This window comes from Athene noctua, chromosome 14 (genome assembly GCF_965140245.1).
Source record: "Athene noctua chromosome 14, bAthNoc1.hap1.1, whole genome shotgun sequence".
Taxonomy (NCBI): Eukaryota; Metazoa; Chordata; class Aves; order Strigiformes; family Strigidae; genus Athene; species Athene noctua.
Window position 1 is genome coordinate 16,540,036 of NC_134050.1, and position 253,410 is coordinate 16,793,445.

Genomic DNA, 253,410 nt, shown 5'->3' on the forward strand with positions numbered 1-253,410 from the left:
GTATGTGTTTTGTATGTATGCTCTTCGGTATAGATGATTTCCAGCTTTGGTTCTTACATCACAAGATGCTCATAAAACTGGCAGTAATTATTTGCTGAAACCCTCAGAGAAGGCTTCTCACAGAATTCCTCCAAAACCACAGAATGTAATTCATACAGAGCAGTTAATATTACCTACTTCTGTCGTTTTAAAACCTCTTTTTTCATCAACAGACAGTTAACTGAGTTCGTCAAGGTGTAATTTCTATGCAGTGCAATAAATTCAGCAGATTACTTGTCCCTGTTTCCTTCATCACTCCTCCCCCTTGTCATCCTTTGAGATAAACTGTTCTCAGAATCTTAAAGTCTAGAAGTCCCTGAAGAAAGTCATTGCAGCTCATTAAAAATACTCCAGCAACCTTTGCCCACCCATCAGGTCAGTGCTCCACCCTTGGGGGGACACTGGAAGTGCCCTGTTTCCAGACCCTAAGAAGGGTATATCTGGGAACAAGAGAGAACTGTGTTAACAGGAGTATTATTTTTCTAGCATTTGAAAGCTGAACCCACCTCTAACCTCTTCCACAAAAATTACTTCATTTAGTGCCCCCCCCCCCCCCCCCCCCCTTCATTTCAGTTTCATTGCAGGTAGACTTACTGTCTTATGCATACCAGCAGCCAAGCTCTGTATTCTTCAAGCTCTGCGTTGTGGGCAGGCCCATGTCCTTTGGTCCTTTGATTTCCCTGTGTGCTTTGCTGAGAAGTGAAATAGTTAATGTTTACTGGCATTACAGTTCCAATACTTGTTAGCTGAGTTGGCATCCCTTCAAGTGAAGGTGAATATCATGCAGCAGAGCAATCAGTTCAGTCTCTCTTCAAACTTGGCTTATCAACATGAGATAGTTACAGTAGAAAGGGAGAGACTTTGAACCTCTGTAAACCAGCAGTAGTTCCCAGGAGGACACTTTGTGTCTAAAATCAAGGCCTGCCCTTTTTATTTTATATTGCTGCATGAATTCTTTAAGCTATCCTGACAAAATCTAGTCTTCACCTAAAATCAGAATGTCCGCCCTGGTCTAACACAAACCATTTAACTAGATCAGTGTAATCAGGAAAAAAAAATCCGCATAGACAAGCTCATATCTATTTATATTCACTTTGTGTTTAGAAGGGTCCCTTCCTATTTTAACAGAACAGAATTTCCTTTTACAAGTGAGCTGAGAGTCTGCCAAGCAACTGCCAGACATTGAATCCTTTGTTTTCTGGAGCTGATGCCATTTACCTGCAGTTTGAGTAAGAATCGAGAGACTGCTCCTTCCCCAGACATCACTTTCATACCTTTCTACCGCCAGCCTACCTCTACCAAGCTACTGCTCCCATGCTAAGCAAGCTTTTCTTCCTCTAAAAAAAGAGAGGGGGAAGAGAAATTATTCCCAGTTCTTGACCTTATCCTGTTAGGGTTATGTTATTTAGAGTATATCTTACCGGCCTTATAAAAAAGGCATAGAAAGACCTTTATTAGTTTTTATTTCTAGGCAGGCAACAGCCTAAACACAGAAATAGAGACACCGTCTCTGACTGATTTGTCTTTTTCTTTGCAAGTCCTTTTAGTTTTGGAAAATAATATCTTCCATTCTGAAAATGCATTGGTACTTTTAGAAACTCCTCGGGATTTTTAAGGGAAAATCTAATGAACACACAGGAAAGCAACAGTGAAGAACAAGTCAGTGACTGTGTCTCCCTACAAGTGATAAAGTGCAATACTGAACTGCAATAAAATATTGTTATTTATATCAGATGCAGTTCTAGACATGATAGGTAAGACATTTGCTGATGTCAAGAGTTTAAAATGTAATTAAAGAAAGTCTGTGGGAAAGTCTCCATCCTGCAGATGAAGAACTGTGAGTGGGTAAAAGGTTTGCACAAGAGAAATTTAGTAGCAGAGCCAGAACTGGGACCTAGTCTGATGAGGACATTATTTTCCTCACCAGACCCTCCTTTCTTTCCTTTGGGCTTTATGCTTTGTACCAGCTTGCAGAATAGGCTTTTTGAAACTATTTAGTATTCATCACAGATGATAGCCTTGTAATTTTGTGAAAAGTAACATCTGTTCAGGGAGAAACTGCGTGTACATGTATAAGCAGGTTTCTAAGACGCTTATTTTGAGAGAAAACAGTTTTGCTCGAATATCCATAAAATTTACCAGCTTATTCAACATAATCCACTGACCTAACCTCAGAGCAGTCTTCTCAGGCAAAGCAAAAGAAAACATACTGATCTCCAAATCCCCAGATGACATCAAATTTGCTTCATTACATATCTCGTCTGTTATGTTTTTGCTGCCTGATAAAAAGAATTTTCCACCATTGGCAAGTGGAATTTTTCAAAACCAATCTACATGCTGGGCTTCACTCTGTCTTTATCCAGTAGAGTCTTGTATCTGTGTCGCTGCTGACACAGGCCTCCCATGAGCTTTGTGACTGAGTCCAGAACTACTGAGTTTCATCTGGTTTCACTGGAAAGTTGACAGAGTTATAAGGAGCACAGAGTTTTGCTGCAGAACTACAAGTTGTCTGAGATGCTTGGCACAGCTCTGATGAAAATAGGCTGAATGTAAGGTTTTAATATGACTCCACACTCAGGAAGCTTCATTTGGATTCTGTTCTGCTTAAAGAACCTCTTTTGCCAAGGGTTACTTAAGGTACTTTTGTGAAGTACTACAAAGTTAGCTCTCCATATTCAAATGCATTTGTCTCCCCCCAAGGTAAGTTAAAGATTTTATTCTACTCTTTAGTCTACTCTCTCCTTTGTACTCAAGGATCTAATGGGAAGCAGGACAAGGATTAATTGCATGTAATAGAGTTCCAGTGGGTCTCTTGTTCTGGGCAGCAAGAGATCACTGATGGTCTTGAACTCTGGTTTCATTCTGATATGCCTGATCAACATTACTCTTCCAGTCCTGTAATCATACAAATATAAATACAAGCAATAACACCGTAAAATAACACATTTCATATATTTGTGTATTTATTACAATTTCTTGGTCTATGTAACCACAGCTAGCATTTGTTGTTCAAAACTATGCTATGTTTTTCACTGACTGCCTTTTGAAAGACATCTATTCTTATCTAGAAGTTGGTCTTACTTTTAATCCCTGTATCTTTACCATGAGAGTTCAAAGTGGATGTCTGCTACATTTAACATGGTTCATCTTCAAAATAGTAGCATAAAACCACCATATGACAGTGTCTGATTGAAGAAAGCAGCCTTTGGCCCCACTGCAAGTCTTGCACCCAGTGGAGGCTTGGGTGGAATATGGGGCTGCGATGCTTCAGCTGTGGGTTCCGCTTCCAGCAGTGCCCTGCCTGGGCTAGCTGCCCCACTTGCCACACAGCCATCCCCCCCAGGTGTGAAGCAGGGCTGAGTAGCCCAACCTCACTGCTGGATAGTAATTGAGGGAGTGTATGATAGAAGGGCTAAGCGGTGTGCTCCAGGGCTTGTACAAACCTAAGGAGCTATTACCAGTCAGTAGATAAGGTGACATGTTATTCTAAAATCTGTCTCTCTGCATTCAGCAGTATTTTTTTTAAGTCAGCAGCCTGTTTGTATCTCAGATCTGTCACTCTTTTTTTTTTTTTTTTTTTTAAACAGACAGATCAGCAATGTGGTTTTGAGGTAAATCTCCAGATCATCTTTATTTACTGCTCTTTAATTCACAGCCAGAGCAGTTTCAGAGTACACGCACCTGGATTCCCTTTCAGTGAAACAGCATGGGAAGAGGTACTCTAGGAGCATACCTAATTCACTGTAGCTGCTGACAGATGCTGACTTGATGGGACCACACTAAAGCAAGGCCAAAGGCAGCTCTCTGAAATGCAAATAGTATGGATGTTGCATCCTCACTACCAATTTCTCCACCCTACAGATCTGCTCCTGCTTGCTAATAGGGCAATAGCACGAGAAAGCCACACACCACAGCAAGCCTGATTTCATTGTATGGCAGGATCAGGAGACATAATAAATGGTAGTGGAACAATAAAGTTCATCAGGGCTGAAAACAGCTAGGACATCAATAATTTTATTTGCGTAATGATGGTGCAAATATCTCCAGTTCTCTGTGGTCTCTATCATACTTCCTGAGCTATTATTCCATTATTTCAAGACTCCCATAGTCACTGAATCCAGCCATCCTCTGTGAGACTGACTTTGGACTTGGACTTCAATAGCACAGATCTGATCAGTGACTCTGGGATCAAATCAGGTCCTCTGTGGCATAAAAGAGATGCACGTTTTGCTCTGGAACAAATCTTTCTGTGTTGCCTTTTTGGGCTGTAAGTCAGAGCATGGTATTTGATAGTGTTAGATCTCTTCTGGGGAAATGGAGGTGTTTTTTTTTTTCCGGGCTTCACTCTTCTGTGTTTTACTTCTACAGTTATAATTTGTGGCAAGAACACTGGACAGGTCTCCCTGTTTGAAGCAAAAGGAGGACAAAAATACTGGCATCCCTCTGAGCAGACAAACCAAGAAGCCAGCTGCCCTTCAGCAGAGGCAGAAAATAGTATTATACTTTCTCTCACTGATCTCCCTCAAGCCCCTGTGGCAAGTGCAGGTGTCCTTTTCATGGGAGGCATCAGCAATAACAAAGAATCCCTAAAATGAATTGCAACAGTCAAGGAGACTTTTTTTGCTTGATCACAGATGGAGACTTAAGATGGATTTTGGAGAGCAGTGTAAGAAAGAAGCTGTGAGAAGTTCCATAATTTATCAGAGATGAGCTGGCTGCAAGAGTGAGTCAAGAGTCAGGCAAAATAAAAGGGGTCAAGTATGAGAACAAACATCCTGTAATGTTTGGAGGCAGTTGGAAGCTCAGGAATATGATACAGTGTTATTACAAAGCTACTAATAGATCAGATTTGTGACTCTCCAGCCTGACTTCCAGATCAATAGCATAAGTTGGGTGTCAGGAACTAGATTCAGTCATCTGTAAGTCAGAATGCCTCTCTCTGGAGAGAATAAAGTAATAAACAAAGCAGAACTAAGCTGTGGCTTTGTCTGCTTAGATCCAGATCTATCTACGGACAGAGTATCAACCAGTCAATAAATAAATAGATATGTGTAGTGAGATTGGTACTGGCCTATACAAAGATCTGATCTGTGAGTCTGATAATCAATTATAGAGACATGTGTTTGTTTCTTCTCACTGTAATATTTCCTGGATGATAACAGCACTCAGACCAGATTAAACTTGTTGGCATCTGTTCCAAAGTTTATCCAGGGCAGAAAGAAAAATAAACTGAAAAAAAATGGCTGTTTATAAAGTTTGACTTCATATGGACATTTCCCATTAGCTATTGAGGAAATCTGTGATCATCCAGAAACATGTCAGCTATCCATACTGATGTGGATGTTCCAATCTTATCCAGCCATGCAAAAAGTTCATTTATGTATATATTTGTAGGCATGTATGCATATTTTTACATATACACGTATGTTTTCATTTTATCCTTCAAGGCTTTGTAAGTGCTAACTTGCTTTGTGATCAGCTTGAAATATGACCAAGAACAAGGGTTATTGGAATGTTTTTGAAAAGCAAATTGCTTTTTGTGTCATGTCTTATCAAGGGTTTTGAAATCTAGCCCAGATTTCACTGGACAGTTTGTCAGATCCTGGATATCTCGGCTGCTTTCCAGCCTGCTGCTAGCTGCAGAAGGAACCTTGCCCACCAGATCAGCTCAGCATGTTGGGCTGCCCTCTGAGAGGAGACGCAGTTAGTTATGAGCCAGGCCTGCAGGAGCAAAACAATGGTAACCAAACTCTTTGATCTGTTTTTCACATGAGAGCCATAATGGTAGCATTCAACTTAATTTGCTATCTTAGACATTTAGAGGAAAATAGGTTCATGGTGCTTGATGTGAACAGCCTTCAGATGAACAATAAGAAATGAAGACCTTGAGTAGTTGCAATTAAACCTCATTTTGCTCCATCCATAGCAAGACCAAGGTGTGTGGAAGAACAGGCTTACCTCCCTGCACAGACCTTAATCTAGGACTCCTGAAGGTGAGCACCCTTGAGACAGAAGTTTATGTTAAGGAGCGTGCAGGGTAGGGAAGGTGAGATCTGCCCAGGAAGTCTTGTTTAATATAAGGTACCTAAGATCACAAAAGACCTCTCTGGGATGAGGTCTGGGTAGAATTAGTTGAAATGACATTGTGTTTAGACTCCTGAAAAACACCCTTGGGGTTAAGGTTGTAGAAAGCAGGGTACCATCTAAGTGTATGATAGGTCATACAGAGAAAATGTCACCTGGCAGGTCTTTAAAACTGCCTTCAAAGCCTCTGCTACAACCTATGGCTGGAGATGCTTTCCTGAAAGATAAAGCTGTTGTTACAGGACCACCAGAGCTGTGAGTGGCTTGTGAGCCCTTTGGAGGCTTAACCCAATGTGTGAAATTCCTAGCCAGGTAACCTCTCTGCTGTAACTGAAAGCCAAATGTGGACATTTGAAAATCTTCTGACCACCATGTGTGGGTATAGAACTTCAGATTGTTTTCTTCCTCCATCTTCTCTAGTACTATTCCAGGCAGGGAGCATGGCACTGACATGACCAACATCCATCAATTCACAGAAACGTCTCCTAAGCTGAACTCAAGGCAGTCCATAGGGACTATTGCAGGTAAAAAACAGCACAGCAAAAAAGGAGGTGAAATACAGAGCAGCAGGATCTAAACAAGATCTTAGAATTGTGTAATCTACCCATCTCAGCAGCAGACTGACAAGAAGGACGGGAGCTGGCCCGTGTTACTGTACGGTGAATATATTAACCAGGAAGAAAGTTCTTGCTAGTGAAACACTCAAGAAAAATTACCTCTGGTAATAGAGGAAAAAAACCCCAGCCAGAAATATCATCTCAGCAGGGAATGCACACTAACAGACAGGAGCTGCTGAAGTAAACAGAAGCGCAGTCTGCAGTATCAAAATATGGTGGCATTCTGCTCCTTTTGATGCTTGCCCACTGCCAGCTGCGAAGTCTTCACAGTGCTGCTTTCATGCTCTTCAGTGTGACGTGAAACTCTTTCCAAAGCTGATACTCCCTGTATCTGTTACCGTGCAGCCTCCTGTGTAGAGCCCCAACTTTCAGCAGTCGCTGAAAATTTTCCTCCACCGTTTGCCACAAGAGGACTCCAATCTCCAGTGGCTCCCAGGGAGGTGTTTGTGGGTTTTTCTAACTTCCCCAGAGACACGTTCTAGCAAACTTGCAATTAGGAACCGGGTTTAGCAGCAGCCCTGTTTTTCAAAATGTAAAATGAGCAAATGTGTTTAGTTGTGGACTTACTTTTTCGGAGCTCTAAACAGACAGATTCCTATTTGTTAACAAGAAACTCCTGCTCTATCCACCTATGGCATTAAATATTTTTGCTAAGAAACTTTGCACTGGAAAACACACGCAGGTAAAAGTGATCTTTTTCTTAATCATTAATTGTATGCAGCTCTGTTGAAGCTTATGGCTAATGATAAAGACCTGTGTTCAATAATTTCTTTAACTCACTTGTTTTAAAGCTTCCTGCTTCTTGTCTTGCTGTGTGTCATGAGCTTAAGGGCAAGTATCTTGCAATGCTAACAACCATTCATATGATGTCTGATTAATGTGGTTATGGCTGTAGAGACATTGTACTAATTATAATGATAGGAATATCATTGTTCCTCTCAATTTCCATTTTAATAGAGGCCAATAAATATATCTGATGGCTTTTATGGTATTTAATAACCTTTCTAGTCATAAATGGGAGCTTGTAGAACTGTTGTAGATACATTGTGAGATATAGGAAAGCATAAAATGCAAGTGACACTACAAAATGAGTATGTATTTGCATTTCACAGAGGTGAGGTATGGTCTCTGTTAGGGGGAAGAAGATCTCAGCAGTTAGCAAAAGGTGAGGGATTTAGAAAGGAGGATGCAAGGCAAAGTGTTGCAGTCATTTCCTAGGATGAACAGCAGGCTGCTGAGCTGAAAGAACTGAGGCATCTGCCTGTTGCTGTAGCTCACCTCACTGTCTCCTTTTAGTACGGTTTTTAAACAGCACTGTGATAAACTGATACTGTATTGTTGCACATCTAGGGTTGTCATAAAAAGGCATGAGATACTGTTTTTAAGTGGCCTGACTGTTAAGTTCTCTGGGTTTCATGATTGGATTGTACAGACTGGAGTATCAGGACTGAATCACTCTGACTTCACTCTCCCAGCCATACAATTACAGCTTATTGTGTTTTGCTGGTTTTGTTTTCCTTGCTTATGGTAGAGCTCACACCAGTTTACAAGCCCTCTTAGGACAGAGTTGTATTGCTGTGGTGAGAAAGTTGCATACACTGGCTAATGTGAAAGAAAGAATCCCAGCTGCAGACCCCCTAAAAGGAAGGCTGGTTTCTTGTAAAGGAGAACTGGAGCTAGAAGGGGCCTCAGCCAGGTATGTCCATCAGAGAGCTTTTGTCGAAGGGATATGTCATATCTGGGAGACACTGGTGAACCAGCTGTAATTCGGGACCTCAGGTGGTGTTAGGACAGAAGCTGGTGCACACAGCAAACCTCACCCAAATGCAGGGTGGGGGCAAGAGCTCAGTACTCCACAGCCACCCCGTTAGGGTTTCACGGGCAGCTCAGGTGTGTCTGTGTGAGCTGCAGGTGGTGCAGGCCAGGTAACCCTAACCAGCACAGCCCGAGCAGACGGGTTGTCTTCTGAATGGCTGTTAACAGAACAGACACTAGAGGGCTGTGGAAAAGAGTCTTTAAAAATACTAGTGTTTGCATGGTTAAGTTTCCCCACCTTTCTGTAGCGGATTTATAAGGTGAAGGATGGGTCCAGGTCCTGTCTTTGACAAAGAGGCAGGGAAGTGATGGATGTCACTCTTCTTGTCTAACCCAGAGTCTGAGGACCCATCTGGAGCAAGGTCTGAAGACACAGCAAATCCAATTTCAGGGCTCCTTGGACCATGTCAGAAATGCCTTGGCTACATGATGCAAAGCAATCAGTCTGATGTAAATTTTCTCTCATGGTCCAATTTTACTCACAAAATATTGAGAGCTTAACTGGCAAGCCTTTTGCTCTGTGTATGCACATCACTAATGTCACATGAACTGTCCTAGAGCACATAGGAAAACATTAAATATTATTCTTTATCAGGGTCTCTAACTGCTTGGATAGAAATGTTTTTGGATGCTCAGTTTTTTACCAAATGGGCTCTGTGTGGCGATGTGGCAGTGAGCAGATGGAATATTCATAATCACAGAATGTTTGCCTGAGAAGAAAATTGTTCCATGGAAAACTTCAGCCAAAACACCTTTAAAAGGGTTTTAAAAAATGTTGAGACAGAAGTCCTTGGGAAGTGGACTCTCAGTCCCACTGTGCTTCATGTAGGGATGCTAGAAACCTTAGATCTCTGTGCAAAAGTCGCCAAGGAGCTGCTTCTGTTGCCACAGCTGGACAAAGCCAATCTGGACAGGCAGGATCACTGTCAAGCCCACGGTTTAGTGAAAAAGCCATTTGGACCAGGCAACTTGCTGGCTGTATTTGAGTGAGCCAACCCTCAAAGCAGAAGGGTGAAGGGAGCTGGGGACACAGCAAGGAGCCTGGTGTGGCCTGGAGCAGCAGGAGGCAGGGGGGAGAGGCAGCATGAGCCGGGGTGAGCTGCTCCTGCCTCCAAACATGACGGCTCTGCCTGGCAGGGCCCCGAGCCAGGGTGGCAAGAGGCCTTGGCTCACACTCGTTCTGGCATCTCTGTGCCGTGCTCTGCCCCATTGCACAGTACAGGCGTGCCCTCAGGGTGAATTTTGGTGAGGATTAAGTAAAAATCCCAACTGACTTGAAGGCCGCTGGAATCATGACAGCTCTCCACACCTTGAAGATAAAGGCAGAAATTACTACAAATACAGGTGAATTTAGTAATTACCTGCCCATGCAAGTGATTCAGGGGTTTATTTAATGGGTAGAGAAGGGCTATGGTGACACCTTTGGCTGTGTGATCTGTTCATAGTCTAGTTTATGATCTGTTTATAGTTCTGCTTTGTACCAGAACTTCTAGGAAAGAGCTAAAACAGATGGTGAATTTTCTCTCCAGCGCTACGCTGTTACTCCTAGCTAGGTATAGTGTGTGTTGCTCTGTCCTACCAAGCTCAGTGGGAGAAAAGCAGCTGCTTCTGCTGGCTAAGGGTGGGTATGTGGGTGTAAGAGATGCAGGGTGAAGCCCTGTGGTCCGTGGATGGGCTGCAGTTGGGTGGAGTCACTAAGTGAGAGAAATTGTGTCCTGGTCCAAGTTGAATTTGCAGCTTTGGATGAATTCAGGATTTTTGTCTTAGATCTGGGAGACCTTTCCAGTTAATGAGTTGTTGCTCTTTATAATTGGCAGCTTGCTTCCCGGGTAGCATGAGGAACACCAGAGCTGGTGGGTCTTTGTCTTGGTTTAGAGGCTGCACACATTAAAGAGAAAAAGGATCTGGCTTTTTCTGTGAAGGGTGGGGTAGCAGAGCACTTCAGGCATCTGGTTTAACACTTCTGGTTTCAGAAGCATGACTCTGAGCTCCACGCTGGTTTTGGCACCAAGGGCTCAGCTGTACATGGGTGATTCAGACTCGGTGATGAAAGTCAGACACACATGTTGGTCACATTATCCCCTCATGTGATTTTTTTGGTTTCAGGCAGTTTGGGTGCCTTTTAACTCTGCTACTCGGGAGTCTGGGCGGACTTTCGGCATTACCTTTTTCCCACGGCGATGAAGGATGCGTGAAGTCCCGCTTGGCTTCCTCTTCTCGGCCCCGGCTGGGACCCGCCGGGTGTAGGGGAGGGGGAGCGGCAGCCGAACGCGGTGGCTGGGTCGCTCTCTGCTTGCGATGTTTTACCAGCTCCTGCGCTGCCTGTAAAGTCATGCCTCCCCCAAGGGGCAGGCAGGCTGCGGCCAGGGATGCGATGATTGGACTGTCCTCCTCGTCTGGAGGAGCTGAAGGGTCCGCGCTCGCCGTGGATTGATTTTTTCGCTCTGGACGCCCAGGCGAAGCTGGAGCCCGCCCGGCTGCGTGTCAGGGCTGCACAGAGCACGGGCGCCTTTGAGTCACGGCGTCGGAGGCGGCATATGGCTGGATGCTGAGACACGGTGCTCCTGCAGCTGGAGGCTTCCGCGGCGATTCCCCAGGTTGACTTTTCTCCATTACCTCTCCCATCGTGTCGGTGAACCCCAAGGATGGCTAATTGCTTCCCTGGGGGAGGGGGTCTGCATGATTTTTTGTTTGGGGCTTGGTGTTTGGGTTTTTTTTTTTTGTTGTTTTGGTTTTTTTTTCTTTATTTACTCTGCCTTGGCTTCAGTCTCTCTGTGCCGAGAAGAAAGAAACAAACTCCAGCGGGGAAATAACGAGCCGAGCCCCAGCCGGGCCGGCGGGGAGAAGCCAGGGCGGCCCCGGGGGCGCTGCCGCGGGCCCCTGCGCGGCGTGGGGAGCCGAGCACCGCTCCGCGCCGCGCCGATCCCGCCCGGATTTTGCACGTTTCCTTTCTTTTTTTTCCTCCCCGTGTGTTTTTTTTGTTTTTTTTCCCCTCTCCTCTCCCCCTTCTATTTTTTCCTCTATTCCCCCTTCTCTTCCCTCCCTCCCAAGCGTGGTTGGATCAGTCTTTTGGTATTTCCTGCCGCCGCCGCCTCCCCCGAGCAGCTGTCCGGCCGCGGCCCGCCGCTCCGCGCTTGCCGTGCCGCGGGGGGAGAGGCTCCGCGGGGCCCACGCGTGTCCCCTCCGCCCCATCCCACGCGTGTCCTGCCGGCGGCGATGCGGCGGCGGCGGGGGGTGACGTGCTGACGGCGGCTTCGCGAGGGGGGCTCGGTCGCCCCGACCAGGTAGGACGCGTCGAACACCCCCCCTCCCTTTCCAGCCGGTGGGTCGGCTGTCTCCCAAAAAGCCACTTCCCCCATACCCTCAAAAGCCATCCTCCCCAAAATATCCTCTAAAAGCAAATACATAACCCCCTAATTACCCCATTAAACCCCTTCCCCCCCCGCCCTGAGCCAGCCCTTCTCCTTGGCCCCCGCGCAGCCAGGCTGCCTATTTTTAAGAATAACATGGTCCCCCAGAGTCATGAGCAGGGTGATTTCACTTAGAGGCTGAGCACTGGCAGCTCCGGGAGGGTAACCCTGCTGCTCTGCCCATGCTTTGTGCCCAGGTGGTGGGTAGCGAGGCTGTTCCGCCGTTTCTGTGTGTGCCTGTTGCGGTTTGGGGTTTGGGGTGGGAGCTGTGGGGTGCTTCCCCCACACCCACCGGCACAGCTTCGTGGCAGAGCTGGTGGCCACTGTGTGACTGGTGTGGCATGGGGCATTGCAGGCTGTCAGGGTGACATCGTTTCTTTAGACGTGCGGGCATATCTGGTCGGTGGAACCCATTTTTAATGTGCTTCTTCCACGATGGTGAGGAAATAGTCAAGGAGTCTGTCCGCACTGATAGTAATTGGCTGTGTGTAAGCAAGGATAGTAATTACCTCTCCTGTAGGCACTGGTACAGGTACCATGCTGGAGACCTTTTGCATTGCTATCTGAAAACCAAGTAGACCTGAGTTTGGAAATGCTTTTAGCTTGCACTAAGTGAAGCGAGGCAACATTCCCAGAGAAGTAAATACATAAGCACATACAACTGCCTGCTGGATCGGAAACCATGTTTTTTGAGTGCTACGCAAATCTAAAGTGCTGTAGTGTGAAACAATTGTTTAACATAAATGAGGAGGAAACTTCTTTAAGCTGTGTAGTCACTTCCTCACTACATCTAGCTGCAGCAGTATCTTTGTTGTCAAAATATTCCTTCCCTCTCTTTGCACTGATGCACAAGATAATAGTATTCAGGAACGCCTGTACAGCAGGCAGCAGCTGCTGCATTGGATGTGTCCCCAGCTGCCACCTTTCCTCCTTGGCAGCAAGTTTCCAAAGAGGTGGGAGTGGGGAGGGAGGGAGGGAGAGAAGCCCCAAGTCCCCTCTGTGTGTGGTAAGTTTTCTTGCTGAGAGCGGAGAATGGATGTTGTGCACAGGGCAGCTCACGGCGGGGTGACAGGTGACCCTGAGATGCTCCCCTCAGCCTGGCGAGGAGGGTGACGGCTGAGCTGGTCCAGAATGGTGTTGGGGTCAGCAAGGGGGTCTGGTTCAGTGTCAGGGGTTACTTTGTGCCACTGTTGATTGAGGTAGGGATGGCAGTTCTCTGATTCGAGGGAAAAAATACAGGCCTTAGTCCTGCCTGCAGCCTGTTCTGAGGTGGACAGTGTGAACCTAGGGAATGATTTAATTGTGGTGCTACATGAATGTAACTGAAAGGCGGATTTACTGCTGTAATCTTTTCATGGTGCTTAATTTAATTTCCATGTGCTTTATTGCAACACTGATTCATCAGGTGAGTGGGAGGGAGGCTGGTACAGTACAGGTGGTTCAGTTTCCATTGCTGAGTTAGATATTTAGCAAGGTGCTGTTTTGGCTACAGCAGGGGAAAACCAGCTCTGTGTCCAGTACGGTGCAGCGGTTTGGAATCTGGGATATCTCTAGGGAAAGGCCCTTCTTGTAAAATGTAATGGGCAGTGTTTGAAGTCAGTCTGCTCTGTTCAGAGCAAAACTCAAACTCGACTAATTCATATTATGTTCGTAGATAATAAAAATTTTAGTTAAGCTGATCTGAATTGGGTTAGATTCACTTCATGTCCAAGGGACCTGTTCTCTGCTGGAGGTAACTGTGACATTGTCAGTGTTGCCAGCGGTGAAGGTCTTGTAAGGGCTGGATCAGGGGCTTAAGAGGCGAAAATGAGAGTGCCCTGAAGTGTGTCAGCAGGGGCCTGCTGCTTCTCAGCCGTGGAGCACAGACCTCCCTCCGCAACTGCACAGATTTGTGCTATTTGATCTCCCGTTTTATTTGGGGAAAAAGCTGCATTTAATGTCTCTTCTCCTGACCTCCCTGCCTTTGGAGCGTTAATAGCACAGTGTTTTCTCAGCCAGAAATGCTGCTCCTCACGCCTCCACTCCTCAACATGAGATGTCTCTGGCAGCACATTGTAGGTGTTTGTGCATGCCTGCTGTGGTTACTAAGGTAAAGGAAACACAAGAAGCAGCTCAGGGAATGGGAACAGACAATCCAAATGCCAAATACATGTGTGTTTGGGCAACAATGACAGTGACCTGCTGACAGCCTGTCTCAGTGTGGGGCTGGGCTTGCTTACTCCTCATGCAGGCTCCTGGCTGTCGCTGCTGGCATTTGTGCTGTGCTTTCCAGAGCACCAAGCTTCTGAGACTGAGCAAACTCCTCCCAGGTGCAGCTGCGTGTGGAGCTCACAGCCCTCCTTATGGAGCTGTGTGGTTGCAGTGCACATAATTATACAGGGCTGTGTCTAAATCACCGGTTCTGCCCTCGTCCCAGCCCCTCCGCACCACTGTCGCTCTTTCTGCCCGTGTAATGAAGGAGGAAGGAGACAATCATCCTGAAAAACATCCTTTTGATAAGCAGCCACTGAGCCTTTGTGGACGGCTAAGGAGCAGCGTACCTCCTGCCCAGACCTTCCCGCCTGCTGCTTTATTGCTCCAGAGGATGAGCTGCTGAGGACTTTCTCCCCAGTTCCAAGTGATTCTCCTCACACCTGTCTACATGCTGCCCTGGTTTTGCAATCTCATCTTCCCACTTTATCTGCCTGCTGCCTTCATGTCTCCCATCTGCCCTGACCCCCATGGTGATGAGCTACTTTCAGGAGCAGTTTTCCTGCCTGCAAAATTTACTACCTGTGTGCTTCTGCAGTGATACTAATTGGACACAGCACATTTTAGCATACTGTGTATTTTAAGCCAGCCTCCAGGTAGTATCAGCTCTGAGACTCCTTGTTGAGATGGTTCTGCCCACTGCTACTCTGGAGGTGGGGGAAGCAAAATTAATTCATGGATGCTCTCTCCCAAGCTTGAGATCAGGGGAGCCAGGAAATAGCAAAAACTTACCAAGATTATGCCTGCTGATCAGGAGTATTTTATCACTGAGGGATTCAAAAGCCAAGACTACTTCAGTAATTTCCACATTTCTGAATTACTGGAATACTGTTTCAAGGTGTAGGGTTGTCATGCTTGCGTCAGGCTCGAGGTACTGTATATGCATCCGTGTAATACGAACAGATCAAGGGATTAAAGGGGAATATTCTGCAAAACTGGAAGCAGCTCACAGCAGGCGAATAGGAGTTAACTCTTAAAGGGTGTCTGCCTATCACAACAGGACAGTGGTGTGAAAGTGGTTGGTTTGGGTTTTTTTTTTAGGTTAGAATAGTCCAGCTGCTTGTGTGTGGTGTTTTTTTTTTTTTCTTGCAACCTGGATAAAAAATGTGGGCATAGCCCTTGTTCTCTAGTCTCAGATAGTTTTGTGTTGTGTTTGTAGAGCTTCAGTTGAAGTTGTGCTGTTATTTTCTTTTTTGCTCTTTTTGGATTGAAGGATTTATAGATGTGTAAATCAAACTCTTGATTGAAAAGGCTTATTTCTCCTCCTTGTTTAATAAACAGCTAGGTGTATACCTAGGCTTCCTTTTTGAAATGTGTCACTGAGGTCTGTGCTATGGGCCAATTTCAATAACCTTATCATGCTGACAGTCTTCTTGATAATAGTTTTTGAATGTGTTTTGTTAAGCCCCAAGCCAAGCTTTGACTTCTTGGGAATCAACTGTATGGCTGCTGTCTGAATTTGGGTGTTTCAGCAACCCAGTTACCATTTGCATGGTTATAGTATCAGTTCAGAATTAACCAGCTGAAGGCAAAAGAGAAAGGCACACATCCTTAATGAACTGGGACATGTGCAGCTATCCTTGGGAGGCCAGGGAAAATCCCAAACACAGTCTGCCTGCTTCATCCTGTCTAATCTGTCAGTGACTCAATCAATCAATGTGAAACTGTACCCCCAAGGATTAATGTAATAGCTATTTTGTGTGTGTGCCCAAAATGGGATGCCCCTGTAGTAGAGTCCCAAAGGGTACTTCATGTCAAATGATCAGCAGAGGCTAAGATAAAAGCAGGCTTGCTGCTTGTCTGTAAGGTGCGGAAGAGAGGCATTGAGTGATGAAATGTCTGTGCTGCGTGGGAAGCTTGAATGTGAACTTGGTCCTTCTGCATCTCAGCACTTCAAGCACAAAAGCAGTGTCCTGCTAGCTCTCCTTCATTTTGCTCACTGTAAATACATGAGATTGCTCAAAACCATGCTTTAATTTCCATGCTAATGCAGTTTGCTCCTTCCCCGCCTTCGGTGCTGTGGAGAGAGTTTGGCTTTTGTTACCTGTGTTGTTTGATGCCAGTTAAGAGTGCAAAGCCTACCCTAGCATTGCACTATTCAATTGTTTTGCTCTTTTCTCAGATTATAATGACAGGGAATTCTCTCCTCACAGCAAACAATTGCCATCTCCCAGTGAGGAGAGGAAGGGAACTCTGCTGCATTTGCGTGGTGCGGGTAACTATTACTCACAATGCGTAATCTTGGCAGAATGAAAAGAACAATTTAATTTTTCTTTTTTAATCTTTCTTTCTGCCTTTTTGGTATGACTTTCAGCATCAGGAGACAATCACTTTTATATAGTAGTACTAGGTGACTGAGGCTTTTACGCTTTTCAAACATTGCACAGTTCACTCAGGGACCTGCTGCCGGCTCATCTGTAAAGTCCCTGGAAGCTGAATGTGAAATTGCCACTGGAAGTAATGCTGGGCTGGGGGGCTTATTCTGGTAAACTCCTGGCATGGATGCAAATAGATGAGATTTCCATTTTATAAGATGAATCTTTCTGCCTTTTGTTGCTTTGAAAAGAATCTCGTGCAATTCTGCAAGCCTGACAGTTGCTGATACAGTGAATAATTTTTTTTCCCCTTAACCTTACTAAGGAAAGAAATCTGGATTTGCAGATAATTTGATGACCTTTTCTTTCATATGTGGGTCAAAGGCAGTTCAAGTCTGAGCAATATAACTTTTTTTCCCATAAAGTTGTAAATCCTTATTTGGATGATGAAGGCTTTCTGTGTACACTGTACACACCATTCAAATTACAGCATTAGTGGACAAGGCAGTAATTTCAGCTGCCCTCCATGGAGCTCTCTGTTATTGTCAATCTAGAGCAGGACACAGGTGTGTTAGACATGAAATACAGTCTTTGTGGGTTTGAGTTTGGTTTAAAATAGATTTTCTTCTTCCCATTTAAAAATCTGCTAATTTGGCCCAACCTCCTTGTCATCCTCTGCCTTTATAACATTCCTCATTGAAGAGACGTAATTTGATAAGAATGGATGTAAATGGATTTTGTTTGTTTTAATTTAGGTTCGGGGGATGCAAACAAGGCCCCGAATTTTTTTTGACTGATGATCCACCACTTTGTTGCCTGTAATCAAACTGCTGTTACGACCTGGACTCCAGGTCACGGGAGGCATGTTGGCATACCTGCACTCATTTATTCATACATCTATGCATTGCAGTAGACTTGGGGAGCTGTAGTTGTGGACAGGGCTGGAGGCTGTGTAAACCAAGCCCAGACTGTCAGGCATCTAACCTAATTTTTTCCAAGCTGGTATTCAAGTTCTGGCTTGTGGAAACCCTCAGTGTAGGTGCTGAAAGCTGTCTTTTCCAAGGGGGTGAGGTGTGTTGAGAAGCTGGGAGGATCTCCTAGCTGTGAGTGTATCTGACAAGTGTGGTGTAGGGTCTCCTGTTCCTGAGTGCCCCAAGAAGGCATGTGGTCAGTGTGTGTTTAACAGCAGCTTCCCATGCCTTTTTCATCTTCTCTTATGTCTGCTTGGATTTCATGGTCTTTGGTGTCAAGGTCTGTCTTTTATCGTGAATTCACACAATGTCTAGTGCAACGTGGCCTTGGCTTCTGCTGGGCTGTTCTGTAATATAAATAAAAGTAATCCCATTGTGTAAGCAAAATACTGAATAACTCTTCTAAATTAGCTAAGTGGATGCAACAGTGCCAGTTTTATTTCCTCATGAGAATGCACCTGTTTGGAGAAGAGAATAAAAGGTAGGTAGAGACCAAGTGAGAAGCACTGAGTGACAATGACTGTGACTCAGAAGCAATTTAACCACAATAATCCCCACAGTGCTAAAGAGTCCTTTTCCCAGAAATGCACAATATGCTGTTCTCTGCTATAAAGCTGTCAGCAACTGACATCATTGTGTTAATATAAGCCTTGCTGTTATTCACAAGATGCACAGTTAGCAGAGAGAAGTTCTAGTGCTGGCTGCTAATTATTGCTAATGTTCTCTCAATTGTTGAACAACAATATAATGAAGATATTTCCTACTTAATATTTTATTCCTTATAGCTGGTATGCTTACACTGTGTTAAAAATAATGCTACTGATATCAGTTTGAATATTACCAAGCCACTGTTTGTTTCATGAGAACACAGGATGACCATTTACCAAGAGCCTCTCTTGGATACCTCTTGAGGATGCTTTTGACTTTTTTTTTTTTTTTCCTTCCCCCAGTCACAGTGTAAAAATGAATTGCTGTAAACAGACTAAGCTTCTAGGAAAGATCTGTGTTGGGGATTTTCACAACCTTCCATGGTACAGATGTGAATAGGCATGAAATCCATGCACTTTGTCCTCACAAACGAAATCACTTTGAGTGCAGTGTGATAGGGACAGTTTAGAGTGTGTGAGTCAGTGTTTGCAGAACTGGATCTTCCAAGCTTTTACCACTTATCACCATATATTCATTAGATGGCATGTAAATGCGCGTGGCTTCTTACCTGATTTCCTCCTGGCCTCTGCAGTTTGATCTTCTGTGTTGTGTTTGACATCCTGACGGTCTTGAACTCTGTGTATTTTCCCGTTGACTTCACAGCAGCCAAGTGCTTTTTATCCTGTGTGTCTTGGAGAAATCGCATTAACAATACATTGCTAGCTGGAGAGAACTTTTGCTGAAAGCACACAAAAGCAATCATTTGCCTTGTTATTTTGTAAAATGCAAATTTTTTTCTCCTATAGAAGAAGAAAACTTCGTTGAGGTGAATGAAAGTGAACAGAGAATTGGTACTCAAAATACTGTCTCAGCAGTGCAAAAGGGACATACATTGTGCTATTGTTAATGAGATTCTCCTGTTTTCCCTTGGAGATGTGGTATTGAATTTGGAAATAGAATTTGAACGATTTTCAGCTGAACATCTCACTTTTCTGCTCACTGAATAGATACAAACCCTTATTGTTTAATAGCTAGATTCACTTTTAACTGATAGGGTTTCATAGAGGTAAGATAATAGCTCTGAAAAAGTAAGACTTTTTTTCTAGACACTATTTAATTTACCATAGTTATATTAAGTGCTAAATTGAAAGAGGCTTTTCTAGTTAAGATGAGGATAATGAATAGTTGTGCATTATTACCATAGCCACGAAGGGGGAGGAAAGAAGAGATTTAAGTTTTGTGCCAGATAGAAGGAAGATTGTGGTCCTTAATAATTTATTTTCCTCTCTCGATTGCTGACTCCCAGGTTTTGCTAGAAGAGCTTTCTGCCCTTTTTACCTCAGGGATGAGCAGTTTTTGAAAGGAAACAGCAGGCACTTCAGGTGCAAATGGCTGTGGAAATAGAGTGAAGCAGCAGGTTCCACCTTTAAGCCAAGCCTGGAGCTACATAATCAAGGGCACTGTATGGAAAATGCTACTGCAGGAATCTGCTCTGAAGACACTGGATTGTAGCATGGCTCCCTGGAGGCTCTGCTCCCTCCGTGCTTCTCCCGTGCTGCAGAGCAAGGTGTAGTTTGCTGCTGTTTTCTGCTTGTAGCAACTTGCTACAAGCTCAGGTGCCCAGGCTGGTTGAGTGGGTGTGCAGGAGCTCGTCGCGCTGTCGGGCAGCACCTGCCTCTGTGGGCAGCGTGTGTGGATGGTCCCTTCCCTCTGGCTCCCTTGTTTGAGTGCCTGAGCAGATCACAGGGTGTGCAGAGTTGTGTATCCTATGTAAAAACTCACCGGCTCTTTGTTTTGATCTGTTTGGGGCAAATGAAAATGACGTAAGATGCTTTTAACGTGGAGCTGCTGTAAGCCTACCCCGCCGTTCCACGTGGATAGAAGTGGTTTATTTGGGACAGGATTTCACAGGGTCTTTCAGAAAATGAAGATGTCAAGGGGAAACCAAAGCGTGTTCCCTCCTTTGCTCACCTCTGAACCCTGGGGTCCAAGACACCACTTCTCTGCAGTGTTCACTCCAGCGGCTTCTCTTGCTGTCCTGCTAGGACTGCTGCCAAGCTGATCCACAGGGACTTGTCCTGTCCAAGCATTTGTCTTCTGGGAATTGCACTCAGGCCATTTTCTTATCTCTCAAAGTTTATTAAGAGTGTGCGTGACTGTATTTGACACTTGTGATCTGGGCTGGGTATGAACCCCTGGGAAGAGGCAGTGCATGAATTATTTAATCTCTTGAGCATTCCAGGCCCTTGTCTAAAAAGCATTAAGCAATATGGGGCTTTTTTTATTTAATGGAGGGTCTGTGTCAGCCTCACTTGAACTTCAGAAAGCTGAGGATTTTGAGTACTAAAAGTTCATACCCTTGTTCCAAATTCCTTGAACTGCAATATGGGACACTTACACCAATATAAATAGTGTCTGCTTCTAGGTGGGTCAGAAATATTCCTGATAAATATTCTGTTTTTTTCCTTTCCTTCCCTCCTCCGGTAATTTGGTACTTTTGGATTCAGACAGGTTGAGGCAATGAAAGTAGGATAATTTTGTGGTTAAGGCGTTTGGCTTTGGATTCGGGAGATCAGTGTTAGTTCCTGATTCCATCATAGACCTCATGTATCTGTGGGGAGATTGCTTGCACCCCTGTGCCTCTGTCTGCACTGAAAAAATAATGAACAGAAGGTAAGTTTTGGGGTTGGGTTTTCATTTGTTTTCCTGTGCTGCTGGCCTGCAAGGCTCTGTTACGAGGGTATGGAGAGGGTCTGATCTCTTCTCTGGGTTATTTGGCCTTGTCTGCCTGTCCTGTCCCAGACAGAGTATGCCTGTTTACTCTCTGGATAAGGCTAGTGGGAAATCTTCAGGCCCATCCTTTGTTTTTTGTTTTTTTTTCTCGAACTGCCACTTTTTTTTTTTTTGGTCATGCTCTTTGCTTTCATTTAACATAAAAGTTAAATGGTGAGTTAAATAGTGTAGCTCTTAATAATGTTTTGAAAACGAGCTGAGCTGCACACGTGGAGGGTGCCTGTAGGAAGCCTTGAATGATACCACAGTATTTTTAATGGGCAGTTCTGCTGCGCTCTAAGCCGTTGGCTCAGTAAGTCTGTCTTACATGAGCTACAGGAGACGCCCAGTGCTGTAAATATCTGTACCATTTCGTTTGGAGTACCAGAAAATGAAACAGCATATGAGATAATAAAAAGGTTTATTTTACTGTAGTCAGTAAAACAATTTTTTCTTCAGGCCGATTTGAAAATGGACGTTAGAAGGAGTAAGTGGAGAATAAGTGCAGAAAACTAGAAATGTTTAACGAGCAACACAAGCTGCCCATCACAGGCTGCCCTGCAGCTCGGTTACTGTGAGGTGCAGTGCCCGGGCAGCCTGGAGAGAGACTCTGCAGCACTTGGCATGGTGAGCTCGTAAGGTACTTACCTAGGCTCAGGTAGGAAGGCTGGAGTTTGCTTTTTGGACAGTTGAGCTTTGCTTTGTATCCTGGATTTTAAAGCCAGAAGTATCAGTCTTACTGATCTCATTTGACTTTGCATCTGCAAGCCACAGGATTTTAGCCTGAGATTGTTACCTCAGGTCTGGTAACTTCTGGTTGAATTACAGCATGTATCTTAAGCATCCAGTGCATTTTAATTTTTGTTGGTGATTCTTTTGTGCTCTTCAGAATGTGTGCGAAGGATAATTATCTTTACAGTAGAAGATGTGTACTTTGTCTCTAATCTGGCTTTTTTCTAGCTTCATTTTTCCAGCTTTCTGACATCTTTTCCCTCTTAAGTAATTGCAGCCTGTGATCAGATGATGCTTTAAGTGTCTTTGATTAGTTAAGTAGGTTGAACACCTTAAAACTCTCATTGCAGTTGATTTAAGACCTGGAGACAGCCTTGTGGTTTTTTACTGGGTCCTTTCCAATTTTACTTGGTGCTGTATTTCAGGTAAAGATAAAGATTGCGTGTGTCATGCCCAGCAGTGATGTTGAGCTGCCACATACAGAAGTAAGGCTGCATTCTGGCTCTTGCTTTTTTTTGTTCCTTCCCTCCCTTGTTTGTGCTTGCGGGAACTGAGCAAGCCCTGTTCACCCACGGTATTGCACTTGGCATTCAGACTCTGTTGGTTATCTATCATTCTTTATAAATCAGAGCTGTTTTGGAAAACTAAGGTACATATCTGGACAGAGAGGAGGGGGCGTTTTGGTCTGGTATGTGGCAACATAAGGTTATTTATCGTAGATTGTGCTCTCTGCACTTTAATAATGTGCTGACATTTTGCCAGTAATAAAAAGGTCAAAGAAAAAAGTTATTTCCTACAAATCATGGCATTTGATTGTTCTTATTATTAAACAGAGAATGGCTTCCTTGCAAGGAAATTTCAGCCATCCACAGCTTTGTAAAAGATGAATTACCAGCTGGTACAAGCATATAAAAATAAAAGTTAGAGCAGCTTTCCCAGTCATCCTTTGTATGCCACTGGCTCCTGTTCCAGTGATTTGTCCTGTCCTGAAGCAGGGTATAGGGAAGATGCAAGAAAAAGGTGTGCGAAAGACAGTAGTGAAAAGAAGAAGTTGATATTTGGAAAATGAGACATTAAGTTGGTTTAAAAGGCTGCTAGAATAATCTCTCTGCACATAAGACCTTATATATTCCTAAGGTTCATAAGACCTTATATATTCCTAATTTTTAGCAATGGTTTTCTACGCTATTAAGAATCCTCTGTTATGTACAAAGTACAGTAATTCAGTGAAATTCAGTATTGCATCGTTTCTTTTTTTTTGCCTCCAAACTTCCCTATTGATTTTTGTCTCTGAGATGCCTCAGTTTGAGACTGCATTGCTGTTTTTCTTGTAATCCCAGACGGCCCTTACTGATACAGAAGTCATACTGTTGGAGGCAAGGCTGTGGCTTAAGTATAACAGTAGTGGCTGGGCAGCGGATGAGCACCGGCAGTCGAGTTGGAGATGCTCTAACACCAGCCATGATTGGGAGCTTGGATGGGCATGAGGGAGCTCAAAGGGAAAGGTGCTGGCTCTTCACAGGGTTACTGTTTGTGGGGGCAGGAGGCACTTGTGGCAGCTTGATGAGTATTAGTGCTGTGAATTAGGGTAGTTTATTATTTTGCACAAAGAGGCAGCACAGCTGGTGTATTTTTGTTAAAGGAAATTGAACAAAAGTGTCTTTCAGGGGAGTGCTGGCTTGTTTCTCTTGTAATGGGGCATTTGCTGCTACCCCTCCGTAAAGCATCACTGTAGATAGCTAACAATGTATGCCTAGAAAGCTGAATTATAACAATTATATGGCTATGGTGGACAGAGGAATTGTGTGCTGCAGTTCTTACTGCCAAACCACCCTCAAAATCAATTTGAATGTAAATACTTTCAAAAAAAGGAGTGTTGAAAGGTCTGTATTGGGGGAAACAGCATGTTAGTCTCTGGCTAAGTGAGTCAGGGTTTTTTTATCATTTTACAGTGTCATTACATGAAAGTCCAGTGGGCAGAAACTGCATTTTTAGCTGCCCAAGAATTCAATATTGCTATTAATTGGTGTTGGAAACAAGCCACATCCACTTGAAATGGATTTGTTTCAAAAAGTGCTATTTGAATTGCTCCAGCCAGAGGACTCTTGGGCAACTTAGTTTTTTACAGAGCATTGTATGCACTGGGACTCTGCACGTATTGGTCCTGGTAATGGCTGCTGCATTATAAAATGCAGAAATGTGCTGGAGGTTGAGCAAGCTGCTGGCTGTGTGAGGGCTGAAGGAGCATTCCCAGCTTCCTGCCATCCCAAGGGATATGGGGAGTCACATTCATGCCTGCTTTTCTAGCCTTTTATATTTGTTTTAAAAGCTTATCGTGCTTGTGCAGAATAACAGTGTGTTTCTGTGCTTGTTTTTCACCAAACAAACATGTTGCTCTTCTTCACCCAGCAAATGTGTTCAGGATATCTAAACAGGCGTATTAGAAAACCCCTAAGGGTTTACATTTAGCTCATGAAGTACAAAAATCTTGAGCTTTACCTTTTAAAGTATCTTTTTCTTAGGATGACTTATATATATCTAGAGGTCATTCTTTCCTCTCTAAGATAATTTCTACTGTAAGAAAGGATGCAGAAGTTTTCCCTTGTGAAAGCATCCGGTGTTGCTCTGTTTGGGATTGTGTGCTGGTCCTGCTCTCTGGAGTATGTCTCTCACAAAATAGTCATTTCCTCTCCTAAATTCTTTGTTTAGCCAGCACTGTCTTTAGGCAGGCTGAGAGATAAAGGTGGAAACTTTGAACGAGTCTGGAGAAATGGTCCTAATTTCAGGAAGGTCTGAGCTGAACAGGAAGGAGGCAGGTAGGCAGGATGCTCTGGGGCAAATGTGTTGTGTAATGCTTGTGTACACACCACAGTGATATCTTTCTTACAAGTCTGTCTGATTGATGTTATGTTTCTCGCTAATCAGATACCAGTGTTATCTCATCCTGGGAGTTTCTGCGGCTTGTCTCCACCCCAGCTTAAAATTTGACTTAATGAGCAGCTTCTGGAAGGTGGGGGAAAAAAGTACGTCATGGCCCGCTGCTGTTTTCATTCACAGCTGCTTTACTGGGCCTCTTCTTGATATTTTCATTAGTTATTTGTAGGCTTTGGATGGATTGTTAACAAAAAAATCACTTATCAGGTTGTGTGTTTTTCATAAATGTAATTCAAGGAAATGTCTCCTACTTCCATTTAAAAACTAGTAAGAAATCAGACAGTTATACAAATATTGGAGGTTATCTCAGTGGTCACAAAAAAGAAAGACAGAGCCAAGGAAAAGGAAGTCAGGGTAATACCATGACATTTTAAACACTCTTTTGTTTTCATTCAGATATTTTTAGCTAATGGTGATTTTTTTTTTTTTTTAATGCGAATTGATGTGTTGTGTCAGTGCTAGAAGCTGCCAGCATAGCTGTCCCAGGGAAAAGATATCAATTGACATTGAATACAGTCCAGGGACTGCTGGATAGAATGATGTTAAGGAAACATAAGGAATGCTTCGGCAGCTCTACTTGGTAGTAGTAATAAAATCCAGATTAAAAAATGCAGTCCCAGTTAAATTTAGGTTTAATTAGACTTTGCTTTATTTCCACAGCTATCTTCCTGCTGTTTCAGATATCCCGCTCAGGTAGACAGATAAGTTGCTTTAGTTTGGTTGGTGCTGTACTTCCCAGGAGAGCAGGTCTAAATAGTTTCAAAGAAAGTGATAAGTTGTTTCCATCTCTCCTTAGCTTGAAATGGATTTTTTGATTCTATATATCCATTTAGGCCCTGACCTAAATCCCACTGGAATCATCAGAGGGAGTGGGACACAAAACAAACCATGGGAACAAGATGTAAATCAAGCCCATGGGTTGTACTCATGGCTGGAATATATAAAGGTCTACACATTTGGGCTTTGATTGTGGTCTTATTTTCTCCGAGCTGTTCACGTTTCATGGACGATGTGATGCAATGGACCTGTCATGTCTGTAGGTGCAAGCAGAACATTCCCTTTATTAGATGTTTGTGAATTTTCCCATGTGCAAGACAGTAGCTGCTCTAAAAGTATAAAATGACATAAAATGTGTGTAAAATCAGGGCAGAGAACCTTCCCCTCTCTTCCCGCAGGGTGTGCAGAGCTCAGGTACCTTGTGCTGAAAAGGTTTCCTTCCACAAAGTTTTATTTGCACACTTGGTAGACCCAGTTGGGTACCTATTCAGCACTGTCCCTTCTTGGGGCAACGAAAGCTGAGAGCAGTGATACATATTTTTTCAGAAAGGAATAGTATTAGACATACACAAAAAAGCCTGTTCCTTGCAGGATAAACGAAGGGAGACCAAAGACTGATATAATTTATATGCTTTCCTCTTTTGATGCTATCACTGGGGAAAATAACAGCGTGCCTGCTCGCTATCCAGAGATCTGCTGTGCCAAAGCGAGTAATTGCAGCACGTGGCAAGCAGAGAAGGCACCAAGGTGTTTGATGGATGAGTGTTCTCCACCAAACAGAGAGGAATATTTGTGAGAAGCTAGTAATACACTATGGTTGAAATGGCCCATTCACTGTATAAAACTCCCAATCCAGTTGCCCAGCAGAGACTTGAACAGCTGGTATAGGAACAGAAATCACTACCAATAAATCAGGTTGGCACTTAAATGATTGTGAGCCCTGATCAGGCCATGTTATCACTTCGTCTTGGTGGATGAAGTCAGGGAGGATTTAATTGTGTGATGACTAACATTTCCCTCAGCTCTTTCCCTTCTTCTTACAGCTGCCTCAGTTCACCTGAAACAAAATGCTTGGCATGTTATGCTGCTGTTGAGATTTGGTATTGCAATAGTGTCCCAGAGTCCTTATCCTTGATCAGGGCAAGATGCTGCTCAAACAGGTCCCAGAGAGCCAGTGTTGGAGGACAGTAATAAGCTGGATGGAGAGCTGGAGCACTGATGTGGATGAGCGTGGCTGCTGAAGAGCTCTCCAGAAGTGAGAGCAGTTACAGCTAGCTGTGAGGGTGGAGACAGGCTCCTGTGCTGTAATTACAAAGGCTGATGTTTTAATTGCAGCTGCTCGCTTCAGAGGTGTGCTGGAAATTAAGAAGGTGCTTTACAATAGCAGCATTTAACTTATTTTTGTCATCTGCTTTCTTTTTAATTGATCTGGGCTAGGATTTACCAAGGGAGGCTTCCTGAGCTGTGTAAATCCCTTGAAAGGGTGTGGGCAGGGGGTTCCTGACTCTCCTGGAGGTGATTTGATGTTCCCCCTAAGCCAGGGTAATCAGGCTCCTCTGCACACCCAGTTGTGCAAGCCCACTGCGTCCAGTGTATAAAATCCAATGACCACTTGACCTGATCCAAGGTAAAGCTGGCCCACCTCCTTTCTGTCACGTAAACTAAGGAACATCCCTGAAAGGCACAGGATTGCTGGATGTCAGGCGAGGAGGGAGTGTGCACATGGAGGAAGAGGGGAAAGCCTGGGTTTGCGCAGTTAGGTGGGGCACTGAACTGCAGCCCTTTGAAAATTGCTGGTGGAAGAGTGGGCAAAACTAACCTATTTCAGAGCCTTTAGCCATTCTTCCAGCTTTTTTTCCAAATTTAAGTGAGACAGAGACCAATTCAAGGCTGAAGAGACAGATTGTATATGACTAGACGTTCAAAATTAAATCTCTAGTGTGCGGGTATAGTCAAAATAGCTTGGGACAGTGTTTCTGAAAAGTACTTTGCTCATTTGTTTGTTAGGGATAATATTAACTATCAGGAAAATATTGTCAGTCTCAGAGATCCCAAATTTGTTAGAAATTGTGAATCTCAGTTTAAAAGTAAAAACTCTAAGGGGGAGAGGGGAAGGAAAGGGGTTAAGGAGCCCTCTTCACTGTTAAATTTTTAAAATTCTAGCTTATGTTCCACACATATTTCCAAGCTTTTCTTTCCAACCAGAAAGATTTTGGTTTTTTTTCAGGTTTTGCTAACAAACAAACATTTTTACAAAGCAGTCCCCTGAGGTTTAAAAGGCAAAAAATACTGTGAAATTGATTATGAAATGGCAAATCATAGTGCACTAGTTAAAACACAAAATAGAGCCAACACTTTTACACTCTCCAAACCTTTCAAGTTTATGAATAGTAGCTTTAGTGCCAGAAGCAGGCATTTGCTCAGTAGAAGAACAAATATATTGGACTAAACTCCAAGATTGTGCTATTGGATGGGTCACAGGCCTCTCCGCTGGCACATAACCTGTGTGGATACATGCAGATAAGAGCATAGATATAGGTTTGCCCATAGGAAGTGGTCAGTACCAGCACACTTACTTGTCTGGAAGTGAGTAGCCATGTGCTGGGCGGTCCTCCTGGGCTGCTGCATCCCCTGTCTCAGGAGGCAGGCAGGGTAGGCAGCTGTGTGCGTAACTGCTTCTGGTACTTGGAGGAGCACACTTGCAGGTGCCTTTTATAGATCGCTGTGTCGTGCTTTCGTTCACTTAATATAATTGGCAGACTTTGTTCAGGATAGTACTCTGGCCAATTGATGTGGTGGTAATTAAAGTCACTGTTATATGTTATATACTCACTATTGTACATTATGCATTCATTGGAGGAAGAAGGGAAAATAGGTGAGGAAATGCTAGCTTTGAAGAAGAGGAGTGGTTGTGCCAATTATCTTGGATGAATTGTTCAGTGACAGTTAATCCGTGTGAGTGAAAACAAGTCCTCTGTGATGCTCTGCCAAGGTCAGGAATTTGAGCTCTATTTGGAGAGTGAAAGTTACAGTCTTGCAGATTAAAGCTCCTTAGAAGAAAACATCTTTATTGCGTAAATTGAAGCAGAGCTTTTCCACCTCTGTCATCCATATAATCTTCACCTGATGCCCAGAAAAAAGGACCATGGCAGAGTAGAGGTAAGACCCCCCTCATATGAAGCGTTTGGCAATGCAGGGGTGTAACAGGTTTGTGAAACCTGTCTTAGTGTGGATATGGCCATGAGCATATGTACACACCCAGGCTGCCAGTGGAGGTCAAGCAATGTGTGCACTTGATTTTGTGGGAGAGCAACTACTGCAAAAATACATTATCCTTTGCCATCCGTGGTGACAACAGAGCTGTACTGATTTATACTGCCTGAAGCTTTTACTCAGCATGCTGCCACATTTTTACCAGGTGGTTCTAAAGGGTGACTGACTTCGTTTTGTCCATGTTTTCCCATTTTGCAAATAGGATTAAGTCAGCACTTGATATGTTGGAGGTTGAGCTACATTTGCAATACGGTTCTCCTAGTAGCTGGTAATTTGGGGTATCTGGTTCATCCAGATGAATCGCTCTATTGTGTGGAACAAGGTCATTTTCCTCTCTGTCTCTGCCTTTTGTCTATCTAACCAGAAACCATCTCATAGACATTTTGTTCAATATCTGTGAAATCATTTTCAGTTCACTTCATATTTGGGTTATGTGTGTCTGTCCCTGTCCTCCCATAGTGTTCCCCCCTTGGTTATTGGCAGATATATTATATAGGCTATCCAGAAATTGATATTTCATTTTAGTCTCTGAAAAATAATGCTCTAAATTCCAGTATAAATTGTAGTTTATAGGACCTGTTGGTCTGTGATGCTAACCAAGGAGATGACTCTTTATCTCATTATGCTGGCCTTGCTGAGATGTAATCACACCCATTTTAGTATGTACTAGTACTGTGTGTTTTAATATCCATAGCAGAGTATAAATACAGTACTTTCTGTATATAGCTTTTTTTCTCTAATGTAGTCATTTTGTATAAATGGTACTGTTTTCACACAGAGATTGCTGTGTTCACCTGCCTGTACAGCTGTGCACGTAAGGTCCTGGATGTGGGATCTCATTGATTTCATTATCCACTTACATTGGTATGCTTGAGGGGAAGAGACCTCAGTGTATAAAATGCCATCATATAGTTTACACTTGCCTCTCCTGAAAAGTGTGTGTATAGAAGGGAATTGATGGCCTTAAAGATAGTTACCTCTGAGCATTAAGAGCTTGTTCATCACGAAGAACAATTTGAATAGATTGATCCTTCAAATATGAAGCGTTGCTGGAGCTCAGCACCATCAGTACTTCCAGCAAACACTGAGGCCCTGAATTCCTTTGCAGAACAGGATTGTTGTGTTCCAGGCAGCCTCGCCGGCGGGTGCCTCCACCAGCCCCAGGGTCAGCCGCCCTTTGCAGCGTGGGTGCTCTGGCTGCTGGCCTCTTCTCTACGCCACTCTTCCCAGTGCTCTCCAGCACAGCCTGATAAAATTAGTCCTTCCAAGTTAATTTGTTGTGGGAAATGGCATCCAGCAGCTTTTTTCCTTTTTGCTGATCCATCCAGGGAAAGTCACTACCACTTGACTCTTTTCCAACCTATCTGTAAGTAATTTTTATTTGTCTCTGGCTTTTTTGTCCTTGCACATTTGGGATGATACCCCCTTCTGTCACTGAGGCACTGTAAGATTAATTAATATGTACCAAATGCACTGGAAAACCTGAGGGGCTGTATTTGATCAAGGGTAAAATACTGTTGTCAGACAGTAGGATTTTTCAAGTGGAAATACCCCACTCACATATAATTGAAACCAGGCTTTTCCAGAGCCTCTCACTTGCAGGGAGATCTGCCAGTGCTGGAGAGCTGTGAGTACAGCCACACCCTGTAATTGCATAAACGCAGAATGAATCTAAGGGTGACAAAGTCTATTAAAATTATATTTTAGAAGGTAGGATTGTTTGTAGAGTTTTGAGGTTTGGGGGGCTTTTTAACTGTCTGTGAACAGAAAAGCTGCCGTTGCTCTGAGAGCATCCCTGTGTGAGCACCCCTGAGAGGGGATGAGCCTGGGCAGTTTTGGGGATGAGGCTTGGGGCTCCCTTTGCTGCTGCTGAACACAGGCACTCACACCTCGACAAGCACCCATGCCGGGTGGCATGCACCAAAGCCAACTGGGCAGAAGGGCAGTGCAAATCAGATAAAGTAGCTTCTTGAACAGATTGAGCTCTAGGCTTTACTAAATCAGAACATAAATGTCAAATTCCTTATAAATACCAGGCAGTGCGCAGCTGCGTTGGTCTAACATAGCTGTTGTGGTCTGCTGGGTAGGAGAGCCGGGTCGAGCTGTTCCCCCGTGAGCCAGAAATATGGTGGTTGTGCTTCTCAAAAGCAATTATCCACATTTCCCCCCAGCCTGAGGCGATGGGTCACCCCCTTCTTAGCATGGTGAAGAATGTGTCCAGTCAGCACTGGGGGAAATCCTGGAATAGTCCAGAAGTGCCAAGCATGCAAACACAATACCGGCATTGGCAAAACAACATGAATAGCTTCGGAGCACTGTAATGTGGGCTGCAAATTGCAAGGCTGACTCCTTACAAAGACCACAGATCCATCACTTCGAAATGTCAGGGCTTTGTCACCCAAAATAGGCTTTTGTCTTCTTTTTCCATGCGTGAGACGTGGAATTTTTTTTTTATTTTGTGCTTTGTGTCATACAGTATAATTGGAAAGTGCCTGGGCAGTTCACACTGAGAAGCTCAGCTAGGAGGTAAGGCTCCTTCCTCATTCCTCGCTGACCAAAGACACTCAGGTGCAGTTGAGTTGTGGTTGAGGCAGGCAACCAGGAGGCACCTCTTGGGACTCCTAGTAGAGTTGTGGTGCTCTCCCCTCTCTGCCCCCTGCATTGCTGTGTATGTAGGGTCTAAGAGAGCCACTACGGAGCAGTAAATTTCTCTTTTTAGTGGTTTGAATTGTGTCCTGGGCTGTCATATTTGCATTTTCAATGGCTGGATTGTGAGAGCGGGCTCTCTCCCTCCAGCTTACCTGCATGAATCAGGCACATATGGATCTTGTGCTAAAACACGGTATGCAGTGTTAGCAAGAGGGAGCTGTGATCCCTCTCAAGATCTCAGCTGTGGTGATTTTCTGAGTCTTGATTAGATGAGGTGTGGTCCATGTGTGAGTTAGAAGTCTCAGAAAGGAAATAAAAACGCAGTCTCTATTTTTACACACAGGCTTGTACCACCAGTATTATAGCATGTACCAAGTGTAGTACATACTTAAGGTCATCTCTGGTTTTGAGGTTGAGGGCTGTGCTATGCATGGCATGGTGAAGTAGGAGGGAATTCAGGGTGTTTCCAGTAGCATTTTTGTTCAGATAAGGATTGTGCTTTGCATATACAGTCTCCAGTTGTGGAGTAACCTCCACTTCCTGTGCTCTGTTTCATGTTGTGGAGCAGTCCTGGAGTATGCAAACTGGATTACCTTCAGATGAAACTAAATTGTGCTTCTGACAACCAGAAGAGATAGTCCAGTGTAAAACCTGTCCTGTAACTTGATTCCCTAATCTGGATTCATCTGCAGTCTTGGTAATTACAGCTCATGAGTTTGGATCCTCGTGTTTACGAAAGACATCAACCCATAAGCAGTCTTGGAGAAATCAATTCAGTGTTAAAGTCATTAGCCCACGTGCTGTGTGGGAGCCTGGAGGAGACAGGTTGTCTGAGGGCCTTTCACGAGTGTGGTGGAAGATTAATAGGGTTGGAATATTGTGGGTTATCACATTGCTCCTAAATTTGGCCCTAGCAGAGTGGGACATATTTTTTATGTCGTCACTGGTGTTGCTGAGTTCTGACCAACAGACTTCAGAGCTCAGTTTCATTCTCAGTGGGTCTTCTGTGCTCCAGGGCAAACTGGAGGGCTTCTAACCTTCTCAAAACTGGAGTTCAGTATTTGTACTTTTTCTTGTAGCTAACACCTAAACTTATAGGAGACATTAGTCTTGTGCTGTTCCAGTGTAAACATTACTAACAAATATCACAGGAAGCACAGGATACTGAAAATTATCTTGGCAGCAAGTACATGAAGAGCAGGCTTTCATTTGTAAATTTAATCTCTAAATAGGCCTTTTTTCTTTTAGATTTGGAATCTTTGTGTCAATTTCAGGTAGGAAAGGGTGGGTTGATGAGGGTTTAGTTTTTTTATTTTGTTCTTATCTCACTATTCTTCTGCTCTCCTGGGTTAGCTTCATCTGCACAAGTTGCTTCTGTGGAAGGAGGAGTACAAACCCAACCACCTCCACCCTCCACTTATTTTTTTTAAGGTGTGAATGTAAATGCTTCTTCCCCCTTTACCAGGAGGCAGAGCATGAGCACTGTGTAACTCTGAGTGAATGACAGAGGGACGTGGATGCGTCACTGTTAATGGCAGGCTATCCAGCACTGAAGGGCGCACAAGAGTAGCTTTTTCTGAGCAAGTTTGCAATACCCTTCTCAGAAATGTCATCCAAGTCCTCTTTTCATATGCCAGCATCCCTTTCCAGTAAGTTGAAGGAAACCCAGCAGCTCTTGTTTCCAGGATGAGACATGTGAAGGAAAGTGTATTGCTGGGAAGATACTACATAAGTAAAAGCCCCACATCCAAACGTAACTTTAGTGGAAGAAAGGATTTTTCTCTCCCCTGCCGTGTTAATATAGGTTGCAGTTGATTGTGTCACGTGTAAAGCCTGAGAAGTCTACCAAGTGTCTCATTAGCTTGATCAGAGTTGAATTTGACGAAGTTATTCATACCATGCTATTTTCTTATGCATCCTAATGCAGTGTCAGAGGTTTTGCCAGTGAAATTATGCCCTCATTTTCTGGGACATATGAAAACCCAGAGCTATACCCCTAAGCATTCACATCTGGGGGCCCAGTCCTGGTATTTCCCTCCCTGCCCCAACACTGTCACATCACTGGTGCCTTTGCAAAGCCCTGTGTAGTTAATTCAGCTGTAGGGCTGGAAAGTCAGCTTTCATGTATAGGTCTGTAGGAGACAGTCAAGGTGTTCTAAGGTGTGAGCAAAAATCCTCTACCAGCCCAAAAGAGAAAGTAGAAACCAGGGTGTTAAGACTTCTGTTTTGGGGGAAGAGGACCAACAGCAAGTGGGCAATCACTGCTTTGCTGTCAGTGATAATACCTTAGCGTTTATACTGTGTTTTCTGCTTGGCCTTCAACAGGGAAATGTTTGCCATGTGAACCATTTCTTCATACCTTTCTAAAGCCAGGAAGTTTTAAATATCTAACCATGCCAGTGTTTGAGTCAGCTCCCAACAACACTCCTAAAACTTTTAGTGGACTCTGAAAGAGGGCAAAAGCACAGTGGCTCATCATCTTACCCCAGGGCTTTCTTTTGCCAGGACACCCTCTGCAAGTACTTCTCTCCATCTGCTCTTAGGCTATTGCCCTTTCTGGTTCCACAGAAGCTGCAGTCAGACCTCCAAGGCGTGGGGAAGGATGTTAGTGTCCTGTATCTCACAGGACCTGTGGGATAAGGTCCTTTTGGTTGCAGTGAGGTGCATAGGTGTTAGTGGAACAGCTCCAGTTGACCTTAATCATCTTTTTGTGCTGCAGCTCTCTGCTGATAAAGTCCTTATAGGTGTAAAATGTCACATGGACCAGGAGCAGCTTGCAGCTGTCATCTGAAAAGGTTATGTTTTACCAGCAGCTTGAGTTTCCTTATTTTCATAATGTTGTGCGAACCTGTTTTAAGTTTCACTGGGACAACCAGGAACACTGACTGATAACCTCGGAGCATCCTGTAGCTGAATCTGCTTGAGCAGATTTACAGTTAATGAAGTGGCAGGGCTTGTCACCAAACTTCTGAGGGGTAATGATGGAGCTACTCTTCAGCAGTCTATGTATTACGCAAGCAATATTGCAAGTAATAGGTTGCTGTGAGGAAGCACTGTGATCCTTTTTCTTTAATATGCTGTTTTTTTCCCCTTTTAAATAGTTTGGGGGGGTTTTCTTATGCTTCATTATCAAATGTGGCAGTTAGCAAGTAGAAAGTTGTTCCTGCTGGGCTGGAACAGGCTGGTGTAGTCTAAGGTGCTGCTTGTTGACTTACCCTTGCACAACTCCCAGGAAAATGTACTGCAGGCTTTGCTCCATCTGGCTAAATGCCCCATCCTCTGTAAGGCACAAACTGAATTAAGGAACAAAGATATTTTCTACTGTCTGGCTGTTGCTACTCACTCAGACACTGTTAGAAATAATTTTAAACATGGATCCCAAAGCTTATTTCATGTCAAGTACAAATAGGTGCTAGAAAGCAATACGTTTGTAGCTAAAGGTTGAAAGTGGTGATTTTTCGCATCTTTGGTGCCAGCTTTGGAATATGAACACGGCTTGTGTCCCAGGCAGATTTGCTTGGTAATAAATACTTCCACATATAATTCAGGTGCCTGAATTGGAAGCAGGATTCTTGGAGATCTTGGCCTACTCTTGAGAAAATGTAGAAAATCAGAGTCTGAATTTTTCCAGTGTATCTACCTACAAACAGCCCAAGGTAGTTGTGGGATGGGGCTTCTTTGGCTTTGTGAATTCAACCTTCTTTGTTCTGTATCTCTGGGACTTGCTGGAAAGTAAATCTACTTTTCCTCTATCTGCATTATAAAAAGAAGCTCTGGACCACTCTACACACACAATCCCCAAACTGTAACTACTGTGGAACAAAGGCTCCTCTCCCCTCTTTTGTTTTTGACAGCACCAGAGTTTAAGCCCCCTCAGGGTGCTATGAGTGGTGCTGAGCAGAGAGACCACAGTGCAACCCTAACCTGGTGTCGGGGCTCCCATCCAGGCACTGGCAATAAAGACACCCTCTCCTAAGCTTTGGGAATGGAAGAGCTTGGGAAACAACATGCTGTTTTAGCGGGTGTATGAGCTTAAACAAAATAAAGTGAAGCTGTCAGCCCTCTCCCCAGACACACTAGCAACTGGAGGTCAATACTGAGTCTGGACACTACCTCTGTGAGCCCAGAGGTACATCTCTCAGCCGACCCAGTCTCCTTCTTCAGGCTGAGATGAATATGTTGCAGTGGTAGGGTTTGTTGGTTAGCTGCCAAGGTGTATACTGTTGTGTCAACGGGCAAAGGTCCCACATGAAGGTATATCATAAAAATTAAATTTCCTCTCTCTGAAGGTCACAAAATATGAGCTGTCTACCATGGAGCTCTGGAGGAAATGATTAATGGGGACCTCGAAAATCTGAAAGCTGTACCACTGAGCCTGTCGGCTGTACAAGCTGAAAGGTCTGACATCCCTACAACTCCAAGCTAGTAGGAAGCGTGAGATAGCATTGCTGCCTTGGCCTTTCCTCTGATATCTTCCCCCTCCTTTGCAGCTCAATCCAATCTCAAGATGGATCCAAAATACAGATGCAGGCTGGCAAATTTCTGAGTGAACAGTGTTCTTCCCTGCATCCCTCTGTTGTATCTGCACCAGCTTTGTTAAATGAGATGTGCTTCAAGGAGCAGAAATGTTTAAATGCATTTAGTAGCGACTTAGCTTCTTTATTTCTTTTCCTCCTCTGTTCTTCTCAGAAATAGGCAGTGAGTGGTTGGATCATGGTGTTGCTATGGTGAGTTTTAAGATACACCTTTGATCGTAGTTCATAGGTGCCTGCCAGCATATTAATTCCAAGCCACCCATATGCTTCCAGACCAAAATACCTCTCTCTTTGCTGCTCTTCATTTTATTGAACACTTAGCCTGCTAGCTCACAGACTACTGTGTATTACTGTGCTGCTCTAAGAAATCACATAAGGGTTGATATTTCCTTTTGTCAGGAGAGCAGCACCTGGCAGAATTAGAGCTGAGTTTCTTTCCTTTTGTGAGAGTAGTGGTCAGGTCACTGTGTCTTCCTCAGAGGTGACTTTGGCAGCTCTTTAAGTTTGGGGCTAAACATTAGGAGATGGGAGGAGAAAGGCTCTGTGTGGAGAAACATGAGGTACCACAAGCTAAACTTAATGATTTCAGTTGCTTATACCCTTGTCTCTTGCTTTTTCAGTCTTCCTATGCACTGTTCACTCATACTGAAGTGCATGTATTTGTGCAAGTGATTTCCCTGAAATCAGGGGCCCTCTTACATGAAAAAGTGTTTGCTGATGTGAATAAACTGCATAGTCAGGCCCTGACATTTGTGTTGATCTATTCTGTAGTGGTGGGGAAGTGTTGCACGGCTCAGTATCGACTCCTCTAGCCAATTCAGCAGCAGAATTAGTTGGAAGGAAGAATTTTTTTTATTTATTTTTCCTTTGGTAGCAGCTGCAAGAGAAGGCCTTACTGATAGACATTGCAGTGCATGCAGATTAGTGTCACACTGTAGTGTACTCTTGATGTGGAAGTGTAAGGAGAGGAAGTGAAGGGTGACAGGAGGAATCAGAAAGTGTTCCTCATAAGACTCTGGGAATATGACTGAGTGCACCCTGAGAGTCCCAGACCCAGGTGGGACTCGTTTCTAAGAAACAGTGTTTCCAGATAAGCAAGCACTTCATGGTACTTTAAAAAAGCATCTGGTAACTTCAGCAGAAGTGAAGTATCAAGTAGGTGAGGTTGCCTGGTTTAAGATTAACCTCTTGGGCGAATCATTTTAGTTAAACTAAGGAGTAACTTTAGCTTAATGCTGTATCAGTGTTGTCCCTAACCAACATGGAAAGGACCCTTTCTGCTCATGGACTTCAGGATTGTTGCCAGAAGGCTTTGCTGAGGTAGCTGGCTTCAGGTAATCTCATGTACATTTAGCTATTTAATGTGAACTTCTGGGTATGTGAAATAAGACACTGAGATTCCTCCCCTGAAAATCAGTAGCAGAACTCCTACTACAGATGAAGGAGACAAGGTCAGATGGTTTTGTTCCCTACAAGCACAATTAAATCTACAAAGTGATTCAGCTAGAATTATGTCTGGAGTGGCAGCTCATTCCATCTGCCTTGTTTATGTTGGCCAAAGAGGAGTCCCTAACTCCAAAGCCTCACTAAACCACTCAGGTCTTCTCACTGAATTCAAAGCAAAAGCCCTGCTAAAGTCAGGGGGGCTTGGGCATCACCCAATTTTAAGCAAATATCTGAAAGTTATTAATGCATTTTATAACTTGCCTCGGAGATGATGCAGGAATGACTGGATTCACTTATAAATGTGGGAGCAAGTGCTGTAATTCAGAAACACTGACAAAAATCAGCATTTTCCTTGTTGCTCTTTGGGGGAAACCTGGCGTGCTGATATAGCCATGCTGATCTGCAGGAAGGTTGACTGGGTGGTGGGTTTATGGCCTTCAACTTCACTTGTTCTGCAATGGCTAAATGCTCCTACCTATGAAAATATTTTGCTGTCCTGTGTGCTTTTATACAAATATAACTGAAAAACCAAGTGACAGGGAAAGTGGTGCTCTGTTATTTTCTGTGATTTATGCTCCAGTTTATCCATCGAGGCAGGCCTACATACCCGAGAGAACAGTCTGAATATCTGTGTGAGCAGAGATCAGATAGCGGCTGCCATGGCTCGCTGGGCTGGAGTGCTTAATCAGCTATTAGAAGATGATACTAGGAAATATGATTTACAAAGAGACTCTGTTCAGAGAGTTTTGAGTCTTTTGTCAGTTCTAATAGAATATTCAAGAGGAAGTTTGCAATTTCAGTCTAATCCTTTTGGTTTTATTTTTCATTTTTGTGTGCTTGTTTTTCTGCCTGCTGCAACTGTTTGCTAGGGCTTGCTTATCTAGGCTTCTGTTATTGTCCTGGTTGAATATTATTATTTACTTGTATGGTAATACCTAGAGCTTCTGATCTGGGATCAAAGCTCTATTGTGCTAGATGTTACACAGACCTAGTTTATTAAAGTCCTAGGAATGTATGGACTTACCTTACGATACCAAGAAGGGACAGAACAAGGTAACAGGAAGGTATTCACATGCAGTATAAGGAACAGTCAATGCACACCAGCTGTCTTGTTTTGAAATGGCAAAGGTTTTGCCTGCAAAAATGAGAATTATAATGAAAATGCTTTTCCTAGCAAAACAGCAATTATTCAAGTTTTTTTCATTTTTGTTGCCTCTGAAATATTTGTAGTTCTTTTTCAGCACAGAATGGTGTTTGCTACTGTTTGCAGGACTGCAGCCAACTTCACCGATCAGCGGGCACAAGAGGTTTCTTTAAACAGAAATTAGGAAATCCTAGGTAAGAAGTTTGCATGACAAACTTTAGTCAAATGTGTACTCCTTTGAATTAAAACCTGGCCTGAGCCTCTCGTAAGTCCTTGCCTTGGTGCAGATCCTGCAAGCTTCTGCAACTTCTGACCACTTCTGCAAAGTGGTTGGCACGGTTCTTGTTACTCCTACTTGTCATGTCTGGTACAATTGTGTTAGCAATTGTGTGGCAGCATCACTGACCTTAAAGGGATTAAATGGATATTGGTTTTGGATAAATCTGAGTATTTTTCATACGCTGAACTGGATGGTAGTATTAGCTGGGCTGGGAACTGACTGGTTGATGTGCAACCCTACCAAGAAGGACCGTAGAGTCACTGTGGACATAATGAGCCGACATTGTGGACAAGGCAAACTGTACGTTGGGCTGCACTATGAGGAACATTGCCAGCAGATTGAAGGAGATGTCCTCCCACTTCTGACCACATTCGGTGTGCAAGAAAAGCAGTAGCAGTGAGTGTGAGAGCTTCTCAGAGTACCACGAAGTGAAAGCTAAATGTGTCCCAGCAAGCACGAAGTCTGGGAATTTCCCCTCCCGTGGGAATGGAGGGTTTAAATGTTATCTTCCTCATCTTAAATGCCTTCTCAGCAAGCCTGCCTGTACCAATGAGATTTGTCCACCCAAGTCTGGTGGTGTCCTTGGAAAAAATCAGCTTTTGCACTATCAGCCTCAATAGGAGGGTGCCTAAAGCTTGCGGGGTCAGGTTTGTTTTGTTTGTTGTCTTGTTTTGGTTTTATTTTTTTCCTTTTTTTTTTTTTTTTTTTTTTTTTTAATAACAGTGTATTTCTCCTGCCAGCAAGGAGGCAAACACCTTGGAACTGTGCAGCCTGTGCTTCTGTTTTTCTGCTGGCTCCCACACTTGGCTTTCTGTTGCTGCTGCTGGTGAGCTTAATTTCAGAGATGTGCCAGGCTTAGCAGACAGATCCAAATTTAGGTCTCTCTGCCTTTAAACAGAACAGAAGGTCTACAGAAGGCATTTTTTAGGGTAGCTATTCAGAATAGCTAATAACAGAGGTTTATTGGCTGTGCATGAGCCTGCACAGCATCCCTGGACCCAGCCGTGCTGGGCACTTGGCTTTTCTTCTTTTATGCCTTCATTACTTGCCATGGTGATGGCCCTAGGTGACAGCGATCCCAGGGAGAAGTTGGGAGCAGAAGCCTCCAGCCAGGCTTGATGTGGGACTAGAGCTACTTTTACTTCTCAAGGCTCTGGGTCACCTCATTCCACCCAGGCCTCTTAATTTATGTTCTGGTCTCCTGATGCATCTCCTCTCCATATTCCTAGTGAAATGCTGGTGCAGTGAGTCTTATTCCAGCTTGTCAGGGAAAGATGTTTCCTGAACAGAAGATGGCATAAAAGGGTAGAGCAGAGATAATTTCCCTAATGCAAACTGGATTAGTATATACCTTTGTAAAGACAGTAGCCAGCAGGGTTGTATTATGTAGCTTTTAGACTGCTTTGAATTGCAGAATGATTGGAGGTAGGAGCTAGGGCATTTTAAGAATGAGAGTGCTATTTCTGGCTTGTTTGGATAGAGTTGAGAAGCAAGAGGGTAGGGGCTGAAAATGAACAGGCTGATGAGAAATGTAATGTGTCACATAACTAATTGCAAGACAAATGTTGTCTTGTATGTGTGTTAATTCTTTTATTTTAAAATTGACTGGCAGTGAACTACTTATTACTTGAATTCTTCTCTGTCTTCACATTTAACATCTAAACTGTAAGGGGATTCACAGGTCTCCACAGTTGACTAGAAGCACATTTTAAAAGGTAGCCTGCAAGCTTGCAGTTACTTAACTTTGCCTATGTTCTTCAGTAACACAGTGATGGTGTATGTGTAACTCCAGGAGTCTACTTGTAGGTGTGTCTGGTTACTGTATTTCTTAGATTTTTAAGTAGCTAATATTTGAGTAAGCAAAAGCTGAGCAAAGGTTTGTGTTACCATCGGCTGCTTTATTTAGTATTCAAGCCTCCTTCACCTTTTTCATTAGAGGGGTTTGAGCCTGACAGCCTGCTGGGTTGCATAAGAGCTGTGCTGGGTGAGTAGCACCCTGTGCCACAGCTGCCAACTGCACACTGCACCCACCTTCCTCTCCTTCCAAAATACTCCTCTGGCTCTGGAAATATCTACATTTGAACCTGGTCCAGGTCTTGTGATAGTTCTTTATGTGGCTTCTTGAATGCAGAAGTTTAGCCAGAAAATAATGAAATAAGCTTTGAATCTTGCCTCACATGCTGTGGATCTGTGGGAGGAAGATGGTAGTAGCTACTTGAATGATTTCCAACATTGCATGTAAGTCTTGGGTGGAATTAAACTGCTATAAAATGAGCTGCTGCCACGGGAACAATGTAATAATGATTTCAGGGTGCTGAAGTATGTTTAGTCAGGATTTGAGAGAATAGCCACCCAGACTGTTGCCTCCTGTGCCTTTGTCTCTTGTTTTTCTATCAGGATTGTTCCTGCTTAGGGCCTTAACATCAGTGAGTGGGACATGAGAAGGAGCTAAGGATGCTTTTAGGACTCTCAGGTATTTCAGTGCAGTGATAAATGGCAAAAATTACTCCTGAACTGTCCTTTGTGAAGAATCTCACCCTTCTGTTTGTTACCAGTTGCTCTGTGCTGCTTCTTCCTGTGCTGAAATCATTGCCGTTGAGGATACAGTCGTTAAAAGGAGTTGGGAGTGTGGCTGGTTTGTCTAAGAGTGCATAAATCTGGACCAAAATGTGTCATCTTTATGCCATTAGCTCCATTCCCAGCCTAATTAATCGGGAACCAGAGAACCATCTTTTTTCCAGTTTTAGGGTCAAATGCCTACTTTGCTGATGTTTCTATCCTCAGTTCATTAAAATTAGAACTACTCTGTAAGACCCCAGCCATTTATTAAGCTAACAAACCAGTTCTAATTTTAATTTCTGTGGCTGGAATTTAATTTTGCACAAGCCCTGGTGCACAGAAAGCTTACAGACACTTCTGTGACTGCCTTCCAGCGGGCTCGCTGGTACTTATGCCACGCTACTGTTATTACTAGCAGGGACACACTAATGCCTTCTTGCTTAAACCTGTCTAGGAATCTATTAATGGGGTGGCCTAATTCCAAATTGCAAAGAGGAGCAAAAGCTCATCAGACAGCATAATTGGTGATAATTTCAGCAAATGCTTTCTGTGTAAGGAGACTGATGTTTTAAGTGTCTCAGCAAATTGGTAATAATGATCAGCAATTCTCTACCATTCTTCACAAAGGAACAAGTCTTTGAAAGAAGCAATTAAGTGCAGCCACCTTTTGGAATGAGCTAATGCAGACTTTTGCAGTTGTTGTATAAGTTAACTATTAGACCTACAAGTCATGTTTAATGAGCTTTCTGCTTCCAGACCAGCAAGGAGCCTGCAAGGAAGCTGGGGAAATGTGACCAGCACGTAGAGAAAGTGCTTACTGCAGCTTTCAAATTACACTGGACAAAGCTGTGGTTTCTTCATAGTGGAAATGGGATAAACCAGGACATGAGGAGTAGTTCTGCAACAGCTGCTGTTCCTGTTGTGCTGTTTGCTCATCTTACAGGTACTGACTGCAGAACGAACATCATCCAGTTCCCTAATCCAACATATGGAAAGATTTGAGCTTGAATGTCTGGGTACGTCCTGACTCTGTATTCATAGATGAGAGGAGGAGACCAAAATTGAAGGTAAGAATGAGTGCAGTGTTATGCTGAAGCTGCAGTGTAGGGCTCTTTTCACTTTGCTACAGGAGAATTATTAGCATGGTCTATCTTGCAGTAGCCCCTGAGCAGCTTCACCTGCCCAGCTGCAAGACAGTCAAGTTTAAAGCCCTGGTTGAGTAGGGAAACCCAGGGAGCAGCTTCCAGATCTGACAAAACTCAGTTTCCTGATTCAGTCTCCCCCTGAGCCCATGTAAACTTCTTGCGCCTACAGTGTCCTTCACAGGGCAATCCTACTTGTGTGAAGAGCAGAGATGCTGTTAGCTTCACTTAGTAGACTTGCGGTCCTGACTTGGAAAGGACAGCAAGCAATCAGTTGTTATCCATGCTGATGCCAGTTATCCTTCACCTTAAGTCAGGTGTTTTCCAGACTAATGAGTCCCGGACTATTCAGTCATTCCTTATACAGAGCAGTACCTTTGATCATTCTTGCTCTCTCCATGAGCATATTCCAGCTCTAATTTATCTTGTTTGAGGTGAGAGTACCAGAACTTCATGTAGTAATCAATGTGTGAATAGCCATGGATTTATGTTATCTCGTCTACTCCAGCGTGGGCTCCTAATGAAAGTTCACTGATGACCTACTTTTGCTGGGAACTGAATGCTTACTCCTATCCTGTGTTTCCTAACTTTTAAATAATTGTTTTTCTACACAAGGACTTCCCTTCTTATCCTACAGCTTCTAGCTTTCAAGAGTTTTAGATGAAGGCCTTTGTCATAACTCTTCCTGAAATCTGGATTATGTGAAATGAATCACTTTTACCCACATGGTTGCTGACATGCAACTCCAAGAGGCTGGAAAGTCAGGGCTCCCCCTTACAGCAGCTGTGTTGACTGCAATGCGTTTGTATTTATGTGGGTATCTGTTGTCCTTTATAGGCTTCACAAAGTTGCCAGATAGAAACAGTAGTCATATAGGCCTGTAGTTCCCCAGATCCTCACAAAGTCTTTTCTAAAGGCTTTCATATTTTTTGTTTTCCAGTAATCCAGCTATCTCAACTATGAGCATTCTTAAAATTCTCAAGTGAACATCGTCTAGTCCTGATTTGTTACCATTCCTTTTTCCTGTTTTTACTAGAAGTCCTCCTGTGGTCACTGAAATTTCAGGTAGATCCTGAAAAGGCTCCACTGTGAGAACCTCCTCAGTTTCTGCTTGTGTTTCTCTTGCAGTTGGATCTATGTAGGTTTTAATGAGTATGATTTTTGTTAGTTATTTAAAACAGCTTTTAGATTAATTCCTTCTATAAAGAATATCAAGAGACTTGCTATGTTTCTTTTCCTTATTTGTTACATTTTATTTTAACATAATTTCAATTCTCTTTAAAAGGAGAAAACCCCCAGACAGACATCTCACACTTGGGATGTTTTTTGTTGCTCTGGTAAGGCAAAAGGATCTTCAGATTTGGAAAATTACATTCATGTCTCTTTACACTGACAGATCAGTGGAAAGCAGTTGCTGCTGTAAACGAGGATTACACCCCATAGTTTTCTTCTGGCAAGGCAAAGAATATTTTAATACAGATATGTAATACTTAAAATGTTCATAAATGCCACTTCATTGCTCTAAATCAAAGCGGTCACACTTAAAGAAAAACTAAAGGCTGTTTCCATATTCAGGCAAGCTCATCTAGGTATGACTTATTTCTCTCCTGTGTTTACCCAGTTCCATCTGATAAGACCATCTATCTTTTGATGATGATGGGGTTGAACTTTGTGCAGGCAGGCTCACAGCTCACCTTGGCACTGTGAGGACAGTTTATGGCTTTTCACATTGATTTCTCTGTGCCATTATAATCTTAGCAGCTTGTTTTCATCCCCTGGAGGTATGCAGAAATGCAAATGCTAACCTAGCCTCTCAATTTCTAGAAGAAGCTGAAGTCAATGAGTTTTGTATGGAAGTAAATTTCTTTTCATCTCATCTGTTATAACATGGAATCTTCAAAATGGTACCTAAATCGGGCAATTAGCAGGCAGGAAAACAACACTTGAGCAAACAGGGCAATTTTTTGGCCTGTATTCTGATTTCAAATTGAAACATTTTGGTTGCGATTTTTTGCAAGTCCAAGCAGAATAGTAAATACTGAATTGCCAGCGCTAGTGAAAAACTGTGCTCTAGGCTTCCTCAACACCTGAGCTGTTTTAACAATCAGCTCTCTCAGTTCATGTTGTAGTTTGAGTGAGTGGTGGGGGTTTTTGCTACCAGGGGAGGGGGCTACAGCAGTGGTCCCCCATGAGAAGCTTCTTGAAGCTCCCCCGGCTCCGAGTCAGACTCGCCTTTGCGCCAAGGCCGGGCCGATCAGCTGCACCTCTGTGATGCCGTATTTAAGAAGGGGAACCTGGGGGGAGTGGTGGGAGCATGAGGAGAAGTTGCGAGAAGAACGTTTGTGCGGACACCGAGGTCAGTGGGAGGGAGGAGGAGGCGGGGGGCAGGTGTGCCCGAGCAGAGACTCCCCTGTACCCCGTGGTGAGAGGGCAGGGCCGCCCCCTGCCCCCACGGGCTCACCGGGGGAGCAGAGGCCGATTCACGGCCCGTGGGGGCCCCAAGCCGGGACAGGTGGCTGTGCCCGAAGGAGGCCGGGACCCTGTGGGAAGAAGGCCCCGCTGTTGTAGCTCGGCACTGGGAGGGCTGGAACACGCAGGGGGGACCCACGCGCCCCTGGGAGCGACTCATGTCGGAGCTGGGCTGTGGAGGACTGTCCTGTGAGGGGGGACCGCGCTGGAGCAGCGGAGGGACGCCAGGAGTTCCCCTGCCCCGGGGTGGAAGCAGCAGCGGGACTGACCGCACGCCCCATTCCCTGCCCCTGCGCTGCTGGGGGAGGAGGTGGAGATATCGGGAGCAGAGCCGAGCCCAGGAAGAAGGGAGGGGTGGGGGAAGGTGTTTTCAAGATGTGGTAATGCTTCTCGTGGCCTTACTTTGTCTGTTAAGTGGTGGTGGTGGTGTTAGTGTCTGTATTAAATTTGTTGTTCTTTTTCTTCCCCTAACAAGTCTGTCTTTTGCCTGTGCCATAAGGGATGAGATCATCTCGCCCTGTCCTTATCTTAATTTCCTGAGCCTTTTGCTTTATTTTTACCTTCTCAACGCTGTGGGGGAAGGGGGGCATGGTGCTCAGTTGCCCTCTGACCTCAAACCACAACAGTTTGTTGTCAGGCTTTTTTATAAATGTCTTTGCTTTTCATGTTTTTGTTACCATGAGAGCTAGATGCCTATATTTTCTTAAATAAAAGCTGAATGATTCAGATTCACATGTCCCTAAGAACACAGATATGAGGAAATATGCTGAATCCATTTAAGCTGAAAATGTAATGGCAAGTTTTCACAGCAAAGTAAATAGTGCAATACCGACACCTTATTATTTTATAATAAGGGCCCATAACATCAGAAGGACCTGTGTCCTGATCGAGTGGGTCCAGAGGAGGCCACAAACATGGTCGGGGGGCTGGAGCACCTCCCCTGTGAGAACAGGCTGAGAGAGTTGGGGGGTTCAGCTGGAGAAGAGAAGGCTCCATGGAGCCCTTAGAGTGGCCTCCCAGTACTACAGGAAAGCTGGGGAGGGACTCTTATCTCTCTGAGTGTAGGGATAGAATGAGGGGTAACAGTTTTAAACTGAAAGAAGGTAGATTTAGATCAGATATGAGGATTCTTCCCTGTGAGGGGGGTGAGGCCCTGGCACAGGTTGCCCAGAGAAGCTGTGGCTGCCCCCTCCCTGGAAGGGTTCCAGGCCAGGTTGGACGGGGCTTTGGGCAACCTGGGCTGGTGGAAGGTGTCCCTGCCCATGGCAGGGAGGCTGGAATGAGATGATCTTTAAGGTCCCTTCCAGCCCAAACCATTCTGAGTCTTGGTTTCAGTTTGATAACAGTTACGTCAGAAATACTGTCTTCAAATCCAGACTCCAAATATGTGTGTGTCTTTCACTGAGTAAAATATATTCTTCTGGGAAATCCAGTGTGCAAATTAATTTCTGGTTGCAAGCCAAAAAGGATTCATAGGTGTGGAGTCGTCAAGATTTTTCAAATGTCAGTCCTGATTTCAGGTTATCTTAAATGTTTGATACGCCACTTGGAAGTGCTGGAGAAGATCCTGGCTTGCAAAATGTGGCTGCTGAGCCCTTTGAAATTAGGATCTCTTAAACTGTCTCTGCATGGATGTCCAAGTTGCTAGGTGCTTTTTACCACTGATATAACAAAAATGGCCCATCCTTTTTTCCTCAAACCGAGGAATATGACTGATACTCTTAAATAACTAAGAAAGATGGTTAGTGATGTTCAGGGGAGTGCCAGGTCTGTTTCTCTTTCAAATCTAGAGATTATTTAAAACAAATTATTGAAAGCCCTAACCACTTGTGTATGTCTGTAAGCTGAGGTGCCTGTGGGATCTGTCTTCTCCATATCTAAAGGAGGAGACATTGGTGTATTGTACTGATGCATGAGTGGCAAGACAGAGTCATTACTCATAGGCAGAGAAATGAAACTGTCTATTATACATCCATCCTATCTGTTATAAAGAGATGACAAATAGCACCAAAACTTGGGGTGTAGGTTCATATCACACTCAGCTGATGTGAGGGCCAGCTGCCTCTCCACTGATCTCCCTTTACATCGCTATTTCTATTGTCTCTGTTTCTGAACTGGCACCCATGGGCATAAAAACAGGTCCTACAAAATCGTCTATTTATTTTGGGATCATTAAACTCCCTGAATCAGCTCACTGTGCCTCTCAACAAACATGCAAGGGCTTGAAGCTGCCTTCCTTCCTAGTGAGGAGCAGGCATTACCCCTCTTGGGAGCAGCTCGCTGTTGAAGCCATGGTGTTGTGTGATGAAGCCTGCATCTCAGGGGTAAAGCCTGTGTCCTGGATTCGCAGTTACCTTGGGATGCTTTGGACGGGGGCTCCAGTGGATGGCCAAAAGCCAGGGAGGCTGCACCAGACCCACTCTTACTATCTTTGCAGTCAGTTGGGTAGGAGGGAGGATTGCTGCTATGAGGCAGTTCAGACCAGGGACTGGCAGGCTTTTCTGAGCCATCATCTGCAGGAGACGATTGCTGATTCATAAAGAAGGGACTAAGGTTGAGTATATTGCCAGACTAAAGCCAGCTTTCGTAAGTGTGCTCCTGAATTTCGCTGTATGAAACCTTCCACCACAGACATTTTCACCAGCTTTCAACATCACCCTTGCTGTTTTAACATACAATATTTAGAGACAAACATCCAGCCCAGCCTCTCTTACACAAAAGTTTATCACTGCAAATCATTGTGCATATTGTTTGGAATTGCAGTTTAGATGGTTCTGAAATGAGCCCTTCAAAATGCTGTTAAGTGAGGATATAGGTAAGAATGAGACACTTCTCACCCTTTGAACTCCTCTGGGCTACTTAAAATAGCTATTCCTGTCTTCTCTTACACAGTCCAGTCAGTCATCTTTCCAAGAGTTTTACTGAACTGTACCTTCTGGACGTTGATGGATGAGCTCTGGACAATTTTGCTACTGCAGTTGTAAAAGGTACTACTCCCTGCTCCTGTTTCTTTCCTGAGTGTACTGGACCCATAACAGAAACAGCAGAAAGAAATACACATTAGTATCTGCAGTAAAAAATCCAGTATCTCACACTAAAAATGCTTCTTAAGCTGCTTCAAGGAAATTCTTCAAAGCCAGGGCACAGTTAGCACCTGTATTTAAGACAAGGCACAGCTCCTGTGTTAATGTTACATTCGCAGATATACCTTTGTAAAACTTGATCGATTTTTCTTAAAATAGCACATTTTTCTGTTTTGACAAGGACTGGAGAAGAAACAAAGTGATATCTGCCGGGGCTCTCCTTCCCTTGGGTGTTTGGGGGCACGGGACATGGAAGCTTCTCTTACAATCCACAGTACAATTCCAGCTGATTTAAAGAGACCAAGAACCAGCCTCACCCTCTTCTCTCAGATAGGTGTCTGCCTAAGTTGTTGCTTTCCTTTTCCTGTCATGTTAGCCCTCGGCTAGCTGATACTGTCCTTTAGGCCATGATTTTGGAATCCAGGGGATTGCCCAGAAATGCAACCAGTGCTGAAATATTTTGAATGCCTTGCATCTCCTATTTGAAAAACAGGAAGGAAGTAAAAGAACAGAACAATTTATTTTAAAATCTTCTTTTGATTGTTGTTTTCTTTTAGTTAGTCTCATGAGTTTTATGGTTTGACTCACGAGTATATAGTGCTTTGTCTTGGCAGTTCTGTGAGCATGCAGAACTCTTGGCAATCACAGGAGTCATGGTGAAGGACAAATACGGCCTCATAATTAGCCTTTCTGTACAAGGAAAATGCCTTTGTGTCTGGAAATACATAGTTTCTAAGCTTCTGTGATACTCCCCCTCTTGTCTTAGGACATCTCCAGCAGGAACACAGAAAACACTGTTAGCCAACCCGCTACCTATTCTGGGAAGACTGTTCTTGCTTAGTGCTGTGCTACAGCGTAACAGGATGTTATTTCTTTTCTCATGTTGCTACCTGGTCTGCTTGCAGAAGGTGATGGCATCTATTTCAAAAGCACTGTTTACACATGTATCCTTTGTCCTCAGCATGCTTCAAGGTAGGAGAAGCTTCTGTCTAGGAAGAACCTCTACAGAAAAAAGGAGCTGTGTTTCAGCACAGAAGCTCCAAACAATCTTGGTCATCTGGAATAGGATGCTTGTGGTTTTTTGATTGTTTTTTGATTTTTTTTTTATTTTTTTTTTAAATAGAGGCTTCATCCTGCAAGCTCTTGCTGCTTCACAAAGCAGAGTCACGGCCAAGGATCTTGACAAAGAGGTGTTAAACCTAGACTTACTGTGAAGGGGTGTGGAGTTTCCTGACACAGAGCACTCCCCTGCAGACTTTGCACATGCCCAGCACCCCAGGGTGTGGGGCTCCATTTCTTGACTTGGTCTTGACAAACATTCTCTCTCCTGTGGATCTTACCCAGATCCTATGCCTTTGAAGGGGAGGCCAGTAGTAACAGCTATAGTCTGTGCTGCCTGTTGATTCTGGGGGTGGAGAGTGGTTTCAGGGCTGGATTATAAGTATTCGTTGCAGTGTAATGAACTGGGCATCGTCTCAACTCTTAAATCAGAAAGCCCAGGAAAAATTGTCTCACTGCTGTCTCTTTAGGCTGGACACTCTGTGGCCTCTGCAGACTGTGACAGCAGCACAAATCATGACCTAGAGGACAGTAATTGTAGCCAAATTATTCCCTTATTGCTTCTATCAGCAGCATTTTTCACGTCACAGACATGGCTTTTGTCTGACACCCATGCTTTCCTTCTATTATACTGATCATCCTCCAGTCGCATCTTTTCTTTATACATCTGTTGTATTATTTTTCTTGCTGAAAGCCCCTCTCACATGCCAGCAAGTTTTGCTCTCAGAATATGTGTTTATTTAAAAAAAACCCTCAATGCAAAGACCGACTTTACTTTTGTAACAGATGTCTGCCTGTGTTAGTCCACACGTGAAACAGGTAATGACTTGGGATCTTGCCAGTAAGCCCCATTCCTCTGCCGTGGATAATAAGATGAAGTGTTGCATCATCTTTGTCTTACACTGCCAGATCCCAGAAGAGGACTCTCCAAATGTGTTTGTTGAGTATGTAAAACACTGTTAATGCAGATCGATCTCTCCCTCTCTTCACAGAGACACCCGTGTTGGGTTGTGGGCTTAGGTTTTATTTCTGAATTAAATTCAGTAACCAGGAATAGGAGAGGGTAAGAATTAAGAGCTGGGAGAAGATTTTTCTGGCTGTGATTTGAGAAGGGATAATGGAGCAGGTACTTTGGGCCAGATACAACAAACTCTTTAGGTTCTTAATTCTTAGTGAAATAAATGTGAAAGCCAATAAAATACAGACCCATTCTAATGAAATCAGTGGTAAAATAAGGAATGTAAATAGCTTGTTGAACGTGGTTTCTACTGTGGTTTATGAGAAAAACAGATGAGAAGGTTCTCCCATCAAAATATGTCCTTATTATAGTAACAAAAATGAAGATGTGAAAATGAACTAAGCAAATCAGAAGTGAAAAATTAGTTTTTCTTCTTTTAAAGAAAAGCAAGCAGGATAGAAATCTCTATGCTAAGTTTCAGCCAGGGAAGAATGTTATTTGCACCAGGTAAAAATATATTCCAAATTCCAGAAAATGATTCCTAGTATGGAAATGGTGATCCAATCCTAAGTACAATTTTATAAATAACACATTAATGAAAAGAACAAAACTAAATCTCTTAAAAGCAGTCCCAGTGGTCTGGATTAGATGAACTATAACTGGCAGAAGCAGAGATAATAAATCTTTAATCACTTTCACAAAGGGTAGGAGACCTCCACAGATGTGCAGGTCTCTGAGATTGGACTACTTCTAGAAAATATTAATTTAAATTTGACACCAAAGCCCCTTTGCTCTTTCTAAATAGTTGTAAACCAGGAGAATACTAAAAGGTCTGCTTTTTGTGTAAATAGCTTGTCTCAGAATTTATGCTGATGTGATCTTAGTTGAGACAAACATCTTTCTGTGTACATTGAAATACAGTGTGAGCTATCAGAGAGAAGATGAATTTCAGCCAAAGATAAATATAAACAGTGCATTTCGAGCTTTAGCAGAAGATATTTCTGGTTGCAGCCTAATAGTCAGCTGTCTCTTGGTGGTTGCAGCATTACTTTGGCTTCTGCCGAATGGGCGAAGATGACGTGCTTTAAATTTTTTTGCCAATTTTAGAGTCCTGCTACTTTGAGCATCTCTGTATTTGTTGAGCCGTGCACGCATATATTCCTGCTCCTTTTGAGGGCACTCTCCATGAAGGTGTCCTGCACTGAGACTATCCATCGGTCTTCGCAGAATGAGAGCATAAATCATTTAAAAATTAAGAGGCTGAGACACTATACAATGCTCAAGATGTGGTATTGTATAAAGTTCTGTTAATTGACATGGCCATTGCAAAAGCATCTACTCAAATACATGTATTTTGCCCACTGTTCCTGGATTTAATGGACAAAAAACCTGTCATAAAATAAGTGCAAGTAGTCAGCAAATCAGATTTTTCATTGTCAGTTCTGCTCATCTGGAATGTAAGCCACCTCTTGGAATGCATGTAGATAGATCAGGTCCTTGGGTGATTGAATTCACCTAATTCCTCTGGAATGAGAAATTCAGTGGGAGATGTAAGCCTGAGACAGACCAAATTGCAGTTGAAAATTATTTGACATGTCTCTCTGTAGGCTTCTATAAGGTGCCTAAAACTGCTCAACTGGTGTTGATGGAGGGCAATTCTGGAGGAGTCAGGCATTTTGAGCTGCTCCAAATGATGTAAGCTGAAGGTCTGGCTCATTAAAGCTGATAGTCACATGTCCCGAGGATGCATACTCACAGCTGCCTTGAAAACAAACAAATGCTGTCGGACAAAATACCTTTTTGAGCATGGATCTGTGCTAGTATCTCTTTTCATGTCCTCTTCTCTGTATGTGTGTGTATATACAAATACATATGTATATGTATTTATGTGTTTATATATGAGAAAATGGAAGAGACAATGTACTTCAATTAGCTTATTTCATATTTGCATGTCTGTAAGTTGTGTGTCAGAGGGGGTAGGAGGAGAGGTTAGAGCTGGGAGCACTGCCTTGGAGCTAGGAGAATGTGCAGATGCAAACAATTTCAGACTAGTGAAAATTGTCAAATATAGTTTTAATACCTCTGGGAAGATCACTGGCTTGACATTCCTCTCATTATGTGCCTTGGGAATGGACTCCGTGAGATTGCTGGTGTGTCCTCTTATTAGTTTGCCTTTCTACTGCAGTGAAGTTGATGGGCTTCTGGCATTAGATGCTGAATGAACATGCAGAAAAAAGCAATCCCATAATACTGCTGGTTCATTGCTGTTAGCAAGTGGAGAGTTGGTCCTGATGCAGGACCTAAATAAAGTTGCCTTCAGTTCAGCATGATTCATGTGAAACAAATATTCTGCTATTCTGAGTGAATGACTCCTTCCTTTCCCACTTCATCCCAACCAAGTCAGAAAGCCACATCATCAACTGGAAAAAAAAATGCTTGCAGTCATGAAGCAATTAGGGCACCAAAAGGGGTCTATTTAATCATTTTCATGTGTTGCTAATGGGAAAATACAGAAAACAAGTTGTCTGTGGTAGCAAGCATTTTTAAGACTTCCACAAGCCAAGGTTTTTTAATGCTTGTGTGAGTATGACTGCACAGTAATTGGTGTCATAACTTTTACTGGTGACTATCCTGCAGAAAATTACAGTCTGTACCTGAGAGATGCAGTCAGAGTTCTTGCCACGGGGAGTTTCACGTCACAGGCTGGACCTGATATAACATAGGCAGCAGAAGGTTAACAGGACAGAAAGCAGAAAATATATTCAGGAGACTTGGGGGCTGACAGCAGGGAGGGAACAATCACATCTTGCAGCCAAATATATCTGAAGAGCCATGTCAGACTGCTGAAGATAACTGGTTCATAAAATCAGTTATTCACCCGGAGAGTTCCATAGCCAGAGACTATCCTTGTAACAGTGGTTGTGATGGAAATGTAGAAATCCTGGACTGAAACTTATATTTGATGTATGTTGGAAGTTTTGAACATACTACAACTATTTTAGAATGTAATATGTACCAGATACTGCTGCTGACTTCTGGTGTTGCAGATTTCCCTCTTGTCTTTGTCAGTTCACAGACTAATTTTCCCAGCTGTGTGGCAGCAAACCCACTCCTAGTCACCAGGTCAATAGATACTGGGTTTTTGTTAGCAAATAACATTGTTTGCACTGGTGCCAGCAAAGGTTTTCTGGTCATTTGAAACACAAAGGCAATCTAATGTTTCTCTCTGTTTGGTACATCTCTTTAGGCCTGACTTAGGGTACCGAAGGGTTTATGACCTGGGATCTCATTTATCTTACAAGGTACCTATGCAGTACCTACTCATGAAATTAGTCTTCATGGTCAGCCAGATTGTGTTCTGGACTGAGCTTCTTGATTAGGTGCCCCTCTGTTCTTCTGCCCTAGAAAAGTGATTTGAAAGCCAGAGAAGTCCAAGGAAGCTTTTCCTGGCTAGTCCCTGCCCAAACTGGCATTGCTGTGTGTTACACAGCCCTTGGATATGTATTGCCATTTAACTTTTAGGGCTCTTTCTGCTTTACAGCAACCGTAACTGCTTGCAAGGGGAAGAAAAAACCCAACCACATTATGAAGAAGTAGATTAACTTTCTTTTCAGCAGCCCTTCTCCTCTCGATACCTTCCATCATTGCCAGGAACCACTGTCTCAGGCAGTACATTGAAAACAAAAGCCTAAACTTTTCCTCATTACTGTTCTGGGTGAGCCGTTGTGTATAAACCAGCAGTACCTTTTGCGGTGATTTTTCAATCTGACAGCATGCAGATACTGTTTGTTTAGCTTAGTCATTCTATGCGAGGCAAGGCTGGGGGAATGTCAGCTTATTTTTCTGAAATGCCAGCCTTTTCAGCTGAGAGCTGTCACTTTGCTATATGTTCAGAGCTGTTGGTGCATTTGGGGAATGCCTGCTAGTTTGGGGTATTTTTAAATAAATACCTACCTAACAGCTGTGTATGAATAATTGCTACTTTGCATTATTTTTGCATATTTTGATCTCATTCATTTTAAAGGCCAGCTTCTATAATGTATGTGAAAGGTAACATTCATATTCACCAAAGCTTGATAAAATCACAGTAAATAGCCCGTGCTTCACTGTAAGAGGTGTTTCCCTCGGATCAGTCATGGTGTCTTTTGAAACCGGAAAAGTTCCCCTCATGAAGAAGTGGTGGGTTCTGATTTGCTTGCCTCAGAAATAGCGTAGTGGAGAGTGTGGTTTTGGTTTTGCAGTTTCCTCTCTGTGTAGTTCCAAACTGACAAGATGCTTGTTTATGAAACTGAGAGCTTGAATATCTGGCTGTTATCAAAATGCCAGTGCTATAATTGGGAGCATATGCTAAAAGAGTTGAAAAATGTAAGAAGGCCTTTTACATGATTAAGTCCATTATTTTACAAAGGTATGACAGGTTCTAATAAAGGTTTTTCGTGAGCATTAAAGTGTCGCTGCAATGATTACAACCAAAAGTCTTCTCTTTCAGCTTTTCACATGCTTGCTCACACGAATAATTTTGAATTGGAGAAAACATGATGAAGTAAGTGTTTCATCATTTGGGGGTTTTTGAAGTGACCAAATAATGCTTTTCCCCATTTTTGTGTTTAGCAATTTGAGTAATACAGAAGACTTGTCTGTTAAAGCTTACATGGCCTCCAGGAAGGACTGGAACTGTCTGTAGAAAGTTTTCTAGAGATGTGAGTTTTAAATGAGCCACATCCCCAGTAGTGCAGCAACGTTCTTGCTCTTTACCACTGGCAATGCTGTTCCAGATGGCAGAGGTTTGAATCCTGCATGGTCTGAAGGGGAACATGCACATAGCAGAGTCCAAACACAGCTGTGCTTGTTTCAGCCCTCACACATTCAAATGCCCCTGGATGTGCTGTGATGTGTATGTGAGAGCTGTCAAATAGACACACTCATTGGCTTATGCTTTGTAATCAGATGTGTGTGGGAAGCTTGCAGCGACAGGCCTCTCTTTTGCAAACATTTGCACACTTGAGTAATTTCACTGGTGTGAATAGGTCTGTTAGGCAGGAAAGCACTTGAGGCTTTTCATTTTTTTAGCTTGGGGGAGTTTTAGTTTGCAAAAGAGACTGAGGGGACTCCCTCCTTTGTCTCAGACACAGTCTGAATAGGATTCTTTTCTGTCATTTAATATTATTCCTGCAGGAGCAAAGTGAAAAAAGAGAACTTAATATATGCAGAGACTTGTATACATAAATAATGTGATAGATTCAGGTATAGGTGTAGATGGAACTAAGAGGAATGATGATAAAAATGAAGTTACTCATCGGTGTGAAGCCAGGAATGAAGAAAAGATTTGGAAATTAGTCCAAGTTTAATAAAATCATTGCTGTATGTCCTCTTGAAACGCTGTACACTTGCTAGAAAGCCCCTAAGGTGTCTAGCTGTCATGTAGCATTTCATGTAGGCAAGATAGATGATGGTATCTCCAGGTACTGGGTTTCTGTAGGGGTTCTGCCCTTGCTTATCTTCCTCTCTTTACTTGTTTGTTCCTGTATTATGGTTAATTACACCAGAAAAGATCAAAGGGGTTTTTTTTTCCCAAATCTTATCTTGTCCCCAAAGCTGCTGCTAGCCCATTTAAGGTTTTATTTGTTTCCCTTTCACTGAGTGACTGCAAATGGAGAACTTCTTCCTTAAGTGGTCCCTCTGAAAAATGCAAATATGATTCATGCCCCTTGCCATGCTCCAGCTGTGAGAAGTTCGATGCTTGCGTGGAATGACCCTCCAGGCAGCATGCCCATGAGAGTCCATTTTATACATTGTGATGGAAAGCAATGGGAAAAGGTAAGGAGAGTGGGATTTACCATGGTATATCAGGCATCTGTGAGATTGAGTTTACAGCTGCAGGTTGAAGTGTATTATGCCTTCAGCTTGATTGATCTATTGATTTTATAAACTTCATAGCCATGAAGAGAGACACATGACAGCACTCAGGACTGCAGTACTCCATTTGGTTGCAGACAGATGGCTATGCTCAAAGCAGAGACATGTGCTTTTTCGCTGCCTTGCCTTGCCTGTGTACTTCATCTTTGAACTGGAGGGATTACAGGGGAGGTGGAAGGGCAGACTGTGAGTAAAGTACTAGGAACCAGTTTCCGCGCCACTGAGATTATTAGGGGGTTTGCCACCGAGCTCAGAGTGAATAGCATCAGGTCCTAGACTGTGTTCTTGGAGACTTAGTCCTAGTTGCAACCTCCACCATATGTTACTCCAGTGCCAGTTCTCAATGCACGACCAGCCTTCAGTGTGCCAGGGCCAGGCTCCAGGTTGATAGCTGGAAAGTGTGAAAAGTATGTCCCTTGTCCAACCTGTGCGTGTGTGTGAGCTGTTGGTGGCTTGTTTTGGATATGCTGCCGTGTGAGCGAGGTTCAGCTGTCACTGATTTTTCCTTCCTTCACTTGTGAAGTGGCTGCACCAGCAGTTAACTCCTGACTCCCTTCAGTGGTGGGGTGGAAGGCTGGAATGAAAACACACAGCTTGGCCAAATTTTGGTACTTCTCCATAGGAGCAGTGCTAAGCTGTGTTTGTAAATTCCTGCTTCCAAACTAGGGTGGGTGTGTGTGTCAGGGGAGGGTTTCAGTACTAAAGTTTTCAAGGGGAAGGTCTCTGACTGGCATGCAAAATATACCGCATCTCTACTCATTCATAGAAATCACTGATTATCTCTGGTTGAAATAGCCTTTAACCAGCCCTAAGGCAGGTGACTGAGATGCTGAATTTCAACACAAATTGTTGAAATTCAGTTGAGTAGAACTACTCTACTGGGAAGTCTTGGGTAACTTTAATTATAAGCCATTGTAGTAATGTTAGTAAGCTTGTCTAGCACTGCCCATGGCACTCTTGGTCTCATTGTAAATAAATGAGTCAGATGAAGCATTAGGAAAAAATGTATAGCTGTAGAGATGATGAATTGTTGGAAGAGGCTGTGGAGGAAAAGCTGTGCAGTCTTCCCCACTGGAGGTCTTTTAAGAGCATCCCAAGAGAAATACCTACCAGACATGACCTGAGTACACTCAGTGTTGCTTTGGGCAGAGGTATGGGAAAGAAATGCATTACAAGGCATTTTGAGATCTCTTTCAGCCTGGAATGGAAGGATAACACATTAATAACCATTTCACATAATTTTCTTATGTCTCTCACTTCTACATAATGAGTGTTGCCTTAAGTGGTAATTTGCTTTCTCTTGCAGCCCCTTATCAAAAAGGCACCATAACTATAGTTAATTTGTCCTCCCTGCCAGGTGCAGTAGTTCAAGGACAACAGTGAGTGATAGAGCTTCAGAAAGCCCAGCAAATGTTGGCTGTGCTCTGCTGAGCGTCCTTGTATTGGCAGCTGTTGTGGGACAGAGCAGAGATCACCCTGTTTGAAGGAAACATCTGGGTGGAAAGCGTATCAGCTGTGTACCTACCAGTGGAAGTCTTCTGGGGTAGCTGCATCTGCATCATGATCTGCTGGTGCCTGGGGTTGGTTTTGGTTGTACTTCTGAGGGTAAAGGCAGCAAGCACAGCCAGGTGGTGTACAGCCACAGAGACACACAGCGGTAATGCTTTTGGATTACATTTTGCATTTATGCTGCATGGCATGTATCGAGTCACTGCAGTGGCATTTCTTAAATGTTAGTCTTGTCTGCTGCTCCAAATTCTGCTCCAGGTCACAACTTGCAAATCTTGAAAACCTCCAAACTTGGAATTCTTCCCTTCCCTACCAATATTTCCATTTGTGCATGAGGCTTCCACATGCATCTGCAGCCAGTCTTGGGGTGAGAGTAACACAGCCTTGACCCAGGTGCATCCCTACATGGGTACTTCAGCCGTAGAAAGGTACAAGGGTACTTAAGCTGTTCAGGAGCCAAAATTGTGTAGCCCTTCCAAAAAAGCATATATGTGAGGGGAATAGAAAGGAGCTTCAGTGTGTGTTTTCCCTTGCTGCCTTTAGGTGTCTGTCCAAAGAGTGCAGGGATGCTACTGTCCTGCTAAAAGAGGCAGCTGCTTTGAGTCACTCTTGGCAGGAGCCTCTCTCCTTGCACTAAAAGCAGATAGACTAGTTTGCTAATTTAGGAGCCATAATTGGTTACCAGAAGTTGGGCAATGTAAATACGAGCACAGGGATCCTCCTGAAAGAGGAGAGCTCTGCTAGAATACTTGCCCACTGGAAGCATTCTCTGGCATCAGCTGCAGGTGGGGCATGATTTACAGCAACCAGAAAGCTGCTGTAACTATTCTGGTGTTGAATTTGCCATTAACTATTATCAAAATTAGGTTCCTGTGTTCTGATGTATAACTGGGTTTATTCTCAGTGTATGTGTATTAGTACTGCTTATCTTCCCAGGTCATAGTCTGCCCCTAGCAGATCTCTGCTTGGAAGGCCTGGGTATCATTTTTGTTGATATTGTGGTGTCTCTGCAATAGTGTTTTTGCTCTTTAGTTGCCCTGCTGCTGGAGTTGTGTGTCAGGAATTTTTAGAGCAAAGAGACAGAGAAGTGGAGTGGGATTTGATTTGCTGCTTGTTTTCCATCAGTCATCTTGTTAATGCTATTCCTGCAGGCATAAGATGCATCCTGATTCCACTTTATTCTACCTGATAATAGTTTCAACTCTTTTTCCAGTTTAAGGGTTTTTCTCTTTTCAGTCTGAGATTAAACTTTTATTTGCACATGGAGCAGCCTGAGAGTTGGGGATGTGGTTAGCTGCCAAGGAGTAGAGTGAGCGTAAAGAAAGGGCTGTTGGTAATGCCTTATGTTGTGTGGTGTGTGACAGTTTCAAGTAGGAGGAAGAAAGCTGGGAAATAAAGGCCTGAGCTGCTGGCACACATTAACTTGTCTTTGCTTGGAAAGCTCACCACATTTGGAAAACAATTGCAAGGAATCACTAAATGACCTGGCTGGTCATTTAGGTGGTGAACACATCTTCAAAAAATATGTTCTTCCAAATTCAAGGCATCTTCACAGGGTTGTCATTTTTGGAATAACACCCCTTGTGAACAAGTCTGACAGTACAAGACTTCTCATGAGATCAGAAACCCAATGCGTTCATGCATTACCCAACAGGAAGAGTGAAAGTCCCCACCCTGCATGTTTGTACAGTTAAACATGGACAAGAAAACAGAAATGCAGAAGGTGTAGGGTTTGAGTTTTTATTTTTAACTTGCAATCCCATGTTACATCCACAAGACCATCAGATCTGTATGACAAGGTGCTGCATGTGTATGGTCATCTGGATATCGAGCATCAGTGCTGAATACACCAGCTGACTCTTCCCAAATGCAGTTACACTTAAAATGTTCTGATGCAAAGAAAGCTGAAGTGCTCAGAATGAAGCTGTGAGAGAAGCAGAAGTGGGAGAGATTTTTTCCTTGTTTTAGAAAGTTAAAGTGAAGTGTGTGGTTTCATTTTTGACTTCACGTTATTTCTGGAAACATCAGTACTATCATGCCTGTAAGAAATTTGGGGAGTGTGCTGGAGTTAATTTCATTCAAATCCTTACTTTTATACTATGTAGTAATAGGTTAGTTATTATAAATTTTAGATACATCTAAGACGATGTGCAAAACCGTTACTTTTCTGCAAAGTGATACTGTTAATCACTTCAGTGTCCTGTAAAAGCTGTTGTGGGCATTTACACAGGATACTTGTTCTGCTCTCAGACCACTTTAAGGCACTGTGTAGGGGAATGGGTAAGTGGCTGCTCAGGGCAGGATCCAGGCTGTTGTTCGGCTTAAGGATGGCAGGAAGTATCAGCTCCAGGATGAGTTATTACCATGCCCAATGTCCATTTTAAATATTTTAAATTTACTGACTCAGTATGTTCATCAGCAAACACTTGTGGCAGGCTGTCATGTGTTCAGCCTACCTGTGTGTGTATATCTGTCATTTATATTGTGCAAAGCAGAGGACACAGGAATTGCATTCCCTGCTTACCTAAATATACCAAATCCACACTGTAGACAAGGTAAAAATTAACTTTTTCCTTTTTTTGATGTAATAGTCTTTCTAAAAATAAGATAACGCCTAAAACATGAGTCAGTTCCCTACATGCCATTAGTCTCATATATGTACTAGTAGAAGGCCACCTCTTTGTGATAACCAGAAAGAAACAGATTTTTTTTTTTTTTTTTTTTTTTTATCACTTTTGCCCACTGTGAATAGTACCTTACTCACCATAACCACCCATTCAGATCAGTCAGGCTATTTGTGGAGTACAGCATTATTCACTGTGTGGGAGATAATCAGAGATTGGTCCCTATTAAAAAAGATTTCTCTTGCACTAGAATGTTTCCAGTGGGATCACTTCATTTATTCAGGGAACATTTGTAAAAAGGACTCGCTGCTGTAAATGAATTGCGGTTTCAATGGAGCAGTGTCCAGCTGTGGCAGCTTGGGAGCCACCACTGCTCTGCTCTTAATTTAGGTGTGTGGACTCAGGCTCTCCTGGAAAAGAAACCTGGGTGAATTTTTATGGTGCACTGTGGTTCTAGCTTTCAGCAGGGCAGGATCTGAACCCTGATGCTTAGTGGAACTACTGGTATATTCATCCTGACATGTTTTCTGCTTTTGCTGGAATGCTGTACCTACCTTGCATTTGATGAAGGATCAGATAAATGGCACCTGCCAATCTGGCACTGATACCTGATGTATCATTCTGGAAGAATCTCTGTTTATAATTACCGTTTTATTTGCTTTGATGAAGATGCTTGTGTTTGTTAGCTCCTGCAGTGTTCAACTGAGCTGAGTGGTCTGATCAAGGAAAGTTGCTGTGAAATTTTCTTCTGCTTTGGTGAAAGTCAGCTCAGTGCACGCAGTTGGTGAGGCGCCAAGATGTGTTTTTCTGAAGCTGGGAGCTCTGTTTTGTGTGAATGTCATGTAAGGACTGTGAGGTGAGTTGAGGAAAGAAGAGGGAAGCCCTTTTCTCATCATGAAAATCCTATCAGTGATTTCATTTAAGACCAGATACTGCTCTTCAGTGCCTTGCCATAGCTCACTTGTGACTCAGGATCCAAGAGGAGCTTTTGCTAGCTGAGTGGCTGGAAGTGCTCCCAGATGGAGATCGCAGTATTAACGGCAACCTGCTGTTTGAGCCAGCAGAAATTTAGTAATTGTTCTCTTTAGGGAGAATGACCACCTAGTGCTTCTCACAGTTCTGGTGTGTTTAATTTTTGTAACATAATTTCTGCGAAATGAATGTAAAAATACTTCATTTATAGCCTGTGCAGCACAGTATGGAGCAGTCAGAGTTTGGGGTCAAATCCTCAGTCATGCGGAGTAGCTTCATTGGGGTTTTCCTCAGGAAAGGCACAGAAGACTGCATGGTCACATTTGCTTTGCTTCCTTCACCGTGTGCATGACTGGGTCCAGCCTGGATGCAGCTCCTCTGCAGGCACATGATGGGGGAATTTCCTGGTTTAGTTTCCTGGAGGAACCTACCAATTGATGTTAAGTTCTTGTGAAGGATAAATTTTTGCAGTCGTGATTGATTATTCTGGTTTGATTCTATCACTTCAAAAGTTAGTTTTAATGCATGCTTGTAAGCTTAACTATGTGTCTGCACACGCACTAAGCTAATCTGTAGTATGACCTTCCTGATTAAATTGCAGTGATCTTCTTTGTTTATAAGCAGAAAATTTTGATATGCAGGAGTCAAGAGGCAGTAATTGGGGTCTTCTGATGCTTTTTATGCAGGGAACTATAGCACTAAACTTCCTCAGTCTTGAGCTTTCTCTATTATCATAGGTAATGTAGCTACATAGACTTCTTTCCTGTGATTTTTTTTTTTTTTTAATAAAAATTTTCCATTCATTGTCCATTAATATCATTTGGCACAAAGATAGACTAATTGCATGGGCAGGCACAGTGACAGGGATATAAATCTTTTCAAGTGACAGTGTCTTGAAATAGCAATCAGTTAAGATATCACTACAGCGTAATATTGCAGGTAGATTTTGCTGCCTTTCTGGGATGATACAAGTATTGTGTTGAATTCATACATGTGTGTATGCATATATATGTATTGATGTGTGCGTGTGTACATACATGTATGTATTGTGTGTGCAGTTGTGGAGAACTTGTATTTAATTTCGTTGGATCCTTCTTTTACTGAACCATTAGGGTATGGTGGATATCATCACATAGAGATCTAAGCAAAAACCAGGCTCTGCCTACTATTTTGTCCAACTTCATCTGAACTGTAACACTTCCATTGTGCTGTCAGTGCCATCTGTTACCCAGAGTGCTCAGGAGGGAGATGAAGGCCTTGACTGTAAGCAGTGTGATGGCGTGAGCCCAGCTGGTCCTGCCTGCAGATGAACATGTTTCAGACCCGTTCACTGGTGCTTTTTGCAGGTTTGGCTTTCCCCAAGCACCACTGCGATGCCATGGTCCTGCAAAACAGTGATTATCATGCTTTGGTCCTAAGCTTATAATGTGGATGTGGACCTCTTAGACCACGTTTAGTTATCCTAGGCCCATCTAACATCCATGAAATCCTGACCTGAGGTTCACCAGCTGTCAACTCAAGATTTGAAGCCAGATTACAAGGGATTAAATGTACACTTGGCTTGTTTTATTTCTTGATTGATTTCCACGAGCAGGTCCTTGGTTAACCACCTTCTTGCCTGTCCCCACAGGGGAGCACTTTGCTTGCACTGTTTCTCCTCTTGTCAGACCCTAAACTGAATAATGGCAGTCCATGAACTCAGTCTACTTGGAAAAGTTGTAAAATGCCAGACCAAAAACAGCAGGCATGAGGACTACACAGGTCTTGTATTTCACTTGTTGTGGTTGCCTGCTGATCAATGCAGGGAGATGCAGAGAAAGGGCATTTGTGTTGCATTTCCTCCGCTGCTATGTTCCAGCTATGGGATCACAGCTCACAGTATGGTTTTGCATTCACTGATGTATTCACAGTGTTTGATACAGACAAAAATACTCCAGAAGCCAACCTGGCTCAGATGTATCAGTCCTGGTTCCCTGTCCTCTTAAACTCTTCTCCCCTTCTGGCCACTGGGCCACTGATGGGACAAGTCTGGAGACTCATCAACAGGGAATCTCTGAGTCACTGATAGCACAGCTGCAGAAACTGATTTTCTTGGCAGAAGATACTACAACAGGCGTGGTTTCAGAGGAAAAAAAAATCTTTGATAAACACGTTATGTTGCCATTTTTAAAATGGTATGTTCTGTCAGAAACACTACTTCCGAGCACTCTTGCTTGCTTTAGATTTAGAAACGTGCTTTTTGATGTGGAGAACAGACATGGGGCCAGAGGTCCTTCCTTTGGGTGTCCACTCTTTTGAGGGAAAGGCTGTTTTCTACATCACAGGGTTCAAGCCCAACTGTCTTCACTCTATCAGAGTTAGCTGCCACATGTCATACTCCTGAGCCTCCAGCCTGTACAGCACTCTCCTGGCTGGAGTGCATGCACTGGTGGTTCTCTTGGGTTGAAAGTCATTCCTCCTTGCTGTGCAGCTGCTCTGCCTAACCACGGGAGTGCAGTTTAAAACCAGCAGCCAATGAAAGCCATGATAGCCAGCTATCTGTAGCATGAAATGGTATGTTAGCTCTTCAAAGACAGCCTGGAGCCTCACGGTTGTCCTCTTGAACAGATCCTGCTCTCTGCTAAACATAAAAAGACATCGTGTAAATAGCCTCACTTGCATTAAATTCAGTTCACTAGCTGTGGATCTGGCTCTGCATGTCTGGCACGTTCTTTACCAGCAGACATAATGGTATTTAAAGTGACCTTTACTGAGGTTTTTGACTCTGTTGTTTCTCGCTGCATCTGGCTCCTGTGCTGGCTTTCTTACCATTCCTATAACATCTTTTTCTTTCTGGGAGCTGTTTTAAAAGCAAAACCTTGTAGATCTGAAAGCATTAAAGCAAAAGGGTTCATGAACAGGGAACAGAAATGACTCTGGTTACTTATAACTAGATTCAAAAAAAGCCGACACACATCGATCATCTTGTATGCAGTCCTATGGTTCTGGCTTCATTTTAAGCTACAATACATGATGCTTGTCTGTGTAAAAGGCCATAATGAAAACAAGAGTGTTGGAAGAAATAAGGTTGTTTACTTTTTATGGGTCTTCCTTCCTTCCTAGTTTAATGAAACATTGTATTCTTAGTAGCTCCAGACAATAAACTCATCTTTAAGCAGTTACACTTAATGCAAATTAAGCCTAGTGGACAGTTTAATGTAAGTGTCGATACATTCAACTAGTCAGCACTGGCTGTGCTGAATAAACTGATCATTGAACAAGCTATGGTGTGGTCCGAAGCATGTGGTTTGTATTGTGTAAAGTAGTATCAAAGTCATGTTAGGAGGTATCAGAATTGCTTCAGTCTACTGAGTTCTGTGAGACAAAACCACAAGCTTTTGGACATTTGAAATCTGAATTTCTGAAGCTTTGGATAATTTGTTTTTTGCTGGAATTTGCTAAATCTGAATAAATTTTACCAAGAAAGGCCTTTTTTTGGTCCCATTTCATCCTCAGTGTTCCTGTTTCTTATCAGAGGTCTGTGGTATGCTACTATAAAGAAGTACTTGGAATAAAAGATGTTGCCACTAAGCGTGAATCTGAAAAATGGACCAAAACTGTCACTGCAGTTAGAATTTTTGCAAATGAGTGACTGTATTTGGAACAAATTCTCCAAAGGTGGGGAGACATGGTGTTTCATGGAAGCAGGCTGACACTGCTGAGCAGGCAATGTCATGATTTAAGAAACGCTTTTTCATTCTCCCTTCTTAATTGCAGAAGTCAGTTTGAGTTCAGCTCTTGCATGTTAGGCCATGAGGAAAAACAATTTCCTGTTTGGCCCTTTTGCTGTCCTTTTCTCACAGTATGTATAAAACTAAGGGGTGATTTTTTTTTTTTTTTCCCCTACCTGTTTTAGTGACTAAAGTTACAACGAACAATTCAGGATTGCATATAATAATGATAGCTCAGTGTGTGTAGAAAGTTTACTTTGCCCTGTAGCAGTCTGCACATGTTTCACCATGTGGAGTTTTTCAGTCCAAGCCGCCTGCTATGCTGTATAGCTGCCGGGAGCAGAGGCTGGCACTTGGGCGGGCGAGCAGCACCCTTGTCCTGCCTTAGCTCTTCTGCACTGGGGAGCGGTGGGCTCCGAAATGAGACCCAGTAGCCTTTGCCTTGATTTTTAACAGACTGAACACCTGTTTTGTCTGGTTTAGTGACCTGTTTGCCCATAGCTCACTGAACTCACGCAGACATGGCCATTTCCTCCAGTTCAAAACCCAGTAGCTCTTGGGACTGCCAGTCCTTATCTCTTTCCTGCTGGCAGCAGTTGAGTAGTTGGACTTTTGACCATCTACTTTACCCCTGTTTCCCCCCAAAGTGGGGCTGATCTTTGTAGGGTAGTGTTGCCCTGGCAGTACAGTCCTACTCACAGTGAATTAACCCTGCTGCTGTAATTCCTTGAGAGTGGGCCAGGTGCTGCGGAGGTTTCTCTGTGTGTGATAGTCCTCACAGGGTATGTCACTGGACTCTTGGTGCCTTCCAGCTTGGCTAAAGAGCTTTGCTGGGTTTTGTGAGCATGAAGTGGCACCTTCGTTCACAGTTTTGTGGTGCCATTTACTTTTCAAAGACAAACTCTCCTATTCTTCTCTGCAGATTTGCAGTCTGCCTCCAAGAAAAAGACTTCTCCTTGCAGCTTTTGTTTATTAAACTGAGGAAAAAGAACAGTCCCCCAAAACCAAAGCACTGTCATTTATTGGCAACATGGCAGTGATTCAGGCTAACTGGGCAGCAAGCACAAATCCTGTCTCAACTACATCGTGTCATTTGGGAATATCATTACAATAGTGCACGTTTCACACAACAGTGTTTCCTCAGTGTCCTAGCCCTGGAAAATCTCCTCTTACTGGACAGTCACCAAGTTGTTTGTTAATGGAGAGTTTGGAAGCAGCCATCAGATGTGGCAAGACTTATAAACACACATTAGCTGTCTTCTTGCTTCTTCCTGGATCATGGGACCTAATCATGTATTTAGAAAAAGGTTTACATTTTCTCCTAAACTGGGGCCCAAAGGCCCAGACCTACCTGTACTTAGTAGCAGGCTGACTTCTTACAGCTGTGTTCCCAGGAACAGGCACAGAGAATGTAAAAAAAGGTATTTCCAAGATTAGCCTGTCAGCCAGAAACATCCTGAGAAGAGTAATTTGCCTAGAGGGATGGATGGCGAACATTTTCTTACAGTTCTTATTTCTCCCTCATTGCTGCCATTTGAGGCTTCTCTATTATTTTCTAATAGCTTTTATTTTCATATGCTTTCTGGCTAGCTATTCTTGCACATCTCTCTGACTCCTGGGATCGTGGATTCTTTGAACTGCAAGAAATACTGGCTGTAATATTTTCGCTCTCTTTTTTTTTCTAAAAAAAGTCTCTTCAAAGGTCTGTCTGTGAATCTCCAAAATGCTGTCTCTCTAATCTGATCCTTTCATTGCTGCTAGTGCCTAACGCCTTGCATTTTCTCACTTTTCTACTGTTACTACAGCATTTTGCTTGCTTAGGTACAGTGGAGCCCCTGTAAAGGCAGGAAGATTCGGCTCTTCTGAAAGTCAGCTCTGTAGCAAAATAGCAAAGCATCACATGCATTGATCGTGATGGCGGCAGGGAAGTTCCTGCCTTGTCTAATAGATGTTAACGCTACAGATCAGCCAGGTTCTGAAGGTGTGTTCTTTCAGGGAACTGCATTCACAGAAAAGTCCACAGTCACCTTTTGAGACCTGACTGTGGTATTGGTGCTGCTGCTAATTCTGTTATGCTTCAGGAATGAAAGTGCTGTGATTTAGAATGGTTACTTTCTTCACATGAGCTAAATGGATGACAGCGACAGCATTGCTGGTGAAAAGCAGCATCCCATCCCAGCTGTACTTTGCATAAAGCAGCAAGCATGCCTCAGTACTGTCAGTAACCCACTTCCCATGGCCCTATTAATTTGCAGACAGAAAAGGGTGATATTTAGGCAAAAGATGCTCTTTAGCATGTAGGATTTAGCATAATATAGGGTTGGTGTGTCTCCAGCCTGCTCCCTCCGACCTGTGGCTTCCTCAGAAGCGAAGCTGTAAGGTTTGTGGTGCAAGAGCGCAGACCCATCCCAGAGGAGTTCGTGCTCCCAGCTGGGGCCTGGGGTAGCCAGGAGTGCCTGGCTGCACAGTGCCATGCTGCCACGTCTGCATACTGATTTCCTTGTCACCAGGGTAAATCAGAAGTGACTTCAGTGAAGCCACAGAAGCAGGCTCTTACCACACACAACTGAGAGAAATAGGAGTAAACGAGAGAACTGGGATAAATTATACTTGTGTGAAATGCTGTTACTGCTGAAGTTGTTGGCAGAAATTTATTTGGTTTCTATGGCCTCTGCTTTATACCTGTGGTTTGTCTTGATATATCTGAATGTCAAATAAAAACTGCATCAGCCACTTTAAATATAGGAGAGGTTTGAGATGAGTGTATGGAATTAGGGAAATAGCAGGAGATTGTTTTGACTGCTGTACTGGTAAAGCCGCTGGTGAAACTGTATTAAACCATAGCAATAAAGCATGTATTTTCTGGAAAGTTGAAATGTTAACTTTCTACATTTTTATATTTTTTTGTATGACATGATAGGGAGCTGGTTGAGACTTGGCCCTGTTTATAGAGCATCTTGGAAGCAGTTTAAGAAAACAGGTGAATTAATTATGTTTGTTAATAAAAAAATAGCTTTAGTTTGAAAATAGCATGAGAAGGTGCATCATGAAAGATAATCATAAGAGAACAGCAATTTAGAACCAGAATGTTTTTCTTTATCAAAATTCTGGATGTAAAATAGTTTAGTTTGCTACTTACTAGAAAACAAGGGTTTGCCTGTGTCATTCCAAAGCGTGCAGTTGTGAAAATATGCAGTTCATGGGGAGTCTGAAAGCAGTGAGAAAGCATGGCCAGGCGTATACCAGAAGGCAATTCTTTCTCCATCTCCTCATCTTGATAATGGAACAGCAGCGCTGTAGAGCCCAGCATGTTTCTTTTGTGTCAATATATGTGTGTGCCCTCTGTGACCACAGAAAAATGCAAAGCCCAAATCTCTTTCACCTCAGTGACATTTCAAGAAGATTCCAGGTCTAAAATGAGAAAGAAAAATAAGTTGTTTCTGGATTGTTTGTTTGGTTTGGGTTGGGTTTTTTTAGAGCTAGAAATACACCATGGAGGCTGTACAGTCAGGGGAAGGCCTGGTCGGCTCAGTTGTGCTAAGCTGTCCTTGCCAGAGCTGCTGGAGGAGACCTCATGGCATCTCTGCCCTGGCCTGGCACTGGGATGGCCAAAGGCTCCTGGGTCTGGAGGGCAGACCAGGGATGCAGGGGGATCCCCTGGCAATGCCTGCGCCCCGCTGCCTGGCCAGAAGAGGGTTAAGGGCTGCCGACTGCTCCATGATTCAGAGGGATTTGAAGGAAAAGGTGTGCCGCCTTTTCCAGGAAATCAGAAGACACAAAGGAGGTGCCTTTGGGGCTTTGCTACTTCAGTCAGAGGAAGAAGCTGTGTTTTATGTTACTTGGGCATTGTCTTTGGCCAAGTCTGTCATGCCTGCAGGAAAAGGGCCAGTGTGGACTTTGAGGAGGGGGCTGCTGAGATTTTCCTTGAGAGGTTAACAAGCTCTTCCCAGCCTGTGTTTCTGAAAGCAGCTTTTTTACTAGTCCGTGAGCTGCTGTGTGGTGAGCTGAACCTACTTGCATAAACAAGGCTCCAGCTCAGTTGTTTTCTAGTCATAAATTGATCAGGCCATTGATTTGTTGCAAGCATCAGAATTTAGAGGGATTTTAAATGTGAGAGTCTCTTCTAAGATTTGGTTTTACATTATTAATTTAGCAACACAAAGCTACATGTGCTACTTGCCCTTTTTCTAACAACATTTAATAGTGGTCAGTTTGACTTGGTTTTTTTTTGAAGATCAAGATGTTTTGCTGGCTTTTTAGGAGAGTAAACAGTCCAGCCAAACCTATAAAGAAAATCACCTGGTATAAGCTTGGGGACCTGGAGGTGCTTTTCCAAGAACAGGAAGGAAGCTGTTGCTTGGCAGAAATGGAGCATAAACAAAGAAAGAAACAGTGGGAATGTGTTTACCAGACACATGGAAAACAACTTTCAAGCAAGTCTCTTTAAGATCAAGAAGCGTTAGGACTGATCCTGTCCACACTGACCCCAAGCAAGTTACCACTGAGCCAAGTCCAGCCAAGTGGTATGAGCTAGCAAGAGCAACCACACACCAGTTTGCAGAAATGAGTTTTGTTATGGCATTAATCCTGAACTGGGCTGTGTAAGGAAGAGACACCTTAGAAGGGAGGTATAATAGCTTCCTTCTGGGAAGAAATTTGAGATTTTCCTCTTGGTATGGCTGAGATGGTGGAGGTAGATGTACTGTTGCTCACAGTGCAGCAGCAGTTCCCCTCTGCAGATTGTGCCCTGCATGGAGCCAGTGACTCTTGTGGCTGCTGAGGGCACACCAAAGTCCAAAACTATTTGGGGAGAGCTGCCAGGTTGCTGTAACATTTAGTGGTTCAATACAGAGAAGGGGTTGCTTAGAGCTGCCTCCACACCTACCCATTCAGAAATTCTCCACCCTCTCTGAGGTGACCTGCCGCAGTGCTGTTGGATTTGCTGGCACGCCTCAAATGCCAGGCAGCCTGAGCAAGGGCTGAAAGACTGACTTATCCTTGCAGCGCTGGGCAATGAAAATGGGGGAATTACAACCCAAAGGAGACATAGGGCTGGAAGGGACCTGCACAGACCATCAAATCTTTTTCCTGTACAAACCTGTTCTTGGCAGCTCCTCGTCTCATGTGCCCTCAACAGTCCCCTGTGCCTTCACAGCCAGCATGGCCTTAGGGTGTCCTTCCCAGGCAGGAGCCGACCTGCATCCCCACGGCTCAATGGAGGCCTCAGACACCATGCAGTGCCAGGTGCTTGCGAACCTTTCTCCAAATTCATCCCAATTTTTTCTTTCAGTTCATAATACTCAACCACGGAGGGGCTCCTTTAATAACTGTCTGAAAGCAAGAGAAATGCTCTTGTCTGAATACTGGCTCCCACACCCCAAATGCACTGGGTGGATTTACTGTGCCTCTTGTCTAGTCCAACTCTGGTACATGCAATAAAAAAAAGTTACTTTCCACTCTTTGTGTCTTTTATTGCTAGAATTTACTGCAGGATTTCTCTGCCTTCTTAAATAAGGCTGGGCTTCTTTATGTGCACAGTGTGCACCCCCCTTGGCCCTGCCCCTGCTTGGTTACCCCAAGACATGTAGGCAGTGTCTCTGGGTGCTCTGGTTCTCCCAGCCCCTTGTGGGAGAGGGGCTGTGGCCCCCTGGCCTTGGCATCACTCCTCATGTGGGGCCCCACCAGGGTGTATCACTTCCTCCAGGGCAGTGTAGGATCCGCCTGACAGCAGTGTTCGTGCCGCCTGACACAAGAGCATTGCCTCCCACAAGGATTTCAACAGTTTCCCACAGCGACAGTGTCTCTGATAGCTGAAATTTCTGATCTAATAAAAGATCTTCATATCTCAGCAGGTGTGGCTTCAACAATCTATGGACTGTCAAGCATAGAAGGTAGTGTTTATACATGCATTTTAATCCTTGTTTGTATTGTACTTTGAAGGTGTAAAATACCTCAGAAATCTTGACTTCTTATTGTTAGTATTATCACTGTCATCTTAATTTTCCGTCATTTGGGATATCAGTTATTCATGAGAAATCAGTGCAACAAGTGGGAGTTCTTCCAAAGCTTTTGGTGTTGTTTTCAGTCACATCATGCCAAATTTCTTGGAGGAATCTGATCTGACACAAACCCAGACAAGTCACTGTAAAAATGTATACAAAAAGACACAGGCTGACACACTGCAGCTGGCGACACCAGCAGATATAGATGTTATTTGCAAAACTCTTCCTTCCCTGTGAGAACGCAAGGGCCTGGGAAGAGCACATGCTGCAGAAAACAGCAGCATCACAAATAGCCTTGGGAGCGAGGTTTGGCTGAGGTGTGTGTTTTGTGCTTATCACTTAATTTAGCAAAGTTGGGAAACCCATGAAGGAAAAACATTTGGATATTTTCCAGATGTGGAATGATGCAGGAAGAAGCAGGGCTGTATTAAGCATGCTTGTGTACTGAAATATATATGTACAATCGCTACGGGATACTGTAACTAGCAACATCTATCAAAACTAAAGCAGTAATACTTGTACTAGGGTGTCTGTGCCTGTGCATGGCAAACCTGCCTCTGTAATGGCATGTGTGGGTTCTGTGCAGTTCAGGAAAAGATGCTTTTACTGTGCTCACCCAACTCAGGTGTATCTGAGCCCTGTGCAGAATGCACCGAGTGATTTCCACCACCACCAGCAGTCCATTGTTGTAACAATTTACTTTATTCCTTACAGATGAATTACAGAAAAGAGTGAACTGCTTTCCCCCTGCCCCCCCCCTTCTGATTACACAGTGATTCTGTGTGCCAAAAAGCCACTAAAAAGAAAAGAGTGCGAGAGATTATGTGTGACAGGAATAAAGTCTGTCACAGAGTTGCAGATTATTTATTGCTGGTGTGCTTTGATAAGTGGCTGCAACTGGCTTTAATTTTCTCGATGCTCCCCAGCTGCTTTGATCAGTAATGAAACTGTTAACAGCACTGACAATTAAATAATTGTCGATGGGCATCGCAGTTTAAACTTCCCCTGACAAACAGTGGCAGATCCCACCCGTCAGGGCTATTGTTTCACGCTTTCTTTGGACGTATCACTGGGTTGAATCATGCTGCGCTTCTTTTCAGGATTTTCTTCCACAGTCACCATGGTTAGAGAGTCGCTCTGGTTTTCTGAGCGAGAGCTGGGATCGTAGACAGCGTGCTGGCAGCGTGTGGGAGGTGTGTTTCATTGCCATGTGCCCCTGGAGCAGAGGCTTTGCATGTGGGTGTCTTCTCTGGGTCCTGTGCTGATCTGCAGCTTGGGAGGAGTGTAGCATCCAGGAGGGGACCAGAAAGCTTCTGTGCACGTAGCAGTCAGTGAGGATCTAGGGTAGGGACGGTGGCTCTGAATGCAGGTGACACGTGGGAGAGGACAGTGATTGCCGCCTGAGACAGCGAGCGCAGTGGTGAGTGTCCTCTCCTCCTTCCCTGGGACTGGTCCTGGCCTTCCTACTTTGCTATAGCTTTTTTAAATCCTCCCTTCACACAGGGTCTTTATGGCTTTCAAGTCTCTCCTTTTTTACCTGCCCTCCTCTTCTCCCCTCATCTCTCATTACCCTCCTTTTAGTCTCCCCTTCTGTCTTTGTTCCTGTCCCTGTGCCTCTGAGGCTGGACGCAGTCTCATGCAAATGCAGTGGGTTCTTTGAACATTTGTAGCCTTATGCTTTGGGAACTGTTGACTGGCAGGCATTGTCTATAATGGATTTAGAAGCACCTGAACACCCTATTTGCATTTCTGCCTGTTTGTTCAAAACCACCAGCACTCAGCTCCCTTGAGGCTTGAATTCTGCTAGAAGCAGCCGTGGCAGTGGCATCCTGTGATTTACTTCATCAGTTGACATTTTCAGGAATTTAGTCTGAAATAACGAGTTTGGCCATTTTACTGCCCTCTGCTGCTATATAAGTTGGGTAACTTCTCTGAGTACCCAAAGGGTTGGAGTCTCCTAGATATAACTGGCTTTATTAGTGAGAGCTCGCACGGAAGTGTGCCTCCTTCTGTTGTTATTATTCAGTGGTCTGTATTGATTTGTGGTATATGTTATTCAGTTAAAACCCTGATCAGCCCAGTTCTGCTGTCTGTCTAGATTGCTTGTACAATTAGGAGTTCTAGTAGTGATTTCAAGATCAGAAGCAAATCCTCTCCAAAATTAGGTCTTGCCTATGTAAACAAGTTGCACTACTTTTAACCACTATTCTGTAACATTGATATAACCTTCCCCTAGTGTGAATTCAGGTATGCCAGTATGAACATGCTTATACCAGTGTAGCGTGTTCCCCTGTGGGAAAGGAGAACAAGCTATTCCAGTACAGAGTGCTTTTATTTGGCTCTGACTACATCCACACTTTGATGCATTGGCAGAAATACACCAGCAAATAATACTTGTAATTTAACATGGGTGAACTGGTACAAAATCAAGTATGGAACAAGTCTTGGTCTGCAGATTACCTCAATAACTTCTTGACGAGCAAGCGTTGAATATGCCTTGAATTTATAATAGTGTCTTTGTGAATGAAGGTACAGTGGAAAGACTTAGTGTCGTTATGTATTCACACTTAAGAAACTAAGAACTGGTCAGTGTGTTGACTCTAAAGTCATGACTGTGAGTCATGGCTGCAGTTTATTTTTAAATAAAGTACGTAAGACTTTATTCACTTTCAGACTGGTTGCTGACCTTTGTTTTTATTTGCAGCATATTGGCAACCTAAGAGGGCCATGGCAAAGATGCAGATTCCAGTAATGCTTACTTGGAAGTGCCTTTGAGCTGGCAGGGAAATACAGAGGTGTTCTAGCAATGTTGAAAATCTGGGTCCTGAAAAGCCACTTCTGCCAGTGAAAAGTGATTGTCTGGTGACTGTGAAATACTCGGCATTCATATCTGTGATCATCTACCTCAGTCACCAGCAGGGCAGAGCAGTCCAGAGATTAACAGGCAACAGGTACAGAGAAAAATTTAAAAAAATTCCAATTGGGTACTATAATCCCAAATATCACGGTTTACTGGGATTTTCCCAGTACTGCTGCTAATCTAGATGATTGCTATGTGCCTTGTAGCAAGAACCATGTAGGAAAGACTCTTGGTGTTTGCAGGCAAAGGAGAAATACATTTGGTATGGGCAACACTTTGTATTCAGAGTAATTGGGGGAAGTCAGTGCCACCAACAGACTAGGGTCTTCTGGAGAAGAACTGGCTTAATTGCACATGACTGGCAGGTGTCTGGAAACATGGGACCTAATTAAAACTTCTAGGCTTTCTTCTGTTACAGAGTAAATAAATGGATATGACCCTTTTCTTCTGCAAGATAAGAGGTTATTTTAAGGCAGATGATGGGAAGGTGAAGGAGTCTGCGGTGAGGATTAACTGGTGCCATTAGGGCTTTGCTGGGAGGAACACACCTTATTGTGCTGTTTGTCACAGTTACCTTGCTGGGCTGTTGAGGGAAATAAGTTTTCACAGAACCTAATAGTTTCCTCCTATGACTTACTGTCACCTTCATCTCATTTAATTCTCACCTTTGCTTATTGTGAGTGCCATTTCAACGCTGCGTTTCTCGACTTCGTTACCTCCAGACTGAGCACTGCTTCGGAAACAGCTTTCTGAATTGCAAGTGGCTTGTTTTGCAGAGCAGGAAGGAAGACTTTTGTGCTGTTTTTTCCCCGAGCTCATTGACTCTCCATAACTCTTGATAGTGGTGGCAGAGGTGGCTCCCATGGGCAGGCTGGGGCCCTTGGCTGCGGCTGTCTGCTGCTGGTGCTGTTGGGGTGGCACAGGCAGGCAGCAGTCAGTAAAACTGGTGTACGCTCATCGAGAGCCTGCAGCTGACCTTGGACAAGTCTGCAGTTGGGCTGTAACCCAGCCTAGCATCTAGCTTGCCCTGGTATTTGCTACATCTTTCTAGGAGGAAAGTGATTCTGTGATGGTCCTTTTGCTGGTTTAGATTACTTCTCTCTCATGGGTTTTCCTGCTCTCTTTGCATCAGGTGTGAGCTGCAGACTGTCAACTGCTGCTCTTTCTCCTTAAAGAGTCCGGCAACATTGGCAGCCCTGGAAGGAGAGGCAGAGGCATCAGACAGGTCCTTGCCTGCAGTTTTTGGCAGAGAGGCTTCCTTCCAGTCAGGACAGTTTATGTGAGATTCACAGACAGAAGCAGTATCAGCTCAGCCCTGCTCCCGCAGGAGTCTGCAGAATCCATTGGTGAGCAGTTTTGAAAAGCTCTTTTTTATTGTCTCATTGCCTCCACTTTTAACCAGATATGAAATTGTTCATTATAAAACACCCAATCATTCTTACAGCAGTCGCATCACTGGTGTCTGCGGTGATGTGTTGTGAGCTGCACAGGAGGGAAGTCATTAATATCTGTGTTTATACATTTCCCTAAAGATCAAGAGATGACTGCAGTGGAAGATTAGTTTTGCTGGGAAAGACGCTGACTGACCTGGCCTGATCAGGGAAGACATTAAAATGTTACGCTCTTTAGTTTTCTCTGCTTTGCTCAGATATTTGGTGGTGTGGTCTGTTGTTCTCTGGCAAATATGTTTGGGTCTGAGTGCTGCCTGAAACAGTTAGAAACCCAATATGTTTTTTGAGGCAGGGGCAATTATTTATTACGTGTTTGTCCAGCTCCTAGCGCTTTTGGTTGCTGTGCCGACTGATTGCTAATGGTTGAGCAATAGTATTTATTACTGGCAGCTGGTAATAGCAGTCTGTATTTATGCCTCATAGGGGAGTTTGGTATGTGCACACAGCCATGGGATGTTAAAGGTTTTTGTACCATTTAGAGGCACCATGAAGTCTGTGCAGACCGTCTAGCCTTCTGCCATTTTAAGTGCTTCCTTACTTCATTTCAGAGATATTTGTTTATTCCTTCCCTTGCTACCCTCCCAAACTTTTCAAATCTTTTCCATCTGGGCTCTTGTGTTTATAAACTCTTGTGCATTTGGAGTTTGTAGGCAGCAACTACTTTGAAGCCTGCTTTTGTAGTACAGACCAAATAGCTGCCAGAAGACACCATGGGCTCCCGTTTGCTGCCACCACCTCCTTATGGCACTGCAGGTCTCTGATTGCCTCCGTACCTGTTGGATGCCCAGCCCTGCGCTCACTGCTGTAGGTCAGCATCACCCTGCTAAGGAGGCCACAAAACTTCCCTGATTTACACAGCCTGGGGATCTGGTGCAGCACAGTTGCTATTGAAATATTTTAGTTTGTCTTGGTTTGTTTCTCTTGAAAAATCAGTGCGGCCAACTCATAACTCCTGTTTTGTAAGACCCACACAGCTAAAGCCTATCACTTTGTGGAAAAGATGAGATGGTCAGCCCTGAGCCAGGCTGAAGTCTGGCTTCATAAAAACCATCTGTCACCTTTTAGCCATTCTTCTTGCCACTTCCTTTCCCATAGCAGAGATAACGGGAGTGTTTCCTGCTAGCTCCTGTCTCTCTGTGATAAACTGCTGTGGTCTTTATTGGAAAGCACTGTATAGCTGCTCTTAGTGCTGTGATAAAGAAAATACTGTGAATGGGCAGCATTGTGTTTGGCTTCCTTTCAGCCAGGGCCAGTCTGGACTCTGAGGACCTGATCTTACTTCTGTTTCAGGCCTTGACTCGTGTTTGCGTGGGAGACAGGGATTTTTGTTTGTTTAAAGCCACCTTTACACTTCTGACATGGAGCTGTTGAAGGTCAGTGTGATCTATAAATCTATAGATGGGAGTCTGCAGGTGCCCCTTGTTCCATATCCTCCTTTGTGCTCTCGTCCCTCCCTTGTGGCAGGGCTGGAGCTGGTGTAGATACCCTTGCGTTGGTGTTAACTTTGTGTTAGTGCTTTCCTTACCCTCACTGCCTGGGAACTCCCAGCTCTCGAGGCAGGGGTGCTTTTGACCCTCCTTGTATTTCCAGTTGTAAGTGCTTGTAGCAAGGAGGGTGTGTAGCCAAGCAGTACTGTTTTGTTTCAGTTTGGGATTTTTTGCTTGGATCATTCAATTTGGTGAAAAAAAAAGGCAGTGTCAGTATAGGTTAGCTTTAAAGCAATGAGAAGAATCCTCATCCTGAATTCTACGGCTTTCAGATTTGTTGTGTTTTGTCAGGAGCTGTATTGTCAGGTTTGCTGCCCATGAGACTAGGAGCCTGGATTCTCCAGGGCTTTAGCTTATGGCTGATAACTCACACAAAGAGTTTCTGTCTGGTTTATGCCTGGCACACACACAGCTGCATTTGGTAGTGGGACAGTTGTACAAGTAGCAGAGTAGTCACTGGCAAAAATACTGGGGTAGTATTATTTGAACAGTAGGAGGAGATCAGCAAAGACAAATGCACAGTTAAATTTGTATGACGTGGGTGTGCTCATTCACCTGCGTGCCTGAAGCTCCCTCAGGCTGAATCAAAGGAAAGCGCCAGTGCGAAGAGTTTATCCTGTCTCCCTTTTTTCACCAGATAAGTCATGGATAAACTGGGAGAGAAGGAAGGACTGAGGTAGGCACGGAAATGTTTTCAGCTTGAGAACTGAGGCTGAGAGTGAGTTTCGTTGTGCATGCTGCATCAGCCTGTGCGCCGTTTGAGTCCTTTGGGCTCATTTAACACAGCATAAATTCCACCCTAAATGCTCTTTGTGGGTTGTCTAGTTTCCTTCCTCCCACAGAGATTTTTAATTAAAAATCTAGGACCAAAATAACTTCAGTACCATCTTTTAACTATTGTTGAAGGAAGAGCTTCATGCTCTTGTTTCTGAGAAACAGTGAATTTTATGCAAAAAACCTCAGTATATTAATTTCCTGTAGAATTTCAGGGAGAGTGGCAGTATCAGAGGAAGTATAGGTGGATGCTAAATTTAAACCACTGTACAGCAGACCTTGGTATACTATAGCACCCAAAAGTCTGAAAAGCTAAAGAGGGTCGTATAAGGATCTTTTAAAAAACAGATACACTTCCTTAAAATTTATTTGGTCTTGTTTATTCAGCACTCCTTGTGAAGGCTTCTGAAGTTTACAGAGCCTGTCTGAATCTGACAGGAGAAGTAAGGAAGTAGAGGAGCAGAAAATTCAGTGTGATTGGAGCACTGTGGTATGTGGTCATTGCTCCATCATTTAGCTGTTCTTCAGAAGCAGATGAGCCAGGTCAGGTATAATTTAATGGGTTTGGGGTCAGAACCATTGGGTAGAAATATAGCTTGTGCTTATACTGGATGTCAAGGTAGAAATATACTTTTAATCTAAAATTCTTGGCAGTTAGGACTGTCCATTTCATTCTTTGTGAGCATGTGTTTGGGACAGTGGATATTCATGACATAAAGAGTCTGGAACTGATTCTGGAAAATTTTTGGGAAATTTAACAGCACTTGTTTTTTCTCTTGTTAGATGGTTTGTAAACATCCTTTCCTGACATTACCTTTGCCTCACTGCTGTGTTGAAGTTCCCTTTTGAGCCTGAGTCTGAAAATGGCTCAACAGGACTTGAGACAGAAGTCTGATTTTGTTTTACTTTGTTATATGGGGCAATATTTCACAAACAAGGGAATAATGTCAGGAGGACACTATCAAGCATGAAAACAGGTCTTAAAATTAGCTTGGTATTTCCTAGTAATTGTATGGTGGGAGTGTAGCCCCAAGGCACAATCTTTTCTGGATTTAATTATAAAAAGGCAGAGGTGGATATCATAGAAAGCCATCAGTGAGGCTTGCAGTCGTCTGTTGGTTTTTTTTTGAAATGTCATTAAAGCTTGAAGTAGGATCCTTCCATTAAAAGGGAATATGATCTCATTATGTGATTTAGATAGTGGTATGAGGCTGTAATGATTCTCTCTAATATGTTCTTTTAAAAGAAAAATATCAAGGCAAGAATTGACCTTGAAGATGTGGCTTGCTTGCAAATGATGTAACTGCATGCCTGTCCAAAGCGATGTGTTCTTGTCATGGCTTTAAATCTCCAATAGCTTTAGCTAGAGTAACTAAGTGAATTTCTTGTTAATGTTTCTGTGTACCTGATGCCGTATTTCCCTCACAGCCCTGAGTTTTTACCAAATCCGGTCACGCCCTGCAAAGGGCTGTGCTTATTGGAGCCCTCCTGCGGGGATGGGATGGCAGGTGCCATGTGAGGCCAGGCTCCCTCTTCCCAAGGCCTGTCATGGAGACTCTGTCAGGGCAACTGTCCTGGTTTTGGCTTGGATAGAGCTAGTTTTTCTTCTTAGTAGCTAGAATAGTGCTGAGTGTTGGATTCAGTATGGAATTTGGTATGAGAAGAAAAGTTAGCTCTATCCCAGCTGTGGTTTAAACCACAGCAGTGACCCTTACACAGCCTGGGGTCCCTATCCCTTAAGGTACCACTAGAAAAACTGCGTTACTAAAAAGCTGTTTTCTTAGGTAGTCAGCTACAGTTTAAAAGGATTCTGTGGGAGGTCATTGGAGGGTATTACTAACAATTAGCATGCATAAAAACTCAAGGACATGGGGGGCTGTAGGATATCTATTCCCCAAGTAGTATATCTGAGTTATAGATAGTTACTGGAAAGCTCAATGTGTCAAAGGTGGACATGGTTTACCATTATGCAACTCATTAATACTGTTCATGGGACTCTGAGACTTGCTCCCTGAAGTGCTCAGGCTTAGAGACACTGTGTGCCTTAAAAAATGTCACTGGTGGATGGGCTATCAATATCAATAACTACAGTAAAAAGGAAGCAGCGCACTTCACATCTGGTTTTCAGGTAGAGATTTTTTGAGTCATGTGTCCAATGTTTTTACCTTTGGGTCTAGTATTATTTATTTTGAAATTTATAACCAAGTGCTTATTTCCTTAACTAGCACAAAGCTTTTAACACTTTTCTTAGTGCCTAACCTCACACCGTGTCTCTGTGCCTGAGCATCACACCCTCAAGTCAGAGGGAATGCTGCCTTTAGGCTCGGGCACGTGCTGCCAAACCACTGGGGGCTGGTCAGGAGCTGTGCCCACGCTTCAGCACAAGCAGCAGGGGTTCAAGGGTTGTCTGTATTGCAAGTGATGGTGGCTTGTATCTGCTTACCTGAACATTTGAACAAGCTTGCTCAGTAGCAGACATCAGCAAGGATGTCAGAATGATCTGGCTATGGGGTTCTTGCCTGATTTCTCAGATATAATGTCTAGCCTGCCTTGCATGCCTTACTACTGCAGCCCGTGCCATTGGCCCTATTCCGGCTAGCTAGCTCAAAGGTAGTTTATGTATGTGTGCCTGAATTGTGTTTGTACCTTAATTTTGATGTAAATATATCTTTACCAGCCTCTTTGTGTTCACTGCTGAGCAGCAGCTGTGATAGCCACATCAATCTTTGTCACCTATACAAAACTTTAATTTAAAGAAGTATATAAATATTTCTAGATAAACAGAAATATAGAGGCAGAGATCTGGTTCCTGAATTTGTTTCCAAGCGGATCCTTACTGGAATTTCTTGGTTAGTGTGTTACAAAAACTGCATCAGGAGATCAATTGTGGTCTGTGATGGCACATTTCTTCCTGTATGGTTGTACATTATGTTTTGGTGGGGAGTCTTTGCTGATCTGCATTTTGAATTTATTTTCCTGCTTAAAAGAACGCCGACTAGAGATATCAGTAATAAATAATGGTAAACTAAATAAAAATTCAGTAAGATGGTTAAGCATTCAGATGCTTGATGTATACTTAACAGGTGTGATTTACCTTTTGGTCATCTTCAGTTGAATGTATTAGAACATGGGATTAAAGGGCTGAAGAGGATTCAAAGAATACACCTTACTTTTCTGCATAGATTGGTACCTCAATAAAATATGTTTGCATGAGCTTTACTCAGTAGAGATGCCTTCAGAAATCAGGGCCTAAAGGATTTACTGAAAATAAAATAAGGGACTAAGACAAAAGTTAGTAGGAAAGGTGCTTGCTCCTGTCTTTCACTGAGTGCTGGGGACTTTCTCATCCTTCTGGTAGTGTGGGGAAAGCCTTCAATTCTGTGCGCATCTGTTGATACCAAGGAAATAATTAATGTTGATGTACTAGTTGTAATTACAGCAAGTGAGGTATGATCTATGTAGTTAGCAAGGGGAAAGACCATTGAAATTGCTAAGTCAGGAGAAGGCGCTCAGTGCTAGTGGGAAATTTAATATGCTTTGTTAAATTAATAGCCTTCTGCATAACAATCAATTTACAGTTTAAAGGGTAGAGGAGGTGGATGTAAAAATCATTAAGCATTCATTTCAATGACCCACTCGATATTCCTAGTCAGAAGAAATCACTAGCACAGTGTTTACAGAGTAGATTGCAAGTGTTTTAAGACAAAACCCACATGAGAATTGTGTACTTAATACTTACTGAAATGCCCATTTCTAAGCCATAAGTTTATAGTGATCCTTCTCCCAAATACAACATGGCTTTAGTGATAGGCTGATGTTTGCTCACAGGAGATGTTTGTCCAAACCAGAGATGATTCTGAAGATGAGGTTTTCCTACATGTCAAATAAAAATGTTTTGCCCTTCGTAACCCTACATTTTAAATTTCTTAGTCCCAAGTTAAATAAGGGTCTCCCAAAAGAATAATCTGGGATGTTTTTTTCTTCTCAGCATGGGCACTCAGTGCCTGGTTTTGCCATAGTTGTTTTGTTTGTGGTCTTTGTACATAATGCTCACCGCAGAGAGAGATTAGTTGTGAGAAGATTATGCGTGTAAATGCTGCTGGTGTGCCTAAAGCTGCAAATGTTCTGGTGTACACAAAGGAAACATTAATCAAGACATTTTACAGAGAATTAAGTGAGGAAATAGTTTTGTCTCCTGATTACTCCATAATTTTCACTGCCCAGTGCAGGAAAAGGCAGGCAAAGAAGCAGAAGGCGATAGAAAGGGGTGGTTGTTTTGTTCTCAGAGAGCAAGAGCAGATTGCTGGGGGTGGCTGTGGCAGGCAACTTCCACAAAAACAGCACAAGAGAGGCAGCTTTGAGGACTCTGCAGGGCATGTGAGTTTCGAGTTAGGTTGTAGGGATAAACTAGCCACACTCCTGAGCTTGCCAAAGCAGCTGAGAGAAATCCTTCCTGTTGCATATAATCTTAATAAAGCCGTCTGTAGCTTTAACTTTCCGTAATGTGGTTCCTTTGTTGCAGATGTGTGTCTTCAGCAGCCTGCGTTATTTGATTATTATTTTTTTTTTCCAGCCTAGACTGATCATCAAGCTGAGTAATACGGCATGCAGCAGAGGGTATGGCAGGCCTTAAAATCAGAGCACTCCTGCAGTATTTCCATGTATTCATCTGGAGCACTTGAAGGATTGAAAGAGTGGGGCTCTACTGAGCTGCTGGGGCTGGTTTAGGATTCAGCAGAGCAGGACATGGTCTAGGAGGAACACACTGGGCACCACCACTGGTAAGGAAAGGTCCCCTTGCCAGTGCCACAGAGAAATAGCTGACCCCAATAACTCTGGGGAATAGCTGACATTTATTGTGAAGCTTCATTGCCTTAGGTTCCAGCTAACAGCATGACAGCCCAAAACATTCAGTGTCAGCTGCAATATGTGTGTTTTGCCATATCCCTAACCAAAACCCATGGGTGTTAGGTAGAGAAGAAAATTGCCAGCGCAGGCACTTTTCACTGTATCAGGTTTTATTTAACTGTTAGTAGGGGATTGGTTGTCCAATTACCTATCTTATAAATAGGTATTTTAGGAATAGCTTCCAGAAATAGATTTCACAGACTTTCTGAACTGATTGTAGTTCTTCAGCTGTTGTAAATCACCAGTGCACCACTGAACTAATAATTTACCCTTGTTGAGGATCTGTGCAGCTGTTTTCCTGGTGAATACTTAGGGCTGTAATTGCTAGAAATGTATCTGCTAACAATTTGCCTTCTCTTTTCATTCATGAAATTTTTACCTCCTCAGGGATAATTGAATCAGGAAATGTCGGTATCTTTAGGTTTAATTTTCCTTATTGATGGGGATTCTGGAGTGAATGACTGCTGTGAATACAAAATACAGTTTAATTTGATTTCTGGGAAATATTTAGTGACCAGAAAAAGAGAAGGTTGTTTGAAACAAGCTTTGAATAAATTAAGAGGGCTCCCCCCACCCCCCCACTCCCCAACTAGCACAGCCTTCTGGACTACACAACCTCCCTAATTAACTATTTATAAAGATGTGCATATTTCCAATCTATTTTAAAGTGCTGGAAATGAGAGTAAGCAAACCAACCTACCCACCAGTTTGCAGAGGGTAGGGGCAGCATAGTATCTGTACAGTGTTTAGTTGTGTGGTAATTATATATCAGGAACTGCAAAATTTAGAGATGGAGCCAGGAAAATTCCATCCCCAAAAGCCTCGAGGCTGATGATGAAAGCTTGCCAGTAGCTTCCCAGCAAGCACAAAAGGCCCAAAAAGCAGATCAGCCGTGTGAAAGGCATCTCTGCACCCACACTGAGCATCTGTAAATGCCTCAGTCGCTGCCTGAACCCCAAATGGGTGCAGTGCCAGAAAAGGAGAGCGCTGGCTGTTCCTATTTGCTTTAATGGCAGCCACGAGGTTTGCTGATAAAATAACTTTTATTCTTGCACCATTGCTCTTTTGTCGGCGGTTCTTGAAGCTGCCTGGGAGTGAAAGTCCCATTAGGCGATTGCACCCTGTTAAGTTCACCACTTTCATTGTCCTGTGTTTCATGGGGATTTGACGCAGAATTTTAATCCACTATATTTTTCATTTTTAAAAGATAAAGTGGTCTCAACGACAGGGTTAGCAAGAAGTTTCTTTCTTGCTGCTGAATTATTTATTTCTATTTAAGCTCTAGCGAACAGCCCACATTTAATAGCCCATTACTGTTTAGAGAGCTGTCAACACAAAAGGGGTAATCCTGAAAAATACTGTGTTTAGTGGCTCTGTAATACTCTCTGTATTACCTTTCCTTCATTTTTATGATCAAGAGCACAGAAAAGAAGGGCAGAAATGACCTGAGCTGCAAACTTCAGTGTGCTTTAATCTGCCAGGACTAACCACCAGATAAATTCGTGCAAGAGTTGCAGTGAAGATTTTTCGCGATGAGGTTAGCTTCCTAAGAGAGATTATGGATCCTGCATCAGTTGGCATCTTCAAATCAAGACATAATGTCTTTCTAGGGCAATTCTCCATCTCATCTGCCGGATTTGGAAGGAACGCAGGAACAGTGGGTGAAATTTGTGGCATTGTGTGATGTAAGTGGCTTGGTAACATAATGGCAGGTTTTGGCCTTCTGCAATTCTGGCCCAGTTTTGATTTTTACCTTTTCTCTATTCCCCAAGCCCCCACAAGAACTGGTTTACATGAAGCATCTGCCATACTGTGAAGCAACCTCCAAAATACTGATTTAGAATTAGGTTTGGGTTTCAGAACAACAGTGTTGTCTTCAAATCAGCCATGAAAGATTTGAGGCTCAAAAGCACTCCTGTCTCATGTAGCACCCGTGCACTCATGTATCTTCTATGGTTGCTTATTTCTTATCAGATACTTCATCACCAGTGAATTTTTGTGTGTTTTATAGATAATTATACATTACTGGTCAAAAGTAGATTTAGTACAAGGCTATATTCTTGGAACCCTTCACAACCTTCTATCTCACACAGGTGATTCTGGTCAGAGGCTGGATTATTTAGGTGTCTAAAGAGCCCTGTTGTGAAAACCACTGAGTACACCTCCCACCCTCCTGTTACAACCCTTTGGAAAATTGCCCCTGGCATCTACTGTTCAGCAACTGCAACTCTCATGAGCTTTATGTAATTTGGAGCCAGCTTGGGCAGGGCAACCCTTATGGACAGATAACAACAAGCAGCTCTCTGAGTGAGCTAATGACATATTCTTATGGATTTGTGGCTTATGTTGGATTCACTGATGCTTGGTAATAGCTGGGTTCATAGTACTGCCCTTCTTTCAGAAGGCAACAATACAGTTTCCCTCCTTTCTTTAGCCATTGATTTTTACATAATTTTAAAGAAGCTAATATTTTTAAGTTTTTTAATGCTTGTCAGATTTCCTTCACTTTTGCCAATGGTACAAAAAGCATTGGGAGCAAGGAAGGATAAAACAGGATAGATACAGATGCAGGCACACGCAGAGATATCCTCTGGAAAACAAGACAAATATTTCAGGTGCATTATAGAATCTTAGTACGAGCTACACTTTCTCCCACCAAGGAAAAATGTGTCTGATGGATAAAAAAGCCCCCAAATTACGAAAAAAAAAGTAATTTTCTGTGATTTTGTGCTGCACTTTGCACTGCATAACTAGGTAAAATCTTGTAGACTGAGTCTCACTGTCTCAGCCTTTCTCTGAAAGAATGTCATGGTAATCTAAGATGGGGCAATCTTAGGGAATGAACTGCAGGCCAACATCCTTCCCTCTTACACAGTATAAAGGAAAAGTAAGTTAACCGTGCCACACCATATAGTTCACTGAATGAGAGGCTCTGCTGCTGTCAGCTTCTAGTTGGAGTGAAGCCCATGAAAAGGTGGATGACAAAAGAGCCTGTCTGGATGAGGGTCGAATGTAGGAAAGATCTGTGCCTGTGAGCTGGAGCAATGCAGTGTTAGATGGTCTTTGAAAAACAGGTCGGGATGTTGGTGACACGGCGTGTTACATGGTTTTGTGTGTATGGCTGACAGACACATCGCTGCTGCTGCTTCTCAGGGAGCTTTGGTCACTGGAGATCTTCTGTCAAAAGACCCAGTTAATAGGGACTTACTCAAATTGATCTTTCTGGTCAAAAAGTTTGTATTAAGAGATGTAAGAGAAGAGCCAGAGCAGATTACTGACTTGAGGAAAATATTTTTCCTTTGTTATTGCCCAATGGCTGTTCCCAGTTAAAGAAGACATCCAGATTTCTTGCTGTCAAGCACATGGCTTAAGTAAGTGTGGGAACTAGAGACCATCAGCACAGTAATTCTGTTAGTTATCCCATGGTTGAATAAAGTGAAATAATAGGTGAGGCAAACATTGAAGCATTGGTCTTTCTGCGTAGTAAATATAGCAGCAGTTGAAAGAAATTGGGGTCTGCTATGTCCCAGCTTACCATACAGCCTGCTCTTGCTCTGGTGTCTGGAGGGGTTTTGCCACCGACATCAGTGTGAGCTGCCTGGCAGTTCTCCACTTGCATGGCTTACAGTGTTGGTGAGACAAAATGATGCTGAATGTGGCCTTTTTGTTACCCTGTCAGGGTCTCCACTGCAAGAACAGAGCATAAGAGCTGGATAGACAGCTGTTTTACATTTGTAACTTGTTCTCCAGCCTGCTTTCCACTGGACAGACCAGGGATTTCTAAATGCCTTCCTCCACGATCAGCTCAGCCTCACCAGTCACTGCTTTTTGTGGAGAATATCCCATGGATCTGCTTTTGCTCTGAGCCACTTACGAGCAGTTCCAGAGGCAGAGAGTTGAGTTGGCCTTTCTGGGAACAAGGGCAGAAAATAGCTCAGTGTTAGCATTCCAAACCCAGCTATTTAGACCTGGATTATTTTTAAATATTTTTCTTTCAGACATGTAACTAGCTGCATTTTCCTCCTCTCTTTTCTTTTTTTAAAGTTAGCTTTAATTTTACATCGTCTCCTCACCCAGCTGTATGCAATCAAGAGTATCTGTGCAAAAAAAAAAAAGGGTTATTTACATTGCTAAATGTTAGGTAGCTAAATTGCCTGCTGCTTTGGAGATGCCATTGGCTGCAAGGGGAATGTGGGGACTTTTTTGAGCCTGGACGTATGTTTGCAGGGTGGTTTTACTGAGCAGTTGAATTGACAGGAGGCAGAGCAGCAGTGAGTGGAAGGTGCTACAGCCACCTTATTTCACCCTGCTGTCATCACACATCATCAGCCTGAATCACAGCCTTGTGTGAGGGGTTGGTCCATGGCAGCCCCATGCAGTGTGCAGTGTCCTGGTGCTCAGATACAAAGCCTTGCACTGAGAGTTGTCTGAAGTGGTTGTAGTGAAATGCTGCTGCTGAATCTGTGATGTCTTACAGCCACCTCACAGGTGGAAACAGGGTAACACATAGGGCTTTTAGGGAACGTTGTGTCATCAAAGGACTGCACAGACCTTAATTCACCCTCTGGGGATGACACGGGCCCAGCAGGGGACATGCATCCCCTTCAGATTGCAGCTGCATGGCCTGGGGGAGTCCCATTTTCAGGGTAGCCCCAGCTGCTAGCCATTAGCCCCTTTTTAGATGTTACAGACCCTCACATCTGTTGGCTCACCCTCTCAGCATGGTGAGCTGGGTTCAGAAAGACCCGCTCCTCAAAGGGGTTTGGATAAACCATGATCATTGTTGGAGTCCTGACTGGTTTAGATCAAATTAAGCTCTTGGGCACTGAGGCCATCTCTTGCAGGAAAGAAGGAGCAGGTTCTCTCTTGCCTTGTAAATCAGTTAGTTTCTAAATTTGATGCAGCCTGCTGTGTAAATAAATTAGTAAAAAATTGTAAACCCTGAAACATTGGGACTGCATTCTACAGGGATTAGCAGGGCAGGTGGAGGGACAGAGCTCAGATAAAACACAGGAGGAGAGTTTCTGACAGTGGGACACGTTCACGGTATCCCCACATGCGGTGTCTCAGCAGGGAAGGGTGAGCTCCAAGAGGCCACTGAAGGTTCACCATTAAATTGGGGCGTTTGGGCCAGTGCAAGCACCGCGATGGTACTGGGAGCAGGAAGGGCAGGGCATGATATTTGGCCCATTTTCCACCTAAGTGCCACACAGGTCACCCTACATGCATGCTGGTCCTGCCCTCCCAAACTGCACTGCAACTCTGGGCAACTTTTCCCCCTTTGCTTTCCCAGTAGCCTAAAAGAGATTGGAAAACTTGGAGGCTCTTTTAAGGAAATATGTACCATCCAAAAGGGTTTTTCTTTACCACAATAACGGTCCCCTGGAGAAGCAGCAGACTTTGTGGTCTCTAATGCCCACCCAAAGGCTGGCTTAATGCTTCTTACTGCTAGCAAGAGCCCTGCCTCTGGCTGCACATGGGAAGAGAATAAAGCTTGTAACTCAGGAAGGAGACAGTCATAGTATCTGTTTGTAATGGGTAAGAAAGAACTGCTTGTTGGATGGGTATAAAAGAGACCTTTAATTCCAGCCAGTATACTCTAATGCGTTAGCCAAGTGGTGGTAAAGAGCACAGTACCACCAGGCTCTTCTGCAGGGAAGCTTTGGGGAGACAAATGCTGTTCTTTAGACTCAGAGAGCATCAAGGTTTATCTTACTGATCAAACTCCAAGGCTGTTCTAAATGCCATTTTAAAGAAAATCGAAATTATTTATATGTGCTGTAACTGGAAATAAGGGCAGGAGTGACACGGACGTTATCGCTGCTTGCTGCTCTCTGCAGCCAGTGCAGCTGGTCTTCTCCATGCAGCTCAGATTGATTTCTGTGGAGATGGTGTAACTCTGATGACACTAATGGAGTTACATTTATGAAAGAAACTACAAAACCTTAAAAAAAAAAAAGTTAATTTATTTTAGTGTCTAGTACTGTATAGACCTGCTAAGTAGCTATTATTCTAGATAGATCATTATAGGTAGGAGGGTGTTACACTGCCTGGATTCACCAAGGAGCAGTGTCCTGCTTTCCTGCAGTCTGCAAATACTGGGAGTCAGCAAATCAGTAATTGTAGCTTCAAACTAATATCACTTCTTCTTTTTTTTCTGCATAGCCTTCTGGCACTCTATAAAAAGATCTGGCACACTACATAGGATTAGGCGGCTTTGAAGCAGCAGAGTCATCTGGGTGTGAAACTTTGATTTCCTGTGTCTTGAAATGAACTGTTATTTCTATCTTTCTTTTTCAGAAAACCCCCACAGCTCATGCCATGAAGGAGGAGAACTTTCTTCGTCGCAGGTTCTCCCTCTGTCCGGCCTCATCCACCCCTCAGAAGGTTGATCCTCGCAAGCTGACACGCAATCTGTTCTTCGGGGCCGACAATGACATCTACCCACTCAGCCCAGGTTGGTTTCTGATGTGTCAGTGCGGAAAGTAGTGTGTCTCAGGTGCTTGACTGCAAGTAGATACTTGAGCATGCTGTCAGGAAGCAAAGAGGAAGAAGTTAATGTAGAAGAGAGAGAGAAGCTGCTGCAACACAGGTATTATTCGATCCCAGGCAGTGGTGCTTCGTGATGCTGTTGTCTTTCATTGCCATGGCGTTAAGTGGGAAGTGGAGGGCATCAGAGTTGGGGTTCATAACTGTTTGAACACTGAATGGCCTCACATTTAAAAAATGCCTAGTGTTTTCGGGCACTTCCACTCTGACATACCGTAAGCATCGGACTCATAAGATTTACTGGCCCCATTTGCAGACATTTAATGGCAGGTTTCCCTGTTCAGATTTAGAGCCCAGGATAAATATTACAAGAGCAGACTTTCTGTGGTTAATGTTCTGTAAATATCTACAAGCACTACAAGTACCAGGAATCTTGACAGGTTGCAGTGAATGGCAGACTGGCTTTAAGCGTTCTCTTTACATCGTTTCTGCTTTGAATTTCCTAGCACCCTTTCTGAAGGAAATAGAGCTCATTTTATTGTTTCAGAATTTGTTGCCCACAATAAACATTCAAGTCTTTCCTTGATTGCAGTCTGCAAACAATGCTTCCGTTCCAGTCTGTAAACAAGTGCTTCAGGGACCAGTCACAAGTTTGTAGAGCTGTCATTTGCAGCTGCCATGTCAGTGCTAAATAATCAAACCTCACAGCACCTTCATGAGCTCTCAAAACACTGATATCTAGAGAAAGAACATAGCATCTGTCAAAAGGTTTCAGTGTTCATATAGATGTAACACCTGACAGACTCTCTGGGCTTTGCAGATGTAGAGCAAAACCAGCTCTGGGTTTCCTGAGCTAATTGTCTTTAAGTGCAAAGGTTTCAAGGGCCTCTGATTTTGCAGGTGTTTCTATTTGTGGGTGTCTGCTTCAAGGCAATGGGGAGCTTATTTTTAGCAGAGCTGACTAATCCTGGCTTGCCACTGAGGTGGCTGAAAGCTTCAACAACCTTTTGGTAATCAAATTGAAAACAATTTAAAATGGGACACCTAAAATCTTGTACATTTCAAACCTGTAGGGACTTCTGAACAACTAGTTGCCCATAAATACAGTCAGTACAAGTGTGTGGTAAGTAAACAGCTGTTTGACTTCTGCTGTTCTTGGGAGCTGAAGGGATGATTTTTCAGGCTGTACTCACTGCCCCTTGCTTCGGGGAGATGGAGAGCCATAGCTTAGAGTTTGCCCATTCTTCTTAGCAGCATTTTCAGTGTTAAAAAAGTTACTGACTTCCTCACAGAGGTATTCCAGTGCTGTAATCTTTCAGAAACCAGGGAAAGTTGAGGGTTTCAGTGTGGAGGAGACTTCTCCCACCACCTTGTTTCTCCTTGATCCCTGCTGGCAGCCAGACCAAACGCCTTTGCTGGGCTCAGCAGGGCAAGTGCCTTGAGCCATGCTGGAGCTTTTGTTCTGCTGCACAGTTCTCCCAAGTAACCTCCAGCACTGGCATCAGTGAGGGTGGTAGCCCTCTGTATTACAAAGGAAGAGCGTAGGCCAAGGAGTTTGTAAAGGAGAGAATAGCTCTTTTAAACAAACAGAAGTTACTGCTTCAGCCAGGGGATTTCTTGCAGAGAATCTGGGTTTTTGTCTATCCTTTTTTTTTTTTTTTACTCCTTTCATGTCTTTTCTGATCCCTGCAGAGCTGCCTTCTCTCTTTGTTTTCCTCACATTTCCCCTAAGGAGTAACTGTCGTTCTACATGTTCAGTTGTCATTTCCCGTGGTGGCTCTCCTCTCACTCCTTTGCTGCTGCTTCTGCCTCATTTTTCTCTGAGCCTTGTGTGCTTCCCCTCACCTCCTATCCCTCTGAAGGATGCTGCTGTCTCCATAGATAAGCCACAGGTCTACATGTGTAAGCTGCATCCAGTATTTCTCTGTCCCCTGTTTTTCTCTGTTGTTTTACATGAACGTGCAGTTCTTGAGGCTTTTCCAGTGGTCTGTGTTTTGCTGCCTGACCCCAGCAGATTTTCTTCATGCAGGCACTGGGCTGATTGTGTTGGGTGGGTGCTGTGGGCAGCGCGGGCAGCAAAGCCCAGTGATTTTCTGCCAGGAAGTTGGTGGGTTATGGGGTGGCTGGAGCTGCAGGGCTCACAGCACCACCACCACCACCGAGCATTAGCCCTCCAGCAGCGAAGGTGTGCAAGTAAATAATTCAGTGAGAAGGGAGCAACAGACTTTATACCTCAGGCAAGCTATGAAGATTCTGTTCAGCAAGGGGATATTTTTTTAAAGGAAACATATGGGAAATGCAGAAGACCCTATCTGAAATAGCACTTTGGACTTTTTGCCTCTTGCTTGCATACAAAAATGCTACTGATTCTGGTAACTAAAAGAAATTTGAAGACGACATTTTCTTTTTATAGGAAGTTCACAAACTAGAGATATGAATTCAGGAGAGACGATCTTTCTCTATTTTCTCTTTCAGAGGGTAGGAAATTTATTGGGAGAGTAGCTAAAAGAACTTTTAGAGAGTCTCTTTTTGACAAGGCTGCAAGATCACACAGAGTCTTTAAATAAAAATTTAGATTAGCTTATCTGCATTCCTTTCATGAATATGGGAATTTCACTGTGATAGATACATTGAACTACATTTCAGTCTGGTGTACACATTGGGCCATGTGGCTGGTATCTACAAGCAGTAACGGGTTTTATTTGCATTAGTTTTGCTACACATCAGAGCCTGTATTTTCTCTTGTAGTTATCCAGATACTTTATCAGAAAGCCTATAAAATAATAGTTTATGCTGTGTGGAGCTAATCATAAATTCCTCAATAACGCAGAAGTTTTGCTTTCATTACCATTGATGATTCATGCTTGCTGTATCATTCTTTATAAAGGGGAAAGGCAAATGCACCTGTAGGATTGATGCCTAGCAGAAAACCAAAGAAAAGGAATAATTACTGTTCTGGAAAGGAACTAAATATTTACTTTTCCTGTGCATGACAGTAATGGGATAAAAGAAAGTATCAGTAATTCTACTCTGCAACCGCAGGACTGGAGTGTTGCCAGTTTTCTTCACAATGTGGTGAAGGCTGTTTCCATAATCACCACTGATTCCCTTCCCAAAATCCTTTTCATTTTTTGGTGCAAAACTTTTTGGCTGCTTTGCAGAGGCCCCTTCTTTGCATGCCCTGTTAGCAGCCATCACGTTAAGTCAGGAGAGATTTGGTTCTATTTCTGTTGTGGGCATTATGTTTTCTTGATCAGGGAGATAAGAACTTCACCTTCTATAGCCAGTTAATATTTAGCTTCTTTTATGTTTTTATGTGGTTTCCTATTTATTTTCTAAAGGCAGCTGTGTCTGTTGTGCTGTGGGTGGGACTTTTGCTTTTGGGCTTTCTGTGCACTTAAGTATGTGTGCAGATTTTTGAAGAAACTTGCACATCATTTCAATGAAGTTTACTTTCCAGACAAGGGCTGGCTGTCTCCTTCCACATGGCTGCAGCAAGTCTGCTTGAGACAGACAGCAAAGATAGCTCTCCTCTGAAAAACAGCCTTTCCCTCACAAATGCCAATAGGCTTAATGAGTTTGGCATAAGAAACCAGTATATGCAGCTCCATAAACATATCTTATGAAACTTTGTAAATGATATGATAAGAGTGAACAGTTGCGTGTTCCTGTTTTTCATAATACTCTGTCAGCAGGATGGTCCAGAGCCTCAGAAACAGTGAAATCTCATTGTTCAGGTGTAAACCCTTTTAACTGTATTACTGAGAGAAGACAGAAATCTCTCACATCAAGGCTTTTTGTATGGATACCAGCTTGGAGCTAAGCTTTCTTTAAGAAATGAGACATAATAAAGACTGGCTGTGAATTCTGTTACGCTAATACATGGCATCCCCTCGGAACAGGCCGCAGCTGATTCCCATTAACTTCACTTGAACTTTTAGACCATATGTTACTTTCCCATACATGTGCAGAAAAAAACTCTTCATGGGAAACAAGTGCAGCAGCTACATGGCTTTGTGAGCTTATTCCAACCTCCTCTGCCTTTGTCAGGGAGAGTGGGGGCTACAGAAAGGAAAACACCATCAGAGAAAGAAAAAGTACAGAGATACAGGTCCTAATCCATGCACAGCAGTGCTTATGGCCATCCCACTTGTCATGGTCACACAAAGGGTCTGTCAAGTATCCAGCCACTTGGGATTTTCTCCTGCCTGCAGACGTTAGGTTTCTGAGTGCGTTATTTAGGGCTCAGTGTTTCAAGGAGAGGAGTGACAGTTAAGAAACTAGGTTAAGATATAGGTTCTCTGTTGTTGCACCACCTTTCTGTGTGACTGCATAGGTCCTTCCTCTGCTTCAGTTCCCCACATGAGCAACGCACGTGCTGTCCCTCTTCTCCCGGGCTTGGGAGTGTTTGCCTTCTGCGTCAGCGTGGCTCCATGCACGTGGCACAGACCAGCACTATGCCATGAGGTGAGAAACGCATCTGAAACCCCCACCACCCTTAGTACCGTCTGGGAAGTTGAACGCCTTCTAGGTCCAGTTGTCCCACAAAGCCTTTTCCTAAATTTCAGTTGGTACACCAGACTGCTTGTTAGTGCCTGTAAAAAAGGCACGGTTTTTGTCCTGTCTCTTTACCAGTGAAACCCTGTAGCACAGTTGCAGTCCTGGTTATAATGAGACGTGCTTGTTCTCTCACACGTCCCATGATGGAAGTGCAGAACATGGCCATGAGGATATTTATTTTTTAGTAAGCTTCTGTGGCTGGCTTTTCTAATAGTGCTCGACTCCTTAAACTGCTACTCTGAAAACTCCAGGAGACCTTATGACTTCCGACACATCTGTGACAACTTCTGCTGACTTCAGGAGAATCAGGATTTTTCCCTTGCTGGTTTTGGATTTGATGATGTTTCCAAGACTGGCTCACACAATGTTTAAAAACATTTTAAACAGTTCCCATGTTTGTAGTGTGTTACAAAGGGCTTATATTTCACTGTCTCAATTCTTTACTGTGTCCAGTATTCTGAAGCTCTGATTGCTGACAATTTGGAGAAGAAAACTACATTACAATTGGATAACAATGACTGTCTTGGCACTAAAAGGATAGTCTCATCAGATGATATTTTTTGGCTTTTTTTAATAGAAGCTCTGTGCTTTCTTTTACTGTAGGGACATGATTATAGTTGGCAAAAAGAACAAAATTTATCATTGCATTTTATTCCTTGGACTAGGACTACATACACTCATACTAGTAGATAATGTGTATAATGTACTGCAAGTTTAGTATATTTGGGTAATGGAAATATATCTCCTGCAATGATTGGAAAATGTTGTAGTGTTCATAAATGCTACTTGTTAATTAAAAATGTTTCTTATTTTAACAAATAACTTGGTCAGGAGACATTGATCTTCGGCAGGATTTTTTAATTTTGATGTAGTAGTTATGACAAAATGCGGTTCTGTCTTCTGTAACCTTCTATGATAATGGTTATTATTTGTCAAACAAAGTGTGCTATCAAGTGCATCTGTGTATAGTTGCCAGATACTGACCAGTGAGGATGATGTATTGAATAGCTGCTTATTAACTGAATTCCATTTATTATTTGCATTGAATAAGGCATGGGGTATATAAGAAGAGAACAGACTGTGGTAATATAATTAAAGACTGCATCATAATGCAGACACAGAAGGGAGCAGATTAAGGATGCATACGCAACCTTATTTCTATTTTTTTCCCAGCCTTTGTATACTGGACTTTGCAACCATCATGTTGGTTCACCACCATGTTTTGAGACCTAGCTTTTAAGTAGTACTTGTTGCATAGCCCAATCATGTGGATCCAGGCTATTTCAAGCTCTGCAAGATCCTTCTCTGTGATCCTGGTGTGCCTGCTTCTGCTCATGACAGCTTCTCTTGCTTGCTGTTAGCAGTAGCCCTTCTAAGGCCATGAATTGCCACAGTTTTGCACAGAATTTCTCAGTTTCTGAATCCCATTTGTTTGTTGCAGGAAAAGATGTGGAAGGAAACAGCCCATCGGCGCTGAAGGATGAGACACCACAGACTCCAAACTCCATTAGTAAGGTACTGTGGGATAGGGATCCATCCTAGGTCTTGCTTTCATTTCTTCTCAGGCTGTTGTTAATCATTCTTACTCTTTTTTTTGAAGTCATTGTGAAGGCTCTCCCTCTGTTCCTGCAGGAACTGTGTGCGCATGTTTTAAGAGAAAGAAAATTAGTGTTTTTGAATGGTTGGGATGACAGAGAAGCCCACACTTTCCTCTGACTTGATAGCACCTACTGCAGAAGAACCCTGTTTATTTGGGCCTCATTTGGCAGTGTAATTAGATATGAATAATTCCAGTTGAAAGGTTGATTTTTGTCAGCAGAGGTGTCTCCTGCTGTTCCTGGTCAGCAAGGCAATCATAAACGTTAATTGTTTTGGAAGAGAAGTCTGAATTATTTAGGGTAGCGTGTAGCATCTGAAACTGAGTCTAGATCCAGGGAGAGAGTTCTGGGAATTGGTGTAATAAAAGAGGAACGCAAACTCACCAACTTCTCCTGAGCACAGTGTTTCCATCCAGCCTGCTATGGAGAGGTAAAACTGGTTCTAAAGGCTCTGGATCTGGGTGTTCAAAACCTGGCTCTACATCTAGAGTTACTGAGTGCCTGCAGAGATGGAATCAACCTTATAAATTGGATCTGGCTTTGAGATTCATGTGCAGGCTTTTTTGGCTGCAGCTCCCTAACATGTTTCTGGAGGGTAACTAGAAATAGAAGCAAGGCCTGTTAATAATTTTTTATCTAAATTTATTCAACTATGAAGCTATGAAATGCAAATGACACCAGCTGAAATGAAAATATAACACGAAGGAAGCAGCTGCAGACAAGTGATTTGTTATAATACATGGAATTTGGCTCTGCATCTTCAAATACCTTTGGCTGTGCTTGCCTGGAGCTTGCAGGTCATTTTGCAGAGATGCCCTGACAGAGGTCAGCATGGGGAGGTGGTGATGAGAGGAGTTTTGGGAGTATGCAGCAAGGGCTTGTGTACATGTCCTCTGCTATTGCTGGAACCTGGCAAGCTACAAACCAACCACAGTTTTGCTTTTCCAGGCGAGTTCCTCATGGAAACCCAGCTTCCCACTTGTCCTGGCAGTGGAGAAGCCTAAGGACCGGGTAACTGCATCAGGGCTTTGTTTTAAAGTCAGATGTTTTGCATGCTTTACAAGGAGTGGTGTTAAATTCCAAATGACTTAGGAATGTGAAGAAGAAAGACTTCTTCTGTACAGAACAGCTCAGAGCACTGAAACAATGTCCAAAAAGGAGTTTGATTTCTGAGATGCAAAATGAATGCAAGAGTAAGAAAATATTTATGAAAGGTATCTGGGTGAAAGCATAGCTCAGCTGTGTTTTCCCAGCCTCAGGGCTGGCCTTGCTATTTAGTCTCCTACAGGTGTGTTTTTGAAAGGAGAAGCACCCTTGGAAGATTTGGGTACCCACGTAGATTTCTGCCATGCTTTGTGTGCACCTGGAAGGCGTTGGTGGGTCAAGAGCAGTTGCTAAGGAGAGATAAGAGAAGGTGCACAGCGCAAAACAACTGCATCAGATTTGTGATTTGGAACAAATGGGGGTCTGAACCTGGACACAAGCTTTGCTTTCACCAATCCAAGACTGGTTTTACAGTAGTCAAAATTGCTCTGAAACATCAGTGGACAAAACAGATACGAGGACCCCGAAACATCAAATTTCAACTTGCCTACTTGTTTAGTGTTGCAGGCAATTACTTTGGCTACTGAATGGACCAGAGCTAGGTTTTTCTTTCCTGCCTGAATGTTCTGCTGAGATGTTTGATTCAGAGACTTTCCACCTCACTGGACCTGTCCTGTAGCGCCTGTCATTCTCACTTCACTCTGCTTCACCTTGCTATGTTATATACTACCTTGTTCTTCTCCAGTCAAGTAACTTTTCTTCTGTTGGGCTTTGCAGTGTCAGTGACAATAGGGAGTCCCTATTGTGAAATGTCTTTTACCTTAAAAAATCAGGCAAACTGGTAGTCAGTGTGCTTAATATTTCGTCTTTAACATCCACTCAGCTCTGAGGCTCTGCAATGAAACCTTACTGTCAGTTGTCCAGAACTGTCAGTGGGGATCTGTCACAGTTCAGTTTAAAAATAAATAGTGATTCCACTACTTAAACCACAGGAAAGAGCGTGTGCTAATTGGGTCATGTTTAGATTCCTGATAGCAGGGGGGAAATTTTTAGAAACCAAACTGTAGGGTGTGCAGGTTTAATTAATGGATTCAAAAGTAAATGTTCTAGGTAGCAGATGAATGAATCTGTTAGCCTTCTTTTGGCACAGTGGATATAACAAACCTGGTTGGAAATCAGTGTTGCTTCAGCAGCACTACTTTGATGTGCCACGCTGCATCAACTCTTTTTCACCCAGTAATGAGAAGGGAAGGAAATCCAGTCGAGTGATTCGATCCCTGGACTGGGGCTTAGGTGACCTTGAATTCCCAGCTTGAACTTGGAGTCTCTGCACTTCCCCAGGCAGATTAATTGCATTTCTATTTCACATCTTCATCGGTGAAGTGGAAGCAGTTCTACATTTCATTCACTCAGGCCATATCCACACTGGATGATGGAGCAGGCTGCAGGTTTCCCAGGTTAGCGGACACCAAGCAGAGTATCTCATAAAAACCTATTAAATCTGTGACCTTGTGAGCTGTGAAGCCAGTTAACTGCAACCACACTACCCTGGGCTCATAGATGGTCTGTTCGTCTGTCTGAGGTGTGAACACATCCTGACTGTCCTATCTGCAGAGACAGTAACATATTTGATGCCAGAGCATTTGCTTTCAGTGTGTTTGTGCAGTTTTTAGCAATATATATTTCTGATTTCAGTTGTGAATTCTCGCCCCAAATTTTATTAAAACAAATTCAAGGCACAGTTCAGCTACATATTACATCGCTATATTTCCTTCAGTGTAATTTCTATTTAGTTTTTTTTAAGTGGAGGCTCTTTCATACCTTTTTTCAAGGGACAAAAAAAAAAATTACTCGCTTATTTATTTGGGATTGTTTCTCATATTAGTTTCTCTCTTTTTGAGAGCCCTTTAGCCTTGTTTTCTGGGACCAGTGCTTATAGTGGAGCGTGAGTGTATCACAGAACTGTCTCTAAGCCTCAAACTCATCTCTGCAGCCAGGTAGTACATTTAGCATGTACGCCTTTCTCTCATTCTGTCCCTCGTTTGGCACTGATAGTTCCTTTAAGGTACCTTTTATTGCGGAATGCAGTGTTGCATTTTCTCTTTCTTCCCTTTCTGTGCTTACCTATTTAGTCTACTGGCTGGAGAGCAGCTGGGGTCTCTTGATGTGCATGCAGAGCCCACAGAGTTTTGAAGTGCATTTTAAGGGATAGTCAGAAAAATCTTGAAGCTGGTGCTCAGTGATACTTCACTCTTTTCAGTTCCCCTCTAATGTCACAATGAAGTCTAAAATTATCACTTTGTAAGAGTGTGGCTGTTGTGTGCACAGTTATATGACGTATGGGAGCGCAAAGCGTAGATTGCTTTGTTCATAGTAAATGAGTTTTTTGACATGCCTGAATTGTTCAGGTCTTTATTGTGTGGCTTGTAATCTGAAATATGAATCGAATTGGCTGCTAGAAATTTATTTTAGCTGTAAAGTATTTTGAAACAGCTCATAGTGATCACTTGAGGTTTAAGCTACAACACCCATGCTGTCTCAATCTCATCCTAGATCCATGAATCATGCTCTTAACCTCTGAGTTAATTCCAGCCATGGTTACACTTGGGACTATCTTAAGAGATCGTTCACAACTCTGGCAACCTTTCTTTCCCTCTGTTCTCCCTTAGCCAACAAACTGAAGAACTGGTTGTCTGAGAGATCCAGATGTTGCAGAAATCACCTTGGAGAGGCTCAGGAGTGAAACATCCCCTCTCTGTGCTAAGTACAGCTTTATAGGAGAACCTGGCCCTTCTAGGTGATGTTACACTTAACTGGACCCTTGCTGGCTTATCATTACCATACTTAATGCTGTCAGTGTTTTGGATGGAATTATTTTGGAGCTAGTTGTCTCTATCAAGACTTACACTCAGTTCCTGTGTGCTGGCTCAGGTACACCTTGCTTCTTCAATTCCATGTGCAGCATTTTAGGGTAATTACTGTTGTCCACAGAGAGCTTTGCAGCTGGTTTCAAGTGAGCAGAGATGGAGCCTGGAGTATCCTGGGAAAATTGCATAGAAGAGGGGTGGGATTTTGCGCTGAGAGGTAGGAAACATGGAGCATCCCTAACTTGTGTAGGTGCATACAAGCCCTGAAACTCCCAGGTGCCTCACAGAGGAAAACGTAGACAGTAGTAACTGTTCGCTTACAGAAATGAAGTCTCAAAGTTGATAACTTTGGGTAAGCCACAGCAGTCCTATCATGTCACCTTGGGTCACTGGTGGTCATGATTATTTACTCCGGTGTTTCTGATGGGGGGAATGAGGTGCTGTGGAAGTGCTAAAATTGAAATTATTTTTAAACAATTTAGGAAAGCAAATTTTAAACTGAAAGTCCAATTGGTTTTCATTACTCACTTTCTTCATTTGCTTAAATTCAGCCTAGGATCAAAAGCTGTGCCTATAGCTTAGAGGAAAAAGGCAAACCTTTGCTTCAGATTCCTGCTTAGCACTACAACTGTATCAGTCATGTGAAACAGCATCTTTCTCGGTGTGCAACTTCCCATCTCATCTAAAATGCTCTCTAAATATTCTAAACTTGCAGAACATTCTTTCCATGAAAGGCACACTTAAATGATCAATTAAAAATCCCATGAGGTCTGTGACTTTTTATTTATTTACTATAGTCTGGCATAATGGTGCAAAGCATTCCACTAAACAGTAGTATAACTTGGTATTTGGAGTTGCTTGGATAACTGAATTTCACCAATGATTTTCCCCAGATATCACTGTTATGTCAGTTGTTTATTTGTACAGGCTTTTCAGTCTTTGCAAACCATTGTGCTATTTCAGTGTTGTAAACACAGTTGTGGTATCTTTGTAACATTGCTGAAATAAGGGGGATTTTATTTTTTTTGAAAACTAGAAAGTTTTAGGTGAAGATTATTCAACTTGCTGTAAAGCAGCATATTAACTGAAGGTGAATCTTTCCTAATGCAAAGCTTGTTTGTCTGTAAGAATTGTTTCACTGACACTACTGTGCTTAGGATGAACTATTAATTCATAACAAAATAAAGTTTTTGAAAAGAACAGCTTATAGTAAATTGAAAACAAAATTGTTTAAATGTGCTCGAGGTATCTGTGAATATTCACATCAGTAACAAGAATCTTTTCACTTCTAATGTTAAACCCAGCTTCTCCATGATGTTTATACTACTTCAGGAACTTTTGTTTAATTTTTTTACTTCTGAAGTGATACAGATCTGTTACAATTATATGTGGAAAAGATCCTGGAGAAACTACAATGTGAGCAAGGACGTGTCTCCCATGTGATGTCTATTTTTGCTTTTGTGAAACATAACTTACGACCCCAGCTACTTTTGTTCTGCCTTCAAATTCCCATCTGATTTCATCTTTCTCTCACTTGGATGCAAATAAGAAAAAAGAGCAGCTTGTAAGCTGTCACTACTGTTAACATGCAGACCACAGTTTGAGAATAATTTCATTTAAGTGTTTCTGATTTGGAACAATTCTGTCTATTTGTATCTCGTTACACATTTTTTGTGTTCATCCTGTGCATCAAGGATTATTTGTGATAAACAACAGGATCTTCCTCTTGCTGTTATCCAAGCCAGGGCGTACTGATGGGCTGGCATGCCCCACACCAGTCGATCACAGGCTGCTTTTCTGTGAAATTATTTGGTTCCTCTTGGAAATGAAGTCACCAAAAAGACACTGGATCAGAATTGCACTATTGTGAGGACTCTGTATGCTCTCTTACAAAGCCTGGCAGAAGTGTAAGGGTATTGTGATAACTGCTAACAATTAGCAGTGATCTCCAGAGCTACATGGCTGAGATGAAAGGGAACAGAAACATAAGTGGGATAAAAATCTCTGAGCACAGTACAGCCTGTCATCAGGTGGCAAGGTCATCACTCAGTCCTGGAAAGGGCAGGGCTGGTTAGAGAACTGAAGAGGGACAACATTTTCCTACCCCTGCAAGTGCTGCTGCACACCCTGGTAGAAGTTTTTGGCAGATTAAGTCTTCCCTCCTTGTAATTATGAGAACCAGTATATGGAAAATATACTTACTGCTTTCTTATGAGAATGTTCCAGTATTCTTTTTTAATTTTAAGAGGGACACCAATTCCCTACCCTCCCATTGTACAAAGTCTCATCTCTGGTAAATATTGTTCATGTGTTGCTGCAGAGAGAGGGGGCCAGATTCTGCTATCCTGCACATGTGTTATCCCAGTGTCCTTGAACAATTTGATGACAAATGTCTTCTCTTAGTGTTCTGCCAGACTGAGAAAGGCCGGGCAATAGAAGGACATCATTAAATGCTCCTGATGTGTCTTAGTGACATGAGGCCCTGCTGTGTCTTAGGGATCATTAGAGGTAATAGTGAAACCTGGAGTAACTGTACATTGCTATCAGCAGCATGAGGTCCTATGGTATGCAGTGCTGAGGCTCAGATCCCACCTTTCCTGTGAAAAGGCAGGAACTTTAAACCCAGAAATGCAATGCCTCACTCCATAGACCTGGAACTCACCTGCAAGCAAACTGCTATTTAGGATCTGTGGTGATGCATCCTCATAAACATAACGAGAAGCAAAGTCAGCAGGGAGAAGCAATCCATTGGCCTCATTAAAAAAGTAATTGGGAAAACAGCATCAAGTTTCCCAAAACAGAAGTCCCAGGTCAGGGACATCTGAAAGCTTGTCCGTGGCTCCTAGTTAAAACCATGGCTTGGTTTTAGTAAAATTCTCTTTGTAAAGCTTGGTCATTTTACAGCCACCTCAGGGAGCTGTGCTATTCATCACACAGTTGGTACGTCAGAGTTTTTTGAGACATGGCAGCACAGATATTTTCCCGTACCTAGAAATTCTTACGCAGGCAGTGAGGGACTTAAGCTACTGCTTCTTTCTCATCTGTTCTTAAGCCTGTCTTAGTGTGCCCTGTCCCTGTGGCTGTGTTTCCCTTTTTTACAGACAAGGTTATCACATTGAGCATGTCTGGATGTAGCTCAGGGACGGGGGAGGCAGTGCCTGAAGGAAGCGACACAGTGGTTCAGGAGCCCACTGCAGCAGCCTCCAAGGCTGTTAATCCAGCTGCTTTGACCAAGTGAAAGACCACTTTGTAATGATTTCAGACGTTTCACTGTATTTATTGAGCTCCTAAAGGCTATGGTGGTGTAAGGGGAGATTATCCCTCATCCGCTGTTGTGTGCTGTGGCTTTTTAACATGCATAGCAGTGTCAGCTGGCATCAGGCATGCGGTGTCCTTGGTCATGGAGCTGCGAGTCAGCCCTCCTGAAGAGCCACAGTCAATGTGTCTCTGTGTAAACATCCCAGGTTTGAAGTCCTGTGGTTCTTTAACTCTATTTTTAGCATGACCCGGAGAGACTCCGAGGAGGAGGCAGGTGTGGCTGGTAGAGCAGCAAAAGTGCCTCTGTCTGTGTTAATGCTGGTTCCCCCCGAGCAGTGGGTTTAAGGCTCAGGTTTGCATCGTTTGCAGCCCTTGTTGGAAGTCTTTCTGAATTCATCTTCAAGTAAATTTCCTCAAGCCAAGTGAGCTTAGGGGCCAAAATTTCATTCTTCATGTAAGTATTAAGATGTAATTGTCTAAACAACAAGTGACTGTAGCTTGTTTTAATTAGTTAAGCAAAAAAGCATTCATTATATCCTGATACTTTGCAGACACCTGAGCAGGATTTCTCAGAATCTTGGGGACATCTGTGCTTTTTCTGCTTCTCACACTGGCTAATGAGGAATGGTACTCAGTGTTTCTCTCTGTGTCTGATCTCTCAGGCTGGAGGGAATGAAATTACCAATAAACAGTTGGCTCATAGTTGTATCTCAAGGACAGGACATTCTCCCTGCTAATTGGAAGAAAGGGTGAGAATTCTTCTGACCAGATTCAGAGGACACACGTCTCGAATCATGAAAGCATAATCTCCTAATAATTCTGAAGGATTCTTGCTCAGAGACATTTAAGCACTTAGAAATGTTTTCTCATAAAGACGTTTATAACATATCTCCCAAATGTCTACTGCTGCCCTTTGAAATGTGATAAAGACCCTGTGGGCACAATTCTCTGCTCAGATGTCATCTGTGCAGCATTCCCCACCATAAATCTTGTGGTTTTATAGTGAAGTCTCATGTGCAGAAATATAAAATATGCATCAGAGACTGCATTGCAGGTAGAGGAGGCAGGCTTAGCTTTCTAGTAAAACAAAAATGACAAATACTGAGTAGTTTGCAGGAGTCCAAGAGCTGGCATTTTCTCTGAGTGGATCCAGTGCCACGTTGACATGTAAACTGGACAGTCAGTTCAGGGACTTCATTCGTCTTTATGCACCATCATAAGAGTTTTAATTTCTGTGTTTATTCTTAAGTATCACATGTAGTTTTGTTTTTAGTGAAAAACTACTATAAGGGTCTGTGAGAACAAGTGATAGGTTCTACAGTGACCCCGTCTCTGTTGCAAATTGCACCTTCTGCCCCAAATTTCTAATTCTGCATCATCCACAAGTAGTTTTGCTCAGTGTGCACCCTTACCTCCCATTTTTGCTCCTGCCGCAGTCTCCAAAGCACAGTTGATGGCCTGTTTGCTGTGATCTGGTCATGCATTTGCATGTTTTTATCTAAGTCATGTGAAAAAGACTGATCTGGCTGTCATTAAATATTTTTCTACTCACGCTAACGTTCAGTGTAGTTTGTGGCTTTAGTAGCCGGAGAGGTTTCTGTGTCACTGGGAGGGAAAAAGAAAGTGGGTCTTTCAAAACTGAAGGCACTATAAAAAGGTTACATCACCTTATGACATAAGAGAGTCTGAGAGCCCAGTGGGTTTGTTCACATCATAGCAGTGAATTTATAAATGGGAACTATTTTTGATATATTTTTTTCCTTGTATGGCTCATATTTGTGTCATACTCATTAAATCAAGGTAGCCAGGAGCTGAGCTTTTTTATAAAACTGTCATGCATAAACAGGAGAGACAGAGCCTGACCCCAAAAGATCACAGTCTGAATGCATCAGACACATGAAAGGTTGGAAGGAAAAGATGTACAGAGAGAAACAACTTCCACAAGGTCACATAAAACGTAGCAGAGTCCAGACTATGCCACTAATCATACCCAGGTTTTTGACAATTTGCTGACAATAGCTATCCAGGAGGGGTCCTAGTCGTGAGGTGTGCTCCGGAGAGCTATACTCTGTAAACATACATTATTTTGAGAACAGTAATACTGTGACCATGTCGTAACACAAGTGAAGCATTTTTTCAGTCCATCGGCACAATCACGAGATCAGTTCTGTAGCCTCTGAAAATGAATTTAAACAGCACTGACACTACCAAACATGATTTGAAGTGACTCTATATTTTGTGCCCCGCTTCGCAGGGCCAAGCTGATGATGGTTCCCTGCATTATCTGTAACATGATTAGGTCATTTCTTGTCCACTTATGTTTCTGGACATTTCAGCTAGGGCAGCAGTCACTGCCAATATCATGTCTAGTTCTGAAAGATCTATACCAGCTTCCCCATAAATTTTATTCCAGTAATTGAAATGCTTTCAGATCTGAAAAGAGATGGGCAGTTTTCAAAGTTAGGAATAAAGATACGGTTTTTCTTTTTCTTTTGTTTTATTTTACCAAGGTTAATGTCTTCAAGGGAGAAATAGGAGGAAAATTTGATGGGGAGCTTTCCAACTAACTATGAGTATAAAAAGAAAGTTTGGATTGCAGTGCAAACATGCATTTTCTGCGCCTGCCTAGTGTTCTGCTGCTGAAGTCTGCAATCAGCAATTTCATGGATTCCTGGAAGATAAAAACCACTCTTCATTAGAGCGTAACTTGAACATCTTCGTGTTAACACATTCCTATTTCCTCTCTCCCTCTTTTTTAGATCGAATATAAGCTTTGCAATGGGTCTGACAAAGAGTGTGTGTCTCCCACAGCCAAATTCACGAAGAAGGAAACACTGAAGGTATGTGCAAAGCAGCCAAGTCAGCATCAGCTGACTTTCTTTTGTAGAACATAGTACCTTCCAAACAAACCTGAGTCATTTCCCAAGACCCAAAGAAGCCTCTGACTCTTCTAGGAGTCATTATAGACCAAGGGCATTTACTGGCTTTATATACAGAATTAGATTATATACTGCAAATGGAACAAGTCAGTGTAATAATTTCACTCTGTTTTTATGTTCCAGAGCCATTAGGCACCTCAGGAGGATTGTAATCCTTCACTGGTCTTGTGAGGAGGAGTATGCCTAGGCGATCTGAGCAAATTATTGCTTGAACTCTTGCTTGTCTACCAAACCAACAGTATAAATAATTTGGTTTGGATGAAATTAGATGTAATCTCTTTAATATGCTGGAGGGAAGGGATGGGGCATCCAGAGGGACCTTGGCAGGTGGGCTGGTTCTAACTTCATGAAGTTCAACAGGACCAAGTGCAAGGTCCTGCCCATGGGTCAAGGCGATCCCAATCACAACTACAGGCTGGGCGAGGAGTGGATTGAGAGCAGCCCCAGGGAGAAGGACTTGGGGGTGTTAATGGATGGAAAACTGACTATGAGCCAGCAATATGTGCTTGCAGCCCAGAAAGACAGCCATGTCCTGGGCTGTATCAAGAGAAGTGTGGCCCCTTGAGGGAGGGGATTCTCCCTCTCTACTGTGCTCTCATGAGACCACCCCTGTGTCCAGCTCTGGGGCCCCCAGCATCAGAAGGATGCTGCACAAGCAGGTCCAGAGGAGGCCACGAAGATGATCAGGGGGCTGGAGCACCCCCCTGTGAGGACAGGCTGAGAGAGTTGGGGGGTTCAGCTGGAGAGGACTCTGGGGAGACCTTAGAGCACCTCCCAGTACTTAATGGGGCTACAGGAAAGCTGGGGAGGGACTCTTGATCAGGGAGGGTAGGGATAGGACAAGGAGTAATGTTTTTAAACTGAAAGAGGTTAGATATAGTTTTAGATACAAGGAAGAAATTCTTTACTGTGAGAGTGGTGAGGAGCTGTGGTTGCCCCCTCCCTGGAAGGGTTCAAGGCCAGGTTGGACGGGGCTTTGGGCAACCTGCGCTGGTGGAAGGTGTCCCTGCCCATGGCAGGGGGGGTACATATAGATGATCTTTAAAGTCCCTTCCAACCCAAACCATTCTATGATTCTATTCTATGGTTCTGTTCTATGATTCCAATTTGAGGGGTGGGGAGGACTGGGTATTCATCCTCTTTCCATTCTCCCCAAAGAAAAGCTAAATTAGATTATGCTTAGCGGAACTTCAGGAGCAAAGAAAATGCCTACTATCTCGTTATGTTTTTGTTCTTCCTTGTGCTCGTTTCTGGGGAACCTGTGCTAGGTCAAGTTCTAGCTGTGCTATACATAGCTGTCCTTACTGCATTATGTTCTTTCCTCTCCAAAAGAGGCCATGATTACAGCTGGTATATTTTCTCTGTTCTCAACCAGGTACAAAAAAAAAATTACAGACAGGAGAAGAAAAGAGCTACCAAACAACTCTTCAGTGCTCTAAAGGATCCCAGTGTAGTGATCACAGCAGACTGGCTGAAGGTATTTAATACAGACAGTTGCTTCTGAGGCTGTAGGAGAAAATAATTGGGTAGTTGATGCATCTGAGACTTAGGCACTAACACTTTTTTGTGTGAAGAAAGATTGAATAATTTTGAGTTGAAGTTGCTGTAAAGCCATACTTAAATAACTGCTATACCAGTGGAGTTATGGGAAATATTTACTTTCCATCGTAACCTAACTCAATCCATCTATTCCATGTCCTTAAGTATCAACCAAGTCTCAAAAAGTGCATAGTGCAAAAGGAACTGGTGATGTTTCTTTCTTTCTTTCTTCCTCTCTAAGTCTGCTGGCCTCTTCCCATGGATGTGTTTTTTATATAGAAGAGGGAATAGACAGTAACAGCCTGGAAATGGGCAGATACAGCTTGTTCTATTGACAGTTGGATTTTATGTTGTCACAGCACAGAAACATATTGGACTTGATGACAGCTGTAATTTTTCCTTGTGCAAAGACTCAATTGGTGACAGCTTCTCATTGAAGTCCTGAAACTTTGTATGTGGCAAAATAAATTTGAATTGACATTGAGACATGTTACCTTTGAGCAATATTTTCCTCCTCGTTTGGGGCCATTTAGTCTCTTCAGCTAATAGTGAATTGGTGCCCCTTTTATAATGGCAAAACTTAATTTCCAGAAATTGCTAAACATATAGCTGTTTTTTAAAGAAGAAGTAACTTAGGGATTTCATGGAACAATTGCATTTGACCAGTGTGAAGAACCTCCAGCATTGTTTTATGATCAGTATCAGAAGCCAGAAAAGTGAGATAGATGTAATTTATTTGAGAAATTAAATTGGCAACAAAATGTTTCTGTAATGTTTAGTGTTGATGATAGATAAATATTGAGATGTTTTAAAATACAAAATGTCTGTTGCATGTTTGCCTAGGCTGGAAATTTCTGGTTCATCAGCAAGTAATGTTGGGCCACAAAACCGGAGATAGACATAAGAATTGAGGTTTGGGCTATGTATGCTGAAGACAAGACCTTAGGCAAAATCTAACCTTACTCAGAAACTTCCCCATTCTTAAAGCTGTTATGTTTAATATACACTACCAGATGTAATGTCTTCTGTACAAGAGAGAGAATGCATTGAGTTTGACAGAGAAGTAAACCAGCTGGAGAAGGTGCTTTTAAAAATGGGATATTTGACAAAACCCATCAATAGCTCTGTTCTGCAGAACACTATTAAAATGACTTACAAGTTGAGGTAGACTAGCTAGAACATTTTTCTATGCAATGTCCTAATTGACATGTTCTCCATGATTATTAACAAATTGCTCTCACGTGGGCCAGCAGTGCTGGTTGCCTAAAAAATTAAGCAAGCTCATAATAATAAGACAGTAATAAAAATATGAAGCCTAGATTCTGATAGCCAGATTTACAAGGTCTGAGATGCTGCTGTGAGATCCCTAAGGCTGTTCAGATAATGCAGTATTATTTTCTTAAGAAAGTGAATCGTAGGGTGGCCTTGGGAAAAACACATACTGGAAATACTGTATAAATACTGAATAAATGCTGTTTTTCTTTTAAGGAGCAACATAGATGCAGTTTTTTGTTCTCTCCCTGCTTCCCTCCAGATTCGTGGAACTCTGAAGAGTTGGACCAAGCTGTGGTGTGTTCTGAAACCAGGAGTGCTGCTCATTTATAAGACACCAAAGATCGGGCAGTGGGTTGGGACAATCTTGCTCCATTCTTGTGAGCTGATCGAGAGACCCTCCAAAAAGGATGGCTTCTGTTTTAAACTTTTTCATCCTTTGGACCAATCAATCTGGGCTGTAAAGGTAACAATCTTGATAAATTGAACAACCTCTTCTTGGTCACCAAAGTGTCCAAACATTATTGTCTAGCATTGATGTTATCTAGCTTTGCAGTTATCCAGTTGCTGTTAGTGATGGTGAATTGACGCATAAAAAGATTAAAGACACTAAAGCTTGATTATGATATAACATCAGAGTAATGTGGTGCATTGTGATTAGTTATACAAATGTGTCATTCTTGTGTATAGATTCATGCATAGACTAAGGAAAGGGGAAACATGTTAGTGCAAAAAAAAAAAAAAAAGATTAATACCTAGAAGCTATATCAAGCTATGGCCTACATCTTCAAAAAGAGATGAGAAATAGATTCAGTTAACTGAATTCCCCAAAACAAGGACGCCCAAAGCACCAAATGCTTTGCATAACACTGAAAGGAGGCTGGCAAAGTGACAAAAAAGAAATCAATAATTTGACTTTCTAATGCTTCTGAGGTTTGGGGTTGTTTCCAATGGACGTGGAACTCAGTGGTCTGCTCAAGCTTTGACTGTTCCACAGGAGGGTGACTTTGGATGAGTTACCTTAATTTTCTCTTATTTGAAATGGAAATAGCAAAGTTTTCTCCAAGTTGTTCTTCAGTCTGTTACTCACAGGCTGAGACAGTCTCTTCCTGTACACGCAGTAGCTCCAGCAGTGACCTCTGGATTCTCCTGTAACACAAATGATTAATTGTTTCTCGTAGTTCTTAAGATAAATTCCTCTGAATTTTAGAGCTGCATTTCTTTTTCTTCTTTAAGAATAGACAGAAAGAAAAAAATTATCTAATGCCTATGGGCAAAGAGGAAGACCTGGGTGCCTCCTGAAAGGCACTGAAAGCAACATCTGCTGGATACCCTGAAGACAAAACTTAAATGTTCTTGAACTCTTGTTTGCCCTTTAAAAACAGTGACTCAGCAGAGTCATTGCAAACATAAATTCTCTAGGAGGCATCACTAGTAAGCAAGGCATTGCAGGCTAGTGCCTTGCTGCAAGGTGGACAGCAGACTAAACCTACTTTCAAAGACTTCTGCAAGAGCAATGAAGGCATTTGTCATTGGCATCAGAAGGTCTAACAAAATGGAGGGGAAGTCCTGTGGGAAAAGATCAAGCAGGCTTGTTCCTGCTCATTCCTGCAGTTAATTGAACGGTTTTAAACACAGCTATACAATCACTAATTAAAGTCTTGCAATTTTTAATGAGGTAGGAGGAGAGAATTAAAATTAACCTCAACAACCAGGGGTAAGAGCTGCTGTTTTCTGTCAGTAATTCAGCTCTGATCGGTGCCTAGATGCATTGTTTTTGCTTTAAGTCCCAAAGGTTTCATTGCTACCTTGCTGCTTATTCAGTTTTGAGAGTTTTGATGCTTTTTAAATTCAGAGCATGCACCCAAGAAGGCTGTCAATCATGTGCTGTCCATCAACAAAAAAAAATCCTTGTGACGACAGGTCAACTGAATTCTTCTGAAAAGCACAGCCAGGAGACATAGTGAAAAAGTAGAATCAAAAGTGCAGTCAGGTTCTGAAAAGTAGAGTCGCTGACAGAAGTGTTGTGCTAGAATGCCCTTCCCTTGGTATGAATCATCCAAAAGAAAGAGGAGTTTTTATCAATATGTATGTATTTGTGTGTGTGTATGTATATCTAATTCTTAAGTCTCTTGAGAAAATATATGACAGAAATAGGAATTAGTATATTAAATACACAGGAAATATATCTCTGAAACGTTTGTGTACTAGAGGAAATCCCAAGAGATTTTAATTTTAAAGTCAGTATTCTAAGTCACTTGAGACAGATATTTAGAAAGCTACTTTTGAGCTGCATAGTAGGATATTTCCTGAATCCTGAGTTCAGCCTGGATTGTTATGTATGATAGATGCTCACAGCCACGAGGTGAACACCAAAATACACATCGAGAAGAAAACCACCAGTGAACTGCTTGATGTCAAAGAAGCTGTCTGCACTCTGACAACAGTTTAAGGCTGAAGCTGCTAAAAATACTGTTTTGTTTTATGTCATTTCATGGCCTTCTTTTAAATCACCTGGAGCAGAATTGACTGATCTAAATTGGTTACATCTAACTGTGCAAAGGAAGCCTATTTCTCATGAAATATAGATTAGCCTGAGCTTAAGCAAAAATCCCAAGTTACTGTCCATCACAGCATAAATAAGATCTGACTAAACAACTTTCACTTTTGGCTAAAATAGCCTGTGAAGTTTTCAAGGATTTTTTCAGACCAGGGTTGATGGTCTGGCTTTGACTCACATCAGTGAACTTGCAGCTAGCTCAGGGTAATTAACGAGCACCTTTGTACCTGTTGGCCTGGCTGCTCAGCAGATATTCGGATCTTACTGTGGGGTTCAGCCCCAAAACAAATGTCTGGTTCAAGCACTACCCCAGGCATTTGTAATTGTGCTAGCCAATTAAATTTAATGTGCAGGCATTTAACTTCAGTTAGAGCAGGATAAAATTTTGGGGTGCCTTTCAAATGGTAGTTAGGTAAGATGTAAGACCATTACTTACAGCTGAAAGCTAAATATATGCATCAGGGAACTGCTTTTCCTATAAAGCTCTCTTAGCTATCTTAGAAGCATATCAGTGAGGGGAGAGTCCTTTATTCTACACTGCTTCCCTGGCTTTTTGAGGGTTTTAGCCTGAAACTCCTTCACAGTGCGAATGGAATAGACCTTTTATCTATTTGCTTTGCCCAGGCCTTTTTAAACCCAAGGCCAAAACCACCAAGGTCTCAAAGTCAGTCAGCAGCTCAAGCAGCAGTAAGAAAAGCTTCCCTCTCACGCTCCAGATACTGCTGCAGAGACGCTTTGTCCATGGTGTGAAGGCAGTGTGATCCCACGCTGCTTCAGGGAAGAGACTTTTTGCCGAGATGACTGCAAGAGACTGAGGAATGCCAACCTGGTAATTAGTGTGAGAGTGTGTGTCTCTGTCCTTTGTTTCACAGAGGGAGTGTGGGGCTATAAGCTGGCAGGGTTTGTCCAGCTGTCCCCCAAAACCGACCTGGAATAGTTCATGTTTCCCTTTGAGCTTGCTCAGAAATTAGCAGAACAGTGTGTTGTGGGAAGGCTTTTATCAACTGCAGCTTGTTCTGACATTTATTTAGAGTGCTAAATGAGTTGGGGTTAAACCGTCTGAATCTGGGAATATACGTAATTTGAATTTTGTTAATTTTAAGAACTTTGAGTCATTCCTTTAACGAAAAAAGTTCTAGAAATGGGCTTGTGCTGCTGCTTTTACAGTTGTTTGTTCTACTCCATAATGCAGTTAGTTTCATCTTCCTCCTTACAGTTATCCACAATATTGTTAATGAAAGGGATTTTTTCCCCCCTTTTTTAAGCTCTGTTTTTATGACTCTCCAAGACTAGATGTCTTGTCATACTATCTAAAACAGTGTGAGTTCACTCCATTTTTCAAAGCCTGTCATCAGCCCCTGTTTGATAATGCCTCTCAAATCAAGTATAAAGACAGGAATGATCTGGAGATGATCCTTTCTTAGTTGTACTGTCTAGAGGCTGCAGCTGAGCTCTGGGTCCTAGCGTAGCAAGGATAATATTCACTTTTAGTGAGAGATGGCGATTGTCTTGGATGTCTTAGACTCTAAACAGGCATGATTCTCAAAGGCTGGGAGGCAGAAAGCATCATTATCTCTGCTGTGCAGATACACAACCTCATTTACTCCGTGGAGATGTTGACTTCATTTTTCTGGCCTATTCTCTTTTCTTCTTCTCCTCTTCTTTCTGTGGGAAACAGCCCCCTCCACGTATGAGCATGCCTTACAATTGAATACGTTTCCTTGACAGAGTGACCTGGCTGCTCCTTGTGTTTATCCACATGCCTAAATGTCTGTTAAAACCTTGCATTATCCTCTCCTTCCCTTCTCCCCCTTTTTTTTAATAATGGTTCTCTGGATCTGTACTGTTCGGTTGTGGGGTTTTTCCTCCAGCAGAGCAAATGTCAGCCTCTGCTCTGAAAACACAACTAACGGTGTTATCAACAGTTCTCAAACACCCTGCTCAGCTGCAAGCTGCTGAAAGGAAAAATGCCATTGGGAATGACGCCTGATTGCATTAATGTCACTAGTAATGTCTTAGGCTGCTCTGTTCTGGTTTACTAATCAAATCTTAACTTAGCCAGTCCTGACTATTAAGCCTTTAAACAGTCTTAATTTTGTGGACCTTTTGTGGGAGAGGGGAGTGGAAAAAGCAGTGAGTAACAAGGATCCCAACTTCTCCTGGCAGCAGCACCCTGTAGATGTGGAGACAAGAAGCTAGACTGGAGACTTGTCTTCTCAGTACTGCATCTTTGTGGCGTACACTCAGATACAATTTGATGCTTGTCCTATGCTTGCATTCTTCATTCTTTCCAAATTTTGCTTTCCTGAGTGGAACTCAAAACCAAGAATCCAGCTAAAACCACCATTTCACTACCAGACACTTTATACAAAAGCAGTTTTCAGTAGCAGTCAGCTTCCCTGTGTACAAACTAATGCTAGGGAGAAGCCTTTCTTTCAAGGGACAGGATGGGATACTATAAAGGCCCATGCAAGGGAGGCAAGTCATACTCAAACTGCAAAAATTTGCCTACAGATTTTCAGCATTGTATGGTATTCTTTAGAAACCCAAGGAAATCTGAATTTGAGCATCCTGGAGAAAACTGCTTGTTCCACCCTGCAGTTGGCACAGTGGTCATGCAAGTATTGGTGATGTTTTCTGCTCTGCCTTTATTTCTGACATGATGCCTGCATATTTGAAAAATATGCTTTTGTGGTTTTTGTTACAAAGTGAGGAAGAGAAGGAACTAGAGGAGACTGGGTAACTTTGGAATCACAAGGGATGAGAGACTCCTGTTTATTTCAGCCAGGTTGTGGCGTAAAGTCCATACCATGGAGAGTATGAAGCTGTGCTCACTGGATACAGGAACTGCTTTTTCTTAGAAGCTTTTGGAGCTCAAGGGAGGAGAAAACAGGAGCAGATCAGGGTGGGAGCCTGTGGTTCTACTCAAAGAAGTGCCCAATCCAAGATGGGCTCTGCCTCCCTGGGAATAATTTCTGAAGGGTCATGCTGAAAGGATTGTGGCAGGATGTTCAGAGGACACTATAATCTTTTTTGCCGCAGCTCCTAAACTAAAGGCAACATAAACAAGGAAAGCCTGTTTTTGTTAAAGCCTGAAGTGGCTGTCACCCCAGGCACCACGGCATAAAGGTTCTCAGATGGTCTGGATGTCAAGGTGAAGGGCTGCAACCCAGCAGCATGTGCCCATGCTGGGACACCAGGTCCTCAGCCTGTGGTTTTTCCTGTCTCCTCCTTTCTCACATGCAAGTTTGCAAGATGGAATGTCCCCTTTGTTTCCTTTCAGAAAAGCTGCCATTGCCTCTCTGTTACAGGCACTCACAGCTCAAGGTGTAGCCTCTGCCACTTTTACGGGGACATACAAGGGGTGTTTCATTGCTAGTGTGTCAGGCTCTAGACAGACTCGATGTGCACCGCATGGAACAGTCCATTCAGATGTTGCACAAAGATGGCTATTAGCAAATATTTGACTTGTTTTGTCCAAAGCAACAGGAGTGAGAGTCTTCCATTGCTGTAGATCTGAATAAACAGAGTCCCAGGTTAGAGGTCAGAGCTCATTACTGCTTTGGAGCTGTAGCAGCAATACCGTGATTGCTAATGAGTCTTTCTAAATCACTCCATCTGCTCCTTCCTTCTTTCTTATCACAAACATACACACTCTGCCCAGGAAAAGTAGAAAGATGTTGAACGGTCCATTGCATCTTCAGTGCCTTATGTCTTTCTGTCTGTGTGCATTTCCAGGGCCCAAAGGGAGAAAATGTTGGTTCAATCACTCAGCCTCTTCCCAGCAGCTACTTGATTTTCAGAGCAGCCTCCGAATCGGATGGTAAGTTTTGGTCTTTGATTGCTTTCTCCAGATTGCATACTCTGTGCTAGTTAAGAAAACAAGTTGATACCAAAAAAAAAAAAAAAAAAAAAGTATGTAAAGGAAAAAATGGCAGCTCACCCAGCTTGAGGTGCCATTTGTTAGCAACGGTCAGAATAGGTCAGGCAGACTACAGGCACATTTCATATTCCTCACTGAACAGCCACCTTTCTGGCCATGTGTGTGGAAGAAGGACCTAGGCTTGTAGCTGGGAAAACACACCAAGTATATACTAAAGGATGAAAGGAGTTGATCGCAAAATTGGGGTGAGAGGGAGGCTTAACTGTTTCCTCAGTTCAGCAGAGACTTTAGTGGGTTATCTGCCTGTGTCTTGCACTAGGTAGGGATCTGCTAGAGGAAAATGACATAGAAATATTGAAGAACTGTTGATAGATGTCTCTCAACCACCAGAAAATTCCTGTAAACTTGCTGTACCATGGTTTACAGTATAACAGGCCCAGATGCTGGTTAGTCCACATGTATAATAGCATTCTAGGAATTCACAGCGTTATGGAAGGTAAATTTAGGTCAATATAGAACAGGCATGCCAGCTTGCTATGTGAAAATCTCTATAAATGACTTTAGTGGACCTAAAATATCAGTGATTTATAAGTAGATAAGAAGATTAAAAACATGTTTTAATTTCATTTGACCTTCAGACTACTGTAAATTCTTTCTGCCATAGCAAATTAACCCAGGCTGATCATTTTAGGGATGTTTTTCACCTACGCCGCCAAGGGTGCTCCTGTAGCCCTTGTGCTCCTTTGAGTCTCATCTAGAGTAACTTTAAGAACACAAGGATGTTTTGTGGAGCATAGTGAGCTTTGAAGGCAGTGTTCTTCTGGTCCAGTGATTAACTTTTACATATTCCTAAAGGTTGGAAATGGGACAATGCCAAATGCACTTTTGACATGGCACAGAATAGGAGAAAACCTTCTTTCATTACATGCTTGTCATGCTGTTCTTCCCACTACTGTGCAAATAGGGCTGTGCGTAGTAAGGGATACCATCTCGACACGGAAGCTGCTTGCAGATGCCAGTGTAGTGAAATGATATGAAAAGAAGTGGAACTTGAATAAAGCTGTAGAAGCACATCTGTTTCTTTGAATATTATACTTTTGTAGCTTATGGAACAGTAAAGGAATACACAACCCAGCTCCAAATGTTGCCTGTCTAGAAAGGGATAGATATCATAGTCATTTGGGGGAAAAAAAGTGCTATTGGGGCAGAGCTGCTAAATTCCAGGCATTTCAAACGCTGGTTATACATACAGCCTTCAGAATAGATATACGGAACAGTTCCACAGAGTTCTTAGGCACCCAAATAGCTTCAACAACTGTCTGTCAATCCAGATTTTCTAAATTATTATTTCCTTAGAGATCCATCTAACTCGTCTTTCCATTAGCTTAACTGGAAAATGTACAAAGGGACCAATGTGGTCACTGTATGTGTTCAAGACAAATTGCTGGTTCATAAAGTACTTCTTTCCTGGCATTTCAGCTATCTTTTAAATGAAAACTTTCATTCTGGTGGAAACCTAACGATTAAACCTTAAAGCCAGCCTGGCGGAGAGACCTATGGTTGAACTTGTACTCTCTTTTTACGATGACTGCCGTAGGCCACTTACATGGAGTAGAATAGCTTTAGATTTGTTCTAACTAACCTTACCCATAAAGGCTCCCAAGAGATCATCAGAAGTAAGGCTTTTCTAGCTGTGATCTCTCTGTCTGGGTCATACACCACACGATGAAAAAGTTCAAAAGGGACCATATCTGGCATATGAGAATTTTCAATATTTAAATGCCTGTGGGAAGCTTTCTGCCCAGTGAATTATTACATGTCCCTGGTATCATAAGACCTTAAAATAGTGAGTTACTGGAATGTATTTTTAAAGCCAAGATATTGGTCAAGATTCTTGGGAAGCATGCAGAGGCCAGGCAGATCAAAGTAGAGTTACTTTAGGATTTAGTATGCTTTTCCTTTACTTTGCTGCTTCTCCACAGCAGGGTCTTAAGATTAGATGGAAAGCTCATGTGATCAAAGGAAGAAGAAGGAACTGAGATACCTTTCAATCAAATATTGTAAATGTGTACGTAGAAAATAACTAGGGCCTTTGGTTAAAGATGAAATAATATATGCCCTTGAACAGTATTAGCAATGTCCTAAAGCCACCTGCACAGGTTTGGAGAGCCCACATTATGCCTGGTAGATCCTGTGAGTCTGAGAAGGTGAGCGTGATAGCTGACATGTAGCAAAGCTTTGGGATCTGTCCGTTCAGCAGTGGACTTCACAAAAAAATTTGGTATAGTATTGCACCAGAAATACTAGCATGACAAATGGTGTAATTTTCAGCCGAATGAGAGTGTTTGAATTCACAGTTGAGGGCAGCGAGCTGTAAGGAGCAGCTGTACGTTGTCAGGAGGGGAAGGATGCGAACCCGCAGACGAGGAGAGAGAACAGCTTGTACACTCAGGCTAACGTCCCTCCCAGACACAAGGGCTGCCCTGGCATGGTGGCTGTGCTGTGCTCCTTCTGTTTGTGAGTTAGCCTGTGTGGGGGCAGTGTGGGGGTACCCGCTCCATTGAGCGGTGTAGGTGTGCTGACAAATGGCCAAGCCCATGGGTGTCACACTCGGAGTGCAAACAGTTATTAATGTCAGTAAGTGGTGTAAAACATTTGCAGACAAGGACATGAGGAGTAGAAACTGTTATATTTAAAGAAATCTGTATAAACTTCAGCAAATTAAGGCTTGTACTTTGCAATTAATACAATTTATTTTAAGCCCAGAAGACACTACCAAAATGGTTGTAGACTGTTACATAGCATTTACTTGTTGTGAAGAGGCATCTCCAAGAGGGTGTACCTAAGTTTGTTTCATTTCTTTAGTGCACTGGACAACCATAGAGGATGCAGTTATGATTAAGAGAGACAGGTGGTTAAGGTAAAATGAGCTAAGCTGGCTGACACAAATGGGGCAGGTGGAATCTGTTCCCTTGCATAATGTAAGCGCATATTTGTAGTATGTTCATGTCTCCTCCATAGATGCAATATTGTGTGAATCTACAGCATCTCAGAGGAGGTGTCCTGACCGTGTTCTTCTTAACGCAGTCTCCCATGTTAGTAGTGGAAAATGAACCACAGAGCATTTGGCAGATTTAACAGTAATTCATGGAGGCCTCTGACTTGCTGGGGAATATTGAGTTGCAGCATATGTTAGATGCTGCAATCCAGCTCTGCTATCCAAGCAACTATATCATGATCAGCAGCTACATGGCCTACTTTTCCTCTCAGCATTTCAGAATCTCTTTTTTCCCCTCTGCCGTACCATCTGTGACATACTGGTGGTAGGATTTAAGGTCCTGACTTACGGACAACCTGCAGAACCGCTGCCAAGCTACAGTAGGTTTCACATTCACACACTGCAGGAGCAGTCAGCTTTGCGGTGGGTTTTAAAGACATCTGGAAGGTCGTGTCAGCCTACAGGGCTCAGCCTATACAAACATGGGGTCTGTCTTTCTTACCAGTTTCAGAAAAGAAAATTGCTTTTTCCAAACCAGTGACTATGTATGCATTTCAGATTTATGCTGATGAGTGGTTTAGGATTAATATTTTAAGCCTGTCTTGAGCTTCTTGCCCAGACCATTCTGGGGCTCCCCCTGAAATCTCCAAACCGGTGCCCCAGACATCCTAAGCTTTTCAAGTCATCTGCTTAAATCTCATAGTGCAGATCACCTTGCCACAGGCACTGCCACCAAAGGGGAATTCAAAGTGGCAAATTACCAAGGGTTAAAGGCTTAACAGTGGAATTGTAAACCACACTTACTTTTTGTTCCTTATGTCAGTCCTCTCCTTCAAGCATGCTTTGTGTATTCCCCCTTGCCTGATGTGGATGCAGTTGTGTGGAAATCCTGATGGTCTGGCTTACAGTGGTGGTGTTTCTTTGGTAGGCATCTGGCCTTTCCCCCCAAACTGATGCTGTAATCTGGGGAGGAAATTAGATTTATTGAAATAAGGGTGATGCACAGAAGCAGTGATCCAGGAGGAAGATTGCTATTTGAAACCAAATTCACAATAAGATACATCACTGGATGCTGGTAGTACTGGAAAAAATAGAAGCTACTTTCTTAGCTTTGTCTGCCTTTCATGTTCCTTAGGCCTTTCACAGCAGTTTAAAATCCAGGCATTTCCAACCAGACTTCATTTAGCTTGATGCATAAATTGCACCTGCAGTTAATTGAGAGATAGCATCCTTGCATCTTGACAGTGAAAGTGTAAGAAATCATGCATGCAGGTACCCAAGTGTACAGCAAAATAAGCAGTCAGCTGAATACGATGACCTTAATGTGCACTGACTGAACCAAATCAGCCTCTTCCTCATCATTTGTGATTTGTGTGCACTTGAGCAAGAATTCATCGTTTTCAGGTGACAGTCTACTTCAGGTTGATTTTTAAAAGGATCTATCTTGTAAGTGTGTGGCACAAGGCCAAAAGCTGGATGACTTTCATAATTCAAGAAGAATAATATTCCCTTAGTGAGGGATGAGGGATCCCTCTCTCTGGAGGAATGTATGGTTACTAGGTGTGAGGCTTTTGAAGTCTTAATTGGCAAGAGATTCATCCCAGCCGTTCTGTAGCTACAGGAATGCAAAGGAAAAAAATATAGTCCCAGACTGAGATTTTGATGTGCAGTGGTGTGATTCCATCTCAAGCAGATTTTTGATATTGGTGAGTGCTGAGAGAACACTGGCTGGCTCCTCTGTGATCAGCTGTTGCAAAATGTGGCGGATAGACTTGGCACATCAAATTACGAGTTGTTGTAGGTGAATGATGGTGACTAAAGAATTTAAAAGCTGAATAGCTTAGTGTTTTCAATACTGCCTGTTCTTTTTTTCTGTGGGATATTGTTGTAATTTTAGATCTGTTTGAAGACTATAACTATTCCTTGAACTGAGCCTAAGTTAGCAGCATAAGCAACCTTGGGTTGTTTTGTTGTTTGTTTTTTTTTTCCAACATGGGGGAAGAAACGTTTTTTGTCACTTGGTTTTAGTAGTTCCTTTTGTCTGTGAGTTGGTGCAAGTGCATGCCTGCTCCTCTTCAGCCTTGCAGCCTCCAGGTTTCCACATGGTGCCAGCAGTGCCGTGTGGACTTGGGAAGTATCCTGCAAGGAGCTGTAGGGATTCCCATTTGCACAGCGGTACTGCCAGAGTCATCTCCAAGGACCACAAGGTGCTTTTCCAGCCTGCTGATCCAAAAGGCCTAAAGAAAGCACATGGCAGGTTTCAAAATGTATGTGGGATGCATGTTCGGCTTTGTTTTTGTGAATTCAAGGCAACACATGTCCTTTATTAGCTTTTTTTCCCCAAACCTGTCAAGAGGAAAGGAACTTTGGAATGCAGCTGTGTCTAACGGATTTTTTCAGAGTTTCCTTTTCAAATTTTCACTGATGACTGTCGTCATTTTACTGTAAACCCGTATAACAGAGAAAGAGGGTTACAGGCCTGCTCAGGGGAGACACCTCTGGGGTTTTCTGTTCGGGTTTTTTTTCAGTGAGCACAGCTGAGTGATGTGCAGATGTGTTCCTCTGACATCCCACTTTCCTGGAAAATCTGTCACATGCTGTGGTCATCATTTGCTAATGTGATGTAGGGGATGAATATTGAAAACAATGATCGGTACAAGGAGAGAGGCTGCTACAAAAGAGAGCAGGACCCCAAGCTAGCCCTAGCACTCTGGTAGGACATCCACTTTTGGCATGTTAGGAACAGCGTTGTTGAAGAGTCTCACTTTTCCCCCATTGTTCCTGAAGGGATGCTAAGGTGGCTGGGCAGCCCACCCACCTGACAGTTCAGGGGCTGAAGAGGGGTGGTGTGAAATGCCCTCCTTGTGCTGGCTACCACTATGAGCGATCTAGCTGCCCTTCACTTTGCGCCTCAGAGTTGGGGAGCTTCTCTGAGTGGGATGTCACTTCTTCCTGTTATCCTCACTGACAAATCTGTTGGCTTGCATGAAAGATTCCTGTTGCTGAGTTTTGTACACTCTGCTATGTGGCTTGTGAGCTCTATGGGAACATTATGCATAGAGGGACTATTTTATACTCTCAGTGTCTTTCATCCTTTCTCCTCTGCAGCCCAGGTAAGAGGCAGAGCTTGCTCTGCGGGCTGTCCCTTGGAAGTTGGTGACAAAATGCTAAATACAATGAAGAAAGGGTCAAGCTCGGAAATAACATTTGAAAAGGAATACTTAGTTCACAGCTTCCAAGCAGAAGGACGTAATGCAGGTGGTTTTGAGACAACATGATCGCTGCAGAAATTGTCCATTGTGGTGGACAGAGCAATATGTCATTTGATACAAAACGAGCTTAAAAGCCTGTGGAGAGATCCTGCCATAGGCTCACAATATGCTCCTGGGTTTTCCTTCAGAATTTAAACATATGCTTCTTTTAAGCCACAATTTGTGGAAGATTATAACTCATAATTGATTGCAGTGTTTTACATTGCAGTTTTAGAAACGTCAAACCTTCTAAAAGAATGCCACTAAAACTCTGTTGCAGCTCTTTTTTGATTCCTTTATATCCATCTTACTGGGCTGTCATTCCTCTCTGAAGGAACCCACATTTTGCATCCTTCTCTGATCTAATTACCTTGCATACGAAAAAACCCGACTTGAGTCAAAATCAGAAAATGTGAGAATTAAGGTAACCATGAAGCTTTTGCACAGACTGCCGTGACTATTGATGACAGCCTTTATTATGTGACCACACACTTTTTTCCCCTTCTGCAGTTCCTGAGGGAGTGAGTAGATTTGTCAGGTAAGCAATTAAGTAATCCAGATGCTAGCATTTTTGTATTGTTTGCACAGTAAAGAAGAATATTACTCAATAGCAGGATCACTCAAATGTAAAAAACATTTAAGGTAGGCCTTTAGCAAGGAAACAGGTTTATCTTGCATGCAATCCTTGAAATTGAGAGGGTATAATTTTACAGTGTTATTTTGCAATTAACACAACTGTTGACTTTCAGAGGATATAACCTTTTCATTTGCAGAGAAAATCCCATATTTTACCTCTGGTTTTGTGGCATATATTTGTTTGGATTCACAGCACCACCTGATGGCTGAAGGCCCATTTCTTAGCTTGGGGATACTGTGCATCCCCTGAATTCAGTTTCTGCTAGAAATGAAAACAAGGGTGTACACTGATGCCATTTCTGTGTTCTGCAGGGCACAAGTAGCGTTGACTGATGTTGCACAGTGAGTTCCTCTAAAGCTTTGTGTTTCTGCCTTCGAATATTAAAATGAATATTTTAAAATAATATTATTTCTTAAAATTTAGGCTCCTTGAATAAGGCTTCAAAAAAGATTCAGGTTACTCCTAACACCTTCCAGGGAGTTACATAAAGAGATAAAAAACCCCTAGATGTTATGTAGAATTTTCCTCTGGTAATGTGGTGGACCTTGTCATTGTTTAACCCCAGTTGGCAACTAACCCACACAGCTGCTCGCTCACTCACTCCCCGCCGGTGGGATGGGGGAGACAATTGGAAGGGCAGAAGTGAGAAAACTCATGGCTTGAGATAAAACCACTTCAGTAGGTAAAGCAAAAGCTGGGTGTGCAAGCAAAGCAACACAAGGAATTCATGGCCCCCCGCCCATGGGCAGGCGGGTGCTCGGCCATCTCCAGCACGGCCGGGCTCCATCACGCGTAACGGTGACTTGGGGAGACAAACGCCACCACTGCGAACGTCCCCCCCTTCCTCCTCCTCCCCCAGCTGTATGTGCTGAGCATGAGCCGTCGGGTGGGGGATACCCCTGGGGTCAGCTGGGGTCAGCTGTCCCCGCTGTGTCCCCTCCCAGCTCCTTGTGCACCCCCAGGCTGCTCGCTGGGGGTGGGGGGAGAGGCAGAAAAGGCCTTGGCTCTGTGTAAGCCCTGCTCAGCGGTAACAAAAACATCCCTGTGTTATCAGCACTGTGTTCAGCACAGATCCAAACCACAACCCCGTATCGATACTGTGAAGAAAATGAACTCTATCCCAGCCAAAACCAGCACATTCTGCACTCCTTTTTCCATACCGTTTATGTCATGCTCTGATCCCACACTGTCCAGTACATCCTCATTAACTGCCACCACCCTTCCTGTCATTCGATACAATAGACAGATACCATTCCCTAGGTCTGTGGATCACGCCTGTGAAATGTCTGTAAAATGTCCACAGAATGTCCACTGAGTTAATTTGGTCCGTGACTTTGGGCTCCATCTATCGTGATGGTCACTCAAGACAGGAGCAGTGGTGTGTTCATGGAGTTACTGGGCACCAAAGCCAGCTCAGGTCAGGTCACTGCTGCACTTGCACTGCTTCTTGTAAGGCCTGTCCCCCACTGATTCAGGTGATTCCTGCTACAGTAATTCCTATAACACGCAACTCAAATCCCGGGTTACAACAATTTAAAGCTATTTCCATTACAGTCTCCTCTCTTAGTCCTTTTGGACCAGACAATTGGATTTAACATTGCACTGAACTCTTCCCCTTGCTCCTGCTCTGGCTTGGATTTAGCCCCAGACTGCAGTCCTTTAGGGTTGTACCTGCACCAAGGGGAGACTAATCTGTTATCCCCAGTCTCTCCAGGGGTGTACTTGCTGCAGCATAGATTACCCACAGCCAGTCACTTCAGAGTGCACCTGCTCCAGGGTGGCCTAATCCATGGCCCACAGTGCACCCAGAGGTATCCCTGCTCCAGGGCGGCCTTACCCACAGCCACAGTCCCTTCAGAAATAAACCTGCCCCAATGTGGCCTTACCCACTGCTGCAGTCCTGCTCTGTCATGGGGTCATCCATGGCCAGACACTTTGAGGTGCTCCAGCATGACCTCATGCACAGCCACTGGTGCTTCAGGGTGTACCTGCTGCAGCTTGGACTTACCCTTGAGCCACAGGTGCTTCAAAGTGTACCTTCTCCAGTGTGGGCTTACCCCTGGGCCACAGTCCCTCTAGAGGTATACCTGCTGCTGCACAGACAGACCCACAGCCACATGCTTGGAGAAGTACCTGCTGTGCCATGGGCTTATCCACAGCCACGGATGCTTCAGGATGTCCTGCTCCCCTGTGGATTCATGCACAAGTCACAGTCCCTTTAACTTGAGTTCACACAAGAGTTCCAGCCTGTCCAGAGCAGCAGCACAGGAACAGCAGCGATGCCCTGGCCATCTGTCAGCCCAGGACATCACCACTGCTGTTATCAAAATGTGCCCAGGCACAGCAGAAGCAGATGATCAGTGCTACAGCAGCACAGCGAGCAACCAAAGCAAAAAACAGCCACCAATGAGGACTGGACTCTGATATACAGCAAGGCAAGCAAGCCCCATGACAAGCACAGGAGCCAGTCAGTTAGTAGCTAAACAGCAGTAACAGCTATAAATTCAGTCTAGCACATTCCAGTCAAACCTGTTGTTATCTCAAACCCTTTAAGTCCCACACTGGGCGTCAGAAAGGACCCCTGTCATGGTTTAACCCCAGCCAGCAACTTGGCCCCACACAGCCGCTGGCTCCCGGTGGGATGGGGAGACAATCGGAAGGGTAAGAGTGAGAAAACTCATGGCTTGAGATAAAACCCCTTTAATAGGCAAAGCAAAATCCGGGCGTGCAAGCAAAGCAACACAAGGAATTCATGGCCCCCTGCCCATGGGCAGGCGGGTGCTCAGCCATCTCCAGCGTGGCCGGGCTCCATCACGCGTAACGGTGACTTGGGGAGACAAACACCACCACTGCGAACTGTCCCTGTGTTATCAGCACTGTGTTCAGCACAGATCCAAACCATAACCCCATACTAGATACTAGGAGGAAAATGAACTCCATCCCATCCAAAACCAGCACAACCCCAAGGGTCTGACTGAGCCTGTAGCTGGTGTTAGTGCCGGTGAATACCGGTGGTGGTGGGTGGGTGAGGGAGCTGCCAGTGGGGTCACAGCCAGCACAGCCTGTCTGCTTACAGCCCCAGGGAGGGGTGGGCTGCAGGGGCACGGTAAGGGAGGTGGCTGAGGGAGACTTTGGAGTCACCCTTGCCAGAAAGCATAAACGTAGCCGGTGCGTTGCTGTAACCGTCATAAGATAATGTCTGTACGTGAGTGCTGCAGGTGCTGAGGAGCTGACCGCTGCTGCTGCTACAAACCAAGCTACTTATAAAATCGCTTGATTTTACAAGCCCATTGAATATAAAAATATCTTGACATATGCAGCATTTCCAAATGTCAAGTCATGCAGTCCTTCCTCTGCAGAACTGGAAAAGCAAAGCAAAGGTAAAGAGAGTGGAAAGTCAAAGGAGGTGAGCTGAAGCAGGAGTGGGCTCGCTTGCATCGAATAGCCTGAAACAGTTTTTCATCTTGGTGGGTTTGGGGGAGAGGAGATATGTGGGAGGAAGTGGATTTGTGCTCTGCTCAGCCATTAACTCTAATGGGTTATCCATGCAAATCCTCCACATGGTGAGAAGGGAATAAATCGCTGCGTGTAAAGCCTTAATGCAAGAATATTTGTTAAATACAAAATAGTGTGAAATCAGTTCCAACAGCTTTCAGCCTTCCTAATCTTTTATTAACCATTATGTGTGATTTTATTATTAAATCATTAGCTGATGCTGAAGGAATATATGGGACAAAATTAGACTGGGCTCTGCAGTGTTTATGGCTCAGTGTTCAAGGGCAATTCTTCAAAGTTTGAGGATTTTTTCTCTCTTTTACTGGTTGCAGCTTTGCATCAATGCAAGCGCTGAAAGCTACTCAAATTTATGAACATTTCTTTATATACATATGATCTCTTTTAAACTTTAGTTGATCTTCTTATAGAGCCAAATTCTGGTCATATCGAAGCTGATGGGAATTCTGCCCAAGAGAACAGCAGGATCCCAGTGAGATTTATGCATATGTGTGATGCTGAGCGTGTGACAGAATTGAATGTAATGGCAACATTTCCCAAATGGGACGTAGGAATTAATGTGGTCCAGGGAAAACCCATTTGTAGCACTTGCCATTGCTAGAGCAAAATCCTTTTGTTTTCTTCACTGCCTCTCAAGCACACTTCTAATTATTGCAAAATATATTCTGAGGAGTGTAATGAAGAGCTCTGTTTTACATGCTTGAAATTAGAAGATAACTCCCTTGATACTTCAATTCTTGAATGTTCAGCCAATTTGCAGGTGTCCTGGCCTCATTAATGCCTGCACTACAGAAGCAGGCTATTTCCAGGTGCTTCCAAGAATACAGCGACTGCAGCATTGTGATGGTCAGGCTTTAACGCTAGCAGACACCTTTGTGGACTTGTATGGATCGTTACAAAAGGAGCCAAGGGTCAGTTTGGATTCCCATGCTTTTCATTTGCTGCCTGCTTGTGAGACCTATGAAGGCCTTAAGAAAATCCAGTGAGACTCTGCACAGTAGCTGGAGTTTGTCTCATCTCTGTGCCATGCTTATAGTTTCTGGTATTTGCAGAGTAGACCTTCAGGAAAAGATTTTTTGTGACAAGATGAAAAAACTTGATGCTCCACCCAGATAACTTGATGGACTGGGCAGGAAGAAGGAATGGAGAAAAGGGGAAAAAATACATAGAAAGAGGAAAAATAAACAGCCTGACAAGCAATTCCCTCTAGTCTTAATCACTCTGGCAAGTATTGATCATCCTGGCTCTTGTTCGGAGTGATTGTTATTGCAGCACTACACCCTGCCTGGGACCCCGAGCTGGTGATCCCATACTAAGCAGGAGCCTCGGTATCTCCCCGCCGTTGGGCAGTGTGTGTGGTGGGGATGCCACATGCTGAACATGTTTTTGGGGTGTGTCACTTGCAGACAGGAGCTGCTGGGTGGTTTGAAAGCACTGTACCTGTACACGTTTCCTGCACCTTGGACAAAATCAGAAAGAGGCAAAAGGGGATGTGAACAGGCTGTGGGAGGTCGGGGGAAGAGATGCCTTTAGGGAAGGGGGAGTTGGGGTGCACTTCCCACAGTATTACCTGTGCAGATGTATCACTTAGGCAGCCACTAAAACACACCATTTCTGGCAAGATAACCTAGGGATTATATATATGAAACATAGATTATTGCACACCACAGGGGCTTCCTGAATTGTAACAAGCTTTACTCCCAGGCAAGAAGCTTTTGAGAAGTAATGCATGAACTGTCTTATTTACTCTCCTGTGCTTAAATAATTCCTCTTGTTTTCACAGGCCGATGCTGGCTGGATGCTTTGGAACTTGCCCTGCGTTGCTCCAGCCTCTTCCGGCTCAGTGCCTCCAAGCAGGGAAAGGACGGAGAAATGAACGGCTCGAGCGATTCTGCGCATGTGGGGCTCAACCACCTCTTGCACACAAGCACTATCTCAGACCAGGAGTTCTTCCAGTAAGATGGGGCTATCACTTCTTAATGGACAGAGAGGTGTTGCATGGCTCACACTTGGGCATTCTCTTAATTTTAGCATAATCTAGCCAGAGTCCACTAAGGAGACCTGTTTCAAAGCAGCCTGCGTGTTCTGCTGATCACTAATATACTGCTATTACTATTACTATAACGTTCTGCTAATCTACATCACTAATATATGGGTTTGGTACACATGGGGGTTGTTGTCACCTAATACTTGAGCACACGGACTGCGGGAAACCTCAGCTGTGTTTGTGGGTACATAAACAATTTTCTTCTGTCCCCTCTTGGGCCAAAACGCTGTCTGGAGATGCTGGTGTGAAAAATGGCTTGCCTGAGTAAGGATTGCAGAATCTAGCTACTAGACTAAACCTGTGGTTACACAGACACAATCACTAACAGTGTCTGTCTGTCGGCTAGCACATATGGCTCTGAGTCTGATTTATTTTTTAATAATGTGTTCTCTTCTCTAATAGTACTGTGTCATAGTCAGCAGAGTGCACACACTGCATCCTTAGTTTTATAATTACTTTCTCTCTCTACAGGGGTTTTGAGCGGTTTCCAATTTCTTCCTTGATTCATCAGATAAATTTTTACATAAGGGGAAAAAGGTCCCCACAGACTTCTTTCTATTCATATTGCTAGTATTACTGCAGCATTTTGGAACAACTCACATCAAAGCTCTGTAAGCATTAAAAAACCCCAGGCCTTATCTGTTGCTTATAGCTAAATAGGCAACCTCAAAAATCCCTCTGGTATAGACACTTGGCCCTTGGAGTGGGAACTGGGAAATGTAGTGTCTCATTCTGGTTCTGCTGATACGAATTTGGCTCTTAGGGCTCACAGCAATGTACCATTGGTTGCACAGCTTTTAGGGTAGCAATTTCTGCTGTCTGCAAAGATGATGCACAGTGGGACCTCACCTTTCATTTCCTTAGGCTCTGTTATAACAACAGGCTCTGTTATAACAACAGCAGGGATCTGAGTCCTCTTCAGAGGGTTGAGGTATCTCTCATCCCATGGGCCCAAAGGGGTGGCAGCATTTTGGTCTGCTGGTATGTGTTCTCCAGTCCTGCTGTTTGGGTTTTTAGCTTGAGTTTGAAGAAGAGCTTTACTGAAGAGCAGTAGGAGAAGAGAAGGAAATCTCATGTGTTACCAGGGCATGTGCCCTAGTACTTGTGCAAATACTTATGTTGTTCTTGGGCTTCTTCCATAATACTTCACTTCCTAATTTCTTTCTGCCTAAGAGACAGTCTCTTAGGGCTGTGCTCGCTGTGATAATGAATCCAGGAATGCAGTGAACTTGTTTTTCAGCTGATGGATGTGTACAGAAATCCAGTATTAAAATGGAGCCTGTGGCAGACCCGTGCTTACTGTAAGGAAGCACAGAAGGTAGAATTAAAACTCTAGTATAAAGTATTCCTTCAAAATATGATGCATAAATGATGCTTCTGTTTCACCTCTTAACTGTTCAACATTAAAAGCTCTCTTGAATTATGGGGCTTAGCAGTAGCACAGTTTTCAGCAGGACAGAGTACCCACAATTGGGAGCAGATTTTTATGACAGGCTCTGATTTTAGCTGAGTCTGGTTCAAGCTGGGTGTTCAGCATCTGGTCATCTTTCTGAGTCCTGCAACTGGTTTTGATGTGTACGCAGACTTTCCCCAGTGCTTAGAGCCCAGGGGAGTTTGATGGTTGCAGGACAGGGGGACGACTTGCTGTCGTTCATGGAGGAATAAAGAACATTTAAACAAGGGAGAATTCAGAACCAAAACTGTGCAAATGCTGAGCAGAGGGGTTTGGGTTTGCCGTTGACAGTGCCTTCCTCATAGGGATTCAATCATTCTAATTAAATGCCTTCCCTACAGGGAATCTTACCAATTAAATTGACACGCTGTTGTTAGGGGGCCATTTAATTACATTTAACTCTATCTTCAAATTAGCCAAACTATTCTGTCAAAAAAAGAAAAAGAAAAGGGAGATGATGGATATTATAGGGAGAACAAACCCGAAGGGAGTTGGCAAAGGTGAATCTTTCCTTGAGCCAAAGTTACATTTGTGTGCTGGCTGCTTTGCTCCTTCCCTGCTGGGAAAGAAGGCAAGATTATAAAGTGATTTTAAAATCTATGTCTTTAATAGCATATAAAAATGAGGGAGAGAACTGTGCAAGTGAGTCAAAGGCTAAAGCACTGTGTAAATCTGTGATTTTAGATAAGAGGCCTTTAGGGCACCAGGCACTCTTCTTTCTAATATGAAGTTGTATTTCTTGTCACTTCCATGTTTTATCTCCAGCAACACCAGGAATCTGGCTGGTTTACTTGTTTGACAAGAACCAAAGGGTTTTTTTGATTTGTGTAGAAGAGTGGTAGCAAACCTAAAGAGGTCCTGGTTACTGACTGAAGTTTCCAGGAATGTCCCTAGAGAATAAAGCACTGGTACAAGACAGCTCCAATATGCTGAAACAGTAAATCAGCTGTGAAAAATGCCAAGTTATTCATGTTCATGGTGGAAAACCAGTGTTGACTTTTAGCACAGTCATTCCCTCACAGATTTTAAAGCCTGGTCCAAAACCCATTGGAAGCCCCTGGGAAGTCTTGACATTGATTTTACCTCAAACTCATGGTGTGGCTTTTGTTTTTAGCGTATGTTACGTATTCAGTGGTGCTTCTGCTTGAAGGAATAGGGAATAGAAGAGCCGGGCTCCACTTCAACATCTCAGACTTGTTCCTTAGAATGGGAAGCATCTGTTTTCCCTTTGGTTCCCCAGAGTGGCTCCTTGGCTCTGGTTGTGTTATAGTCTTGCCTTGTTTGTGGCTGGTGGCTAATCAGTGCACAGTTGAGTGGGATTTCATGTGAATTTAATTCCCTCTTGGACTAAATCGGAAATCCTTAAAAAATAATGGGGGGAGCAGAGGAAACTAAGAAAAAAGTCACTTGCTCCACTGAAATGCCAAATATTTCCCAAATGTGAGGCAGGTGACACAGAAAAACACTTGTTTTTCTTACAAATGTGAACTAGAAGCAAGTGCTACTTCTCAGCCATGAACCGTGAGCCTTAATAATGAACAGTTCTTTCAAGCATGTATCCCCATGGATGACACTTTCACTAGGTAAGGGAGTGTAGCAGCCACAGACAAACACATATTTAGCTGATCATTGAAAAACTAAGAAATAAATTATGTATTTAAATGATCAACAACTAATAACTACTAACTTCGTAGACCTACCATCCAGGAAATATCTGGGCTGAGGAATCATGGGATAATCTCTCTAGGCAGCTCTCTCCTCACCTTCTTTCTCCTTTATTTACTTAAACTCAAGCATGTGCTATACTCAGTGCTTATATTTGGTATTTGGTTATTAGTCATTACACTTGCTGGTTGCTAGTTAAAAAAAAGAAGTACCATCCTGGCACTAGAATGATGAAGACACATCATGTCTAATAGCAAATTATTAGTGCTGGAGTATAGTGGTCATTGACTCTCTGATTTATCATCTTGTTTTTATCTTACAGTAAAACTGTAAATTAAAAAACCCTTGTAGTTTATATATATATACACATAGACATATATGCATACATACATATATATACAAAGGGAGTTAAAAGATTTTCTAAAGGCACAGAAAGCTGTAGACAACACTTTCAAAAGAACTCTAGAAGCTGAGCTTCTCCAGAAACTGAGCTGTGACTGTCACAATGTGGCTTGCTTGGAGTGTTAAAAATCACGAGCTTATTTCAGTGCATAGTTGGAAGTTGAGATCTTCTGAAAAGCTGATGCCAGTTCTGTGTTCTGACTCTTGTTTTTTTTTAATCTGGCTCTAACTAGCAATGCCTAATTCTCTTTTTTTTTTAAAAAAAATTTAAAAGAAAAAAAAGGGGGGGGGGAGCAAGGGATGGGAAATTTCAACATTAATCTATAACCAATATTGGAACATGCTCAGAATAGCCTGAGAAAAGGCCTATCATGGAGAGACTTCAAGCTTGACAGAACATTCCTGTGTACTGAGGAGAGAAATCTTGCTTTGAGAGATTAATTGTTTAGTCTGAGGAAGAGGAGGCTGAGGGGAGACCTCATGGCCCTCTACAGCTCCCTGAAAGGAGGGTGCAGAGAGCTGGGGATGCGTCTCTGTAACCAAGTAATACGTGATAGGACAAGAGGGAATGTCCTCAAGCTGCGCCAGTGCAGGGTCAGACTGGATATCAGGAAGCATTTCTTTCCAAAACGGGTTGTTGGGTGTTGGAATGGGCTGCCCAGGGAGGTGGTGGAGTCCCCATCCCTGGAGGGGTTTAGGAGTCACGTCAACATAGCACAGAGGGATTTGGTGGAGTTGGGAACTGTTAATGTTGGGTTGATGGTGGGACTGGATGATCTTCGAGATCTTCTCCAACCTAGATGATTCTGTGATTCTGAGAGGGAGATGGACTACAGGAGATCTCAAAATTCTTCAAGATCCAGGGCCTGTTTAGATTCTCTGAAACTCCCAGTATAGCTGAGACTCTTTCCTTATTGCTCTATGCAAGAGCAGTTTTGTGTGAGAACTTGGGTAAGAAGTTTTCAGAGGAAGGTCAAGTTGAGAAGGTCAGCACCTGAGAGCTGGGCTAGGCCATGAAAGAGGTGATGTGTGTGCAAAGACATGTATGAATAGGGAAAACTGAATCCTATACTAAATGTCACTTGAAAAAAAAAATTTAGTGGATACTTTTCAGCATCTGACCTCTGGCTCACCTAATTGTTTGCTATCTGTTGTATGAACTGCATCTGCTTTTTCAAATGGAGATGCTATAGGCTGCTTGAGAGACAATTTTTGGCTTTGTCCTCATTCTCTAAAGTCTGATCACTGAGCATGAAGCTTGCTACACGCATGCTTTCCCTTGGATGCTGTTATGATCTGGGTATTCTTCTTACATGTAACTATCCAGTCCATGCTTCCAGCTGAGTTCTACTACAGAGCATTATCTAGGGGGAGCACATTCCCCAGGTTAGTTTGGGGAGGTGTGTGTTTGTGTGAAAATACTTGCTTCTATTAATTTTTAAATTTCCCTTTCCTAGGCTGACTTAGGGCCACCATCTGTTGAAATAAAGTAGTAGTAGTAGTACCAAAAAGAAAATCTGTTTCATAATGTCATATTTTTCCCATACGCTAGAATCCACTGATTTGTTTCTGTAAAGGGAAGAATGTCTCCTGACTGACACTTCATTTCTCTAATCAGCAGTGTACAGTTGTTAGTGTGTGCTCTGTATCCCTCCAGTATACGCGCTCCCATCCGGAGCCAGCGGCAATTCTGTGTAACGATGGGTAAGTAGAGCTTAGTGGTAGATCTGCAAAATGCAGTTTGGAAGAGAGAATTCTGATGGAAAATATCATTTCTCTGATAAAAACCTTGCTACAGGAGATCAATGTCTTATCTCTCCTGGGCTTCACACCCTATTTTGAGTCCTGGGGGTTGTTTTTACTTTCTCTAAAAGGCCTTAAGTAATCTGGCTTTGTAAATCAAATTGAAGCAAGTAACGAACTGTGTGTTGCAGTTTGAATGAATCAGCTCTGGAGAACCACCACCATTTGGAAAATGATGCTTTTTCGGACAAGTCTGAGAGAGACAACGTAGAAGAGTCGGAGAATGAAACTCATGAGAACAGCCGGAAAACAAACGAAAGCGAGAGCGATCAGTCAGAAATCCATGGAGAGGTCTCTCCAGGAAGAAAAGGGACGACTTATATTGAACAGATCTATGAGGAATTCGGGGAGGTAAAAGAAAAAAAATTATTTTAATCACTGTCTGTTTCTGTTAAAATGTCTGCGTTCGTAGTATCTGTCATTCAGCCTTTTGGATGTGTGGCGGTTAAGAACCAGCTTTGTGAGTTCCAGTGTTTTACAGATAAAGCACTGCACAGCTTTCTGCTAAATTATGTTGAATTATCATGTGCTCTAATAATTATGCATTATGAACAGCAGCTCTGCTACTGTGCTTTGGCGTGCTTCCAGTATCAGCGATTGCTTTAACCAGTTATTGCATTAAGGAGCCGCATAGCATTGGCACGGTGCTTTGTGGAGCCAGCAGGAGAGGGAATTATTATTCTGGGCATGTGTCCTGGCCAATTAGGATGCTCAATCCTTGCTTGATACAAAATATGATACTTCCCTTTTTTCATTATGTATGGAACATCCTTTTTGTGAGTCCTAATGGAGCATTTGAGCCACTTGATTCCAAAATGACAGTTTCTTGTAGGAAAGCCACTTCTCATGTCATTTAACAGCAGGAGGATGTGTGTCTGTTCCACATAAGAGCTTTTGTTAGCTGGATGTCACTGTGACACCTCTGAAGAAGGCAGCGGTAGAGAGCTGGGGGAGCCGAGTGTGTTGGGGAGAATCAGTCCGGGCAGGCAGCAGAGGAGCTCTGCTCCAGCACCAGGAGGGCTCTGAGCACTTCCCTTGCCTATTGCTTTGAGCAAGGGAGCTGAAGTCTTGCTGGTGCTTCAAAGAAAACCACTTTGCTACAAAGCTGTTTCTTTCTTGGGTGTGTTTGCTGCCATTTCAGATGTCAGGGTTGAGGTGCAAGTCCCTGCTGTAGAAATTGTGCTTGCAAACACAACTGTTGCCTACATATACAAAAAAAACCCAACTCCCCTTTTGTGCATCTTTCCCCTCAAATCCCACCCCAGACACACAGCAAATGGTAACTGGGTCCAAACAGGGGATTCTGAATATAGCTGAGGAACTAAGCAACAGCAAAATTAAAGCGATCTTAATTTTTATCAGCTGCTTATTCTGAAATGACCTTTTCCCACTTGACAAACTTGTGCCAGAAGTATTGGCAGGCTAGGCTGATACTTCAGTGCTTGAATGAGCCGTTACAGGCAGCACTGATGTGTGCGTGTGGGTGTGCGAGAGTGAGAGAGATCTCTGCAGTTTTACATTAAAATAAAAAGAAAAGCAGTACAAACCAAATGGAAAGGACTGAATTTCTGCTGTAGAGAGTGACACTTCGTGTAGTGTAAAGTAAGACTAGCCATAGTGTGGGTGCTCTGCACAGGTAACAAACACCCAGTGGGCTTTCAGAAAGAGTTGCCATGCAGCCTTGGCCATTACATATTTTACTAGATTTCTGTTGCTGGCCAAGAGATGGGGCTGTGGTCACCCGAGACACACAGGTAGGACTGGTTGTTGAGTCTTACCCCACTGGTGACCATAAGGTAAGGGCAAGTAGGTTGTATGCGGTGACACAGTTTGCTCTCAGCAATGGGATGAGATGTATCAAGGTAAATAACTGCCAATTAATAACATTTACTGTCATCTTAAAGTGCAACTGTTGCCCTTCAGTCTGTGTGTACAGTTCAGATTTGGCAGGACAAAGATCACAGATGTAAACCATCACTGTTAAATCTTCAGCTTGACTTTGAAAGCTCAATTGAAAGGTGTGCACGTGTGTATGTGCATCCGTTTGTGTTTGAAAGGTGGGTGCTTGTGCATCTGTGTGGATGGATGTTCCAGCTTTGCTTTGTTTGTAGTAGGAATGTGAAGAGACAGGTGTCAGGAGGACTTTGAGACTGCAAAAGTTGGTCTAGAATATAAAAAAGAGACCTCCTCAGTACGTAGATGTATAACAAAAACCCCTTTTTAAAAAAGTTTTGTGGTTATACCAAGTTATAAAAAGAGTTATTGAGGATGATGCATTTGAGAGGAAAGCAAACCAGAAGTGGCTTGAGGTTGTTCTCATCTTCCTGCACCTCCTTCTCCTTCCCTCTTCATCCATCCCTTCTGCAGTGATTCACTCTGAGTGACACTTTATGCAATTTCACACTTGCACTTTGTGCAGTTTCAACATGGCATTAATTGATATTGCCAATACACATGCACTTGAGAACCTGGATAAGTAATGAAAGTTCTGACAGACCCATACATATTGTAAGCCCTAGCTGACGCTATGGTATTACGTTCTTTAATGGTTTCCATTTCTTCTTGGAGGTTCAAGCTGTGTATTGCATCAGACTGACACAAGAAGAGTGGTATGATAATGGAAAAAGAATGAAATGGAAAGAGCTTTGTTGTTCCTCGGTCTGAAATTCCCCCCAGGGTACAAACCGGATGTGGTGTGTGACGAGTAAAAGAGCTGACTGGGAGCCAAAAAGGTGGTGCTGGGAATGCTCAGGTGGTGAAAATCAGTGTTTAGTGATTTACACCATCTGCAAATCCTGTTGGGATATGCTTTGTGTCCTCTCCCAAACCAAAGTCCATTCCAAAAGTGGATCTGTGCCCTTTTACTGATACAAGTTCCTTGTCTATAAACAGTAGAAAGGCTAAGTATAAATACTCTCTTTCATTGTTAAATCCTGATGGGTGTTAGACAAAAGTCAAAGTCTGTGTTAAAATAACATTAATGTCTGAAAAGTTACTTTTTCTTTCTCCAGTGGCTTGAAAGGTCCATTCCCCCACGTAGCCCTGTGGAATGCATAGGACCTCCACAATTATAGCTGAAACCACAACATAATCCTTGGCTTTTTTACAGTTGCCTGCACTCCTGTTGCAAAGGGCACTGAGCAGCACTGGGGGGCAGAGTCTTTGTGCGCGTCACCTGGCAGTGGGCCCTTTATCTACTACTGGTTTGTCTTATTTTGAACTTGAAGGACTGCTTCCATTCTTTGTTTATTACTCTTTTATCTCTTAAATTATTCTACATTTATAATAGTAAATCTTACAGTCTCTCATTTGCTGAGAATGAGACTGAAAGGAGCTTTTGTACACACCCCACCTGGCTGTAGTGATGCTGGAACAGCCTTGGGCACGTCCACACCCCGGAGGGTGTGGAGGCTGGGGCTCAGGAAGGAGCACAGCAGAGGTGTCCTCCCTGCCACGCCAGCCCTCGCAGAGGCCCAGGTGTACTGCTGTACTGTACTGCTGTACTGCTCCCTTTAGTGCTTCAGGGATCCACTCCTCCTGAGACAGCTGATGTCTCTTTGCAGTGCTGTAGCTGAGCGTCACCTCTGTGCCAGGGCCAGGTATGCCAGGGTGAGCTTGGGCTCTCCCAGTAAATGCACCCGCAAGAAATAGTTTTCCTGTTTCTGCCCTGAACTTCCCTTTTCCCATCGTAGACAGGTGAATCGTCTCAAACAGAAACTGTCTCCGAGGAGAACAAGAGCCTGATGTGGATCCTGCTGAAGCAGCTGCGGCCCGGCATGGACCTGTCACGGGTGGTGCTGCCCACCTTCATCCTGGAGCCACGCTCCTTCCTGAACAAGCTCTCCGATTACTACTACCATGCTGACCTGCTTTCCCAGTAAGCAGCACGCAGAGGGTGCCCAGTGTGGGCATTTTTCTGGTATTTGTGAAAATGTGTTACAGAGTTAGCTTGGTGCTGGCTGAGGTGTGTTTATGTGCTTGAAAAGCTCCCAAATAACATCTAGGTCACTGGGTTCATCATAAATGAAGCCAGGCACTAGCTGCAGTGACCTTTTAAAGGTGGACTTCTGCCAGTGAGGAGCAAGGAAGCAAGGAAAACAGTTAAACTCCAGACAAAACTAGCTTGGCACATGCACTTTTGCCAGCATTGGCTGGAACCGGTGGGGATTCTGCTCTCTCCTTTGAGCATCTCGCAGCAGAGCTGTGCCACCTTCTGGTGTACGTGTGTACGGAGGGGAATAGGACAGAGCGAACAGGATTGTCAAGCACTTCTGCCCCCAAAAGCAATATAATTATGTTGGTTGATAAACAAATAAGAAGCATCTTTTAACACCATTGATGAGAGAGACCTGCTGGGAGCAGCAGAGTGGAAAATAGAAAATGTTATGCTTCCAGGTAGGGCCAGCCTTCTCAATGAGATATGCTTGGTGTATTTTAAAACCAGTGTGTACAATAATCACATAGCAACACTAGTTACTCATGTTTATTCCACTGCCTCTGGGTAATTTTAGAATCGTGGTATTTTCAAGCCTTGTTTGTGGTATTTGTAACATCTGAAGTTAAGGAAATGGTTTTCCTCAGTGCTGAGATCTAAGAAAACTTCAAGAGGTTTGGAGGTTTTGTTACATAAACCTCTTTGTGGTATGGATGTTCCTTCTAAATGGATTTCGCAAGAACTTAGGTTGATTTTCAAATCTGACTAAATGGTTGGAAATAGCAGGAACACTATCGTCTATGTTTACTTCCCACTTCAAGTTTCAGCTGGGAGGGACTGGATGAGGTGACCATGAGAAGTCCCTTCCAACCTCAGAGTACTGAAAGAGGCCATGTAGCACATCAGCTTTAAAGATCTTTTAAGGAAGAGGGAAACAAGAAAAAGAGAGAAAAAGAGAATTGTCTTTTATTTTGGTGGCATAAGTATTATGGCTTTTATGACTCACACTGTAACTAAGTGTGAGTGGCAGTCCCACATTAACATGCTTGAATGTCTAATCAAACCTGATACACTCCAGAAATTCTATTAGACCTTTTGCAGGAGTGCAGGGCAGCAGGTGCCACATTTTAAGAGTTTACTGGTATGTTGTATGATGTACATTACTAAAAAAAAAAAATATTTCTGCTGACAGTCACCTTTTCCAGTGGCAGCAGCACGGAAGTTATTTCCCTTTAGTACTAGGGAAATATTACTGAAATGAATGTTGTTGTACTGGCATGAAATAAATGTGATGTGTGAACAGTAGAAAGGCCATTTTATGTTCTCTCCTGCAGGGCTGTCCTTGAAGATGATCCATACAGTCGAATGAAGCAAGTTTTGAGGTGGTATCTGTCCGGCTTCTATAAGAAGCCAAAGGTAAAAGAATGCATCGAGTTGGGGTTGTAACAAGCTTCGAAACCTTCTGCTGTGGTTGTGTAATTCTTTATTGCCTTTTCTTTGGCACTTTACCTCTTCAGAAGACTTTGACCATTACTTTTAAAACTGAAGTTACATTTGGTTTCAGAGTAGATACTGAATGCAGAATAGTGTTGACCATCTCAGAGCTTTTGCACTGGACAGTTAGAAGGCAAAACTAGTCATCAACAAGTAACATCTCCTTGGATGCCAGATATTTCCCCTGTCTGAAAGCAGGCCCCCTTTCTCTTTTCAGGCCTATTAGTGCCATAGTGCCATGTTTCTAAATCAGTAGGCACCCACTGCATATTGTAGCAGAAATAATAAAGTTTTGTCATCTTGTAAAGCTTTGATGGGGCAAAAGATTAAATTGACAAGAATAGCAGATGAATCCATGGCTCAGATGAAAAGATTAGATTAGGAGGATATATGTAGCCAGTTCTTAGGTTTTGATTCTTGTGATTGACTTAGGTTAAAGCATCAGGGAGAAAATTATTATGTTGTTTTGTGGCCAGCTCTGTAAAGTTGGATTGCAGATCTTTCATTTGTAGCAGGTTTTGATTGCTTTGCTTTTCAGGGAATAAAAAAGCCATACAACCCTATTCTGGGAGAGACATTTCGCTGCTGTTGGTTTCACCCCCAGACGAACAGCCACACATTTTACATAGCAGAACAGGTAAGTTGCTTTACTTGGATGCTCAGGTGTTGCAAACAGCAGCCTGCCTGCACCTCTGTGTGTGGGAACACACTCCACATCTCACCCTGGGAGAGGAAGTTTGAGTTTTGTGTAAATATCCAGAGCGGGACATGGGGTGAACTAGCTGCTGATCTTTTTTCTCTTCAGATTTACAAAGATTACTGTGAGCTTTGGCAGTCATGCAAGACTATAAAAGCAGGTCTCCTGTATACAACATTAGCCTCTTGTCATGGTTTAACCCCAGCCAGCAACTTGACCCCACACAGCCACTCGCTCACTCCCCACTGGTGGGATGGGGGAGACAATCGGAAGGGTAAGAGTGAGAAAACTCATGGCTTGGGATAAACCCCTTTAATAGGCAAAGCAAAAGCCAGGTGTGCAAGCAAACCAACACAAGGAATTCATGGCCCCCTGCCCATGGGCAGGCGGGTGCTCAGCCATCTCCAGCACGGCCGGGCTCCATCACGCGTAACGGTGACTTGGGGAGACAAACGCCACCACTGCGAACGTCCCCCCCTTCCTCCTCCTCCCCCAGCTGTATGTGCTGAGCATGAGCCGTCGGGTGGGGGATACCCCTGGGGTCAGCTGGGGTCAGCTGTCCCCGCTGTGTCCCCTCCCAGCTCCTTGTGCACCCCCAGGCTGCTCACTGGGGGTGAGGGGAGAGGCAGAAAAGGCCTTGGCTCTGTGTAAGCCCTGCTCAGCGGTAACAAAAACATCCCTGTGTTATCAGCACTGTGTTCAGCACAGATCCAAACCACAACCCCATATAGATACTAGGAGGAAAATTAACTCCATCCCAGCCAAAACCAGCACACCTCTTCAATAAAGACACTTTCCATGGGGTTCTGCCCCGCTGTTTTCTTATTGTTAATAAAACATAGTTGTGGTTTGTGTTGCCTCTGTCAAAAGGATCATAAAACACATAACCAAATCCTACCTTTCTTTATTTCTAAACTTCCTATAATGATTTTAATAGGAGTAAATGGAAGGATTATCTCTATGTCTTTGGAGATAAATAAAAGGCAGAGCTCACAAGTAAAGTGGCCTGACAATATTTTATTTTATATTTACAGTGTTAGTAAAGGGATCTGAGGACCATATGGATTTTGGTACAGGGACTCCCTGTTTCATGTACATTTTTTTCCTATTTAACCAAAAGAATTTTTATTTTGTGTTATTTTATTTCAGCAATTTTATTGCATCCATTTTATGGAGGTTATTCAGATGCTGCTACAAAGTTCTGCACTGTCACTTGTTGTGTTGAAAGTCTGACAGTGTACCTGTTGGCCTAAAGTGATCTCAAATGCACAAAGACAAGAGAATACAGTGTGGGGGAGAAAGTTTACATATATAATGTTCTCATAAATAATGGCCTCACATACTGTTCCCTCCTGTAACATTCTGGTTGACTCTGCTCAGCCCTGTGGCCTTTGTCTTGCACTTTTCCCTAGAGCAGGTGTAACACCCCGTGAGGCTGTGTGTGCACCCTCCACTCTGCCTAGCCTGTAACAACTGCTGTAAGTGACCTGTGCCTATTTTTCTTCTAGGTCTCACATCATCCACCAGTGTCAGCTTTTCATGTCAGCAATAGGAAAGATGGATTCTGCATTACTGGCAGCATTCTAGCTAGGTCCAAGTTTTATGGTAAGGCATTAAGCCTAGGCATCTTCCAGGTAACGTCATAGCATTGGTTTTGGTTTGGTTTTTAATCACTCCTGAGTGTGCTGAGAGTTAAGAACAAAGAAATGCTTAAGAGATCTACCACCAGGACACCCTAATTCCTTGTCTTGACTCTCCTGAATTTTCCCTGTTTTCATCATTTCAGTGGGAGATCACATTGATGTTTAAAAAGAAAAATCAGAAAAATTGAGAGCTTTAAAAAACTGGTATTCAGAAAGCAGAGGTTCACGAGAATGTGTAGGCAATTGGTTGTCAGACTGCTTTCCATATGCTCATGGATGAGTGTTCTATAGCTCTCTGATCATCCAGCAGACTTCTGCAAAAGTCTCTGTATAAATGTAACCATTTATATAGCTCCCAGATTTCTTAGAGTTGAACTCTGAAGCTTCAAAATGCCTTTCAGCCTTTTAATCTCAGTGGAGACAGCAGGGCTACGGGCTCTGAAACAGTGTTGCTATTTGAAATAGGTTTTTTGTTTAGGCAAGCACCTCTTAAGTACTATCCTCTGGTAAATGTATTTGCTGAAACACTTGTAAATAGTCATTGCTGTCCTTCTGCCAAATTTATTTTTTATCTGGGATCATACACAATCAGAAAAGTTGTGAGAACCGAAGGACCTGGAAAACTTATGAGCATTGGAACTACTTTCTGCATCCCACTAGTGACTTAATCTACTGCCCTTTCTGCAACAGGGGTTAAATGCCAGAGCAACAATGAGCCGTACAGCAGAGAGTTTATTAGAACTGCCTGCCTCCGACAGTAAATGATTTGCAGGGTCCCTGAATTATTAGCATTTTGTATCTTTGCTTTCATTAGTGACCTACATTTAATGGGAACGTTTTGCTAGAGTAGGATGAATGACCAAGTAGAACGTGCACTTTTAATATATATGTATTTGTTCTTTTAAATTCTAGGTAACTCACTTTCTGCACTGTTGGACGGGAAAGCAAAGCTTATGTTTCTAAACAGAGGGGAAGATTATATCATTACTATGCCATACGCCCACTGTAAAGGTAAGTTATGACTGTTCAAATAGGAAGCAAACAGAAAAATAATATAATGGTATCTTACTGGCTAACTTTGCACTGGCTCTCTTCTTCCCTCTGGAATACCTGGCACTGCAGAAACTGGTAATTCCAGGGAGCAGTTGCTCCACACATGAGTCATAGCACCCAGCAGAAGGCTTCAGCCTCACTGAAGTCTTTTTCATTAGTTTATGCAGAGCTGAGTTTTAACACTGTGTAGAAACAAAAAATACTGTGTATACGCACTGCAGGTAAAGGGAAGATGTAAGGAATGAACGTACAGTTCTGAGCTTCTGAGGATAAAAAGTTTTTCTAATGTTAACACTGAAATTGTTTACTATATTTTCTGGCTTTTTGAGAGTAATGGAAATTCCTGACTTCTCTTCTGATTTCTTTGTTACTCTAATCATGATATTCCTCAGTGTATGAGCTGCCTCAGTGAGGCTGATACCTGTTACCGTGTGGCTTTGCTCTGTTGAGCTGAATGTGCACAGAGGCCAGGGGATGGCTCCTGACTTACTGCTGTAACTAAGCATCAGTGGCACGTCAACCACAGTGATAAAATCATTCCTGCAGCCATTTGATCCAATTTGGGGTTTTTGAATATTTTTTCATTTTGGCATGTTGACCTCTAAGTTAATACTTATGGAGGGTCTAGCTACCTGAAAGCAGTAACTTCTGTAAATCACGCTCTCTGTGAACTGTTCCTGTGCATAAATCTTTTTCTTGTCAATTTTTCTTTTTCTGCAAATGACCTTTCCATAAAATGGTAGGCATGTGTAAAGAGGAGTCCCCTGCATGACTGCTAGTCTCCCAGGTCCTGCTGAATCCCATTAAAGCTCCTCTCTGCCCTGTCCACCCTGTGAGAAGCAACTGGGTCTGTTTAAGCACTGGTATAAATGAAGTTGCTGGGCACAGCTTTCCTTATTTTTCCTTTCCCACTTTCAGCTTGCTGCAGATGCACTATCGGCACCTGTGAGTCAGGCTATTTCCTAGCTGGTGTAATAAATGGGGAATATGGACTCAGGGGAGGATTCTTCATGCTTATAATGAAGAGCCATTTCCTAGAAACTTTGGTTTCTGTATTTTCAAAACTTTAAGCCAAGCAGTGAATTTCACAGCGTGTCAGCGAGAGCCAGTTTGAGTTGAGAAAGCAGATCACTTGCACTGGGGCCTCTCTTAAGTCTCTTTTTTCCCTTTCAGGACTTTTGTATGGTACCATGACAATGGAGCTTGGAGGGAAAGTTACCATCGACTGTGAGAAAACTAACCACAGGGCAGAACTGGAATTCAAGCTCAAGGTAGGAGACATTGTGGCCCCAGTTTGTATGGGTCTCAGGCTTGCCCCTGTGCTCCAGACAAGGTTTGACCTTACACACCAGATCATTTATATATCAGCAACATGTGTGTGCACCACAGGGTGGCCTACCTGGAGAGGAGGCATCATCCCGCAGTCAGTTCTGCCTGGTGCAGCTCGATTTGAACCCAGGAAGCCTGAGTTTTATGCCACTGGCCAAACTCTGTTCTGAATGTTTGGCAAGGACAATATGGCTTCTGTTTAGGAAGGTGCAATTACTTCTGCTTGCAAAATACAGTGAGGTGTGCAGACTATTTTGAGGCAAGTTAGGATGTGGATCTTCAGTGTAGCTCTCTAGTAGCCATCACGTAGGTACTCTCACCTTGCAGGCATTACAGTGAACTGTGCCTGGTGTTTCTCCAGGCTCCAGGCCCTTGCCTTGATGGCTGGGTAAGAGCCCATTTTCAGGAGGATAATTTTGAATTATCACACTGACAAGCCACACTGTTATTGCCTTGTACTGACTTGTTCACGTAGCTATTGCCTCCCCTGCAAAGCCTGGTGATGCAAATTTATGGTATGCAGATAAAATGGAGACATCTTTGAGCATTCCTGTAGTTACATGTGTTAAAATCTGGGAGGGAAAATGATGGCCTGTAACTTTTCTTGGACAGTTAACTTGCTTTTTAAGGAGCATCTATTTCTCTTCTGTTCCAACAAACAATTTCTTGCCAGGACATAAAATGAAAGATGGAGAACTGAGAACCTGAAGGACTTTAGGGCTGCAGCCTTAGCCAATGTAAATGTGAGAGATTACTGGAGTTAGGGAAGTCTTTTGCAGACTGAGTTTTGCTGGGGGCAACAGTAATTTTCTGTCTTTATTTGCCCTTACAAAGGGAACTGTGCCCCATGTACTTTTGACATTTGCATATACTTATCTTTAAAGCCAGTTCTTCCCATAGGCCTGACATACTGTGTCGAGGCCAGTGGAGTATTTCCCTGACTTCAGTCATCTCAAACCTATAAACACTTCAGAGCTTAAAATGTAGACCCTTCTTTTCTGGCTTGAAAACAACATTCTTAGTCCAAATATGACCCAGAAAGGTCTAAGGCTTAACTACGTGCTCTGCTTTGAATATTTCTGAGCCACCTTTTTAGGAGAATTGTGAGAAGTTAGAGGGTAACCCCATGACTTTGTTATTCATTTGGATATGTACCAATTCTCTGCTGGATTGCATACGTTGATTCTTGAGATACTTGTGATTTCTTTTTCCATGGGTATTGCAGGAAATTTGGTTTCATATCGTTATTTTAAAAAAAAGAGTTCTTCTGCACAAACAATATTGAAAAGTAGCTGATAAAATGCGTGAAGAAATGTTGTGTGGTATGAATGAAAGAGCTGGTCACTCTATCACTGCTGTTTCCTGTGTTTGGCAGACAGGAGGTGAGGGGAATTTTCCATTGTTCTGAGAATCTTTTCCTTGACTCTGGAAATACCCTTTTTTGTTTGCTGCTGATGAGAGCTTCTTCACACTGAAGACTTCACACAGACATAGCTATCAGCAGTGCCACACTGCTGTTGCTGTCCCATAAGCAGGAAATGTCACCAACTGCATTAGTGCTGCTCTATTTCTTTGGATAAGGCTGCAAGTACAAGGGTGCAAACTGTAACGTGACTCTGGACAACGGGGAGGACTTGCCCACATACACTTACCCGATGTCCAGCTGACGATAAATGGATCTGCATGGAGGCGAGGCCTCGTGCCGCTGCATGTTAATGCACCTGAAGGCTTATCTCCCTTCCTGCAGTTTCTACAGTGATTTTGGTATTGTAAACAAAAGGAGGAGGGCACAATGCTAGGCAGTCCAAATCCATGTTAGAATTCATTCCGCCTTTCCCCAGAAATAGTGGAAATCAAGCTGGTTGCACTTTCCTTCCCTCCTGCCGCATCACTGTGTTTGGCTCCCTTCCAGCTCTGACTAGACTGATCATATTTTCTATTTCTATTCTCCCCTGACAGCCCTTCTTCGGTGGCAGTGCAAGCATTAATCAAATCTCTGGGAAGATTAAATCAGGAGAAGAAGTGTTAGCAAGTCTCAATGGACACTGGGTAACACACGATAATCGAAGTTGCTGACAGTTTAATTGCGCGTGGCAGCCGGGTGGGTGCGCGGGAGCACTGGCAGCCCTTGGCAGGCTCCCCGGCGTGGAGCAGGGGCTGTGGAGGGCCCCTCTCCTGCCTCTTCCCACTGTCCCCAGGGAGTGGGGGCCAGCAGAGCTTTCCAACCGCACCTCTCAAGGTCATTTATGCTTCCGTAGTCCCATCCACCTGCAGCGTGAGTAACACTCGCACTCCCAGAGCCCAGCGCAGCCAGGAGGGGTTCTGTCAAAGCCAGAGGCTCTGTATTTAGGGTGCCAGGCTTAGGAGAAGCACTGGTGACAGGAGGCATAGTGTGTCTTATGTGTGACTGTGAAAATCATGAGACTTCCTTTTTTCTTGTTGTGTTCAATACTTCCCCATCTACAGCAGTATCAGGGAAGAACTTCACAGGGGTTTACATTCATTATTTTCACAGCACACCTTTATGATAGAAGATGGTTATTCCTCTGTTTATAAGGTAAAGGACAGAGACATAGATTCAGTGAGGTTCTATCAGTATGGGCAGCTCTGAAGAGTCAGCAGAACAGCTAGCACCTTTGCACACCTGGTGTCCCCAAGGGAACCACTCAAAGGCATCCTTAACCCAAAATCCAGCAAGGATAAAGTTGCACAGTGAAGGATGTAGTCTCGAGTTTTGGTTGGGAACTCCTGGCATCTGAGGCAAAAACAGTGAGCCCTGGGCTGAACACTTAGGTATTTATCTCAGCTGCATTTAGGCACCTACATCTTCCTTATAGTTGACCTATGTTCCCTTTCCAGTGCACAGAAATTGCCACTTCTGACACGAGATTTGTCTCATCCTAAAGGACGTATTTAAAGTAGGTCAGGTGAAATGTGCCTGGATAAAGCCCTTTCTATAGTGAGGCCCTAACCACAGCCTTTGGTACTGGACTGCTCCCCTCAGGCAGTCTGTCTGTTTACATAAAAGGCTAATGACCATTTTGCAATCGGAAGGTTTGCCCTTTCTGGGTGTAGAGAAGTAAAGTTGCTCCCTGTGCCTGGGCAGCGCTTCTGTTCTGAACTCCCTTCCCTGCAGGACGTGTCTTGGTAATTGTGAGTTGTGCCGGGCTGTGGAGTACCTCCTCACCTCGTTACCTGGTCGGGCTGGGTCCTGCAAACACGATCCGCCACAGCAAGCGGCTCCCCGGGGCACTGAGCCACATGGCTGCATGCTGCTCAGCTTCCAGCCGTCTGTGTTTGGGTTTTATCAGCCTGAAAATAATTTATTCCTCCCTTCTTCTTTGTGCTGGTTGTTTGTGGTGCACAAAATTAGAATGATGTATAAAAGAAGTTAAAAGGCTTTGAAAGGGTAGCTCCGTAAGCTGCTGTTTGCAGTTGCACGCTGCGAATAGAGTAGCTGCTGTGCAGCAGTAGGGACCTTGTTTGTTCTCCTCCCTCCCTGCTGAGAGTATTGGCCTGCTCTCCTGAGCTCTGCACGCTTTTCTCTGGCACTGTCCGGTTTTCTGATGGAAACTGTGGCAGCTGAAAGGCTAATTTCTCTGCCTCAGGACCCAAAACCTCACCTGAATAAAGGAGGGAAGGAAATCCCAACTTCTCAGCTCCAGGATCAAAGCAGCAGCTGAGGGCTGCTTGTATATATGCCCCTTAGGGGTGCACATAGTGCTGTTGGATAATGCCTGCCTGCCTCCTCCCATCCATAGCTGGGGGGCTCCTGGGGCCCTGAGATCTGTCCTGGAACTGGCACCTCAGACCGTGGAAGAAGATGTCCCAAGGGGGACTTTGAGGAGGGAAGGGAGTCCCTCAGGGTTGAAAGAGTTTCACAGCTGAAGATGTGGGAAGTAAACTTTGAGACCTGCATCAGGGGACTGACCGTGGCAGGGGAAGAAATGCAGCAGCTGGGACACAAAGAAAATAAGCAGCGATGGGTAAAGCCCGTAGCTGTGACCTAAATAAGGTTTGCCTGATGCTCATACCGTGTCCAGGCCGCTGAATGGCACCAGTGCACATACTCTCCGGCACCTGTAATCGTCTGATTCATTCCACTTGCAGTCAGCGTCGTGCTGTTTGCTGTATGCCCTGAAAACTACCCGGTCTGGCTCCGTGGCATTGCTGTGTCTGTGAGCAGGGCTGGGAAACAGCTTAGTTAAGCAGGGACACAGCAATATTGTCTAGCCAGCCTCAGATCAGAGAAGTGCTCCTTAATGGTTGGTTGCCAAGTAGATTGGCAAGGAATAAGGATGAAAAACCCCTGGCATTTTGAGGTGCTAAATGAAGTTCAGGCTAAACTGGGGGGGGGGGAGTGAAAGAGTATCTCAGCTTTAGCTCTCCTTCTGGAGAGTATGGAATTTCAGTAGGGTCTGTGTGAGATGTCAGCACTGAGGAATAGCAGAATGACTGGAAAAGGAGCTACAGATCTGGTTTGTATGTGCTGGGTGGTACCTGGGAGGAACAGTGGGGAAAGAAGAGCATCTTAGGGCTTCTATGGGTACACTTGTCTGGGAGGGACCACGTCCCTTTCTAATTATTCTCTGATTAATTCAGCCAGTGTTTCCGGCAGTGCCTCGCCTCACTCATTTTAGAAATTTTCAGGAAGTGTTTGTGAGATTTAATGGGGTAGAGGAGGAAAGAAACCTTCTAACCAAGCCCTATCTCTGATCATCCGGAAGCAGCTTCCATTTGTCAGGATTATTTTCTGCCTTGCGTTTCGGATCGTCATTAACCTTTTCACTTAATTTTCCTTCTCAGGATGGGGAAGTGCATATAAATGAGTTGAAAAACGGGAACGCGGAAATGTTCTGGAACCCAACCAGTGAAGTACGAAGGCAGAGACTGAAGCGCCATATTGTGCTGTTTGAGGAGCAGACAGACTTTGAGTCAGAGAGGTAAGGAGCCCTGGGAATGTCTTGCTGATGCTTCCCTGCTGGAAGCAGAGCTCTCATCAGAAGGCTCCAGTTCAGCACAGCCCTGAAAAGGCAGTGACCCGCTTTGCCTGCACATATTACCCAGCCATTTACCTGTTTTTTCCCAGTCTGTTACCTTTGGAGTACTTCCATGCAGTATAGCTCTGAAATAACCAGGGAGCTGGACTGAGAAATAATGGAGGCTACATTTTATCTGCTAAAATAACAACGCTGCCTGAACTCCAGAGATCATGAACAGAGTCTCTGTAACAGCTGGAATATTTTATGGAAGGGCAAGATGTCAATCTGAGGTCAGCTGTCTTGTCAAGAAGGGTTGTTTCAACCACAGGCTCTTAAACTAGATGCAGGAATCATGTGGAAAGTCCTGGCAGGAGTAGAGCAGTAGTCTGAACCACGTAACAGGATTTTATGAGAGAATGTAATTAAACAATGCTTAATCCTGCCTCGCTTGTAATCTCAGCAAGATCTCCAATGATGTCTGCACCAGGTTTTTTTAGGATAATCTAGATTACCTAAAAATATAGTCCTGGCACATGATTTAGGAAATGAAAGGAATGACTACCTGATGCAATGTGCATCCCCGAGCCAGTTCTTGAGCAAGAACAGCATCATGTGGCACTGGCTCCAAGCCAGCTAGTCCTGCCATCTCACCAGTGTAGTAGCAGCTCACATCCCCAGCCAGCACATGCACTTTGCTTCCTGGCTCTGCATGACGTTGGCCACTTCCCTGAGGGCACCTAATTTTGGTGTTGCATCATATCACACTAAGAAGATTACGCTTTTTTGGGTAAATAAAGGGACTGCATGAAAATAAAAACACTTCAACATTTAGTTTGTTCTGGACAGCAGTGGACGTTATGGGCAATAAAGTCTTGTATTTGTAAGTTACAGTCGTGCATTCGCTGCTGTCACAGAGAGCAGACTGCAGCACATTTCTCTATTAATTTTCTGAAGAAGATTCTTTTAATGGAGAAATCTCAGTCTTGCAGACAAAGGATCCCCATTTCTGTGTTTACCAGGCTACTGCCAGAGCTGACTTCCTTTGCTACATCAGAGATCAGTAATGATACATGCATCCATGGAAAGGAGAAAAAAAGGAAAAATTCTAGAGATCCTTAAAAGACAGTCCACCGAGCTCCTTATTATGCTGATAGTTGCATGAATGAATTACCATCTAATCCAGGTTATGTTCTGCCTGAATTGCTTAGTCTTTCCTGCAGTGCTGAAAATCACTTATTTTTACAAAGGCTGGCGAGTTTCTGAAGCTCATACCATTATGCAGCTCACCGTGGAGGGTCTCATTGTCTGACACGTGCAGCTGTTGATGAAGCAATTTGCTCTTGCCAAACAATTTTGTGCGTGTCCCTCTGAGATTCTTAGAATTAGAGGCCTTGCTCTTTACACCACCTCATTCCCTAGGACTGACTCTTTATGCCACCACAGTATTTTCTCAGGCCATGATTTTCACTCCTCCCTCCCCCATCACCATCACTTTGAGTCTAAATTTAGTTTCCGTCCTTTGTTTCTGGGAGAAAAGATTCATACACAGGAAAATGGGAGTGACGTGTCAAAAAGGACTGGAAAGTGTTCCTCTGCCTTCAGTTAATTATCTAAGAGGCTGCTTTTTTGGAAGTGTTCTGTTAACATATGGTGATTGGAATATAATGAAAGCATCAGTATCCTTTTTAAATTAAGAGCTTCACAGCAAGCTCCAAATGAAATGCGGTAATGTATTCATCTTCTAAATGGTGAATTGGTGTTTTGTGGAGCTGGGAATACTGGAACAGCCTGGATCTCCAGTGCCTGTTCTAACTACTCAACCACTTGGCCGTGTTTTGGGAGGGCTAGCTGCTGCTGCTCTTCTCAGAAGTATTTCCAATCTGAAATGAAGATTGGAGTGCTCTGATTAGAGAAACTGTGGAGAGGCCTATCACAGCTTCGCTATAGTAAAAAAAAGATAAGTCATTTTTCTCTTGTAAAAGGCTGATCCTCTCCTCCGGGTGGGGGCTCAGTGAGACATCATATGACAGATCACGTATCTTTTGGCAGCTGAAAACAAGTGCGAGGGAAAGCCTGTGCTCATGTTTGTGGTTTGTGACCACAAGTATGTGTCCGTTTCTTGCAGACTGAGTCTAGTTGCTAATCCTATACAGAAGTACAACCCTGTATGTGCAGCTGCAAGCCGTGCACATGAATTTGCTTTCCAACGCTTCTAAACTTTAAATATAAAGCCTTTGTTTCAGGGATAGACATTAACACAAAGGCTTCTAAACAGAAATGCTTGGAAGTGTGAGGAAGATAACAGTTTCTCCATTATACATCATCTCTAAAGAGGCCACTAACCTCAGTGATTTGAGCATAACTATCTTGTAACTCACACAGACAGCACTGAAGATGTTAATGAGTGTTGTAGGTGATGTTATCTAAGGGGAAGTTCCCCTGTTCCTCAGTCAATCACTGCGTACAGCATTCAGTGTTGCTGTTCTTACAATGTTCCTTTCATTTACAAGCCAAAACCAAGGCTGAGCAATCCCATTACAGTTCCTCTGGAGTATCAACAGACCAGAAAAGTGTCTGCTCTAAGGTTCCAGCTGGCAAAATGCAATGTTGGCTTTAAGGTGGTTTAACTTGCTTCCCTGTTTCTTTCTAGGCTTTGGCAGCACGTTACCAGTGCAATAAACAAAGGCGATCAACACAAGGCGACACAGGAAAAATTTGTACTGGAAGAGGAGCAGAGGAATGCTGCCCGGGAGCGGAAAGAGAACGGCACAGAATGGAAACCACTGCTCTTCCAGCACGACGCCACCACTAACGAGTGGCGCTACAAATACGAGGAGTGAGTGGGGGGGCTGGGGGTGCCGCTCGAGGGGTGCAAGCAAGGTTACAGGCCATTCCCTAGACTATGCCCCGGGCTTGCTCTTTCTGAGCTCCATGTCATTATTAGAATACCTATTCCTGACACTGACTGGGAATAGCTGGAAATGAGGGCTTGGGGACAGAAAATCTGTAGCTATTGCTGCAGTCAAGCACGGGATCATTTAGCAGAGATTTTCTGCGCTGTGCGAGCCGAGTTGGTAACTGTGCTCTCCTCCCCTGGCACAAAGGGTGCAGCCTCTGGAGACTGAACCCCCCTCAGGTATTGCTAGGAGCTGTGAATGCGGAGGGAAGGGTCTGTTACTCCTCACACTGCATCTGTGGAAACCCTGGTTACTGTCAGGAGTGAATGCCTGCCCTGAGACACGTGGAATTAGTGCATTACTCGTAACACACCTGGTGTGAGATCCTTGCTTTTCTGATGTTTTTTCCTCTGCTCTCAAAAGTTTAAGACCTTGGGATCCTTTGAATGACATTGCCCAGTTTGAGAAGAATGGGGTACTTCAGACCATGGAAAGACACTTATCCACAAGGATGTCGAACCACAAAACAACATGCATAAACAATCAAATAACACGGCACAAGGTAAAAAGCCTGTTTTGGGGAATATAATCTTCTTTATGATTGCTTAGATACACAGCCCTTTTTTGAAGCATTTTCATGTAAGCACATAGGCTAGAAGGTTTGTTTTGGGTAAATATAGCTTACAACTCTAGACCTGCAATATTATGTCATCATTAATTCCAAATAATTATAATTCTTGGTTGACATATTTTGGTATTTTTCTTCCACCCAGTGTTAGTCACTGTGAGTTAGTGACTCTTATACTGGGTTTTGCATGTGACTGAGCTGAACTTTACTGTTCTGTGTTTCTGAAGCGGAAAACTTCCCATAGTAAGGGTGTGAGCAAGGTTTTGGAGTACACAGCTGAGATCCTGCAACTTCAGTTCTGGCCTTTGCCATCTGCCTTTACCACTTAATTCCTCTTAGGCAAGACAAGAAATCTCCTCCATCCTCTCCCTTAAATAGGGGTGATACTTTCTCATTTCATTGCATTCATCTTTGGAGTAATACATGGCATTCATAAAATGCTTTGTAAATGTAGAACTGCTGAACTAGCTAGTTGTAACCCAACTACATTGAAAAATTCATATCTCGTTATGTACACAGACTTTTTTAATACCTCAAATCTGAATCTCTGCAACAATGGCAAAATTGATGTTCATAACTGCTTTTCAGACCCGCCAGTGAGAAATTTGAATCAATGTGTTTGGTTTGCCCATCTGAGAGGTGGAGAGAAACTTTGCAAAGTGCCTCAAGAAATTAGCCAGAAAAGTTCTGTGATGTTTAAATCCGTCAGGCACCTTCTGAAAAAATCTTCCCCGGGAAATTTGATTCTGAATTTTTCCTCTTTTTGTCTGGGTACACAACTCAGCAGAAGTTGATCGCTATATGTGTCAGTTAAAGCTACAAGAAGAATAATTTGGATGGGTGTCTTAAGTATGTTATCATTTGAGGAAATGCTTCTGTACGGGACATGTGTGTAATATCCTTAACTAGCTGCCAGGAGTTGGAGTTGGCCGAGAAAGCAGTCAGACTTCACAGTCCCACAGATACTCCCCAGCACCCCGAGTTTTTGTTTAAAGCCAAACACAAGAGTCTTCAATTTGACGGTGACCGAGTCTCATTTAATCCCTGTTTAATCCAGAGGTCTGCCAAAGACTGCAGGCGCCGCAAAACCAGTGATCAGCCGTCCAACCACAGCCAGAATACAGAGAGCAGCTGTTCAACGCCGGAGTCGGTGCAGGAGCTCTCAGATGATGATGGTGAGTATCTGGTATCACTGGGTCAGGCTTTAATGTTCTTTCCTTGTTACCTTACTCCTTGAGCCAGCCCTGGGACATTTCCCAGCCCAGTTAATACCATGTCCCACAGCCCACAGGCAAACATGGAGAATGTTCTGCTTCTGTTCACTGTACATACCACTTCTCTTTCTGCCTTACACTACCCATGCCAGCAAGGGCTTCCCAGCTCCTGGCACAAACATGTTGGAAAGATACAGATAGGAAAGTCAACAGATAGCACAGACTTCATTTCTCATTCCCTTTTCTCAGCCTTTATTAGAAGTGACCTTGAGTGTTTCTGGAATGGGGGCAGGTGTGAGCAATCTATTCCCCTCCTCCTCAGCTGGGGAGCATGCTGCAAAAATTGTTTCCTGAGAGCCAAGAAGGGGCCCCAGGCCAGTGTCACGAGACCTCTCCATTAACCTGGGTCCTCGGGCAGGGAAGATTCTGTCCCCAGTCTCCTTTTCCCCATGTTTTCTCCTGAAAGTGTCCCCCCAGCTGTGACAAATTGATCACAGCCAGCCACGTGCTGGGTGAACCTGGTTTGTATTTCATCACCACCACAAGAGACAGTGATGCAAAACATAATGTCCTTCAATGCTTTGCCCCAGGGTTTGAAAGCCTGTGTGCTCAGTGCGGGAAAGAAATGAATCACCTGAAGGAAATTCATTCAGCCGTCTTATCCCTACAGAGAGCCCAACAAGACATACACAGGTAACCATTTTCTCTCATCAAATCAATGATCTTAATGGGCTAAAAGTAGCCTGTGGCATTTAACTCCTGCACTGTGACCTTTGAAGCGTCCTTATAAGCTGCAGGGGTGCAGTTAACAGCTGTTTCAATAGGTAGCCTATTAACACACCAGAAAGGCAAACCCAGCCCCTGCTTGAAACAGCGAGGAAACCTCTTAAGACTCTTTATGGGGCAGAAAGCATCACCTCAGCATGTTAAGCACCCCTTGGCAGTCCCAAAGGCAAAACCACTGCAGAAGTCGGGAGGGGCTGGGCCAGGTCCTGGCTTGGTGAGAAGGCGTGGGGGTCTCCCTTCCCATCGAGCGTGTTATGAATTTGCTCAGTTTGCTGCAGAGATGCAGGTGTGTGGTCTGAAAACTGGGGTCTGTGGGTGAAAAGCACTGAAGTCCCACTTTTTGTATAAATCAGTAGCTGCTGTGAGGGGGAAGCAGGGAGCACAGCTGCTTAACCTACTTCTGGCAAAGGGCTTTGCCCCACAGACTCCCGCGGGGAGGGTTCGCTGCTGCGCCTGCCCCAGGGAGCCGTGCTGGTTCCCCTCTGCGTGAGGAGTCATCCAGCCCTCGCGAGGCGTCCGCGGGGTGGGCTCACGCGGGAGGCTCATCATTCCTGGGTGTGGAGCCGTCAGGGATATGGCATTAGCTTTTCTCTGCTGCTCTGGGCACGTCCAGGGCAAGCTCTTGTATTTGGGAAGATTAGGGCATAGGCTTGTGAGCAGGTGCTGGAGGAAGAGATTTCTTGGGGTTTGTGCCCTTACACCTTCCCGTGCCACCCAGCACATGCTGCCTGATCCAGCAGCAGCCACAAGTTAAAAAGAGGGGAGGTAAAGTTGGCGGGGCACAGCGCTGTACCCGTGAGGGGGGCTCTGAAGTATGGGGATCCCTCCCAGTGTGGGGGCTCCGGGCGTGCACACGTGTGCGGAACGCACACCTCCCTCTGCCACGCAAATAAACATCCTGCTTTCTTTTCCAGAAACCTCAGTGCTCTCAACAAAAAGTCCTTCCACAGGAAGGTCTCCTCTGAAAGCTTCCTCCTGGACTCTCGCTGTTGGTTTCTCCTCTGTATCTTTCTTACGTGTCAACTATTCATTAATTATGTCTTCAAATAAAATCACTACGTTTGGCAGCAATAACGAGTACTGGCTGCAGGAGGGGGGCCACTCACGCAAGGAGCCCAGCGAGGCACCAAAGCACTTTAGAACCAACGCGGCAGAGGTGGAAGAAAGTTGGAAAATGAGGTTAAAAAGGGACCTAGGAACCTGCAAAACTTTGTTCCTGCAGATTATGTCATTTTTGCCTTTTACATGTACATCTTCAAGGACCTCTTAACCTGTACGGGCCTTAATGCTGAAGCCAAATGTAGCTTTAATTGTGCAATTTGTTTTCTATGTCTTGTCATTTTCTGATGCAATTAATAACTACCCAGCAGTATTGTACCCCCAAAATGGTAAACACCCCAGTGTTCTGGAAAGGCCACGCCGGCCTCTGCGAGTGAGGGAGTGCAGCGGGGGAGCTCTAAAGAACTGATGGCCATGGTGCCTGTCCAGCTGCCTTTATTTATGGGAGGGAGCACTCTTGGTCCAAAAAATCCACCCCCAGGATATTAAGTCATGATCTGTTTTGTCAGCACACACAGATTGGGACCTCAGGATGTGTTTTATTTTCCATTCCACGGGAACTGTAAATATGCACAATTTCCTAGAGCCGTTCCTCTGTCGGAAATGGGAAGCATTCAGTGAAAGCTCCTCGTGTGGTTACGGAGCTGACTGGTGCCCTGGATCAGGCCCATCGAGTGTAACGTCAGACACGCCTGTTCGTAAAACCCGATCACTTACTATTACTGTTGTTATTATTTGCTATATGGCTGTTTTATAATATCACACACTAGCATTGTAGAGAGGAATCCACTGCCCCAGGAGAGGCGAGAAGGATGGGACGATATAGGTGTACATGTGTTGGGTCGTAGGCACATTTATTGTCAAAGGTCAGGAAGGAGGAAGGGTTTTGCCACTGCATTGTTCAACTCTGTTAATAGTCTTCCTATTTTACACCATTTTTTAAAGAATTGCAATATTTTCTGTAGATTGCGGACAATACTAAGCCTTTCTTTTCTGGCCTGAATTAGTTCCAAGTGGTAAGTACTGCTATATATACAGCCTTAAAATACTTAGTGGTGGTGCCAGTCTGGGCTATCTTTCAATGTAAATGTTTCCAAATTTTTGAGTACATTCCTCGTCATATTCCCCAGTTAGGGGAAACCTGTTTGTGCTTGATATGTTGAAATAAAACTACACACAACTTTCAGTGGCAGTCTATCTGACAGATTATTTCTGTGCTTGAACTCGGTTTTTTGTTTGATAGCATTTTACAAGTAGGCAACTCTTAGGCCATGGCTTTTAGAGGAAAAGCTACAGGAAAAGACCTTCAAGAATCTCAGACATAGGCCCTAAGTTAGAACAGCAATAGCATTTTGATACCCCTCTGGATCAAATTGTCCATGTCTTCGACTTGTAGCAACTTCCCCAAAATAGAAAGAAAAGTGGTTGCCTTGATTTTCACTGTTGTACATGTAAATGTACAGGCTTGTCTTGGACTTAGAAAAGCTTTATGTTAAGGAGGTAACTTGATTGAGAATAGATAGTTCCATGGGGAGAACCACAGCTCCCTGACATGAACAGACAGGATAAGAGCTGGCGTCCGGAATCTGACATTCAGGAAACAGATCACAAATACTAAAGAGTGAGAGTTATTAGGAGAAGTTTCTGGAAAACCAAAGGATTCTTATCCTTGAGGAATCATCCTTGAAGAATGTCAACATCATCAATCCAGATCAGGTTCATTTTTGAAGGACACCACCCTAGTCACTCCTTTCTGCAGAGCTCTGACCCGCAGAGTGTCACACTCGGGAGAGGGGGACCCCGGTCTCGCCTGGGAAAGAACGTCCCGCTGCCCAGGGTGCCTGCCTGGCTGTGCAACGTCCCCGAGCACCTTGGAAGCGTTCGCTCCTAATGCTGTGCAAACACACCTGCTGATTGCCTGCCTGAATCTCCCTGTGAATGTTTCGGCAAGTCAGCACATCTCTGGCCCGTCAGCACAGCCTTCCTCATCACGCACACCCCCCTTCAGGACCACATCTCCGAGTTACCAATGGGACCCTCTCCTCTCCTGCAGGGGTATTTATGTATTCTGGCTTGGGAAGTTGTTACTAAACAAAATAAATCCCCAAACCCACCTCAGCCAAAGAGAAGCAGTGCTGACAGGAAGTCTTCAGTAGGTATAAAGCAAATGCTTGAAATTCTTTGGATAATTTCCATTTCACATGCCCACAGGGATTTTACTGGGACTTGTTACAGCAGTTAAATAAAACACGCTGTTACCACGAGAGGAGCAGTTCAATGAAAGAAACTATTAACCTACATAAACTAATTATGCATCAGCAGAGGAGTTTCCAACATTTACTGCTGCTGCCACAGGGGATTAAAAAATAATTCTAAAAAGAACAATCTATAAATCCTTGTGCCATTCACTGTAATCCAATTTCAACATGTGGAGGTGAATGTTCCTACATGCCAGGTATGTGCACGTGGAGGATGAAAGGTATTCTTGAGGAAAATCGTGGCCAGAAATGTTATTTCTCTAGGAGGAATAACTTATGTTGAAAAAGTTGAACACCTTTCTAGGGCTTTAGTAAGCCCAGTTATGGACCCGGTTTGTGCGGTTTTGGAAAAATTCTTCCGTCCTTTGCCCCTCCTTTTGATGATCAGCAGTCTCCCTTCAGCAACAGCACGGGAGCTTTGGGCGGGGAGACACGAATCAGGCCATTTCCTAACGCGTTTTCCCATTGCTCCGAGGAGGTGCCAGCTGTGGTACCAGGGCATGTCCTAACGCGCGACGAGCCTCTCCCGGCCTCCGCTAGGCGGGCGGCGAGCTGCTGGGGCACACGCTCGCCGCCGGCCCCGCTCCCACTCCCCGGGATCTCCGGAGCCCCGGGGCGGCGGGTGGACGCAGGCGGCGGCGGCCCGCCCCGGGGGCGGATAAAGCGGCGGCACCGCCCCGGGACATGCCGAGAGGAGCGGCGAGGAGCGGCGGGGCAGTGCCGGGCGCGGCGATGGGAGCCGCGGGGTGGCGGCTGCTGCTGGTGAGTGCCGGGACGCGCTGCGCGGGGGAAATCTCTGCCCGGGGCCGCTGCTTGCGGGCGGGGGTTCGTCCTCCCCCTGCCCGCAGCCAGCACCCAAATCCCCCCTTCTGAGGGGAAAATAAATCTTCCAAGTCCAGCGTGGAGGAGCCTTGCGGCTTTTTTACACTCAAGAGGCTTTATAGTCACTTCCTCGAACTTTTTTTTTTTTTTTTTTTTTGGTGCTGCTTGAAGTTTCGGGAATTCGTAGTTAATCCAGCTCTCCGAAAGCTGAAAAGGATGAGGAAGCGCAGCCTTCGAGGGGGTAAACCCAGCCCCGGGCTGTGGGTGTCCGGGTCGAGGGGTGCGGGCGCTGCCTTTCCCCGGCGCGGCCGCTGCCGCCCGTCCTTCTCTCCCGGCAAAAAAGAAAAGTACAAGTCGGGAGCGAGCTCTTTACTAGTCCCCGCGCTGTGGAATTGGTGGTTTTCTCAGCTGCGCGATTACGGGGAAGACTTTCCGTTCCCCGGGGAGAGCTGCGGGGACCGGACCGCGGGGACTCGGTTTCCGCGTCGAAATCGGCCGCTGACGGCAATTAGCGACGGGGAGCTCCGCGGCCGCCCCACCCTCCTCCTGCCCCCGGTTTACCCCTCTCTCTCGCTGTCCCCTAGAAGGAGGGAGGTGGCCCGGAGCCCGCGGCAGCCGGCGCTCGCCCTCTCGCGAAGCACCTAGCCCGGCCAGGCCGCCCCGCCGGAGGCTGGACGAGCCGCCTGCGCCACGCGGGTTTTCACAGAAAAAAAGAAAAAAAAAAAAGTTTCTAATGCTCCTGTGGCTACAGTGGGTTATTTCTGTTAATGACTCAACTAGTTGCCTTCTGCTTAAGATTACAGAGCCAGAGAGAAATGTTGGATGAGGTCTCTGGGGCGTTTCCTCTATTCTGCTGGAGGAAGGGGAGCGCTGACCCTCCTGAATTAAAAAGATGGGAGGAGGGGGAAACGAATCCTTGGCACAAGGCAGAAACCTCGGCCTCTGAAGTTCAATTGCAGCAAACTCATAAAAAGAAAATAGAAGTTTAAAATGGAGGTGGGGATTTGGGGCAACAAAACCCATCAGCCACAGCACGGTGCTGCTCCAACCCCAGCTCTGTGATTAAGTGTACCGCTCACAGCGGTAATTACAGAAATTAGTTTGGGTTTCCTATGTGGCTTCCCATGAACTTCTGAATGTGTTTTCAAGTTTTTACAGGAACCATCTCCCCGAGATGGTATCGTGTCCTGGGAGGATGAATCACTCAAACACCTGTGTTTCTACTGCAGGTGACTGTGCTGCTGATGCCTGGAGCCCGAGCAGAGCAATGCGAGAAGGGAGAGTACTTACACAGTCACTGCTGTGTCGCCTGCCCAGCAGGTGAGGCTTCGGGCACTTACTGCTGGTAGTAGCCAGGAGTTTTCCCCCCGGAGAGGACTTGCATCACTGTTGGTTTTAATTTTGCTTCTGGTGAAATGGAAGCCCCACTGGAGCTGTGGCAGCTTTGTGGTGCTCTTGAGGCCGGGCTCCATTTTGAAGCGAGAGGCCTTTGCGCAATAGGTGATGGCTGGGAGAGGTGCCTTGGCAGCAAGCCAGGAAACCTCTGCCTGCTGTGGAGGAAGTGTTCACAGTCAGGTGGTGGTTTGTTTTTTAAGAAAAAAAGCAAACAAAACCAAATCACCGCTTTAGCTCAAAGAAGGGGCCTAGGGGAATTCTGATATTTCTATATCTGTAGGTAAAACTTTGGCTTGCCTTTGCTTCTCCCCTCCTTGCTAAATGCAGTTAACAAGCTTTGTGCCAAGCAGCACCCTGCTCTTAGACAATATCAGAGGGCCATCGGGTTTATTTAGAGATAGTTCAAAGGAGAAGAGAGGTTGTTAGAAGCATTTCTCACTGTGCCCTGTCAGAGGAGATGGTGATGACTTGGAGCTGCAGCGGTGAGTCACCCTCACGCCGCTGGGTCCCAGCAGAGCCCCAGCTGGCTGCCCCACTTGCCCCCACACCCTGGATAATTGGCAAGCTTTACTAAACACACCATCCTGGCCCGCCATCCTGCTCCGTTCATGTGGCAGCCATTCGCCTGCGAGGGTGGGTTGAACTTTCACCAAATCATCTTTGTGTTGTAACATCCTGTTATAGTCTCTGCTGCTGGAGGAGGCCTTGAGCCTGCTGCCACTGCTGCTTCCCCTCTTCCACAGGTACTTATGTTGCTGAGCACTGCAGCACTCCCCATTCGAGAGGAAGATGTGTCCCTTGCACCGAAGGAGAGGGTTTCACCGCCCATGAGAATGGCCTGGAAGAATGCTTGTTGTGCACACAGTGCAAAGATGGTACCAAGCACAATTTTGATGAACCTTAACCCTTTTCCCCTTTTTCTAATGTGAAAAATGTTGTCTTCTGGTTTTTTGCACTTCTAGTCATTGAGAATAGCAAACTTGTAAATAAATTTGCCTTTATGGCCTGAGTGTAATTTTTGCACAGTTGTAGAAAGCCACAACTTTATGAACTTCAACTTGTGTTTTATTTCTAGATCAGATAACTTTGAGACCCTGTACCCTGACGCACGATACTGAATGCCAGTGCAAACAAGGGTATTTCTGCCCTGCAGAGGGCTGTGAAATATGTCAGAGATGCAGTACAATGTAAGTTTGATAATGAATATAAGTGATTGTTTTCCTTCTAGAGAATGTTAGTGCTGTGGCCCAAACTGTGCCAATACCTAACACATGTTATTAGGCTGTAAATAATTGCCCTGAAGCCAAACAGCATTATTCATGCATTTAAATTTTAGGTGTCAAAATACATGAGGTTGAGACCTAGGACGATACAGATTTTTTGGTATTGTTACGCTTGTTGCTTATGGCTGTAAGCTTACACTTTCCATGTCTTCAGATTAGTGCTCGCCCACATACACACTTGAATGAGCTTTGTAGCAGCCAGTCTAGAATTTTGGGGGGGTAGAACTACCTGTTGAAGGAAACTAACTGCATGAGTAATGCATCTACTCTGTTGTTTTTTCTTTTTCCCTGCCACTTAGAGATTAACATACGTGAGCTTTATCTGCTTTACTTCTACTTAATTTTGTAGTGTTCTCTTGGGTTGTTTAAAGGTGCACTTCTAACAAAGTTATCTGTTTGTACATGTTCTGTTCATGCTCTGCCTAAAAAAAAAAAAAAAACCCAAAAAAACCAACAACCAAACAGGCCTGGGCAGAGTTGCATATTGCTCTAGAAATGTTGATACAACCCTGTTGTTGCCATCCCCTTCAGGTGTCCGGAAGGGAAAGAAATTGTGCAGAATTGCAATGCTACTGTGGACCTAGGATGTGGCTTACCTGATCAAGGTCTGGTACCCAAGTACCTCCCAGCTTGGTTTGTTGGGTCTGTGGCTTAAGGCTAGTACCCCAGAGCAGTCTGTAAAACAGTGGTTTGAACTACTGTAACACGTTTAAGAGCTGCTGTATTTTGGTCTGGGAATTACTTGCTAAAGACAAGCTCTCAGAGGGCCTGGAGTGACAAATCATCTTAAACTTCACTGGGTGAAAAGCTACATGTGTTGCCAGGGTTTTCAAAGTTGCAACAGTGATACCGTTGAAAGTTATGAATAGTGCAAAGATTTATTTCATGTTTTACATATCTGAAATAGCTTCTGCCAGACTAGAGAAAGAAGGAACAGACACTCCTAGTGCTACAGCACCTGAAGGTCGCTGACATCTCCTGCATGCTTGTTTCCCCCTTTTCTTAAATGCTTCTTCAGAAAGCCTGGTAGAAGTTGCCTTGCAGGTCTGTACAGAATCCCCTGCTGCCTTTGGGATAATGATGTGCAGTGTGAACTCGTGTGTTCAGGTCAGCTGATAGTCCCAGCACCTTTTCCAGGATAAGCTCCTGGGTCACTGTACTAGTGCTGAGCTGAGGTTGTTCTCTAGGACAGAAGGGAGGACTTGAACTTCAGAATGTCCCGTTTGGCGACTGCTTCACTACTAATTTTATTCCTTTTTTTTCCTTTGCAGGAAGCACATATCTTGCTTGGATTATTGTGATTATTTCAGTGGTTGGTAGTGGTTTGTTGCTGCTGCTGCTGTTTGTAATTAGAAAGCTGAATAGTCATAAAGGTAACTGCTTGATTACTACCCGTAAACCTTCCAGAAATAGGCAAAGCATGAACTAAGGCTATCCCTGGTTAGTGTTGCCTTATAGGGGACCAGTTTAAGCTCTAGCTCATTTAGTATGTGATTCAATTAACTCCTGTATGATGGAGACTAATTTTGTTCAGTAAACAAAATGCATAAACTTTAACTATGAGCTTTTTTTTCTTTGCTGACAGATGTCTTTGCTTCAAAGCAAGACTAGTGTAAGATCCTTGAAAGGACTTTTCCTATCTGCTTGCATTGTATTGGCAAAGCATGAGAAAAATCTGTGCATGAGCTCAGATGTATGGGGCAAGAAGTGGCAATTAATTAGATCATTAACTACTTTCACTGGTTAGCTGTGGAGATTTTTTTTTCTACAGATTGTTGCCCTTTTATCATTTGAGCCTCTTGACTTATGAACCTAACATTCATGTTCTGTGTGAATTAATTTTATTTTTTTTTAGTGGAAATGGAGATGTTTTCCTGAGAAACTTTTCTTTCCACTACTGCATATTAAAGTGTTTTCACAACTAGTTTAGTTAAAATAATGTTAAAAATTATTCTGAATTTTGAACATTAACTTTTCAAATCATGTCTGACTGTATGGTAGTAAAGGCTGTTTCTGCCTTCTCTTTTGTATTGCAACAGCCCACAGAAATGCTAAGGAGCATAAGCTGGAGGGGGGAGGTTGAAAGAGTGGCTTAAAAGCCAAACTGCATCTTGTGGTCTGTATTTTACTAAGCGGGCCTTCTTATTCCCTGCATGAAGGCACAAGATTTGTGCTGTTGGTGGAAGCTAAGGGTAGTGCTCTCATGTATGACAGGTCAAGGAAAATAACTGGCTTGTATTAGATATTTGGGTTGTGTTACAAAAGTGTCTGCTGAATATAAATCTTGTGGGAATTCAGCTGTTTAAGTTGCTGTGACTCTTAAAGTTTCTTAGACATTTATCTTGTTTTCCAGCTGCTTTACCTGATAAAGATGCAGAGAAAGGTCTGGTAAGTATATGGTGGATCAAGTGTTTCATCTCAGTTTTGTGCAGCAGAATTGTGCTCTGCTTAACTGTACCCGATACACAGCTCTCAATTTTTATCTCGCTGTAGACCTCTGGTAGGATGCGCTCCTGTGACAAGTTGTGATTCAGACAGGGCCAGATGTTAGCAAGGGCCCGATGCATTCATTAGCTCCATGTGTCCACTGCAGTTGGCCTTTCCAGTACTTTCCTTGGAAACATTCTGGAGCTTGTGGCCAGGATGTTTTGAAAGTGGAAAATTCAGCAAAGTGGAAAAAAATTTGGCTAAGTGCAAGCTTTCACTTCAGACTGTCTCCAAGTGATGCCTTGATCCAATTACTTCTTTGCTGCTTCATGCATGTATTCCCCAGGCAATGTCAGCTGTCTCTTCCCTGCACGGTGGTGTTCTAGCTTTCCTTGCATTTTGACTACAATGTTGTTTGTTCACAGGACTGACTTCTCTTGATTCAGCGAAGTGGCTGAGTCTTCCTGCCTTCAGGCTCATGTCACACACTACAGACCAGGGCCTGGCAGTGTAACTGCTTGGTCCTAGGCAGTCCCATAAAACAAGGGGTTCGGGGCTCAGCACACCAGTTCAGAAGTACATCCCTGAAAAGGGTTTACCAGGCTAAGGCTGGCTGCTGGTATGGGTTCTGCTTTAAAGCCAGGTTCACCCTGGCCTCCTGCAGTCAAACACTATTTCAGCTAGGCTAGCACTTTGCAAGATAAATACAAGACTAGCTTGTATTTAGCTAGTCTAGCTTTACACTCATAACAGCACGCTGAGGCAAAAATGAGCTCAATCTTCACTAATACCATTAACAATGTGTAACACCAAGCTGTAAAACAAATGTTCGTCTTGATGAGGATCTAAGAAAAGCATCCAGATTCCTCTTGGAGCATGTGTGCAGCAACTCTTTCTCCCTGTTGCCTTTCTTGTTCCCCCCTCAGTGCATGCACTGCTCACCTGGTGTGTAAGCTCTTGTCTAATCTTACTAGTTAGACGTTGCAAGAAATTAAATGCATTTTAATTATGTCACAAATACTTGAAGACTAAAGAAATAGAATTGAAAGATCTGTTAAAAACATCACCTTAAACCCTTCTTTTTTTTTAAGGTCCGTAAGTGGCTCAAATATGTGAATCGCCCGTGGGTTTTTGTTGGGTTGTGTCTCCCCACACGCCCTGGCCAGATTCGCAGTGCTTCGTCTATTCATAGAAGCTGATGAAGAAACGTGACAGGAAAACCTGGTCAAAATGCTGTAGTGTAGGAATAGGCAAATACACAGTCTCCTTTAATTTGAATAAAATGGTAGTAGAATAACACAATCACAAATTAGTGCATGGTGATGCTTAGCTCTGACATAAGAGTTGTCACAGACTTGAGTTGCAATGTCTGCGTGCTTAGAGTGTTCATGCTACTGTAGCAAAAAGTTTACTTACTAAGGGGAGTTACCTGGTCTGAGGACTGAATCAGTGTGTTTTGGCACCAACACACTGTCCTTTCCAAAGTACCAGTGAATTCATACTTCTGTAAGAAAAAAAAAATACTGCTGATACTTTATTTCATTTCAAAATATAGCAGCAGCTATTAGTCAGTGGTGCTGGGTACCTTCATTCGGTTACCTATTTAAGAACTATTCTGTATAAATAGGATCAACTTGTTTAACTTGTTTGTACCCTTAAACAGAAAGTGGACTCAATGAGGATGATATACAACTACATGTGTGATGTGTAGGGTGGTTCCTCTCACATCCCTGCTTACGCATTTGGTCAAGTGCCGGTGTCACATGTGGGTCACTGACCCTATGCAAACAAAAATCATACTGGCTTACACTCGTGGGGTAGCAGTACCTTAAACACAAGTCCCATGGGAAAAACAGTCACTCCTTGCCCTCATTTTCCATGTTTAAAAAAAAATTCCTAAAGCTTTCCAGTTTTAGCACTAGCTGACATGCTAGATAGATGCTGGCCTGCTTTGTACTTGTGCTGTTCTTGATGCATTGGAGCTATACTCCCTAGCATATGCTTATTTAATGTGTTGATCATGCTAAAAGTGATGCAGCCCCTCCTCACTCGCTTCCCTCTGTCCCCTCACAAAAGCTATGCAATGTGCACTGGTGCTCACTGGCTTTTTTCAACTGATTCTAGTTTGTGAATCTGCCAGAAAAACTAATCCAGCCAAAAAAAATCCCAAGTTAATGCACTGACATGGAGCTGGTAGGCTATTATCACCTCAGCAAAAGCTCTGAGATCATCAATCCTGATACAGTGGTAGGCTTGAGGCCCCTGTTGCTGTAAAGTCAGCTCAGGTGCAGCAAGGCAATTTAATTTCCTCCTGCCCCAGGAGGGTGCATACCTTCTGTACCTAGAGAGGAGCAAGCAGCAATACCTGCCAGTAAAAACATTAGAAAAAGTTCCCTGTGTTTTGTTGTGGAGGTAGCCTTTGAGCCTTACCCTGCAGTCCAGTGGGAGCAGAACAGCCAGCAAAGCAGAGAGTTGAGGCTCTGAAACCATTTGAAGTCTAAGTCTCTTAAAGGCTGTAACTTTGCCACATTTGTAACTCTGCCAAATTAGCAGCTCTCCTATTATTTTTGTGGTATTTGGTGACTTCAGTTGTTCTGTTTTCTTCCCCCAGACTGTCCTTGAAGGCCTACCTATGAAACATCTCTTTAAAATATGTTCTTATTCTTTACAGGAGTCTGAGGGCAGTACCGAAAGCTTCATTTTACCAGAAATGGAGACACATGCAAATAATGCCAACCCAGAGGGTGAGAACTCTGGTGAGAGCCCAGAGGGCCAAGTACAAACCAGCGTTAACTTGGAAGTAAAACCCACATCACCGGAGGAAGATGGTGTTGTGCTTTCTGAGGGGGGCACCATCCTGCACGGGCACTGGAAGCGCCACATGGAAAGGTGCTGGAGGAGGATTGCTGAGTCTTTGTTACCAGCAAAAACTGGGCAGAATCCTGCTTTTCATCAGAATGCCCTGTCCAACATACCAGGTGGTAGGATGTCAGCAGATTGGATGGTAAGTGTGTGTGTGTGTGAAATTCTCATCATATTTCTGGGCATGTGTAATTTTAGTTGAGTTCCTAATTATTCCTTGAGTGATAGGTACTGTTTTCAGGCAGAATGATGGAGAATAGGAGGCTTTGCCTTAAAGATGTAATAGAAAATATGGGAAGCGATGTCTTGGGAAACCAAACTTCAGTCCCTCATTTGATCTGCTCTGCCTCTCTCATCCCCCCCGTTCAATATTTACACAGAAGCTAGTCTTTTGCAATAGTAGCGAATTTGTTGCCTTATTGCTTCACTTCAGAGCTGTTTCAGTGTACCATTTTCTTTACTCAAATACTTCCAGCTGTGCTGTGAAAATCTGCCCCCCTCCCCCTTAGCGGTGTGTGTGCTGTGGAAGCAAGCTATCAAGTAGTTCAGGAATAATCATGAGTAAAGTGCTCTCATACGTTTTAGTAATGGTCCAACTTTGTATTACAGGTACAAGAACCAAAGTGTCAAATAATTCTTAAAGATCTCTCTCAAAAAGGTAAGTATTCCATAAATGGGCAATATTTGAATTTGGTTTTTTTCCTGTTGACTTTGGTCTGCATAAGGAATAGTGGAGGGAGGCTAACTTTTCTTAGAGCTATAAGGCTTTCAGTTTACTGTAAACCATGCTGAAACAGGATTATTACTACATTTGGATGAAGTTGTAATCCCTGTGGTGAATTGTTCTACTTTAAAGCATGGCTTTTCTGCACAGGAGTATAGTGCAGTTATGCTTTATCTGTACCAAGAATGGTACAAATTTGGTGTTGCATGTTTTAAACAAGTCTGCATTGCAGAGTGTACACTGCCTTAATGAGTGAGGTATAGGTCAGAGCAGATCTTTCTGAAAAATGTCTGCTCATGTGGAAGACCACATCGAATCCCTGTACATCTACCTGTATTCAGCAAGTTGATGTGCTGGATGTCCAAGCGACGGGTTTTGCTTATGCTGGTCTTGGCGTGGCAAACCTATACCAATAGCATAGTGCAGTAGTTTTTAAAGCCTGCTGTTGAGTAGCCCTATTGGGCTTAAGTGAAGACATGCAGGCCAATGAAGCTGTCCTCAAACCCACCCTTACTGAGTGGTGTCTCATCTTAAAGAGACTACTTTTGAGACATGTCGAATGTTACCTTTAGCCTCTTTCAAGGTCACTCAGTAGGAAATGTTTGTCCTGCTGCTTCTTAGCAGCAGCAAGGCCAGGCTTGACACCTATTTGGTCTGTGCATGTATTGGCTGAAAATTAATGGGAAAGCATGTACGTTAGCTATGAAAAAAACCTGTAGTTTAAAACCTAAGCTGGTGTGTGTTGTTTATGTTTTCTTTCAGAACTGAGAGATAGCTTTTGGGCCTTTATAAATGAAGTGCCACCGAAAAAATGGAAGCGGCTTATGAGAACTCATCTGCAGGAAAATTATATTGATAAAATTATTCATGACTTTCCTAATGATACAGAAGAGCAATCTTATCAGATGCTTCTCACCTGGAAAAACACACTGGGAGAGAAAAAATCTATTATTAAGTTACTGGATGAGTTAAGGTATCTAGATACCAAGGCTTATGATAATGTATTGAACACTTTAAAAAGTATTAACGTTATAAGTAAATTAGAAGCTACAAATTAATGTTTATGATAAACTTCAAAAACGCTCCTGTGTACATATATGTGTCTACAAACTTCCTGTAAACGAGGACATCAACAAACTGCTAGTAAAAATGACGGCATGGACTTGATATCCTCCTCACCTTCACATGGGGAGCTGGAAGTGATTTAAGGCCGTCGGTGTTAACACAGACTCCGGTTGTGATGTTCACTGAAGTCAGTTTTGAGTTGTACGATATTAAACTCAGGCGCTGGATGCCAGCTTGAGAGCGATGAGCTCCAGCTTCCCTTCGTGTGGGGCAGGACCGGGCACTGGCGACCAAGAGGCTTGTGCTGTTTTTGAGAGGATTGCCACGCTTTGGTTTCTGAAAGGATTGTGTTTTGGTTTTGTACTGTTGCGTTTGAAGCACAGCAATAAAAGCCCGGAAGAGGGGTCGACTCCTTGTCTGGCGGGGCGGGAAGGGGGTGAGAGGGGAGGCCGGTTCCCGCTCGGTTTTGGGGGCGCCCGGCTGCGGTGAACCCTGAGCCGTGGCGGCGGCTCCTGAGGCGCTTGGCGGGAAGGCGGTGTGGGCGGGAAGGCGGTGTGGGCGGGAAGGCGGTGTGGGCGGGAAGGCGGTGTGGGCGGGAAGGGGGGGCGGTGCCCCCGTTGCTGTGGTGACGCGGGGAGCCCGTCGGAAGTAGCGGGGCGGGGCGGGGCGACGCTTCCGGGCACGCTGTTGCATCAGCTCGGGAGCGAAGGGAGGGAGGAGGCGGCAGGATGGCAGCGGCGGCCGCCGAGCAGGGTAAGTCGGCGACGCGGAGCGTCCCTCCCTGAGGCGAGGCGAAGGGTTCTCCGGGGTTGTCACGGCTCGGTGAGGGTTGGTGTGGCGGCTCCGCCGCTGTCACGGTGGCAAGTGGGCGCCGTGACGTCAGGCGGGGGGAGGCAGCCGGCCGCCGACCCACCGCCCTGTCACCAGCGGTTGAGGCGTCGGGGGGGAAAATGGCGGCTGGGGGGCATTGGGGTGTCGTCTTGGCGGCCTCCTCAACGCCGCTCTCGGGGCCTGCGGCGGTGGGGTCCCCCCCAACGCACCCGAAGGGTGCGTTGGGGGTGGACCCCACCGCCGCAGGCCCCTGAGGTGCGAGGCAGGCAGCTATCACGGCCATGTGTGCAGTCAGCCTCCCCCCGCCCATTGTTGGGTGGGTGCTCCTGGGGAGGTCACCTGTGTCCCTCGGTGGAGGGTGACACGTAAGCAGCTCCCCATGCCACTTCAGGGTATGGGGAGTGAGGAGTTGGAAGTGTGGTGTGTGACTCGGTCATGGGGTGGTGGGAAACGTGGATCTGTGGGTTCTGGTTGCACCTCTCGTGCAGGTGCCTGTGGACCGGAGGATCTCCGGTGCCTTGCGAGACGATGGGAGGGCAATGCACATCATGCCTCACCACTAATGTAAAGGTTAATGATGACACATGCTGATTTATGGAAAAAACTCGGAGCTCCTCAGTACTGAAGTTTGGAAACAGCTGTTTCTCCAGCCTAATGGGTTCACAGAGATGTCAGTTCACAGCTTAGTCAGTTGTGCACTTATCACAGCATTGTCTGCTTTCTTTCACCTGCCTCTGTCTCCCTTACCGTCTTTCCTAGTCATCTGTGTTCTCCCTTGAACTCACCTCTGAACTTTTGGACTTTTCCGGACTTTTTTTTGTGGTCGTGTTTTAATTATGGGTTATGCTGCTCTCTTCCATATGGAAGGAGGGCCAGGGTAGTCCTGTAATTTTTGGCACTACTGTAGCAAATGGAAACTTGGCATACCAGTCATACAAGTATGAAATACCTTTATGGTATGTAAGGGGTTGGAAATTTTTGTCATTCCAGTTAAGGATCTGTAGATTCAAAGACTTTGCCCCTTTATTACTGAAAGCTGTTTGTTCATCACAAGTAACGTTTCTATGTAAGGGAGTCCAGAAACATTTATTATTGTCAAAGGACTGGCTTTTTCAGGTGTGTTTGCAGTATCTTAGTTAAAGGGGGGGAAGAAAAAACACCAAAGGCTCACTTCAGGCGTGCTTTAAGAAACTTTTTAGTTAAGTTTATTGCTGGGCAAATAGGATTTGCTTTTTACTGAAACTGTAATTGTTATGTTAGTTTCAGTTCAGGAATAGTGGAAGTGGAACTTACAGAGCTGAAGTGACTAGGACTGACAAGCTCTTCCTTGGTGGGATACCCCCATCTTAAAAATCCTTGCTCTGCTAAAAGCCACTCATGTGTGAGTCTTTTCTCTCTCTCTCTGTTTATGCTATGTCTTGCATAGATGGGATAGCTGCATTGATTCCGTTCTGAAATTGTTATGGAAAAGGATAATTTGTCTTGGCTGAGCAGATGGTTGGAATTCCTTCTAAAGCTACTGGAGTGGCCAGCTGGAATGATAAAAGGCCTGTTTGGAGCTGTATTAATAATGAGACATGTTACACTTATCTTTATGAGTTGTTTTAAATATGTGAAAGCCAAGCTGGAAGAGAAAGGACATTTTAAAATATTCAGAAACATACAAGATTTCTTTTCAGAGAATGCCTCTGCAGAAATCCCAGAACATTTCATTCGTCATCGAGTTATGACTGACAAGGTTAGCAGGTTCAGGGAAGCCCAGGAAACCCAGTTTTTCCCTGAAGCAAAGTAACTCCCAGGTTTTGTGTCAGCTAGCTTACCGCCTACTTTATGGCTTTTCTGTATTTACTTTGCTGTCAACACCTTCAAGGAACAGAGGTTTTTGTTTTCAAGTTAATAGAAGTGAAAAATTTCCATCAAATTTGATAGCGTGGGCTACACATTTTGATTGAGCTTCAGAAGGTATTTTATGTGCAAATAAAATGTAGCGCAATTTTACGCCTTTGAGTCTGTGTGGTGCTTCAATCTTGCAGAGAAATTCCCACTGCCCTTTAGTAGTCTCCAGAGCACTCCATGCACGGAAAGAAGAATGTGTGACAATTATATAGCCCAAAGAGATTGTCCACCAGCACATGTTGTATGAGAACTGTATTAATTGATGTCTACAGTGGAATTTTTTTGAAAGAACTTTTTAATGCGGGGGGAATATTGCATTGTTAACATTAATTCTTATGATTTTTCAGGGTTATTTTGCTACTTCTCCAATACTCGTGCACTCAGTGCTTGTTTTCTGAATGGAGTTGCTCTTGAGCGATGTGATTTGGTGTCTACGGATCATTCCATTCACATGAGTTAACACTCAGTGTTATGCAACTGCTCTGTAATACTCCTGCATTTCAGCTGTTAAGAAGACACTTCCTAATGCAACTGAGTAGAAGCAACTGTCATTTTTCTGTTTTGGGAGGGGAAAAAATTACAGTCAGAGTGCTGTTTCTTAGCCTGCTTTCCTGAAGCAATAGGGGTAAAACAGGTCAGACCTATGTATGTCCATTGGCCCTTCTCCCTCAATAGTGTTTGAATCCATGGGTTGGTATTAATTACATTTGACAGTGGGCTGCCTCATGGCCACAGTTGGCAGACTGAGCAGAGATGGGCTGGAGCTATACAGGAGGATGGAGATACTGAATTAAGTGTATGGGGAGAGGCAATGAAGCGCTTAGGAGGTACCAGGAAATATTTCAGTGGGATTGTGTGATGAGTTAAAGGCATTGCGAAACACTTGAGTGGGGAAACTGAGGGATATAAATCACAAACCCAAGATTTTGTAGATGTACTAGTCTTGTTTTTAGTAGTGCTATAAATAAAATCAGAACAAACTTTTATGTAAAGATAGTTTTGAGTGATTTCTTCTGCTTGAAAAGGAATGGTCCTCTGGTATACTGCCTTCCAAATGACACTGTTGTCATATTCACTCTTTCTTCCCAGGAAAGCACTCCGTGCTTCAGAAGAACTTTTGTTTTGTTAGTTCAGTCCAGTTTGGAGCTACTCACAACAATGCCAGAAGTGAGAAAGGTTTTGTCCTGTATGTACTGAAACAGGATGCTCGGGGATATTGCAGAATTGCACTGATCACTCGGCACTCTCTCAAACACAGCATATTTGCTTGTATCTCTGCAATCTGACTGCAGCAGAGAGTAGAACATGTTTGTGCTAGCTTTAAGCTAGCTGTCATGGTTTGGAAAGTAGCTGTCAGTCTAGAAAAGGAAGTTTGGAGCTCAGCACAGCCTGTGAAACCAATCTGGGCAACTTGTATTGGTACAGGGAGCCTGCTGGGAGCTCGAGACTGCTGTGGCTCAGCTGCTGCTGTGCCCTGAGAAGCCGTGTCAACAGCTGCTCAGGTGTGTTCCTGCTGTATTGCACTGGCTGCGGTGCGCAGTCATGGACCTGAGTTTGGGCTGAGTTTGAGTCACTGATCAGTCTCAACATAAAGACATCCTCCTGCTAGGTCCCCTGGGCTAACTGGTTTCTTTGATGTATTACACATTCAAGTCTGCTGTTGCTCTTGCAACTAGACGTAACGTCAAACTTTGTAATTTCAAGTATTAATGTACGTGCCAAGATTGTTCCAAGTAGTTTTGGTTGCTCTGCTTATCAGGGCTGAGCTGGTGCTGACACTCACAGGCAGTATTTGCCATCTCTACTTACCAAAATTAGCTTGCTAGAGTTCTGTCATCTTTGTTGTATTTGTGTGTAAGTTTGTGCAACTTCCATTTTAGATTGGTTTGCCGATGTGGTTGGAAAGCACTTACATTGTTTCAGATACACTGACTTGCTTCCCATTAGCAGCCTGGTGGTGAATAATGGTCGTAATAACCCTAATAATACTTTGCAAATTGAGTGTTGCACTCCTTGCAATAGATCTTTAAAGATCTTTTCTTTGAGATACAGTTTCATTTCTACGCAGATCATTCTTGTAATACTTTTTTTGGCCTTCTCCCTCGTGATTCATGGATACAAAATTCACATTCAGGGAAGACTTACGTCTTAGGTTTCCATAGTTAATGAACGTAACTATTTCAAACTAGTTCATGTGTATAAACATGTGAAGTTCTGTGATGATAAACATCAGTAAATATTTAGGAGCCTGAAAAGTTTACAGTAAGATTAACTATGTGAGCCGAAGCTGGGTTCATTAACTATGTGAACCGTTCAGCTGGGTAAGGCAAGCCCATAAGGTCTTGTTATAAACCATTATTTCCTTATTTATAATGAACAATTACATGGATAGCCCCTAAAAAGGATTAAGACTTCACATGATTCTGACTTTGCTTTTCTGTATGAATTTTAAATATCTTTTGTGACCTTTGATTTTTTTTTTTTAATTATTATTTTTTTAATCACTGATCTAGTTCTGCTGGTGTGCCACTGTATCTCATTTATATTCAAAAGAGTCAGACACAAATATACTTGGTATCTAGCTGCCATTTTCCTGTCATCCTGAGTTCCTGTAGAATATTTTAATAATTGATTTCCATATAGGTAATTAGCTGCTCATAAAGTCTTAATTGATGATATTTGGAAAAACTTTTCAGTTCTGCAGTTCCTCACATCCTTTCCTAGCTATCACTTCCCCATCTCCTTTCATCCTTCCCTCTTCCATGAGCATTGGTCTGTGAGCACGTCTGGTGCTTTGGGAACTACTGGTGCAGAAAATGTTCGTACTGGTGTAAGAAGTAACCCTCATGGCAGAGGTGTCTGTTGTGGTTTGGGAACAGGGACAGGTGTTCTCGTACTGCCTCTCTCAACTTATTGCTCTGTGACCTTGACCACATCTTAAATTACCTTCTTGGCTGACTACTTAAGCAGGCTTAATGTGTATACAGTACTTTGAACAGAGTTACAAATGTTGAATTGTAGGAAGACGCAAATGCCAGGTTTGCCTAACGTCAGCGCTAGCCCAGATGCCCTAACCTCCACGGTGCTTCACACTCACTGGCTTGCACAGGGCTTGCCATTACTGTGAGCATTCCTCGCCCAGCCACAGACCCCTTCTGCTGCTTCCTCCCTGTGCCTGTGTTTGTAAAGATGAGACGTAATTGAAGCTGCTTTGCCTGTATACCAAATAAATCATGAAATTAAAAAATTGTGAGGGAAGAGCATGATCTAATAGCCTTTCTGTTCATTTGTGTAGATCTTGCTCATTTTAAATGTTACTCATATGTCTGAGGAGACAAAGTGGTATAGGAGAAGTATGGAAATCTACAGCAACAGCTTAAAGTTTTGAGTTGTTAGAGCAAGTAGGAGTAATTGAGGCTCCAGTCCTGCAAAGATTGAAGGATATGCTCAACTTCAGTAGACTTATTCACAGCCTATCCACAGTGTATAAAAAATTAATCTTATTTAAATATTTGCAGGATGAGTATTTTAACAGCATGGAAAAGAGTGACTGATTAGGTTTGGTGTGTGTGAAGAATTTTCTCCAATTTCAAGTAGATAATATTTCTTTATAAAAAGGACCCGTGCTTTTGTCCTTATTACTCTTTGTAAAGATGCCTCCAAAAAACTTATCACAGCATGAACATAATCCTATTCACAGGAAATATATAGTTACTCAGTAGTTTGTATTAAATATATTTTTCTCAAATTTCTTATCAGTTGCTAGAGCTCATGTAGAGGGGGAGATGTGTAGTACAAGGAAATATTTTGGTCATGGGATCTCCTTCTTCTTTTAATGCTGACCAAATGTCCTGTGCCTCTCTTTACAGCTTCCAGCTACAGTTTTATTCTGAGCATTAGTGAAGAGGAAGCCAGGGTGAAGGCTTTGAACGAGTACCTGAGCACTCGTAGTTATATCCAGGGGTTCACATTTTCACATGCAGATGTGGAGGTATTCAGAAAGTTTTCGGGGCCACCTGTGGACCAGTATATCCATGTTGTCCGGTGGTACAGACACATAGAAGCAATCTATGATGGCAGCAGTGAAAAAAATGAGCCTTGTAAACTTCAAACAAGTGAGTAATACGAAACTGGTGGGCAGGTTATAGACTAGCTGACTTTGTATTGGTTTTTATTGCTGAGAATTCCTGGAAGTTCCCTTTCATACTCTCTTGCACACTTTAAAATTTACCGTATCAACTTGTATTCAAGGTCTTGAAATTCTTCTTGCATACTGTGTGATTGATAGATCCTGACCTATTTGAATGTTGAAGCTCTGTTTCCACATTTCTTTGATTTTAAAACTCCTCTCTGTACAGAATTCGATTATGCGTATTTTATTTTAAAAGTTAGCCACTGCATTGTAAAAGAATATGTGGGCTTTGGCTTGTTCTCTAAAATACCAGGATTTGCTCAGTCCACTTTTTATTCCCTGCATGGGTAACTAAATAGTTGTGGTATAATATAGAAATTCATAATAAAGAAAACTGAATACTGCCTCTTATGGTTGTTTTTAACACTGAATTTCAAGAATGTTAGGGGTTCTTTATTAACCCTGGTAATTTAGGCATTGCTGATGATTTGAGGAAATACTAACCGGTTAATCTAGGTCATTGTGTAAGCATGGGTGCTGGCATTTTTGGGAGCTGCATCACTCTCCTGAGTTGTTTTCCAATGAGCTAGTCTAATTTAATTGCTTTATAGTGAGATCTTTGCTCAGGGAGTCATGAAATAATTAATAATAATAACACAGAGCTGTTGTATAGTGCTTGCAATACCTACAAATGAATGCATAATGTCTGTCATTCTTGCTGATGGTTGTAGACTAATATTACTCCCATGCCATCTTCTCACAACCTTTCTTCGCATGTGTTCTCAATTCCTAGCAGACCAGCAGTTAAAATCAGATGGCTGTGAGTAGATTATGTGTGTGCGCCTGCATGCGTTTGTGCTGGTTATTGATTTCCTTTCAGCAGAGAAGGGATCTCAGCTGTAGCTGGCTCTATTAGCAGGTTTAATGTTGCTAATTGCAGTTTGTGTGCAGACTTTCATGGATCAGGCTGGAACAATAAGAGAAAAGGTTTCTGTTTTCCTGTCCATGAAATCTTTAATGTTAAGCTTCTCTTTCTGAAGGGTTATGTCTTGTTATCTTAATGATCTATGCATATGTATCTGAAGTCTGAAATGGTGTTCTGCAGTGTTCATTATGAAAATGACATGTGAATCTATCACACTTCTTAGACCTTGGATATTTTATTGGGTTTTTTTGAGTATCAGAGAGCTCCAGGGGTGGATTAGAGCAAATGAACTTCAGTTCAACCAGGGGGAAGGCTATAGCTGGCCGAGCTGTATTTGAACAGACTATGCCTTTCACTTTGCCCTTGGTGTCCATGTAGTGGATATAATATGACACCTAATTCGCAAGCTGAGAACTTTAGGGCGCGGTATCTGGGTTTTTTCTTATGTTTGGTGTGGTTGTAAAGAAACAAAGCTTTACAGATTTATCTTTTATTAGAGTAACCCACATAGCCTTCTTTCCCCAAGGGAAATGTTAGCCACAATTAAGCATGACAGAGTAATCTTTGTAAATCAAAGTAAACAAATCCATACCTTGGTATATGGTCTGTGTTATGGATAGACGGCTCTTGAACTTGAGGTATTCTGTTCAGGAGTACCTCGTACAATGAAATGCATAGAATAAACACATACTTCTGTGGATTCATAATAAATAGAGTCCATTTGTGAGACAGAGTACTACAGGTAATATCTTTCTTATTTAGGCAGTTATTCAAATAAGGAAGATGAGGAAGAGATTAAACTTTTTACACCAATGAAAGTTAACATTACTTGAAGCTTTTCAGCCAAAATATTCATATGAAGATATTGAGAGTAGCAGAGTTAATGAAGAGCACCCCGAGACACAGGATCAGAAAGGCAATTTTGTTTGCAAACTATACAAATAGTTTGTATAATATTTTAATTGCAGTTAAAATGCATACCATGAGAATTCCTAAAGACAGTGCTATGTGTATTAAGCCAGCAACCTTGCTGTGTTTTTTAATTTCCTGGCTTGCTTTCCTTCCTAGTTAATGGGATAATTAGTTTAAGTTCTTTACAGTTGTAAGCAGCCCTGTGCTTAGCAAACTGCAACTCTTTGACGCATGACATATTCATACTCTTGTTTGAAAAAAACATGAGTTTAACAAGTTAAAAAATTTAGAAGAAAACAAATGCAAGAATATTGTCACTAATACAGCCCTAGGTTTAATCTACTCTCTTTGATGATAAAATTTAGCCTCTTGCTGAATTAGAGCATATTTGTGGTAAATGAGTGTGTTCAGAAATGCCTTGTGTACATAGCAACAATGTATGATAAAAGGCTGAGGTTCTTTCTAAACCTTTTGTCTCCACTCCCTCTCACCCTGAGTACACATACTCTGTCAATATTGGCTCTAAAGACTAACTCTGGTCTCTGAAGATTTTTTGCAAATTCTGTATGAGATCTGTGATATGCTGTCACAGTAAAATCAGTGGTGTTGCAGAAAGCCCAGGACTACCATAACACTTTATTAATAATTCATTGAATTTTAGAGCTCTCATTAGTGCTTTAACTGAATTGCATGCTCTTACTTTTATACCCTCTTTCTTTGTGTTACTTGGATCAAAGGTTAATAGGCATGGCAAGTCAGAGATTAGAAAATAAACTTGATTGAAATAATTTACTTTGGTTTTAGTGGCTTTGTAGGAAGCTCTAACAAAAGTAGTTGGATTACTAGGATTGGAGGTGCTTTGTGTAAATTATATGTGTTTTTTTTTAACTTTAAATAACTTAGTGATGTGATAAGGAGAAAATGTTACATTGCAAATCTGTTTGTGGAAAGTTCTTTGCAGTTCCTTTTAAACTTTTTTTTTCTCCTAGGTAAAGGCAAGCGTGTGCAGCCCCCCTGGTCTCCCCCTGAAGGAACAAAACATTCTAGGCTCTGCCTCTACAACAGCCTGACTCGCAATAAGGTGACTAAATGAAAGAAAATTAGAGATTTCGGTAGAAACACAAATAGAAGTCGTCAAATGTTTATTTCTCAAGTGTTTACCCTATCAGTAGACGGGTTTTTGGGTTGTATTTTGCAGAATGTTAACAAACACGTGTTGGAGATGCTGCATCAGTCAAGTGTGTTTACTGGGCAAGTGTTATAATATACACAATAAATATACATATACAACAAGTGTGTGTATGTATATTGCATAATATATAGTTCCCAATTGCAAGTTATCATCATGCAAAATAGCCAGGGGTTCAGCTGTAATGCACATAAGTATAGGCAATGTGAACAGAATAAAATCACAGTTTCTTTATTTGGATGTCTGTGTAAAAAAAAAAGTCTTGCCAATTATAGTACTGTAACATAAATTGGTAAAACTCCTTGTGGTCTTGTTTAGAGGCCTTTTGGGAAAGAGAGGAAAGAGTAAAAATACTAATGTTATATGGGATGTATTACCCAAATATGTGTGAAATGATTATACTCTGTGACCATTTTCAGTGTAAATGAAAGCCTGATCTTCCCTTTTACAAACATAATTTGCATATTTCCCTGCCTAGTCCAAATCTTTGTAATCTGATATCTTGATAAGAGTACAGATAACATAATCTGCCACACCCTGTTCTCTCTCTTACATGATAAAGATAGTGGTGATCTTTTCTTATGGTAAAACTGGGCGTGGAATAACTATTTGTTTTCTGTAATTATAATCCCTGTTTTCACATTGTAATCTCCAAATGTGGTGTTACTGGCCTGAAATCATGACTTGAATTTCTTCTGATCACTGTACCTTCCCTTTCAATTAAGGAAATATTTCAGCCTCAGAATGGAAAAAGGGTCTTGTGGTATTGCTGTGGTCCAACAGTTTATGATGCTTCTCACATGGGACATGCCAGGTACTGCAGTTCCTTATTTTGATATAGGTAATAACGGTGCCTATTGGAAGCAAAAGGTTAATAGAAAAAGGTATTATTTAATTATATTAATTTAAAATTTATTTAAATTAGTATATTGCTAGAAAATAGTCTCACTGTACTCAACACTTGACATTTGAGATTAAAAGCATGTTATTATGTCATTGTGTGATTAAAAACTTACTAGTAGATAATGAAAAATCAAAACTGTCATAAAATTGTGGACCTTGAGATTCAACTAGTCTGCGTAGCATAGAAAGAGACTCGAGGTGTTCACTAAAAAAACGCTTATATCTTTTATGTTTTTAGGTCATACATCTCATTTGATATCCTAAGAAGAATCTTGAGGGATTATTTTAAATATGACATTTTCTATTGTATGAATATTACAGATATTGATGATAAGGTAAAGTCTTTTTAAATTGCAATCTAAAATACTGTACTTTGAGCATGGAAATCAGTCGTATGTAATTGCCATTTGATAAGCCCAGATAAACCTTACACTTATTAATATCATATACATTTTGTATACATTGGTTTTTCTCAGTTTTGTAGCATTCCTATGGTAGCAAAGCCTGTGTTGTATATAAATGAACATTGTCGTAAATGATGAAGACTAACCATTTTACAAAGGTAATTTACTTTATTTGCCTGTTGAGATACCTAATTAACTCTATTGAGGTAGCTGATTAGCTATGTATGGTGTGTTTAATTTGTATTACTGCGTGTCATTCTTGTAGCTTGTTAGATTTATAGGGATTCTGAAATGCCTTTGGTATGTAATAGGTTTTATTTGCACTTTGTATAAGTATGTGTTGCTTCAGAAGAATATTTTCACATTTCTGCTTTGTAGATCATCAAGAGAGCAAGACAAAATTACCTTTTTGAACGGTATAGAGAGAACAAATTGGCACCAGATCAGCTACTTGAAGATGTTAAAACTGCCTCAGAGGTGGGCATGGTATTTAATCCCTACTAGTGTTTTAGATTCTTATTCAATAATGTAGCAAAGCATCTAAGAAATGCCTCTGACTGCTACCTCCTTAAACTTTCCGCTTGTTTCAGTTTTTCTATTAAGCAGGTACCACCCATATTAGAAATGTGATTGGAACTGCACATCACTTTGATTCTTCCATTGTTTTAGAACTGACTAGGACTATCATGTTAAAGGCATGCCTGACCGTTGTGGCCTTAGAATTTGTGAGTGCGTGTGTATTGTTGTTGGGGTATTGGGGAAAAAGCTCAAAAAGCATTTGGATGGATGTTTGTGTTAGAATTCAAACTGTAAAAATAACCCTTTAAGATAGTTTTTAAATGATGATATGTCCATAATCTTTTAAAGCTTGTGAGATTTCTCTTTGTACCATTGATGGCCTTGGAAAGAGCAAAAAGCCTCCAAAGCTTTAGGGATTTAATAAATAATGTATGCTGGACTGAAGGTGGGGGAAGGCGATTCTCTGCTCATTTTTAGCACTACAGATCACAAACAGATTATCAGTCTATAATGAATTGATTACAGGCCTGGGAATAGGAGGCCTGGAAGTTTTACCCAACTGACATGCTCTCAGAGCATAGCATTTAATCTCTCTATGTTTCACATTAAAGCTTTTCCTTTTCAGATTTGTGCTAATCACCTGTGTAATTGAGGTGATCAACTGCATAGAAAATGTAAATTACTGAACAACGGTAATAATGATGTAGTCATTTATAAAGTCTTTCTGAAAAACTGAATTCAGATGTGAACTAAATTCTTTTGACTTCACCTTTATTTCCGATGAAGAGTATGTTTCAGAAGTTTGATATCAAAGCTTTTCATGTGGCATAATGTATTATTCATCACTAGCAAGATACTATGTGGCTAAGATAATAGATTATGTATGGAACATAGTGCTACTGTACTGCAAGTTGTTTTCTAAATTTTTTTTTAATTGTAGCTCTTTTCAGTTAAATTAAATGAAACGACAGACCCAGATAAAAAGCAAATGTTAGAAAGAATTCAAAATGCAGTGAAGTCTGCTTTTGACCCACTACAAGAAGCTGTGCAGGCAAAACTCCCTGCAGAAGAGATCAACAGATGTCATGAGGTCAGTTTGAGCTCTGTATTCAATTATATTTGGCTTGTAACTGTTAGGGGTTTAAAAAATAATATTTAGCTTGTAGTAATTCCCTGAAATATTATGGAAATTTTTATTCATAAAAAGAGGAATGGTGGGCCCAAAGACTTTTTAGTATTTTGCATTCAATACAGGAAGTTTGATCTTTGAATCCAACTATATAGTTCTTGCATGCCGGTTTTACCAATTACTTTTTTTTTTTTTCCCCTTCTACTGTGATAGTTACTCAGTTATTTCTACCATTCCAGTGGGGATTTTTCTCTTGCATATATTTAGACTTTTTTGTCTCAATTAATTAGTTTCAGTATAGATTACTGAACATGCATTTATGACATTCCAATACTGGTGGCAGTTTTCTACACAAGTGTTTCTGTCTCTGGTCAGAGAAAAAAATACATCCCCCAAAGTTATGCTCAGGATAATTTTTATCCAAAGACCATTGCATTTAGTGACAATAATCCTATTGACTTTATTGTAGGTAGTGTCCCAGTAACCTAGTCAGTCAATATAACTATCATCTTTTGGTAATTGATTTCTACTGTCATCTTTTCTTGCTTTCATATTATCTGTGATAATTACTGTAGGAAGCATAGGGTATGTGCTCCCTTCTTGAGAAGACTCTAAATTACATTTTTTTAAAAAGTCCAGCTATTCTAATATTAAGTGCCTTTATAAAAATGTATACTGACCTAACAGAATTTTAAAACCAACCAAAATCTAAGCAATCACTCTTCCTATATCCTATTGTAAAAAACCCTCATCTTTTAATATAAGACTGAACTGTATCCTTGCTGATGTTCAAATTAGTCTTTCAAACACTTTTCAGCAATGTGCACAGAAAGGCTTCTGTTAGGATTAGCCAGTAGTAAAAGGGGAACAGATGATGTGATAAAACTGCAGGTCCCATCCGATGTTCACAGTGTAAACTCCACATGCCTGTTTCAGTGGTTGATATCAAAGCAGGTACTGCTTATCAGCTCATCTTCCTTCCTCTGTTTGTTTCATCCATATTTATGAAGAGCAATATGATAAAAATCTGGTAGGAACACAGCTTACTCTGTATTCATCGCCAAGTGTCTTTTTCCTTAAGCAAACCTCTCCGTTCAGAGTAAGATCTTTCTGCAGAGTTTAAACAGCAAAAGTCTTTGATCAGTTGCACTTACAGTTATTGTTCTATAGATACTGTTGGAAGAAGCCAAGGATTTGCTGTCTGACTGGCTGGACACAAAATTTGGCAGTCAGGTGACAGACAATTCCATATTCTCAAAGCTCCCCAAATTCTGGGAAGGAGAATTTCATAAAGATATGGAAGCGCTCAATGTAAGTAAACAAACTGTTTTCTGTTCTAAAAGTGTATGTGCCATGCCTCATATTATCCAGAATACAATTTAGGTCCTAAACAGCTTTCAAAAACCTCATATTTCAGCCTCATTGATAAAAGTATTTTCTTTAATGTGAATAGGTAGCTGTTCAGTTAGCACCTGTTCTGTTTCCATCACAACAATCTTAAATCCATCGTGCATGTTACCAGAGCCAGTTGACTCTTTGATGTGTGCACTCCATCCCTTCCTCTTGGTGTAACATGGGCTTGTAATCATAAACTGCTCCAGAAGTTTGAGATAGAGTCTGTTAGCTGCACAAGAGAGCCCTGCCAACCTCAGCATTTAGACTGACTACTTATCAGTCTTCAATCACTAGGAAATTATGTGACAATAACAATCAAGGACAGATCTGTCTGTGACAGATGAAATGTTGTGTCATATACGTGGTTCAGATCAGTGAAGGTTTATTTACCTGCAAATCAGAGGCACTTATTGCCTATTCTGTTGGAAGTGCCAGTAAGTGGAAGAGCTTGTTGTTAACATTGTCTTAAATGCTGAGGAAAAAATGGCCACAGCACATTGTTTCAGAGCAGAAAGCTTGAAATAGGAGTCTTAGATTCTACTGCAACTTGGTTTTGAGTCAATTTTTAACCAATTTATAATACGTACATGTTTAATGTATATTTGCATATGTATAGATAAATATATATATATAAAAAATATAAAAATCTACTTTTTATCTATAGGTTTTACCTCCAGATGTTTTAACACGAGTTAGTGAATATGTGCCAGAAATTGTGGATTTTGTGAAAAAGATTGTGGATAATGGTTATGGGTAAGTTTGCTACCGGATGCTTTTGTTGTGTGTTTATACTGTATCAGAGCCAGAATAATCACTTTCAACGCTTAACCGTGAACTGTTTTCTCTGTGTTCTTATGCAATAGTAGTCTTTTCCAGAAGTAGTGTTTCATCAAATATAGAAACTTCAGGTTCCTTTGCAAAAGACCTATTATTTCTCACCTGATGAAAATGTGCTGTTCTATACTTCTTATGATGTCTTACAAAGAGAGAAGTTAGATTATTAAATTTATAGGGTGACATCCTCATTCATTAAAATGATCAAAGTCCCATCCACTTGAACTTTGACTCCTGGCCTTCAGCAAGGGTGAATGTGGATGCCCAAGTAAATGGCTAGAAATCAGTTGTAAATAATTTAAGTCAAAAAAAAATTAAGTAATCATGAACTGTTTTTTCCGCTATTGTCTAATATCAAAAGATGTTAGTTGTTTTCCCTTTGATCAATTTTATTATGACTGTCAGTGATTTGTCTGAGGACTTTTATGGTAAGGCCTTAAAACTTAGGCTCATCTGAGTCATCTTTACAATCCTGAGCAGTACTGTATGTCATTTCATTAGAGAACTGAAGTTTAAGAGAGTGATTTTGGGGATAAAATTCAGTTAAGTCTTGGTAGAAAGTTAGCTAAACAATGATCTTTAACTTTTCAGGTATGTGTCCAATGGATCTGTGTACTTTGATACTGTGAAGTTTGATTCCAGTGAAACACACTCCTATGCTAAGTTGGTTCCTGAAGCTGTAGGTGATCAAAAAGCACTTCAAGAGGGTGAAGGTAAAAAGGGGAAATAACATTTGCTTAGGCTGCTGAAGAAACTGATGATGTGTTGATCTCTTCAGTTGTTTTCACTGACATTTGAATCAAAGTTACTGTCAAGAGTTGGATGGTTTAGCTGCTACACTTCCATTACCAATAGATTTCTTGTCCAAAGTTTTGAAGCTTGAGCCTGCCCTTTTCTGAAAGCTTTTAATTGGAAAATCCCAAGAAACATTATTCATTCTAGAATGCTTTGGGGTTGTGGTTTGTTGTTTTTTTTTTTGTCAGAATTATAAATAGCTCAGTCACTTGACTATAGCCCAGTTCTATGCCTGTTCATCTGGTTTAAAGTAGGAGGAACAAAGACTTCAAGGTGGGTCTTCCACATGCCAGTGAATGCTCTCCACTTCAGGCTGTGGTTATTTCATGACAGAAATTTGTGTTCCTCTTTCATACTGAGAATTCTTTTCACTTTGTAAACCTTGTTGTGTTGGACTAAACCAAAGACAGATTTTTTTTTTTGAGTCAAGTTATAGCAGAGTAGCAGCTTAAAATGCTCAGTGAACCAGACTCATTAGTTATCTGCTTCTAAGGTTGTACAGTTTTAGTAGCAAATCATTCACAAAGTCTATCAGAAGAATATTAAAAGGTTTTCATATAACACTCAAACTAGGTGAAATAAGGGCACTTGTACTAGGTGAAACTAGCAGTATCTGAGAAAAGCAGCTTAAAGTGGATATGGTTTCTCTTCTTAATTAAAACTATAATAGCTGAAATCTTCTATGTGAAATAGAACATGCTTGTCTTTGTGGTAACATGAATGTATCATTCCTACAATATAACAGTCAGTTTTGTTGAACTGTTGTGTCCTTTTACAAACAGGAACCGATGCTGAGTGATTAATGTAACTAACCAAGAGTGTTCATACATCAAGTTATTGCTTGTCATCTTAGCTGTTTTGACTTATTTGTGATGATTGTCCTTACCCTGACAGATAATGTAATTTTGTAATCAGTAAAATTTTGACTATTACAGGCAGCAGAAGTGCTGAGCTTTGAAAGTTGCAATTAATGTCAATAAAAGCATAATACTTTTATATTTGAAGTGCATAACGTTAGATATTCTAAACAATTGAGATTGCAGGTATCTCAACCCGTACATCAAAATTAATTGACAAGTTTAACCTTCACAATTTTGTCTTTATCCTGGATTCTTGTGTGGTAGATGGTATTGTTAACCACTTTAGTCTTTGACAGTACTGCAGAAATGATAAATTCTCTGTGTTTTAAAGATATTATAATGAGAGTACCACCTAAATGATGATAAGGAGCTAACACCAAATAATGTATAACACATCTGTGATGGTAACAAAACAGTAAACAGCTATTTAACAACTACCAGCCATTCTGTGCAGCAACTGAAATTAGGGGTGGAAGAAATATCCTATGATCATGTTGTGTGTGCAGATTAAGAAGATCCTAGTCTTAATTTGGATCTTTCTAATTTTGGAGTGAATTTGATTCTGCAGTCTTACTTGTCTATGAGTATAGGGGGTTTTGTTTCTATATTTCTGTATTGGAATTGTGCCTGCAGAGAGAATGTAGATGAATCTCACATCCAAACTTAGAAAGCAGTGCAGCTGATACTTCTTGTCAGATTTCCTGTCAACCAAACAAAACCCCAGAGGATTATCAAGGTTAATTATGAGGAATTTTGAGGGCTGAGTTTTTTTATTTTCTATTTATTTTTTTTTTAACTCACTTGATATGAGGTACAGTGAGGCCAAAAATCAATAATGCTGGTGTTTAAATAAAATGTATATATTTACATTTTCTCTTTTGAAAGGTGACTTGAGCATCTCAGCTGATCGCTTAAGTGAGAAGCATTCTCCAAATGATTTTGCTTTGTGGAAATCTTCCAAGCCAGGAGAGCCTTCTTGGGACTCTCCATGGGGAAAGGTAAGGACATCATAATCAGGATTTAGGTCTTCTACAACTTATTAAATAGCATGTTACACAAATACTTTGCTTCATCTCATATTAATAATGTGTAGATTATCTTGTATGCAGTCATAGATTCTGTTGCTATGTTCATTTAATTTAGAATGTGTATCAGTCTGTCTGTTCGATACCTTTTAAGCAGAAGTCTGCATGCAGGCTTATGATGAGTGTTACTGGTCATTTGTCCTGTATTTATCTACAGGTTTTATCTGCAGTGATTTCTATATCTTCTTTTTTTCCTTGTGATCAAAAGTATTAATGTAATTTTTAAAAGAATAATAAGGATAATCAAAGCATCACAGATGTATATGCTGTGTTTGATCTTTAAATCCAACAGTATACTTCTGTGAAGCTGAGACTAAGAATGTTTTTTTCTTGGTAGAACTGTATCTCATTTCCTCAGGTGTGTAACTGCTTAGGAGCAGAGCAGTGAGGGAATGATACACAGGCGGGAGCAGAAGACAATTAACTAGTAGCCACATAATGTCTTTTTCTTAACAGGGTCGTCCAGGTTGGCACATTGAATGTTCTGCGATGGCTGGATCCATTCTAGGAGAGTCAATGGATATTCATGGAGGGGGGTTTGATCTCCGATTTCCCCACCATGACAATGAACTGGCACAGTCTGAGGTGAATGAACCGGCCTTCAGTTTCTGCGGTGAAAAAGCAACATGCTTTGCTTTGACTGCAACTTACACAAATCCATCGATTAATTTTTAAAACTTCATCTGTGTTTTGTATAAGCATAACTTGTTGGTCTCAGGATTTTATTATTAAATGATCCTGCAGCAATTTCCTGGTAACTGCGTAAACAATAATGGGTCTTTGGGGTTTTTTGTTTTTGCTGCAGGCGTACTTTGAAAACGATCACTGGGTTCGGTATTTTCTGCATACTGGCCACTTAACAATTGCTGGTTGTAAAATGTCCAAATCTTTGAAGAATTTCATTACCATAAAAGATGCACTGAAGAAACATACAGGTAAAAATTACTTTGGAATTTGAATGCTTTTGATGTACTTTGAGGGGTGACTGTGGTAATTTTGTTACTCAGGCATATAATGGAGTTTCTAAAAATGGCTAACTCCAGGTGTCTGGCTTCTTCACTATCTTTAGAACAGCTTCCTTGTTCTTCTGTTCCTTGTCAGAATTATCTGTATGGATAATAGTGTTCTTGCTTTTTTGGTAGAGGTATTGATAGTAAGAACGTTGAAAATTATGTTCTTAGCCACTGCATTATTGGAAGCCATAAAAATGCTTTAGATTATGATTATTTTCCTTGTTTATTTTGAAACTTGCAATAGCACGACAGTTACGGTTGGCTTTCCTCATGCACTCTTGGAAGGATACACTGGATTATTCAAACAATACCATGGAGTCAGCTATTCAGTATGAGAAGTTTATGAATGTAAGTAAGCTATCCATTCCTCCTGCAGCTCTCTAAGCCTTGTGTTGTCATATGTGTTTCAAGTAATAGAACCCAAGGATGTAGAGGCCACATCCACAGACTGAGTTTGCCTTCTGAATTCATCAGGTGGGATGTCACAGTATTTGTTTAGCTACCATTGAACGTTCAAGTCATGCAAATTCCACAGACAGCTACATTTCTCTGCAGCTGGGTGCTCTCTCCAAGTTTTGACATCTCTGAGCAGCTTGACACACGCAAGATTAGTTCTCAGTTCAGCTTGCTTATAGGACTCAGTCCAACAGACACTTTCCTAACATGTCTACCAGATTAGACTTTACACAAATAGAGCCAAAGGGGAAGAGGGAGTATCATTTCTACCTTGTCTCCTCACCTGTTTACATTGAGCATTTGCCTCTGTGCCTTGCAGGCATATGTGAGGGGTCAGGCACAATTTCTGTCCCTGCTTAGTTTGGAGTCATGATTTAAACCCACATTTCCCACAAGAATGCTATACAGCATTTTGAGATCATTGATCTTGATCCCTCCAGCTGAAGCTATTCTGCTTTTTATGTACAATGTTTAGTTTAGGCCACAGAACAAATGAAAATGACTTTTCACCAAGCTGGATGCCCACATAAAATAGTCCTTCGCTATAAAACCATCTTTATTCTTCAGCTTCCATTGCTAGCAACACATTTAAAAATCTGCCATAACAACTCTTGCCTAAACTTTTTAAAAATGATACTGCATTTGAGCAGCTTGGTGTTACGGTATCATAGTGCATCATGCAGTGGCAGAGCCAAGAAGCAGAACTGAATTGCAGTCCAACTGTGATTTAGAGAGTTACATAAAATGTGTGGGTTTCCTTGTTTTGACAGACATTCAGTAGATCCTGGCTGAAAGAATTTTGAAACTGTAAACTTTAGGAGACTAATTAAGAAATAACGCCTTTTCGTAGTAAATATTGTTTGTGTTTAATTTCAATCGACTTTTAGCTATATTATTCTTTTACAGGAGTTCTTTTTAAATGTGAAGGATATTCTTCGAGCTCCCACTGATGTGACAGGCCAGTTTCAGAAATGGGAAAATCAGGAAGTAGAGTTGAACAAAAAGTGAGTGGAGCATTACTACTACTCTGAGTAGCCATTGTGTAGCTACATATTTAATATTTTTCCCTTGCAAAAGGACTTACTGTGTATATAATGCTATTTATAAGTCTGTAGCATTTCCACTGAGTACCTCACGTCTATATAAGCTAGTGAATTTAATCTTGCAACAGCTTTATGAAGTATAGATGAAATTGTTAGTTTCCCTTTTGTTTATGTTAAGTACACTGGCATGCCTCATCACCCTGTTTATGAAGGGAAAGAGAACTTTTTTGTTAGCTGTCATTTTCTTCACTACTTGAAATGCTGTCCTTCTATCTGAGAAGTGACCAATAATTCACAGTGGTGATAACTGGAAAAATAGTATTTTACACATTTCAAAGTGCAGTGAGCAAACTCAGACAAACAGAAGTTAAATGACTAAAAGCACAGAAGATCAAAGTGACAATGTTTGAGAATGTGTTACTGAGAGAGAGAGTGATATCAATATTGCTGTTTTATAACAAAACTATCATAGCTGTTTGTGGTAAGGACAGCTTCCTATCTGACTTCTATTATGTGTAAAATTTAAAATAGAAGCATCTTATGTTGCAGTACTAAAGTTGTTCCTAGTTCAGTTCACTGTTGTGAATCAAGTGTAGATGCTTCTGTTGAGTGATGTCCTCTGAAAATTTCTTCTTCAACTTGAAGTTGGTAGAGATAAAAAAAAAAGGGGGGAAGATACTAAGTAATAGAGAGGTCAAAAGGAAGGGGCAAAGAAGTGGGAGGAACAGAAGATGTGCTTCATGGATATTTGGTTTTGTCTTCTCTATCACTTCTCATTCTCTTTTTTCTGGAAAAAGTATGTTGTTTGAAACAGTAGTACCCTTTGTGTGATGAAATGGTACTTAATACACTGTATTACTTATGATGCCTATTCATCAGCAATTTATTCCTTGTATCTGCTTGTAACAGCTTCATAACACTTCACTTTGTGGTAAGTTAACTTCCAAATTGGTGCTCCTTGCTGTAAAAATACTAAACAGAGTACTTGGCTGGGACGTAGGGATAGGAGAGTAATGCTGTTAAAAAAAAAAAAAAAGGGGTACACCCAAGAAGGCACTAAATAAGCAATTTGTACTGCTCTGAAAAACTGGTATGGAAATGTCAGTTGCTGAAAAAGTGTTTGATGTCATTTGTTTGGATAGTTGTTGCCAATTAGATTACCCTGCCTGCCTTTGTCTGTAGCAGCAAAACAGCAGCATCGTAATAATGCCTTTTTCTTGCTCATCTGTTTTTCCTTCAAGTATAAATGATGACCAACAAAAGATTATCTCACTTTTAGGTCCCCTTACTCTTCTATCAGAGTAGGTTGCAGATACTTTTGACATCAATAGTAAAAAAAATTTTTTTCTTCTTAGTTTTTACGACAAGAAGGCAGCAATTCATGAAGCACTGTGTGACAATATTGACACTCGCTCTGTCTTAGAAGAAATGCGTTCGTTAGTCAGTCAGAGTAACTCCTATATTGCTGCAAAGAAATCTTCCAGACAAATGCCAAACAGACTTCTTTTAGAAAACATCAGTTCCTATCTCACTCAAATGCTAAAGGTATGTAATAGCAAGGAGTAACATTGCTATTGCACTGTGCAATATAACGGTTGTATTTTTTCAAGAATGTAGGGATCTGTACAGCCTTTGTTAAATCTTGTAGGAAACTAGACATCTTCCACAGACACTCCAACCAAAACAACCCCAAATTGCAGTACGTGCTGCACCAGGAACAATCTGAAGTCCTTTAGCTGAAATTATAATGTAACATAATGTTTTGTTGCATAGTGGAGAGCACCTAATACATGCAAGGAAAATTAGATAGTGGAAAAAATATGAAGTCAGAATGTCACATCTCACAGCTTTAAACTAAATCTGAAAGCCAATGCTTAGTATGCTGTATCAATTAAAAAACAAAACATCTTCTTATTAGAGTAGTGAATTGTGGGTTAAATGAGAACTGGGTGGCTTCAAAACCCTAGTACATGTGATTTTGTTTAGTTTCACATACCTGTGACTTGATACATACAATCTTTGTCTTTTTTTCTTTTTTTTTTTCTTTTGCCTTGAACAGATTTTTGGTGCCATACAAAGTGATGACGCAATTGGTTTTCCTGTTGGAGGGAATAGTCAAAACATAAATGTAAGTGAAGGACAAAGTACACTATACAAAATAACTCGGTGTCCTTAGAAAGCTTAGGTTAGATAACGTGATTACTTTACTGGTATGTAGCTGAATTACATTCTTTCCGCTTTTAACATTTGAATCTGAAGTAATTGGCTTAAGAAGCAGAATTTTTCTTTTATGAAAGTTGGGGTTTTTTATAGGTTGGTTTGATTTAATGACAGACAAATTGTATAGCAACCATTAAAAGAATTATCTTGTCTTCTGAATGATGAGTCTGTTTAAGAAACCACATGTTAACTACAGACAGCACATGCTACAGTCTAGAGACTCATTACAAGTGTTTGTATGTTAAGTAGTTTCAGAAATATAATTATACTGATTAAACTTCCTTGTGGTACACCAAAAACCAGCCTGGAGGCAGCTGGAGTTTTATCTGCATTTCAATCTCTTTTTCTGATCTCATTCGTAGCCACAGTTTTTGTCTGGCTTCTGAAGGCTGTTTTGTGTTGGTCACCCAGCAGTTCCACTATGATAATTTCTCTGGAAATACTTAGGAGATACCTGATGAAAGTGCTGATGGGCCCTGTAATAACAGTAATGTTTCATGATGCAGGCAGGAGAAATAACTCTAGATGAAAGCTATCAACTTTGCTCTCTTTGTTCATGCAAAAAATTTTACACGAACAAATCAGTGCTGTTTTTCAAGTATTCTTCTGCGTTCAGAGGTGTGACCGTGTTTTTCTGTTTTCTGAGAAGGAATAATTAAAACATTTGTGTTATAACAAAAAAGCTAAACTTTTTATTTGTCAAAGGAAGAGGAAAGCTTGCTTGTGGTTGGAGAATGTGAATGAACACTCATCTGGTACTTGCCCATGCAAATTCTTACATTACTGTGTTGTGGAAATCTCCAGTAATGATATAACAAGGATAATAAGATGCTCGGTATTCCACACCAAAAGCCATCAATAGTGAATTTTAATTTAGCTCCGAATAATTTTGAATTTCAGAAGAAAGACAGCACCTTAACACTTACCTTTATAGGGAAAATTAAAATTAAATTTGTATTTAACAATTCAGGCAGTGTTTACAACAGATATGATTTATGGAAGGATTGGCAATAGCTTGGAACAAGAAGCTAAGCCCTTTCACTCCTTTAGAGTAATGTTGCCAAGAGCAGTAGAGTCAGAAGACCCTTGTGCAGAAAGATTCATTTGCTAACACCTGTTACGCACAAGAAACTTTTGTTTTTATCATCTAGGACATTACTGGTTTTAGGCATAATAATATAAAGATACATAATATCACAAATGTTTTGGCTGTTTCCTTAGAAGTTATACCCTCTTTCGATCTTCCATGCAGGTAGTTGTTTTTCTTAGCAAAAATTACCTAGTGAACGTTCAACATTGGAAAACTCATTAATTACAGAACACTGTGGATCAGGCCTGTTGTTTCTTTGTCTAAATTGGAGATGAAGGAACCAACAGAGTCATTATCTCCAAAAAAGGGCATAATCCTCTTCAAAAGCCCTGAAAGAACATCTAGCTTAATTACTGTGGTTCAGTAATTTAGTTGAAAGGGTGTAGAAGCCATTTGAAGTCAGAAAATCTCAGGTTCCATAGTCTCATTTTTCAAATGAATCCAGCGTTTCTGTCAAGTTAGCTATTCTGGAAATAAAAATCTTTCATCTTTAAATGACTGATAAATTAGTGACAGTGCATGCTTTCCTGACGCCACTTCATTTGCATGAGCTAGTTTCAGTGTAAAGGGGGCAGTGGATATGTGGTGGTTGTTTACTTTCCAGAGTCTGTTCCTTCTGCCAGACTTGTCAGCAATGGTTGTGAAGCTGATTGCACAGTATTCCGATTTATGAAAAGTTTTAACGGAGCCCCTCAGCTCCTTTCATATGGGCACTTTTAGAGCATAACATATCTCGTCTGTTAATTGCATGGAAATTTGTCACGGAGATTTAACAGATGGGAAAGACATGTGGAAACTGTAGGGGAAACAAAAGTGTGCAGTTTTCTCTCTCTCCCCCACCCTCCAAAGTAATGAAACTTTTAATTTAAGCAGTCCCCTGGGTGCCTGGCTTCTCCTCTTGGGATTCCAGAGAAGTGTTGGCAGACAGTGCTGATCTGTAGTTGGTTTTGTAATTGTTCATTGCTGTTCACTAACTGCGTGCTGTTGCTATTCGCTACCATTGAGAACTGGATTCTCAGGACTTTTTCTTTGAGCTTTCATGACCAGCATTTGCTTACACCTGAGATGATTCAACAATAATCTCTCCCCACTTTTTGTGGGGGTGGCAGTTGTGTGAGGAATACAGACAACTGCACTGTATTGGAAATCAATACAATTAGCATAATCTAACGTCTGAGGAACAGATCTGTGTTTCAATGAGAGTAAGTCCTGACATCAGCTGCACCTGGTATTACATCTGACAAGCAGTTGGGCCTAAGTAACACAATACAGAACATGAAGGGGCAAATTCATCTGGGTGCAGTTTTTATCCCTGTACTGCATTATTGTTAGCTGGACTGTAGCGTAACCCTGTGGAGCTGGTGTATCTGTAACTGAAAGGAGATGAAAAAGGAATGGGGAGAGGCAGAACTTCACAAGTTGATTTTATCTGTACAAAAGCAAAATAGACAGCTAATGCTAATTATTGTCTATCCTTTGACATCAAAAGAGCAATGAGAATTTTTATTGATACAGATCTGTTCTGAGGGTCAAGTTCCATCCAGCAGCACATAAATCTGAAGTGGGTACGGACATGTTTTATATCTGAATTATGATTAGTTAACTGTAGAAATAATTATTCTGCAGATTGAATCTACAGTGATGCCATACCTACAAGTTCTTTCTGAATTCAGAGAAGGAGTGCGACAAATTGCCAGAGAGAAGAAAGGTGAGAGTTCACTTTTTCCTGTATTGTTGCACATGAGACACGGAGGTCGTAGGAATCAAACTGGGGCGAGTGAGCCTGCTGATAGTCTCTCTTTGCTTAGAGAACAAAAGTAAAGCATCTTTAAATCAGAGATGGTTTGAATATTTGCATCTCTGCTACCTGTCTCTTTAATCTGGGAATCTTTTACAGGCTGCTAAACTAATTTTCTTTTAATTTCCTAAAGAATCTAAAAGTTCTAGAATGACAAGGACTAGCTGTTGTTTCTCTAGATTAGGGCACTCCCTGCTTTCTAGGTATTAAAGTACCCATGATCTCTTTCCCTCGGGGAGCTTGCATTCTCTTAAAAGTGTAGATTGCTATACAAAGATACTGTCTCTGTTTAAATAGCCTCAGATGTTCATTCTTGTTTGTTAGCATAGTTGGAATTGCAGCTCCCCTGATGGTAACTGAGTGTTCTCTTTGGAGAATTCATCTGGGAGTTTGCTAGAAGTTGTTTTGGGTGCTTTTTTCTTCTCTGAAAAGCTTTGATCATGCTCTGTGTGTTGGCAGCATAACTATATAGTGTTAAAAAGGTGGTCCCATTAAGCCCTCTTTGATTTTACTGTTTGATTAGATCCTAATGGAGCTCTTACTATTTTATGCTGTTCCCTGTGGAATTTTACATTATTTTATTATGTATTTGATTCTTGTTTTCTTAAAACATTTTTACACTGAGATTTGTACTTGAAGGCAAAATAGGGCATTTTAAAAATATATAAACCATATATAAATAACCCATATATTATACAGAAATACAAAACTACTTGTAGTATCTGGTTGATAACCTATTCAGCTGGCAAAGAATCTGAACCTCATTTTGCTACTGTTTTAATTTCTTCTATGGACTAATAAGCTTACCTTAAAAGCACAAAACTGTATTTGTTAATGTGACTACTCAGCTATTACTGTCAAACTCCTGTAGGCCTAATTGATGCTGAGAAATATGCTCATTAGTTCCAACAGCAAATATTTGCTGTAATTTGATTTAATTCAAGAAGTCTGTCTATATCCTCAGCAAAAATGTGACCTTTGGTCTTGCAGTATTTAAATACTCATTTTATATGAGGCTTTTTTTCCTCTTGCTTTTCTTTCCTTTTGACCAGGCTCTTTTTTCCCTTTGACCAGGGAGGCACCTTTCGTTAAACTGTTTGATATATGGAAGCTGAGCAGTGGTTGGTAGGACCTGCACTGACATGCTACTGATTTGTTTCCCTGTACCATTAAATTCTGGCTTGCAGGAGGTGTTAAATTACTGTAAGAGTTGTTCTGATTAATGGCTGGGGATACTGCCTTTACATGGTTGTAAGTGGAGTTTCTCCATCATAGCCTAATGCTGACAGGATGGTGTTAAATATTAATTAACGTGATCTGTGTTGCTTTAAGTATTCTTAGAGGTTAAACAAAAAAGTACGCTGCTTCTGTAAAACCAGCAGAGTAATACAGATGTTCCCATCCATATACATATAACTTAAAAATGTATCTATGTTTACAAAACATTTCACAGAGTAACCGTTTGTAAAACTATGTTTTCTGGTAAGAATCCGAATGTATATACTCTACAGAAGTTTTGCCATCATCCAGAATGGTTAGCATTCAAACATTTTAGTAAAATAAATTCTCCATTTTATAAGCTTACTACTGTTCAAACAGGAGACCACACTGATCATTTGCAGTTGAGCCTTTACTTAATTTGTGAGTATATCTAGCAATGATGGTAAACAGAAAAAGGAAAACACTGTGCTAGTTGTACAAGGGAAAGAAATGCAGAAAGCCTCTGCAAAAGACGTCATGATCGGTTGGTCAGAGCATCTCTATGCTGCGCACTTGGAAGAAATGCTTTCTAATATCCAGTCTGACCCTGCCCTGGGCAGCTTGAGGCCATTCCCTCTGGGCCTGGCGCTGGGTCCTTGGCTCCAGAGACTCATCCCCCCTCTCTGCACCCTCCTGTCAGGGAGTTGCAGAGGGCCAGGAGGTCTCCCCTCAGCCTCCTCTTCTCCAGACTAAACCCCCCCAGTTCCCCCAGCCGCTCCCCAGCAGACCTGTGCTCCAGACCCTCCCCCAGCTCCGTTGCCCTTCTCTGGCCACGCTCGAGTTATTCAATGGCCTTTTGGGGTGAGGGGCCCAAAGCTGAACACAGGAATCGAGGGGCGGCCTCACCAGTGCCGAGTACAGGGGTCAGATCCCTTCCCTGTCCCTGCTGGCCATGCTATTTCTGGTCACTGTCCTCAGTGAGGATAATGGCTTATGTCTTGGGGCAGCCCATAAACAACCCCCCACCCAGTCCCTAAACAGCTTTGCTTTGGAGGTACCATATGCAAAGAACAGGCACGTTTCAGCCTTAAGGAGCACGGTGCTGATTCTTCAGGATGTCAGAAGATTGTCAGAGGATGTGTCCTTTCAGAAATAATACATGTTTTGTTACACATTTCCTCTTATTCTCTATCTTAATGGATTTCTTTTTCTTAAACTTTCAGTTATTTGTGATTTCAAATAAGTAAATATTTATAACTGAGCAGATGCTTTTGATGGAATAAGCAGTAGGTGTATCTGATACATTCTGGATACGATACGTGTAATTCCTTTGCTTAGGTTAGAGTCAACACCTTTTAGTGTTAACAGCCAGTGAGGTAATTGTATCCCTTTTTTATCTTAATGGCTTGTTTAGAGTTGCATCAAACATGTGAGCCACTCACTGTGTATAACTGCTCTGAATCAAGAAAAATAACGACTTAGTTCACAGCAACAAAAGAGCTTCTATAAACTGCAATGCTTTCCTATACAAAGAGAGAGTTGCAGAACAATACCGTGCAATGAAATGGGGTGGCTGTTCCTTTTATGGCATTAGGATAGTTGGTGCTCTGTTCACTGTTCAGCTCTCTGAGGCTCTGAGAATTATGGAAGAGATGAGGGCTCATATACTGGTATGTGCAGTGTTCAGTATCGTGTCTGGATGGTAGCTGCTACTCCCAGAATTATTACCTTTGAGGCCTCTATTACTTCTTAGGTTTAACCAGCTGAGAGCTGCTGAAAGGGAGAACACTTGTTTATTATAAGCACATGGTATCATCTAACCCAAGCATCTGTCTTGTCACACTTGGTAAGCGTTTCCTTCTAAATACAAGACTGTCTATTAAAAATGCCACTGAATTAAGTTTACAACAGCGACATAGTGAGTCTTCCTATGCATTTAATTCCTTTTAACTGTTCTGCTGCTTCTCAGGTGATACAATTTATCATCCAAGTAAATACCATGTGTGAAGATTTATTTTCCTCATAAGGTCTGATAGGATCTATTTCAGCTAAATCTTGGGTTCTAACTACTTGCTGTCGTCATAGGCTCTTTGATAAGTTTGCAAGAAAAAACCACGTTATTCGTGATGTTCAGAAAGACAAATCAAAATTCTCTCTTCTGCTTCAGCTAGCTTGCTTGAAAAAACAAGGTTGATCAGACTAGGTGGTAAAGATAACTGTCTGTAAAAACAGAGAATGTTTGGATTACAGTTGCTCTGAAAATGTATGTGTGGTTATCAAACCAACAAAATCATAGTCCTTAAAAGACACTGTTAGATGCAGCACAGGATATGTTAATTTGCAATTTTTCTAAAATAGGGCTCTTAACTCTTCTTATTGGAAATCCCACAGCAACCATTAGGATCCTCCTGAGTCACATACTCTTCTGCTATACCCTAACAAAATTGTTGCATCATTTCTGAATTGCCCTGCGTTTTCCTTCTGTTCCCCTTCAGAAACAATGAGGGTATCGTGGAAGAAACTTATGAATTTCATGTCCCTGCAGAGAAACATGCTTCTTTTCTGTGTAGCTGAGAGGCAGAACTTACTTAAAAGGTTTATCACTTTAAATAAAAGACCTTTCTCTGGCCTGTGTGAGAGAGTGGCAATTTCCTAATTGCATTTCAGAAACTATGTAGCAGGATAGAAGAATACTTTCACCAAATTTTATGTCATTAAAAATATTTTTCATGCTTTGTAGTAACTGAAGTGCTGCAACTGAGTGATGCTCTTCGAGATGACATCCTTCCTGAACTTGGTGTTCGGTTGGAAGATCATGAAGGTACCCAGTTATGTCTTGCAACTTTGTATGTAGATGTTTTTATTTTCATAAAAGTGGGAAAACAACCTGTCAAGACTAATCTGGAATAATCCAACAAATTTAAGGACTGCAAAGCTATAGAATATTGTATTTCTCATGTATGAGTATATATTATAGAACTCTATATTGGAATATATGTATAGAATACAGAAACGTACATTGTAATCTTTTTGATCATTTTGTATAGCACCTCATTTCTTAGTCGCTGTTGAGTAGTTACTCAGTTGTATGCATTCATCTTGCAAAAAGGAAAGAGTTACCATAGGGTAAATTTATCTTTGACTATTTGAGTTTTGGAAAATCATTCATCTGTTTTTGCTTCTTTAGGACTTCCGACTGTGGTTAAATTAGTGGATAAGGACACATTATTGAAAGAAAGAGAAGAAAAGAAAAAGGTTATTATTTTAACCATCCTATTTTTTTAAAAAATTTAAATTAATGTGTAAGCTATGAATGCTTCTACATTTCTTTGATAACTTGTAAGAAAAATCTTAACAAACTAGCAACAAGGAAAATAACATAATTCATACTAAAATTTGAGTGTGTTCGGGAAAAGAATTTTTGAAACAGTAGTTTCTTGAAAGTTTTTTCTGGGACCTAATGGAGGATCCTAATGAATACATCTAAGGCTTTTTTGTTTGTGGGGTTTTTTTTAAGATCTTCCTATAATTAAGGGATGTTGAGTATTGCATGCATACTGTCTTACCTCTCTTTTGTCTGTACAAATGAAGACATTTTCCATAGAACTAGACTGTATTTATCTGATACGTGAGAACAAAATGCACTGGCTAAATCTTAATTAATGTAGTATGGATGAATGAGATATTCAGGGTGTGGGAGCAAGAATTCACATGTTGCTATATAAAGATTGTGAATTCTAATTCACATGCATAAGGTCTGTACAGAAACCCTCCTTTTGGCACCTCCTAGCATTAATATTTGACTTTGTAACATTTAAAAGCAACACTTCGTATGTCTGTCTTCGGTTTTAACAACTAATAAAATTCCATCGTGACTAGAAATATTTGGAAGACTTTCCAACATTTCTCCTTCCATGTAGATGATTTTTTAGAAAAGGGAGAAGTGAAATGTACTTTAAGGCAATTCCAGGTGTTTTCGTCAAAAAGATATTTGAGGGCAGTTTGTATATAGCTGCTGGGTGGAACCTGCAGCTAGAGTATATTTTCCCTGGAAACAGTATTATGGTCAGTACTGGCAGAACCCTTGGAGAACTGATAGGTCTCTCCTAAGCAAGTGCAAGATGACATTTTTAAAAAAATTTTATAAGTTAGCTAAATTTGGATAGTTGTTTCCCTAGGAACACCAAGAGATACAACTGTTTCTGGAGAAAATGTAATGTCTTCACAGTTTGAGGCAAAAGCTTAAAATACCAGCGAAATACGGTCTTTTTTTAAAGTCATTTGCAAAAGATTTTCCCCATGAAATAGCAGGACCATTTCTCTTGCAGGCTTTGTAGGTATTCTTTTATATGTATACACTTTGCATGCAAAATGCATTCTGAACAGTTAAAACTGGTTTAACTGTGAATAAAAGCCAATGAAATGGAAGTCGTACAGTGGGAAGTATCAGACAATCCTAATTATAAGGCATGGTGGTTTTGCTGCAGGTCATGCTGCCAGTTCCGTCTGTAATTGGATATCCAGGGGAGCTAGCTGGCTCGGATTTGTAGAAAACAACCCAATGAAATAGTTACCTTTTACTCATTAACATTGCCTTTCATAGATTGAAGAAGAGAAAAAAAGGAAGAAAGAAGAAGCAGCCAGGAAAAAACAACAGCAGGAAGTAAGTGTTCAGATCCTTTCAATCTGGCTTTGAAGAAAAGTGTTAGCAGCAGTAGTCACGTGCAGAAAAGATTACATTAGAACACAGGCGCTCTGCCCGGCCTTAACTGGGCCTCCTTTTTTTTGTTTGTTTGTCTACAATTTCCTGCTCAGAATGACTTTGGCTTGCAGTTCAGATTTGAATTTTCAGCTCCTATTATAGAGAAGCCGTCTTTGAAAACACAACTAAAAGCTGCAAAAACTTCTTAGAACTTGTAGCACTTACTTTAGACTATAGACAGTATTTCTTCCTTAACTGCCAAAGGTAGTATCTTACATGCCTGTTAGAGAAGATTTTGCTTGTGTCATCTATTATTTTCTTCCCTTTCCAGTATTGTAGGTATGTGTGAAAACTTTTTTTTCTCTTTAAGAATCCACCTGTTCCACTCTGAAATGTAGAGTTTTGTAAAAATGCATTTTATCTCTGTAGTTGGAACTGAGATAGCTCAAAGGCTTTAGGCTTTGAATGAGGAGTAGACAGCCAGAGGAGATGAACTCGTAAAAAGAAAAGATTGTTTGCTGTGCTCATGATTCTTAACAGTACAGGAAATGCATTCCTGGGTTAAAAAATGAAGTAAACATTTAGAGAGCACAACGTACAGAGAGAAAAGCAGATAAATAGCATTTATAATCCATAAATTCCAAATAGCTTTTGCATTCTTTCAAAAAGGTGACTCCCTTGCATTGGGCATAAATTACTTGGAAAGGATTCTGAGATGTGGTTGTTTACAGATAAATGAAAGTTCAGTTTATTTTCAGTCCAATTACTTGCATCCTGATCCTGCTGTGACCTGCACAGAAACCTGTGCTTGTCAGCAGGAAACTGTTGATGAAGGGGGTTCCCTTTGCAGTGAGTTAACTGCTGAATATTCTTTACTTGTAGCAACTATTCACTTAATGTTTACACCTAAAACACTAAGCAACCAAATTATCAAAATTAAATCTAGTTTTTAGAGTATATAAGCAAGTTATTTCGAGTTTCTGCAGTATATCTCCTTTATTAAGTGGTTCTCTGCAGATTTAAAACACATTTTTTTCTCCCAGACAAGCACATCTAGGACTTACTGAGTTGCTCCTCACTGAAAGTTTCTTTTCACACAATAAAAAATTGTAAATTAAATTGTAAATTTGGTTTGCAAATTATAGTCTACTTTTCCTTTTGCGTATGTGACAGATTGTCAGTAATTAACTGTGATGTTAATGCATGTTTTATATTACAGGCAGCAAAACTGGCAAAAATGAAGATTCCACCACATGAAATGTTTAAATCAGAACATGACAAATATTCCATGTTTGATGAAAACGTAAGAGACTTTTCTCTAGATACAGAGTGGTTTTCCTTCCCCAGTTGTACATACTCAGTTGTATATTTATGTAGCTGATCTTGTTCCGGAACCTCCAGGGCAGTGCTATAGTGAAAGGAGGGAGGAGAGGAAGAAAATGAGATATATTAAATTTATTGCACATACATATTGTATTGGGGAGCAAGGTTGTCTGTTAGCCATCATTTCAAGGGTATTTTCATTGTACACTGCTCTCCTTTGGCCTCCCCTGCAGAGCAAAATTCCCTGTAAATGTTGTGGGTAGGAACATGCATGATGTTTGTTCACAGATTTATTACCCTGTTGCAAGGCAAAGAATTCACTTGCAAGTACAAACTCCCCAACTCTGCCAGAACTGATGCTATTCAGAGAGGTCCTGTGCTTCCTTTTAGGTTCTGCCCGCTGTTTTGCTCTCTCCTGGCAAAGGATCTCTGAAGGGGCTGTACAAATAACTTTGCTCTTGATTGCTCCCCATGAGGATCAAAGGTGTTACTCGGAAAACATAAAGCGCTGTTTCTTCAGCGCTTGATCCGGGACATTGATCCTGCTTCTGCCAGTCCTCTTCACCAGCACAAATTCAGGCCTGGGGGGCAAGCAAGAATGGAGAGTGTAAATACTGGAAAATACCCCTGCAAGCCAAGGACAATGTCCATAAAAACCCTCTTCATACTTTCTCCATTGAGAACACTAATCTCTTACTGCTTTTGCTTTAAGCCTTGGATTCAATATGCTACTATGACTAAAAGTGGTCTCTTAACCATCTGTTCAAGAATTAGTCATTATTCTCTTAACTATAACCGTCTGGAAGTTAGTTGTCTAAACTTCCCTTACTTAGTATGGGACAGAAAATAAATATGTCCTTTGCCCCTTCATTAACGAGGAAGGGAACATACACAAATAGTGAAGGTTAGTTGTCAAACTTCTAGGTGACTAAAATTAGTCAAGATGCACCCCATCCTCACAGCTTGTGATTATGACATTATCCCCTGTCTTATTAAAACATGATTCCATAAGGAGCAAAAGTAGTCCAAGATTAAATATTCTCTCTTTTTTTTTTTAATATTTCAGGGATTTCCCACACATGATACAGAAGGCAAAGAGCTCAGCAAAGGACAGATTAAGAAGCTAAAGAAACTTTATGAAACCCAAGAAAAGCTATACAAGGAGTATCTACAAATGGTTCAGAATGGAAGTGCAAATTGAAAACAACTGGACTTTTTTTAGAAGGCGAGTGCTGGGTCACCACTGAAGAAGTGAGCATCTACTGATGCTCAAATTTCTGTTTACACTTTTATGTGCAAAGTAAAAATCCTGTTTACGTGGATTAATAACGTCATCTGGAACGTCAATAAAAATCCATTCTTAAAAAACGCCAACTGTAAGAAGTTTCTTCACAACAACTGTAGCAGACTGAATGGTTGCCAGTTCTATTTGGGAAGGTGCTGCTCAGTCAGCAAATCCACGTAAGGATTCTTTATTATAGCTGTCCAGGCTTTGGTTAATTTCCCCTGCATACTGATCTCTATCTAAGATCCACTGTAGCTTGCATTCTGGAATATGTCACTGTCAGCAAAACCTGCTACTGAATGGGAGCTGAGTAATTTGTCCCACAGTAAGAACCGTATTTTCCAGATGACTTTAGTATCTTTACATAAGCAGGAAAAGTGGGTAGTTCCATGGTGATACTTACTCTAGCTGCTGTTATTAAAAACTCTCATAAGTGTACCCAGAACACTTTGCATAGTAGAAGCTAACAGTCCCTTTGTTGCAAAAGGGAACAGATTATCATCTTTGCTCAACCTGCAGCTGCAATCAAGGGAGTAAGTACAAGGCAAAAGCACCTGCATTGAACAAACAGGTGGGAAAGACATGAAGGGCTAATGGTGGAGGGTGGTGTGTTCTTGGAGCTATCCCTCCAAGGAAACAGGAGTGCTGCCAAAGTATCTGCATACCCAAAGTACTCAGTACCTAATTACTTGTTCAGAGCCATGGGGAATTACCAGAGGGTTTCTAACTGAGATAGAGTTTGTGGATTGGTTTGCAGTTAGGAAATACAGCTAGACATTGCTCATTATTCAAGACTGATGTTTTTATCACAGCAATTTAACCCCGAGTTAATAATCTTTCTGATGTAGTATGGTCACCTTGTGTCTGCAAGGACAGTTCTCTATTGCCTAATAATGCATTTCACTGGCAGCAGCTACTAAATGGACTAAAGTTAATCCTAAAAAATATCTCACTTTCTTCACAACTGCATATAACAGCTAAGTGTCCAATATGCAGAATTGTATCCACCAAGTATTCTTAAGCCTCAAGGTGACTTGCAGAAAGTCATAATGTGACACCTCTGTTCCGTCAACTCTTAGGTTCATGCTGTAACCATTAGGCTATGTTCCTTTCCTTAATTAAAACATATTTGCTTTATTTTTATATTTTTGTATTTATATTTATTCTTCTGAGGAATGAACATTACTTGGAGTAACAGAAAGCCCTTATTAGGGTTTGTCTGTGCCTTTGAAAACATACATAATGTTAAGGTCAGTAAAACACATGCATCTTGTATGCAGAAAATAAAACTTGTTGTGAAGTACAAGTTGTATGTGACCTCTGTATAGTGGGAAGAACAGAGATCTTATCTTATTCCACAACTGTCTTTTTGAAATATGGTTTACAAAGCTTTTACTTTAGCTTGCTATTACTAATTTAATTCATTTTGCATTCAGTATTTGATGATTCTGTTTATTTCTAATGAATTGTATAAATGCATGTCTAAACTGCACAGTGGTACTTCAGCCAGCGAGAGCTACAAGGGCAACTTCTCCATCCTTTGGCCCGTGAACAGAAGAGGATCAGTTGCATTTTTACACCATTTTAGATTCTGAACCCTTTCCACATCATCAGCGCATCGTTTTCTTCCCAGCGTGCTCCCCCAAGATGCACGTGCACTCAGGATATCCGTGAAGGGATGGGATGTGCCTAGGCTGCTCATGAAGTTGCTACGTAATGTCAAATAGTGACACTATTTTGCTTACAGAAACTCTTTTTTGGTAATATGAAGTTAGCACTTGCTTAAAATAGTTAGTATGTAACTATGGAGAAGACACTGTTAATCAATCCACTGCTGTCCTGGATTGTAGTTTATGACATCTGCATGATAACATCCTGGCTTTTGCCTCCACACACTGGTTTTTCTCCTCCTGCTATGTTTTTAGTAGAACCTCATCCAATTCCATAATTTATCTACTACATCAGTGTAGATGAATTTAAAAAAAAATGCCTTTTCCCTTCCCAAATGCTTTATTTTGTTTCTGGGACAACTCTCTTTGCATAGATCTTAGCATGTCAGATTCGTGTTCTCAAAGATTATCTTCTAGTCTTTCTGTATGCTTCCCGCATGCACCCACTGCTTCCTCCCTTGGTATTTTTTTTAAATTCAAAGTTAGTCGTGTCAGATAAGAGTCTGCTGTACTTACTGCCCCATTAAGGTCTTATTCTACCTCCAAAATTATTTAGCTTGTGCTTCCCATTTCTGTATTTTGTTTGACTGGCAATTTGATCATTTTAAACTAAAATGATTTGAAAGAATCCGTATCTGAAACATCAGTGCTGCTAAAGTCATCTTTCTCTTCTGCTACGGCATAAAAGCTTTCCTATCTTTGAATTCTCTTAGAACACAATCAAAAGTCTCCTAAAATCAATGGGATTCTTTTCATAGACATCATAAGGATCAGAGCCTTTGAAATCCCCTCCTCTTCAGGCTCACCTTGTGTCTTGGGTGAGCACTGTTCTTCCACATAGCTGCTTATTCTCTCCTGCTTTTTATAGTGCTCTGCTATCTAGTTCATGCATTTTTGAAGTTGCCTTCTTCAAGCAAGCTTGTCACTTGACTCCTCAGCAGTAAAGCCCTCAAAACCTTCCCATACTTGAACTTTTCTTCCCATACTTGAACTAGTGTTCCAGTTGCAATTTTCTCTTCCGACCTGTTTCAGCTGTCCTTGGAAGCCAGCATTGTCAGTAAGGAAAATGAATCATCTGTGAGTTAGTTGACAGGCCTGAGTGTTTTTTATTAAAAAAAAAAAAAAAGGCACACAAATTGGCAACTCCTCCTGTAAAGAAGCTGCTAAAATAATTTTACCTTGTTACACAAACAGGAAGTTAATTCATTCTCTCCAAATAAAAGAATTTTGCCCATATTCCAAGTTCCCTTTTTTTCTGAAAGCAGCAGGATAATAAAAACAATGACCTTGCCAAAGAGTCAGAAAAACAGACTTAGTCTCCTAGAATTTGTAACAAAAAAACAAATCTCCAGAGCTACTACAGATCGGTTACATCTATCCTCTCTGCAGCCACAATTTAGCAAAAACCAGTTTGCATAAAGTCCTGGTGAAGGAGAACTTGCTAGCCAACAAAGAATGCTGCAGCCAGGCCTGGATGCACACTGTTTAAGATGACTTTTTCAGGGAAGGTGTGCCAGTTGATCTGTGCAATCACTGAAACTGTGCAGCACACCCCCTTTTCCCTGGCAATCCATCAAGGTGGCACTTAGTGAATTCCACTGCACTGGCTCAGTGAGAGTGACCTGGCAACCAGAAGGGAATGAAACAGCAGTGCTCTGCGTTCAGTAGCTTAGTCACCTGTCTCAGCAAGGAAAAGGGACAGGACACACTCCACAGTTTTTTGGTTTTTTTTTAATTTTAAAATGGGTGTGTATGCATACACATGCTTGGGGAAGCCAGTCTGGAATGTAATTTTCTAAGCATTATGAAAATGAAAATCCCCACAGCAAAATGTAGGAATTTTTTAATATTTCAATTTTCTGGAATACAGACCTCCTACTGGTCTGTACAACATGGAGCTTTTTATTTCCCCATCGAAGAATTTACTCAGAGATGGCAAGGTAAGGTAAATGTGTGGTGTTTCTGTTTTTAATTGCACCCTTGGTTGAAGGCCAAACTTTGCAGCAGCGAATTCTGTTTCTGTCTTTTGCTCAGAGTGTGCCCTTCAGCCCTTCTAACGTGAATATTCACATTAACATCAGAGGTGAATACCGCTCCACTACAGAGAACAAGTTCCTCCATCACTCAGTTTGTCCAGATACTGGTAGAAAAAATCTGTGAATCCTTCAGTCTGGTCTTGTTGCCACCAATCTTTGCAAAGATTAAACTAGTGAGTGCTTAATTACATTTATGGTGCTCTTTGACCTCTTTATATTTGTTGTTTGCTGTTCCAAGAAACCACAAGATGCCTTTTAAGTGTGCAAATAAGCACACATACAGTACATACTTTCAGCTTATTTTTCTACGTTTTAAGCTAAGTTTAAACATTTTCAGGTGGTGGTAGTTGTTGGACCAACTTTAGCTCCCTCTTTAATTACACAATTTCTACCACACAAATATGGAAAGGAATTTTTACTGCTTTCTGTGATTTCACAGGACAATTTCTATACAGGACACTGTACTGCATGCACAGTACTTAGCGTGTCTCATGAGAGAACAAATTAATTGAGAAGCACATTAGCTACTTAGTACCAAGACTCTACTTAGCAATGAGCTAAGTTCTTCCTCCCCCTCCAGAAAAAGTCACTGATGAACTTTTATCTGTCAAATTAGGCTGTGAATGTCTGGCATCTCCCTAAGTGAGAGCAGTTTCATTAATACCCACCCCAGGGCAGAAGACACAGTCATTTTTAAAATGCCAGTTACAGATCTCCACCTAAGTGTTCTCTCCAGTGTCTAGTGCATCTGGTTGGCAGCTCTGCCAAATCCCTTCTCTCATTTTTGGTTCTCCAAACTCAAGTATGCTAGGCTGGGTGTTTAAATCAAGCCAGGGTGATTCAGCAAATGTCTTTTTGCAGCTCTCTGCAGGGTGGGAGCACCTGACAGCAAGATGACTCCACAGATTATGCCTTGTCCCCAGTCCTGAAGTTACCAACTGTGCTTTGAGAGGTGAGGCAACACTCAGCCAAAATCCCTTATTGATTATGGGAGATTAATGCCTTTGGAGAGAGGCACTGAAAATCCAAATGATGTAAGGTAATTTAAATATGTGTTTACTTCAAAATACATCAGTGCAGGAAGAGCGCCAAGTACTTCCAGCACTCTGGCCTGTTTCAAGGCTTTAATAACTGGTCCAGAAGAAAACAAATCTGCTTTTGCAAGATTATTCTAATTTTAATTTAATTCAAGGTTTTCAGCATTTATGAGAACTGCATTAATGAGATAGCAACTAGTGCTGAGGGACAAACTTGTTATGCTCTTCTTTTGGAAGACTGAGAATTCAGTGTAGCCACTACTATGATAAAAACTGTCCCAAAATTAGAAATCATGGAAATATGAGGAGGCCATTAACCTGCTGATGTTAAAAAAATGACTAGTTTGGAGGAAAAGGGAATGGCAGTTGAAAGCAAAGAAAAGAAGTGGAAGAACCTTCCACTGAGCATATCCTCTGGCCCACCAAATCTGCCTGTTTGTGCAACTGACTCTACAACATTCCTGCAGTTCTTCACCTCTTTGAATGCAATTCGAGATTATCTAATTTTTAATTACAGGATTGGTACCTATTTAACGATTCCTTAGTTATTCCTGTCACTTCACTTCCTACAATAACTGAATTAATCCAACATTAATGTATCGATTAGTTAATAACATACTGGTCTCCTAATTTCCAAATTTTAATTTTGCCCATGAAAGGGTTGTGATGAAAAACCCTAGTTGTTAATGACTGAAATCCAAGTCTAAATTGCAGACCTGAAAAAACCTTTTATAGAACAAGGGAGTCCACTGACACAACAAAGGCTTGGAGTTTTCTCCTATGGAGTGAACGATTACTAAAACTCCTAAGTGGCTTCAGAGGCTGAAATTGCACCATTCCTGACACCATGCTACACAGCACCTGATGCTTACAAACTGCCATGCAAACAGAAGCCGGGCTGTTTTTTGAGGAAGTTATGACCCTATCTAGAGTAGGAAACAATAGTGGCATGGCTAACAGCTGCATTTTCAAAAGGTGCTTGATCTGAAACGTCAAAAAGGGGCGTTGTTCCTGGAGGGTTTTTGGTAATAGTAAACAGCTCTTTGATTTACCTTTCAACTTTGAAAGTTTTGTCTTATCCATGCAGATGCTATACAGAAAGGTTCTTGAACCCACAATCACATTAATTTAGCTAAAATGCGACCCTTCAAACGTGTATCTGCTAGGACAGTAACCTTACGGCGCAGGCAGGTGACTGAGCAGAAGGCAGGCATTGCCAAGCCTATCTTTGCTGCTGAAGACGCCGGCAGAGCAGGACCACGTTCAGAGGCCGGTCACAGGACGCCTCACGAACAGCACTTCCCAGCCCTCAGCACGGATCGTCTTGACGACAAACCGAAGGCGACGCAGCAGCAAACTGCCCGCGTGAGAGCTGCGGCGGTAACGGGTCTTCGGCAGCCTAAGCGCACGTTCAACCACCGCCGCCTCCTCCTCCTCCCCCCCGCACGGCCCACCGAGTCGGCCGCCCCGGGCACACCCCGCGGCCCTCAGCCCTTCCCCGCCCACGGCCCAGCCTCCACCGAACCGCTCACGCCGCGGGGAGCCACGGCGCCGCCAGGCTGATTGAAGGGCACCCGGGCACCGGGAACAACGCGAGGCCGCCGCCCCGCCGAGGGCCCTTCCCGGCGTGTTTCCAGAGCGCGGCCGCCATGTTGCCGCTGCCCCCCCGCGCGGCCTCTGTCGCTTTAAGGACGCAGGCACGAGCCCACTCTCCCCCCGCTCCCGCCCCGCATCACGCGCTCGCCCCGCGCGCCGCCAGCCCCGCGCGCGCGCCCCCCGCGCCCCCCTCCCCGCGCTGCGCTCGCTCTCTGATTGGCCGAGCGCCGCGCCGTCGGATAGTCAACATGGCCCGCGTGCGGCGTGGCGGCCCTGGCGCCGGATGGACCAATCGGGAGCCTCTTTGTTGAGGGAGGCGCCCGCGCTTCGGCCAATGGGAGGGCGCTTTCTTGGCGGCGGCGCAGCCCGAGTGAGCCTGCGAGGAGCCTAGCGGCTGGCGCTGCTGCCTCTGCGGGCGCGAGGGGACGCGGGGCGCGGGCAGGTGAGGGCGCGGCGGGGCGGCGGCGCCGAGCGCCCGGTGGGGCTGGCGGAGCGCGGGGAGCGGGCCCCGTCAGGGCCTGCTCCGGGGTGGAGCTCGGTGGCGGCGGGGGCCGCCTGCAGCCGCCTGGCGGGGAGGGGCGGGCCCGGCCCGGTCAGGCACCATTTTAAGGCTGGCTTGAGAAGTTTGGACCGAGAGAAGAGGGAGTCTGCGTCGCTCTGAGTCTGGCGGAGGGGGACGGAGCGGTTCCGGCCACATGTATGGCCGCTCTCGCCCGCCCCGCGGAGCCTGGCGGCGAGCCCTCCCTTCCCCCGCCCTCCCGAGGGAAGTGGGGGAGGAAGGGGGTGGGAGGGCTGTTGTTTGTGGTGAACAGTTTCTCCGTCTTTCTCACCCCGCGGTGTTCGGGCTGAGTCAAACCCTTAGACGCTTAGGTTAGGCGTGATTCTTTCGTTTGACCTCATCCACGATCTTGTGCTCCCTCAGCCTGGTGTGGGATTTTGGTGGCTTAGTTTTTCGTTTCGAGGTCCTTGTCTTCCAAGTGAGGGCCTGTTGAAAATTTTTTCTGCTGTTTACAGATTGTGATGATAGAGTTTGTAGGATTTGTCTGACTCTGTTCCTGTAACATCTGCTAACGAGGCTTCAAAATAAAAAGGTAGAGAAGCAAGTATGTAAGTTATAGGCGAAGCCAGAACCACTAGGCAAATTTTTATAAAGTTGCCTCTAACCAAAATAGTGTTCCCTCAAGAAAACTGCCAAGGTTAAGTATTGCTAACGTTCAGGGCTTGTGGAACAGGTTAACGACTTTCTTCCTCTTGACTATTTTTTCATTATTGCTTCTAATTTTCCTTACAAAAAGTGTCAGACTATGACGTTTGTGGCTTCCCACAGGGTTGCATCCCAGCAGCTCTAAAACACAAGTCACAGCTTTCCCTTCTGATTTGTTGTAGTTACAAAAACCAGTAACAATTGTGGGTAGAAGTCTTTCTGGGAGTCTATTAGTTTCCTGTTTCATATTCTAGTTGTGTTTAGAAGGTTTGTACAGCAAGACATTGGCTTTTTTAGCAGAGAAAATTTATTCTGTGTACACTTCTACTTATGAATAGGTTTTGCCATTAAATACTGACTTTTCCTTTAAAGTTGCATCCTTCAGGATGTTACTCGTCCTTATAATGAACTTTTGCTTAGCGTGCATCAAGTTTACAGTTTCCTGCAGTTTCAAGTGACTAATGGCGTGTGACATTTGTTGTAGACAAATTGCAGCGGCCTGCTTTGTGGGACAAGTGGTTGATGTAAGTGTTCTTGCCCAAAAGCTTCACGTCTTCATTAGTCATTTGAAAACGGTGAACTGTCCAGAAGAAATAAGATAGAAATTTTGCCTCTTACTGGCGATGGTAGCAATAATACCTTACGCTATTATTTTCTTGGAGTTCTGATAGCTTTTTCATGTCTTGATTGTCTGTAAACTGAGCTCACTTGCTTGGAAATAACTAAGGCAATAAATGTGAAGGCTCAGTGCTTTAATGCTGTACTTTTTCAACTAGGTGTGTATTTTTTAACTTTTGTCTCTAAAATCACCTTGCTCTCCCCTCCCCTGCCCCCACCAGCTTTTACTGAACAATTTTGTTACTAACTCTCTGATAGTAAAGTCATTGGAAGACAGCTGTAATGTAACTGGGAATCACAAGCTGTTTTGTAAGAAAGCTGCTTCTGATTATTTATTGATATACTTTTTACTTTTTAGTTGCTGAAGGAACAGCTTTGAGGAGCGAAACAAGACCTGAAGTATGTGTTTGCACCGGGGAATGGTGTCTTTTTTTTTTTTCCTCTTTTGTTGTTGTTTCTTGTTACTTAGGTGAATGACTTCTGTCAGAACATGCAGGATTCATGCCTGTTCCAAGGCAGATAAATTCAACTGCTTTTTAAAATTACTCAGGTTGTGGGAACTTTATTCCATGTTTTCCAAACATGAATGAGGATGGAATGAGAATCTTGCCTTCCCTCAGCAGTATTAAGAAGTAGTTCCCTGCAGGAAATACAACACAAACAACTGAGCAAAAGAATTTGTATGTGGAGCGGTTTTTTTCCATTATCTCTGTCATTGGGCCTAGGTTGGAAGAGACAAGTCTCCGAGGCTAATTTTTAAGTAATGCGAGTCTGCGTTTTTATTTGCTTACTATTGGTTCCTTTAATGGTGACTAGGATCATATAACTTGTTGGCTGAACTCTGATATTAGGTCAATTTGTTATGTCTTACCTTTTTAATCATATCTCTTTTTTCTGCCCTCTGTCTGCTATGGAAGGACAGACTCATGTATGCTCCTTTATTTCTTCAGCTGTAAGATAGTAAAATTCTTCTGTTTTGCTCTAGCGGATGATTGCTGGCATTGCTACTTTCTCTTGTTATATTTAAGGCAAGAATAAGTGTTTGCAAATAAATATGCTTGGGTTGCTTAAACACACATAGTCTACCAGAAGCCCCTTTGTTTGTTCCTGGACTTAATCTATGGGGTACACTCACCTGCTTTTTTGGTAGATGTTAAGGAACTTTACCTCCTGTGGAATAATCTAAATATACTGTTAGTACTTTTTTAAATAAACAAAGCTGTTCAACTCCATTTAAAGTGGTTGTGAAAAGTGTTGCTTTTCTAGCTTAGAGCAGGAATTGACACTTTTTGGATGGAAGAGCATGTGCGATCTCTGGGCCTCCTGCTTTGATTGCCATTTAAAATGTCATTAGTGCTTAGGTGGTTCTGTGGTAGCCCTGTATTGGAAGCTGGGCTAAAGACCAGCCTGTTGGCTCTTAAAGAATCTAAGAAATCAGACCTGTCGACTCTCATGAGTGCTGTAAGGTACTTTTTATTCTAAATTTGACTTGCAGACTAACATCTGCTTTCTTGAAAGGTTGATAGGGGAAAATAGCACCTTATGCTTCTGTTTGATATGTAGAGTTTACTTGGATTTGTGATTAACTGTTTAGAATGGGGAGGGGGAGCCAACCTGTGTGACTACAATAGATACACAGGCTTAGGTATTTCACCCCAGTAAAGAAATAACAGCAAAATAAGTTAGGCCATCTGGCTCCCTCTGGTTTCTTGGGAGAGCTAATTTAGATCTTGGGGGCTGGGGTAGCTGTGCTAAACTCGGTTCTGATCATTGCTAATACCAAGACTTTCAACTTCTGTGTTTGCACTTTTGTTTTCTCACTCCTGATAAATAAATTCAAGGCAAGTCTTTATATAGGGGATTCTGCCTTCGTAGCTGCTGTCAAAAACCCTTTACTTGATAAATGATTTTCTTTCCTTAAGTGTTTTGCTTCTCTTTATCTAGAAGCAGTTTCAGGTTGTCATTCAGCATAGTGCAGCAGAAGCCTCTCTAATCATGGCTATCTCTGTGAATAGCTGCAAGTGAGGCGTATTTTTCTGCTCAGGTGACATAAGAAAAAAGTAATTCTGAAGTTGTAATTCATTTGAAGCTTCATTATTTTCAGATCAGGCATAGTAATATAGTATATGCAGAGATTAAAAATTCATTATTTACTGTGATACTGTCAAGGACTTAGAAAATAATATATTTGTATCTTCTTTGGCTTGATTTTTTGATTAGTCTAGGAAACTGACACTTGTCTTCAAACTGAAGACTTATCTGATAGAAATGAATTAGCGTCTGTAATACTTAACAAAACAAATAAGTTTAAAAGGGTTAAATGAAAGCACCTAACAGACTGTTTAAAAACTATGAGCAAGTTCCAGTTTGGATTGGGTATTATGGTAGCTATTCACTTTAGTGTAAGAGATTATGCATGATGAATTTCTCAGCAAAACCAGCAGCTGTTAATTTATATTGAGTTTTTAAACAATGACCTGTTTTCGTTTTCTGTTGAGGTAAACAGATTACCATTAAAGTATTTTTAAACACTGTATTTCAACTTGCAGGTGGATACAGGCACACAGATGGCAGATAACAGGTATGTTGAACGACTGTTTTCTTGAAATTAAATCAAAACAGTAAGAGCTAACTGTATATGTGGTCTTCTGTGGGAGATTATTTTTTTTTACCTTTGAAGAACAGATTACCACACTTGGATAAGAACAAAATGCTAATATTTTCTCCAACTGGACTGTGTTTTCTTACAGCAGGGACAAAACCCTCATTTGGTACAGGAGAAACTGAGATTGTAGTGTATTGGATATAGAATTACTCTGTTCTTGGATTAACATAATTTGTGTTGTCTTGATTCAGTTTTCAGGGTTCATATTTAAATGCACTGAGGACTTGAAGACAACACTGATAATCAGCTTTGATCTGTACGATTTAAGCATGCAAAAGGCACTGTTTTATTTTCTAGTTTTTATAGCATTTTTTTTGACAAATAACAGTGTTGTTAAACTGGCATAAATACGTAGGTGATGCTGGTCTTCTGAGCCATGCAGTGCACTAGGGTAAACTGGATAAGCAGGTCTGTCCAGTAACTAATAATTCCATTTGCATATGTGGTATCTCTTCTCCTTTTGTGTTGGAGTTGGGGTTAATTTCAGCAATATCCAGTCTGTATTTTGCAACCTATAAACTGGGAGGGAACACAGGGAATGCTCGCTGGCTGTTGACTCATTCTGAGCCCTCTCTTTCTCTAGCACAGTGTGATGGAAGGCATTGCAGCAGGGAGGTGGGGAGGACAGGGGCATCTCTTTTTAGAATAGAAGTGAATGTAACAACTTGATAGAGAAATTCAAAACAAAGAGCTTTGTTCTCTTGTTTATCTTTCTTACCTGTATCCTTTCTTGTGTTTTTATTTATTACTTACACTAAAAGGGTGTCTTGATTTTTCCCTTGTGAGTAATAACATTTTTCTATCCAGAGTGACCAGTGCAGATAAAAGGCCAGCCGTTCACTTACTGAGATGAATTTATCTGTCAGTGGTTTTTGTTTGGGGTTTATGTATTTTGTTTTGTTGTGGGTTTTGTTTGTGTCCGTGTGGCTTTGCCTTTCCTTTGCATCCTGTTTGTCTTAGGAAAGCTAGTTTCATATTCAAACTTTTAAGTTTTGAAAGAAGTCTTCTAGTGGCATCCTTGTTTATAAAACTTGCCCTGTAGTAAACACTGAAAATTCAGAATATTTTTGTTCTTAAATATTAAGATTTTTATAAAGTGATGCCTTTTCAATATGTTAAATTTTTAATTCTTTTAGTAAAACAGAAGATACTGCTTCAGATTCTGTGGAGGCCGCTAAAAATGCAAGTGACAAAAAAGGTAATACATAGTAGTAAGTAACATATTACAAAGGTAGAATAAGCCTCGTATATTGAAACTTCTTTATCTACAGTTCCAAAACCTTTACAGTCAAAACTAAAGATGTGTTCGCTATTGAAAGCAAAGCAATGGTTTCTAGGCTGTTCGCTTTCTGATGTTTTCTGTTATTTACTGCAGCCAAGAGCAAAATAAAGGCTATGTTTTTGTAACATAGTATATTTGCAACATAGTATTTTGTATATAGTGTGACTAGATAATTCACTATTGCATGAACTAACCCACTAGACACTTGCAATAAGGCCTGTATAGACTAGCTTTTAACAACATGCTGTCTTTTTCAGCATAGTTATTAAAGTGAGCATGTATGCTGGTTCTTTGCTATCTTCTTTGTAGGAAGATGCATCTTTATAATATGTTCTTTTGAGGCTTTTATTATTTGTTTGGAAGGTCTACAGATAACTGCTGAATAATGCTTTTCAAATTAGTGCTTCTATGTGCAGAAGAGCCACAGGGCCATTGTTATTAACCTGAATGCTCAAATTTGGAAGTTATAGTGAAATACACTTCACATACGTGGTCACTAAATGTTCTTTAGGTCTCACTTTTTTTAAGAAAGCCTTTGTGACTGGCAATTGGAAATCACATAGAAACTTCTCACAGTCATGTTGGATTAAGAAAAAACAACCATCACCCCCAAACAAACAACAAAACCCAACAAGCAACGCGCAAACCTGCTTATATAAAAGCTTCATCAAGTTAGTGTGTGCTATGCAGTTAATGTGTTTTAATGTCTGGGGAGAAGAGCAATGAGAAAGAATGGAAAGATCTGAAAAGCAAATGTCTTCCCACTATGAACACCTGTGCATTTATTAGCAAGGATTTTTAACTCCTAACCAGAAGCTTTTTAGATCTAACCTCCTATAAAAATAGTCTTCTGTGAACTGTTGTGATGACTGTTTGAGGAGTCTTGCAGATTGTAGAAGTATCTTGATGTAAAAAAATTAGTAGTTGTTAAGGAAATGGTCATAGTGCTATGCTCCTCTGTTGTAGAGTGCACAGTTTTCATCATTTTTTTTTCACAAGTCAGACTAACTGGAAAACACTTACAAATGTCTTTGCGAGAGAACCACTTAATTATACAAATTTATATGCAGCTGATAAGCTACAGCTACTATAGATGGAGGGTAGAAAAGCCCCTACTTTGCACTTTCGTACATAACAGGGAAGACAGGAAATTTGCTTATGTCATCAGTCTACTACTAGCTTCCAAAGCAAAGATTTGATATGTTTGCAAGGCAAAAGGAGCATTTTCTATCATCCAGTTTTATCTTTCTGAAATCTGATGTTGGAGTAATTTTGCTCAAGTTATTAGTTAACGGTAGTGGTGCTATTTGGATCTGGAAAATAGTGAGTATTTTTACTGTGACTGTTGTAAGACCCGTAGTATGACAAAAGCGCTATAAATGTATTCAAATTAGTTTTAAAAGTGGTTTTCTGTCTTCATAGAAAAGCTAGCAGACCAAGTGATGCAAAATCCACAGGTCCTGGCAGCTCTGCAGGAACGTCTTGACAACGCAGTGCTTACTCCTTCAAGTTACATTGAAACGTAAGTAATGGGCATAATAAAATTCTTGAAAGACTGTAAACATAATAGAATGTTATTACTGTATAATTAAGGTGGAAATTAGAACAAATTATTCATTAAGAAAAATGGTTTGACTTCATGATTCATAGTGGCCTGTGTCTGGAAGGAAGAGTCAAATTTTGGTTTACTTACACAAAATTGCAAACAAAATTTTGTCCAGTTCAGTATTTTCCTCGGCTGTTATTACTTTGGTTAGCAATAACTCCTCTACCCCACTGTTTCCTTCTGTGACCCTTACTCTGTCAGGGTGTGCGCTGCATTGACTGATAATTTCTGTAAGATTACTGTCTGGGATGTAGTGGAAAGTTTAGGACCTGTAAATACGTAGTTTGAAGCTTAGTTTTATATTAACTGTAGAATGGACTTAAACTTTAAAATTTTGCCTTTAGTAGATAGTTGTGCTTTTATTTCTTGACTGGGAATAGCTGGTAGACACATTTAAAAAAAAAATCTATAAAAAGTTCTTTTTATGTGTCTATATATAAATGCTTTATAACTTAAGGTACGGACGGGTAATGTGTACTTTTCTGAGTATGACCGATGAATTAAAACTTTCCACTGTAGAATGAACAGTTCTTATTTTTCATAGATGGATCAGCACAACTCTGGTCTCAAAGTTCAGGTGTAAACAAAGGTATTAATTTCAGATCTCTGAACTACATGGGGAGGGTGGTGACCCCAGGGAATGGAACAGACGATAACACCTTTGAGACCAGCTTGGGTAGGAGAGGATTCTTTCAACTTTTTGAAATAGGTTTTGAAGAAATATGTATGTTTGACATAATGTAAACATAATTTGACATAATTTTAAAATTGTACTTAGTTATAAGCAGCCTGTTTCACAGTGATGTTAAATAATGCTGAGGCAACTAGCTTTTAACCTTAAAGATTTGTTTGGTTTTTAGTTTACCAAAAGCAGTAAAAAGAAGAATTGATGCCTTGAAGCAGCTCCAGGTGAAATGTGCCCATATAGAAGCTAAATTCTATGAAGAAGTACATGATTTAGAGAGGAAATATGCAGCACTCTATCAACCCCTCTTCGATAAGGTGGGAGGACTATGTATACAGTCTTTGTCTCCTTCTGAGTCAGTTCTGTTTGCATATATGTAATTTTACATCTTCAGTTACATTCTTGATTTTTTTTCTAACACAGAGAAGAGAGTTTATTAATGGGGAAGCTGAACCCACAGATGCAGAGTCAGAGTGGCACAGTGAAAATGAGGAAGAAGAAAAACTAGCTGTGAGTACAAGCTGGGTAATGAACTACAGATAGGTAGGGTAGTCAGAATTAATTCCTGTACAGTGTTTTCCATTAAAAGATTCATCTTTTGGAAATTCAGTAATGTGCTCTTATGATGAATACAGTTATGTCCAGTGAAAGCTTTCAGACTTCTAGTTTAGCTTTTTTTCAAGATTGTTACTTGAGTGAATTGAAAAGTTGCTTTTGTTTGCACTGTTCGTAACCTGTTAACAGTATGTTTCTGATAATGGGTTCCATTCCAGTGCTACATGATACCCCAAGGTAATAGAAGGCTGGCTGTTTATCTGCCTGTCCCCTTTATTTTTGGGGGACATAACTAGCTTTATTTCCGTAAATATAGATTAGACACATGTCACCTAGTCATAAAATGGAATCGACCTAATGTGTGCTGGCTAGTGGATTCCTACTTGTCTGTTGAGTAGGAGCTACCTAGATTTAGGAGGGATAATATAATCTGTAGGCTGCCTTTTTCTCTCCTATCATCATGTTTGAAGATGTATACTCATGGCTGGATTGCTGTTTCTCAGAGAAGTGACCTACTTAACAATGCTGTGTTTGCCATTCTGTCAGGTTTTCCTTGCTGTTTTTCCTTGGCCCATTTTCCTTCAGTTTCCTTTGGACAGTGTTCTGTATACAAAGAATTGTTTTTACTGATCTCATGAGACTTAGCATGAAACAGTACTCCATTATGCATAAGGAAAAAAGGTTTTTTAGGCTTTGTGCAAGTACAGCATTGACAGGCCATGTTCCATGCAATTACAAGATCAGAAGTATGTCTAGATGACTAGTAAACTGCAGCTTCGTGTTCTTGGCTAGTCGTAACCCCAGTAGCTGCTGCTGTTCGGAAGATCTTATATATTTGCTGCTACCTAGTGGTGTAAAAGGAAAGGTGCAATGCAACTAATTTGGACTGCGCATTTCCTGGTTTTTTGAGATGGAGAAATGACCTAATCGTTCTTCTTTTTTAGAACATTTGACATCAGTTATATACAGGGATTTGTGTATCACAAAAGATTAGTAATTGAAGGCAGTGTAATAATGAAAAATAATCATGAAAACCATCTTTACCAAGTATTTTGCAAAATTGGGAAGTTAAAACTATTTCAGAGGGCAAAGTTCAATCTTAAATCTTTAGATGAAACACTGCATATGGCATGTGAAGCTACAGGAATGAGATGAATAGGAAAATAGAAATGTATTTCTGATTGTGGAAAGATAGAAGTGTGTTTTAATTGTTTGTCAAGTCAGTGAAACTGTCGCTTGGTCTTCTTCACTCTTTGAACAGAAGGATTACGAATCTGTTGAAAGTAAATCTGAATTAAATGCATATATGCTTAGTTGTGTAAGTAAACCATGTGTTTCAACTTCATTTACAGAGAAAAAACTGTAAATTTAAAATGTTCCTTAAACACAGCTTCAAAGATAGCAAATGTTTTGTACATCTACTTCTGTTTATTAAATATATTAAGAAGTCACAATTTAATTTCTTAAATGTTTTTGTACTTGTTTGACAGGGAGATCTGAAAAATGTAGTGGTAATAGAAGAAAAAGCAGAAGCAGAAGAGACAAATGTCAAAGGAATTCCAGACTTCTGGTTTACTATCTTTAGGAATGTAGATATGCTAAGTGAATTAGTACAAGTAAGTTTCTCCTCTGAAGAGAATAACTTCTGTCATGTGTTAAATGAACTGCTACTTTTTCCAATCAATAGTGACTGCTCGTGGAATGTATGTGAAGACCAAATCTCTGAATTTTCAGAATCCTTAATATGATTCGCGAAGGTGCTTGAAAGGCTAATGATGGACAAGCAGAACAGCTGACCCAAACTGCTAAACACTGTGTGCATTGTTTGAGAAATGAGCTTGTAGCAACATTTGTAGGCACTAAAATGCAAGTCTGTGGTGCTTACAGCAGCTGTTTCCCTGTAGTTTTGTTAATTTAGTCCATCAAGGGGTTATTTTTGCAAGGATATTATCAGCATACCCATGGATTGGTTGAATTTGTGTTAAACAGCTTATGTAGTTTTGCCCTCACTTGTATTAATTGTTTGTAATGCTGTAAAGGAGGAATTCCCTGAAGTGTATCTTTCTGTGAATCTCACCAGCAATAAATACCCTGAATGAAGTAATTTTATTTTCAGTAATGTTCATACAGCCTAGCATAGTAGCAGCTTTATTTACTGGAGATGAGGCCTAATGATTGAGAATTTGGCATGTGGTATTTGCAAATCTGATTAAGAAATTTGGATCCAAATCTGAACTTTAGCAGAAATTGTTGAATAATTACAAGGTTTGTTTTTTTCTTAAGAATAGGTTGAACAAGCAAGCTAGGTTAAAATTTTGTTCTTCTAAATACTGCCTGCTGAATAGGAATTTTATTTTTTTTTATTCTTAGGAATATGATGAACCGATCTTGAAACACCTGCAGGATATTAAAGTTAAGTTTTCTGAACCCGGACAGCCTATGGTGAGTTTTCTGTGGCTAACACCTTCATGTGTTGCCTTTTTAAAGATTTGTCTTCAGCTTTCCTGACCCCGTGTTCTTTCATCCTTAGCCTGGACACCTCTGACATAATTGTAGTTTCTAGACTGAAATTCTGACTTGTTTTTGTCTAGTTCTCACCTTTTTTTCCCCCTTTCTCAAATTCCAAATTATCTACTCTTGCTAATAAAGTTACATGGCTGATTTTGGTTTGAAAAGGAATTGTGGAAAAAAAATCTGGGTGCTACTTACTGTATTGAATATGTCATCAAAAGAAGAGATGTGACTTAGTAATACTAATCAAAAATAACAATGATGGATACTTGGCCTATTGGAAAAGATATAAAAATATATTAGATGGTCTTCTAAAAGTGTACTTAATGAGTAATTTTTAAAGCACAACTTTGCCTTTTATGTGGAAATTGTTTTCTTAAGTTCAGTGTACAAAAAGAGATACTGTGTTTGAAGTTGTTCTGTTGCTTATTTAATTCATGCAATCTATACTTATTCCTTAAACTCCTTTTGAGGGAGAGGCAGAGAGAAGGGTGGGATTTGAGCCTACACATCCTTTCTTTAAATGTTGTCCTTGTGACTTTTTCCTTATGTTTGGTGGGGTTTTGTCTTACAGAGTTGTAGTCTTCTGACAAAGTCTAAAATAAATGTAAGATTCACCTAAGAAAGATGGAATGACTTTTTTAAAATACCTTTTAAAGGTTAATAACAGCGGAGACAATTTTTTTTAAGTCCTTATTGTCTTTCTCCTGTTATTATCAGCTCAAGTGTCTTGATACTAGGCAGTACAGACAGAGAAAAATTGGGAATTAAGTTCCTGAAGGAGAGGTTATGAATTTTATGAAGAAAATTAATTGTTTAAATACAAAGTAAAGTATTCAAAGAAGTTGGTGGGTTTTACCTTGAATCATATCTATTTGGTGGCCTTTAGATGGTTTGGGAATAGTTTTTGCCTACAGCATTTCTGTGTTCTCGTTCAGCTTTGTTTTACAGTACTTTAAGTTGAAGAACTGCTCTTAAAACATCGGTGCCTTTATCTTGTCTCGCACTGTTCGTAACCTCTTGACAGCATATTTCTGTGAATAGGTTCCATTCCAGTGCTACATGAAATCCAGTAATGGAAGGCTGACAAATTCCATGTCCCTTCTGTATTTGGAGACAAAAGAATGCATTCCTGACTACTTGAGTGAAACCTGTTACCCAGTTGTGTGTGACTGGCTTGTCTGAAATTCTCTGGCTGTTGAAAATTGGTGCAGCAGTGGTAGCTTTGTACTGTTTATATAACCAGTGTGTAATAAATACACTAATTCCGCTGGGGATTCAGTTTTGATGCTAAAATACGTGATAGGAATTTTCTGGTTTACCATTGACCTAAAGTGATCAACTGTAGTTAGTCCTTTTCCAAAAGTAGATTACCTGGCTACAGTAATGGTGCTTCAAAGTTCTGTTTGCTATAGCATGTGTGTGTGTGTGTATGTGTGTGTATATATATATATACACACTTTTATCTGCATGAAACATAAACAGTTCCCTTACTACTTTTATTTATAATTATATGAATCAACTTCGCATAAGTTAATAAATACAATTTCTACTTAGATATCTGTTGGGACATCAGGATCCTTAGCTAGCATATTCAGACCTGGATGTTTTATCTGGGTATTTAAGTAAGTAGCTTAAAGTAAGGAAGTTCCCTTTTTTGAACTTAATGAGAACATCTCATACTACAGGGAAAGTCTAGAAAAAACATGCTACAAAGGAAAGCTGATGTCAACGGTAAGATGTCCAAATAAAGACTACTGGAAAGGGTATTACACTACTTCAGATAGGATGTGAAACTTGAAGCCGCTTCTTATTGTCTCCTCATTAGCAAGTATAGAATGAAATGCAGTCTCTGCAGGTATTTTTGGCTTGCTAGTTCTTGGGATCCTGCATGCTAAGTAGTGCACTGCTTACCTATTTATAACCCCAGTGATGGTCTATTTGGGTACAAGTGTTAGTCACTGGTAGTGAATAAGAGTTGCAGCTGGAGTGATGCACTTCACTCGTAAGAGAGAAGCAGCAGCGTGTTTATTGATATGAAACAGCAATATAACAAAGTTTGATAGTAAATGCAACAGTGGTTTAACGATATTCAGCAGCCAGGTACGCTTGATTTACTGCATAGAGGACAGGGTCAGATAAAGCTGTCAGGGAGCCCTCCTTGTGGAGTCATGAGGTTCAGGAAGGACCTTGTGTTCTAAACCCCTTTGCAGAGGGGAGTCTAGGTGTGGCTGGATCCAGACCTAGTCCCAGACCAGGTCAACAGTTTATATCTAAAGGATTATACGTGCACAATCAATCTTTTATATAATTTAGTTAGGATTTCAAAGTTTAGCATGCTGTTAATTGCTTACTGAGAATTTGTTGTGGACAAGGACTCTCTCGACTTCGAGGAGTAACCTTGAAAGGTGTTCTTGCTCAAGGGGAGATCTTGGTGTGCTGCCCGCTGCCATGCAGGAGAGCTCAGTGGGCCCTGGGCTGAAAACTATTTCTGGAGTAAGATAATTGACTTACAGTCATATTCACATACTGACTACAGATGTTAGTTTCTTCCAAATTTGGCTGAGCCAGACACTGACCAGCACTGTCATTAGGTGGGTGCGTTGTTCAAATTAGCCCTTGGCTGCTGCATTGTTACCTGTCTCCCTCCAATCCACACGTCCATTACGATCACCACTGGTGGTTGTCATGTGAACAGGGTTGTAGGAAATATGGCCCAGGTTGGGGAGTGGGGAGAGCACAGCAGCACAATAAGCAAACTTTGTAACTCTTCACCTGAGCATGTTTGCCAGAGAGATTTGCCTTAGCTGAAGACACCCCCAAACCACAGAAGCTGTCTCAAATTGCTTTAAAATGCTGTTATTACCTGCTTATAATTTGTATGTTAATACTAGCCACGGTTGTTCTAGCTTCCTGCACGTTCAGAATTAGTTGACATTCTTGATTTCCTGTTTCTGCTGTAGTTTGAAAGATATGTTTGCCATCAAATTCCTTTTTTTTTTCTTTTTTTCCTTGTATTCAGAATTTGATTAATGGTAATTCTGCTGAGGCACTATTTCAAAGATAAAAATTAATGGTAACATAAAATTATAATGCAATTTTTTTCCAGTCTTTCTCATTAGAGTTCCACTTCGGGCCCAATGACTACTTTTCTAATTCAGTCCTGACAAAAACATACAAGATGAAGTCAGAGCCAGACAAGACGGATCCCTTTTCGTTTGAAGGACCTGAAATAGTTGATTGTGAGGGGTAAGGAAAACTTGAAATTCAAAAAACCTTCTGAAGTACGAGTCTGTATTTTCCAGATGCTGTTCTCTCTTACTGTGATACTGATGAATGCAGGTAAAATAAAGCTTTTGCTGACTTGAAAACTGGGAGTGTTCGTAGGGATGCTGATGGATGATCTTAGCTTCAGCATGCAGAAGTAATACACGCATAGACACAGATACATTTTTGACATAGTATGCATTTTAAATCTTCCACTTCTCAAATTTAATAGATTGCTAATGAGGTAACAAGACTTTTTTTTCCAGATAACTGGGTAAATTCATATTAGTCATTACATTTCATAGACCCCCATTCTCAGTCTGATCGTAGCCTTAGACTCTCTTGGACTCTTGCTCAACTCCTCAGCAATTTTTATTCCAGCAGTACTTCTGAATCTGGCAGGAAATTGCTGTATGTATGAACTGTTCTTTCAGCCTGTTTTGAGGCTGGAACACTGGACACGCTGCATTAGCCACAACTGTCAGAACCTAACTGCAATTTTTTTGTCAAATTGTGTTCAGAAACTGACTGGAATGGTGAATTCTCATTTCTGCTATGGAAGTCTAGTGGATTGGACACCACGTTAGAGTTTTTCTTTGTATAAAAGATTGTTCTGTTTAACCTAACCCTTGCTCTTCCCATCAGTGATCTCTGCTCTATAACTGATATTCATTGTCATACCAGAGCAGAGCTAACACAACTGGAAAATGCTTTTGTACCTTTTTTTAGCTTTCTTGCTGTGTTTTTTTCTGTTGGTTTGTGATTGATACATTTTTTTGTCCCCCACCCTGTTCAAGGATGTGTTTTTTGGTTTTGGTGGGAAGGTTTTTTTGAATTTGATGGGGAGGGGGGGTGACCTGGTTTCATCTGAGATAGAGTTAATTCTCTTCCTGGTAACTGGTAGTGTTTTGGATTAGTGTGTTTTGGATTTAACATAAGAATAAGGTTGATAACACACAAGTAGCTTATCCTAAGTTAAGGACTTCACGGTTCCCCATACTCTGCCAGCACAGAGGTGCACAGTAACCTGGGAGGGAGCACAGCCAGGACAGCTGACCCCAACTAGCCAAAGGGCTATTTCATACCACAGGATGTCATACTCAGTATAGAAACTGGGGGGCGTTGGCTGGGATGGGCCGATGGCTGCTCAGTGGTGAGCAATTGCTTTGTGCATCACTTGTCTCTTGTTGAGTTTTATTTCTCTCTGGTTTTGTTGTATTGCTTTTCATTACTACTACTGTTGTTATGTTTTATTTTACTTTCGTTGCTAAACTTTCTTATTTCAAGTCATGAGTTTTACTTTTTCCAGTTCTCCTTCCCATCCCACTGGGAGTGGGATGGAGTGAGTGAGTGGCTGTGTAGTGGCTAGGATTAAACCATGACAGGGATTTTGGGTTTTTTTGTGGAGTGGGGTTGGGGGTTTTTGTTTGTTTTTGGGGGAGGGGGTGTTTTTGTTTTTTTATTTAAAACTAACACTTAAGAGATGCCAAATATTTGCTTTCTTGAAGGCACCCTAGATGACCTCAAAACTTTTTGGCTTTTGAATTGAGTATTAATCACGTGCAGTGAGGCAAAAACATCTACTTGCACATTTAGTGAAAGTTGTGCCCAAGTGAAAGTCCGTTTTGAAGAAAGCTTTAATTACAGCAAAATTAAGTCCTGCAGAGGAATCCCTTTCTAAAATTGCTTATATGTCAAAACTTTGATTTCAGTTCATGTTTCCTGATGAAGGTTGGAGATACTAGACTAAGTAGAGCAGGAAAACATGTCTGTGACTTTTTATACAAGTTAACTATAAAACAGTTGACTTTGTTTATCTATAGGACAAAATATTCTGAGGCACTTAAGGCTTACTGTGGCACCATTATTTCTGTTAGAACTAGCTGTGTCTACCACTTATTCTTTGCCATGCGCAATTTTGGGTAAAACTATAGGTGAATGGAGAAAGACTTTTGAGATAAATGTCAGTTTGCACAACAGCAGAAAGGAACTGCAAAGTAAGTTCTTTCTGGCTTGCTGTACTTGACTGCCAAGTCAGTCTGAGCACTGCTCTTTGGACAGCTGAAGTGTGCCTCTCCCTGGCCACTCTGTGCATTTAATTTTAGGGTAACTGGACACTGCCTTGGCCCGTAGTGAGAGGATGTAACGTATTGTTTTCTACTGGTCCAGCTATTGGAATTATACTTCTCAACAATTGAGATTTTTCTGGAATAGCTTAATCATGTCCTTGGTCCCGAAACTCCAGTAGTTGGGGCAAAGAGGTATTAAAGTGTAGGTGGGGTGGGGGCAGTGATAACTCTGCAAAGACAAGCTTTTTCATTTAGGGAAATACTTGATATGTCCAGCATACACATAGTGTCAAGCACCGCGATGCATCTACTTGACATCTTGTCAAGCAGATTCAGTTGCCAGCTTGTGTAAAATTAGCTTTGTCTAGAGAATGATAAGCCATCTTTGCCTTGAATGTTTGTTGCTCGCGTGCTCAGTTCCCTATTTTCACTGATGTCTTGTGTTAAAATACTGTTTCTTACGTATTGTCTTTAGGTGTACTATTGACTGGAAGAAAGGAAAAAATGTTACCGTTAAAACAATCAAGAAAAAACAGAAACACAAGGGTCGAGGCACAGTTCGGACAATTACTAAACAAGTACCTAATGATTCTTTTTTTAACTTCTTCAGTCCAATAAAAGGTAAGCTTGAAAATCCAGGATTTAGGATTCTTAAAATACATTGTGTTTTATTTATATGTATTTGTATTTCTGCAGCTTAAACCTATAAACTGTTGATGCTGCTGCATCATATACTTGCCTTGTACTAGAGGAAAATAACAAACTAGCCCATCCAAACAGATAATTTCATTCAGATGTTCTGTAGAATGTAGCCATTAGGTGTGCTGTGTAAACAGGATTCATAGTATGGAAAGAGTCACGTGTAGAATCTCTTAAAGAAGTTTACTTGTTTTACCACAGGATGGCTCCATGCATCAATTTGAGGTTTTTAACATGTGAGAGTAATCTCTGCCAGTGTTGGTCAAGTTTATAGTATATAGGTTTCATTTAAACCTCGGTGTTAGGTGATGGAACTTTCTGTGGTTTCTTCTGTGAATAATTAGTGATCCCTAATGTTCCATATGTACCTTCCTAATTTTCCTAGTTATCCAATGTTAGATGTGTACTCGCATATTTAAAACAACTTAAATGGATTCCAAAAACATTTTCTCCTTGATACATTTCCCTATCCCCCATTGTTCCCACCTCGTGCTCACCCCCACCCCCCAAAAAAAAAGAGGGGGTGGAAGAAGCAGCTTACTTCGTGGACTTTAGAGGTGTACTGAACAAAATGGACATTAGTTCTTGATTCAGTAGTATGATCTACCTGTGCCTTTTAAATACCACTGCAAATCCCTGTGTACATGGGGATAAGAAACAAGTGATAAGTTTTTCCAAAGTTTAGAGATTGCTTGGTATAGAAATGTCGTTTAACTTAATCGGTGTTTTTTGTTCCAAGTAGTTGCTGCTTTTAGAAAGGTACAGAGATTTGTTTTCCTCATTATGGTTTTGTTTTTATCTTTTTTTTAAAATACATGAAGGCCATACTCTGAAGGTAGCTGTGTAAGAAAGATAAGAGTATGACATGTGCTGGCAGTTGATACTTGCATTTTCAACTTAAGAACAGGCTGAGCCAAATTATCACTTTCACAGCAGGATCACAATAGCGTGACACCCAAGTAGACGAGGGAAATCTGGTTTGGGGTTTTTGTTGTTGTTTGGTTTGGGGTGTTTCTAACCAACCAAACAAAAAAACCCCACCCTGTTCCTTACTGGTTACAGTACCGTGCCTCTTCTCAACAGTGCTTTGCAAATTCATGACAGAATGTTAATTTACTTGGTAGCATCTGTGTTTGGAGAGAGGATAGAGTTTGTAGTGCTCTAGCCAAATAGTCACTGTAATTGCAGCATTAATATAGAAACAAAATGTGTTGCTCTGAGGGGAGAAATGTGATCTGCATGCCTTCTGAACCCATTTTTGTAGAAAGAGTATTTTCTGTGCAAGAATCTTTGACATCAGGATGGCAGCTTTGATTCTCTTACTACAGTACATAAAATTCTTGCATGGGCAATTTCTGTGGGTTTAACTTGGGATGAATCAGAATTGGTTTAATAAAGGTTTAATAGTTAGCTTCTGAAGACTTTATAACCCCAGTGTTTTCTGGTATGAGAAGGTTTTTATACTGTGTTTTGTCATATTGAGTATTGAAGTGGGCTAAGCTATACAAACTTTTCTTAAATTTACTGTCTTTTCTTTTTGCAGTATCTGGTGATGGAGAGTCATTGGTAAGTGCATTTCTGAAATGGCACGATTGCCACATCTTTTTCGCTAAACTTATCTAGTGACTATTCAGATTCTTAAGTACTGTGTATTTTTGTCTTTATTTTTGCTTTTGCCAAAGCTGAGCTTCGCCTTGATAAAATGCAAGATACTGTTGGCTTCTCCCAGTTAATCCACTGACACTTTGCTGTTACATGTTTTGCTGATCTAATACATCTATAATGATCACTGCTGGGAAGAGGTCATTATTTTCTCTAGTCACTCAGCACTACAGCTGATACCTGATTTATTTTAAAAAAAAAAAAATCTGTCTCAAGCATTCTGAACAGTTCTGTAGCATCTGGTGTCAGAACCAGCAAAGTCTACAGGAGCCTTTTTCATAAAAGGTGTTTCAGCAGAGCAGCAGCCCGTATGTAGAAAGCTTTTAAAATAAATCTCAGTTCTGCAAATCTGAGTTTAGACTTGCAGTATTTCTTTTATTGTTACAGAGTATACTGAAAGTACTTGTGACCTAAAAGTTTATGTTGATTAGTGTGATGTTTCAAACCTGTAACTTTTAAATACTTCTCTACGCTCCTCTCTAGCACATCACATTTTTCGTAGAAAAATAAATTGATTTTCTTTACAGGATGAAGACTCAGAGTTTACTTTAGCAGCAGATTTTGAAATTGGACACTTTTTCCGTGAAAGGATAGTCCCTCGTGCTGTGCTTTATTTCACTGGGGAAGCTATAGAGGATGATGATAACGTATGTATTCTGTCAACATTTTGTTTATTAATCACCATGTAGATAGAAACATTCTCTTGTCTGATTAGACTACTATGTGGTATTAATTACATAGAGAATAACAAAAAACCTGAAGAGATTCCTGTTAGGAGTAGGAAAGAATCATTCAACGTGCTGTGGGTTGTTAGTCTTTGCTTCTGGAAGGTCTTTAGTTTCAGTTACTGTGTTTGAATATTACCTATTACTGCAGAATTTTTATGAAAATATTAGCAGAGCTAATAAAACCTTGGGTTTTTTTTTCAGTTTGAAGAAGGTGAAGAAGGTGAAGAGGAGGTGAGATGCATACTGTATCTTTTATAGATAATTAATTACCTACTACATTCCAGTTCCAGAAGTAGTCTTATATGGAGCAGAAAATAGTTGTTCATAGATGCTCTTGTGTATGATACGTCTTTCCAAGTTCAGCATTCCTGACTTAAAAAAATATGTCAGTGTTTTCTCTTCTCACAAGTACTTTCTGCAAGAACATTTATCCAGTTTTTTTCTAGTATTTTGAAAACTGCTTTCTGACATGAGTCAAAAATTAAGGATGAGGGGTTTTTCTGAGTGCTGCATGAACCTTCAGTCATATTCTTAAATATCTGTTATTACTGCAGTAGTGGAATTCAGCAGTCAGCTTCTAGTTGTTGTAAGTTTGAAGACTGGGCCTTGCTAAGTGTAAAATAAAAAAGGGAGAACATGCAACTGCTCAGGATGAAGGCTTAATTTAGCCTGGAATTTCTCATATTACCAAGACCTCTGGTCCGTTTGCAGTAGTGTTGTATGAATATAAACATACTGTGAAAGGCTTTGCACAAAACCACTAAATGATACCGCACTTAACTAATATCCCTTACGGATAATTGTATTTTTATTTTACTGCTTTTACTGTGGTGTTCTTGCTAATTGGGTAAAGGTACATACCTCACAGTCATTGAGTTCACCATAGTAGAATACATCAGAAGTTATCAAGCTAGTGGTCTGATGTGAACTGGCAGCCTTCAGCATGCAGTCTCCTTTCTCTCTTTGCAAGTTGCAGTACAGACTTCTGGGCTTCGACTGTTAAGTGATTAAACATTTTCTTATTTTTTTTAAGCTGGATCTTCATAGGAATATACATGTATTTTTAATCTGTGTCCAGTGCCAGATACTACTAAATGGATGTAGGCATGTGTACAACAGAGTGCGAAAATACTGCAAAATTCTGTGGCAGGAATACGTAGCCTGTTCACAATAATCCAAATGAAGACCCTTTGGAAGGAGGTCAAAACAAAGAACAAAATTAGACATATATACTTATTACCAGAACTGTAAAATTCCAAGTAATATGTCAGCTGGAAGTTAAAAAATTGCTGAGAGACTGCAGCAACTTATGTAGGAAGGTTGCCTTAAGCCATGCTGAATTTTTTTAATCTAGGTTTTAAATCTTTTAAAGATTTTGCTTTAAGATTTTGAAGATGCTGAATTCTTTTAAGTCAGCCCAAGTAGTTTTAATGTTGACATCTGAAACACTCTGGAATACAGTGGTAATATAATCTGTTATTTTGGTTTTTCTCCATTACAAAAAGTTGCACTTTTAACCCGTTTTAATTTCTGTTAGTTTATCTCTATTTTGTCATAGGAATTGGAGGGGGAAGAGGAGGGAGAAGAAGAGGAAGATGCAGAGAGTGATCCTAAGGTAGGGATTTTTGTGTGCTTAGTCATAATGCAGCCTATAATTGTGAGCAGTGTAACTGAGGTTATAATAGTTTATGAAGAGATTAATAAATAATAAAAAACCAAAACCCACACTAGCTTCTGACTGCAATGTTTTCATCTTCTTCAGCACTCAAATTGCTCTTAAAAGAGAAGTTAATGTTTCCATAAATTGAGAAAATGTAGGCTTTGTTTTCCAACCTGCACCAAGAAAAGATAACTTCTGAACTATGTGCCTTTTAATTCTTCATGTTATCTCTGTATAATCATGATATATTTTTTCCTTTAGAAAGGTCATATTCAAATATTCTGTGGCTGGACTTCAATTTAGAATTAGTCTGACAAATCTCAACTAGCTTGTTTATTTGTTTTCTTTTTCTTAAATTGTGCTTTCTGGTTGTTCTGATGGCTGCAGGTTAGACTCTGCATGTCTGCACTTACCTAGAAATCAAAAAAAGTTAGTCCCCAACTTTGAATTTTAAAGTTTAAAGACCTGGTTTAAATTTCAGCCTTAAGGCTTAGTGCTCCTTCTGATAGGTGTTTTTCAGTCTTTCGGTTAATGCTTATGTTTAGTGAGGCTGGGACAGTGATGACAGACTTGGGTTCATTTAGTTCTTAAAACATCAGCTTTTTATAAACGCACAGATACAAATGTGAAAGGCATGTGAAACTGCTTGATCTCCGGATGAATGTCTTAACAGCAGCTTAACATATTAGTCTTCTGATGTAGAGTTTTATATGCATCACTGTATCCCTAATAAATGCTTTTTGTCACCATGTCAAGAATTGAGCTTGGTTTTCTTCAGTGAGAAATACCGTATACTAAAATTCTGTCTTGTGGAAAGATTGATCAAACAGGATTAGAGTGGCAGAAATGAGTATTCTGACTGCTGTGCAGGATCAAAATGCATTGGTGTACCTGTAATGGGAAAAAGTTGGACAGCTGAGAAACAAAATGTTAGTTCTGAGTCAAAGTATATTTGTGCGAGGTATCAAATATCCTTCTATAGGGCTTTGGTATTCTGTAGAAAAAAGCTTAAGGTATCTTGGAAGGTTATGGTTGTTGCCTTCTGTGTTATTTTGTACATTTCACTTTTCATTCATGCTGACAGTTCCTTTCAATTTTTTCCCATTTAGGTGTAATTTAAGTCTGTTTATCATTCATACATTTCTAGGTAAGGTGGAATTCCATTCATACCTAACTTCCAAGAGTCCCATTTGTAGCCATGCAATGTGGTTTGTTTTCTAGGGTTTTCTGTTATTCTTTTTTTTTTTTTTTTTTTTCTTGTGTGGGGAAAGGAAATGGGGGAATGGTGACTTCAGAGTTTAGGTTTTATTAGTAAAAAATAGAAAGAAATGTTTATAGAGATAAATGCCTTTGAATCATAAAATTAAATTAGATTTTTCAGAATGATCTCTGTCTTCCTGGCACAACTTCTGCTTTGCCTTTGTAGCAGTCAAAACTGCATTTTATATATGCATGATAAAAGATATTGAGACTTGTCAGACTTTTTTCTGTGTTTCTGATTTGATGTTGCATCTCCTTACTGTTTCTAGTGTATTTGCAAATTATTTCTTAAATATCTCTTGTAAGTCATCAGCTTACTTAGTATGTCTTTTCCAGCATTATTCTTATTTATGCTGCCTGACAGAGGCAGTCACTCTTAAAGGCCTATTTGTTGAGCTCTCATGATTCTGAATAGGTACTGCTCTCCTGCTCATCTATCTATTTAGAAGAAGGGGGGGGGAGTTTCTTCTATTGTATACTGTCATCTTTCACCTTTCATCCCATGCCTCATAAAGAACAGCAGGCTCCATATGTATTTTAGGCTAGTATCGTTACTTAAGACAAGCTGTAATCTTTCTAACTCATTCCCTCTGCATATATAATGCACTTCTTCACTACTCAAAATTGAGCTGGGGGGTTTGTTCATTTTTTGTTTATTCATGATCTGATATACTTTGAGAAGCCAGCCACCCTGCCTCAACATACTTGCACTGTTTATTTACCTGTAGTAGTAGCACATCCATTTGTCACAACAGCTTATGTGTTGTCCTGCTGCAGTCTGTTACACAGGTGTCTTCCCTTCTTACAATTAGTTGTCAGCCACTGGCTTCAGTTCAAGTCAACTTGGAATTCTGGTTTTTTGTCTTTTAAGACTTAACCCTGTTTTTCTATTCCTTCTTCTGTTCATCCCATTTTCTGGTCCTGTTTTTTCCTGTCCCCTGCCACTCTTTGCCTTTTAGTGTTATATCCCCCCCCCCCCCCCCCCCCCCATTTATTAGATTTCTTAGATTTAGAATAGTTTTCCCTTTCATGTACACAAAAAAATAATTGTTCTTTGGTCTGTTTTCCTTTTCAAATCCAATTTCTCCTCTTTGGTCACTTCCGCATTACTTCCTCCTTTATTGTTGTACTATATTTGCTACATAAATGTCAACACTTTCTACTTTGTTAACTTTTTCCTCCTTCTTTCCTCTCACTCCTGTCAGTTTTAAGTACATTTGAGTTGTTCAGTTCAAACCAGGACATTATCTCTTACACAAAGCACTTGCATGTAAGTTGTGGCTTTGGAAGACTGAGCAGTCAGATGGTTGGAAGTAGCTTCAGAAGATGCTACAAAACCAAATGATGTAGCTTGTTTTGTCCAGTGTATTTTTATATGTGCTTGCATGCCCTGTTCTGTTAGCTGCCTTTATTTCACGTTACTGATGCAGTGCTCGAATTGAAGTGGCCGACAAGGTAGTAGAGAATGCTGTTTTGAATTATGAACTAAAAAGCCGCTGCAGGGAGACACTGCACGTGCTTCAAGGTGCTTTAGTCTGTAACTAACTATGTCACTAAGTAACAGTGACAGAAGGGCCTGTTAGCAGCAAAGTCATTTTTCAGAACCTCTGAAGCATTCTGTGTAGTTGGGGAGGAGGCAGTTCAGACCACTTGCTTAGCTCCAATTAGCTCTGAGTTTAAATCCCATGTATATATTTGATATCCTTGCTTTTTCTCATCTGAGAACATAAATTAGAAAATGAACAAAGATAAGGTTTAGCTTTAGGACTGCTAACTGGACTATTTCATGGTAAGACATTCAAAATACTGAAAGGATTTCTTCCTTCTGTGCTGGAAAGGACATCAGCTTTAGTGCCTACTGCCTGCATTGATCCCACTATTGGCTGTACGGCTACTTTAGTGGATGAGAAGCTTCCCAAAAAGTGGTTTGTAAAAGTAAGGCGGTAAAGGTTCAATCGCTCTTTGAATCACCTAGGAATGTGTCCTGCCAAATCTGTTTAAACACTGACGATGAATAGAAATTCAGTGTCTCTTTCAGCAGTACCTTCATGTGAAAAAGATCTGGTTTGGAAGGATTAAATTGCTAAGATAAATGGCATGGGTAGTTTGGGCTTATGCCCCCATTCTCTAGGACACCCAGTTAATTGGATGAGTAGAAGCAGTAAGCTGTGTGTATGAAAGTCCCAAAAGCAGTATTACTTCAGACCTCCTTTTCTTCTCCATTTTAGCCCTATGATCCTGCAAATTTTAGGTGAAATTCCCTCCCTAAATTTGATGTGTCCCCTCTGTATCCATGAGCAGCTGATGCAGTTTAGCTGATCTAATTGCTGATGTCTTGAGCAAGTGGTCTGTGTGTGAGCTAATGAGCTCAAGTTTCTTGCATTGTTCTGGGTAATCAAATGCCATAAAAAAAAATGTTTATGTCCATTGTAGCAAGTGTTGTTTGGTTTGGTTTTTTAAATTCTGAGAAAGTGATGCAATAAATAAGAGGCAGTGGCAAAAAAGCTTTATATTGATGTTTAGTAAAAGAGGAAAAAATAACTGGGAGTCTCACTTACTTAGCTTGTATGTCTCCATTGGAACAGTGTCTCAAACTGGAATCAAAGGCCCAGAGTAGTTTAAACGTCTTGCACAGAATAAGTAAATATTATTAAATATTTTATAGAGATGTACATTTTTTTAAAAAAATTGCCACTTTTCATATGATTTTAAGTCATTGCTCATGACTACTATAGAGAATCTCTTTATGACAAGAATTCTTGTCTCTAGTGCTGGTAGTGAACTTCAGTACATCTTTGCTGCTAAATTTCTTTTAAAATAAAATGCAGTTCCTCCTCATCTTTGCCTGTTAAAGTCTCTCTGGTCTTTATGGTCTGCCCAGTGCACTTCACTGCCTTTCTAAGATATCTTGGGAAGTTAATCTAGGGAAATACAGCATGAATGGAAATCTTGGTAGAATGGGGAGATAAATAGCGCAGGGTCTGTCTGAGGCAAATAAATGGACTGTTAGTGGCTGGCTGACCAGGTATCACCAACAGTCAGGGCACTGCGGGAAGAGCGGGCTCAAGCCTTGTCTGAGGGAGTATGGATGTAGTATCTCAATCACACTCGCAGCTGGAGGTCTGGTCCCTGATCTTACAGGAGCCATTAGAGGCCAAAGATAAGTTTCAGCATGCGTGTGCCTGATGGGGCAGCTGTAACTTGAAGAAAATTATAGTCATATCGGTGCTGTTGTCACCTTGGGATTAGACTGTGAGATGCTTTGTATGAGGCTGACACTGAAGGCAGTAGAGCTCACATGCTGGCTTCCTCAACAAGAGCAGTGCTGTACTATTGAAATGGTGGAAGAAAATGGATTATGTTGGAATCTACATCTGAGATACTGCCTTGTTACTTATGGCCTGCTTAAACATTTTATGTATGGTCAAGGTCAATATGCCTTCAGCTGTAAGCTAAAAACTGCATAAACTAGCAGTATTTCTCTCAGAATTCTCTAACAACTGACTTGTATCCAAGATCCTGTTAAACCCATAAACTGTACTTTCTTTTGTCTGCTAACAGTAATCAACACTGAAAGGTCCTTAAGAAGGAACTTTGTAATCTCTGTAACGCAGTTTTTACAGCATAAAGATTTATATGCAATAATATGATTTAAATGTTTACAGAAATAAAGATAAGTATAAAGAAAGGATAATAAAGTTTATTAGAAAATATAACAAGGGTATTGTTTGATCATGAAAATTTGGCTGAAATGGTTACGGTGGTCAGCCTAAATGTGTCTGGTATGAGTACAACAGGTCAATAGGAAGGAAGGAGCAAGATGGAAAGATTTTAAAGTACTTTCTAAATAATTGGTTTCTCACTTGATAATGGCTCTTACCCAGAGTGCATGGGCGAGGGGAAGTGATGCTGTACAGAACAACTCTGTGGCCACATTCAAATATAAAGCAGTTATAAGAAAAATAGATACTATTGGAAAGCTTTTTTGATAAAAATGATGCTGGGTTTTGGCACCTCTAATAGGTGAAAAGGAATAGCATACAACACATTACCAGTGGCAGGCAGATTTTCTTTGTTTTGAGAGTGTTAATTTTGTGTTCTGTATAAACGTACTCCTCTCTTCAAGAAAGAATTCATGCTGTATTTAGTCCCAGATCAGTGAAAATGGATTCACACCAGTGTTATTTTGAACCCCAGGCAGATGAGAAAGTACAAAGTTGAAGTTAGCCAGATGTGCTGGGGGAGGAAAACTGCAGAGAAGAACTCTACAAGTTCTTATGTGTATCTGTGCAGAAGAGACAGCATATGGCTTTAATTCAGACTTCCAGTGGGAGTGATAATGAACACTATAACCCTAAAGCAGTTTAGGAGGGGAAGAGAAAAATAGCCTGTGTTTAGTGCAGATTATAAAGGGCAAAATTTATGATAAGGAATGTTAGTTGCAGCTGTTCTTCCTCGCTACAGGCAACATGCTTAAGTGGTTTTAGGTCTTGGTTACTGGATCTATAATGAAACACCTAAAGTTCTTTAGGATACTTACTAAGAAACATTGTATTTTGCAGTCAGTAACATAAAAGTTTTGTCATGTTTTATACCTCTATTTTTCTTTAATAAGATTCAGCAGATTTCTGTGCCTGCTATTTGTTTATAATAAAGCTATTAATAATGATAAAGGGAGAAGCAAACAGGAAATACACTGGGTGAATTCTCCTGTTTAAGAATCCTGTTTTACAACAAAAAAGCAAGAAATACAGTGTAAAACTTGAAGTTCTTAGCTGTTTGAGTACTTGTTCTCCTTCCCAAATACACTTCCTTTTGCCAAAGGGGAAGTTGTTTTACAACCTAATGAAGTTGTTTCTACTTTTACATATTCAGAGTAACATGCGGACTTCTTGCTTGGTGTTAAACTGTTGAATAGTTACCTGCTGGTGATGCAGAACCTACAAAAAATCAACACATTAATTACGTTTTTATCACCTTAGCAGAAAGGGCAAGGCTTCTAAGGAAGAACTCAAACGTGCTGCAGAATAAGCAGCCTACCTTCCCTTCCTTCCTCCCTCCTTAGTGAGGAGGTGGCAGTTTATTGTTAAACTGTTTAATAGGAACTGAAAGTCAGATTGAGGGAGAGTAGCATGGTTTGCTTTTTTTTTTTTTTTTAACCTTGGCCTACTGGATGGAGTGTAAAGAACACAAATGTAGATTAAAAATATGGGGTACCAAGCAGTTGGGGGCAAGGGGAGACCTGAGAATATGGTGACTGCTGTTCAGACCTGTATTATCTAGCTGGAGTTTACATATAGCTATTTTGTGTGTGCTAATGAAATCTAGCTAATTCAGAACTGCATAGCCAATTTCTTTTATTTGTTGAAGTATTTTCTTGTGTGACATTTTGATTTTTAACTGTGTTGGTTTTTTCTTTTCCTTTTATACAGAAAGATTCCAGCCAACCTGCTGAGTGCAAACAACAGTAATAAGGAAATACCACTTGGAAGTGATATTTGAACAACTTGTAACAAATACTTGGATACCTGGCCTGCAGTTCAGGATATTCCATCGCTGCAGCACAATCTTATTAACAATGCTTAAAATTAATTTGTTTTAAAATGCATGATTTTCACTAACTTTTCTTTATTGCTTAACATGTACAGTGGCAACTTCAATGCATTTGGGAAATATGAGGTTTAAATAAAGCACACTCTACAGCCGTTGGTACACTGTAGCTATGTCAGTAGGCCTTTAGAGCCTTTTGCCCTATGCATAGGGGAATAGTCCAGACTACCAAGTGAGGATTATCCATTTTCTTGTTAAACATTGAAAATTGTGGAATAGCAATGTTCTAAGAAGCTGAAGTAAATGGATTACATGTATGGTAGCTGAAACAGATAGAGCAATATGACTTTTTTGCTAGTTCCCTCCCCCTTTTTTAATGTTTCTTGCAACCTACAAATTGAACTAGTGCTTGAGCAGCTTTAAATGTCATATTTATTATCTCAGTAAAACCAATTGAATTGAAGTAATTTTACTTCATTGAAAGGAGTGTCATATTTGAGACTTAGTTGTTCATCTTACTATTTATTTATTCATGTTTGTAAGTACTTTGACAGAACTAGTGCTTTTTAATAGTTTTTAATATACTTGAAAATCTTTCTTCCTCTTTTGCATACACTATGGGTACTTGTAAAACAAATCATTTGAATTGGTCTCAATGTAGTAGTCTAGACGGAAGAAACGAACTTGCATCAAAATGACAACTCTTCTGGATGAAGATCAAAATGCAAAGGCCAAACTGTTGCTGTTGATGGAAGTGGGTTGCAGCCAAAGAACCAGAAAATTTCCAGTAGTCTTATTGCTTAGTGTCCAGCATGGAAGGACCTTTCACTATGAACACGGAAACTTATCAAAATTCAGTTCAATAAATCTGAAGTTTTGGTGTCTTACTTGCAACACTGAAATTATTCCGTTCCACAATTTGTTTTATTTAAAGCACTGAAGTCTTCAGAACTACCTTTTGTTGTTGTGGGGCACTTCAGGTACACGTTTCTAGTTTCAGCATCCATTGCCAACCTCTGGCAGCAGTTGAATAGCAGCTGTATCAACACTGTGACCAGGCATGTAGAGTGCTCCAGCCTTACCTTACACATTTGTAACTTAATACAGTGTTTTCAATTTGTACAGAATAGATAGAATATTCTATTAAAGTTGTGAAACATGATTGTTGGTGCCCGTCTGGTCCATAATGCTTCCTAGGTTAAATGAATGTCCCTTTGACTTTCGGTAGTGAAGGGTGAGGTGTTTAATAAGGGCCGTGCCAGCTGTTGGGCCTCGCACAGCTCTTGTCTCAGTGTCCTATGAGTTTTCTTTGTTATCAAAAGCCAAAGAAAAGCCCTTGTAAATATTGCATTATGGCGTTCTTTGATGTAAACCAGAACAAACCTCAATTTGCAAGTAAACAGTCTGGAATGTTTTGGGGGAATTTGGGTTTTTTAGGAGGCAGTGTCATTATTAAAGATTCCACATCTGTGCAATTTGGTTGTGGACTAAATGAGGTGCTGGGGGGGGGGGAGGCATAATCTTGTTTATGACATGTTAAGATATCCCCACATCACTACCTTGTAGTCAGAAAACATGTAGAGATAATGCTCAGGTGACACACTGTAGTGTGAAAGCAGGAATGGGGATAGCTTCCAGACTTTTAGTTTAAAAAAAAAAAATTTAGTTTTTGTAACCAGTTGTTATAGTGTAGTACAGCAGGTCCAGGGATCAGTGTAAGGGCACGTCAGGCAAGGGGTGGAATAATGACGTGTGCAAGCTGGCTCATAACAGTGCCAGACACATCAACTAGAGATACTTGACCAACTTTTTTTCCTTCTATATCAAAAGAAATGGAATGATAGTTCCCTCATCCTAAAGAAGTACTTTCTCCTACATGGTTAAACAGGAGTGCTGCTGCCTGGAGATAAACATCTGCAAATTAGCACACCGAAGTAATTTATGTGCATGAAATCCCGAAAGGCTAACTTTAATTTTGAGAAAACGGGAAATTCCAGAACATGTGGAGCAAATGTGCCAGCATTCAGGGAGCACAAATGAGATGGGTGGGTGGCAAAGTTGCCTGGCGAGATGTTCGTCCTCAGGAAGGCGATGGGAAAGCTGAGCTGGGATTTGTTAAAGCCGAGTTAATGCCAGTCGACTCAGAAAACAGATCTTGTCAAAGCCCAGCTGTGCTCTTGCCAGTACAGATCTAGCTGGTGGCAAAGATGAGCATTTCATAGACATGTTTTCAGATGGATATTTATAGACTTTTTCTACAGGAAAAGTAATTAACAGGTACTTGAATGCCTCAGCTCTGTTCTTTAGCAGAGAAGAGTATGGGTTGGTTGTCACAATGTCACAGCCAGACAAATCCAGGCTGGATGGTAAAATACAGGGAGCGTGGGTGTGCAAAAAAGGAGATGAGTGATTAACTGTTGGAAAATAAAATTTTAAGTCAATATGGGTGTTTTCTGAGGACTGTGCCTTAAGCCAAGTTAGGGGCTCTGGAATACTAGGGCAGGAAGTTTTAAAAATGGTGAGGTGATACCAAAAAAAGTGAGTCTACATGCATACATGCCTGATTACCATCACAGCAACCCGATAAAAGAAACTGAAGTTTGGTCTGTGGGAACATGTTCTTTTGATGCAGTCTTCATGTCGGTAGCTTCTCATTTGAGGGGAAGAAAAAAAAAAGCTCCATTTCTGGGTCTGAAAGTTGAAGCAGCTGGAAGCGCTCCAAGCGAGATTAATTTGGCGTGTCGCCTGCTCAGGCTGCGGCATGATTAATAGCTTCTCAGCGCCTCGGTTGTCTAGGAAGAAAGCCTTAGAGGTACTACCCTGCTGCCCTATCTGATACAGAAACAAATGGCAAGTATTCTGCTTCCCGCTGAAAATCAGGGACGGGCTGTGGTTTCTCAAGAGTCTTTTGCACAGTGTTAGGATACCTTCCTGGGAGCTTGGTATTCGGCATAACTGAGAGCTTTCGGTCCAATTTCTGTACGTTCAGTTATCTGGGGTTTGCTATCTGGTTAGGATTTGTGGTAGCTGGAAAAATTAAAATGTTCTCTGTGTGTTTCCACTCTCCTTATTAAACAGGCTTTTCCTGTTTTAAAATAAAGGAGACTTGTAATAAATTCATCCTCAGTTAAGTGTTGCCTTGACGGCAGTTCCTCAAGCAAATAAGGTCTTGCCGAGGAAGCCAGCTCAGCACGGTGCAGTCTGAGGAGGCCCACGCCGGAGAGGAGCGCGTCAGAAGAGGTCAGACGAGTTACGGCACGAGGAAATCGCTCGCTCCTCGCGAGCTCGGCGATTCAGGAGGTGAGTTTAAGGTGTGAGACGTGCCCCGGCTGCCTGACGTTACACTGAGGTGGCACATAACCTTATGAACTTGCGCGTGAAATCTTGCACCTTCTTCTGGAGCATCTTGGCTTGAACCTTTTTGGAAACATTTACAGCTCAGCCAGAAAATGAAAGAAACATCCTTTCCAGTTGAGCCTATAAGCGCAAGTAGTGGGTTATGCAGCTAAGTGGGAGACTTGCTTCTGTCACGGGAGCATGTGTTATGTCCCCCAAAGCCTTGCCATCGCTAAACTTCACCTGTTCCAGTGGCTTTTTGTGTCTGCTTGTGGCTTTTGGAAAAACATGACGTTTACTTTGGGCTCCTTGATAGCCTGTAGTAAATGGCAATGTATATTAAAAAAAAATGCTGCATTCATACTTTATCCTCTGCCTCTTCCCACATATAAATATCTGTATTATTTTCCAAATACAGTCTGGGAGGTATTGTTTTTATCAACATATATTGTTGATAAATAATATATGTCAATATATTATCTGTTCAGGACTCCTCTCCGGAAGCTGAAGTCCTCACATTTTTTACCTCTGCTGCCCATCTTTTTCACTATAATCAGTGTGCAAACTGCTCTGTAGCTGTGACCTGTGCATGGAAGAACCTTCATTCTCCCTTTCCCAAACAATTTATAGTCATCACACTAATAGCAGGCGGAACTGTTTTTTCCCATGTGCTCACATTGCTGTCCTAAATATCTCCAGCCTCTTGCAGGCCAGGGTCAGGAAGCCCAATAAATGCTGTAAGTCACTCCAGTTTGACAAGCATTAAAAAAAAAAAAAAAGAAAGAATCCAAGCCTGTGTGCTGTTAACGAAGCATCATGTGAATGAAGGCTGAGCTGTTTGCCAAGTGCCAGCTTTTGTTTCTAGACCGGCTTTCCTCTCTGCTTGTTCACCTCACCATTACACAAGCAAAAACGCACGCTCCACCCAGCAGTGTGCTCACCTCTTGCACAAGCCACCTTAACCTCTAGTTTTTACCGTGGGAATCCGGACACCTCCTGGGGATGCCAAACCAGGTTAATACAACCCAGCGAGCGTGTGCGCCAAATGCCAGCGCTGCTCCGCGCAGCTTCCTGGCTTGTACAAACCCTCAGGGTAACAGTCCCGTGCTGGAAAGAAAAAAAAAAATAGCCCTCCTAGCACATTCTCCTTTCCCAAAGGAAGTGTCGTCAGAGATGCAGTGGCCTCTCTCTGACTCGCCCCTGCCTTGCTGCTTGCCCCCAGCATCTGCAAATTAAACATAACCCAGTTTAAGAAAAGGGCTGAAGAGAAGACAAATTAGGGAAAGGAATTCACTCATTATGCAACATGATGCAAAGGGGAAACAGAATAAGATCTATAAAATAATAATTTGTCCCTGCTTGCAGCAGAAACTAAACAGCATAGGATGATATTGGAAAAGAAGGTCCATTGGTCTATCACTGATGCAAATCCTGTGAGCTGTTAAACCGATCTTTTTGCAAAGCAAATTCACTCTTCTGGTTGTTGAGTTCATCCACCTTGTAGGGGTAAAGGAAGAACTTGCCTCAGTGTTTTAGCATTAATGCCCACTTGACCAACAGTGGTAAGGTGACACCTAGGAGGGGTTTGGGGTTTTTTTCCTTTTTTAATATTATTTTTTATTTCACCCAGTTGTCTAGTCTTCCTTCCTCATTTTCATGCTCCTAATTTAAGGTACATTTCAAACTCTTTGATTTGCCTGGACGGAAGGAGCACACGAGAAGGAGGGTTGGGTACAAAATTAGTATCAGAGATACTACCAAAGCAAACTCCTGAAGTTGGTGGTGGAATATAACTTGTTAGGGGAGTTAAAGCACTTGCTGTAAAGGTCACGTAAAACTCCTGAACACAAGTGAATAGTTCAAGGCATTCTGATGCAGAGAAAAACCAATTAAGATATAACTGCTGCTGACATTCCCCTAAGCCGTTTCATCTCTTACCGCTTCAAAAAAGCAGGGAAAAACAAATTATGTACCTTCAGTCTGAGATTTATATAGGATGAATTGTTGCTTAGCCTATGAAAAGATCAAAAAGGAGATCTTTAAAGACAGATCACCTACAAAGAACGCTGGACTGTTATTATACCAAAGAAAAAAAAAGGTTAATAAGCACAGTTCAGGTCAAAACATAGGCAAGTGCGGTGTGTGCAACAAAGCGTTCACAAGGGCTGCTTGCTCAGGCGTTTCAAAGCTGGGCAGCAAGAGGGTAAATCACTGAGCCGGCATCTCACGCAGCAACACCGCAGCATTGTACGTGTATCCCCCTCTGCACCTGTAGACTTGGTAGAACTTCTTTGGGTGGAAACTCCTGTGGTCACAGACATGGCTTGGCTTGTGTTGGCTGGAGCCCTCCCTCCCACAGCCCCCGGTTTCATTTTGTGCCTTCTGGGCACCAGGGGTTACACAGTCCCTTTCCCGCAGCTGAAAAGACTGCAAATACCCTGTTTCATTTGGGACTGAACCTGCCCATGTGGGTGCTCCTGGCCCCAGCAAAGAGCCACTGGCAGGTCTGAAGCATCCCTGAGAGATGGAGACCAAAAGACAGAGCTGCAGTAGCCACCCCAGTGAGCCCCTGGCACAGGGGACTCCTCGGCTGGGCATGGGGACTGCTGCCCCCCCCCAGCCTTGTTCTCCCTCCCTCATCCCCTCAGCATCCCTCCTCTGCACTTGGCCCTGTTTGTGGGTGCAGGGCAGGAGGAGGAGGATGAGGAGGAAGAGGAGGTGGCCTGGCCTCCCTTTCCCACCAAGGCGTGCAGCAGCCTCTCCCAGCACCCGGCCCGACCAGTATGCAGGGTTTACTGGGCACGAGGAACCCGCCAGCGCCGTTTCACCCAGGGTCTGATTTCAAAGCCAGCCCTGATGAAGACATTGGGTGAAGGCAAAGCAAACAGACACCATAATTGCAGTGTGTGCTTTCTCATCTCCGTGGCAAGTTGCAAAATGTGCCGCCTCCTCCCTTGTCAGCCGGGCTTTAATTGGTTTTAATGAAGAGGCAATTACATGATTTCAATTTTTAATTAAAGGGGGTGGTGGTGCAGGGGAGGGGGGGGGGCCCAGCCCCCTTTGAGCATGCCAGTGGCACCACAGGAGATCTCTGGACATGGTGTACAGTAGGGTTTGGGGGAGCTTGCCTGACGTCCCCCTGGGCTGGCAGGGTTTAGTGTGGGGCTCTGGGGTGACTGGTGGGAGCAGATTGAAGCCGGCTGCCTCCCAGCCACGCTGCCGGCACTTTCGGATCCTGTCCCGGCACCCCCAGGCAAGATGCAATCGGCTTTTTTGGTGTCAGAGCCAGCACATCAAAGGGGCAGCAAACAGCTTTAAAAAACCCCAAAACCAAAAAGCCCTCCAAAGCCAAACCAAGCCCTCCCCACACATGGCACCAGCCAGAAACATCTCCTGGATAAAGTACTGGGTGGTTGTTGGAAGGGGAGGAGCTGCTGGGGCAAGATGGGTGTCTGAAACCTAACACAGAGCCACAATTAAGAGCTCAAAAAATAATTGTTTTATTTTGTTTTGGTTTATTTTATTTTATTTTTATTTTTAATGTTATTTTATTTTATTTTTCTAATTAATGCCAAGCAGTAGGCAGCTGTCCTCTGATAGAAACACCCTCCTCATGACCCCACACGCGAGTACCAAGGTGGGACTAACCCACCCAGCCCACACGTGCGCTTTTCCTGTAGCCACCACCTTGTCCATCTGTCCCAACATGTGACCAGGGAGGGAAAACCAGAGGCACATGGTACAAATCTCCCTTGGGAAACAGTGATAATTGCAGAGGCTGAACCGCCGACTTAGTCCCACAATGCCTCTATGTTTTATTGCTCTTTCTGGCAGGCAGGAGGCCAGAGCTTTGGCTTTGTCTTGGTCCCATGTGCTGAGATGTCCTTGCTCCTTGTGTTTCAATGAAACATAATCGCTTTACAACTTCCTCCTGCCAGAGATAAAAAAATTATTCAGAAAAAAGGCCCGCGGCTTTGCGGCTGCACCACGCCCCCAGTGTTTCCTTCACCCTTGGCTGATGCTGCTGGGCTTGCCCTTGGCTTACAGAGGCAGGTGGCCCCAGGACCACCGGGCTGCTGGCTGGGCTGCCTGTGGCCCAGCTGGGTGCCCAGTGCATCGCTGCCCCGCAGAGCGTCAGCCTCGGGCAGGCAAGGAGCCAGGGCGGCCTCCCGGCCGCCGCCACTCAAGGGAGTGTGGCTCCAGGGAGGAGAAGGGGAAAAAAAAGTGAAAAAAAAAGGGGAAAGAAGGCAAGGTCCAAGGTCTTTCTGTGCAATGAGTGATTCACCTGCTCGGCAAATATAGCTGGGGCTGGATGGCAGGCTGCTGCGTGGGTAGGCTGAGTCACGCCGCCGCTGCCGACCGGCTGCCCCAGCCCTGCACCAGATGGAAGAACGAGGTTGCCTTTAACCAAAGAGAAGTGAAACCTGCTTTTTTAAATGCCCAGGTGGGAGCGACATGCGAGAGCTGGGACGGGTCCATCAGCCAGCGCAGAGCCAGCAGCCTCCTCCCTTTGAAGGCTGGGGCTGAGATCCTGCTCCAGGCTCCCCGCCAGCCCCTAACAAACACAAACTCCCTCCTGCCTTCCTGCTCCCATTGTCCCAGGGTCCCAGATGCTCGGCAAAAGTGCATTGGCCTTGCCATCCACAGCAATCACTGATCACAGCCTGGCTTTGTGGGGAGGACCTTTCTGTAGTGACCCACAACCTGTTGATCTCCCAGAGAAATGCAGCCCTGTTCCCATGGGGACAGCTGTGTCTCCATTCCAGTTCCCACCTTTCTCATGAGGTTAAGGCCCTTTTCCCTCTTCTCCCCTCATTGCTGTTGGATGAGAAATCCCTTGCAGTTCAAGATGACTTGCAGCAACTGTGTGTGGTGGATGAAAATAAAACCACCCTCCTGCATTTCAGGCTGGGGAACAGGGTGCTGTGTGTCAGAAGTGCTGAGCAGCCATCCTTCCCTTGGTGCAACCCCCTCTTAATCCTCATCCTCATCCTCATCCTCATCCATGCACTGGCCACCTGTGGCCAGCAGGCTAGTGTAGCCAAGGGTAGGCAAGGGGGTCCCAGGCTCCTGCCTTGGCACCCCCTGTGCACAGTGCTGGTCTCTGCACATATGCATCGTGTGCATGTACAGAAAAAAAGAGCCTTCAGGAGAAGACATGGCTGTAAGAAACCCTGGGTGAAATACAAAATCTCCCCACGCTGCCCATGGTGGTGGCAGTGCAGGGTGGTGACTCGCCAGGCACACGCTGCACCTGGAGGTGTTTCTCTTCCATGGCAACACAACACCCCACATCTCCTGCAGGGCCGTGGTGCTCCTGAACATCCCACCCGGATGTGGGGACCTCCCTTCCCTCTGCTGCAAAACACCCCAAGTCCCCAGCGCCACATAGCTGGGTGGTGTGTCTGGGGGTCTCCATTCCTGGACTGGGGGCAGTGTGGGGATGAGCCTTTCGGGCGTTGGGAAAGATGTGATGACTTCAGCCACCCAAGACCTTGGTCAGCTGGTGATGGCCTGTAGCATAAATAAGACAGGATTTTTATTTTCAGTTAACTGTGCCAACACAGTCGCCATTCAGTTCTGAGCAAGTGTGAAGCACACTGTCCCACGACACTACCGTTATAGCCTCGCTTTGTGCCATGAGAGGAGCAGCAGAGCAGTGAGCGAGGCACCACAGGGCGATAAGCAATTGTGGCTAAAGGGGATTTCTGGGTGCAGGTGTGGTTGTGCTCCTCCTGCCCCTGGTCAACACTTAGGAGCTTTCCCATGGAGGAGACAACCAGCCCTTGACATGCAAGTGAAGCAGGAGCAGCTGTGACTCACTAAAGATAAAGGTCAAGCTCCTTCTCTTATCAATCAGGGAGAGGCCAGGCTGCAGGCTGGGCACACTGCAAAGAAATGTGCTCAGAGGGCAGCCGGAGCCAAAAATCCCAGTGCTGAGGAGACCTCCGCCCAGGGGATGCCAGGGGCAACCGCCGGATTTTCTTATTCCGTTGCCCGTTTCCCAGCAGCGTCCAATGATGATGATGTTTTTTGGTGGTGCTGGGAGCCAAGCGGCGCCAATGGGGCGGTTAAAGGAGCCGTGGGTGGTGAAGCACCCACATGGCTCCATGCAGGGTGCTTGGCTGTTGTCACACATTGCTGGAGCGGCTGGAGATAAGTCCCGTCTGGAAGGGAAGGGAATGAGTGATCCTGGGAACGGCTGGGCAAACAACGGGCACTGCCACATCTGTTCTCCGTGGCCAGAGAAGGAGAGGGAAGAAAGGAGATGGACTCACTGAAATCAAACATTTCTCCTCCTGCTCTCACATAGCTTCACACTTTTGGGTCTCATAAGGAAAGCTAAGGATGGAGAGGTGCCTGTTCAAGCCTGAAGGGGCTTTTAGAAAGATGCTGGCAATGCAACAGGTCTGGCAGTGTCTGTGTTGGAAACTCCAGCCTTGTTTGCCACTATTTTGGCCAAATTCATGATTTCCTATTTCTGTTCATTGGTTTCTCTTTTGCAAAGCGTGCACTCACAGACATGCATCTCCCTTCTGGAGCAGCCCTGCCTGTGGCTCCACCAGCCGATTGTAGCCCACCACAGCTTTTGCTGCAGCCCCACATGGGGGCTTCTGGCCAAGGCTTTCCAATTATGGGAAATGTGTCCGGCTCTGTGACTTTGACTCCTTCCAGTAAGGCTGGAAGAATGACTTAGTCATCCTGGCTGCCTGCCAAAGCATTTAACTCATTTTTCTCCGTTTGGACGTTATTTCCTGTCTCTGAAGGCCGGCTGGCCAGCAGGACTCAATACTTGAAATGTCCAATAGTCAATAAATAGATTGAGGGAACGAGGAATTTAAAGCATTTTATCCCTGCTGTAGCAACTCCTCTGGTTACAACACCTCCAGAAAAGCTCAGACAAACCCATCCAAGGGTCATACAAGTCAGTGCTACCTGGTTTTACTCACAGAAGGGACCCCTAAAGGACACCAGCAATGTGGGGTTAATAGCTAAGCTTTTATGACATTTGGCCCAGCGAGCACTCAGTGATTACACCACAGTAAGGGGGTTTCTGTATTCTAACCTGTGACACAGCATTAGGAGAGTTCCTGTGTTTTCTGCTTATTGAAAATAACTTTTCCCCCTACAGCTGTACCAGCCACTGGGCTGGAGCCCCACGGAGCTGACGGAGGGCACATGGAGATGAAAAGTGTGGGCACCAGACTCCTGAGGATAACCCTGGGAAAGGGGGACAAAGCTGCCTCCAGTAACTCAGCGGGATGCCCTTGGCTGAGCAATACCTTTCTGCCCCCTCAGATCCCCTGTGCGTGCCATGGCTGCTTCCCCGCCCCCCCTCCGCTCATTGCACAGGGACTTTAACCTGGGCACCGGCTGCCCTGGCTCTAGGGAAATTAATTTTTGGCTTGTCCCCAGGGAGCAGAGCCGGGACAAGGTTACATGCCAAGCGTCCTCATTTCCTCTCTTTAACTGCCTCCCTGCTTTATCACAAACTTTCTCACTTCATCTTTTTTTCCACTCGTAAAGGCTGCAGTCACTGGTGCCTCCAGCAGCACTGGCACAGGCTGCCCCTGGGCCACCAGGCCACTGCTGGACCACTGGGCCACCAGGCTCATGCCTATCTCCAAGTGTCAGCTCTTGCAACCTATTTCTCCCTACCACCAAAAAAATCAAATCCTCAGCTTTTTATGACTTCGGACTTCCCTTTCCCACCTCCTGGTTCAGCCGGGCTGCATGGGGACCATCAGGGGGAGAACCACGGCATCGCTGCTGCTCCCTGCTTGCCCCAGCCCCAGCCCCAGCCCTCAGCCCCACTTACAGCAGGACGCCTGGGCTCAGCCCCAGGACCCAAGGCTGGGACATGCCCTTAGCTACTTATTGCAAATATTTGCCGAGGTGGGGCCGGGTGTTCGAACATGAAACAAGCTGAGTAACCAACAGGAAAAATGAAAGTCTAGCTTTTACTTGTTAGCCCCACCAGCGAACATTAACTTGGGCACTGTGGAGCAAGCGGGCTATCCCTGCTGTATGACCCAAATGGCAAAGGACAGTTACAAATTGAGTGGTACCTGGAGTCTATACACAGCAAATTCTATGGCTCAAGGCTGCTGAACTCAGCCCATACCCTTTTATTTGGTGGTTGGAGTGGGGAAATAAATCATCAGCAGGTTAGATGTGGGAAAGTCAGTCAAAACTGGAAAAGTACGCATTGTTGATTCCCCTTCTTCTTTTTATCCCATAGTTTGTTCTCTCCCATAGTTTTTGGATTTCATTGAAGCACCTGAATCTGATACATGGAGAGTATTTTTGTTTTTTTAACCCACCGTAACAGACACCCATTTCTCTCCAGCCTTCCCGGGCACTGCCCGCAAGGCAACGTGGCATCCTCAGCTCTCACTGGCTGCAGCAGCAGAGAGCTGGCTGTGGGTGTGGGTTTAGGGGGGAGCAGCAGGGTAATGGTAACAGGTAAAGGCCACAGCGGCAGGAACATTGGCAAGGAGGCAGAAAGCCTTGTGAGAGGACAGCTGTTGCCAAAACCTCCTTCCATTCACACCTGCCACAATGCAGTGTCCTGGCTTCAGAAAGAAAATTTGGCAGCCAAAGGTCAATGTGAAACGCAATATCCATGCTACTGCCTGTCCTGCCGTGCATGTTGGCAGCCCAGGAGGGAAAGGATGCTCTTCCCCATCCAGGTCCTCGCCACAGCCCAGCTCTGGCCATTGCTGGGAATGAAGCACTGGAGGGTTTTGTTTGTGATGGCTCACCAGCCTGCCTGGAGACAGGAAACATCCCAATCTGGACAGTACCATGACCTCATCTTCCCCCCGAACTCCCTCAAGTTTGCTGATGTTGCGGTTAGGCAGTCCTGCAACGCCTTTCAGTGTTTACCCTTAAAGTTTACATGCTGTTAGTTAAAAAAAAAAAAAAAAGAAGAAAGAAGAGGCGAAAAGCAGAAAGCAGGGCCAAGAGGATGTGCTAAGCAGGGAGCTCAGTCACCTGCCAGCAGGACAGCTGGGCCGGGGTGCTGGGACACGGGCTACGTTGATGCCCGACACTGCAGACCAGTGATGTGCTCAGATGTGACACAGGACATCCCGCTTGTCAGCACTGGACCTGCCGGAGTCTCCACACACGGATAAAAATGGGAAAAAGACGGTTAAAAGAACTTTACTGATCTCTGCCGATTTTGAAAGGGCAGGTTATCCAGAGCATTGACCTTCAGTTCGACTCGTGGTGTCCGTATGTTACTACAAGGCCTGACCCTTCATAATCTCAGGTAAACGTTACTGCTGTAACACACCAGCGTAAGAAAAGGCTGACTGGTAGCAGACAGGCAACGTCAGGCTGAATGGTAATCACCCGGGACTTCAGTGCAAAGAGCACATCAGCGTCAGTCGAGCCAGTGTCTCAGACATTTATTACTGCTGCTTCAAAATAAAGATATCCCAAATATTTATACCAACAGACTTGATTTGGGAAATTGGACACTTCATAAGTGGATTGTCCCGTCATTTTAAAACCATGAGCTGTAGCCTAAACCATCTCTTGAGCTCATTAGACATGAAAAAATTTTGACGTTGTTCAAAGAGGCCAGTAAATAACTGCACAGTTCAGGGCAGCTCTTAGCAAGCTGCTGGTCTTCCCATGCTCTGGGCAGCAGTCTTTACTGAAGGGGAAGGACTGAGTCACCATGTGTCCCATGGCAGCCTCTCTCTTCCCCACTGACATAAGTCTCAAGGTATTTGTGGATCCCCCCATGATGCTCAGCAAACCAGTTTGTGAAGACAAACGTGAGAACAGGCTATATCCACGTCTGCCAGCATTTAGGTGGCAGTCCTGGACCAAACCCAGCCTGTGGGGTCAACACCCTCCTTGCCCACGTGAGGATGTATCTGGGCACCTCTGATGCAGCGAGGAGCCAAGTCGTGCCCAGCTACACACAGACCTTGCAGCAACTTTCCACCTGTTGTAATCCTGCCATACTGGGCTTGAAATTGGACTGAGAGGATCAAAGGTACTGGGTGGGCAACCAGAGCAGGTACATGACCAACAGCTGAAAAGACCAGATAACACAAGCCTCGTTTTTCCTTTTTTTTTTTTGGTAACCAAACTGAACACCTACACAATGTCCAAGAGTGGTGAACATGCTACACACAAGGCTGCTGGGAAGAGACAGAGACAAACAGCCCCCCCAAGTTTTAATCCCAGTATTGAACTGAAGTGCCTGGAGTCCTCCTAAGCAGGTTTGAGTTGGCACATACCCACCCTTATTTGGTTGTCTCCTTCAGAGCGCAGCCAGGGACTGGCTTACTGGAAATTACATCTTTTTTTCCCCAGCCCCTCACGCCTGCTCCATGACTGTCTGCAGCAGTTTACAACATGCAATGGTAACATACTGAGTCAGTGGGATGAGACATTTCAAGCTGCTTAGGGAAAAAAGAGTCTTAGTCAGATAAATATTAGTAAATTGAGCAAGCAGGGTTACGTGATATTGCTGATTAATGCATGGCTTGCGTACAGTATGAAAAAAATTCTCACCGATTGAGCAAAGATGCTTCTACTGCTGCCCTTGTTTAAATTAACTCAAAAGCTCCAGCCTTGCTGTGGTTCATTTGCTGTAATCATTAAACAACCAACCTTTGTGGCCTTCACCTCCCTGGCTGAGACCTTTCTAAAGTGAACTGCCCCTAAAAGAAGAGCTTCTTCACCTGATCTTGACCATCTTGGAGTGAAGTACCTGAGCTCCCTCTGTGCTCATGGAAAGACCTGAACACCCCCAAAGTGAGATTAAGCCCCCTCACAGGGTGTCTCTCTCGGGCAGCTGCCCCTGATGGGGGTTCATGTCCCTCCAGGAGGTTTTGTCTGCAGAGGGACTGGCACCCACCACCTGACCTGTGGGGTTTGGGGGGACCCAATGGCACCAGTTTGTCCCAAGACATTTCTGAAGGAGGAGAATAATAAGGAACTATAACCCAAAACTTCCCAGAGGTATTCTAGAATAGTCTGATTAAAAAAACAGATAAATTTAAAGGAGTATGAAAATGTGAAAAAATGGAAAAAAAATGTGAAAAGCATGAAAAAAACACTGCTCCTCACAACCTTTCCACAATAGCAAGCCACACCCTTCATTTATGTCTGTTTAGGGTTTTTCTGAGTATGAGTTTCCTAGGAGACCCGGTGGTCACTGTACTGAGCTCTAGCTATATGTGCCTGTGGATACAGCTATGCCCAAATATAAATTTGGAGGGCAACAATTTACAGTGCACAAGCATATATTTCTCTGTTACTGATCGACTTCAGCAGGCAGAATTACAATGTTAACCCTGTAAACCAGCTTTTTTTCCTACAGATGTAAAGTTTAAATCATTATAATGAAAGAAGTTACATGGCCTTGAGTCTCCACTTTGTCTGCTGCTGAGATGTAATGCCACTGAAATTAGAGAGCCTTCTTTAAGGACAGACCCCTCGGAGAGGAGATGCATGTCTCTGGGATTACAGAGTGACAACTAGAGTAAAAACGCGATGGCAGCAGGAACACTGATACCCTGCAATAGTTGATAGCTGCAGCATGAGCTTCCACATCTCCTGGGAGGGAGATGAGATGTCGGGGCCAGCAAAAGACCTCGGCAGGCTAAATGCATTGCTAAACCCCACGGGAAAGCTAGCAGGTCCCACCAATGGGCACGTGGGGAGAGCTGCAGAGGAGGTAAATTGCCAAACCCCCTTCTTTTTACATTTGTCCTTGGTGTGAGCCCTACCCATCCTCAGCCTTGACCTCAGACCATGGGCTTTTCCTGGCAGCGCCTGCGTGGCTGCTGTGCTGTTACCATGACTCAGGTAGCTAAGGCAACCCGATGTTGCCAGCAGCAGGGTATGTGATGCCTCAGACTGAAACGATGATCAAATCCCTTCTCTGGAGCAGGCATTCACTTAAGCGACACATGCCGTGGCAGAGCCAGCGACCCAGCCTGCAGAAGCTGGTGTCACCAGCCCATCCACCGAGGCTGCGTGTGGCCACCCCATCCCACACCCATCAATATCCCTATACACAACACACACGTACAAGCATCCTCCTACAGTGCCCCAGTCCTATTCCCTTCTCCTGGGAGAGGGCTGAAGCCGCAATTTCCTGCCAAATTGCCATGTAGGCTTTTAAAAAATGCCCTTACTAGAATAGAACTTGCTTTGGGGTGAAGCAGGGGGTGCTACCAGCGCAGAGGGTGCTTCCCTGTGGGAAGAGGGAGATGACCACATAGGACAAGGCTCCAGTGAATGAATGTCAGTGCATTTCCCACCAGCTGCCCCTTGGTTGACGCTCCTCACTGTGTTATTTCCCCCCCCTTTCTAAGAAGAGAAACAAATTCCTAAATTTTCAGATTTCTTCAGATTTCTTGTATCTGAGGGGTAATAAAGGGCTGGTGCTTGATGACCTTTTTTAATGGCAGCCACAGTAGCTGTATTTGGGAGCTCACGCACTTCTGAGGCACAGGCACCGTGACACAGTGGATTGCAAGAAAAAAAAAATCTTCTCTCTTGCTGGTAACACAACTAAACCCAAACTAAAGGCAGGGACAGGTTTCTCCCAGCCACTAGCCCCAGCTTGGACAGAGACAGCACCAGTCACCCGAATTTCAATCACTCAGAGCTCCTAATAGCTAAAGCTGGATCATGGCCCTTAATTAGCAAAGCCACCCACTACCTACATGTACATAAGCCGCCCTGTGACACTTGTCCCAAGCTTCGGTGCCAGGGAACGGTGCAGGCCCGCATCACATCTCTACCCCTCTCCCCAAACACACTGGAGATGGAAGTTAGCACCCTGCTCTCAGCTCCTCACCTTGGTTATTAACCCTTATTAATTAAAAATTAAGGCAGTATACATATTTTTTCTTTTTCTGAGAAAATTTAGCGCTATATACTTGTAACAGCTACCATGGCATGCACTATGGTTAGGGCTGTGCTGCTTACTTGTAAGCAATTGCCACATTTCCCAGGTCAGATTGCCCTGAGCTCCTTGAAGCTCCCTGTTCTTTCATGAGATGTGTTCCCATAGGAGATGATTTGACTTTGCTGCCCACTCTGCCTTCAGTTGAGGTCACCTTTGCTTTCTGTCTCAGTGAAGGTGAATAGGCTTTAAAACCTACTTTATGGAATTTCTGCATGACCACAATGCCAGAGACCTAAAATTATGGTATTTTAATGCACTGGACTCCCCTTTTATGTGGTTACCCACTTAACAAGCCTTGCATGTTTCTATGCAAAAAGAGTGGAGCCTTCCTACAATGGACCTACACTGGAAACTAGAGTGTCAGTTCTGCAAGACCCTACCTTTTTCTACACTGTGAGCAATTTTTTCACTTTCTTTCATAATAATCTTTTATTTTTCTAGCAGTTTCCTAATTTGGCCAGTGCTAAGACAAGTTGACTGTGATGACAGGTGGGGGAGGCTTTGAATTTTTCAAAATGATGGATAAATGCGTAAGAAAAATCACTCAGATGAAAGCAAAAGTGGAAAGACAGAGACCAAAGCAGGCTGCTGACCCCGCATCCACAGATGCGAGTTTCATTTAAAACTGAGTTAGTTTTTTTTTTACTGGACCTTTTGAAGCAAGGTGTGCACAAACATGCCAAGTCCTGCAGCCTTTCCACACCGGGAGCCTTCCTCCAGATGTTCCTTGTATGCTCCTGACTTGCTGCCCTGTTTTTTTGCTCTTTTTGAAGTGGTGTCCCATTTCCTGTGCACAGAGACCATTCCCTGTTGTATTTTGGAGCCCAATTAAAAATATCATAATGATTTCTGCTTAAGATTCAGCTCTGCTCCTGGCTGACTTCAGCTCCCTTATGGGGCCTTTTGGGCAGGAACTCATTTTACAGAGCAGACCAGCATTTTGTCCAGAAAATGTAGATGTGCGGCTTAATTGTAAGGCGGTCTGGGCTGTTCTCATTGAAACAAACCGTGTTAAAAAGTGAGATACAGTGTCAGCTTCCTTCCCATGCCAGGACACAGCTACATATAGGGTCTGTGGCTGCTCGCCCACCCCACGAGCAGTGATGGCCAGCATGGTCTTCCCAGAGCGGTCCCCAGCCCACCCTGAGAAGCTCAGCCAGACCATTCCCCACTCATTCATCAACTCTGAGAGCATCACACAGACCCCACCTTTGTTCTGGCCCTCCCCACAGATGTGCACACTGCCGTGAATTATCAAAGCGTGGCCGTCTACTCCAGCCGATGAGTGATTTGCAGCGGAAACGGGTTTGGCTGTAGCTCTGATTTGTTCCTAGGAAAAGGCTCCTGACCCTGCTGAAGTCCCCGGGAACGCCGCCAAGCTCTTCAAAGGGACCAGGCCCTGCTTTGTAAGCTCACCTCTGGGGTTTGGCTTGCAAACACCTACAGAGGTGTCGGTCACTCAAGAAAGATGATGAAGGGGAAACAGCTCAAAGTCCAAAGGGTGATGCCGCACAAAGTATGTAGCTGAGCAAATACTGCTTTAGAAACAGCGTGAATGAGTTCATTAAGCGCAGCCCTGCCCTTGGCTGCGGCATTGAGGCAAGGCTAGGAAGCTGGATCAGCCTTGTGTCAACTATCGTAAAAGGGTGACAAAATGAATGGTGTACAAGAGGAAGGGATTGTAGGTGTGCACATGCTTCTTAAATATCACTTCCAACCGCCACAGCCTGTACTGATCTCCCCATGGCGCTGGGCACTGGCCAGATTATAACAAACTGGTGCTTTTCCCTAGGGAGAGAGAGTAGGCTGGGGGGGGGGGGGGGAAGAAAATGGGATAAATCCAGTGATTGCAGAGGACAACAAAAAAGGTAAGGGGGAGCAGTGTTAATGCAGAAGTGGAGAGGTGAGGTGCCCCGAGGGAAGGATGCAGGGAGGGCTGACGGTGAAGGTGCAGAGGTGGCGGGATGTGGGGCCTCAGATGAAGCTGGTGGGCTTGGCCAGGGCCGCCCCCTGGCTTGGGGTGACCCGGAGCTGGGGTCAAACCAGATACCAATGGGATATGGCAGTGGCCCACCACAGGCTGGGCTCGCACCTCTCTGTGCCAGGCGGAGATGTGCCAGGGCAGACCCAGTGTGGCAGAGATGCCGGGGTCCAGGACCACAGGACCACGGTTTGGGAAGCATCGTGTACCCCAGCGTGGACCTGAGAAGCGGCAGGGAGTGCTCAGAGGGGCAAGACTGGGGAGCATCGGGCCACAGCGGCCCCCTTCTCACCGAGGGGGTATGTCCTTGCTGGGCAAACACACGGAGCGGGGGCAGAACT

At 42.6% G+C, this 253,410-nt stretch overlaps 4 protein-coding genes and 2 non-coding genes across 14 annotated transcripts; all 6 read left to right on the forward strand.

Annotated features, from left to right (window-relative positions):
• The first annotated feature begins 10,801 nt into the window (after positions 1-10,801).
• Positions 10,802-154,854, forward strand: OSBPL5 (oxysterol binding protein like 5). 4 transcript variants are annotated; one of them, XM_074918293.1, is made up of 22 exons: positions 10,802-11,152; positions 88,475-88,631; positions 94,665-94,738; positions 104,750-104,830; positions 106,305-106,406; positions 108,003-108,206; positions 114,039-114,123; positions 126,366-126,537; positions 132,084-132,303; positions 135,645-135,829; positions 137,221-137,302; positions 137,919-138,017; positions 139,586-139,682; positions 140,633-140,731; positions 141,947-142,044; positions 144,062-144,151; positions 146,909-147,045; positions 149,735-149,920; positions 150,405-150,543; positions 151,667-151,784; positions 152,414-152,516; positions 153,524-154,854. In XM_074918293.1, exons 2-22 carry the CDS (start codon positions 88,496-88,498, stop codon positions 153,657-153,659), a joined length of 2,643 nt encoding a protein of 880 aa, XP_074774394.1. In that variant the 5' UTR covers positions 10,802-11,152; positions 88,475-88,495; the 3' UTR covers positions 153,660-154,854. The 4 variants fall into 4 exon arrangements, with proteins under 4 accessions (XP_074774394.1, XP_074774398.1, XP_074774397.1 ...); XM_074918297.1 differs by lacking the exon at positions 10,802-11,152 and adding an exon at positions 11,383-11,839; XM_074918296.1 differs by lacking the exon at positions 10,802-11,152 and adding an exon at positions 72,100-72,114.
• Positions 154,855-156,519: 1,665 nt separating this feature from the next.
• Positions 156,520-166,894, forward strand: LOC141965968 (uncharacterized). The gene is made up of 10 exons (XM_074918204.1): positions 156,520-156,688; positions 157,978-158,068; positions 158,887-159,018; positions 159,219-159,330; positions 159,958-160,031; positions 160,698-160,799; positions 161,780-161,814; positions 164,525-164,857; positions 165,325-165,373; positions 166,202-166,894. Exons 1-10 carry the CDS (start codon positions 156,611-156,613, stop codon positions 166,495-166,497), a joined length of 1,302 nt encoding a protein of 433 aa, XP_074774305.1. The 5' UTR covers positions 156,520-156,610; the 3' UTR covers positions 166,498-166,894.
• A 283-nt stretch (positions 166,895-167,177) lies between these two features.
• CARS1 (cysteinyl-tRNA synthetase 1) lies at positions 167,178-201,691 on the forward strand. Of its 3 annotated transcripts, XM_074918004.1 has the most exons (24): positions 167,186-167,257; positions 173,101-173,346; positions 174,160-174,183; positions 176,190-176,281; positions 177,115-177,203; positions 177,531-177,627; positions 178,075-178,173; positions 179,156-179,305; positions 180,515-180,655; positions 181,404-181,492; positions 182,165-182,286; positions 184,114-184,226; positions 184,770-184,898; positions 185,119-185,248; positions 185,571-185,674; positions 186,689-186,786; positions 188,181-188,370; positions 188,885-188,953; positions 191,762-191,843; positions 195,874-195,954; positions 196,321-196,388; positions 197,737-197,796; positions 199,055-199,138; positions 200,225-201,691. In XM_074918004.1, exons 1-24 carry the CDS (start codon positions 167,233-167,235, stop codon positions 200,357-200,359), a joined length of 2,517 nt encoding a protein of 838 aa, XP_074774105.1. In that variant the 5' UTR covers positions 167,186-167,232; the 3' UTR covers positions 200,360-201,691. The 3 variants fall into 3 exon arrangements, with proteins under 3 accessions (XP_074774107.1, XP_074774105.1, XP_074774106.1); XM_074918005.1 differs by lacking the exon at positions 174,160-174,183 and having other exon boundaries at positions 200,225-201,690; XM_074918006.1 differs by lacking the exons at positions 173,101-173,346; positions 174,160-174,183 and having other exon boundaries at positions 167,178-167,257; positions 200,225-201,689.
• A 5,414-nt stretch (positions 201,692-207,105) lies between these two features.
• NAP1L4 (nucleosome assembly protein 1 like 4) lies at positions 207,106-235,965 on the forward strand. 4 transcript variants are annotated; one of them, XR_012634517.1, is made up of 16 exons: positions 207,106-207,224; positions 211,154-211,185; positions 212,406-212,467; positions 213,974-214,073; positions 215,018-215,159; positions 215,266-215,352; positions 216,888-217,013; positions 217,768-217,839; positions 221,018-221,157; positions 223,720-223,865; positions 225,487-225,509; positions 226,133-226,252; positions 226,535-226,564; positions 227,871-227,948; positions 229,103-229,140; positions 234,686-235,965. XR_012634517.1 is itself a non-coding variant. In XM_074917871.1 (16 exons), exons 2-15 carry the CDS (start codon positions 211,172-211,174, stop codon positions 229,106-229,108), a joined length of 1,125 nt encoding a protein of 374 aa, XP_074773972.1. In that variant the 5' UTR covers positions 207,106-207,224; positions 211,154-211,171; the 3' UTR covers positions 229,109-229,140; positions 234,686-235,965. The 4 variants fall into 4 exon arrangements, 3 of the variants coding, with proteins under 3 accessions (XP_074773972.1, XP_074773970.1, XP_074773971.1); XM_074917871.1 differs by having other exon boundaries at positions 227,892-227,948; XM_074917870.1 differs by lacking the exon at positions 229,103-229,140 and adding an exon at positions 208,963-209,003 and having other exon boundaries at positions 207,144-207,224; positions 227,892-227,948.
• On the forward strand, positions 215,561-215,689 carry LOC141966273 (small nucleolar RNA SNORA54). The gene has a single exon (XR_012634567.1). It is a non-coding gene; the product is annotated as a small nucleolar RNA SNORA54 (small nucleolar RNA).
• On the forward strand, positions 218,910-219,030 carry LOC141966272 (small nucleolar RNA SNORA54). Its single transcript, XR_012634566.1, has one exon. It is a non-coding gene; the product is annotated as a small nucleolar RNA SNORA54 (small nucleolar RNA).
• Positions 235,966-253,410: the final 17,445 nt, after the last annotated feature.

Bases quoted from the DNA above. Each gene is read 5' to 3' on its own strand.
- OSBPL5 (XM_074918293.1), top strand. From the start codon at position 88,496: ATGAAGGAGGAGAACTTTCTTCGTCGCAGGTTCTCCCTCTGTCCGGCC. The intron at 144,152-146,908 runs GTAACACACGAT...TTTCCTTCTCAG, and splicing joins CAAGTCTCAATGGACACTGG to GATGGGGAAGTGCATATAAA. The intron at 151,785-152,413 runs GTGAGTATCTGG...GCTTTGCCCCAG, and splicing joins GGAGCTCTCAGATGATGATG to GGTTTGAAAGCCTGTGTGCT.
- CARS1 (XM_074918004.1), top strand. From the start codon at position 167,233: ATGGCAGCGGCGGCCGCCGAGCAGG. The intron at 178,174-179,155 runs GTGGGCATGGTA...TTTTAATTGTAG, and splicing joins ATGTTAAAACTGCCTCAGAG to CTCTTTTCAGTTAAATTAAA. The intron at 197,797-199,054 runs GTAAGTGTTCAG...TTTATATTACAG, and splicing joins GGAAAAAACAACAGCAGGAA to GCAGCAAAACTGGCAAAAAT.
- NAP1L4 (XM_074917869.1), top strand. The intron at 225,510-226,132 runs GTAAGTGCATTT...TTTTCTTTACAG, and splicing joins CTGGTGATGGAGAGTCATTG to GATGAAGACTCAGAGTTTAC. The intron at 226,253-226,534 runs GTATGTATTCTG...TTTTTTTTTCAG, and splicing joins CTATAGAGGATGATGATAAC to TTTGAAGAAGGTGAAGAAGG.
- LOC141965968 (XM_074918204.1), top strand. From the start codon at position 156,611: ATGCCGAGAGGAGCGGCGAGGAGCGGCGGGGCAGTGCCGGGCGCGGCG. The intron at 156,689-157,977 runs GTGAGTGCCGGG...TTTCTACTGCAG, and splicing joins CGGGGTGGCGGCTGCTGCTG to GTGACTGTGCTGCTGATGCC. The intron at 164,858-165,324 runs GTAAGTGTGTGT...TTTGTATTACAG, and splicing joins GGATGTCAGCAGATTGGATG to GTACAAGAACCAAAGTGTCA.